General features: G+C 44.3%; 1 protein-coding gene and 2 long non-coding RNA genes across 3 annotated transcripts; 2 read left to right on the plus strand and 1 right to left on the minus strand.

Moving 5' to 3' along the window:
• The first annotated feature begins 24,657 nt into the window (after positions 1-24,657).
• Positions 24,658-185,890, plus strand: LOC310668846 (uncharacterized protein). Its single transcript, XM_083422193.1, has 2 exons — positions 24,658-25,848; positions 185,676-185,890. Exons 1-2 carry the CDS (start codon positions 24,936-24,938, stop codon positions 185,753-185,755), a joined length of 993 nt encoding a protein of 330 aa, XP_083278319.1. The 5' UTR covers positions 24,658-24,935; the 3' UTR covers positions 185,756-185,890.
• Positions 40,195-41,026, minus strand: LOC310668745. Its single transcript, XR_014506828.1, has 2 exons — positions 40,908-41,026; positions 40,195-40,795 (listed from the first exon to the last, which is right to left on the minus strand). It is a non-coding gene; the product is annotated as an uncharacterized lncRNA (long non-coding RNA).
• LOC310668746 lies at positions 40,914-41,077 on the plus strand. The gene is made up of 2 exons (XR_014506829.1): positions 40,914-40,977; positions 41,010-41,077. It is a non-coding gene; the product is annotated as an uncharacterized lncRNA (long non-coding RNA).
• Positions 185,891-288,358: the final 102,468 nt, after the last annotated feature.

A 288,358-nucleotide genomic window follows, 5' to 3' on the forward strand; every position in this document is an offset into this window, starting at 1 on the left:
CCTCCAGCTGTCAACAGGTTTCCTCCTTTATATCTTGTAGAGTATTCCTTTCCTGTATTGCTAGAATATTGCCTTCCTGTATTACTAAAATATGGCTTTCCTGTATTCCCTTCCTGTGCTGCCTTCCTGTTGAATTCTTAGAGATCCTGCGTAGGTGGTATTTCTGCACATTGCCTTCCAAGCAACCCTGGCACGGATAGCTCGGAGTCTCTAAGTGATGTCATGACCTTCCTATCTAACTATATACATCCCCTGTTTATCACCACAGACTAGAAGAATGTTAAGTGCACTCTATATAATCTCTGAGTACCACCCTATCAATAATAGATTACTATGTTCCTGTACTCTCTCTATCTAGTGATGTGTAATGTCTGCATGTAGCCCCTTTTATGTGTATGCAATATTGTAATGCCTGTACGCACCTCACGTGTAACCAATCAGCACCAAGCATATCTGAGGCAATTGGGGTAATATACAATAAAAGGGACTCTCTGAGACTTGGTCTGGGAGATGCCTCCCACATGACACCACTACTCGTCTGTCGCCTATTATTTCAACCCAACAATATCTCAGTAGGCAACTTGACATAATTATCCTAATATGTATCCAAAAGAATGTGGCAGTCCTCCAAGTCAAAGACAGTTTGTTTCCACTTTCCATGGCTGTAGCAGTCTCTATATCCCATTCACAAAAAATTCCCCTTGCAGAGCCAGTCCTCAGAAATCGGAAGCTGACTTCCTGTTTTGCCAAATTAACCTTTAAAGTCTAATTTTTTCTTTCAAATGTTTTATTTGACTTTTACCTCTAATTGGGTGATCCACTTCTTCTGGTGACGGTACGTGGCTTCAGCAATAGGGTGCGTTGGAGCCGAGAGCGGACTCAAGCCCCTGCCCCCTTCCCCCTGCGCGGAAAACAGCAGCTGGGAGGTGTTCTGGGGGGTGAGTTTCTTCGCTCTGCTGGAATCCTAGAGCCCCCACTCTTCCGGGGGGGGGGGGGGTTGGGGTGTGCTGAGCCCTGGTGGCACCCTCAAGCACTATTTTGCCAGGACCATGTTGTCTGTTAATCGGATGACACGGAGCACACTACCATTAGCCTCCCACAGCGGACAGGAAGTCAATATTGAAAATATTTCTGACAAAGTTTTATACCAGTGGAGCGCTGAAGTTGTAGTTGTACTTCAGGTGGCATATGAATGCATAGTAGGTCTGATTTGCTATAGTTAACACAAAAAACAGAGACCTTTCAGTAAGCATCAAGTATTTTCATTACTGCTGGGAGACTTGTTCCAGGGCGAGACAGCATCAAGGCTACGTCATCTGCGAACATGATCACCAGATGACTCTGCCAATTAATTTGTATTCCAGACACCTCAGGGTCTCCCCTAAGTGCTAGAGCCAAGGGTTCCATGGCCAGGGCAAAAAGCAGGGACGACAATGGGCAGCCCTGCTTCATGCCCCAGCCCATTGATATAGGCTCTGAGTGTATACCATTTATCAAAATATTTGCGGTGCAGTCCTGATATAAGGTAGTCAGCAGTGCAATGAATGGGGCTCCCATGCCCAAACCTCGCAAGGTTTCAAAAAGAAAATTCCATTCAAGACGGTCAAATGCCTTCATTGCATCCAATGTAAGGATGGCTGTCGGTGCTGGTTGGTTTGATCCCTAGTATATTGCATTGAAGATCCTCCTAACTGGGGTAGTTATTGACCTTTGCCTAATAAAGCCTGTCTGATCAGAATATATAATTTGGTACAATCGTCGCTAACCTGTGTGTAACAATGTTTGTAAGTAATTTTAAATCGACATTGATTAATAAGATAGGCCTACAGGACTCAACAGACACCAAGTCTTTATTTGGTTTTGGTAGCACTACAATGTGCGTTTTTCCAGGTTCCAGGTATCAAGCCATGATCTGTAAATAATTTCAGCAAGAATGGGGCCACAAGTTCAGAAAAGATTTTATAAAAATAGCCAGTAAACCCATCTGCTCCAGGTGCTTTAAATGGTTTTGTCTTTTTTATACTAGCTAATATTTCCTCAAGTGAGATTCAACATTAGCTTCTGCCTCTTTAAGGAGCTCTTGTGGTGGTAGACATGGTAATTTATCTTAATTAGTCTTGCAAAGAGATAGTAGAAAGTTTATTTACCCTTGATGCTAGTCTTTTGGCCCCATGGAGCTGCTTTCCAAGTATTTAAAGGCATTTTAGTCTGAGAGATCAGAAGGACATCCCTCACTGCTCCATTCCCAGATTGGAAGTCCTATTTGACAGATTTCTTGAATGTTTCTGCCTGGCTGAAATGTGTCCCTAATCTCCGAAAATGCATCTTGCTTCCCTGAATGGAGGAAACAGAAGGTTGTGTAAGTATGTGTAGAAACTAACTAATACTTTGGCCACCTCATGAGAAGAGAAGACTCCCTGGAAAAGACCCTGATGTTGGGAAAGATTGAGGGCACAAGGACAAGGGGACGACAGAGGACGAGATGGTTGGACAGTGTTCTCGAAGCTATGAACATGAGTTTGACCAAACTCCAGGAGGCAGTGGAAGACAGGAGTGCCTGGCGTGCTCTGGTCCATGGGGTCACGAAGAGTCGGACACGACAAAACGACTAAACAACAACAAACCAACCAAGGCTATGGATTTTTTTTTATTACTGAAAAGCCTGGGAGAAGAGGGATGTTTCACCTGGCACCTAAATATATGTAATGAATGTTAGCTATTTGCAGATTAGTTCCACTGCAGAAAGCTTGCTGGGGAGACCACACATTACAAGGAACACAAAATAACTTTAGCTAGGTTTTCATACCAAAAATAAAAACTCCTTTACACTAAATATATCATGCATGACCTATCCACCAACCCAACCACCAGGGGACTGGGAGAGCTAGGTGCTGCTCTTTATATACTATACCCAATTGCTGACACAGCTTAATTAGCACAACTTAACAGCACCTGCTGTACTGATTCACAGCTGTAAAACTAGGTCACGTTATTTGCTCTGGCCCTTAAAGAAATACACATCTTGTGGAACAATAATGAACCTTCACATTTAAAGAGTCCATTCAACAATAAAGGCACAAGGTGAGCCTCCCTGGGGAGAGCATCTCACAAGCAAGAAGCCACCATAGAAAAGGCCCGTTCTTGTGTTGGCACCCTCCAGACCTCTCTGTTAGGATATTTCCATTCCACCTTAAAAGGGAGCAGGATGTTTGTGTCACAGCCTGCGTATTTCCTGTTTTCACAGGATGTTTCTGTTGTGTCTTTTGCTTTCGTTTCTCTCACTGCCGGAAACTCTCTAGCAGGCAGTCATGGTTTTTCTTTGTTCTGATCAGCGCTGAATAAACCTCTAAATAATGCTCTCCTGGGTGCATCTTTTGCTGTGCATATCTGCTGATAGAGTGTGCAAGAGCTCTGGATCCTTTTCAAGCTATTTCTAGAGCTCCTGTCGCTAATTGCTGATACTGCGTGTCTACGGGAGACGACGTGGAGTCAAGATGGACTATGTCTCCCTGGCAGTATCCCAACAACAGGTTTCGGGCCCAGATAAACAGCAGTTACAGGAGAGTAAGACTGCGACATACTGCTGAGGTATGTGGGGAAAGCGAAAGTAAGGCTTTTCGTTGCCGCGGCAGAGTGCCTTTGATGTCCGGCTGGCTTAATTGGACTGGGAGTCAAGCCAAAGGCTTCGTGATTTATGGGCAGCCAAGATAAGAAGCCTCTGAAGTGTAAAAGGCTCACGGCTGGGGTGAAAAGCTGGAATGGAGTTTTTCCAAGCTTCTCAATATGCTTCTGAAGCTGCTGAGTGCCCAAAGCTAAATCGGCAAAATTATGAGGCCTGGGCAGAGTGGTGTGAGAGTTTACTACAACAGTTTGGAGTGTGACATACTGTGAGTGAAGCCCCTCCAATTCCTCTGACAGAGAGATGGAAGACCCAAGATTCAAGGGCCATTGACATAATAGTCTTGTCCATCTCTCTGGAGGAAATTGCCTCGCTAGCTGGCAACACCACTGCTCGTGGGATGTGGAATGCTTTGAAGCTGGCCCATCTGCCAGTCATCCCAGCCCAGAGTTTGACTGCATCGGAGGTCCTGGCTGTTTCCCGGAATGCAAGTGAATGCAGGGGTGCCGAGGGCACCGGTTGCAAGCTGCAGGGGGACCTGACTGTGGTGTCATCCCAGGCAGCATTCCAGCCTCCAGGGGGAGCCAAGGAGTCGGCAGATGAGAGCTCTGTTTCTCGTGGGAACCAAGGACATCGACTTTGCAGAGGCCGGAAGGCCAGAGGTAAACAAAGGAAAAAGCCAGCAGATGGCCAGAAGCAGAAGGGGGGAGGAAAGCCCAAGCCAGGGAAAAACAAGGCTTTGTTTGCTGGCACAGCTTCACCAAAGGCTAAAGGCAAGTCTGATGGCCAGGAGCAGGGGGGCAAGCAGTTTAAACCCACGCTGGTGGAAACCAAGGTTTTGCTTGCCAGAAAAGCTGCTCCAAAAGCCAGATTTGTTGTTGATTCTGCTGCGACCCGCCATCTCGCAAAAGATAAGCATCTCTTTATCTCCTTCACACCTCAAGATGATGAGGTCCACCTGGCTGACGGAAGGACATTGCGGATCGCAGGAGAAGGGGATGTGAGACTTGCAAGTCTGCACACTACCATCAGAAATGTACTTTATGTTCCAGGTGCTGTGAACAATTTGCTCAGTGTCCCACAGCTGATTGTGCTTGGTTTTCAGATTTCCTTGAAGAAGAGCGTCTGTGTCATCAGGAAAGGCAAAGAGGACATTTTGCATGCAAAGTTTATGGATGGCTTGTTCTGTATAACTTATAATGACAATGCTGTTGCTATGTCTAATGTTGATTCTTGTTGTGTTGCACAAACTAACAAGGTTCTTCATGCAGGATGTGTTCATGAAGCACACAGAAGATTTTGTCACATGTCTTGGCAGGCGCTGGCCAAGATGCCGGAATTGGTTGAGGGTTTGAACATCAAACCTTGTAAGTTTCACATGAAATGTGTATCTTGTGCAGAGAACAAGGTGAAGGTTGCTCCAAAAGGCAAGGAGTCTAGCAGGCAGGCTTCCAAACCCTACCAGCTTGTTCACACAGACCTGGTTGGTCCACTTGCGCCCTCTTTGGGTGGAGCAAGGTACTTCATGGTTCTAATTGATTCTTTTTCCAGGTACATTCATGTGTTCATGCTCGAGCAGAAATCTCAAGCGTTTCCTAGGTTCAAGGCATTCTTTGCTTGGTTGGAGAATGTTCACAGTAAACATATCGGCTGTCTCTTTACTGATCGAGGAGGGGAATTCACTTCTCAGCAGTTTGAAGCTTTCTGACTGAGAAGGGAATCCAGCATGACTTGTCAACGCCTAGATCTCCATGGATGAATGGGCTTGCGGAGCGAGCAAATTAAACGTTGCTGCAAGGACTGAAAACAATGTTGCATGATGCCAATCTCCCTGATAAGTTTTGGGGGGAGGCTTTGTCGACTTTTGTTTACACTTATAATCAAAGACTGTCATCACCTATTGGTTGTACTCCCTACGAGAAAATGTTTGGTAAAAAACCAAATGTCAAGCACATGAGAATCTTTGGTTCTGACATGTGGGTACACACCCCACAAAGCCATAAGCTTGGGAAGCGTGGGGCACATGGTTTGTTTATGGGGTACGAAAAAGGAGCATACAGGGTATGGATGACTGACTCTAAGTCCATTAAGTTCACAAGGAGTGTTGAGTACAATCCTAAGTGGGGGGAAATGTGGGAATTTTCCAGAGTTACCCAGAGGAGGATGAAGGTGATGTGCAAAAAGCAGGTGATGCTAAGGAAGCTGAGGAAGCTGCTGCTGCTGCTGCTGATGTTCAGAGTTCGGATTCCAGTTCAGTGGGCGGCACTGCTGCTGGTGTCAGTGACAGTGATGACACAGCAGACTACAAGAGCGCAAAGGCCTCAGTCAGACCATCTGATGCGTCTGACAATGAACTGGAAGAACCACTGTTCACCATTGGTCATTTTTCTCCCAAGAAGGAGGAGATGAGTCCAGAAGACTTGCGTCTAGTACGCAGGTCTGAAAGGGCGACCAAGGGCAGACCTCCAAAGAGATTTGCTGATGAGTTTGCTAAAACAGCAACTGCTGTTCTTAGTAGCTCAGAGAAGGTGTGGGAACCTTCAAGCTTCAAAGAGGTTCAGGAGTTAACCTCTAAAGATGCTGAGCCTTGGCTTGATGCCATGAAGGCTGAAGTTGATTCCTTGAACAGGAACCAAACTTGGGAATTGGTACCGGTAGTCCCAGGAATGAGACTGGTTGGCAGCAAATGGGTCTTCAAGGCCAAGACAGACCAGAATGGCAAGGTTGTCAGACACAAAGCCAGATTGGTTGCCAGAGGTTTTTTACAGGTACCAGGACAGGATTACCACGAGACCTACTCACCCACCGTCAAATATGAGAGCATTCGGCTGATGCTCAAGATTGCTGCGGAGGAGAAACTGCATGTTTCCCATCATGACATTAATACAGCTTTTTTGTACGGGAATTTGGGGGAGGAGCTGTATATGCTTCCACCTGATGGAATGCAGATACAGAAGGGAATGGTCTGTAAACTGTGGAAATCCTTATATGGTCTCAAGCAGAGTGCCAGGTGTTGGAACACAAAACTCACTGAGACATTGCTTTCTCTTGGTTTTCACCAGGGCAAGGCTGATCCGTGTGTGTTTGTCAAGGAGGAGGGGCAAAATAAACTGTATTGTTTATGTTTTGTTGATGATCTTCGGATGTTCTGGAAGAATCAGGCTTTGTACCAAAGCACCCTAGCTCAGCTGAAGGAGCACTTTGACATGAAGGATCTTGGTGAGGTATCCAACTATCTTTCTCTGCAGGTGGAGAGGGACCGAGCAGGTAATTTTCTGGTTCACCAAACACAGAAAATTGCTGATGTATTAACCAGGTTGAATTTGGTTGATGCAAACCCAGCAGACACACCGATGGTGACAGGTTACCAGGTAGATAGTACTGCTGAAGCGTTTTCTGACACAACGCTGTACAGATGCATTCTAGGCAAGTTGAATTTCATTGCTAGATGCTCAAGACCTGACATAGCTGTAAGCACTAACCTGCTTAGCAGACATGCTAATAATCCTACTGTTCAGGATTGGAAAGCTCTGAAGCGCATAGCCCGCTATTTGAAAGGGACTATGCACTACAGGCTGAGGTTCACCAGTCAGAAGACTGGAGGTCTTGAAATCTTTGCAGATGCAAGTTTTGGAAGTGACACCACGGATGGTACAAGCACTTCTGGAGTATGCTACATGTACAACCACTGTCTGTTTGACTGGCTGTGCAGGAAGCAGACGACAGTGAGCCTAAGTTCCTGTGAAGCAGAACTCAATGCTCTGTCATTTTCACTCATGGATTGTGAATGGTTGATGCAACTGTTTAAGGACATCAGAGTTTCTATGAAATGTCCTATACAAGTGTATCAAGACAATAGATCCTGTTTGGCTTTGCTGAACTCAGAGAGTTGCAAGCAAAGAACCAAGTACTTGCAGATTAAGTTACATCGTGCAAGAGAGTGTATTCAGAAAGGACTTATTCAGGTGTCCTACATGCCAGGAAATGAAATTCCTGCTGATCTGTTGTCTAAGGTTGTTAACAGAGAACAACTTAAGGTTTATGCACAGAGGTTGCAATTGGGTTGAACCACAGGTACTACAGGTTACACGGAAAGGGGGGGGATGTTAGGATATTTCCGTTCCACCTTAAAAGGGAGCAGGATGTTTGTGTCACAGCCTGCGTATTTCCTGTTTTCACAGGATGTTTCTGTTGTGTCTTTTGCTTTCGTTTCTCTCACTGCCGGAAACTCTCTAGCAGGCAGTCATGGTTTTTCTTTGTTCTGATCAACGCTGAATAAACCTCTAAATAATGCTCTCCTGGGTGCATCTTTTGCTGTGCATATCTGCTGATAGAGTGTGCAAGAGCTCTGGATCCTTTTCAAGCTATTTCTAGAGCTCCTGTCGCTAATTGCTGATACTGCCTGTCTACGGGAGACGACGTGGAGTCAAGATGGACTATGTCTCCCGGGCAGTATCCCAACACTCTCTTGGAGGGGGCACACATAGAAGGACCTCAGATTATGATCACAAGGCCCAGGTAGGTTCACATGGGGAGAGGTGGTATTTGAGGCATCGTGGTCCCTTTCTTCATTTTGGAGTCACTCTATCCCCTTGATCATTTTGGTTGCCCTTTTCTGAACCTTTTTAAATTTTATTTTTAATCAGATTGCCAGAAAATCCAACGACATTTTCCTTAATCAAGCTTCAATTTGGTGGGTAAGGTCAACTTTTCACAAGGCACAGCCACAGAACAAGAAAAGCTCTTGGATCCAGGGGAATTAATCAATATGATCAAAATATGGGTCAAGTGAAAGTGATAATGGCCCTTTAGTTTCAACGTTGCCCTTGTAGATTCAACAGGGAAGAAACTAGAATTAGTTGGGTCTGTCATTGGCTGTAGCTCCACCTAGCATTGCCATCCCCCACCACCACTGGTAGGAATTCACAAAGAACAGATTCCCCAGCCATCTTCAACTCAGCCTTACTAATGACCAGCTTGTCCTTTTCTTCGTGGATATAAAGGCTTACAAGTGTTCCTGGGGAGGGGAGAGTGGCTGCCTTAAATTGGTATCGCCATGCATTCCCCCAGTTGGCTAGATGGGCATCCAGCACTTCCCATGCACCTTCACTCAAAATGACAAGGACAAAATTGTCCTCTCTGGTACTGCCATTGTATGCATTTATATTCCTTGGGAGATAAACAAGACTGGAAATGTAAGCCATGAATCCGCAGAGGAATTTCTATTTACATGTGAAATGGAAACAAACATTTCAGCATGTCTGTGCCTGAAAACTGTGAGTGGTGCTGCACAGATTTATGTCCAATTATCCTATTTGGGCATTTCCTACATAGCCATCCCAGGCTATTCTACTAAACTAGATTTAATATGCAACGAACATGATTGACATGTAAACAAGACCTCATCCTTATTTTTATTTTTTTCCCCATTGTTCTCACAGAATCACATTCTGGCTTTTCGAAGCCTATGATTATAATCAGAGATCCTTGGGCATTGTGATTTGAGTCTAGAAATACATCTGCATTGAAAGCTGCATTGTTGAGAGGCCACAGAGATAGTAAAAGAAGTTGTTATAACCATCACAGCAAAACATTTGAAAGTTAAACATTAAATGCTAAAATATACCATTTATTACAGTTCTTGGCTAATGAAATAATCCCTTGTTCATGGCCTTGTATGAATTAGGCCTTAGATCCTGAGCTGGCCCAGCCATGAGGCAAGGTGAGGGGACCGCCTAAGGTAACAGAATCCATGGGGGCAGCATATCCCAATGTAGATCTTTACCACCACCCATCATTCTTAATGTTCACTCACCCCTTCTTCCCTGATGGGGAGGGGGTGGGACCATTCTGTCATTTGCCTCAAGTGCCAAAATATCTTGGGCCATCTCTGCTTAGATTAATGTTTTGATGAAGATGTGATTTGAAGGAAATACATTCATTTAATTTTTTAAAAAATAATTTTTATAAGTTTTCCATTTAACAATCCAATCATATCACATTAATTATTCCAAATTGTACCAATACATATCACAAAGTCCAAATATTTTGCCAAATTACAAATTTTTGTTGGGGGTTCCCATGCTTCAAGTTCAGTAAAGGTCCAGTCATCTCATATTTCTGCTGCTTTTAGTATTCACCAATCCCATCTTTTGATCTTCTTGTTGTTATCCTTTTTCTTCTTAATGGCCTCTGAGTTGTTTCCACAGGCGAGTTAAAGTAAACATTATTATGCTTCTGTGTGAACTTTGTAAGGCTCTCCCTTTTTTAAAGCTGGTAAGTCTTTTGTTTGCAATAAATATTGACATGCTGATCCAAAAGTCCTGCTCGGACGGCAGGCGCCATCTTTCTCAGTTCCGATGAAATAAAATCTAGGCGTCTGCTCATTAATTTTCCCAGACAAGTTGCACCATAAATCAGTCTTTCCAGGGAAGATTTGCCATCGAACTTACAATACAAACATGATAACAGAGCAATGGCTCGCCTCCCCCTTTGACTATTAATCTCGCAACATAGTCTGTCTCGTAATGGCTGATCCTGATTAAAAACTGCGTCACAAGAGAGCCTTTTATTTTCTTTCCAAATCTTTCACAAAACAAAGATTTTAGTTGATATTTTTATTTCCACACAGTTTATTTTCCAATCTCACTTGCTATAAGTCATATGACGGTTCTTCTAGGGGAGGGGTTGTTAGGTAATATTGTAGTGGGGGGAAAAATTCCCCCCTTCTTTCCGTTCCGTTTCAACATACCGGCATAGATGTTATTCTTTAATGTTATCTTCTGTCCAGTCCATTCCATCACTCTTAACTTCTCAGTGGCAGGCTTAATTAGCAGCTAACATATCCTTTTCTTCGCTTGAAGCATGTGCAATAATTCTTATTTCCAATTTTTCATCTTAAGAAATGCAACTAGAGTCGCGCTCAGAGACAGCGTCAGGGAGATGCGAGCTCGCTCGAGGGCTTTCCGTCCAGTGCCTTCACCCCCTCCTTCTTTCGAACTCAGGGGTGATTTATGGGCAACCGCGGATGAGGCTGCATCTTCCTTCCACCGGGAAGAATTTGGGAGGCTGAATTACTCCCATCATCAGCCCCTAAATTACCCCGTGTGAGCTGGAGAGATGGTATTGTCAGCCATCTTCCAAGGCGCCCTTAGCGGCCCCCCGGAAATACATTCATTTAAGTCAGGAGTGTGGAACCTTCTTCATCCAGAGGGCTGGTTTTCCTTCCTGTCAACCTTACAGGGACACATGCCAGTGAAAGCCAGGGGCAATAGTGGGCACAGCAATGGAAGTAAATGTAGCAGGCTAGTTTCTGCACACACTTGCACTGCCCCTCTCTATCCTCCATCCAGGCAAACAAGAGGCATGATCAGAACTCCAAGACACATTCCAGCCAGGCAAAGAAACTCAAGGAACACTCACGGAGAAGTCCATTTGCTCCCTTTGGGGCTGGTGGCTTTGCAGGTGGGCCCCAGGCCTCCTCAGTGAACTGGCCTATTGCAGGCTGGATTTTCCTCCTGCTGCCCAATTGGCCAGGGGTGGCAGGAATTGGTGGGCGTTTCTCTGGGTGCAGGACCAACTGGCCAATAGCGACGCTTGTTTCCATGCCCAGGGCAAGGATAAATACCCAGCCTACTGGGCCTTTTGGTCCTTTCTTGCTGCGCCAGTTCTCCCACCCACCCTTCCTCAGTTTAGGGTGTTTGTGGATGGTACAACCTTACTATGGACAATGTTGGTTGTCTATTTTCAGGGACCAGGCAGGATTTTCAGGGGTGCCGCCATTTGGGTTTTCGCCTACCTCATAGCAAGTCACAACTTTGTAAGGTGGATAGGCATTGGGTAAGCCTAGTCTTGGTTGGGGGGGGGGGGTGTTGTAGCCTCCGCCTGCCCCTCCATGGGTAAGAGTATCCTGTCTGATGTCCAGATGGGGGCTAGGGCCATACAACTCCTCCAATGGGGACTGTAGAGTATTGTATTCCTGGAGATGCTGCGTAGGCTGTATTTCTGTACATTCCCTTCTAAGCTACCCTGGCATCGCTAGCTCGGAATGTTAAGTGATGTCACGACCTTCCTATCTATCTGTATACATCCTCTCCTTATCACCGTGGACTGGAAGAATGTTAAGTGCACTCTGTACGATCTCTGAGTACCACCCTATCAATCATAGATTAGTTACTACGGATGTTTCCATACCTAACCTAAACTCTGTGTTCCCTCTATCTAATGATGATTAGTGTCTTACACGCAACCCCTTGTATGTATATGCAACACTTGTAACGCTTGTAACGCACACCACGTGTAACCAATCAACAGCAGGCACATATGAGGCAATTGCTGTAATGTTCTCTCCGACACTTGGTCGAGGAGATGCCTCCCACATGACACCAGCTACTCGTCCGTCGCTTATTTCAACCCAACATCTGGTGACCCCGACGTGATATGCAAGATCCCTTCACGCAGCTACCTCCATACTTCACCCGACTGGAAAAGTCTCAGCGCGCTACTTCGTGAGTATGGGGAAGAATTTAACTAAATTCCAAAGAGAGCATGCCAAGGAGCTGCTTCATTTAGTAAGACAGCGGGTGGTTGGTGCTCATATTTCTTTAAAGGAAATTGAACATTTATTATGTGAGATTGTTTGCCAATGTCCCTGGTATCCGGAGGCGGGAACTCTGGGAATCGAGGCTTGGCAAAAGATCGGTACAACCCTCTTTACAGAACCGAGGGCTCCGATTCATTGTCTGCTCACTTGGAAAAAATGCGTAGAGGCTGTCGCCGACCTAGGTCCCGATCTAGGTCAGGCATGTCAGGCATCTCCGACAGCCCCTGCCATTTTAGCCGCAGCAGACAATCCCCCCCCCTTACCCGACCTTTTTACCTCCTTTGCCTCAACCCGACCCAACTCAATTGCAACCCCCCCTTATGCCTCAGCCCACACCCACCCCTCCTCCTCCCCCTCCTATCCCTCTTTCGCCTGCCTCAGTCCCTGCGTGCCCCCCTATAGGAGCTGTACGCGCCGCGCTTTCTCAAGCAAGGCAGCAGGGACACCTCTCTTTAGAGGACCAGGCTGATTGGCCGGGGGAAATGCCGTCTGCATTTCCTATTACCTACCTGAACCCCGGTACCGCGCAACAACAGGTTATGTATGAAAATCTGCCCTATTCTGTACTGAGAGAATTAAGGAGGGCGATGCTGATTCTGGGCTAAAATCTTCCTATGTGATAGGGATGTTGGAGGGAATAGCAAATGGTTATACAATGCTACCTCAAGATTGGAAAGATCTAATGCACATGCTTTTATCTCCTGCTCAGTATGTGGTTTTTGAAAGTGAATTTAAGCATAGCGCAGCAGCCCTGGCTGATCCACAGCATTCAGCCAACCAACTTTTTGGCGCTGGTCAGTATGATACCATACCAGCACAGGCTGTGTTGACACCTGTACATTTCCATCGCACTGCGACCTGTGTACAACGCGCCTTTCAGAAGGTCCCTGTTTCAGGGCAACCGATGAGCTCCTTTGTTAATATTAAGCAACAACATTCGGAGCCTTACCATCAATTTATAGATAGATTGAAAGAAGCAATCACCAGGCAGATTGATAACACTACAGCTCAAACTGAATTAACGAAAAAATTTGCTTTTGAAAATGCAAACACAGATTGCAAGAAAGCTTTGCAGTCAATCGTACATCGCCTTAAATATGACCTGGCTGATATGATCCAAGCCTGTGCAGAAGTCGGCAGCCAGAGCCATGCGATGTCTTTGCTCGCGAGCGCGATTCAATCTAACAGCAAGCCAACAGGCAATTGCTTTAATTGCAAACGCCCAGGCCATTTTGATAAACAATGCAGAGCCCCTGGCTGTGGAGCAAACAGAAATGGTGATACCAACAAGACTAGACCTTCCAAACAATGCCCGAAGTGTGGAAAAGGCTACCATTGGGCAAACCAATGCAGGAGTTCGGGAAACTCCCAGGAGGCCCCGCTCTCGGGCCAGGAAAATTAGAGAGCCCTCTGCCTTTAGTTCCCACTACTGAAAAGCTTACTAAAGGTACACCATCTGATTCTACTATTGCGAAATTTTCTAAAGAAACATCCTCTGACTTCACCATTGACTTAATCAATCAGGAAGACAAAGAGGCTGTTTTACCTGGTGAAATTGTGCTTATGCCCACCCAATTGGCGGGTCCCCTGCCATCTAAGGTTGCAGGTATAATTTTACCCAAGCTTTCCGCGGCCAAAGAAGGCATCATGGTTATCCCAGCAGTTTTAGACCCAGATTATGTGGGCACTGTCATGGTTCAACTTTGGAGCCATATGCCCATGCAGTTGAAAAAGGGTGACGCTTGGGCGCATTTGGTGATGCTCCCTTCTCATCCTTCTGTTTCAATTATGGATAGTAATTTGCACCAGCTCTCTTCTTTCCCTCCACAGCTCTTAGCTGTAATCCAGAGGATTGGTGAGCAGAAGCTTCTTCGTAAGTATAAAATCAATGGCAAAATTCTGGAAGGCTTGATTGACACGGGAGCAGACATTTCTGTAATTTCCAGTAGTTGCTGGGACCCCACGTGGCCCCTTGAGTCTGCTTCCGCGGTTTGGGGTGTGGGAGGCTCTCAAACCTCCGCCAAAAGTGTACAGTGGCTGCCTGTTTCTCTGCCTAATAGCTCTGACACCATTGCATACATCCAGCCCTGTGTGCTGAAAATCCACCTAAATCTGTGGGGCAGAGACCTATTGCAACAACTAGATGCTACCATTCAATTAAATGAGTAAGCTTGCACTTCCCCTTAACTGGAAATCCACCGCCCCTGTGTGGGTGGAACAATGGCCCATAACTGGGGAAAAGCTGCTTGCTTTAAAGCAATTGGTGAATGGACAATTACTGGCAGACCATATAGAATTTTCAACTAGCCCCTATAATACCCCCATCTTCGTTATAAAAAAGAAGAGTGGGAAATGGAGATTTCTGCAGGATTTAAGGAAAATTAATGAAATCCTTGAACCCATGGGGCCTTTGCAGTGTGGTCTGCCCAATCCAAATATGATCCCACATTCCTATCAATTGGCTATCATAGATTTGCAAGATTGTTTCTTCTCCATCCCCTTACAGGAGAAGGATCATAAATTCTTTGCTTTTACTGTTCCAGTGTTAAATAATAGCCAGCCCACGGAACGGTATCAATGGAAAGTCCTACCACAAGGAATGCTGAATTCCCCCACCACGTTTGGGGGATGCCCTAATTTTATGTAGGTCATATGGCTCCCCCCTCCCGTTGGCTTCACCCTTAGAAACACTCCCAGTGAACAGGCGGGAGTGACATACACAGTTGCTGACCACAATGCTTATGGCCAAACCTTCACATCTGTAACCAATAAAGTTGTGGCCTTATCTGCTCCCAAACCAACATGCTGTGCATTGTCTAGGTATTTGCACCTTAGGGAACTGGGTGGTCATGGGGCCTCGATATGCAAGGACAAGTTGTTGAGGAGAGTCTTGGGGATTAACATTTTCCAACTGCCCTCATTTAAGTGATTGAATGAATTTGTATTTGTTTTTTTCTAAGAATGAGTAGCATAAAACATATTCTATAGCGGAATAGAAGATATATATATAATAACAGATAATAATGAATGTTGCAAAATAAACTCATATTTAGTAGGAATGTGCAACTATGAGATAGTTTGGTCATATAAATCACAAAGTCATGGGAGTCTGCAACACCCCTGGCAGCATACATTTTATGAGTCTGTTTTTCAGAAATAGCAATGAACATGACTTTCTAAATCCCTAAATCCATAGTGTAACAAGATGCATCCTTCCATCCTTGAGAAATTGCTAAACGAGCAGCCACCAGCAGATATTGTTGAGAAGTAAGATCAGGTTTCCGGTTCCTGTCTGCCTGAATGGTGGAGGCTTTCTCAACATCAGACAAAGGAAAGAGGAACAAAAGGGGTTAAATCATTCCCTGGAATGCATCCTGGGGTACAGGAGGAACAGGCTCACCTGTAGATTACCTCAATGGCTCGCTCCCACATGGAATGTGGGGGCAGACGAAGGCGCTGGGTGCTAAGCACTTCAGAAGCAGAGGTTCTCCTAATAATTGGATCTTTGTTGACATAAAGTAAGGTGTGCACTGGAGAAGATGTGATCACCAGAATTGTGGACTATCTTAGTGCGTTGCTCTGAGGTTTGAAATGAAGAAAATATTTTATTCTGTGTGGGAGGTGTTTGACAGAGAGGGAAGTACTTGGCTATTGTTTATATTATGGAAGTTTCTACATTTATGACAACCCTACCCAAATGCAAAGGTGGGGAGATCTATTTGTCATGTGACAAAGACACATGAGAGCAGAAGCAGCAAAGCAAGGGCTGGGAAGTGCTGGGACTGCACAATCATTTGGGGCTACTAAAGTTATTCAGGCCTAACTGCTAACTGTTGAGTCACTCTGACATGTGACTTAGCAGCCAGTTTCACTTTGTGCTCTCTGTAAGATTTCAGTGAGAGTCTGTCTGCCTCAGCTGTGAACAGAGTCAGTATGTAATCTCAGTCAAACTGTTTGGAACCATGTTGTTTATGAAGAAGTTTATTTTAACTCAGTAAAGCTTTTATTCTTTAAAACTGCATTATTATTTTACGCTGCGTGTCAGGTTATGGGACCCAGTGTTTTATGGATGGCGAATTGCTAAAGCTGGAAAATCAGGGTGCTGTTGGTGAGGACCTCGAAGGGACTGAAGGTCCAGTGATGAGGCCGTGTACCGAAGAAGCAGACCCGGTGCAGCAAGGAGCAGAAGCCATGTCAGCTCAGCAACCTGCGCATTTTATTAATCTTGGCAACACTGCCCAGAGGACTTCCGGGTTGGCGCTTCTGGTAATGGCGGATTTCCTCCGTCTTGGAGGAATCCGCTCCTTGGAATTCAGGGTCTGACCACCACGGCGAGGCGGAGACCCGCTAGAAACCACGAGCGGAAGAAGCTCGTGGACTTGGGATTCGGCAGGTACCTTTTGCGCCTCCCCTACTCGCGGGGAGACCCGGTTTCGGGGCTCCGGAGCGACGTGGGGTGAGCAGCACGGTACATCGAATCAACCGCTTCTATCAAGGAGTGAAGCCACATTGCTGTTGCCAGAAAGCGCCGACTTTTCCTGTGGACATTTGGACTCTAAGTAAATATTTGTAAGTAAACAGAAAATTGGACTACTAAACATCCAAATTTGGCATTTGAACGTGAAGGTCTAAACAGGAAGTCCGCCTTCCGTTTTGTAAACAGATCAAAGCAAAGACGTCACAAGCTAAAGCCTGGGGAAAATACCCTGTAAAGTTTTAAATTTTCACCATTTAAGATACTGAATACCCCCTTGGAAGCAGGAGAAGAGGGGGGAATCTTTTGTGGACGGTTTAAACCTGCGGGAGAGTGAGGGAAACGAGATAATTTACCACTGTTTCGAGCCTGGGATCGGGCTGTCAAAAAGCTTTATTCTGAGAAAATTAATAGCTGGAAATGGAATACATCCTGATGTACGGTTGAATAAGAGATATATATCTTTTTTGCATTGTCCTTGTGGCACTTAAAAAGGAGAAAAGTTGAACAGTAACTTTGATACTGGATTTTGATTTGGAATAACAAGAATAGATACAAACAGAAACTGTTGCCTATAGAGGGAGCTTCTGAAACTGCTGCAACTTGTAACTGCGAAGTGGAACTTTCCACTAAAGAATCAAGGGCTGTTAAAGAGGCGGGGACTTCCGGTGGAGCGCGATCTCGTCGCGAGCAGGGATTTTGCCGAGAGGGAAATCCTGGGCTATTTTGGAGGAGTTAGGGGTGCTACAGGGCGCAGTAGCCCCCAAAAATACCTCTGGTGGGAGTCCAGAAGGTCAGGTTCCCGGCGGTACCAGAAGCGGTTCGCCCGGCCGTCAGGTAGCTTCATAGAAGTGAAGAGAACGGCGGAGCGGACCAGCGGGTCGAGGGACGCCATTATCTACCTCCAAATAGCGAAGCCCCGAGCTTGCCGAGGAAGCGCTTTGCTCTCAAAAACATCGAAACCCGGCACCAAAATATAAAATATAACTTTGGATTTAACAAGGAAGTCCCGGGGAGTAAAAGAAGATCTCTCCCGAGTTCAGCCGGCTGCCGAAATCGGCGAAGACGCAGCACCATTGGCAGAGCGACATCAAAGGAAAGTGAGTCACCCTGGCGGTTACTGTTTCTTTTCCCCCATAAGATACTTTTAAAGTTATAAAGTGACTGGCTTGAAGTAACACCTCAAGCAATTTAAAAATAAGGGGGAAACAGAAGATAAATATTGTTTAAAAGGAGGCTTTCTGTTTAGCTGAGGGTTTTTTTTATTTAAGTAAGAGGTGCTTCCTTACTTTCACTTTTGAAAAGAACAATAGATTGCCGAACGGAAGAGAAGCCCTCAACGCCATTATTAAATACTGAGCGTTTTCTACAACTTAACTAAGAAAGTTAAAACTAAAATATTTCTGGATCTGGAAGTTGGGATTGTTAATTGTTTGTAATTTTTTTTGCAATGGACTTTCGTTTTTTTTTCCTGGGAATGAGTTAAAACAGCCCTAAAATCTTGGACTCAAAATTTTTGAAACTTTGGAAACTATGCCACACTATTAAGTTACTTCCCCTAGCGGCAGATAAAGAAACTACAGTTTATTTTTCTGACTTCAGCCACAAGTTTGTTATTTTCTGGAAATCCCCCCCATTTGGAGGAGGGAGTTTGGACTGAGGATTGGCTCTCTACCCTGAAGCTCTTTGTGTTACTGGACCGATTTGATTTCTCTGCTTTTGTCTTCAATTGAAATTTTGGTATTCGGCGGAACTAATTGACTGAGAGTATTGGGTTTGGACCCCGGAATTCAAAATAAATATAATTTGATTAACCCCAAAAGTGGATTAGCCTGAATGGAGGCAAGAAGAGGACGATTTATTTAAAATGGATTAGCCTGATTGGAGGCAAGAAGAGGACGGACTATTGACGAACTATTGATGAATTAAAATTAATTTTATTGTTGTTTTGTTAAATATTGAAGTTAAAAATTAAGAAGGGTATAAAAGGGAGGCCGGTGGGAATATTTAAAAATAAGGAGAAGGGTGTGAAATTGTTGTAGTAAAATGTCTAATTTGGGAAAGAAAGGGATGGAGGGGACACCATCAGAGAGAAAGGGGTCCAAACAGGAAACAGAGTTTAAAGCGGAGATTTTGAAAATGTTTGCTGAAATTAAGCAGAGTGAGAAAAATTTGGAATCAAAATTGGAGCAAGTGGATAATAAAATTGGAAAAATGGATAAAAAAATTTGATGAAACAGTAAATGAGTTGAAAGGACAATTGAAGGAGGTGGCCAAAAGAGCACAATCGTTGGAAGAGGGAATGAAGAAGACAAGATCAGAGATGAAAGATGTTAGAAAGGAGGAAGAGAAAATGAAAATGGAGATGAGAGAGTTAAGCAAAGCACAGGAAGACATGAAGGATTTAATTGCTATGAATGAACTCAGGCAGAGAGAAGTGAATTTGAGACTCAGAGCGGTACCAGAGGCACAAGGAGAAAATATTAAAGATAAGCTGATTTCAGAATTAGCACAGTGGTTAGAGATACCAGTCGAAGAGATGGCAAAAACAGTGCAAAGCGCATTCAGAATGAGAGTAAAATCAACAAAAGCAAGGAGATTTACGGGAGACTGCCTGATCACATTTAAAGATAGAGAAATGAGGAACACAATTTTGCAGAAGAACAGAGAGAAAAGATTGAGCATAAACGGGAATTACATAATTATATTTAAAGATGTTCCGATTAGACTACTTAAACGAAGAGATCCTTATAAACCATTGGTTCAGATGCTGAAGAAAAACAAGATTGACTTTAGATGGGAGTTCCCGGAAGGGATAGCATTTGCATGCAGAGGCAAAAGACATAGATTGACAAACCCGGAAGAGATGGGGAAATTTCTGAGAAAATATAAGGAGTTAAAATCGGAGAAAGAAGAAGACAAAGGAGCTGACGAAGGAGCATCAGGCGGATCAGAAGAAGAGGAAGAAGAAGAGAAGGGGAAGAAGACAGACGAAGAAGAAGAGGAGGAAGAAGAAGAAGCTAAATTATACAATTATTTAAAAATTATTAAAATTAAAATTTGGAAGATATGGCGCTGAAAATTTGGAATTGGAACATTAATGGAATGAATGACAAAAAAAAGAGAAACAGAATTGAACAATTTTTGAAGAAGAAATATTTAGATATAATTTGTTTGCAAGAAACACATGTGGCAAGAAGACAGAAAAAGGTATTGATCAATAAAAGATTGGGAAACGAATTTATATCTTCAGATAAACAAAAGAAAAGAGGAGTGGTCATCTATATAAACAACAAAATCGAAGCCCAACAAATATTTAAAGATGAAGACGGAAGGATAATTGCGGTTCGAATCAAATGGCAAGGAGAAAAATTAATCATAGTCGGGATCTACGCACCTAATGGAAATAAGACTGAGTTCTACAAAATCTTGGAAGAAAAACTATTTGAATATATGGATCAGAAAATAATAATAATGGGAGACATGAATGGAGTGGTTTCATTGGAGATGGATAGACTTAGAGATGGAGCAAGCAAAGAAGGGAAATTACCGAAATCTTTTTTCTCGATGATAAAGAATTTGAACCTGATAGATATTTGGAGACTCAGACACCCATTGGACAAACAGTTTACTTACTATTCGGAACCGAACCAGTCAATGTCTAGAATAGACCAAATTTGGATTTCAACAGAACTCACCCCAAGAACCCAACAAATAGAAATCCAACCGAAGGTGATTTCAGATCACAACCCAATAAAATTTGAACTGAAAGGATACGAGGAAAGAACCTTCAGATGGAGGATGAATGATTATCTATTAGATGACCAGGAAGTCGTAGAAAAAGCACAGAAGAAATTGACGGAATACTTTGTGGACAATTGTAATAAAGGCACAAAAATAAACGTAGTTTGGGATGCGAGTAAAGCAGTAATGAGAGGATTTTTCATTCAACAGAATTCAATCAAGAATAAAAATAGGGAAAAGGGGAAAAAAGAAATTTTGAAACAAATAATGGACAACGAACAAAAACTAATCAAGCATCCGAACAACCGAAAGGCAAAAGAAAATATCAAAATATTACAAAGCCAATTTGCAATGATAATAAATAAAGAGGTAGAGTGGAACATCAAAAGACTGAGACAAAATAACTTTGAACATGCGAACAAATCTGGCAAATGGTTGGCTTGGCAAATTAAAAAAAGGAAAGAACAAAGCACAATAAATAAAATTATGGTTGAAGGAGAAGAGATAGTCAACTCGAAAGAGATTAGAAAAGGGTTCCTGGATTATTATAGAGGATTATATAAGAAGAAAGAAAGAAACAATCTGAGAAAAATAGAGAGATATTTAAAAGATAAAAAGGTGCAAAAGATCCCGACTGAGAAAAAACAGTGGTTAAATACCCCAATAGAAACTGAGGAAGTAAAGGAAGCTATTAAAGAACTGAAAAGGGGAAAAGCTCCAGGGCCAGATGGATTCACCGCAGGATACTATAAAGAAATGAAATCCATTGTACTAACACCGTTGAAGGAAGTCATGAATAACATCTTAAAAGAAAGAGACATCCCAGAAACTTGGAAAGAAGCATTTATCACATTTCTACCAAAACAGGACTCAGACTTAACCCAAGTTAAAAATTACAGGCCGATCTCATTGTTGAACACAGATTACAAAATATTTGCAGGAATACTTGCGAAGAGATTGAAAAGAATATTACAAGACTATATTCATAAAGATCAAGCTGGTTTCCTTCCAGGCAGGCAGATGAAAGATAACGTAAGAAATGTAATCAATATAATGGAATATCTGTCTGTCAGGATTGAGAAACAGGCTATGATGATGTTCGTGGATGCAGAAAAGGCATTTGATAATATAGCTTGGGACTTTATGTTGAGAAATTTAGAGCATATGGAAATCGGTGAAGAGTTCTTCAATGGAATCAAGGCAATTTATACAGAACAGAGAGCTAAGCTCATAATAAACAATGTTATTACAGAAGAATTGAAAATCTCTAAAGGAACAAGACAAGGATGTCCACTTTCGCCACTATTATTTATAACGGTGTTAGAGGTCCTTCTGAATTCAATAACACAAAATGGAAATATAAAAGGGGTAACGATAAGACAAAATGAATACAAAATCAAAGCATTCGCAGATGACCTGGTGGTAACAATAGAAGAACCAACAATTACGGCTAAAGAAGTCATAGAGGAAATGGATAAATTTGGAGAAGTGGCAGGTTTCAAGTTAAATAAGAAAAAAACTAAAATGATTGTGAAGAATATGGATCAAAGCGCAATTGAAACAATGCAACAACTAATTGAAATAGAAGCGGTTAAAAAGGTTAAATACCTGGGAATATGGCTAACTCCGAAAAATATTGATTTATTTCAAAACAACTACGTACCAGTGTGGAATGCAATTAAGAAGGACCTGGAAGTGTGGGGAAGAATGAAATTCTCATTTTGGGGAAGAATATCTACAATCAAGATGAACGTGTTGCCAAGAATGTTGTTTCTGTTCCAGACTATCCCTATAATTAAGGGGAGTAGTCTGTTTAAAGAATGGCAAAGAGCGATTTCAAGATATATATGGCAGGGCAAAAAGCCGAGAATACAATTTAAACTTTTAACAGATACAAGACAAAGAGGAGGCTTTGCCCTGCCCGATTTGAAATTATACTATGAGGCATCATGTCTTTGCTGGTTGAAAGAATGGATAAAACTAGAGAACAAGGAACTGTTAGACTTAGAATTATATGACAATAGATTTGGTTGGCACGCGTACTTGTGGAAAGATAAGAAAAAAGTACATAAAGGTTTTGGGGACCACATCTTCCGAGGTCCATTAATTGAAGTTTGGGATAGGTATAAAAACCTATTGGAACCTAAAGTACCACACTGGTTATCACCATTAGAGGTTATGAGTGTAAGGAAAATCAATATGAGAGGTGATTGGGCAACATATAGCCAATTGTTAATGAAAGAAGGAGGAAAATGGAAAGTGAAACCATATGAACAAGTTAAAAAGCATGTATATGATTGGTTGCATTATTACCAGGTAAATGAAATGTTTAGGAAAGATGCAAGAGAATGGGGCTATGCAGATAAAGACTCAACATTCCAGTCAGAAATAGTAAATAAGGAGGTTAAAATTCTGTCAAAAATGTATAACTTGTTGTTAGAATGGAATCTAAAAGATGAAGAAGTAAAGTCGGTCATGATATCTTGGGCCAGAGACTTTGGTTATAATATACAGTTTGAAGAGTGGGGAAAACTGTGGAAGGAGAACTTAAAATTTACAGCATGTATGGCATTGAAAGAGAATGTGATGAAAATGTTTTATAGGTGGTATATCACACCGGTAAAATTGGCAAAAATGTATAAAACCTGTAATAAGTGTTGGAAATGTAAAGAAAAAGAAGGCTCTTTTTACCATATGTGGTGGGAATGTAAGAGAGTGAAAGACTTCTGGGAAATGATATACAATGAGTTGAAGAAGATTCTGAAATACACTTTTACAAAAAAGCCAGAGGTCTTTCTGCTAGGTATTTTGGGAAAGGAAATTAAGAGAAAGGATAGTAAATTTCTCCAATATGCAGTGACTGCAGCAAGAGTGTTACTGGCACAAAAATGGAAACAACAGGAAATACCGACAATAGAAGATTGGAGGTCTAAGTTGTTAGACTATGCTGAACTGGATAAGATGACTGGAAAGATTAGATACTTAAGAGACCAAAAGTTTACAGAAAACTGGGGGAAATTTGTTAAGTATCTGGAGAGTATAAGTGATGGTCAGATAGCGCTAGAAGGTTTTAAAAGAGCACTGTGAATATATGAGAGACATTGTTAAAAAGAATGAGAGGGAAAAATACAACTAATGACAATGGTAAAAAAGGAAATGCGGAAATTAATAGTGACTACGAAAGATTTACGGAAAAGCTGAAGGAAGTCCAAAACCAAGACTTGGACATTAAATGTGAAATGTGAAAATAATGTATGTTTTGTTTTGTTTTGTTTTGTTGTAAATCAATAAAAAATATTTTAAAAATATTTAAAAAAAAAAAGAGGCGACCTTGGAAAGTTTCTGGATAAGAATGGAAAAACAAGAAGCTCTAGTGAATGCATTTGAAAAAATAAATCGCTGCTGCTGCACCGTGAGTGTGGGGGAAGGCCGCTCCCTCCTCAGGCTAATTCCACCTGGCCTAGGGGGCGGGGCCCGGACTCACCTTCGCCACAGCTTTAAGAGGCCTCATTGAGGCACTGGGACATCGCTGCTGCTGCACCGTGAGTGTGGGGGAAGGCCGCTCCCTCCTCAGGCTAATTCCACCTGGCCTAGGGGGCGGGGCCCAGACTCACCTCCGCTACAGTTTTAAGGACACTGGTGCTGCTGCAGCAAATGTTAAAAATGTTTTTATGTATTTTAAAGAGTTTTAAAGGGGTTTTTAATTTTTACTTTGTTGTGCCACCGTGAACAGTGGTTTTTATCTATGTATTTTTATTTTGTTCTGTTTTATTGTGTTTTGGGGTGGGGATTGGTTTTGTTTAGGTGTAGTTGTTTTTGGTTGTTTTGTTTTTCTATTTTGTAAATGGAGGCTTGTATGAGGCTTGGGATTGCTACCGTGGAGGGGCGAGGGAGGTATGGCGGTGGGGGCAGATGTTATAGGTGAAGGGGATTGAGATACGGATATGCTCGTACCCCTTCCAATCTGCGCCCCATCCCGAGGGACGAGGGTAGGGTGAGCAAGGATTACTCACCTCTGTCACTGGTGTTGTGCAATGCCAGGTCTATAGGCAATAAAACCGCCACTCTGCGAGATTTCTTTACCTCGCAGGGGGTCGACCTGGCTTGTGTGACGGAGACCTGGGTGTGTGAAGAGGAAACTGTTAACTTATGAGACATGGCGCCCCCGGGTTTCTCCGTCCTCCACCAGTCATGGACTGTGGGCCGGGGGGGGGGGAGGGGTGGCATTATTAATCTGGGAAGATTGTTCTTTCAGGGCTCTACCATCGCCATCGATCCCCGGCATTGAATGTGTTGGCCTAGTGTGGGGCTCTGAGGTGAGCTTGGCTGTCTGGCTGGTGTACCGGCCACATAGCACACCAGCAGCCACCCTGACAGGCCTGCTGGAGGCGGTGGCCGGCTGGGCCTTGGAGTTCCCTAACCTACTGGTATTGGGGGACTTCAACATCCATGCTGATGCCACTCCCTCCTCACAGGCTCTGGACCTGGTGTCTTCCATGGCGACACTAGGGCTCTCCCAGTTTGTTTCTGGCCCCACACGTCAAGCAGGCCACACGCTGGATTTGATCTTTGGCGTAGGTATAGATGTGATCATGTCTCCTTCGATGAAGGTGCCATGGTCTGATCACTACGCTCTGAAAGCCAGGATTGACTTTCCACCCCCACCCTGCTTAGGTGGCGAGCCGATTTGGGCTCGCCCGCAGAGGCTGATGGACCCTGATAGATTCCGTCAAGCCTTGCAGGACCTTGCTCCCCCTGGCGACTCATTGACTGAGCTTGTTGAGGGCTGGAATATCCAGCTCCTGGCAGCCATCGATGAGATTGCACCTAAGCGCCCTCTGCGACTCCGCAGAAACCGGGCTCCCTGGTTTACCGAGGAGCTTCGGAAAATGAAGCGGGACCTCAGACGGCTAGAGCGAGTATGGCGGGGTGCCCGTGACGGAGCCTCAAGAACATCTTATAGGGTTTTTATGAAAACCTATGAGATGGCAGTGAAGGCCGCTAAGAAGTCTTACTTCTCGGCCTCCATTGCATCCGCTAGCTCTCGCCTGGCACAATTATTTAGTATAATTAGGTCTTTAACGTCCCTTGAAGGACGGCCAAATTTAAATAACAATCTGACACACAGCTGTGAGGCATTTGCGAGCTTTTTTGTGGAGAAGGTCCTGTTATTCCGCCATGACCTCCCTGCCAATTTGGATACAATAAAGGAACTGGAGGCCCCTCGACTGTCCTCGGGTCCAGCATTGGACCACTTTGACCGGATATCCCCAACCGATGTGGACAGACTCCTCCGAGCTGGAAAGCCCACCACCTGTCCTCTGGACCTGTGCCCGTCTTGGCTGATTAGAGCGTGCCCAGACGAAGTGTGGCCCCCCCTGGGGGATATCATCAATTTGTCCCTTGGCACCGGGATATTTCCAGGAGAAATGAAGGAGGCAGTGGTGCGCCCGCTCTTAAAGAAAACATCATTAGATCCCTTAGATCTATCCAATTACCGCCCGGTTTCAAATCTTCCATTCCTGGGTAAGGTGATTGAGAGAGCGGTTGCTGAACAGCTTGGTAGGTTTCTGGATGAAACATCGGCTCTGGATCCATTCCAGTCCGGCTTCCGCGCTGGTCATGGGACCGAGACGGCTCTGGTCGCCCTAACAGATGATCTCCGCAGGCAGCTGGATCGAGGCGGGTCAGGGCTGCTGATTCTTTTAGATCTGTCAGCAGCCTTCGACATGGCCGATCACAAACTCCTGGACCACCGCCTTGCCAACATGGGGATCCAGGGCACAGTCCTTCAATGGCTGCGCTCGTTTCTCTCTGGTCGGGGACAGAGGGTGGCACTTGGGGGGGAATTGTCATCGCGCCACTCCTTGGTGTGTGGAGTGCCTCAGGGTGCGATTCTCTCCCCGATGCTTTTTAACATCTTTATGCGCCCCCTCGCCCAGCTTGTCCGGAGTTTTGGGCTGGGTTGCCATCAGTATGCCGATGACACCCAACTCTATCTGTTGATGGATGGCCATCCTGACTCGGCCCCAGACACACTGACCAGATGTTTGGAAGCTGTGGCTGGATGGTTACGTGGAAGCCGGTTGAAGTTAAATCCTTCGAAGACAGAGGTCCTGTGGCTGGGACGGGACGATATGGGATTTGGGGAGGGGGGGCAACTCCCATCTCTTGCGGGGGCGCAATTAGTGCCAGCACCATCTGTTAAGAGTTTGGGTGTAATCTTCGATACCTCCCTCTCCATGGAGGCGCAGATTACAGCTATAACAAAGGCGGCATTTTTCATCTCCGTCAAGCTAAGCAGTTGGCCCCTTATCTCTCTCGCCCTGACCTAGCCACTGTGATCCACGTGACGGTCACCTCCAGACTGGATTATTGTAACTCGCTCTACGTGGGGCTGCCCTTGAGACTGACCCAGAAATTCCAGCGGGTGCAGAATGCCGCGGCGAGACTCCTTATGGGGTCTTCGCTGCGAGATCACATTCATCCGGTACTATACCAGCTGCACTGGCTCCCGATGGAGTACAGGAACAGGTTTAAGGTGCTGGTTTTAACCTTTAAAGCCCTATACGGCCTAGGACCCTCGTACCTACGGGACCGCCTCTCCTGGTATGCCCCACAGAGAAACCTACGGTCTGCAAATAAAAACATCCTGAAGGTTGTTTACATGAGAAGACGGACTTGACGGTAAAGAAAATGGACATTTTGGGACAAAGTGTATTGGATATGGAACAAAAAGTGAACATTTTAACAGGAACCACTCAGGATGTGACTCAGGAACCAATTTTGAAACGGCAAGTTTGGGAGAAAAAGATGGAACAAACTGTTTCTGCACCTCAAGCAACTCAAGTGGAGGCCCCGGCCCCACAGAAACAAATTGATGGACATAAGTTGAATTTTGAGGTGATGGAGTTTGAGAGTCAGAATCGGAGAGACGGTGCCCCATTTGTACTGAAGAAGGGAAGATGGGCAGATTTTCTGATGGAGGGAGGCACCGAGGGAGAGACTGGAAAATTTGAGTTCTTCAGTCTCAAAGGGCCTGTGGAGTATGCCCTGGAATATTTTTTGGATTACAACTTTGAATATGGACTATGGACAAATTTGCTGAGATGGGACCAAGGAGCTGCTAAGAAGGAAGCCATTTGGGACTTAATTTTTGGCACTAAAAGAAACTTGCAGATAGGACAGGGAGAAGAGTTAAGAGCCTCGGACAGAAGAGCACCAGGTTGATGAACCATATCGAACTGATAGAAAAGACTGACAAAATCCGACACCAGGGAGAAGAGACGGTGGAAGAAGATTGGACATTTTTAAAACATTATTTAGTAAAATATTGTATAATTAAGGAATGTTGGGAGATGGTGGAATGAATTTATACGACTTTAGTTGAAATATGATAAGGATTTAAGATTTTAGGATTTAAGGGTTTAAGATTTAAGGTTTTTTTTCTTACTAGATTGAAGTATAGATAAATTTTAAGATTTTGATGGGAAGATAAGGTTAAAACAAATTAAGATAATTAAAAAATAGTAAGCAGTGAAAGATGGAAAGGATTTGCTGATTTAATTATTAACTGGAATACAAAAAAGGGAGGTGGGTGGCGGTCGAGGAAATAAGTCATTGAAGGATAGAGATGTGGAAAAAAAAGATTTGTTTTTAAATGTTTGTGTTTTTTCTTTGGCTGGGTGGAGGTATTGTTTTCTTTTTTGGCTTTTTGATGTATTTTTAATTTCTTAACTTTTTATTTTTTCTTTTTTTAATATATATTTTGTATTTTTGTTTCTTTTTTTCTTCTATCTTTGTAACTATAAAACTTTTAATAAATATCACTTTAAAAAAAAAACACTGCCCAGATGGAACGTCTGAATGGTAAGGACTACCTGACTTGGGCTCTCAAGCTTGAACTGGTTCTAAAATGTGATAGACTTTGGCACTGTGTGGAAACTGGTTTGAATCCACAACCCTCTGAGCAGGAACGTGAAGAGGAAGATAGAGCCAGAGCGCACATTTTGTTGGCTTTAGAGGAACCACAGGTCCTGCACATTGCAGATTTGGACTCTGCCAAACAATATTGGGATCGTCTACGTCAGATACACCTGTCTGACAGTGCTGGTTCAATAATTGGACCAACTAGGAGACTGTATAGAACTGTGCTACCTGAAGGTGGATGTTTAACTACACACTTTCAGACTTTGTGCATGTTATTCCTCCAGTTGCAAAGGAGAGGTAAAAGATTTCCAGACCTGGATCAAATCTATATCCTGCTATCCAGTCTCCCACTAAGCTTTAATATTGTGATAGCCTCTCTTGAAAGCATGAGGCAAGAAGATTTCTCGATGGCGTATGTAACAACCCATCTACAGGAGGAATCTGAAAAGCGCGTGGAAAAGCTGAGTGAGAAGGCAGACCGGAGAAGTTTGAGTATCCCTGCTAACCAAAAACTCAAATTCTCAGGAGGAGATGGGACCGAAGAATGTTCCACGGATCGTGCCATGTTGACAAAGAAATGCTATCGGTGTGGCAAGCTCGGGCACATGAAGAAAGATTGCCATGTGAAAAACCCAGGAAAAGCGAGCGATCCACATGAGACAGAAAAGCGGACACATTTCGTCTTGGCCGCTGCAAGAAAAGAAGAAGAAGAAAAAAGACAGCTTCCGGTCGGATCGCGAGGTGGAAGGAGGCGAATTCCCCTCGGGAGAGGGGGATTAGCTCCAAAGAGGCATTAAAGGGGGTGTTACAAGGGCGCCGTAACCCCCCAAAACCCACTGAAAGGATATTCAGTGGTCGAGGATCCCAGCGCTGCCAGAAGAGCGATTCTCCCGGCCGCCAAGTATCCTCTTTAAGAGGAGACGAGAGCGGCGGTGTAGAAGGGCCGACAGCGGGACGCCATTGCCAGCCTCAGGGAGTGAAGCCCCGAGCCTTCCCACTGGAGCGAGCGGCTTTCCAAATCAAAGAACTCGAATTAGCAACACTAAAGAGAAGATTAAATTTGTGGATTCGGACCTAATTTGAAACAGACAAAGGAAAAAACAGGAGGTCAACTTTGTCTGGGCTCCGGAGAAAACGCAGGGACTATTTACAGAGCAGACCGAACTGTGAGTAAAAAACAAACGGAGGTGTTTTGAGCAAAAAGATCTGCCCCTCCGTGGAGTTAAAGTTTTAAATTTGGACTTATGGGGGGAGAAGATATTCCGGCTTTATTCCCTATAATTTGATGGTACTATTTTCTCTTTATTTTTGGGATTTATTTGGTTTTTGGAAAAGAACTGGGTGACGCAGCATTCTTGGCCAGATTACTTGCGTTTTCAAAAGAACTGCGCAATAAGCTATATGGATTGAATTTTTATACCCATTCTCGGTATTTTGATATTTTTTTTTCTGCATGTGAGTTGGCAGAGCTTCGAGCTATATTGGATTATACTGGTCTAGACAAATGGACTAAATTTGTGCTTTTTATTTTAATTTAAGAAGAAGAAAGACCGCCCCCCCTGTTTTACTTTGTGAAGGGTGAGGAGTCGCCATCTTGTGTGATTTTAAAGTTACGGACTGATTGATTTTTGCATTTTGGACTTGGGTTCTTCTTCTCTCCCTTTACCCCCCCTTTTGGAAGTTGGTCTCTTCCTTTAAAAGGGTCAGGAGATTTTTGTAAATTTCGGTCTCTCCCCTTGTTGCTTATTTTCTTTTTTTGTGACTCTAAGAACCGGGAAGACCTTATTTTTGAGGGTGGGAGAGCTGCGGGCCATAAGGATTACAATTTTGAGGAACAGCCTTCGTATTTTTCTTTTTTTGGTTCTCCTTTTTTCGACCCCTTTTTTTGGATTATAATTGGAGTGAAACTAAGTGGCGGAAGGGGGTTTAAGACTGTTGTACATCGGATAAAAATATTGGATTTGGCCAACCAAGAGGCAAGAAGAATTAAAATTTAAATATAAAAAATAAGGATTGGGAAGAATACCATCTATTTATTTTTGTGATAAACACGCTGGTTGGGCAAAATTAGAACACCCCCTACTGGCCCTTTGGAGGATATTATAGAAATAAAGACAATATATATTTGGTTGAACAGCGACAAAACGCCCCCTGGTGGATATTTACAAACTTAGAAAATGGCACACACACAAAAGAAAGGAGAAGGAACACCAGCAGAAAGAAAAGGATCAAGACAGGAATCTGACACAAAAGGAGAAATATTAAAGATGATAATTGAACTTAAATCAGAGTTAAAATCGGAAATACATAAGAGTGAAAAAAATATTGGATCCAAGTTGGAGCAAGTGGACAAAAAAATCGATGTTACGGTGGAAAAAATAGATGAATCTATTACAGAAATTAAGGCGCAGATGAGAGATATGATAAAAAGGACACAAAATTTAGAAGAGGGGGCAAAAAAGAACAAAAATGAGATCAAGGAATTAAAGAAGGGAGAGGAAAAGATTAGAGCAGAGGTGGCAGAAGTTAATAAAACTCAGGAAGAACTAAAGGACGCGATTGCAATGAATGAACTGAGGCAGAGGGAGAGTAATTTAAGACTTAGATTAATTCCAGAGACACAAGGGGAAGAAATAAAGGAGAAACTGATTAAAGAAATTGCGATTTGGATGGAGATGGAAGAAGAAGAAGTTGCAAAGACAGTACAGAATGCTTTCAGAATCAAAGTGAGGACAAACAAAGCGAAGAAATTCCCAGGAGACTGCTTGGTGATATTTAAAGATAGAGAGATGAGAAATTTAATTTTACAAAAAAACAGAGAGAAAAGACTGAACATTGGAGGGAATAACATAATCATCTTTAAAGATGTCCCACTACATTTGCTGAAAAAACGCAACCATTATCAAAATTTGGTGCAGGCTCTCAGGAAGAACAAAATTGAATTCAGATGGGAATTCCCAGAAGGGCTCTCCTTTGCATACAAGGGGAAGAGACATAGGATAACAAGACCAGATGAATTGGACAAATTTATGAGAAGATATAAAGAACTGGGAAGTGAAGAGACCGTACCACTGGGGGCAGGAGCAGAGGGAGAAGTTACCCAAGACTCAGAGGAAGAGAAAGAGGAGGAAGAAGAAGAGGACGAAGAAAGAAAAACAAATTAAAATTGATTATTAAATAAATAAAGTAAAAATCATCATGGCGTTAAAATTATGGACATTGAATATTAATGGGATTAACGATAAAAAAACGGAATAAAATTCAGCAATATTTGAAAAAGCAAAACTTGGACATTATTTGTTTGCAAGAGACACATGTAATGAGGAGACACAGAAAAATTTTAATAAATAAAAAATTAGGAAATGGATTTATTTCATCAGACAAAGTTAAAAAAAGAGGAGTGGTTCTTTACATAAAAAATAAAATAGAAGCCCAACAAATATTTAAAGACAAAGAAGGTAGAATTGTGGCAGTACAGGTCAAATGGCAAGGAGAGAAAATAATAATTGTCGGAGTGTATGCACCCAATGAAAACAAAATAGACTTCTTTAGGAATCTAGAGGAGAAACTATTTGAATACATGGATCAAAAAATTATAATAATGGGAGACATGAATGCAGTGGTCTCGATGGAAATGGACAGAACGAGAGCATCAGGGAAAGTAAAGGAAGGGAAATTACCAAAGACTTTTTTTTCAATGGTAGAGAACTGTAATTTAATTGACATCTGGAGACTAAAACACCCATTGGAAAAACAGTTCACATATCATTCAGAAGCAAATCAATCAATGTCAAGAATAGATCAAATCTGGATAACAAATGATTTAATATCAAGAATTTTAAAGATTGAAATCCAACCCAAAGTCCTTTCGGATCATAACCCAATAAAATGTACTCTAAAAGGATTTGAAGAAAAATCCTTTCGTTGGAGAATAAATGAAAGTCTTTTTGACGACCAAAAAATAGTAGAGAATGCGAAAAAGCAGATGAGCGACTATTTTATTAACAACATGAATAAGGGAACCAAAAACAATATAGTGTGGGACGCTGGAAAAGCAGTTATGAGAGGTTTCTTTATACAACAAAATGCAATCAAAAACAAACAGAGAGAGAAAGGGAAGAAAGAAATTTTAATGCAAATTATGGAGATTGAGAAAAAATTAATAGACAAACCAAATGATAAAAAGTTGAAAATGAATATAAAAACTTTACAAACGCAATTCTCTATGATAATAAATAAGGAAGTGGAATGGAACATCAAAATGATGAGACAAAGGAATTTTGAACACGCAAATAAGTCAGGGAAACTGTTGGCATGGCAAATTAAGAAAAGGAAAGAACAGAACATGGTACATAAGATTGTGGTTGATGACAAAGAAATAGATGATCCGAAGGGAATAAGGAAAGGATTTTGTCAGAGCTGGCTCCAGGTCCCAGCTCACAGAGGACCAACGCTAGCCGGCAGTAATGTACAAAAGTCTTTATTGAAGTACAGTTTCCATTTTCAATCCGCAGCGCCCCAGCTCTACGTCTAGGGTTAGATCGGCGAAGCTCCATCTGAATCTCCGCCCCCTGTACACCAGTTTAAGATTCTAGCCTTACTCCACCTCTTCCGTCTCTCCTTTCTCCTCTGGGTCCTGCTACCCCCCGGGGTCCCTTCCTTCCTGGATTCTTCCGACGCTGACGTTGACCCCCCTGACTCCTCCCGCTCTTTTCGGCAGGCTTTGGGACCTGGCTCCCTATCCGGGCTGCCAACTGTGCCGCCCTCCTGTACATTTGAACTTGGCGCGCGCGCCCAGCCTTCAACCTTCCTCTCGACCGTTTCCTCGCTCCCCGATGGAGGCGTGGCCAATCCTGACTCATGTCCTCCCGCTGGCAGTGTGCCGCCTGATCCCGATGCCTGGGACTCCTCCCCCCTACTGCACTCTGGTGTGGACGCTGGTCCTGATTTCCAACTGCTGCTCTCTGAGTCCCCTCTGGCCCCTTCTTCCTGGGGTGTCCCCCTAGGCACCCCCCTTGCCCTGACCATGGGAGCCCCTTTCTGTGAATCTTCCGATTCGCTGGAAAGACTCAGAGACCTCGGACCGCTGTCATCGCTAACATTTCCTTCGGACTCCTCCCCCTCGCTCTCTATTTCCTCCCTTTCCTGTGCCTCTGCTCCTGAACCCCTGACAGATTTGTAGACTTTTATAGACAATTATATAAAAAGAAGGAGAAATACAACCTTAAGAAAATAGAGGAATATTTGAACGAGAAAGGGGTGCAGAAAATTCTGACAAAAGAGAAAAACAAACTAAATGAGATGATTGAACAAGAGGAAATTGAAAAAGCAATTAAAGAGTTAAAAAGTGGGAAAACGCCAGGCCCGGATGGATTCAGTGCAAGATTTTATAAAGAAATGAAAGACATCATAATTTCACCACTGAAACAAGTAATGAATGATATATTATTGAGAAATGAGATACCAGAAACTTGGAAAGAGGCATATATTACTTTAATTCCCAAACAAGATTCAGATTTAACCCAAGTTAAGAATTACAGGCCGATTTCGCTTTTAAATAATGATTATAAATTATTTGCAAATATATTGGCAAATAGAATGAAAAAATTGTTAAAGGAGTTGATACATGAAGACCAAGCAGGCTTTCTTCCTGGCAGGCAAATGAAAGACAATATTAGGAACATAATCAATGTTTTGGAATATTTGAATGACAGGATTGATAAGCAAGCAATGTTAATATTTGTGGATGCGGAAAAAGCCTTTGACAATATTTCTTGGGAATTTATGTTAAAAAACTTTGAAATGATGGACATTGGACAAAACCTATTGAATGGCATAGGGTCAATATATAAAGACCAAAGATCAAAATTAATAGTTAACAACGTGGTGACAGAAAGTATAAAAATAACGAAGGGTACTAGACAAGGATGTCCGCTTTCACCACTGTTATTCATCACGGTCCTGGAAGTTTTGTTAAGAGGGATAAGAAATAACCAACAGATAAAAGGGATAACGTTTGCAAACAAGCAGTATAAGACTAAAGCATTTGCCGATGACCTGGTTTTAACTCTGGAAAATTCGACGGACACTACAAGGGAAGTTTGGAAGGAAATAGAGCAATTTGGACAATTGGCGGGTTTCCGCCTAAACAAAAAAAAAGACAAAAATGATGTGCAGAAACATGGACTTCAAAGCTATTGAGGAAGTGCAGCAACAGTTAGAAATAGAAGTGGTTAAGAAAGTTAAATACCTGGGAGTTTGGTTAACCCCAAGAGGTATAGATTTATACCAAAACAATTATATTCCAACATGGAGTAAGATTAAAAAAGACTTAGAGGTGTGGGGAAGAATGAAATTTTCATTTTGGGGTAGAATCGCAATAATTAAAATGAATGTGCTACCTAAGATGTTATTTCTGTTTCAAACCATCCCAGTAATCAGGGGGGCAACGATTTTTAAAAATTGGCAAAGAGAAATTTCAAGGTTCATATGGCAGGGTAAGAAGCCGAGAATAAAGTTTAAGATATTGACTGATGCGAAAGAAAGAGGAGGCTTCGCCCTGCCGGACCTGAAATTATACTATGAAGCATCCTGCCTCTGCTGGTTAAAGGAATGGATAAAATTGGAAAATACTGATTTGTTGGATTTGGAAGGATTTGACAATAGATTTCGGTGGCATGCGTATCTATGGTATGATAAAAAGCGAGTACATAGAGGGTTTGGAAACCACACCATAAGAGGCTCATTGATAGAAGTCTGGGAAAGATATAAAAATCTGTTGGAGGCAAAAACACCATGGTGGTTGTCACCATTGGAGGTATTATGTGTGAAAAAGACGAATATGAGTGGGGAATGGGTAACATTCAGAGAACTAATAAGGAAAATAGACGGTAAATGGACGTTGAAGCCATATGAAGAAGTGAAAAGATATGTGAATGACTGGCTGCACTATTACCAAATTAATGAAATGTTTAGAAAAGAGCTTAAGTTAAATGGTTTTGCAGAGAAAGAGTCGAAATTCCAGAAAGAAATAATAAACAGTGACTATAAAATTTTGGCTAAAATGTACAACATATTGTTAGAATGGCACACAAAAGATGAAGAGATAAAATCAGTTATGATTGACTGGGCGAAAGACTTTGGATATAACATATATATGGAGGATTGGGAGAAATTGTGGAGAGAAGGATTAAGATTTACTGCTTGTACAACTATAAAAGAAAATGTGACGAAAATGATGTATCGATGGTACTTAACACCAGTGAAATTAGCTAAGATGTACAAGGGATGTAACAAATGTTGGAAATGTAAAGATAAAGAAGGTACATTTTATCATATGTGGTGGGAATGTAAGAAAATTAAAAATTATTGGGAAATGATATATAATTAATTGAAGAAAATGTTTAAATATACATTTGTTAAGAAGCCAGAAGCATTCCTGCTAGGTATTGTGAGAAATGAGATAAACAAGAAAGATAGGAAATTATTTTTGTACGCAGTAACAGCAGCGAGAATATTGTTAGCCCAGAAATGGAAACAAGAAGAACTACCAACACTGGAAGAATGGAGAATGAAAATGATGGACTTTGCAGAACTGGATAGAATGACAGGAAGAATTAGGAATCGATGAGAGCAGAGATTTATTGAAGAATGGGAAAAAATTTTCAGAATATATGCATAATTTAAGTGAAAAACAAATAACGCTTGTAACGTTTAGCGAAGCTTTGTAAAAAAGAAAGTTAAAATTATGGATTGAAAGCAGATTTAATTTAAGAAGTAGATAATAACTAAGAAATGTGTGGAAAATTGAGAAGGGAAGGAGTACCAGCCAAGTTGAGGGAAGTCAAAAAATGAGAGAATGGTTTTATAAATTGTTTGAATTGTATTAATTTGTCTTATTTGTAAACTGAATAAAAAATATATTTAAAAAAGAAAAAAGAAAAGAAAAGAAAATTTCTCCAGACAGCTACATTTTGGACTCTGGCTCTGCCAGAATCATAATGAACAGCCCTGACTGCTTTACAACACTCAGCAAATTGCCAAAAGGCAAGGACAGCATTTGCCTTGCTGATGGACGGCATTGCCCAATATCAGGTATAGGTACGTGTTATTTGCCATGCCTAGATGCAGAATTGAGGGATGTATTGTTTGTTGAATAACTAGAATTTTCTTTATTGTCAATTCCATGCCTTACCAATGTTGGTTTTGAATTTATTTTTGAGGGTGATGAATGTTTTATTAAGAAGCAGGGTGAGGTAATTGCTTCTGCAAAAATGGTGGGTGGCTTGTACTCTTTACAGCATTCTCCGCCCAGTGATGGGGTCACAAAGGGACCTAAAGCTGAAAAAAATGATGTGTTAATAACTGAACAGGATAGGTGGGAACAGGTTTATGCCAATCCTAGTATTTTAATTCCTCTCTCAGTACAGCCACAGGAGCCTCTCAGGCAGCCAGCTGCTGAGGAAAGGCTAGAAAGTGGGGGGGAAATTGCCCTCAGACACTGACACTTTGCAAAGTGCCACAAGCAGTGAATCAGAGGAACAACAAAATGAAACTGGAGGAGCAACAAGAGAAGGAAAGCCCAGTAGGTATTCCTAGGAGGTCCACACAGACTACCAAGGGTATTCCCCCTGATAAATTGGCTTTTGGCACAACAAAAGTGTGTCATGTTAATTGTACAGAGCCACAGGACTTTGCTCAAGTTCTGAAACTACCTTCTAAGGAACAAACCTAGTGGTTTGACGCCATGAAAGAAGAGCTGGAATCATTCAAAGAAAAGAAGGTTTACACACTAGCCAAATTGCAACCAGGTGAAAAGTTAATTTCTAGCAGGTGGGTCTTTAAAAGGAAGACTCAGGTGTCTGGTGACACACGTTTTAAAGCTAGCCTGGTAGCAAAAGGTTTTGCACAAAGGCCGGGAATTCACTATGATGAGCTTTTTGCCCCCACTGCCAAGGCAGAATCAGTGAGGCTTGTTTTGTCTGTTGCAGCTGACAAGAAATTGGAAGTGAGCCATTATGATATTACTTCTGCATATCTAAATGCTCCTCTGGACCAGGTGATATACATGCGACAACCCCCAGGGTTTGAGGAGGGGAATGATTTGGTGTGGAAATTAGACAAAGCTCTTTATGGTCTTAAACAAAGTGCTAAATGCTGGAACGATTGTATAAACACACAGCTCTTAAATCTTGGGTTTAAAAGGAGCATTACTGACCCTTGCTTGTATACAAGAGGATCAGGTGACAATTATATATTGGTTTTGATCTTTGTAGATGACTTGATGGTGGCAGGTAGTTCCACAGGTACAATTCAAAAGATAGCAAATCAGTTGGAGAAACATTTCAAACTGAAAGACCTAGGACCAATAAGCCACTATTTAGGGGTCCAAATATGCAGAGAAGCAGATGGAAGTTTCTTAGTATGCCAAGAACAAAAGATCAAGGTCTGCTTGAACAGCTAGAAATGCAGGATTGTAATTCTGTGCAAACCCCTATGACTGTCGGTTTTCAAAAGACTGAAAGTGTTTTGTTTGATCAACCAGATTTATACCAATCGGTAATAGGATCTCTTCTGTACCTGAGCCCAATGGTCAAGGCCTGATATTTCATTTTGTGTAGGTATTCTAAGCAGAAAAGTAACTAAGTCTAGTATACATGGGACGAGGAAGTTAAATCGGTTATGATACATTGGGCCAAAGATTTTGGTTACAATATACAATTTGATGATTGGGTAAAAGTGTGGAAGGAAAATATAAAATTTATGGCATGTACTGTGTTAAAGGAAAATGTTATGAAGATGGTATATAGATGGTATATTACACCGGTAAAATTAGCGAAAATGTTTAAAACATGCAATAAGTGTTGGAAATGTAGAGAAAAAGAAGGGACATTTTACCATATGTGGTGGGATTGTAAGAAGGTGAAAGGTTTCTGGGAAATGATATATAATGAATTGAAAAGGATGTTGAAATATACATTTGTAAAGAAACCAGAAGCTTTTCTGTTAGGAATAGTAGGAAATGAAATAAATAGAAAGGATTGCAAACTTTTCCAATATGCAGTAACAGCAGCAAGAATATTGTTGGCCCAAAAATGGAAACAGGAGCAACTACCAACGCTGGAAGAATGGAGAATGAAGCTGATGGACTATGCAGAACTGGATAAATTAACAGGGAAGATTAGATATCTACGAGACCATTAGTTCATCGAGGACTGGGAAAAATTTGCAGGTTATCTGGAATGTATATGTGATGAGCGAACAACGCTAGTGGGATTTCAAGAAGCTCCTGAAGGTAGGAGTCTATCAATTGATGAAGATGATCATCCAAATGTCATAGACCAAATGGAGCAAACAGCACGCAGACCTAGTGGTGGGAGGAAAAAATCCTTAAATAAGAGTCACGGGGGAATGATTAATGGACTTCAATGTCTGTACACTAATGCGCAAAGCATGGGAAATAAACAAGATAAGCTTGAGCTCTTGGTACAGCAAACTAAATATGACATAATAGGAATCACTGAAACCTGGTGGGATAAGTCCCACGATTGGAATGTAATAATGGAGGGATACAATCTATTTCAGAGGAACAGACCAGACAAGAAAGGAGGAGGAGTGGCGTTATATGTCAGGGATGTGTATACCTGTGAAGAGATCCAAGATTTAGAACCTCAAAGCCAAAGTTAGAGCATTTGGGTCAAAATTCAGGGAGAGAAGACTAACAGTGACCTCATTGTGGGAGTTTACTATAGATCCCCAAGCCAAACGGAGGACATAGATGATGCCTTCCTGGAACAGATGGCCAAGGATACAAAAGGAAGGGAGATAGTAGTAATGAAAAGGATCTAGGAGTCTTGGTTGACCACAAACTTGACATGAGCCAACAGTGTGACGCGGCAGCTAAAAAAGCCAATGCAATTCTGGGCTGCATCAATAGGAGTATAGCATCTAGATCAAGGGAAGTAATAGTGCCACTGTATTCTGCTCTGGTCAGACCTCACCTGGAGTACTGTGTGCAGTTCTGGGCACCACAGTTCAAGAAGGACACTGACAAACTGGAACGTGTCCAGAGGAGGGCAACCAAAATGGTCAAAGGCCTGGAAACAATGCCTTATGAAGAACGGCTAAGGGAGCTGGGCATGTTTAGCCTGGAGAAGAGGAGGTTAAGGGGTGATATGATAGCCATGTTCAAATATATAAAAGGATGTCACATAGAGGAGGGAGAAAGGTTGTTTTCTGCTGCTCCAGAGAAGCGGACACGGAGCAATGGAAGAACTTCCTGACAGTAAGAGCTGTTCGACAGTGGAATTTGCTGCCAAGGAGTGTGGTGGAGTCTCCTTCTTTGGAGGTCTTTAAGCAGAGGCTTGACAACCATATGTCCGGAGTGCTCTGATGGTGTTTCCTGCTTGGCAGGGGGTTGGACTCGATGGCCCTTGTGGTCTCTTCCAACTCTATGATTCTATGATTCTGTGAAAGTTTGAGGATTATTGTAAAAAAATAAAATAAAATTGGAAGGGTATATTAAAAGGCAATGTGAAATTTAGGAAATGTGAAATTAAAAATTAAATATGGATGATTGGCAGAGAAACTGGAGGAAGTCCATAAAAGAGAAAATTTGTGAAAACTTCTGATATGGTATTATATGTATATTGGTATTGAAAAGCAATAAAAATTATTATATATAAAAAAAAGCATAGTATACATGATTGGGCTGCTGTGAAGCAACTACTGTGATACCTGAAAGGTACACAGAATAAGTGTATAAAGTTACTGTAGCACCCTGCTTGTGGTTAACGCTTAGCTGGAATGAAATATTCAACGCAGCAATAGAGAAATTAAAATAATAATTTATTTGTCAGACAAATAAATGATAGGCACACTGGTATATGGTTACCAAAGCTCTGCCCCCTCCAGCCCTGATGGCCAGCACTTATATTTCCTCAGCCCAGCCCCCTTGCTCCTCCTTTGGCTGCCTCTGTCCAATCAGCCTGGTTGAAATTCCTATTGGCTGTTTGCTAGAACCAATCATAAAAGATACACCCATTTCCTATTACCTTTTATGGGAGACAAAGAGCTATATTTCCTCCTATCCATAAATGGCAGACAAGTAGCCATATATCTTACATTTGCCTCGACAAGGCACCTTAATTACCAGATCACCTTTTGCCCCTGCATTCCAAAACAAATGGCTCATGGTATTAAATTCTATCTAAACAGAGATCTTGGGTTCACATTCTCACACACCATCAATGAAATAAGAATCTAACATAAGAATCTAACATTTCTTACTTTCTAAATCCTTTGCATAATTACATTAAGCCAACAAATCTCATACATAACATAGATAGCTTTTTAGAAGAAAAGGCCTTTGCAAAGTAAAAAAGGAACTCAGTAAAAACAGCTTCAAAAGAAGCCTCTTCAGTTTACACTGAACCATATGTCAGGAGTGCTCTGATGGTGTTTCCTGCTTGGCAGGGGGTTGGACTCGATGGCCCTTGTGGTCTCTTCCAACTCTATGATTCTATTCTATGATTCTATACACCCCCCTTTCCCAGCCAGCTGCTTTTCCCATTAGCTCTTCCCAAAATTTATTGCCCTTTAACTCTCTCAGTATACCTCAAACCTTAGGAAAATATGGCTAGAGTCTGATGGGAGGCACATGGTATTATTTTCTGTTAAACAATAAATCTTACTATTTACCAACTCTTAATTAGTTTTTGCAGCTTGATTGTATTCTGTAATATGTAGGGTCAGTGTAACATTTGCTCCCAGCCTGTAATTCCCTTTTACAACTTTGAGAAACATGTCTCCTGCTACTGCTATAAATCAGGGGGGCCCTTGTTCAGGAGAGCAGGAAGATAAACAACTGCCAAAGTACTTAGCCAGCTGGTTTCTCCCTGTCATGAAACATACAAACATTTGCAAATATATCTTTAAGCTCATTTTAAAATACAGACCTTGATCAGATGCCTCATTACCTGCATCTAATTCAAGTGATTTGCAGGTGTTTGTGGACAGTGACTTCGCAAATTGTCCAGCCACGAGAAAATCAATCAGCGGTCTAGTGTTCATGTTTAGAAATTCACTAATTGGTTGTAAATCGAAAAAGCAAGGTTTTGTTGCCACATCTACGTGTGAGGCAGAATTTTCTGCATTATCTGAAGCGTGTAGCGAAGCTTTAGGAGGAAAAGGGGGGTGCTGCAAGGGCGCCGTGGCCCCCCAAACACCCCCGGAGGAAAATCCAGGGGGGCAGGTTCCCGACATAGCAGTTGCGGATTGCTCGGCCACCAGGTGACCTCCTTTAGGGGTGACGAGTGCGGCGAGCAGAGAAGCAGGCACCATGGGAAGCCATTTTCTATCCTCCTAAAAGTGAAGCCCCAGGCTTGCACGAAGAAGCAATTGACTCTCAAACAATAAGAAATCTGAGTTTAATTGGGAATATTTACTTGGATTTGATAATTTGGAATGATTCGGAACGGATGAAGTCTAAAAAGGAGGTCAGCTTCATCTGAAATCCTATTTATACGCAAGGAACGTTCACAGAACGAAAGGAAGTACAGTGAGTTACCGCAAACGGCTTTCTTTTTTTTGTTGTTTAAAATGTAAGGATGATAGTCGGCTGCCACGTAGAATGATAAACTCCAACAGTACCTTGGAAGATAATTGACAAGGAGTGGATCTTGGTAAAGCCAACCTTAGCTTTTTATCAGGGAATATCGCTGGATGGCAAAAAAAGGCAGCTGATCCATCCTTTGCTAAATTTATCCAAGGCTACGACATAGTATTCTTACAGGAGACATGGCTCACAGGGGATCTAGAAGTTAACGGCTTTTCCTCAATGTCCCTTCCAGGATCCCCAAGCACTAAAGGGGGGAGAGCCAAGGGTGGCCTAGGCATTTTAATATCTACAAGGTTGAGGGCGTCCTTAGTAAAATTAGAGACACTGAAACACCTGGCGATGGCCTTACTAGTGAAAAGTAGATTCTTCACCTTGCTACTGATTAATGTATATCTTCCCCCTCAAAGAGGCAAGCAGCTGATTAAAAACACCTGGCATGGGCTAGAAACATACATTGATGGTCTGATGACTCAAACCCCTGCGGCTTCAGTGCTAGTGACTGGTGATCTTAATGCCAGAATTGGCCAGTCTGATGAAGCACTATATGCCCACTTCCACGACTCGACACCCATCGTGGAAGAAAACCATCTTATACCTACCAGACTCTCAAAAGACAAGGGATGTAATTACGCAGGTCTGTGCCTAGGGTTGATAGTGATCACCTACCGCTCTGCCTCCTCCTTGATGCAAGAAAAGACTTATTTTGCAACGTTAAACTTGAAGCTCCCAGGTCCTCCAACATGGAGTTGAGATACTCACGTATTAGATGGTCAGAAAAGCTGAATGTTGAAACATCTGAAAGACTATACTCGGACATATTCCTCATGAGAAGAGATAATCTCTTAACCTCACCATGTTCTGAATCTAGAATAATCTTGTTTCAGGATCTGATTTCACTGTTGCAACTGCACCTGACCCAAAAAAAGACATCGCACCAATCTTTATTCTTCAACAAATCCAAACCCTGGTTTGATCAGGAATGTATTGCTATGAAGCGTTCTTTGCTGGATAAGTACAGGAACTACAAATTAGCGAACTTACCCCTGCTTCCTGCGGAATGGTTCGAAGCCAAACGTAAATATAAAGAGCTGATTAAAAAGAAAAAGCTTCAGGCCCAAAGGGGGGAGTGGCAACGTTTATTAGAGGCCTCTCGAAGGAAAGATTCAGCCACTTTTTGGAAAATAGTTGCGAAAAGTTGGCAAGACTCCCCGATTGAAATTGATTATACTATACCAGTTGGGACTTGGGAGGCTTACTTCACATCTTTATATACATCAAATCAACATCTGCAGGCCATGCCCCCAGCCTTGAGTGATATTAGCGCCGAATGGCCCGCAGTAGCAACTGAAGAGATCTGTAGGCTCCTCCAATCCCTTAAACCTGGAAAAGCACCCGGCGTAGACAATATTACACCGGAACTCCTTAAGGATAATGCTGAATGGTGGGCCCCTGTGCTAGCTGCCCTATTTACCAGCATAGACCAATCGGCCACTATCCCTGAGGACTGGGGATTAGCAATCATCATCCCGTTATTCAAGAAAGGGAGCCGATCAGATCCAGCTAATTACAGGCCAATTAGCCTCCTAAGTATCATTAGCAAACTGTACGCAGCCCACCTATGCGATAAATTAGCGGACTGGTTGGAACAAAACCACATTCTTTCAGAAGCACAGGCGGGTTTTAGGGCAAATCGGTCAACCTTAGACCAGGGCCTTGTTCTCCAACATCTTGCGGAGAAATATACATCAAGAAAAGGAGGTTCCCTATATGTGGCCTTTATAGATTTCAAATCTGCTTTTGATTTAATACCGAGGGACAGGCTTTGGGGAAAGCTAAGCGCCGCAAATATAAACAAACGCCTACTGTATCTCATCCACAGTCTATATGAAAATACACGGATCCGGGTAAGGTGTGACCGACAGGGCCACCTATCCAAGGAAATCCAAATCCATCAGGGGGTTAGGCAAGGGTGCGTCCTTGCGCCTACTTTATTTAACTTCTATATCAACTCGCTAGTAGGAAATATGGAGAAAGAAAATGCCCATCCCCCCAAATTGGCTGGTACGCCCCTCCCTGCCCTTTTATATGCGGACGACACAGTTTTAATTTCCTTTTCTTGTGTTGGACTAAGAAGACTTCTGAGATCTTTTACCAAATATTGCAGCATCGAACAACTAACAATTAACTACACCAAATCCAAAGTCATGGTGTTCTCTAAAAAAAGGAGGAGGCACAAACGGAGAATAGACAATCGCTCAATAGAACAGGTAGCAACTTTTAAATACCTGGGTGTAACCTTCCAGGAAAGGGGCTCATGGCGCTTTCAGATTAATAATACTATTGCAAATGCAGAAAGATCTACCAAAGCGTTAACAAGATTCTTTTATGGGCAAGGGGGCCAACACATACTGGCAGCATCCCAGGTCTTTGCTGCCAAAATACTACCACAATTGTTATATGGATCCCAGATCTGCAGCTTTAAAAACCTTACTCTCTTAGAGGCATTTCAAACCAAGTTTTTTCGTTGCCTGCGTATCCAGCATAGCGGTCCGTTTGGAGGTTGGGCAAATTCCTATCAGTACTCGGATATGGATACTGAAGATCCATTATTGGCTAAAGCTTATTTTCTTCCCGGTCGGGCTGGCACCTTTAACCTTATTAGATACCTACCAATCCAGATGGAAAGCTACACTGCTGGAAAAGCTTAAAGGCTTGGGGATCCCACAGCAGACCCTGATAGCGTCAGGCTTTGAGAAAGCTAGGACTACAATCCGCCAGCGTATCTGGGACGTAGAATTACAATGCCACATGAGCAAAATGATCAAACATCCAGCAATAAGGGACCATGGGAGAGGTTTCTCTCCAGCTAACTATCAGTCAGGTCTTCAGATACCCAAATACAGACGGTCTTTTACCCTCGCCAGATTTAACGTTCTCCCTTCTGCCTTACTTCAGGGCAGATTTGAGGGTAAACCATACACAACACGGGTCTGCCCTTGTGGCTCGTTGGAAGTTGAAACTGCTTCACATGTACTATTACGTTGTCGTCTTTATGAGGATATACGTTTGACTTTTATTACACCTGTTTTGCAAAAGTCTAGGAAAGAATCGGAACACCATAGTCTAAAACTACTGCTAGAGGACAAGAAGCCCAAGACTACATTAAATGTAGCTAAATTCTGTGCGTCTGCAATCAATCGCAGGAAGCAAGTGGTATCCCATAATGCCCAATCCCCTAAATGTTAATTACAGGGGGCACGCTAACAATTGATTTTAATTTTTATATTTAAATCCTTGTCATTGTCATATTGTCCCTTGTATTTCTGATATTTTTTATGATTTGTGATATTGTGTGTGTTGTAGCTGGTCTGTGACCGTATTAATAAATTCATTCAAAATTTATATTGGACATTTACTTAAATAATAAGAATTTGGAGGTGAAGAGGGAGGGGAGAAATACCATTATTTAATTTTTGGGAGTCTTTTCGGTGAACTTTTTGAGACCGCGGGAAAAGGATCTCTCTTTATTTTTAGTTTCGGTTTTAGCGCAACTGCGTAGCGGACAGTGGAAAAGTTTTTGTCTTCGTCTCTCTACTCCAGAAATTATTAAAGTAACCTTTCAGCGGCAGTAAGAGGAGGTAATTGAGGATAAAATAAACTGGACTATTTCCCCCCCCCCCTTTATATACTCTTCGTCATAAAGGATGTTTATTTAAGACTTAAGAGCATTAAAACAAGCTACCCCCCCTCTCTTGGCTCTGTGTGAGGTGGAAGAGGATCGGAGCAACACCATTTTTTGTTGTTTTTGGAGGACTCATCTTCTCTTATTCTTCGCTGTATTTAGAGGGTTTCCCTTTTGATCTTCTGGTTTGGCTGGTCTCTGGTACATTTTTTTTTTCATTTGGAATTGAGTCTTCTTTTCTTTTTGGACATTTACTAACTGGCTGTTTTGGGCCCCCTGGGATTCCCGTTAGAGTCCGTGGAGGTTACTGGGGATTTTTTTGTGTGTCTCCCTTTGCCCTCTCCTTTTCATTTGCATCTAAGGGGGAACTTACACATTTTTAATTCAGCTGGAACTTAAATATATGAAGCTCTTATAACTGTGCTTTTTATTTGTGATGGATTAGCCAGTCAAGTGGCAAGAAGGCTTTATTGGGGAGTAACAGGGAATTTTTCTTTATATCGTTCATAATTTGGATTTTGATTTGGAAAATTTAATCACTTTAAAAAGGTGGATTAGCCAACCAAGTGGCAAGAAGTTTTGTTTGTTTGCTTTTGGGGGGATTGATTTATTATATTCTTTTTTTATTTATTATATTTGGATAACCCAAAGTTGGAATAGTCAGACAAGTGGCAGAAGTGTATTTAAGTGTTTAATTCGGGGGGAAAAAATGTCCCATTCACAGAAAAAAGCAAGTGACGGAGCGACACCTGGGGAAAGGAAGAGTTCAAGACAACAGAGCTTAAAGGGGACATATTAAAAATGTTTGCCGAAATTAAAAAAGACATAAAACAAAGTGAGAAAAATATATAGTCAAAATTGGAACAGATGGATAAAAAAATTAGAGGTGATGGTAAATGAACTGAAGGGACAAATAAGGGATATAACAAAAAGAATGCAGAGTTTTGAGGAGGGGGTGAAGAGGGCAAAATTGGAGGTGAAAGAAGTGAAAAGGGAAGAAGAAAAATTAAAATTGGGGGTGTCAGAAATTAATAAGAATCAAGAGGAATTATGGGATGCGATTGCTATGAATGAATTGAGGCAAAGAGAGGTAAATTTAAGGCTGAGGGCTGTGCCTGAAACTCAAGGTGAGAAGATTAAGGAGAAATTGATATCAGAGATAGCCCAATGGTTAGAGATGCAAATTGAAGAGGTGGCCAAAGCAGTTCAAAACGCATTCCGAATAATTTCTTGTAATACCTTTTTCAATCTTTTCGACATTATTCCTGCAAAAATTTTGTAATCCGTATTCAACAATGAAATCGGCCTATAATTCTTTACTTGTGTTAAGTCCGAATCTTGCTTTGGGATAAAGGTTATGAAAGCTTCTTTCGAAGTCTCCGGTATGTCTCTTTTCTTCAAAATATTATTCATTACTTCTTTCAACGGTGCCGTCAAGGTTTGTCTCAACTCTTTATAGTAACTTGATGTAAATCCATCTGGTCCCGGGGCCTTTCCTTTTTTCAACTCTTTTATAGTCTCTTTTATCTCCTCATTATCAATTGGAGTGTTCAGTCTGTCTTTCTTTTCTGTCGGGATCTTTTGCACCTCTTTTTCTTTTAAATATCTCTCTATTTTCCTCATATTATTCTTTTCTTTACTTCTGTATAGTTGTCTATAAAAATCCAGGAATCCTTTTCTAATACCTTTCGAATTGTCTATCTCTTCTCCTTCCACCGTAATTTTGTTGATTGTACTTTGTTCTTTTCTTTTCTTAATTTGCCAAGCAAGCCATTTGCCAGATTTGTTAGCGAATTCAAAATTTCTTTGTCTTAACTTTTTAATATTCCACTCCACCTCTTTATTTATTATCATAGCAAATTGTGTTTGCAAAACCTTAATATTTTGTTTGATTTTTGAGTTGTTTGGTTTTTTGATTAATTTTTGCTCATTGTCCATTATTTGTTTTAGAATTTCTTTCTTTTCTTTCTCTCTGTTCTTCTTTTTGATTGAATTCTGTTGTATAAAAAAACCTCTCATCACCGCTTTGCTTGCAGCCCAGACTGTACTCATCTCCGTGCCTTTATTACAGTTATCCACAAAGTATTCCGTCAACTTCTTTTGCGCATCTTGTAAAAATTTTTGGTCGTCGAAGAGATAGTCATTCATTCGCCATCTAAATGTTCTTTCTTCAAAACCTTTCATCTCCAGTTTAATCGGGCTATGATCTGAAATTATTCTTGGTTGGATTTCAATTTGAAGGATTCTTGGAGTTAGTTCATTAGAAACCCAGATTTGATCAATTCTCGACATTGACTGATTTGTTTTTTTAAAAAAATAATAATATTTATTTCATTTTTCACACATACAAAAAAATTGAAAAAGACAAAGTACAATGGAATAAAAGAAAAAGAGAAAAAAACAAAAATAAAAATTAAAAAGACTACATAACAAAAACCTCCCCCCACCCCAGCAACAAGAAAAAAGCAAAAAACAAAGACATTTAAAAAAGAAAACACTTCCATTTTTCAAAATTCCATCCTTCTGTAACTTATTTCCTCGACCTCCTCCCACCTCCCTTTTTGTATTCCAATTATTAATTAAATCAGCAAATTCTTTCCATCTTTCACTGTTTACTCACTTATTTATCTTAATCCATTTAAACCTTATCCTCCCATCAACCATCTAGAAAATTGTCTATACTCCAATCTAGTAAAGAGAGAAAAGAAAAAACCCTTAAGTCTTATACCCTTAAATCCTAATGTCTCAAATCCTTATCATATTTCCACTAAAGTCCAATAAATTTATTCCACCATCTCCCAACATTCCTTAATTATGCAATATTATACTAAATGCTGTTTTTAAAAATTCCCAATTTCCCCCCACCATCTCTTCCCCCTGGTTTCGGATTTTATCAGTCTTTTCTGCTAATTATCAGTCTTTTCTGTCAGTTCAATTAATTCCATCAACCCGGGGCTCTTATATCCGAGGCTCTTAACTCTTCTCCCTGGTCTGTCTGCAGGTTTCTTTCAAAACCTGAAATTAAATCCCAAAGGGCTTTTTTCTCAGCAGCTCCTTTATTCGATTTCAACATACTTGCCCAAACTCCATGTTCAAAATTATAATCCAGAAGGTATTCCAAAGCATACTCCACAGTCTCTTTGAGGTTACGGAAATCCATTTTTCCAAGCTTTCCCGCAGTGCCACCCTCCAACAAAAAGTCCATCCATCTTGCCTTACTCAGTCCAAGTGGGGCACTGCCTCTCCAGATCTGACTTTCAACGTCCATAACCTCAAACTTCAATTTGTGTCCATCAATTTGAAACACTGAGGCCAAGGCTTCCACTTGAATTTCATCTTGCAGAGACAGGACAGGTTGTTTTGGTTGTCCTATCCTCTTCTCCAATACTTCCCCTTTCAAAGTTGGTTCCACATCCCGAACAGCACCTGTTGGATTACTCACTTTCTGTTCCAAAACAGATACATTTTGTTCCCAGCTAGAGACACTTTGTTCAAGAGTGCCCACTGTCTTTATCACTTGTTCCAACAGAGCAGTTATTTTATCAGCCATGTTCCCAGGAGCTTCTTGTTTTTCCAGTATTATCTTAAAGTTCTTCAAGGCCACTTATTTCACAGCCTCCATTCTGTAATGGAATTTTCCGCCTCAGAAGTGTAACAGTCGCAACAGTTTCTGAAGCTCTCTCTATCGGCAACAGTTTCTATTTTTGTTATTTTCAGTTCAGAATTCAGTTACAAGATTACAAATCAGCTCTTCTTCTTTTTAAATACCACAAAATCAATACGAAAAAAATATATATCTCTATTCAACCGTCCATCAAGATGTGTTCCATTCCCCCTTTATTGTTTTTTTTTTTTTAAGTCATAAAGCCTTTTGACAGCCCGATCCCAGGCTCGAGACAGTGGTAAATTAAGTCGTCTTCTTTGCTGTCCTGCAGGTTTAAATCGTCCACAAAAGAATTCCCCCCTCTTCCCCTGCTTCCGAGGGGGTGTTCAATGTCTTAAATGGTGAAAATTAATACTTTACAGAATACTTTTCGTAGGCTTCAGCTTACAGCGGCTTTGCTTTGATCTTTTTACAAAATGGAAGGTGGACTTCCCGTTTAGACCTTCACGTTCAAGTGCCAAATCCAAATATTTAGTGATCCAATTCAGTTTACTTACGGAAATTTACTTAAAGTCCAAATGTCCACAGGAAAAGTCGGTGCTTTCTGGCAACAGCTGTGCGGCTTCACTCCCTGAAAGTAGCGGTCGATTTGATGTACCGTGCCACTCACCCCACGTCGCTCCGGAGCCCCGAAACCAGGTCTCCCCGCGAGTAGGGGAGGCGCAAAAGGTACGTGCCGAATCCCAAGCCCACGGTCTTCTTCCGACCGTGGTTTATCGCGGGTCTCCGCCTCGCCGTGGCGGTCAGACCCTTGTTTCCAGGGAGCGGATTCCTCCGAGACGGAGGAAATCCGCCATTAACCAGAAGCGCCAACCCAGAAGTCTCGACATTGACTGATTTGGTTCCGAGTAAAATGTAAACTGTTTCTCAAGTGGATGTCTTAATCTCCAGATATCAATCAGATTACAATTTTTTGACATTTCAAAGAAAGTTTTAGGTAGTTTACCTTCTTTAGTCCCTTTATCTCTTAGTCTGTCCATTTCTGTTGAAACTACGCCGTTCATATCTCCCATCACAATTATCTTTTGGTCCATATATTCTAACCGTCTTTCTTCCAAATTTTTATAGAAATCAGTCTTATTTCCGTTATGTGCATAGATCCCGACAATTATTAATTTTTCGCCTTGCCATTTAATATGGACAGCAATGATTCTTCCTTCTTCATCCTTAAAAATTTGCTGGGCTTCAATTTTATTTTTTATATACAAAACAACCCCTATTTTCTTTTCTTTATCAGAAGATATAAATTCGTTTCCAAGTCTTTTATTGATCAAAATTTTTCTATGCCTTCTTGCCACATGTGTCTCTTGTAGACAGATAATATCCAAATTTTTCTTTTTAAAATATTGTTCAACTTTGTTCCGTTTTTTCCTTTCATTCATCCCATTAATATTCCAATTCCACATTTTTAGCGCCATGATGATTCCTAATTAAAATTTATAAAATATTTTTCTATAATCTGTCAACTTCTTCTTCTTCTTCTCCCCATTCCTCATCTGTATTTTCTCCGTTCTTCTCTTTTTCGTCTGGATCCGTCCCGCCTGTGGCTCCTATTCCTCCTGCTGCACCTTTCGTTTCTTCTTCTTCTGTTGTTAATTCCTTATATTTTCTCTGAAATTTGCCTATCTCCTCTGGACTAGTCAGCCTGTGCCTCTTACTTTTATAAACAAAGGAAATCCCCTCAGGATATTCCCATTTGAATTTGATGTTATTCTTCTTAAGAATTTGCACCAGGGGCTTGTATGGGTCTCTTCGCTTCAACAGTCTGATTGGAATATCTTTAAAGATGATTATGTAGTTTCCATCTATGCATAGTCTTTTTTCTCTGTTTTTCTGAAGTATCAAATTTCTCATTTCTCTGTCCTTAAAAGTTATAAGACAATCTCCTGGACGTTTCCTTGATTTAATCGTTCTTACTCTCATCCTGAAAGCATTCTGCACTGTGTTTGCCACCTCTTCAATTTGTAGTTCCAACCATTGTGCTAATTCTGTTATTAATTTTTGTCTAATATTCTCACCTTGAACCTCTGGTACGGCTCTCAGCCTTAAATTCACTTCCCACTGTCTTAATTCGTTCATGGCAATTGCATCCCACATTTCGTCCTGTGACTTATTTATTTCTGATAGCCCCACCTTAGTCTTCTCTTCTTCCCGTTTTAATTCCTTCATTTCCAATCTTGTCTTCTTCATTCCTTCCTCCAGTGACTGTGTTCTCTTAGACACCTCTTTGATTTGTCCCTTCAGTTCGTTTACTGTCTCGTCAATTTTTTTGTCCATTTTTCCAATCCTCGTATCCACTTGTTCTAATTTTGCTCCTAAGTTCTTTTCACCTTGCCTAATATCTGCAAACATTTTTAATATCTCTGTTTTGAAGTCTGATTCTTGCTTTGACCCCTTTCTCTCTGCAGGAGTTCCTACTTCACTTCTTTTATTTGACTGATGAGACATTTCCCCCAAATATATCCAAAACACTTCTAAGATTAGAGAGATAAACACTCACCCCTTTTTGCAAAACAGCTTCAGAAAAACATAAACCAAAATACAAATATTTCTTATATTTCCCAAATATTTTTCAAATTTAACCCAATTATCAAATATTAATAATTTAGTGTTGATGGATTTCCGTTGTCTTCAGCCCAATCGTCGGCCCAAACAGGGCCTTAATACTTAAATGTATAACATTCAAGGCAAAGACACAAATATGTGTTCAATCTTCTTGCCACCAATTAGGCTAATCCTTGAAGAAACCCCTATAGTAGTATTATGATCCAAATTCCAATTCTACCTCCCACAAAAATATATTCAAAATTGAGGGAACTGTCTCAAATCTTTTTGCCACCAATTAGGCTAATCCTTTTAGAGCCTTTTGTAATACTTTTATAACCCACGTTCCAAATTCAAATCGATTCACCAAAAACAAAAATAAGCTTTCCTCAGATTTGAAGCACTTTCTAAATCTTCTTGCCACCAATTAGGCTAAATCCTCTCAGAGACCTCTAAAATCCAATTAAACCTTTGATTATAATCCAAATATGTCTTTGCAAAAGTTTTTTAAAAACTTCAAAATCCAAAAATTTCCAATAGATTATATCATAATGTTATTATAATATCCAAATAATTGCAAAGAGTCCCGTTGTACTCTTCCAGAAAAGTTGGCAGCCACCAAATTAATAAAAGTAGAAAGAAGAAGCACTCATTCCTTCAGTCATTTCCTTATAAAAAAACCAGCCACCAGTCCAAATCAGAGAAAAGCAGACAAAAAAACAAGTTGTAATTTCTCTTCCATCCACCAAGGATCCACAATTTAGATGTGAGAAGAGTCCAGACTTTAGTTTACAATTTCCCAGCTTCACCTAACAATTTTTAGTCCAAAATATCAAATGGTAATAGTGGCCAAAGGAAAAAAAGTTACCTTAGATAAAGACCCAGAAGAAAAGATAAGCAGAAATATCCCAAATAAGATAAGTCTTCTTCTCCGCTGTTAACTCCGTCACCCGAAAAAAAGAACAATGGAGTCAGAAACTTCACTTCCGCTACGCAGAACTTTTTAAAAGTGAAACCAAAATACTTTAAATCTTCTCTTTTCGTCTCACCGTTTCAAAGAGAACTTAAAGTTACCAAATATTAGTCCCTTTGCCCCCCCCCTTTAACTTTGTCACTCTTTGGCTACGTTGTATCTTCCTGAAAGAGTTAGAAAGTTAGAAGGGAGAGAGAAACTTTAGCCGCTAGCGACACTCACTCTGTATCCAGCTTTGCTTGTATCGCTGTGTCTGAGCTGATTCCAGATGACAGCTGAGCTCTTTTAAATTCCTCCCCCCCCCCCCGAATCCTTCCTTTGGTACAAATCAGCTTCTTTTTAGACAATTTAGGATCGAATTTCTTACTTTTGAGAATCCAGCGCTCACCCTGCAAGCTCAGGGCTTCGTTTTCCGGAGATAGCTATGGCTTCCCCTCAGCCCGCTTCTCCGCCGCCGTACTCTTCGCTCCCTAACGGGAGTTACCTGACAGCCGGGAGGTCCGCGTTTCGGCTTCTGCGGGAACCAGTGTATCTGGACACCCTCCAGATACTTTTCAGAGGACCACCGTGCCCTGTGGTACCCCTATTTTCTCCGAAAAACACGGGATTCTCCGCTAGGAAAAATCCCCGCTTGCAGCGAGATCGCGCTAAACCGGAAGTCCCCCAGCCACCGATAAAAACTTTGCCACTGCTAATGTTCTAGCATTTGTCCAGTCTTCCAGTTGGAACCTGACATAGTGAGCCTCTGAGTTTCCCGGGAAAGGTACCAGCAAGGGTAGTATCTGTTCAGCCCTGGCCTGCTCATATTTGTTTTATGGAATCGATGTCTTGAGCACACGAGCAAAGTCTGTCCTGGTAGGGAACTCCTCTCAACCTGCCATCCAACACTGCAGAGGGAAAGACATTTAGTCTGGCTTTGGTGAAAAGCCTTCGGTAATTTGGTACTGTCAGGTTTTTAATGTAAGATGTTAACTTAAAGACATACCCATATTGAACTCCTACTGCCAGCGGACTACAGACTGCGTGTGATCGAGATCGCAAGTCACTGTGTGCATTATCCCATAATCTTTGCTTTAACATCTTTTGGGCGCCTTCATAACCCAGGTAATACAGTTGGAGGGGAGACAGACCAATAGAGGTGGCTTTTTTAGCCATGGTTTTCTGCCATTTGCTGACAAATTCCTCATTGGTCAGGTGTTGGTACAAACCCTTCCCTAGATTAAACCCTGAAATCCTGAGCCAATGTTTTAGGGCAGCCCACCACGCTTTAGTTGAAATTGGGCATTCACCAGCTTCTAACAGAAGTACGGAGTTGGGGACGCAGTTAGGTACCTGCAGCAGAGATCGCAGAAATTTTGCCTGAAAGCCATCTAGCTTTGGCAGGTCCCCATTATGCCAGACATTTGCTGCATACAGGAGTTGGGAAACGGGCTTTGCGTTGAAAACCCTTAAGGCTGCTGGAACATATTTGCCGCCCTTTGTGAAGAAGAATCTGAGTATGGCTAGCTTTGTAATCTCTGGCTTTTGAAGGGAGATTTGCCAGTGGTGCTTCCAAGATCCTGTATGATGGAATGTGAGCCCTAGATAACTGAAGTATTAGATCTGTTCAAGGTTATGGCCATCCAGCACCCATTTAGACCGGGAGAATCTTCTTTCGAAGACTAAAATTTTAGATTTTTCATAATTAATGGATAAACCATTTCCAGAACAGTAATCCGAAAATTTCCTCAACAGATAATTCAAACCCGGTCTGGAACGTGAGATGATGCCCGCGTCATCAGCATATAACAACAAGGGGGTCCTTCTCATTCCTATTTTTGGAAGGTGTCCATCTGGGTCCATTAAGTTCTCTTCTAGGTCATTTAAGAATAGACAAAACAATGTGGGGGCCAAAATACAACCCTGTCTCACCCCCCTAGTCATCTCGATGCTGTTCGATTGCTGTCCCTGTCAACCGCATTGGACCTGCAGTTTGGTTCCATTGTACAGGGCTTTTATGAGAAAGAGGAGTCGTTTGTCCTGCAAAATCAGACTTAATTTGGACCATAGCTGGGATCTGGGGATGGGGTCAAATGCTGATTTCAGATCCATGAAGGCCACGAAGAGTTAACCCTGTAGAGGCCTGGTATACTTCTCGGCTAGGAAGGACAGCATTAGACAGTGGTCTGTTGTTGAATGGTTCTCATGAAAAGCGGCCTGGGCTTCAGATAGTATATTTTGTTCATTTAGAAAAGTTGTCAGTTTGCTACTGAGGAATCGGGCATACAGCTTCCCAATTATTGAGAGCAGGCTAATTGGCCTATAATTGGGAGGTACATTTGGGTGGCCTCTCTTAAAGATTGGAACTACTATAGCATGTTTCCAGCTATATGGTACCTTACCCGAGTTATTTACTACTGTAAAGAGTGCTGCCAGAAGCGGAGCCCACCAGTGCTGGTTTGATGTAATGTAATCAACTCTGCTGGGATAAAGTCTTTCCCCGGAGCCTTTCCACTCTTCAGATTCCCAATTAATGTATGGACTTCCTCCACAGTAACTGGCCTCCAATGAGGGAGCAGTGACAATTCTGCCCTGTCATCATCCTGGAAGCTGGAAGGGAGGTTTGGAGTTTCCATAAATATATTTCTGAAGTGGTTCTCCCAAACCTGAGCTGGAATGACACAGCTGGAGGCTGAAGAACTATTTTTCATTAAGTCAGAGACCAGTTGCCAAAAGAGTTTAGTTTCATTGTTTAGTGAGGCATTCAATAGCAGGGACCAGGAATTTTGTTCCGACTGCCTTTTTTTTGAGGCCAAAAGGGCTTTATACTCTTTTTTGATTTTGAAATAAGATGGAGGTAAGTAGTTTAATCCAGCATTTCTATAGGCCAAATAAGCGTTCCTCAAGGCTTCCTTCTTTGTGCAGCACTCTTGGTCAAAACAACCGCGCCCTTTAGCAGTGCGTGGCTTGCCAGCTGAGTTTATGTTGACAGAGACCACATCCTGCAAGGACTCAATGAGATTTTTGTAAGCCGTCAGGGAGGAGTCTATTGATAAATTGTTTATTATAATTGATCTTAACTTAACTGCAGTTTGTGAATTCAATCTAGTCTCAACTGCAATTGCTATCCCAGGTGTCCATTTTTTTCTACGTGTCAGGGAACTGCCATCGGAGCGGGAGGCGGAGAGGAGGCTCCCGGACGATGGTGGAGAGGGTCCAAGTAGGAGGTGGGGTAGCCCATCCGCTGGGGAAGGAAATCAGCGTAACACCAGTGGAGAAGGGGGGCAGATGGAGGAATCGGAGAGGTGTCTCCAGGACTCTTCGCAAGAGACCAGCGGAGAGGGCACGAGTACTCCGTTGCCCACACCCACCTTGCGCAGAAAACTTCCGCGCAGGCAAAGGGGGAGGAGACTGGGCGTCAAACAGCTTCTATGCTGGAAGAGGTTTAAGAAACGCCCACTGACGGATTCTGCCAGTGACTGAGGCAGCCAAGGAACTTGAGGCTGTCCAGACAGAAAGGGTTCAACCAGGCAACCTAGCCAGGAGTAAGGGCAACTTACGCACGAGCAACCCCTAGAACCATTACAGCAATCCGTCAGTCCCTTACGTTGCTTGTGCGCAGCTTCGGAGGAGCAGCAACATGAGCCATACCAGGGGAGCAAGCAGCTGGAGGGCAAAGTCTGGTAGAGAGAAACCGAGACTTGGAACAGCATGTAGCTCTCCTAACGGCGCGGCTGGATGAAAGGCGGGCTCAGGATGCACAGGTCAGACCCACCCCCATCGCAAGGAAGGTACAGGGTTGGCAAGGGTTGGTACAGAAGTTTGGGGGGGAACCGCAAGACTATAATGCGTTCCGAACGGAAATAGAGTACGCCTTGGAATTGCAGCATAATGACTTTGAGAACGATGGGGAACGGGTAGCCTATGTGGTGGAGCATCTCCGGGGGGGGGGGGCACGTGAATGGATTAGGCCCCTCATGGCAACGCAGAATACGGCCCTGAAGGACCTTAAGAAATTCTTCCAGGCCACGGATGCGATGTATTCCAGTGAAGTGGCACAAAGTGTGACTCAACGAGAATTGATGGGGTGCAAGCAGGGGAACCAATCAGTTAGAGACTACTGGTCACGCTTTGCCATGTTGATCCACCGGCTCGGGTGGAATTTGGACTCTGAACTGGTGCAAATGCTGTTCGAGGAGGGATTGTCTCCTGCTGTGAAGGATGAACTGTCCAGGGCCCCCTGCCCGCAGTCCATGGATCAACTGACCAAGGCTGTGCTTGTGATTGGAGTACGACAGGAAGCGCACGCTCAGGAGAAGCGCGAGGGAAAGGGGGAACGTTGCCTTGACTACCGCATTCCTGAAATACCAAGACAGCTTTCCCAGGCGCCTGAACCAATGGAAGTGGATGGTGCTCGTGCCAGCGGGGTTTCAAAGTCCAGTGAAGGTCGCAAGAGGGAGGGGAAGGATTGGAAAACAACCAAGAAATGCTTTCTCTGCCAACGGCCAGGACACTTTGCCAGTGTCTGCCCTCAAAAGAAGGCCTGGCACGGGATGGTGGGGGCTGCCAGCGGGGAGGACAAGGGGGAGCAAGAACAGGCGCAGGGAAACGAAAGTGCCTGGCTGCCAACCAAGGGGGCCAGCAGCCAGGCCAGCAACCAATAAAAGCGCCCCAGCCTGATCGCCCCAGAGCAGCTATAGCCGTAGAAGTGGTGCTAGAACTCCTGAATGGGCACCCAGTCAAGGTTGAGGGGCTGCTGGACTCAGGCAGCTCCTGTAATTTCTTCAGCAGGGACTTCGCTCTGGAGCACCAACTCCACCTACTACCCTTGGATTTTCCCTTGCAAGTGACCACCATAGATGGCAGGGAACTTCTGGGAGGGGAAGTGACACACCAGACCCCCCCAATGCGAATGAGGGTTTCCAGGCACACTGAGACTATCGCCTTTCACGTGGCCACACTGGCAGGACCTCCAATAATATTGGGGATGAGCTGGCTGGCACTGCATGATCCAGTAGTGTCATGGCATCAGCGGTCAGTCACCTTTGGATCAGCTTACTGCTTGGAGCACTGTTTGGGGGGGGGGGAACCCCAAGAATGACTGTGGCCAGGGTGGCTGGGCTGGCAGTGGGAACAAAAGGGGAGGTGCCAACACAATATGCTGACTTAGAGGAAGTCTTCAGCGAGAAGGAGGCAGACAAACTACCCCCTCATCGGCCCTTTGACTGCCTAATCAACTTGCTCCCAGGGGCTCAACTACCAATGGGTAAGCTGTATGCCATATCTGACAGGGAGATGCAGGAGTTGCGGCAGTTTATCGACAAGAATCTGAAGAGAGGGTTCATAAGGGAATCAAAGGCGGTGGGGGGCAGTCCAGTGTTCTTTGTGGACAAGAAGGAGACTAACCAGCCCGGGTTGGTCGTAGACTATAGGGCATTGAACATTGTTTCAGAACCAGTGACCTTCCCAATGCCAAGGATTGATGACATTTTAACACAGGTGAGGCGGGGAAATTTTTTTACTAAGCTGGATCTCAGGGGAGTGTACAATCTGATTAGAATACGGGAGGGGGACGAATGGAAAACCACCATGTTCACCCCCCTGGGGGCGTTTGAGTACTTAGTCATGCCATTTGGATTACAATCAGGCTCCGCCTGCTTTCAAGCTTTCATGCACCACGTGTTGGGGCCCCTGCTATACAAGAACTGCGTGGCCTTTTTGGACGGTGTCTTAATCTATTCGGACAATGAGGAGCAACATGTCAGAGATGTCAGGGAAGTGCTAAAGAGACTGCATAAGCACCAGCTGTGGGTCAAGCTGGAAAAATGCCAATTTCACGCCAGAGAGGTCGAATTTCTGGGGTACAAGTTGTCTGACAAGGGCCTAGCTATGGACCCGAGCAAGGTGCAGGCGGTGTTGGAGTGGAAGGCACCCAAGACCCAGAAGGACGTGCAGAGGTTCCTAGGGTTCAGCAACTTCTACAGGACGTTCATCAAGAATTTCGCCCACTTGACAACGCCCATCACAGATTGTCTCAGCAGCAAGAAAAAGTTCGCTTGGACAGAAAGCGCCCAGCAATCCTTTGAAAGGCTGAAGAAGGCATTCGCCTCGGAGGAGCAGCTCCTGCATGTTGATCTGAAGAAGCCCATGAGGCTGGAGACCAACGCGTCTGACCGAGCCATTGGGGCTGTGCTTCTTTTGCAGGCGGGAGCCGAACAGGGCTGGAGACCGTGTGCCTTTTTCTCGAGGAAGCTGAGAAAGTCGGAGCAGAACTATACCGTGTATGACCGTGAATTGCTTGCGATCTATGCGGCGTTTCGCCGATGGAGACATCTGTTAATAGGGGCGCAACACAAGATTCAGGTTTGTACTGATCACAAGAACTTAGAATACTGGAGGACCGCGCGAGTACTCAACCAGAGACAGATTTGATGGGCACAGGAGTTCTCCAAGTTTTCCTTCGAGATCCGATACGGACCGGGAGAAGAAAATGTAAGAGCAGATGCGCTCTCCCGGAAGCCGGAGTACATGGAAGGAGAGGGACCGCCGGAGATACGACACGTGATCCCCGAGGACCGATGGGTGTGTGGGGGAGCGTTGGTTGGGAAACGAGAACTGGGGGAGCTTACTAGAAATGACGAGTTCGCTCAAACTAAAATCAGAGAACTCCGAGACGGAAGGGAAAGCCATGGAGGTTTGGAGGAAAAGGAAGGGCTGCTGTACTACAAGGGGGCGCTGTATGTACCAGGGGAGACCTTGAGGGGAAGGGTACTCAAGCAACTCCATGACAACCCCACGGCGGGCCACTTTGGACAATACAAAACCATGCTACTTGTCAGCAGGCAATTCTGGTGGCCAAGGGTAAGGGAAGACGTACGAGAATATGTACGGGGGTGCGACCGCTGCCAAAGGGCCAAGGGGGAGAGGACGGTTCCCGCAGGGTTACTGGAACCCTTACCCACGCCGGGAAAACCCTGGGAGGTGGTGTCCATGGATTTTATGACAGATTTGCCCAAGTCGAGGGGGAAACAGCAGTCATGGTAGTAGTGGATCTACTGACAAAGATGTGCCATTTCATCGCTTGCTCACATGCGGTGACGGCAGAGGAAACAGCCAGGTTGTTTGTGGAGCACATCTTCAGGCTGCATGGGGTTCCCTCAAGAGTCATCTCAGATCACGGGAAACAATTTACTTCCCGGTTCTGGAGGAAGCTCATGAGCTTGCTGCAGGTCGAGGTGGGCTTCTCGACGGCGTGACACCCGGAAACCAACGGGCAAGCAGAAAGAACGAACGGGATACTCCAGCAATACCTACGCTGCTACGTCGGTGAGAGACAGAACGATTGGGTAGAGAAGTTAGCGCTGGCTGAGTTTGCGTACAATAACGCTGAACATGTATCCACGGGAATGAGCCCGTTCATGGCCAATTATGGGTGTCACCCCAGGGCCTTCCCGGGGAGGGGGGAGGAAGGATGGAGTGTACCTGCGGCAGAGCAGTTTGTGGAAGAAATGGAGGCCTTGCACTGTTAGGATATTTCCGTTCCACCTTAAAAGGGAGCAGGATGTTTGTGTCACAGCCTGCGTATTTCCTGTCTCACAGGATGTTTCTGTTGTGTCTTTTGCTTTCGATTCTCTCTCACTGCCAGACATCTGAAGCAGGCAGTCATGGCTTTTCTCTGTTCTGATCAACACTGAATAAACTTGTAAATAATGCTCTCCTGTGTGCATCTTCCGTTGTGCATATTTGCTGATAGAGTGTGCAAGAGCTCTGGATCTTTGGGAAGCTATTTCTGGAGCTCCTGTCGCTAATTGCTGATACTGCGTGTCTACGGGAGATTGATGGATGTCCGGAGACGACGTGGAGTCAAGATGGACTTTGTCTCCCTGGCAGTATCCCAACAACAGGTTTCGGGCCCAGATAAACAGCACTTACAGGAGAGTAAGACTGTGACAGACTGCTAAGGTATGTGGCAAAAGCGAAAGCAAGTGAGGCTTTTCGTTGCCGCGGCAGAGTGCCTTTGATGTCCGGCTGGCTAAATTGGCCTGGGAGTCAAGCCAAAGGCTTCGTGATTTATGGGCAGCCAAGATAAGAAGCCTCTGAAGTTGAAAAGGGCTCACAGCTAAAGTGAAAAGCTGGCATGGAGTTTTTCCAAGCTTCTCAAGATGCTTCTGAAGCTGCTGAGTGCCCAAAGCTAAATGGGCAAAATTATGACGCCTGGGCTGTGTGGTGTAAAAGTTTGCTGCGACAGTTTGGAGTGTGGCATACTGTGAGTGAGGCCCCTCCAGTTCCTCTGACAGAGAGATGGAAGACCCAAGATTCAAGGGCCATTGACATAATAGTCTTGTCCGTCTCTCTGGAGGAAATTGCCACAGTAGCTGGCAACACCACTGCTCGTGGGATGTGGAATGCTTTGAAGCTGGCCCATCTACCAGTCAACCAAGCCCAGAGTTTGACTGCATCGGAGGTCCTGGCTGTTTCCCGGAATGCAAGTGAATGCAGGGATGCCGAGGGGACCGGTTGCAAGCTGCAGGGGGAGCTGACTGTGGTGTCATCCCAAGCAGCATTCCAGCCTCCAGGGGGAGCCAAGGAGTCGGCAGCAGAGAGCTCTGTTTCTCGTGGGAACCAAGGTCATCGCCTTTACAGAGGCCGGAAGGCCAGAGGTAAACAGAGACAGATGCCTGCAGATGGCCAGAAGCAGAAGCGGGGTGAAGAGCCCACACCAGTGGAAAACAAGGCTTTGTTTGCTGGCACAGCCTCACCAAAGGCTAAAGGCAAATCTGATGGCCAGGAGCAGGGGGGCAAGCAGTTTAAGCCCACGCTGGTGGAAACCAAGGTTTTGCTTGCCAGAAAAGCTGCTCCAAAGGCCCAGCCCAGATTTGTTGTTGATTCTGGTGCCAGCCGCCATCTAGCAAAAGATAAGCATCTCTTCATCTCCTTCACACCTCAAGATGGTGAGGTCCACCTGGCTGACGGAAGGACGTTGCGGATCGCAGGAGAAGGGACTGTGAAACTTGCAAGTCTGCGCACGACCATCAAAAATGTACTTTATGTTCCAGGTGCTGTGAACAATTTGCTCAGTGTCCCACAGCTGATTGGGCGTGGTTTTCAGGTTTCCTTCAAGAGGAGCGGCTGTGTCATCAGGAAAGGCAAAGAGGACATTTTGCATGCAAAGTTTATGGATGGTTTGTTCTGTATAACTTATGATGACAATGTTGCTGTGTCAAATGTTGATTCTTGTTGTGTTGCACAAACTAACAAGGTTCTTCATGCAGGTTGTGTTCATGAAGCACACAGAAGATTTTGTCACATGTCTTGGCAGGCGCTGGCCAAGATGCCGGAATTGGTTGAGGGTTTGAACATTAAACCCTGTAAGTTTCACATGAAATGTGTATCTTGTGCAGAGAACAAGGTGAAGGTTGCTCCAAAAGGCAAGGAGTCTAGCAGGCAGGCTTCCAAACCCTACCAACTACTCTACGCAGACCGGGTTGGTCCTCTTGCGCCCTCTTTGGGTGGAGCAAGGTACTTCATGGTTCTAATTGATTCTTTTCCCAGGTACATTCATGTGTTCATGCTTGAGCGGAAATCGCAAGTGTTTCCTAGGTTCAAGGCATTCTGTACTTGGTTGGAGAATGTTCACAGTAAACGCATCGGCTGTCTGTTTACTGATCGAGGCGAGCGATTCACTTCTCAGCAGTTTGAAGCTTTCCTGACTGAGAAGGGAATTCAGCATAGCCTCTCAAGTCCTGGATCCCCATGGGAGGTTTGTGAGCAAGCAAAGCAAACCTTGCTTCAAGGCATGAAAACCTTGTTGCATGATGCCAATCTCCCTGAGAAGTTTTGGGGGGAGTCTCTGTCGACGTATGTTTACACGTTTAATCGGAGACTGTCATCACCTATTGGTTGTACTCCCTACGAGAAGATGTTTGGTAAGAAACCAAACGTCAAGCACATGAGAATCTTTGGTTCTGACATGTGGGTACACACCCCACAGAGCAACAAGCTTGGGAAGCGTGGAGCACATGGTTTGTTCATGGGGTACGAAAAAGGAGCATACAGGGTATGGATGACTGACTCTAAGTCCATTAAGTTCACAAAGAGTGTTGAGTACAATCCTAAGTGGGGGGGAAATGTGGGAATTTTCCAGAGTTACCCAGAGGAGGATGAAGGTGATGTGAAAAAAGCAGGTGATGCTAAGGAAGCTGAGGAAGCTGAGGATGATGATGATGATCAGAGTTCGGATTCCAGTTCAGTGGGCGGCACTGCTGCTGGTGTCAGTGACAATGATGACACAGCAGACTACAAGAGCGCAAAGGCCTCAGTCAGACCATCTGATGCGTCTGACAATGAACTGGAAGAACCACTGTTCACCATTGGCCGTTTTTCTCCTAAGAAGGAGGAGATGAGTCCAGAAGACTTGCGTCTAGTACGCAGATCTGAAAGGGCGACCAAGGGCAGACCTCCAAAGAGATTTGCTGATGAGTTTGCTAAGACAGCAACTGCTGTTCTTAGTAGCTCAGAGAAGGTGTGGGAACCTTCAAGCTTCAAAGAGGTTCAGGAGTTAACCTCTAAAGATGCTGAGCCTTGGCTTGATGCCATGAAGGCTGAAGTTGATTCCTTGAACAGGAACCAAACTTGGGAATTGGTACCGGTAGTCCCAGGAATGAGACTGGTTGGCAGCAAATGGGTCTTCAAAGCCAAGACAGACCAGAATGGCAAGGTTGTCAGACACAAAGCCAGATTGGTTGCCAGAGGTTTTTCACAGGTACCAGGACAGGATTACCACGAGACCTACTCGCCCACCGTCAAATATGAGAGCATTCGGCTGATGCTCAAGATTGCAGCGGAGGAGAAACTGCATGTTTCCCATCATGACATTAATACAGCTTTTTTGTACGGGATTTTGGAGGAGGAGCTGTATATGCTTCCACCTGATGGAATGCAGATACAGAAGGGAATGGTCTGTAAACTGCGGAAATCCTTATATGGTCTCAAGCAGAATGCCAGGTGTTGGAACACAAAACTCACTGAGACATTGCTTTCTCTGGGTTTTCACCAGGGCAAGGCTGATCCGTGTGTGTTTGTCAAGGAGGAGGGGCAAAACAAACTGTATTGTTTATGTTTTGTTGATGATCTTCTGATGTTTTGGAAGAATCAGGCTTTGTACCAAAGCACCCTAGCTCAGCTGAAGGAGCACTTTGACATGAAGGATCTTGGTGAGGTATCCAATTATCTTGCTCTGCAGGTGGAGAGGGACCAAGCAGGTAATTTTCTGGTTCACCAAACACAGAAAATTGCTGATGTATTAACCAGGTTGAATTTGGTTGATGGAAACCCAGCAGACACACCGATGGTGACAGGTTACCAGGTAGATAGTACTGCTGAAGCGTTTTCTGACACAACGCTGTACAGATGCATTCTAGGCAAGTTGAATTTCATTGCTAGATGCTCAAGACCTGACATAGCTGTAAGCACTAACCTGCTTAGCAGACATGCTAATAATCCTACTGTTCAGGATTGGAAAGCTCTGAAGCGCATAGCCCGCTATTTGAAAGGGACTATGCACTACAGGCTGAGGTTCACCAGTCAGAAGACTGGAGGTCTTGAAATCTTTGCTGATGCAAGTTTTGGAAGTGACACCACGGATGGTACAAGCACTTCTGGAGTATGCTACATGTACAACCACTGTCTGTTTGACTGGTTGTGCAAGAAGCAGACGACAGTGAGCCTAAGTTCCTGTGAAGCAGAACTCAATGCCCTGCAAGAACCAAGTACTTGCAGATTAAGTTACATCGTGCAAAAGAGTGTATTCAGAAAGGACTTATTCGGGTGTCCTACATGGCAGGAAATGAAATTCCTGCTGATCTGTTGTCTAAGGTTGTTAACAGAGAACAACTTAAGGTTTATGTACAGAGGTTGCAATTGGGTTGAACCACAGGTACTACAGGTTACACGGAAAGGGGGAGGATGTTAGGATATTTCCGTTCCACCTTAAAAGGGAGCAGGATGTTTGTGTCACAGCCTGCGTATTTCCTGTCTCACAGGATGTTTCTGTTGTGTCTTTTGCTTTCGATTCTCTCTCACTGCCAGACATCTGAAGCAGGCAGTCATGGCTTTTCTCTGTTCTGATCAACACTGAATAAACTTGTAAATAATGCTCTCCTGTGTGCATCTTCCATTGTGCATATCTGCTGATAGAGTGTGCAAGAGCTCTGGATCTTTGGGAAGCTATTTCTGGAGCTCCTGTCGCTAATTGCTGATACTGCGTGTCTACGGGAGATTGATGGATGTCTGGAGACGACGTGGAGTCAAGATGGACTTTGTCTCCCTGGCAGTATCCCAACATGCACCAGCAACTCAGGTGGAACTTGGAGTGGGCCAAGGAAGTTTACAAGAGGCAAGCCGACAAGCACCGTCAGGAGGGGGAGGCCATACGGGTGGAAGACCGGGTGTGGTTGTCAACCCAAGGGTTACCCCTAAAGGGAGGGTGCAAGAAGTTGCAACCAAGGAGGCTGGGACCTTTTGAGGTAACACAGCAGGTGAACCCGGTGGCATTCAAGCTCAAACTGCCTAATAGCATGGAAATACATCCGGTGTTCCATAGGTCCCTACTCTCACCGTACAGGGAGGGGCGGGAGTTTCCAGAGCAGGAGGGAAGAGTCACCACCCACCCGCAGGTAGAGGAGAGGGAACACCATAACCAAGCTACGGAAATACTCGATTCAAGGTGGCGAGGGCGCCAGGTGGAGTACCTGGTAGCTTGGGAAGGAGAACCCGAGTCAGAAAACACGTGGGTCCCTGCTGAGGCGGTCAAGGACGAGTATCTAGTGGAAGAATTCCACAACCGGTTTCCAAGGAAACCAAAACCACTAGTGAGATTCTGGGAGGAGGAGTTTGGTACTACAGACGACGAAGAGGACTTCGTGGGTTTTCCTGCCTCCGAAGAGGAGGGAGGGGAGGTGTCCGAGGAAGAAGAAGCAAACTGGGAGGCTCACCCCACGGGAAGGTATCGGGGCGGGTGGGAAGCGGGTTTTGAATCCTCGGAGGATGACAACAGCTCCTTCAGGGGATTCCCCGCATCGTTGGCCGAGGAGAGGGACGAGGTGATGTCAGAAGGTCAGGCTGGGGGTGGAGGGGGTCCTGGGGGGGAGGTGGATGTCAGGGAACTGCCATCGGAGCGGGAGGCGGAGAGGAGGCTCCCGGACGATGGTGGAGAGGGTCCAAGTAGGAGGTGGGGTAGCCCATCCGCTGGGGAAGGAAATCAGCGTAACACCAGTGGAGAAGGGGGGCAGATGGAGGAATCGGAGAGGTGGCTCCAGGACTCTTCGCAAGAGACCAGCGGAGAGGGCACGAGTACTCCGTTGCCCACACCCACCTTGCGCAGAAAACTTCCGCGCAGGCAAAGGGGGAGGAGACTGGGCGTCAAACAGCTTCTATGCTGGAAGAGGTTTAAGAAACGCCCACTGACGGATTCTGCCAGCGACTGAGGCAGCCACGGAACTTGAGGCTGTCCAGACAGAAAGGATTCGACCAGGCAACCTAGCCAGGAGTAAGGGCAACTTACGCACGAGCAACCCCTAGAACCATTACACTACGCAATGCTGGATCATTTGCTTTATCTATATCCTCATGTTCTATATAAGAGCGCTGAATTGACTTTTGGCCAGTAGTGGAGATGATTAGAGGTAGGTGGTCGCTTTCAGTCCTATTATCTATGGTGAATTTTTAAATTGATTTGAAGGCCTCTCTGTTAGTGAGACAGTAGTCTACTGTGCTGGCTCCATTTGTATTTATGAATGTGTACTCGCCTTCTCTGTCCCCGGGGAATGCCCCATTAGCAATGATGAGGTCAAAACTTATTTGTAAAAAAAGCCAGGCAGAATCTAGCATAGTTGATTTGGCAATCTTTCGAATGTCTACGTGGGGGTGGGTTTAGAAAGAGGGCACTATTTTCCTTTAGATCTCTTAATATTGGGAATTTTATTTCCAGGCTATCATCATTTGAGCCTATTCTGGCTTTCATATCTCCCATTAGGTAAAATGGCGATCCAGGGTACCTAATTTGTAGGGAATAAAGGAAACTATGGAATTTACGCCACGTGCTCTCTATCTGTGTTTGCACTGTATATGGTGGGATATAAGCTGAAACAAGAATGATACTCTTGGATTCCAGATGCAAAGTGATCCCCAGTGCCAGCTGCTCGAAAACTGAGCACTCAGTAACTTGTGACGCCAATTGAGTGGAAACCAGAGTTACTAGCCCCCCCCCCCTCGGTCGTCCCCTTCCGAGCGGTTTAGAGGCCTTGATTTCATAGGCATCGTAACCGTCGAGAACTATGTTGTCAGTTGCCCAAGTTTCCTGCAGCATTATTATGTCAAAACCCGTTATATATTCATGAAATGGCTCGTCCCCTAGTTTTTTGGCCCAACCCGCTATGTTCCATGAGATAATGTTAAGGCTGCTCGTTCCATAACTGGCTTGGCTTCATTGTGGTGGGGAAATTGTTATCAGCTCTCCCACTGGTTCGGTAATGATGCAACCATTCTTAGGATATGCACGGTGTTGTTGTTCTTGGGGTTGATTTGCAGCATTTTCCCGATTTCCCGGCATCGACGGTGTTATCTGAATTGCTGGGACCATCGGGGGGTCTTCGTCAAAGACAATTAAATCTGTCTCTGGCTTTCTATGTGTCCCATTTCCCTTGGGAGGGGTGTCATTTGGCATTGGCTGATCAGATTCCAGCTGGGGTAGAGAGTGGTGAAATTCTGGATCTGCCAAAGGCGTAATAGAGTGTCCTATCTTTGAATTATCTAGATTGGGCTGCCGTTCTTTGTGTGTTTGGCCTTTTTGCTCTGACGTTTTCCTCTCCAAGGGAGTGTTACGGCTGAGTTCACCGCACATATTCATCTTTGACAGCCCTTCCGAATGAATCATGGCCCTATGGTGAACGCCCTTCGGCAGAATTGATTGCTTGGGGTTGGTCCGGTTATACGACAAGTTTGGCAGTAGTTTTCGTTCTGTGTCTTTAAAAACACGCCTCAAATCAATATGTAAAAGGGCCCTATAATTCAGTAGCATTTTAGGGGTAGCTGAGTCAGAAAATGTCAGCATGAGTCTAGTGTGCTGGGGGTCCATGCAAAGCAAGTTTATCACGATCAGAGTGTTGCAATGGATATTTAGTAAAAGCTTAAAGTTTCTCTTCACACTGTCGATTGATTTCCAGTAAGGCAGCATACCATTAAAAGGATATATATCGAGAGCTACTTGAGTACTTTGTGTGAGATTTTGACCAGCTTCGGCCCATCTGAAGCTGATACAGGCTCGTCTTATCTTGAGCCCAAGCAGAGTAGTCCACACAGCAGAAGGATAAGCAGTATGTGCTACATTCTTTAACTTTATTTACACTCTATGCTGAGAGAATACAAACATGCATCTTGCCTCTGTGAGAGCAGAGAAGCAACTGTCTCTCTAACAAAGAAACCGAGATAACAGTGAAAAACAGGAAACCAGTGTACGTCACATCCAGTCTCCCATTTCCCGTGGGAACCCAACAGTAACGCTGACTGTGGAATGTAAACAACTGTCTTGTGACAAGCATTTTGCTGCACAGTGAAGGAAGCAGAAACCAACATCCTCCCCCTTTCTGCGAACATCACTGGGCAGCATGTTCGTACAATATCAGTACAAACCCAACTTCTGCACATAGGTACAGTGTTGATCCCTTGATACAACCTTGGACAATACATCAGCAGGAATTTCATTACCTGGCATATAGGACACCGTTACGAGTCCCTTCTGAATACATTTCCTAGCATGTTGAAGTTTCAATTGCAAATACTTCGTGCTTTGCTTACAACCTTCAGAATTCAGCAAAGCCAAACATGCTTTGTTGTCTTGATAAACCTGGATTGGACATTTGACAGGAATTTTCATGTCTTTGCACAATTGTAACAACCATTCACAATCCTTAAGTGAATAAGACAGTGCATTCAGTTCAGCTTCACAAGTACTTAAGCTAACTGTTGTTTGCTTCTTGCATGACCAATCAAAAAGACCCTGATTGTACATATAGCAAACTCCAGACGTGCTTTTCCTGTCTGTAGTGTCACTACCAAAACTTGCATCTGCAAATATCTCAAGACCACCAGACTTCTGATTGTTAAATCTCAGTCTGTAATGCATAGTGCCTTTCAGATAGCGAGCTATGCATTTCAGAACTTTCCAATCCTTAACCGTAGGATTGTTGACTTGTCTGCTTAGCAAATTAGTACTAACTGCAATGTCAGGTCTTGAACATCTGGCAATGAAGTTCAGTTTACCTAGCACACTTCTGTACAGTGTAGTGTCAGAAAATGCTCCTTCAGTGTCATCTACCTGATAACCTGTTGTCATCGGTGTGTCTACAGGGTTAGCATCCATCAGGTTTAGTTTGCCTAACACATCAGCAATTTTCCGTGACTGGTGTACTAGAATATTACCATCTTGGTCTCTCTCTATTTCCAGAGATAGGTAGTTGGTTACCTCGCCAAGATCTTTCATGTCAAAGTGCTCTTTCAGTTGAGCTAGGGCGTTATTGTACATTGTGACATCCTTCCAAAAGAACAGAGTATCATCAACATAAAACAAGCAATACAGCTCCTTTTGCCCCTCCTCTTTGACAAATACACATGGATCAGCTTTCCCTTGCTGAAAACCTAGAGAAAACAATACTTCGGTGAGTTTAGTGTGCCAGCACCGTGCACTTTGTTTGAGACCATAAAGGGACTTCTTCAGAGCACAAACAAATCCCTGTTTTACCTGTACGTCATCAGGTGGAAACATATAAAGAGATTCACCTAGAGATCCGTTCAAAAACGCTGTATTCACATCATGGTGACTAATGTGAAGATTCTCTTCAGCAGCAAGCTTGAACATAAGCCTAATGCTCTCATACCTCACGGTGGGCGAGTAGGTCTCGTGATAGTCTTCACCTGGTACCTGTGAAAAACCTCTGGCTACCAATCTGGTTTTGTGTCTGACTATCTTGTCATTTTGATCTGTCTTCGCTTTGAAGACCCATTTGCTTCCAAGTAGTTTCATTCCTGGAACTGCTGGAACTAGCTCCCATGTTTTGTTCCTCTCTAAGGAATCAAGCTCAGCCTTCATGGCATTTAACCACGGCTCAGCATCCTTTGAATCCAAATCCTGGATTTCTTGGAAACTTGAAGGTTTAAATACCTTCTTGGAGCTTTTAACAGCTGCTACTGCTGTCTTAGCAAACTCATCAGCAAATCTCTTTGGAGGTCTGCCTTTTGTGGCTCTCTGAGACCTGCAAATTAGCCGTAGGTCTTCAACACTCTCCTCTTCCTTCTTAGGAGAAAAGTGACCTATTGTGAACAAAGGTTCCTCCAATTCTTGATCAGAGCTTTCAGAGGGTCGCATAGAGGCTTTCGCACTCTTGAAATCCTCTGAATCACCTGATTCAGTCTCAGACTCAGGACCTTCATCAGTGGGTGTGGGTTGTTGCGGCAGCTGTGGCTGTTGCTGCTGCTGTTGCTGTTGCCTATCCTCAATCTCGCCGAAGAATTGACGCTTTTGAATTATGGTGTTGGAGGAGACTCTTGAGAGTCCCATGGACTGCAAGAAGATCAAACGCATCCATTCTTAAGGAAATCAGCCCTGAGTGCTCACTGGAAGGACAGATCGTGAAGCTGAGGCTCCAATACTTTGGCCATCTCATGAGAAGAGAAGACTCACTGGAAAAGACCCTGATGTTGGGAAAGATGGAGGGCACAAGGAGAAGGGGATGACAGAGGATGAGATGGTTAGACAGTGTTCTCGAAGCTACAAACATGAACCTGACCAAACTGCGGGTGGCAGTGGAAGACAGGAGTGCTTGGCGTGCTCTGGTCCATGGGGTCACGAAGAGTCGGACACGACTGAACGACTAAACAACAACAACATCCTCAGTCTCATCATTGTCATCAGGATAACATTGGAAAATTCCCACATTCTCCCCCCACTTGGCATTGTACTCAACACTTCTTGTGAGCCTAATTGTCTTAGAGTCAGTCATCATTATTCTGTAAGAACCTTTCTGATAACCTAGAAAGATACCATGCAATCCACGCTTGCCTAACTTGGAGCTTTGTCGTGTGTGAACCCACATGTCAGAACCAAAAATTCTCATGTGTTTGATGTAAGGCTTCTTGCCAAACATCTTCTCATAGGGGGTACAACCAATCGCTGAAGATAACCTGCGATTATAACTGTAAACAAAACAGGCGAGAGATTCGGCCCAATAACTCTCTGGAAGATTGGCATCATGCAGCAAGGTTTTTAACCCTTGAAGCAATGTCTGATTTGCCCTCTTGCAAAGTCCATTCTGCCATGGCGAGCGAGGACTAGACAAATCATGTTGAATTCCTTTCTCAGTCAGAAAAGCTTCAAACTGCTGAGAAGTGAACCCCCCCCCCCCCGCGATCAGTGAAAAGAGTCTTTATCTTCTTACCATGCACATTTTCCAACCAAGCACAGAATTCCTTGAACCTTGGAAAAGCCTCTGATTTCTGCTTGAGATTGTACACATAAATACACCTGGAAAATGCATCAATGAGAACCATGAAGTACCTGTTTCCACCCAAAGAGGGCGATAGTGGACCAACCAAATCAGCATGCACTACCTGGTATGGTTCTGTAGCTTGTCTACTAGACACCTTACCTTTCACAGCCATTTTCACCTTGTTTGCTGCGCATGCCTTACACTTCATGTGGTACCTGCAGGGTTTAATAGTCATGGTTTCCTTTCAGGGACAAATTACATATGGCACTCAGCTACTTGTGGTTTCTCACTCGCTGGATCATCACCTTGTTGAGGTGAGTGGGCTTGCACGTTCCTATGACCCTTGTGAGTGAAGCCATTGGGAGTCTCGTACTCCCAGCAGGGTCACCCAAGGCGGTAAGGTCAAAGGGGAGGAGCTAGACAAAGAATGATCCAAGAAGTCCTCAACAGCAAAACAGGTGGAAGAAAGCAAATGGCATGTTACAATGGCTGGGAAGGCACATGAAGGCTGCAGCATATAAGACTCTACCGGTTATCGTAATACTCATGCCATCGGAATAGAGCCTTAGTGCAAAGACTGTGTGTTGGTCAGAATGCACTGATCTACACACATAAAACAAATTCACACACAGGTGTCTTCCAAAAACCCATCCCAACCCCAAACAAATTCCCATGGTGATTGGCAAATGGTAATGGGGGCAGGACCATGGAATCTGGAAGCCCCTGGTCATGAACTGGCACATGGGTGGTGGATACAGATTCAGTCATTCTGACTCAAGGAATGAGGCAGTTGAGTAGCTCAGCAGCTGTATCTATGACTGATCAGTCCTATTTAGGATCCACTCTGCTCACCTCACTGGGTTACCGCGCTCAGTGAGGTCAACACCCAGAGGTTGTAAAAGACAATTGAACTTTGAAACCTGGAATATACGGACTTTGCTGGATAACACAGATAAGGAGCATCCCGAACGCAGGACTGCCATCATTGCAAGAGAGTTGCAACGTTTTAACATTGATATTGCAACACTTCAAGGAACTCGGAGAATGAAGAAAAAGGAGGCTACACATTCTTCTGGGAAGTTCTACCTTAACAAGGACATTGAATACATAGAGTAGGTTGTGTTATCAAAAACGATCTTGTGAACCTCTTGTCAGAAGTCCCTACTGGCATTAATGAGTGACTTTCAACCCTTCAAATAAAACTCACCAAAACCCAACAGGCTACTATTTTTAGCACTTATGCATTTGATGCTGATGAAGACATTAAAGAAAAATTTTACTCTCAGCTGGATGCCATTCTATCACAGATGCCAAAGGAGGACAAAATTATCCTCCTGGGTGATTTTAATGCAAGAGTTGGGTTGAGATTTCGATCTGTGGCCTGGGACTATTGGGAAAGAAGGAATTGGCAGCAGCAATCAGAACAGAATCTTACTTTTGACTCTGTGTACAGTGTACAACCTTATGTTGTACAACCAACACACTCTTTTGACAAAAATAAATTTAAAACATCATGGAGACACCCTCGGTCAAACCACTGGAACCTCTTAGACTACACTGGGCAACAATTTTTTACTTTTTGAATGTTGTCTAGATTTCTACAACTGATTTAGGGTATTTTTGCATTGCTGAATCAGGAAATGGCATCCGTTTCTCTCCATCAGGTCAGGTTTTTGTGCTATGTTGATTTGAAAAAAATCAGATCTTGTGACAAAATCGATTACATTTTTGTGGCATTATCAGCTGATTTTTGTCAACACATATCATCCTAAATATGTTTTTAAGAGAAAAAAAATGTTTTTCCAACAACATATATTGATTACCTGATAGAAACATCGATTACTGTAAACTGAATGGTGGGTATTGATAAAGGTAAGTACACGTAAATTGCATGTTGCTTCTGTTGAATGGTTTCTTTAAATGTAAAGGTTCATCATTGTTCCACCCGATGTGTATGTCTTTAAGGGGCCAGAGCAAGGGCCAGAGCAAAATAACGAGACCCAGCTTTACAGCTGTGAAACATAGCAGGTGCTGCTGAGTTGTATTGATTAAGCTGTGTCAGCAATTGGGTATAGTATATAAGGAGCAGCACCTAGCTCTCCCATTACCCTGGGGGATGGGTTGGTGGTTGGGTCATGTTTGTTTGTTGATGTGTTTAGTGTAAATGGAGTTTTGCTTTTCTTATTAAAACCTTGTTTAAGTTATTTTGAGTCCCTTTTTAATGCATGGTCTCCCCAGCAAGCTCTCTGCAGCGCTACCATACTGCAGAAAGCCAACATTTTTCAAACTTCAGGGCTTGAACTTCCATTTCTTGGAACTCCTGGAATGCTCAGCGGCAGGGAGGTCTCTCTTCAGAGTCCAACAGTAGTCAGCCATCATGACTGCGTCCCAGCGACCCTGATACCTGGTCTCCATCTCTTCATGTCCTGATGGAATCTCTCCCCCTGCTCGTCACTCATTGAACCCAGGTTCTCAGAAAACCGGTCCATATGTGAAAAGATGTAGTGCATCTTGACGCTCATGTTGCAGCCTAGGTTTCTGAAAGCAGTCAGCATGTTGTTGACAAGTTCTGTGTAGTTTCTGGCCTTATTGTTGCCAAGAAAGTTCTTCACTACCAGAACAAATGCCTTCCACGCTTCCAGTTCCACTTTGTTCATTGAGTTTACGAACTCTGGATCTCTGATGAGCTGACGGATCTGAGGACCGTCAAAGATGCCAGCTTTCAACTTCTTCATGCTCAAACCTGGTAAAGCTTGGCACAAGTAAGTGAAGCAGTCACCATCCTTGTCCAGAGCCTTGGTGAACTGCTTGATTAAGCCGAGCTTGATGTGCAGCGGTGGGAAGAGTATTCTGTCTCTGTCCACCAGAGGGTCGTTGATGACGTTCCTTTCTCTGCAAGGCACCAATTCCTCCCGCACAGGCCAGTCCTTCTTCGTGTAATGATGAGCACGGTCCCTACTATTCCACATGCACAGAAAACATGGGTACTTGGTGAAGCCAGACTGTTGTCCCAACAAAAAGTTCACCATCTTCAGGTCAACACAAATAAACCACTTATGCTGATCATAACCAATTTTCTCCAGCACATACTTCACCGCTTCCTAGTTCTCCTTCAGTGTACTCGAATGAGCCAGGGGTACAGAGGCAAACTGGTTGCCGTTGTGTAGCAGAACATATTTCAGTGATCGCTTGCTTACTTGAGGCTGCTCCGGTTCTTTCTGTTGATCCCAGTCACATCAACAGCGCAGAAGTAGCAGTCAGTGACATGGTTTGTCGGCTCCCTCCAAACCATGGGAATTCCAAAGTTCAGACTCCTCTTGCCATTGGTCCACCCACGTAGAGTCTCGGTGCGTGCCTTGCACACCATGTGTGGCACCCAAGCTTTATCCTGGTCACCAAGTTTAATACCAAAATAAGCATGGTAAGCACGCCTTATGAAACTTGTGACTGGCTTCCTATTAGGAGCAATGGTGTATTCTCCATATATGTAGCAGAACACGTCGGGCTTATTTCTGCACGATCTTCTGGCCGAAGTCATCTCATTCACCTGCAAAACAAAAATAGGTACAAATTAGTCATAAGTTGGCGCATGCGCGGATGGAGATTCCTATACACTTCGTGGGGCGGCTGCCCCATTAACTTAGTTTTGATCCCCCAACTTTATGCTTTGCCGCACCAATTTATGTAAGATTTCGAGGTTTTATGACTTCAAACTGATCCCTTTTCGACATAATCACCCAGAACTATCGAACCTGAATACTTCTTTTCATTAATATAATCATTTCCAATCAAAACAATTATTCGACGTGGCATTTTACCCCCACCGATTTCTTCTAAAATGCTCCACACAAGCGTACATGTAAACAAAAACGTAAAAAAACGACATGTGGCCATAGCTCAAAAACTTGACTGAGCAAAACCAATGTGATTTTTGGATTCAGCGCATCAGATTCGTCCTAAATCCTAAATCAACTGAAAAAATGCAGACAACAAATTTGTTGTTGACCAGTGAGCTATGTAATTGTCTGAGCTGAAGATTGCCGTGACGTGCTCCTTACCAGAGCTATGATGAATGCCAACGACTGCTGGACAGATCACTGATTAATATGCTCCACGAAGGAAACCAAGGCGCAAAATGAACACTCAAGCCCTTCAACATCCTATTAAGTGAGACTGCTTCCAAACGATTCTTAAGGGCCATCTGCTTTTGCTCAGGGAAGTTTTTAATGTATGACATATTACTGTATTTTTGGTCTTTGTGGAAGCCGCCCAGAGTGGCTGGGGAAACCCAGTCAGATGGGCGGGGCACAAATAATAAATTATTATTATTATTATATTACTTTTGGAGTTCCCTCATAACTTCAGGGAACACTGTACCAAGCTAAAAGAAACACCAGGACTGGTTTTATGAGAATGACAGTGAGATTGAACGCATTGCTGACAAGAAAAGGAAGGCCTTTCAGATTTGGCAAAGAGATACAAATTTGTGGCACTAAGAAAAAAACCTATGCTAAGGCTGAGGTTCAAAGTAAAGAACACCTGGTGGATAAAAAAAAAGCTCAAGAGATCCAGCACTTAGCCGACACTCATGATGCACAGAGTTTCTTTAAAGCCACAAAGACTGTCTATGGGCCAATAAATCATGGCATATGCCCCCTATGCTCAACAGATGGTACCACACTTCTAAAAGATAAAGAAGCTATTGCACTGCGCTGGAAAGAACATTACCAGCATCTCCTTAACCGCAACTCCCCCATAGCTGCTGAGGTCCTCTCACAAATTCCACAAAAACAAATTAGAGATGAGCTTGCAGTATCTCCAAATCTGGGAGAGCTGTGTACAGCTATTAACCAAATGAAAAACAACAAAACCATTGCACCTGGTGGGATACCTGCCGAAGTCTTCAAAGTGGGCAGAATTGAACTTGCACAACAACTTCACAAGCTCATAAAAAAAACCCTGGGAGAGATCCCAGCAGACTTTAGGAATGCCAAAATTTTCAGTCTCTTTTTAAAAAGGTGACAGAATGGATTGCGGAAACTTTTGAGGCATCTCTTTATTAGCTGAGGCTGGCAAAATTCTTACAAGGATCATAGCAAACCGTCTGTTAACAATATCTGAGGCAACCCTTCCTAAATCCCCAAATGGTTTTAGACCTTCTGGGGGACAGTGGACATGATTTTCACCACTCAACAGCTTCAAGAAAAATGCAGAGAGCAAAACCAACCCCTGTATATGGCGTTTATTGACCTAAGGCCTTCAACACTGTAATGCCCTGTGGACTGTTCTTCTGAAATGGGCTGCCCAGATAAATTTGTGAACATCATTCGGCTCCTCCATGATAATATTGTTAGGTTTCTGTTTATGACCACTGTGCAGTGCTTGGAGTCACAAGACTCTGTTTTGCATTCCAGACATTCCAGACTGTCGGAAGTCTCACGGAAGACGGGATGTTACTGGTTTCCTGTTCCTTTGTTTTCCAGTTGCTCTCTGCCTTTCACAGAGAGAGGATGTAAATTCTTACTTTCTGCATAGTTAGAAAATAAAGCATAGCGATGTAGTTCATATTTATCGTCCTTCTGCTGTTTTGGATACTCTGCTGAATGGGGAACCTGCTTGAAGCCTCATCAAAGGCTCAGGTCGTTAATCACTGTCGGAGGAGATTCCGGCGGACTCGACCAGAGAGTGAGCTTTTCAGCTCGGTCGTAGCGGAGATTCCGACAAATATGACAGCAACAATTGCAGATAACAATGGCTCTCAAAGTGAACCATTCATAGTGGGATCAGGTATTGAACAGGGTTGCGTTATTGCCCCAACTCTATTCATTATCTTCATTTCCATGATCCTTCACATTGTCAAAGGGAAACTCCCCACCAGGGTATAAATCATATATCGGAACAGATGGAAAGCTCTTTAAACTGAGTAGACTGGAAGCAAAGAGTAAGGTTACAGTAACTTCCATCATAGAGCTTCAGTATGCTGATGACAACATAGTGTGCGAACACTCAGAGGATGACCTCCAAACCATCCTAAATATCTTTGCAGAAGCTTACAAAAAGCTTGGCCTAGTGCTTAACATCCAAAAAACCAAAGTGCTGCACCAATGTCAGCTTCTTTTTCCCCCAAATGCTTTTTATTGAGATTTAAGTACACCAACACCAACCTACAAAAACATCAAGTCTTATTACATATATCCTGCTTTATCTTCCATAGAGCCGTTGACGTCCGCCCTTCCCTTCCGCAAATTTTCTTATTTCAATCTATAATTCACAGTTTCATTGGTTAAAAATTACATTGTGGCATAAGATTTAATTCAATCCTGCCAACGTTTTCTATTTCTACAGTTCTCACTTATATAAACCATAAATTTACTCCATTCTTTTTGGTGCTTAGTCTCCTCCTGATTGCGAATGCTGTGTGTCAATTTTGTCATTTCAGTGTATTCGACCACCTTTATCTGCCATTCCCTTACAGTCGGAAGCTCCTGTAACTTCCACTTTCGGGCTATCAAAACTCTGGCTGCTGTTGTTGCACACAGATATAATCTTTGGTCTGTCTTCTTAATGTCTTCTCCCACCAAGCCTAGCAAAAATTCTTCCGGCTTTTTTGGAAAAGTATATTTAAATTTTAGATTCTCGTTCCAAAGTTTAGCCCATGCATCATAGTCTATGTTACGTCCCAAGTCAATAGCCCATTTTGTCACGGCCTCTTTTATGAATTCATCTTTTCTGTTCCATTCTAATAAAAGATTGTACATTTTTGAGAGTGGTTTGAGCTTACTTTCTATAATATCTGTTTGGAATTTCGATTTCTTATCTTCAAATCCTAATTTTTTATCATCTTTAAGAACATCATTGACTTGATGGTATTGCAACCATCCTGTCAATTTTTCTGCAATACAATTATAGGGCTTCAATTTCCAACCTTTCTCAGATTTCATCAGAATCTCCTCCTCTCCCTTCCATGTTCAGTTTTTTGACCGTTAACATATCAATTGGTGACACCCACCACGGTGTTTTCCTTTCCAGCAAGTTCTTATTTCTGTCCCAAACTTCAAAAAGAGCACCCCATATCACATGGTTTGTAAACCCTCTATGCACTTTTGCTTTACCATACCAGAGGTAGGAGTGCCACCCATATCTATTATTGTGTCCCTCCAGGTCTAACAAGTCTGGGTTTTCCAGGGTTATCCAATCCTTTATCCAGCATAAACAAGCCACTTCATAATAAAGTTTCAAGTCAGGTACTGAGAACCCCCCTCTTTCCTTCCTGTCCGTCAATATTTTAAATTTAATTCTTGGTCTTCTCCCTTGCCATATGAAGCGCGAGAGAGTCTTTTGCCATTCTTTGAATTGTCTTAGACCTCTAATTATCAGGATCGTTTGGAACAAAAATAACATTTTCGGTAGTAAATTGATTTTAATTGCTGACATTCTTCCACTCATTGACAGCTTTAAACTATCCCATATTTCTAAATCTCTTTTAATCTCCTTCCACACTGGTTGGTAATTATCATTAAATAGGTTTATATTCTTTGCCGTTGTCCAAATTCCCAAATATTTTACTTTTTTGACCACCTTAATTTCACTTTCTTGTTCCAACCTTTCTACCTCGCTCTTTCCCAAATTTTTGCCCAACATTTTCGTCTTTGTCTTATTCAATTTAAATCCTGCCAATTGTCCAAATTTTCCCATTTCTTCCAATACTATTTTAACACTTTCTTGGGGTTCTTCTAGGGTTAATACCAGATCATCTGCGTAGGCCTTAAGTTGAAATTCCTTGGCACCTATTGTGACCCCTTTTATCTCTGATGTTCCTCTCAGGCAATTTACTAATACTTCTAACACTATAATAAACAGTAGCGGAGACAGTGGGCACCCTTGTCTGGTACCCTTTGTAATATCAAATGAATCTGTCAAGGTGTTATTCACAATTAATTTCGCTTTCTGCTCCGAGTAAATTGCCTCAATTCCTCTTAAGAAGGTGCCACAGATCCCCATCTTCTCCATACTCTTCTTCATAAATGACCAAGATACATTATCAAATGCTTTTTCAGCATCGATGAACATTAGTACGGCTGGCTTATCATTTCTTACCTCCAGGTATTCCAATATATTAATGATATGTCTCACATTATCTTTTAATTGCCTGCCTGGTAGGAAACCTCCTTGGTCTTTATGAATTAATTCATTTAGTATTGTCTTCAATCTGTTGGCCATAATATCCACAAAAAGTTTATAATCATTGTTTAACAATGATATTGGTCTAAAGTTTTTGACACTCTGATGGTCTGTGTCTTGTTTGGGGATCAACGTTATATATGCCTCCTTCCAGGAGTTCGGTATTTTTCCTTTTCCTTGTAAAATAGCATTCATTACTTCCCCTAGAACCGGTATCAGCTGTTCACTAAGTGATTTGTAATACTTAGCGGTGAGCCCATCCGGTCCTGGGCTTTGCTTTGTTTCATCTTCTTTACTGACCTTTGGATTTCCTGGTTTGTTATTGGGGCATTTAGTTGTTCTCTTTCTTCTGGTGAAATCTGTTTCCCTTTATGTATTTCCAAGTATCTTTCTATCTTTTTTATATCTTCTTTTTCTTTCCTGTAAAGCTCCTTATAAAATCCTTGAAAGGCTCTTCTTATTTCTTTTGGGTCTTCCGTCAGCTGTTCCCCTAGCCTGATTTTGATGATTATATTTTGACTTTGACGCTTTCTTAGCTGCCATGCTTCCCAGTTTTGTTTGCTGATTCAAAGTATTTCTGTCTCATTAGTTTTAATTTCCATTCCACTTCTTGGTTCACCAGCATGGAATACTGAGTTTGTAACATTTTAATAATCTGTTTAGTTTGTTCATCTTTTGGTTTTGTTGCCAATTTTTTCTCATTTTCCATGAGTTGAATCAGAACTTCCTCTTTTTTCCTTTCTCTTTCTTTTTTTTTATGGCTGTTTTGCTGAATTAGGAACCTCTCATGACCGCTTTACTCGCGTCCCACACAGTATCCAAACTAGATTCTCTATGTAGGTTCCAGTCAAAATATTCCTTTATTGTCTCTTTCGCTTTCTCTACTATTTTTGGGTTCTCAAACAATGTATGATTCATCCTCCATCTAAAAGAGGATTGTTCTTTACCTTTTAATTCCAAATAGATTGAGTTATAAGCAGATAGAGTTTGTGGGGTAATCTCAATTTTGTTTACTCTAGAGACTAATTCTTTAGATACCCAAACATAATCTTTCTGGCTCGAGCTTTGGTGGGGCTCCGAGAAAATAGTGAACTGTTTTGTAATTGGGTATTTCCACCTCCAAATATCTGTTAAACCAAAATTTTCAACCAATTCAAAGAAAGTCTTAGGGAGTTTACCCTCATTTATGTTTTTTTTCTTTGGCATTCTGTCCATTTCCAGCATTACCACTCTGTTACAGTCTCCCATCAGAATTATCTTCTGATCCATAAATTCCATCAGTCTTTCCTCTAGTCTTTTAAAAAAATCCGCTTTATTTCCATTAGGAGCATATATTCCCACAAGAATTATCTTCTCACCCTGCAATGTTATTTGTACCATAATCACTCTCCCCTCCTCATCTTTAGAGATCAATTTAGGATCTAATCTCTCCTTTATATATAGCACCACCCCTCTTTTTTTGTTAACATTGGAAGTTACAAACTCTCTACCCAGTCTTATATTAATCAAAATATGTCTGTTTTTTTTAGCAATGTGAGTTTCCTGTAAACAGATTACATCAACATTCTTTTTTTCAAAACATGTCCAACTTTATTTCATTTAGATTTTTCGTTAAACCCATGAATATTCCAAGTTATCAATTTCAACGTCAATTCCTTAATAATTTTGTTAGAGAGAGAGAAAGTTAAATTTGGGTGGGTTTGTTAGTGTCCTCTTCATCCTCTTCTTCTTCCTCTTCCTCCTCTTCCTCCTCTTCTGCTTCTCCTTGCTCTCCCTCTCCTTCTTCTTCCTCCTCTTCTTTGTTTCTTTCTTTCTTTTTCTTCTTTTTGTTTTCCTCTTCGACGTAGAGGTCTGCTCCGGTAGATCTGGGCCCAGCAAGGCTTCCTTCCATCTTACCTAATTCTTTCTCATATCTTCTGGAGAATTTCTTTACCTCTTGTGGGTCTGTTAATCTATATCTTTTATCTTTGTAGTAAAAAGAGATTCCTTCGGGGAACTCCCACCTATGTTGGATTCCATTTTTCTTCAGTAAAGTCACCAATTGTTTGTACCCGTCTCTTTTTCGTAGAAATCTAATAGGAACCTCTTTAAATATCAATTAATAACTTGTTATTGTAACTCATTCTCAGAATTGCATTTCTCATCTCTAACGAATTAAAAATCATCAGACAATCTCCAGGTAGTTTTTTGGTTTTGGCTTTTACCGATCTCACCTTAATTCTAAACACATTCTCTTTTTTTTAATAAAAAAATTTATTAGGTATTTTATACTTATAACAAGAAAGACAATAAAGAATAAAAAAGAAAAAGAAAAAGAAAAAAGCAATACACAAATTCAACAAACAATACATCCACAGTAGAAACTGAGATAAAAACAATATAACAATACAACATAGAAAAAAGAAAAACAAAAATAAAAACACACATCCAAATTTTATAACCACATCTCTCATTAGCTTATTTCCTCGACTTCCTCATACCTCCCTTTTTTGTATTCTAGTTCAAGTTATCTAATTCAACAAATCCTTTCCCTCTTCTTCAATTTAATCTTTGATTTATCATAATACAATTTAATTTTCAATTTCCCAGTTTAACACATTAGCACTTAATGTTCATATCATTCTTAATAACCCTTCTGCTAAAACCATGTAACTTCATTCCAATATACTTCTAACATTCTTTAATTTTACAGTATTTTTGTAAATATACTTTAAATTTTTTCCAATCTTCTTCCATTGACTCTTCTCCCTGGTCTCGGATTCTGCCAGTCATTTCCGCCATTTCCATATAGTCCATCAGTTTCATCTGCCATTCTTCCAGAGTGGGTAGTTCTTGTGTCTTCCAGTACTTTGCAATGAGTATTCTTGCTGCTGTTGTGGCGCACACAAAAAAAAGAGTTCTATCCTTCTTTAACACCAATTGGCCAACCATGCCCAGGAGAAAGGCCTCTGGTTTCTTCAGAAGGTAAAGGTAAAGGTACCCCTGCCCCTACGGGCCAGTCTTGACAGACTCTGGGGTTGTGCGCCCATCTCACTCAAGAGGCCGGGGGCCAGCGCTGTCCGGAGACACTTCCGGGTCACGTGGCCAGCGTGACAAGCTGCATCTGGTGAACCAGCGCAGCACACGGAAACGCCGTTTACCTTCCCGCTAGTAAGCGGTCCCTATTTATCTACTTGCACCCAGGGGTGCTTTCAAACTGCTAGGTTGGCAGGCGCTGGGACCGAACAACGGGAGCGCACCCCGCCGTGGGGATTCGAACCACCGACCTTTCGATCGGCAAGCCCTAGGCGCTGAGGCTTTAACCCACAGCGCCACCGGCGTCCCTGACGGTTTCTTCAGAAAGGTATATTTAAATACCTTTTTCATTTCATTATATATTATTTCCCAGAAGGTCTTAATCCTTGGGCACGTCCACCAAAGGTGAAAGAAAGTCCCTTCCACTTCTTTACATTTCGAGCATTTATTGTCAGACAAATGGTAGATTTTTGCAAGCTTGACTGGCGTTAGGTACCACCTATACATCATTTTCATTAAATTCTCCTTTAAGGCATTACATGCTGTAAATTTCATACCGGTGTTCCATAACTGTTCCCAGTCAACCATCATAATATTATGTCCGACATCCTGTGCCCATTTAATCATAACAGATTTCACCATTTCATCTTGGGTATTCCATTTCAACAGCAAGTTATACATTCTTGACAAATTTTTAACTTTGGGTTCTAACAATTCTGTTTCCAACTTTGATTTTTCCACCTGGAAGCCTAATTTTTTGTCCAATTTATATGCCTCTGTGATGGGATGAAGAGCTGCTCGTGCGTAAACTGCAAGTCCCTCAGAGTTTGATCAAGTTCTCAAACCTCTGCCTGTGACGGAGCCCCTCCAGCATGGCTGCGTCAATCGCTAGCAGAATCCGAAAGTGGTTGCTTTCGGAAACGTTTCCAACATAAAAGCTCCTTAACGGAAACACGTCTTCTGGACTCTCGGCGTGACAGTTTCCGGCGAGGAATGGGTGTCCCTATAGGAGGTCCTGAGACCTCCCCGCTGTTTTCGCTGGAAGCGTCTCTGAGCCATTCCTCCGACTCTCCTTCCCTTGACGTTCCTGCTCTCCCCCTACTGGTTCCCTCTTCAGCTGCTGCGTCTCTCTCAACCTCAGAGAGCCTTTGCACCTCCTGTCCTGCCGATGGCAGTTCCCTGACAGCCTCCATTATTTGATAATAATGGAGCCAGTCTCTCACTCTATTCTTTAATTTTTCAAAGCTCTGCAGTTTTAGCCTGTCTCCCTCTTGCTCCAAAATTTCACAATATTTCGGCCACTTGGCCTCCATATTGAGTTTTTTCAATGCTTTCGCTTCCATTGGTGACAACCATCTTGGGGTTTTACTTTCTAACAAATCTTTGTACCTTATCCAAACGTTAAACAGTGCTTTCCTAACAATATGGTTCTTAAATGCCCTATGGACCTTGGCCTTATCATACCAGAGATAAGCATGCCAACCAAATACATTATTAAAACCTTCCAAATCCAGAACATCGGTGTTTTCAAGAAGCATCCATTCTTTCAGCCAGCAAAATGCGGCTGATTCATTATAGAGTTTAAGGTCTGGCAGGGCAAATCCACCTCTTTCTTTAGCATCTGTTAGTATCTTAAATTTTATTCGAGGTTTCTTGCCCTGCCAGACGAATTTAGAGATATCTCTCTGCCACTTCTTGAAACAATCCATTTTATCCACAATTTGCAATGTTTGGAATAAGAACAGCATCCTTGGCAATACATTCATCTTTATAACAGCAATTCGGCCTAGCAATGATAGTTTCAAGTTTGACCATATTTCTAGATCTTTTTTCACTTCAGACCAGCATTTTTCATAATTATCTTTAAATAAGTTGACATTCTTAGAGGTCATGTTAACCCCTAAATATTTCACTTTCTTAACCAATAATAGTCCTGTCTCCTTCTGGAACTTATCTCTCTCCATTGCAGTTAAGTTTTTCCCCCAATACTTTTGTTTTCATTTTATTTAACTTAAAACCTGCTACCTGACCAAAATCTTGGATTAATTTCAATGCTCTTTTGGTACTAGTCTCTGGCTCCTGTAGAGTTAATACCAAGTCATCAGCAAATGCTTTTAATTTGTACTGTTTAGCCCCCACCTGTATCCTTTCAACTTGCTGGTCCCTTCTTATCATATTCAGCAAAACCTCCAGGACCGATATAAAGAGTAATGGCGAGATTGGGCACCCTTGTCGTGTTCCTTTCTCAATCTTAAATTCCTCCGACACCACATTGTTCACAATTAATTTGGCCTTCTGTTCTGTATAAATTGCACCTATACCATTTCCAAATCTTTCACCAACCCCCATCCCCTGTAAATTCTTTTTCATAAAACTCCAAGAAATGTTGTCAAAGGCTTTCTCCGCATCCACAAATATCAGAACTGCTTTAGTATTTATATTCTCCTGTAATTTTTCAATAATATTAATTATGTTCCTCGTGTTGTCCTTCAAATGTCTGCCTGGGAGAAAACCCGCTTGATCTTTATGAATTACTTCTGCTAGTACCTTTTTTAGTCTTTTCGCCAATATATCTGCAAAAATTTTGTAATCCACATTAAGCAGTGATATGGGGCGGTAATTCTTAAGTTGTGTCTTTTCGGTCTCTGTTTTTCGTATAAGTGTAATAAAAGCCTCTTTCCACGACTCCGGTGCCTTTCCCCCCTCCAATATTTCATTACAGACTTCTTTTAAGGGTTGTATTAACCATTCTTTCAAAGTTCTGTAGTATCTTGAAGTCAGTCCATCCGGTCCTGGAGATTTGCCCAACTGCATATTCTGTATGGCCCCTTCTACTTCCTGCTCTGTAATTTTATGATTCAACATTAACTTGTTTTCCTGAGAGAGATTTTTTTAGTCCATTTACTTCCAAAAATTTATCAATGTTCATTCCTCTCTGTTTCTCCTGTGTATACAATTGCTTGAAATACTTCTGGAAGCATCTTCTGATTTCCCCCGGATTCTGTATATTCTTTCCATCCACTTCCAAATTCGTGACTGTGTTTAATTTCTGTCTTTTTTTCAGTTGCCATGCCAAGAGTTTCCCACACTTATTTGCCGATTCAAATGTCTTTTGTCTCATCTGTCTAATCTTCCACTCTATTTCCTTGTTCATCAGTTTCATATATTGTACTTGGTATAACTTTATCTCTTTCAGAATCTCTTGCGACTTTGGTTTCACTCTCAATTTTTTCTCTCCTTCCTTTATTTTTTCCAGGATTTTATCTTTTTTCTCATTTTGTGTTCTTTTCTTAATTGCATTCTGTTGTATCAAAAAACCTCTCATAACCGCCTTGCTTGCATCCCAAATTACTCTTTTTTCCACTGTAGTATTCATATTTATCTCAAAGTAGTCTCTCAGAGTTATTTGGGCCTTCTTGGTGAATTCCTCACTTCGAAACAGGGCATCATTCATTCTCCATCTGAAGGAACCAGCTGGCGTCAGTTTCATTTCCATCTTAACCACATTGTGATCAGAACAGGTTTTGGGGCTGATTTCTACCTTGTTTGTCTTAGGTACCAGACTTCTGGTTACCCAGATTTGGTCAATTCTCGTCCATGTCATCTTAGCCTCAGAAAAGAAAGTTCCCTCTCTTCCTAAAGAATTCTTAGTTCTCCAAATGTCCACTAAATCCATATTCTCAGTCATGTCAAAAAAAGTTTTTGGTAGTCTGCCGTCATTAGTAACTACCTGTCTCTGTGCCTTGTCCATATTTGTAGACACTACTCCGTTCATATCTCCCATCAAGATCATATTATGTTCCATATAGTCCATAAGAGTCTCATGTAACTTCTTAAAAAAATCCGATTTTCCTTCATTTGGCGCATAAATACCTATTATCAAAAATTTCCCTCCTTGCGAGTTTATTTCAATTGCAACAATTCTTCCTTGTTCATCTTTAAACATAAATTTTGGTGATAGGCTCTCTTTTGCATATAGGACTACTCCTCTTTTTTTAACTTTATCTGATGAGATAAATTCTGGGCCCAATCTTTTATTAATTAATAACTTCCTGTGTAGCCTTGTCACGTGTGTTTCTTGTAAACAAATCAAGTCCAAATGTTCCTTTTTAAGTAAATGAAAAACCCTTTTCCTTTTCTCAGGAGAGTTTGCACCATTAATGTTCCAACTCAATATTTGTAGTGCCATTATGTAGTTATTTTCTCCTTGCCTCCAACTGCCCCAAGTGCTTGCTCTTCTTCCATCAGTGTTGTGTTCGTCGGGCCTACTTTTTCAAGTTCTTTCTGCAGATCTTCCTCGTGTTTATTCAAAAATGTATCTCTGTCTTCTTCTGATCTTATTTTTATCTTCCTTCCTTTAAAGGTAAAGGAGAGGTCTTGGGGGAATTCCCACCTAAAAATGATTTGATTCCTTCTCAACAAGGCAGCCAATCTAACGTAGTTGGACCTAAGGTCCAGAAGATGTTTCAGAATGTCTTTAAAAATTTCCACTCTTGATTGCTCTATCACCAAAGATTTCTTGTAATGCTGACTCAAAATTATGTCTCTTTCCTCTTTGGTTCTTAGGGTAATCAGACAATCTCTTACTCTATTCTTCTCTTTCCTCCCTCCTCTTCCAAGCCTAAAGGCTCTCACGATTCTGAAATCCTCTTGTTTCAGTTCCCAAAATTCTACAAATTGTTGCGTGAGAAAGTCTGCCAAGTTATCTTTCTCAACCTCGGGTATCGCTCTGATCCTTAAGTTAACCTGTTTGTCCTTGAGCTCTAACATAGAAAATTTTAATTTATGGTCCTCCAGTTGTCTTGCCAGGTCTGGGACACTTTCTGCCTCCAATTGGTCCAGTTTAGCTTCCACAACTGCAACTTTTTTCCTTGCCTCGTCTGCCGTTTGCCGTGTCAAATTAGATTCTTTAATCAGCTGTACAATAGATTCTGCGTTACTATTGGCTTTCTGTTCCAAACTTATCAATCTTTCTGTATTCTCATCAATTTTCTTAATTGTGTTGTCCACCTTTTGATTGGTAGCATCAACTTTCTTGCTAAGGTGTTCCAGAGAGTCATTAATTTTTTTAAAAGCATTAGCCACACCTTCATCTGAAGCCATTTCTTTTACTTTGGGTTGAGGTAAGGCAGATGGAGTTGTTGATCCAGATACTGAAGCTCTTCGCAGCAATTTCCCAGACCTTGTCGTTGATGTACTTATTTTCCCTTTCCCAACTGCCATAACAATTCCCCAGCTCAAGGTTAGATCTCACAGTCCCGGAGTCATAACATAGAATGGGGAATTTCCACTTTAGACACTTGTCAGTTGTAGCAATTTCAAAAGTTTCCTCTAGAGGGACAAAGTTGCTGGCTGAATTTAACTTGGTTCCCCCCCCCCCCCCTTTATATCACTTAACTGCAACAGTAAAATTAATTTGTAACTGTTCCCAGTCTCTTTAGCCCTTTTGTAGCAAGGGCAGACAGTCTAAAACAATGTTGCGTCTTTTAAGTAACGTTTCCAATACAACCGGTATATATTCCACTGGCAGTCCGATCGCAGGTTCTGGACAATGGGGTTTTAAGACCTTCTCTACCACTTCACAGGTCTATTCAGTCTCAAATAAAAACTCCCCCCTCTTCTCCTGTCTTCAAGGGGGGGTTCGTTAATTTCAATATTAGAGCTTAGCCGTTAATTAAGTATTTTCAGGGGTTTTAGCTCAGTCCCTTTGTTTCCGCTTGTTTACAAAAAGGGAAAGGCGGACTTCCTGTTTCTGACCTCCCCCAATCGTAGCCCGATTCATCAATTTATCCTTTTTAAAAAAATTCCAAATTCCGCTTTACTCACGGGTTGTTGCTGTCAAATGTTCCAAATTACCAGGAAAAAGTTGACGCTCTCCGACGAAAGATTAGTGGCTTCACTCCACAGAAGTAGCGATCGATCCTCAGCACCGTGCCACACCCTCCCCTCTCCGACAGGGAAATCCCTAAGAAAAAAAGGGGTTTCCCTTGCTTCTGGGGGGAGCGCAATGGTGCCCGCCGGATCCCAGGCTCACAGGCTTCTCCCGCCTGTGATTTCTAGAGGGTCTCTGCCTTCGCCGTGGCAGCCAGACCCAATTTCTGTGGAGCGGACTTCTCCGTGCGGAGAAGTTCCTCCTTTCGCCGATGGCGCCAACTCCGGAAGTCTAAACACATTCTCAATTGTATACTCAATTTCTTCTTCCTTCATATCCATCCATCTTGCCAGTTCTTTAATCATTTTTGTTTTAATATCTTCATTTGCTTCTTCTACTACCCCTCTAAATTTTAAATTTTTCTGTTTCTGCCACATCTCCATCAGAGCCATGTTGTCCCAGATCTGTTCTTGTACTTTACTAACCTCTACCAGTTCCTCTTTAATTCTATCTGTCTCTTTTCTATTTTCCTTAACTTCCTTCTGAGTTTGTTTCGCTAGCTCTTCTGTTGTTTTAGATCTAACCGTTAAATCTTTGATTTTACTTGACAATTCCCCCACCACTCCCTCTATTTTCTTATCCAGGGTTTCTTGCACTTCTGCCAAATTTTTCCTCCATGTGTTGTTCATTTTGTTTAAATTCTTCCTTTATTTTTAGCCAAAGGATATCCAAATCCTTAATTTCTTCCTGTTTTGACTGTCTTCGGTCACCTGGAGTTCCTCCAATTTCCCCCCCATTTTTCCCTGACATTTTTAAACAAAATAACTCAATGTTATATACTTTCACCACTAGGGGGAGCAGTTACACCAGAGAGCTAGAAATCGTATTTGTCACCAATTATAGTTTAAACAATGGCCTCTAGGGCTCCTTCTTTCCCTTCTCTTCACAATGATTTTTAGTTCTTGTCTTAACAACACGATTCAAAATTCACCCCTTTAAACATATATCAACTGTATATCAAATATTATTTCAAAGAAAAGAAAGAGGAGAGAAACAGGAAATGGCACAAAAATATATAGACATTGTCCCAGATGGTATCACAATTTAAATGTCCCCTTCTAAACTTTCATCATTTATAAACTCAATCCTAAATGTTTAATCCAGCATAGATTGACCATCTGGTAATAACTCAGATACTGTTTCAGTTTGAGGGTCCTCTTCTGTCCTCTTCTTTTCTTCCTCCTCTTGTGGGTTCAATTCAGCATATAAATCCAAATAAAAATCCATACAAATCCATATAAATCCAAATATAACTGTAATCCAATCAGGGAGCCAGGACGTTAATTTTCTAGCCACTTGAAGGCTTAATCCTCACAGAGTATTTAAATATAAAGTGTTTTCCCCAGTTAATCTTCCTTCCTCCCTTTGTACTCCAGTGGGGATATGAGAATAGTCACAATTGTTTTCAATTTTTAAGCCTCTTCTGTACCCATTTAGTCAAAGGAAAGTAGAAAAACATAAGTATTCCTGCAGCACTTTAAATCTCTAGCTGCTCCACTTTCCTTTGTCAGTCCCTTCCGATGTTGCCAACTTCTCCCCTTAGCTGTAACAAGGATTTATACAAAGTATCTAAATCTCTGGGCTGAGGTTCAATACGTCACTGTTTCTCCAGCCAAGTCACCAAGTCTTCGCAAAAGAAGAGAAACAAAGTTCCTTTTAAGCTCTTATCTCTCTTCCAGTGTTGTAAAATGATACTTGCCTCAGTGCACTGCCTCTGAGGACTTTCAGCTTACACTTACTCAGCAGGAAACTTTCACTTCCTTCTTCTTTCTCATGTCTTTGTTCTCTGCGCCATCTTAACACCGTGGCCGGGACAGACTCCCTTTTTACGTCCCTCAGCTGACCAAATTCCTTGAATTCCTTCCAATAGTCAGATTTTAAATATATCTTGTTTCTTGGAATTCAGTTTTTTCGTGGAAGTTTAGAACTTTCCATCAGAAGCCTGAGACTGCACAGCGCGAGGTCCGAGGTGCTTCCCCTTCGTGCCCGCAGCTCTATCCTGTTAAAAACCCAAGAAGCAGGAGAGCACGTCCGGGCGCCGCTGGGTGCTCCGTCCCCCAAGGTATCCCCCTTGAGGTTTTGAGGTCTGTAGAGACCTTACAGACCTCTAAAAAAAACCCGCGCTGCTTGGAATTACCAGAGCGGTCGTTCCGCGCTTCTCCTTGATGCCCATGCTAAACCGGAAGCCCGCACCAATGTCAGCTTCATTCTGGAGCTGACAGAGGCTGGGAATGAGAACAGACAAAGAGAGATAAGGACACTGGAATGTGAGCTGGAATGTGAGAGGGAGGAGGGGCAGCCTAGTGACATGGCTTCAGAGAACAGAGAGCAGGCAGCAGATAGCAATGGTAATCTGATCCCTGAGCATAGTGACCAAGGAAGGGGGAGCCAGATCAGAGATACACAAAATATCATTCTTAGCTCAGAAACAGATGGAGAGAGGGCAGGAATAGCCAGCCCAAAAACTCGAAGGTGTGAAAAGGTCAGTGAGAGGAGGGGGAAAGAGTGGAAGCGAAAGGGTTTTTTCCTCTGTTGGAAGAAAAGGAAGGGGCGGAGTTTAGACTTGGCAACTGCGAACATGGAGTCAGACACGGAGTGAAGGAGCTCCAGAGTGATTTATATGTTTGAGCAATAAACCTGAGATAATTATGACCGGTGTCTGGCTTCTGTGGGAGAGCCAAGCCATTACAACCAACAAGCACAAAACAACCCCTCTGCAGCACCACAAATCCAACTCAATGGTGTAATGTTGGAAAATGTTGGTCACAAGGGCAGACATTTATGTCAAAATCCAGCATCCCCCCGAGCTCTGCGAGTGCGGCTTTCTCCTAATTGAAGTGCAGAGTGTTTGAGGACCAGGACATTTGCAGGGAAACCAAAATGCTTGTTTACAAAGCTATTGTACTACCAACCTTACTGTATACTTGTGGAACATGGACCGCTTATAAATGACAACTCCAACACCTCAAAAGATTCCATCAGAATTGTGTGGAATTGGCCTCCACGGTCACTTAAGGAAACTGTTAAAACTGTGTTTATGGAAGACAATCTTACTCGGCTACAAGTGATCGCCAAAGACAAAGACAAGACCCGTGGAGGATGTAATTGAAAGAAAAAACCCAGCTTGTTGCATTTTCAGCTGAATTTGGGGGAATCACTTTAAGCATTTGTTGTGTTGAGCTATTTCAATTTCTTTTGTTTGATTTGCTTATTGCAAACAGCTGAAAGTCTGTAAATTTTGATAATAAACCTGATTTGCAATGGGGGTTGAATAATTTTTATTGCAGCTGTGTGTATATATATGCCTTGTGGGTAGCCAACATGGTGCCTGTGTGCACCACTGTGCTCACTGGTACTGCCTATGGAGCACTTCAGTAAATATCCCCTCAGAAATTCAGAAAGCACAACATACTGTTCACTCTTCCTGCTCTGTTTCTGTTTGGCTTTTCCTATATTGGCTACAAACCCTTATGCATGTCTACATTTCATTGGGTGTCACAATTTGACACCCACCCTCTATCCTTTTCTAAACAAAGGAGAGGTGCAAACAGTTTCTCTCCGTAATAGACAGCAGGGTGGCTGATACAAGTGCCTTTCCCCACATTGATGACGCCAACTTTTTGTAGTCCCCTCTCTTTTTCTGGTCAGAGTGGTTTAACAATCAATCACTTTTCCCAGGGACTCTAGGAACTATAGCTCTGTGAGGGGAATAGGGGCCTCCCAACCACTCTCAGCACTCTTAACAAACTGCAGCTCCCATGATTCTTGGAAGGAAGCTGTGGCTGGTTAAATTGATATGATACTGCTTTAAGTATATAATGCAGGTGGAACCTCCATTTCTCTCTTCCCCCCAAGGATTTTCTTTTTTCTTCTCCTTACAGAGCTTTACGTAATGTAGCTGATTTGGAGGTTCCTTCTCTGCTTAGAGTCCCCCTCCCCCCAAAAAATGTTTTTTTGCATTTGTTATGCTACAGAACTTGGGGTTCCACAAAGTAGAATTGGGGGAGAAATTTAATTCAGTTTGCATTTAAAGGTGAACCTATCCAAATTGCACCTTCTGCAACAATATACAAAACTAAACAAAGACCTATTTCAAAACTCACTGAATTTTGCCATGCAGTTCTCCAGCCAAGTAATGTATACAAAAATGCATATACTAAGGGAATTGTTGTTGTTGTTGTTTAGTCATTTAGTCATGTCCGACTCTTCGTGACCCCATGGACCAGAGCACGCCAGGCACTCCTGTCTTCCACTGCCTCCCACAGTTTGGTCAAACTCATGCTGGTAACTTTGAGAACACTGTCCAACTATCTCGTCCTCTGTCGTCCCCTTCTCCTTGTGCCCTCCATCTATCCCAACATCTGGGTCTTTTCCAGGGAGTCTTCTCTTCTCATGAGGTGGTCAAAGTATTGGAGTCTCAGCTTCAGGATCTGTCCTTCCAGTGAGCACTCAGGGCTGATTTCCTTAAGAATGGAGAGGTTTGATCTTCTTGCAGTCCATGGGACTCTCAAGAGTCTCCTCCAGCACCATAATTCAAAAGCATCAATTCTTTGGCGATCAGCCTTCTTTATGGTTCAGCTCTCACTTCCATACATCACTACTGGGGAAATCATACCTTTAACTAAGGGAATGTCTGCATATAAATAGATATATTAGTGAATATGACATGCAAGGTGCATTATATGGGGGGATTACTTAGCAAAAATGTGTATAAGGCAAAATTGCATACAAATGTGTATATTAGGAGAAATTTGCACAGAAATGCTATTTTTAAAAAATAAGCCTTAAAATGTTCAAGGAAATTTGTGTGCATGTGCATAGAGAGAGCAGGTTGTGGGGAGAGGGAGATAAGTGGGTTATTGGTTTGCTTTTTGTTTTAGGTTTCTAGTGTATTTTGTGTTCTCATTTTGTATTTTTCTGTTGTGAGTCACCTTGTGAACGTCAGGTGAAGGGTGGTGTGAAAATTAAATAAATAATATTAGCATGCAAAATCCAGCATATTAGAGAAAACAGTATTGTAGTAATGTGTATATTGGAAAGATTGCACACATACAAATGTGCAGAGCGGTGGAAATTGCACTGAAATGCTGATACATTTTCATATATAAATTTTCACAAACTGATGCAGAAATATGGAGATCTGAACTTAAGACTGGGAAAATAAGAAACTGAGAGAAGCCGGAATTGTTAGTCACTCACATATTCTCCAATTGCTGTGAAACTGCCAGGACCTTCACCAAAACGCTCAAGCCATCACAGCTTCTCACTGTCATGTAAGGTCCCGAATTCCCAACTGCAACCTCAACAAAACTCAAATCTTTCTCCACCTTTTCATTCATTTCTCCTTCCATCTCCTGGCCAGAGCTCCAACATCGAATGGTCCGCCCCCACCACTTAATGGATCCAAATGGTTTCCAGAGAGTGGTAAGGGATGCTTTATCCCATGTTGATAGCCTTTCAGCTGATTCCCTGGTGGCCCGCTGGAATGCGGAGTTAACCAGGGCTGTTGACTGTTTGGCTCCGAAGCGTCGTCTCCGATTGCATGGACAACCCCGTGGTTTTCCCCGGAGCTTAGGGTGATGAAACAATTGCTGAGACGGCTAGAATGCCGGTGGCGGAAAACTCACTCTGAATCAGACCGGACACAGGTTAGAGCTCAACGTCGAACCTACCAAGTGGCGATGGCAACAGCAAAGAGGACCTTCTTCACCGCCTCTATTGCATCTGCTGAAAACAGCAGCAGGAGACTCTTTCAGGGGGTTCGCAATCTATCAGAACCACCTTCGTCATTGGGGCCAGGTAGGGACCCCAAGATCTCCTGCAATGATTTTGCAAAGTTTTTTGCAGATAAAGTTGCTCAGATTCGGAGCTCCACCGTGGGAGCAGGGCCAGGACGGGAGAGTGCTAGAGTCCTGTCTAGTCATGTTATATGGGATCAATTTCAATCTGTTACCTCTGAGGATGTGGACAGGCTGCTTGGACAAGTGAAACCAACCACCTGTCTTCTTGATCCTTGTCCATCCTGGCTGATAAAGGCAAGCCGGGAAGGGCTGGGCATTGGGCTCTGTGGGGTGGTGAATGCTTCCCTCTGTGAGGGAGCCTTTCCAGACCCGCTGAAAGAGGCGGTGATTAAACCGCTTCTTAAAAAAACATCTCTAGACCTGGCTAATATGGCCAACTATCGCCCAGTCTCAAATCTTCAATTTTTGGGCAAGGTGAATGAGTGAGTGGTTGCTGAACAACTCAAGGCACGCCTGGATGATGTGGACCATTTGGATCCCTTCCAATCAGGATTCAGGCCTCACTATGGGACTGAAACTGCCTTGGTCGAGCTGGTCGATGATCTCTGGCGGGCTAGGGACAAAGGTGAGAGCTGTTTCCTAGTTCTGCTGGATCTCTCAGCGGCGTTTGATACCATCGACCATAACATCCTTCTGGACCGCCTAGAGGGGCTGGGAGCTGGGGGCACTGTTATACAGTGGTTCCACTCCTTTCTCCTGGGTCGTGTCCAGAAAGTGGTGTTGGGGATGAGTGTTCAGACCCCTGGGCTCTCACTTGTGGAGTGCCTCAGGGTTCCGTCCTCTCCCCCATGCTTTTTAATATCTATATGAAGCTGCTGGGAGAGATCATCAGGGGGCTGGGTGTTCATCAGTATGCAGATGACACCCAGCACTACCTCTCTTTTAAATCAGAACCAGTGAAGGCGGTGAAGGTCCTGTGTGAGTGTCTGGAAGCGGTTGGAAGATGGATGGCAGCTAACAGATTGAGGTTGAATCCTGACAAGACAGAAGTACTGTTTTGGGGGGACAGGGGGCGGGTGGGTGTGGGGGACTCCCTGGTCCTGAATGGGGTAACTGTGCCCCTGAAGGACCAGGTGTGCAGCCTGGGAGTCCTTTTGGACTCACAGCTGTCCATGGAGGCACAGGTTAATTCTGTGTCCAGGGCGGCTGTCTACCAGCTCCACCTGGTACGCAGGCTGAGACCCTACCTGCCTGCGGACTGTCTTGCCATAGTGGTGCATGCTCTAGTTATCTCCCACTTGGACTACTGCAATGCGCTCTATGTGGGGCTACCTTTGAAGGTGACCCGGAAACCACAATTAATCCAGAATGCGGCAGCTAGACTGGTGACTGGGGGTGGCCGCCGGGACCACATAACACCAGTCCTGAGAGATCTGCATTGGCTCCCAGTACGTTTCCGAGCACAATTCAAAGTGTTGGTGCTGACCTTTAAAGCCCTAAACGGCCTCGGTCCTGTATACCTGAAGGAGCGTCTCCACCCCCATTGTTCAGATCCAGCGCCGAGGGCCTTCTGGCAGTTCCCTCATTGTGAGAAGTGAGGTTACAGGGAACCAGACAGAGGGCCTTCTCGGTAGTGGCGCCCACCCTGTGGAACGCCCTCCCTTCTTTAAAAGATATCTGAAGGCAGCCCTGTTTAGGGAAGTTTTTAATATTTAATGCTGTATTGTTTTTAACACTCGATTGGAAGCCACCCAGAGTGGCTGGGGAAACTCAGCCAGATGGGTGGGGTAGAAATAAAAAATTATTATTATTATATAAAGGGTAGGAGCGACTGCTAGGTGGGAATGCCATGTTAAGAGGCAGCCCATCTCTGTCTTACCAGTTGTAAGGAAGACATAGAATTGTGGAAGGGCTATTGTGCTCATGCTCTGCTTGTGAGTTTCCTAGAGGCATCTGATTGGCCACTGGGATACTAGACTAGATGGGCCTGTTGCCTGATTCAGCAGGGTTATTTTTATGTTCATGTACAAATCATGAGCTTATGGAGCATGTAACCTGTGTGACGCAGTACCATGGCAACTAAATGAAATTTTATATGCTTTACATTTGTTTACTTGCACATTTACATCCCGTCTTTCAATGAGAATAACTATAAAATATATAGATATAGCTACAGATAGACATCATAACAAAGTTAATCTATGCATATGATACTATTTTATTCTCTTGCTAATTATCTTGTTTCAAAGGTGCATTTTATATTTGACTTCCCGTAGTAACTATTTCTTTTGAAATGTTTAAGATAATTTTTGTTAACCTTGCTGCATTAAATGTGCATTCTGTAGTTGACCTTCTTTGTAATGTTTCGTTTCAAAATCTTTAAAATAATAATATAGTTCCCTGTTAATTACTTTGCTTTGAATGTGTACTTTAGTAATGTTTTATTACAGATTGCTTCACTTGATGTTTTAATGTATGTTGTAAACTGCTTCAAGATTCCCACCCCCGCGGTATAGAAATAAAACGAACAACAACAACATTCAAAGCAAGCCCACCAATAAATAAAACAAGCACAGATAAAACCAGCATTGCCAACACACATGCACCAACCTATGCAGCAGAAATGCTTATATTTAGTAAATATAACAATTTAGAATGTCTGCAACCTATTAAAAAAATTAACCGAATTGCAGGATTCTGGTCAGGTGAGGTTAAGTGATGAGGAAAGCTTAAATCCTTTCCCTCTTCTCTCCTAGGTACAGCTGCAGTCTGTGGCCATACAGCAAAGGATTAGAAGTAGATTCTCGCTCCCTGTTAACTTCTGGTATGTGAATCCACATAACTTTGGGTATGTGAACCTGAACTGTGCACCTTGGCCCTGCTGTACAGCATTCATTAAGGTGTATGTGCCAAGCCTAAGGCAGAAGAAAGAGGAAGAAGTTGAGGTGAAATTAGGTTAAAAAACCTGGCCACCTGCCAACCCCTATTGTACATGTGAGTCCAGTACCTCCTTTCCAGGGATAAACCAAATGAGGCTTCTTGTTCCAAAACAGCATGTGCATGACAATTCACCTCCATTCTAGAGTGGAAGTGGCACCCCACCAACAGCAGCAGGGGGAGAGGAAGATTTGTTGTTGTTGTTGTTTTTTAAATTATTTAAGAGGTAACTCTTCTCATGGTCCTTCTTTGGATCAGGAAGTGGGTGCAGCTGTCAAGGACAATAGGGGGTTGCATAAATGCTTAGTTAGAACAACACACACACTTTCTGCCACCTTGGACATCCGGCAACCACCCAAATCATATCCTAGAGCTTGCTTGTGACTGATGCAGGAAAATGGAAGGCCTCTTTCATAGAAGGGAGGAAAACTTTTAAGAAGTTGGGAAGACAGATTTCTGAATGGGACTGATAGAAATAAATAACAAATATATTCCATATTTTCCTTCCTTCCTCTCCACGCCATGCCACCCCGATCCATTGCCCCAATCTGACGACTGAGCCCGAGTCCCCTGTCAGTGTCCACAAAAGCGCTGAAAGTTCACCGCATTGAATACATTGTCCTCACCTTCCTGCCTATTCATTTGACAAGTGCTGTCAGAAGAGATTTCCATTCGTTTCCGAGGTCTGTGTAACGGGTTCATTATAGAAGTCAATGTGACAGGTGTGGGAAACAGGACAAGCACCTTTTTTCTTAACTGCTGAACTTATGTGACAAGAAATCAATCTTCCTCAATGGGGAGGAATATCGTCACGCAGCCCCCAAAGTCCCTGGAGAAACAGAAGGGACCAGAATGCTTTAACAGTGAAAAAACAAAACAAAAAAGTTTGGGTTAAGTTCAGTTTACTTCTGGCTGCAGCAGCCACACACAGAAGGATCCACGGGGTGGGGGCGGAGACCTACCTCCCCACACAGAGAATCTTCCTTTGTAAGAAGAGAGGAACATAAGCAGAGTATGTTGCTGGATCTGGCCAAAGGCACATCTAGACCAACATTCTGTTCTCTCCATGGCCAACCAGATGCCCCAATGGGAATCCTGGAAGCAGGACATGAGTGCAACTGCACTCTCTGCACATATAATTCCTAGCAAATGATATTCTTAGCCATCTCTGGGTAGGGGTCTCTCTCAAGCCTACCCAGAGATGGCAGGTCTGAACCAGAGGTCTTCTGCATGAAAAGCAGATGCTCTATCACTGAGCTTTGGCACTTCCCCAAAGACTGCTCTGAAACATGATTTATGCTTGAGGATGGTGAGTGACCCCATCTTTTGTGTATAAAGGGATGGTATAAGAAGTGTCTCCTAAAGAATTAAGCAAAAACTGATTGTTAATGGGATAAAGTGGAAAATTTAAAATTAGACTGTGTTAAGATAAATTATAGAACAAAAAATTGAGGAAGAGGGAAAGGATTTGCTGAATTAGCTAATTTGAACTAGAATACAAAAAAGGGAGGTGTGAGGAAGTCGAGGAAATAAGTAAATGAAAGATAAAGATATGGAAATTGGATGTGTTTTTAAATGTTTTTGTTCTTTTTTTCTTCTTTTGTCGTTTTGATGTATTGTTTTTTCTTTCTATTCTCGATGTATTGTTTGTTAATTTTTTATTGCCCCCCCCCCCTTCTTATATCTTTTTTCTGTAACTATAAAACTTCTAATAAATATTATTAAAAAGAAGAAGAAGAAGTGTCTCCTAATCAAACCTAGTTTGCAACTTAGTCTGGATCCGGCAAACTATAATTTGCAATCATAGACTTTATAGAGTCAGAAGAAGGGAACTTGGGGACAGTGGTGTAGCGTGGGTTGTCAGCACCCGGGGCAAGGCAAGTAATTTGTGCCCCCTAACCTGTGGATTTGCGCCCCCTAACCTGTGGATTTGCGCCCCCTAACCCCCAGATGTTGCGCCCGGTGCGGCCGCCCCCCCTGCACCCCCCATGCTACACCACTGCTTGGGGATCATTTAATCCAACTCTCTAGTTAGAACAGAAATCTGGCAGCTACAGCATCCATGATAAATGGCTGTTCAGCCTCTGTTTAGATACAGTACTTCATTGAGAGGCGGGGGACCATTTCCTTCCAAGGAAGTCACTTCCAGTGTCTGAAATGCTGGTTTGATTGCAAAGGCTTTGGTTTACCAAAACCATGGTTTTCAGCATTCAGACAAAATGACAAACAATGGTTTGCCAAAAATAAGAACCAGCGCTTTCTATTTATAATATTTTTTATTAAATTCTACAATTTTATATTCAACACAAACATCATTATCACAAAAGAGTATATAAATCCCAATCTCCCCCTCCCCTCCCATGACTTCCCTCAACTTCCTCTTCTGGTTCTTTAGATATTTACTTCTCCTGCCTATTTTGTTCTACCTTGATTTTGTAATCTTTTAACTAAATATTGTTGCATTCCTATCCTTTTTATACCATAGTTTTCAAAATTACATCTCACATATCATTATTATCCCAATTATTGCAACTTAGCTTTTATATTTATTTTCTTAATTGTAAGTGTTTACTCAAACCCTGCTAGTGGGTCCACTTCTTTACAATGTTTCTGTAAGTATACCATAAACTGTTCCCAGTCCTTTTTAAAGTCTCTATTGTCTTTGTCTCTAATTTTCCCAGAGAGCTTCGCCATTTCAACATATTCCATCAGCTTTACTTGCCAGTCTTCTTTCGTTGGTATCTTGTTGTTAAGTTGTGGGTGAACATATCAGACGACACAGCGATTCTTCAAACAGCTCTTGTTTATTCACAGGCCAGGACAGAAATGAACTGAAGGGTTCAGTCAGCCTGCTTATATAGAGCTCCAGTACAATGTAACTGTAACAATTTTCTAAAACTATCCAATCACTGAACGTCACTTTCAATTCCTTATTTGCATAACTATCTACAGTATCCCCCTGCTGGCCCAGGGTGAGAACTTCAGTATATAACACTTGTCATATTTCCATTTTTGGGCTAATAATAATAATAATAATAATAATAATAATAATAATTTATTATTTATACCCTGCCCATCTGGCTGGGTTTCCCCAGCCACTCTGGGTGGCTTCCAACAAAATATTAAAATACAGTAATGCATCAAACATTAAAAGCTTCCCTAAACAGGGCTGCCTTCAGATGTCGTCTAAAAGTCTGGTAGTAGTTGTTCTCTTTGACATTTGGTGGGAGGGCATTCCACAGGGCGGGTGCCACTACCGAGAAGGATAGTAATATCCTAGCCACTGTTGTAGCATACATAAATAGTTTCTTCCACTCTTTTGGCAGGTCTTGGCCTATAATACCTAGCAAAAAAGATTCTGGTCTTTTAACAAAGGTTGTCCTAAACATTTTTTTCATTTCATTATAAATCATTTCCCAATAGCTTTTGGTTACTTTACAGTTCCACCACATGTGATAAAACGTGCCTTCTTTCCCTTTATACTTCCAACACTTATTGGAACTTGTTCTATACATTTTTGCCAATTTAACTAGAGTAATATACTATCGATACATAACTTTCATATAATTCTCTTTCTATAATTTTCCCCAATCTTCCATTATGTCCTAAATCTTGTGCCCATTTAATCATTACACATTTAACTTCTTCGTCTTTGGTTTCCCACTCTAACAGTAAACTGTACATCTTCTTCAGTGTTTTAGTGTTATCATCTATACTTTCTCTTTGAAATCTGGATAAAGTATAACTGAATCCTTTCTCATTATCTTCTTTAAATACCTCATTTAATTGATAATACTGCAGCCAATCATTTACATGTCCTCGAATCTCTTCGAGCTCTTTCAATTTTATTTTCCCTTTTGTTTCTATTAAAAGGTCTCTATATGTAAGCCATTTTCTTTCCTATTTATTTATTTTATTGATGTTGCTTCCATTGGTGACAACCACCACAGAGTTTTTTGTTCCAATATATCTTTATATCTTTCCCAAACTTTTAAAAGTGATCTCCCAATTATATGGTTATAAAATCCTTTATGTACTTTCCCTTTATCATACCACAAATACACATGTCATCCAAATCTGTTATCATGTCCTTCAAGACCTAACATATCCATATTGTCTAATTTGATCCAGTCCTGGATCCAAGTGACACAAGCAGCTTCTTAGTATAGTTTAAGATCCCGAAGGGCGAAGCCTCCTCTGTCTCTGATGTCTGTAAGTAATTTGTATTTTATTCTTGGCTTCTTCTCTTTCCATATAAATTTTGAAATATATTTTTGCCATTTTTTGAAACACGCTAGGTCACTTATTACTGGCACTCACTGAAACAAAAATAACATTTTTGGCAATGCGTTCATCTTAATCGCTGCAATTCTCCCTAATAATGATAGGTTCATTCTTCCCCATATTTCTAAATTCCTTTTTATTTCATTCCAATTTTTTTTCCATAATTGTTTTTAAAGATATTAAAATTCTTGGTTGTAAGCCAGATTCCTAAGTATTTAACTATTTTATAAATCTCTATTTCTATACTCTGATGTAATTCTTTTTTATCCATTTCTGATAAAAAAAATTACTAACAGCTTTGTCTTGTTTTTATTTAATTTGAAGCCTGCCACTTGCCCAAATTCCTTATTTTTTTAAAAAGACTTTTGGAAAAGTTTGTAGGCTCTTCCACTGTAATTACAAGGTCATCAGCCTATGCTTTTAATTTATATGTCTTTTTCCCTACCATAATTTCTCTGATCTTTTCATCTACCCTTATATTTCTCGCTAGGACTTCTAGGACCAAAATAAATAATAAAGGTGATAAAGGACATCCCTGTCTTGTTCCCTTCTGTATCTTACATTCATCTGTTACCACCAGAGCTTTCAAACAGAAAACATAAGAAGCTGCTTTATAAGAAGTGAAACTGTTGGGCCATCTAGCTAAGCATTGCTGACAATGACTGGCAGCAGCTCTCCAACTCTGGAATGAAATCTTAGAAAAATGCCTAGTTAAACTGTAATTTGTGAAAACTTCCGGGTTAGCGCCATTGGCAATGGCGGAATTCCTCTGAAAGAGAGGAACCCGCTCCACGGAAATTGGGTCTGACCGCCGCGGCAAAGGCGGAGACCCATCAAAAATCACAGGCGGGTGAAGCCTGTGAACTTGGGATTCGGTGGGCACCAGTAGCGCCCCCCCCCCCAATCGCGGGGAAACCCTTTTTTGGGCGATCCTTAGTGAAGTGGGGTGAGTGGCGCGGTGCTGTGAATCGACCGCTACTTCCACGGAGTGAAGCCGCATAGCTGTTGCCGGAGAGCGCTGACTTTTTCCTGAAGACATTTGGACTCAAAAGTAACTACCCGTGAGTAAAGTGAAGAATTGGAATTTCTAAAAAGTTTGAATTTGGCAACGAACGGGGGAGGTCGAAAACAGGAAGTCCGCCTTCCTCTTTTGTAAATAGACGGAAGCAAAAAAGACTGAAGCTAAAGCTTCGAAAAGTTAATAGTAAAAGTCTATATTTCCAGTATTAAAAATAGTGAATCCCCCTCTTGGAAGCAGGAGAAGGGGGGGGGGGAGTTTTGGACTGTATTTGCCTGTGAAAGAGAGGGAAGGGGCTAAAGCTCCATCGCTCAGACCCTGGAAACGGGCTGCCATTAAGACTGTTACTTTGAAACGTGCATTGACTGTGATTAGACCGTTTGCTGACAGCCAGTTAAATAAGAGAGATACATTGTTTCAACTATCTTTTTCTGCCGCAAAAAAGAGCAAAAGGACTAGAAATAACTGTATAATTAGTTTCATTGTTGCAGTTGTGTCCTAAAAAGGAGAATACAAATACAATTAGCAACTTTGTCCCTCTAGAGGAAGTTTTTGAAATTGCTACAAGTGCTACAAGTGCTGGAATTTTCCAACTGTGTGTTTAGACTCTGGGACTGTGGGATTAACCTTGAACTGTTTAAGTGTTATGGCAGATGGAAAAGAAAAAATAGACCTATCAACAACAAGGTCTGGGAAGTCGTGGCAGCGAAGAGCCTCTGCATCTGGGCCTTCTATCCCACCTGCGGCTGTTTCAACTCAGTCTAAATCAAAAGGAATGGCATCAGAAGAAGCCCTGGTACTTGCATTAAGTAAGATAAATGATTCAACTTAATAAAAAAGTAGACGATGGAAATAAAAAAATCGATCAGAATACAGAAAGTATAAATAATTTGGGACAAAAAGTTAATAACAACACAGAGTCTATTGAAAAATTGATACAGGAATCTAATTTGACATGACAGGCCGCAGAGGAGGCTAAGGAAAAAGCAGCTGCCGTGGAAGCTAAAATAACTCAATTGGAAACAGAGAGAGTTCCAGACCTGGAGAGGCAACTTGAAGACCATAAGCTGAAGCTTTCTATGATTGAGCTCAAGGAAAAACAGATAAATTTGAGGATCAGAGCTGTTCCTGAATTGGAAAAGAGCAGCTTGGCAGATTTTCTTACGCAGGAATTTGTAGAATTTTGGGAGTTGGATTCAGAACAAGAGGAATTTAGAATTGTGAGGGCTTTCAGACTTGGAAGAGGAGGGAAGAAAGAGAAGAACAGAATAAGAGACTGTCTGATTACACTCAGATCTAAAGAAGAGAGAGACAGAATTCTGAGTTGGCATTACCAGAAGACTCTGGTAATACAACAGTCAAGAGTGGAAATATTTAAAGATATCCCGAAACATCTTTTGGACCTTAGGTCTGATTACGGAGAATTGGTTGCCCTGCTGAGAAGGAACCAAAATATTTTCAGGTGGGAATTCCCCCAAGGTTTATCCTTCACTTTCAAAGGAAGGAAAATAAAAATAAGATTAGAAGAAGACAAAGTAAAGTTCTTGAACAAACACGAGGAAGATCTGCAGAAGGAGCTTGGAAAAGAGCCAAAAGTGTCAGACAGAGGAGCGTCAGACAGAGGATTAGAGCAAAGAGCATTGGATAGAGGGTCACCAAAAAGAGGACTTGTGGACGTAGCAACACTACCTTACTGATTGGACCATCTAATGAACAAGACATTGACACCACCGATGGAAGAAGAGCAAGCATTGGGTGCAGTTGGAGGAAAACCAGAGTAATCACATCATGGCACTGCAAATATTAAGCTGGAACATTAATGGTTTGAACTCCCCCGAAAAAAGGAGGAGGGTCTTTCATTTACTTAAAAAAGAACAATTGGACTTGATTTGCTTGCAAGAAACACATGTGATAAGGCTTCACAGGAAGATATTGATTAATAAAAGATTGGGCCAAGAATTTATTTCATCAGATAAAGTTAAAAAAAGAGGAGTAGTCCTTTAAAGTATGTTTAAATACTTTAAACAGCTATATTCTCAACAACCACAGACGGAAGTGGATATAGAGAAATTTTTGAAAGTGAATGGGCTACCGAAAATATCTCAAGAAAATAGATCTAAATTGAGCTATAAAATAACAGAAGAGGTTGAGAATGCCATTCAGAATATGCAATTGGGCAAATCTCCGGGACCTGATGGACTGACTTCGAGATATTATAAAATATTGAAAGACTGGTTGATTCAGCCCTTGAAAGAAGTCTGTAATGACATACTACAGGGGAAAAGGGCACCTGAAACGTGGAAAGAAGCTTTTGTGACACTTATACCAAAGACAGAATCTGAAAAGCACCAACTTAAGAACTACCGCCCTATATCATTGCTTAATGTGGATTACAAAATTTTTGCAGACGTTTTGGCTAGAAGATTAAAGAAAGTTTTAGTAGAGGAGATTCATAAGGACCAAGCAGGCTTTCTCCCGGGAAGGCATTTATCTGATAATGTGAGGAATGTAATAGACATTTTGGAACTTTTACAGGAAAATATAAACACAAAAGCAGTTTTGATATTTGTGGACGTGGAGAAAGCCTTCGATAATATCTCTTGGAGTTTTATGAAGAAGAATCTCCAAGGAATGGGGGTAGGCCAAGAATTTGAAAATGGTATAGGTGCAATCTATTCTGAACAAAAAGCTAGACTAATTGTTAATAATGTTGTGACAGAGGAGTTCAGAATAGAAAAAGGAACATGACAAGGTTGCCCAATTTCCCCATTGCTTTTTATATCAGTCCTGGAGGTGCTCTTGAACATGATAAGAAAGGACCAATTGGTCAGAGAAATACAGGTCGGAGCCAAACAGTATAAATTAACAGCATTTGCAGATGACCTAGTTTTGACATTACAGGAGCCAGAATCTAGTGTGAAAAGAGTTTTAGAACTGATTCAGGAGTTTGGTCGATTGGCAGGTTTTAAGCTCAACAAGACTAAAACAAAGGTTTTGGAAAAGAACTTAACAGAAACTGAGAAAGAGAGGTTTCAGAATGAGACAGGGTTGACAGTGGTTAAAAAAGTAAAGTATTTGGGAATTACTATGACAGCAAAAAATGGGAATTTATATAAGGACAATTATGATAAATGTTGGACGGAGATAAAGAAAGATCTAGAAATATGGTCAAATTTGAAACTCTCATTATTAGGCCGTATTGCTGCGATAAAGATGAATGTATTTCCAAGAATGTTATTTTTATTCCAGACATTGCAGATTATCGACAAAACCGACTGTTTCAAGAAGTGCAAGAAAGACATATCCAGATTTGTCTGGCAGGGCAAAAAGCCAAGGATAAAATTTAAAATACTAACGGATGCAAAGGAAAGAGGAGGCTTTGCCCTGCCAGACTTAAAACTTTATTATGAAGCAGCAGCTTTCTGCTGGCTGAAGGAATGGCTACTTCTTCAAAATACAGATATATTGGATTTAGAAGGATTTAATAATGTGTTTGGTTGGCATGCATATCTATGGTATGACAAAGTTAAAGTGCATAGAATGTTTAAAATTCACATTGTCAGGAAAGCACTGTTTAATGTATGGACTAGATATAAAGATTTATTTGAAAATAAGACCCCAAGGTGGTTGTCACCAATGGAAGCAAAAGCTTTAAAAAGACCCAATATGGAGGCCAACTGGCCAAAATATTGGGAGATCTTAGAACAAGATGGAGATAAATTGAAATTGCAGAGTTTTGACAAACTAAAAAGTAAAGTCTTCATTATTATCAGATAATGGAGGCTTATAAATTGGATAGAAAAATTGGCTTCCAGGTGGAAAAATCAAAATTGGAAACAGAATTGCTAGAATCCAAAACTAAGACCTTGTCAAGAATGTATAACTTGCTGTTGAAATGGAATACACAGGATGAGACGGTGAAATCCACAATGATTAAATGGGCACAAGATGTTGGTCACAATATAATGCTGGCTGACTGGGAACGGTTATGGACCACTGGTATGAAATTTACGGCTTGTAATGCCTTAAGAGAGAATATTATGAAAATGATATACAGATGGTACATGACCCCAGTCAGGTTAGCAAAAATCTATCATTTGCCCGATAATAAATGTTGGAAATGTAAAGAAACTGAAGGAACTTTCTTTCACCTTTGGTGGACATGCCCAAGGATTAAAGACATTCTGGGAGATGATCTATAATGAAATGAAAAAAGTGTTTAAATACACCTTTCTGAAGAAACCAGAAGCTTTTCTTCTGGGCATGGTCGGCCAACAGGTGCAAAAGAAAGATAGGACTTTTTTTATGTATGCTACAGCAGCAGCAAGAATACTCATCACACAGCATTGGAAGACACAAGAATTACCCACTCTGGAAGAATGGCAGATGAAAGTAATCGACTATATGGAACTGGCTGAAATGACTGGCAGAATCAGAGACCAGGGAGAAGAGACGGTGAAAGAAGATTGGAAGAAGTTCAAAGATTATTTACAGAAATATTATAAGATTAATGAATGTTAGAAGGACATCAGATTGATTGTAAAAGGTTATTAGTTAAAAAATTTAAAAATTAAAAGATCCAACTTTTTTAGATATAAGAATTGAACAATCTAAATTAGGATATTTAAATTAAGATAAAAATTTAATTAAGACAGAGGGAAGGGATTTGCTGTTTGATGGTATGATTTGGAATACAGGGAAGGGAGGCTTGGGGAAGTCGGAGAAACAAGTTAATGCAAGGAACATTATGAGGATAAAACTGTTTTTATTCTTGTCGTTTTTATTCTTTTTTCTTTCTTTCTTTGACAATTGTGTATTTTTTTCTGTTTTGTTTGTTGATTATTGTATGTTGTCTCTATTTTTTTCTTATGTTAAACTTAATAAAAAATATTTATAAAAAAAAAGGGGGAGTAGTCCTATATGCAAAAGAGAGCCTATCACCGAAATTTATATTTAAAGATGACCAAGGAAGATTTGTCGCAATTGAAATTCAATCACAAGGAGAGAAATTTTTGATAGTAGGTATTTATGCACCAAATGAAGGAAAATCGGAATTTTTCAAGAAGTTACATGAGATCCTGATGGACTATATGGATTACAATATGATTCTGATGGGAGATATGAATGGAGTGGTGTCTACAAATATGGACAAGGCACAGAGACAGGTAGTCACTAAGGATGGTAGACTACCAAAAACCTTTTTTGATATGACTGAAAATATGGACTTAGTTGATATCTGGAGAACGAAGAACCCCTTGGGAAGAGAGGGAACTTTCTTCTCTGAGGCTAAAATGATATGGACAAGAATCAACCAAATTTGGGTAACTAGAGGACTGGCTCCAAAGACTAATAAAGTGGAAATCTGCCCTAAAACATGCTCCGACCATAATGCAGTGAAGATGGAAATGAAACTGATGCCAATTGGTTCCTTTAGATGGAGGATGAATGATGCCCTGTTTAGGAATGAAGAAGTGACCAAGAAGGCCCAAAAAACTTTGAGAGACAATTTTGAGATAAATATGAACACTACAGTGGAAAAAAGAGTAATTTGGGATGCAAGTAAAGCGGTCATGAGAGGATTTTTGATACAACAGAACACAATTAAGAAGAGAATACAAAATGAGAAAAAAGATAAAATTCTGGAAAAAATAAAGGAAGGAGAGAAGAAATTGAGGGTGAAACCAAAGTCGCTGGACATTCCGAAGGAGATAAAGTTATATAAAGTACAATATATGAAAATGACGAATCAGGAAATAGAATGGAAGATTAGACAGATGAGACAAAAGACATTTGAATCGGCAAATAAGTGTGGGAAACTCTTGGCCTGGCAACTGAAAAAAAGGCAAAAACTCAATACAGTTACGAATTTGGAAGTGGAAGGAAAGAATATACAGAATCCAGTTGAAATTAGAAAGTGCTTCCAGAGGTATTTTAAACAACTATATACACAGCAGAAGCAGAAAGAAATAGACATTGATAGGTTTCTGAAAATTAATGGACTACAAAAAATCTCCCAGGAAAATAAGTTAATGCTGAATCACAAAATTACAGTGCAGGAAGTAGAAGGGGCCATTTAGAACATGCAACTGGGTAAATCTCCAGGACCGGATGGATTGACTTCAAGATACTACAGATCTTTGAAAGAATGGTTAATACAACCTTTAAAGGAAGTCTGTAATGAAATATTGGAGGGGAAAAGGGCACCAGAGTCGTGGAAGGAAGCTTATATTACACTTATACCGAAAACAGAGACTGAAAAGACACAACTTAAGAACTACCGCTCCATATCACTGCTTAACGTAGATTACAAAATTTTTGCAGATATATTGGCTAAAAGATTAAAAAAGGTATTAGCAGAAGAAATTCATAAAGACCAAGCGGGCTTTCTCCCGGGCAGGCACTTGTCTGACAATACGAGGAACATAATTAATATCATAGAAAAATTACAAGTGAAGATTAATACTAAAGCAGTTTTTATATTTGTGGACGCGGAGAAAGCCTTTGACAACATTTCTTGGAGTTTTATGAAGAAGAATTTACAGGGGATGGGGGTTGGTCAAGGTTTTGGAAATGGTATAGGTGCAATTTATTCAGAACAGAAGGCTAAATTAATTGTGAATAATGTAGTGACGGAAGAATTTAAGATTGAGAAAGGAACACGACAATCTCTCCATTGCTTTTTATATCGGTCCTGGAGGTTTTCTTAAACATGATTAGAAGGGACCAATTGGTTAAAGGTATACAAGTGGGAGCTAAACAGTACAAATTGAAAGCATTTGCTGATGATTTGGTATTGATTCTACAGGAGCCAGAATCTAGTACTAAAAGAGTATTGGAATTGATTCATGATTTTGGTCAGGTTGCAGGTTTTAAGTTGAACAAGATGAAAACTAAGGTTTTAGAGAAAAATTTAACTGTGATGGAGAGAGAAAAGTTTCAGAAGGAGACAGGATTAATACTGGTTAAGTAAGTGAAATATGACTGCTAAAAACGTGAACTTATTTAAGGATAACTATGAAAAATGCTGGACTGAAGTAAAAAAGGATTTAGTAATATGGTCAAACCTAAAGCTATTATTGTTAGGCCGAATTGCTGTGATAAAAATGAATGTATTGCCAAGGTTGCTGTTTTTGTATCAAACATTGCAAATTGTGGACAAAATGGACTGTTTCAAGAAGTGGCAGAGAGATCTCTAGATTTGTCTGGCAGGGCAAGAAGCCTCGAATAAAATTTAAGATATTAACAGATGCTAAAGAAAGAGGTGGATTTGCCCTGCCAGACCTTAAACTTTATTATGAATCAGCCGCATTTTGTTGGCTGAGAGAATGGATGCTTCTTGAAAACACTGATATGTTGGATTTGGAAGGTTTTAACAACGTATTTGGTTGGCATGCATATATGTGGTATGATAAGGTTAAAGTACACAGAGCCTTTAAAAACCATATTGTCAGAAAAGCATTGTTTAATGTCTGGATAAGATATAAGGATTTGTTAGAAAGTAAAACCCCAAGATGGTTGTCACCAATGGAAGCGAAGGCATTGAAAAAATTCAATATGGAGGCCAAATGGCCGAAGTATTGGGAAATTCTGGAACAAGAGGGAGACAGGCTAAAATTGCAGAGCTTTGAAAAATTGAAAAACAGAGTGCGAGATTGGCTCCATTATTATCAAATAATGGAGGCATATAATTTGGACAAAAAACTAGGCTTCCAGGTAGAAAAATCAAAATTAGAAACAGAATTGTTAGAACCCAAAGTTAAGAATTTGTCAAGAATGTATAACTTGCTGCTGAAATGGAATACAGTGGTGCCCCGCAAGACGAATGCCTCGCAAGACGGAAAACCCGCTAGACGAAAGGGTTTTCCGTTTTGGAGGTGCTTCGCAAAACGAATTAGCTATGGGCTTGCTTCGCAAGACGAAAATGTCTTGCGAGTTCTGCGGGGGTTTTTCCCTCAGCCCCTAAACCGCTTAACAGCTGTTCTTTAAGCCGCTTAACAGCTGATGCTAAGCCGCTTAACAGCTGATCTAAGCCGCTTATCAGCTGTTCCACTAAGCCGCTAATAGCCTTTTAGCAGCTAATCCGCTAATCCCTTAATAGCCGCTAATCCCTTAATAGCCGCTAATAGCCGCTAAACCGCTAATAGCGCTAATAGCGCTAATCCGCTAATGAGCTTGCTTCGCAAGACAAAAAAAACCGCAAGACGAAGAGACTCGCGGAACGGATTCAACTGTACTCAAGATGAAACGGTGAAATCTGCTATGATTAAATGGGCACAAGATGTTGGACATAACATTATGATGGCTGACTGGGAACAGTTATGGACCACAGGTATGAAGTTTACGGCATGTAATGCCTTAAAGGAGAATTTAATGAAAATGATTTACAGGTGGTACATAACACCAGTCAAGCTTGCAAAAATCTATCATTAATGAATGTTAGAAGAATGCTGGAATGAAGTTATATGGTTTTAGCAGAAATGTTATAAAGAATTAAATAGAAACTGATTGTTAATGGGCCAAAGTGGAAAATTTAAAGTCAGATTGTGTTAAGATAAATTATAGAACAAAAAATTGAGAAAGAGGGAAAGGATTTGCTGAAATAGCTAATTGAACTAGAATACAAAAAAGGGAGGTGTGAGGAGGTCGAGGAAACAAGTAAATGAAAGGTAAAGATATATTGGATGTGTTTTTAAATGTTTTTGTTTTTTCTGTTGTTTAGATGTATTTTTTTTGTTTTTCTTTTTATTTTTGATGTATTGTGTGTTAAACTTTTTATTGTTGTTTTTTCCCCCTTTTTTCTGTAATTGTTAAACTTCTAATAAATATTTTTTAAAAAATAAATAAACTGTAATTTGTGACCTGTGCAACACAGGGTAAAGTGAATTTACAGATTAAAAAATGGAACAATAAACCACATCCCTAGCTAACAATGGATGAATCGGCTTATTTCTGTTCCATATGAGTTCCAAATGTGCTCCGTTGAAGAACCATTTTGTCCCTTTTTTAAATGCACCCACTCAACCCACGCACAAATCACACAAATACATTTTTATATCCTGTGAACACTTGCCCCAAAGTATGCATTTTTGTAAGTTTATTGATACATTTCTCTGTGCATGTTTTTTCTGAACTGAAATTGCATCACAAAATTTGGATGTGCATAATCCAATTGATATGTGTGTGTGTTCTAGTCCACATGTGAGTCTGTGACCAGTGGATTTAAGTTAGTTCACTTCAAAATAATCTATATTTCATTAGGTATTTAGTTTTGTTTATAAACTATTCCTTATAAAATACTGATACTCTTATAAAATTCCTGATACTCTCATCTCTTCAGTGCCTCATCCGTGGCTAGGGATGTTGGCCCACGTACTAAGTCTGAATCACAGCTCAGACTCCAATTCTAATCTAAACTATATGTCAGTAACTACATTTTAAGCCTGCCTCAAGACTGCTACTGTGAAACTGAGTGAGTATTTTTTTCTTTACTTAGAATAAGATTGTTTTGCATGATTATTGTTTTGAAAGGGAAAAAGGGGGAAATAAATGTGTTAAAGCATCCTGGATTACTTAAACAAAAGGCTAAAACTTCCTGCAAGGGGTGTACTCTGCTAAATAAATAAATTAATAATAATAATAATAATAATAATAATAATAATAATAATAATATATTTATACCCCACCCATCTGGCTGAGTTTCCCCAGCCACTCTGGGCAGCTTCCAATCAAGTGTTAATAACAATACAGCATTAAATATTAAAAACTTCCCTAAACAGGGCTGCCTTCAGATGTCTTTTAAAGATAAGATAGCTGCTTATCTTCCACAGGGTGGGCGCCACTACCGAGCAGGCCCTCTGTCTGGTTTCCTGTAACCTCACTTCTCGCAATGAGGGAACCGGCAGAATAAACCTGTGCCTCCATGGACAGCTGTGAGTCCAAAATGACTCCCAGGCTGCACGTCTGGTCCTTCAGGGGCAAAGTTACCCCATTCAGGACCAGGGAGTTCCCCACACCCACCCGCCCCCTGTCCGCTCAAAATAGTACTTCTGTCTTGTCAGGATTCAACCTCAATCTGTTAGCCGCCATCCATCCTCCAACCGTCTCCAGACACTCACACAGGACCTTCACCGCCTTCACTGGTTCTGATTTAAAAGAGAGGTAGAGCTGGGTGTCATCTGCATACTGATGAAAACCCAGCCCAAACCCCCTGATGATCTCTTCCAGCGGCTTCATATAGATATTAAAAAGCATGGGGGAGAGGACGGAACCCTGAGGCACTTCAACACCACTTTCTGGACACGGCCCAGGAGAAAGGAGCGGAACCACTGCATAACAGTGCCCCCAGCTCCCAGCCCCTCTAGGCGATCCAGAAGGATGTTATGGTTGATGGTATCAAAGGCCACTGAGAGATCCAGCAGAACTAGGAAACACCTCTCACCTTTGTCCCTAGCCCGCCAGAGATCATTGAGAAGCGCGACCAAGGCAGTTTCAGTCCCATATGAGGCCTGAATCCTGATTGGAAGGGATCCAAATGGTCCGCATCCTCCAGGCGTGCCTTGAGTTGTTCAGCAACCACTCACTCAATCACCTTGCCCAAAAATTGAAGATTTGAGACTGGGCGATAGTTGGCCATATTGGCCAGGTCTAGAGATGTTTTTTTTAAGAAGCGGTTTAATGACTGCCTCTTTCAGCGGGTCTGGGAAGGCTCCCTCACAAAGGGAAGCATTCACCACCCCACAGAGCCCATTGCCCAGCCCTTCCCGGCTTGCCTTTATCAGCCAGGATGGACAAGGATCAAGAAGACAGGTGGTTGGTTTCACTTGTCCAAGCAGCCTGTCCACATCCTCAGAGGTAACAGATTGAAATTGATCCCATATAACATGACTAGACAGGACTCTAGCAGTCTCCCGCCCCGGCCCTGCTCCCACGGTGAAGTCTACCTCCTTCCGAATCTGAGCGACTTTATCTGCGAAAAACTTTGCAAAAGCATTGCAGGAGATCTTGGGGTCCCTACCTGGCCTCGATGACGAAGGTGGTTCCAATACATTGCGAACCATGTGAAAGAGTCTCCTGCTGCTGTTTTCAGCAGATGCAATAGAGGCGGCAAAGAAGGTCCTCTTTGCCATTGCCATCGCCACTTGGTAGGTTCGACGTTGAGCTCTAACCCGTGTCTGGTCTGATCCAGAGTGAGTTTTCCGCCACCGGCGTTCTATCCGTCTCAGCGATTGTTTCATCACCCTAAGCTCCGGGGAAAACCACGGGGCTGCCCGGGCTCCATGCAGTCAGAGAGGACACTTCGGAGCCAAAAGTCATTAGACCTGGTTAACTCCGTATTCCAACGGGTCACCAGGGAATCAGCTGAAAGGTCATCAACATGAGATAAAACATCCCCTACCACGCTCTGGAAGCCAATTGGATCCATTAAGGGGGTGCTAGCTGGGTTTTTTGTCCCAGGTGAAGCCTCCAGAGGAGTGACATTGAGGCTCTCAATGCCAAATGGGGTCTTTGACCCAGGCGAAATAAAGCCTCATTTCACCCGTGCTTAAAGCTGCTCTGCTCTGACACACTGGGTTGCATTGCCTCTGACTTTTCTGTGATCACCTAGTGATCTTTCCTGAGGGGTCTTGAAGCTCCAGTAGTGGGTGGGGACCCTCCAAAGCCCACTGGTTTGTATTTTTATAACACAACCATATTCCCTTTTCATAAACAATAAAGTGCAAAGTGCAAAATCACAACAGAAATGAAAGCCAAGATAGAACAAAATATAACCACAAAAGCCCAGCAAAAACAAACTAACAAAAAATTAGGTAAAATCAGCACACAGCACAGCATCTAAAACAATTTAAACCCAACAAAGCACCCAGGAATAGGGAATTTGGGGAAATAAAATTGAAACACCAGACAGATTGTGATTAATACCCCCCCAAGCCTTCATCTTCATCTAGGTTGTTGCAGGAACCCCCCCCCCCATTCAGTTTGCACAAGCACGACACACACACATTCACACACGACATACGTGACACTTCCTTTAATAAAACTTCCTTGAAAAGCCTTCTGTAAATAAGGAAGCATTTGAATCGTAAGCCTGTCTCCATGAAACCCCGTTCGCTATCGTTATTACAGGTTGACCAGTTTCCCCACGCAAATAAACTGCTGCGCTCCAGCCAATAAGCGTTACCGAACAGCGCCCCTTGTGGCGGCCACGCAGGTACTGCAGGGCCTATATCTACCTCTCAATGCTTTTGACAGCTGCTAATACAATGTATCCAGGTGCAATTGACTGTAGCTAATCCAATCAAAATGTATCCAAGTGCTTCCTTTCAGTGAAAGTGTTTTTTTACTCCTGAAGTGCTTCTGTTATAAATTCATAGAAAATCAGCCGTACATTGGATCTGTACCATTCCACTTTTGGTCTGGACCTTAGAAAAAGTAGTATCAAAGGGGGGAGGCTTGACATAGGGCAGCCATAATCCCCCAAGCGTACCAACACGTCCGCAGCAAACCCACCCAAGTTGGCATGCCAACACTGATGGTGCCAGACAGTGGACCATTTCACTTACAAAGAACTTGCATATGGAAGTGGATTCAATACGGACTAGAACAAAGGACAGTGACCAACCCTTCCCTCTGGGAGCAGGAAACCGTGAACTCCTCTTTGTCCTCTGGAATGTAATCCTCTGGTCGAGTCCTCCGACGTGATTAACAACCTCAGCCTTTGATAAGGCTCCAGGCACGTTCCCCATTCAGCAGAGTATCAAACACAGCAAAAGGACGAGAAATATGAGCTACATTGCTAAGAATTTTATTTCTAACTACGCAGAAAGAAAATACATCCTGTCTCTGTGAAAGCAGAGAGGAACCGGAGAACACAAAGGAACAGGAAACCACTAAACATCACATCCATCTCCCATCTTCCGTGAGACTTCCAACAGTATGGAATGTCTGTGGAATGTAATCAGAGTCTTGTGACTCCAAGCACTGCACAGTGGCACAAACAGAAACCAACATCCTCCCACTTTCTGCAAACACCACTGGGCAGTGTGTCAGTTCAATCTCAGTACAAACCCAGTTTCTGTACCTAGGTACCGTGTTGATCCCTTGGAACAAACTTGGACAATAAATCAGCAGGAATTTCATTACCTGGCATGTAGGACACCGTTACGAGTCCTTTCTGAACACATTCTCTAGCATGTTGCAGCTACAATTGCAAGTGCTTTGTGCTTTGCTTACAACCTTCAGAAATCAGCAAAGCCAAACATGCTTTGTTGTCCTGAGAAACCTGGATTGGACAATTTACAGGAATTCTCATATCTTTACACAATTGTAACAACCATTCACAATCCACAAGTGAATAAGACAGTGCATTCAGTTCAGCTTCACAAGAATTCAAGCTAACTGTTGTTTGCTTCTTGCACGACCAATCAAATAGACCCTGGTTGTACATATAGCAAACTCCAGACGTGCTTTTCCTGTCTGTAGTGTCACTTCCAAAACTCGCATCAACAAATACCTCAAGACCACCAGACTTCTGATTGTTAATTCTCAGTCTGTAGTGCATAATGCCTGTGCTGGTCTAGGGGGGAGATTACCGTGGGGCGAGGTCCAGGACCTGAGTTGAGGGTCGGCAGACAGTCCTCCACGGGTGAAGCGGGGTCCTCAGCGAGAAGCCGGGCAAGGACAGGAACTCTGGGGGAACAGGACTGGATGCTGGCCGAAACAGCTGTTCAACGACGTTGCTCCCGCAACCTGGGACCGGGCTGACTGGCCTTTATCTTCTCTGAGGCCAGGGGTGGTCCCGGCCCCCAGGAGACCCGCCTCTTCTGACCTTAAGGCGAGCACTCCTCCTGGGAGAAACCAGTTCCCTTCGCCTCTCTGCCCTGAGCCTCTGCAGTTCAGGAGAGGCTGAAGGTTTACTGGACCCAGGGGGAGACTCACCTGTAGGCACTGAGTCCTCAATCACCTCTGGAGCCAGAGTGGATTCACCTGGTGCCTGCTCCTGAGGATCCGGCACAGGTGCAGGCGCTTCAGAATCAAGGCCCTGCCCCAGCTCAGCCGGCCCTGGAGGCAGGGACTCCTGTGCAGGCTGGGATTACTCCAGTTCAGCCTCTGAATCGGATTCCCAGGCCATCACACCATCCCCCCTCCCAGCCCCCCCCTCAACCGAGGGTCTGGACCCGGCTTGCTGGGGTACGCCGCATGGAAATCTCGGAGGCAGGCAGGCGCATGGACGTTGGCTGCTGGTTCCCAGGAACGGTCCTCCGGTCCATACCCCTTCCAGTCTGAGATACTGCAGCTTTCCCCTGCGGTATCGGGAGTCCAGAATGCGTTCCACCTTGTACTCAGGCTCCCCCTGAACCAAAACTGGCTGCGGTTGGGGACGGTTCGGGTGGAACTCGTCGGGCGGGGACACCGGACTCAGAAGGGACCTGTGGAATACCGGGTGAACCTTCAGGGTTGTGGGCAACCGGAGATGGAATGCCACAGGTGAGACCTGGTTCACGATGGGAAACGGGCCGGTGAAACGAGCGTCCAGCTTCCGTGAACGTCGAGAGGGGTGGAGGTGGCGAGTGGAGAGCCATACCAGGCCACCAACATGGAGTTCCGGCCCCACCTGGTGGTGGCGGTCGGCCTGGGCCTTGTACGCCTCCTTGGCCTGGCGCAGTTGCTCCATCAATAGTTGTTGCTGAGACTGGAGCTCCTGGAGCCACTCCATCACTGCAGGGACCGCAGATGCCGGCAACACATCCGGGCACAGCCGCGGATGATAACCGTAACTGGCCTGGAACGGGGTCTGCTGGGTGGACACGTTCACCGCGTTGTTGTAGGCGAACTTCGCCAAGGCTAGGTGGTCAACCCACTCATCCTGCTGGTAGCTGCAGTAACACCGGAGGTACTGCTCCAGCACTGCGTTCGCCCGTTCCGTCTGGCCATCGGTCTGTGGGTGGTAGGCTGATGATAGACAGACCTCTGTCCCGAGGGTCTGGTGCAATTCTCGCCAGAAACGGGATGTGAACTGCACACCCCGGTCGGACACCACACGCTCAGGTAGGCCGTGCAGGCGGAAGACATGCTGAAGGTATAGCTGAGTGGTTTCCTTAGCTGTGGGTACGGATGGGCAGGGGGCACAGTGCACCATCTTAGTGAAATGGTCGGAGAAAACTAGGAGGCAGGTACAGCCACGAGACGTGGGTAAGTCCACTACAAAGTCCAGCGAAACTGAGTGCCAAGGACATGGTGGGACTGGCAACAGCTGAAGTAGGCCGGGGGGTCGCCCATTAGGGCCCTTGGCCCACCGGCAGACATCACAACCAGCGACGTAGCGAGCCACATCAGCCTTCAGGCGGGGCCACCAAAACTCGTGGCTTACCAAATGGGTGGTCCGATACCACCAAAAGTGTCCCGCTGCTGGGGCATCATGGGTCATCCGGAGAACCTCAGCCCGCAGTGGCCCTGGCGGGATGTACAGGCGACCGTGGTGCAGCAGAAGGCCCTGGTGCAAGACCAGCCCCGGATACTGAGGCCATGAGCCTTTGGCCAGTTCCCAGAGTCGTTCCTGGGCCCAAGTGGCGACCCGCTGCTGTTCCCGCACCCGAGCCTGCAGTGGCTCATCCTCCTGAGTGGCCAGGAACGCAGCCGGTGGTAGGATCGTGGTTGGTACCGCTTGCTGTACCGTGTCTGCGATGTCTTCAGGTTTCCAGGATGTCGTCTGGTTTTGGGAACTAGGGATGTAGCGGATCCAGAACTGGAACCGGGAAAAGAACAACGCCCACCGGATCTGCCTTTGGTTCAGCTTGCGGGTGGTCTGGAGGTACTCCAGGTTCCGGTGGTTGGTTCTCACCTCCATCGGGTGGCGCCAGACCTCAAAGGCCACCTTGATGGCCAGTAGTTCCTGCTCCCACACGGTATAGTTACGTTCCACCAGAAGGAGCTGGCGGGAATAGAAGGCACAGGGTAAGAGTGGCGCATCAGGTCCGTGCTGCTGAGACAAGACGGCACCAAGAGCCGTGCTGGAGGCGTCGGTCTCTACCACAAAGGGTCGAGAGGGATCAGGATGTTGCAAGATCGGCGCTCTCTGGAAACAGGCTTTCAACCCCTGAAACGCCTCCTCTGCCTCCTTGTCCCAGGAAAATGGCGTCTTGGGGAGCAATAGCCGGGTCAACGGGGTGGTGCGATGAGCATAGTCTGCAATGAAGGTCCGGTAATACTTGGCAAACCCCAGGAATCGCTGTAGGTCCTTGCGGTTCTGAGGTGTTGCCCATTCCTGAACCGCTGCCACCTTCCCTGGATCCATCTGCACCCCATCTGGAGAGAGTCGGTGACCAAGGAAGTCCTCTGACCATTGATGGAACTCGCACTTGCTGAGCTTTGCATACAGACAGTGCTCCCGCAAACGCTGCAGCACGGTCCGGACATGACCCTCGTGGCGAGCCAGGTCACGGGAGAAAACCAGAATGTCATCCAAGTACACCACCACGTACTTGTCTAGCAAGTCCTGGAACACGTGGTTGATGTACCGTTGGAACACAGCGGGCGCGTTGCACAATCCGAAGGGCATTACCAGGTATTCAAACTGCCCATACCGCGTCCCGAATGCTGTCTTCCACTCATCCCTGGCTCGGATCCGAATTAAGTTGTAGGCCCCCCGGAGGTCTAGTTTGGTGAACACCTGTGCCCCTTGCACCCACTCCAGCAACTCCGAAATAAGGGGCAAGGTGTACCAGTCTGGGATGGTAATTTTGTTCAGGGCCCGGTAATCATGGCAAAGGCGAAGCTCCCCACATTTCTTCTTAACAAAGAGCACTGGTGCAGCGGTGGGTGAGGTAGAACGCCGAATGAACCCACACTCCAGGTTCTTGCGCAGGAAGTCCTGCAAAGCTTCGCGCTCCGGCTCTGTAAGAGAGTATAAGCGACTCACCGGCAGGGGCGCTCCGGGCTGGAGGTCTATGCTGCAGTCAAAAGACTGATGCAGCGGCAGCTGTCTGCCCCCCCCCCCCCGTTCCTCAAACACGTCTTGGTAGTCCCGGTACTCAGCGGGGAGCGTTGATGGAGCCTCCTCAGTGGGCGCGGCTGCTAGCATCTTGGACTGAGCATGGGGACATGGGTCTGGGAAGTGCACAGTCCGATTGACCCAGTCAGTCTGAACATTGTGAGCCTCCAGCCAGTCCATCCCGAGCACCAGGGGGAACCGGGGCATGGAGGCAATGTCCAAAGTTTGCACCTCCCGGTGCTGCTGGAGACACAGGACCAAGGGCTGGGTCTCCCGAGTAACGGCACCCGAACGCAGGAGCCGTCCGTCAATTGCCTCCACCTGTACCGGTTCTGGCTTGTTCTGAAGTGGCACCTGATGATGGGTGGCAAAGGCAGCGTCCATATAGGAGCGGGTTGCCCCCAAATCTACCAGGGTGTGGGTAAGAATCCAGGGCCCACCTGGAGGGTATAGACGCACCGGGACCATGAGGTGTCACAATTCCACTGGTGAGGGCCCCTCTAGCATGGTCTGGGACCCCAGGTTGCCAGGGCCCTAGGCTACCGGGGTTGGCGGTTTCCCTGCGGCTGGCAACTTCTCGGGACAGGACCGGGTGTAGTGTCCGCTTCCGCCACAGTAGAGACATAGGGTCCCCTCCCGACGCCGCGTCTTCTCCGCGGGGGAGAGACGAGGTCGCGCAGCCCCGAGCTGCATAGGTTCCTCCGATGACTCGGCTGTGGCTGTGGACCTGCTGGGAAGGACTGGGACCAGGAGCCGGGAGTGCGAGCGTTCCCGGGCCTGGCGACGGTCCTCCAACCGATCGTCTATCTGCAGGCTCCGCTTAATGAGGGTGTCTAGCATGGCGGGGCGTTCCATCGTGGCCAGCTGGTCCAGTATCTCATCCGAAAGGCCCTCGAGATACTGGTCCCGAAGAGCAGAGTCATTCCAGGACAAGTCCTGTGCCAGCAGCCGAAATTCCATGGTGTAGGCGGCCGCAGTGGACTTGCCCTGTTTCAAATGCCTAATTGCCTGGTTGGCTTGACTCTTCTTCTGGGGGTTGCCGAATGCGGCCTCCAAATGGTTGCAAAACCCCATATAGTCTGTCAGCAAGGGGGAGTCTTGCCTGAGCAGCGGCAATGCCCACGTGGCCGCCTGGTCCTTTAACAAGCTGATCAAAAAGTGCACCCTGGTGCGGTCGTCAGGGAACTTCCGGGCTCGCCCCTGAATATATAACTTGGCCTGGGCGAGGAACATGGGAAAGCAGGCCGGGGCCCCATCAAATTTCTCTGGCAAGGCCACTGGGTACTTGCCTGGAGCTGGGGCGTCGGCCACAGGAGTCGGTAGGGAGTCCAACCGCTGCTGAAGTGCCGTAACCACATCGCTGAGCTGCTGCATGGTGTGAGTCAAGGCCTGGTTCTCCTGGGCCAATGCCACCAGCACAGCTGCCTGGTCGGCCATGGCTTCTGGCTTTTCCCGAATGCACCCCAACGAAGGGGGAGTGCGGGTGTGGCGGGAGCAAACTGTGCTGGTCCAGGGGGGAGATTACCGTGGGGTGAGGTCCAGGACCTGAGTTGAGGGTCGGCAGACAGTTCTCCACGGGCGAAGCGGGGTCCACAGCGAGAAGCCGGGCAAGGACAGGAACTCTGGGGGAACAGGACTGGATGCTGGCCGAAACAGCTGTTCAACGACGTTGCTCCCGCAACCTGGGACCGGACTGACTGGCCTTTATCTTCTCTGAGGCCAGGGGCGGCCCCGGCCCCCAGGAGACCCGCCTCTCCTGGCCTTAAGGCGAGCACTCCTCCTGGGAGAAACCAGTTCCCTTCGCCTCTCTGCCCTGAGCCTCTGCAGTTCAGGAGAGGCTGAAGGGTTACTGGACCCAGGGGGAGACTCACCTGTAGGCACTGAGTCCTCAACCACCTCTGGAGCCAGAGTGGATTCACCTGGTGCCTGCTCCTGATGATCCGGCACAAGTGCAGGCACTTCAGAATCAAGGCCCTGCCCCAGCTCAGCTGGCCCTGGAGGCAGGGACTCCTGTGCAGGCTGGGATTCCTCCAGTTCAGCCTCTGAATTGGATTCCCAGGCCATCACAATGCCTTTCAAATAGCGTGCTATGCGTTTCAGAGCTTTCCAACCCTTAACAGTAGGATTCTAGCTTGTCTGCTTAGCAAATTAGTACTAAGTGCAATGTCCGGTCTTGAACATCTGGCAATGAAGTTTAGTTTGCCTAGCACACTTCTGTACAGTGTAGTGTCAGAAAATGCTTCTTCAGTATCATCTACCTGATAACCTGTTGTCATTGCTGTGTCTCCAAGCACTGCACAGTGGCACCAACAGAAACCAACAAACCCCTCCTTTTGTGATGTGTCAATGATGTAGTTATGATGTAGTTGTGATGTAGTCTTAGGGCTGTAGCATGGGGGATTAGTAGCTAATAAAAGTTGGGGTCTTCTTTTGTTCGGGGCTTCCATCTTGCTTCGCCTTGCAGTGAGTTGGAGTCCTGTCACGACAGTCTTAATAAAGACCAAGCCTACTGGCTGCTGTTTTGCTCCAATTGTCCTGGTTGGTGTCCTTGCTTTTTGTCCAAGGGAGCCCTCAAATTTCTCCGTTAACAGTTTGGCGATCACGAAGGGACTCTTGGTTCTCCTGTGAAGGTGAGGGGGGAGATAGAGGGGATTGGGTGCCACTGGGCAGCCTTAGCCCAGGGATCCTTTTTCCTCTCCCCGCCTTCCTTTTGCGAGCGGTAATCAACCGTCACTAGAGGCTCAGCCAGGAGGAGCAAAGGCAAGGTCAAGCCGGCTAACTAAGGATCCCGGGATCCGTGAGGGACACTATCAAGCAGTCAAACCCGCTGGTATTTCCCCCACTGACAGCCCAGACCCTCCTCAACGACCCCGCCTGGGATTATAACACAACCGGGGGTACATGGGGTTTGAAGATATTTAAGAAAGCTATCCTAGATGGCTTGTAAACTGCAGGATAGTGAATAGTGAACTGGACTAAAGTCCAAGCAGTCCTACAAGGACCTGATGAACACCCTTCCGATTATTATACCCAATTGGTGTCTGCAATCAAAACATGGGGTGGGATCGACCCTGAAAGCCCGCAACATGAGGTTATTTTTCCCCCAAATAAAAAATAAACAAACAAACATAAATCTCAACTGTATTTAAACCAATCTTAGTAACGTTGTTAAGTGACTTCCTCGAATCCCCCTAGTTGAATTTCAGTGTGTATCATTATAACAGTTTTCAAAAACCAATTTTCTCATGAAATTAACTTAATCACTTAACATCTTTCTTTCTTTCTATTTTAACTTTAAACATATTAATCTCTAACATTACATATTTAAATCCTAAGCCTATCTGGTATTTGCAAGCTTTTCCATTAAATTATCTTAACATATTTAACTAAATAGTCTTTAAATTTCATCCATTCCTCCTGATACTCCTCCTCCTTCTGTTCGCGGACTCTTCCAGCCAGGTCGCCTAGCTCCGAAAAGTCCATCATCTTCATCTGCCATTCCTCCACTGTTGGGACTTCTTGTGTTTTCCAATTCTTAGCTAACAAAATTCTTGCTGCGGTTGTAGCATACAAAAACAGTTTAACATCTTTCTTGGGCAATTCCAAACCTGTTATTCCAAGAACATGAGGTTATTGTTAAAGGATTCTTTAAAGACCAAGCCATGGCTGATATATGAAAGGCGTTAAACGCACACCTCGGCTATGATGGGAAAACGATAGATGAGATCCTCTCCATTGCCAAGTCAGTCTTTAATTCAAGGGATAAATGAAAAAGGAAGGACCAGAAAGAAGAATCCCCACGAGTGCTAGCCTACACAACCGGGGTTCCCCCCCCCCCCAGGGAAAAGCAGAAAGGAAGGGGACACGAGCAACCAGAGAGGCCCGTCTGTTTCAAATGCGACGAAGTAGGATACATCAAAAGATACTGCCCATTATTAACCGGCCACCAGGAGTCCAGATCCAGGAAATCAGACTATAGAGAGCCAAGGACACTGAGGCCGGAATACAGGGAACCAGCCAACACCAGGTTCAGGGAATCAACTCCTGACTATGGATCCTCCCAAATGCAGAGCCAAAGGGCACCGTCTCCTCCTTTACCATGACCTAGGAATCTCCTCAATAACAACAAACCTTTCAACCATCCAAACCTCTCTGCAAACCCTTCCAATGAGATGGTAATGGAAGAATTCGATGACTATTGACAACTAAAAGCAGATCCCGCCTCTTTTCCTTTCCTCTGTCCAATTCTACAACTATCATCTTCTGATCCTATCTGCACCATGCAGATAGACAGACAATCTTACGACTGCCTGCTAGACACTATTCTACTCTCACAAATAGTCACTTGACCCCTGGAGAAGAAACTAGGACTGTAATGGGACTGGACGGGATTCCTAGAGTTTGCCCTCTTTCCAAGGCTGCCAAGGTGTCAGTTGGACCTTTGTCTGTTAAGCACACTTTCTTATTAACTTCTAGCCCTGTCAACCTCTTGGGGAGGGATCTGCTATGTAAACTAAATGCCACCATCCAATGTGGGCAGGAAGAAATTTACCTGCATATGCCCAATGAATCTATCTTCAACTTCCAAGGAATCTTACAGGAGACTGATAATAGAGACCTGGATCTTCCCTCCGAGCTCCTAAACGCCCCCCCCCCCGGCTGTGGGGAACTGAAACCACATTGGTTGGACTCCTGAAGTCCGCCACCCCAGTAAAGGTGAACTACAGGAAAGACCTGCCTTTTCCCTGCACCAAACTGTTACGATATAGAAGCAATGCGAGCTGCTTGCTTGAAAACATCACATGATGTTGGGACTGTCCGTGGGAAACAGAGGGCACTGGAATTAGCTCAGAGTGTAATATGAGCTGTACAGGAAGTGTTTTTGTTCTCTCGACTGCTGGAGTTTGAAGAGAGCAGTCATGTTTTTTGTAACACTGCAAAGACAGAAATAAAGGGATGTAAATACATTTCTGTCTATCTCTTTTCCGTGCTGGGGGGGGGGACAAGGAAAGAGAGGGTGTGTTCTTCTCATGCTGAGAAGGATCGCCTATCGCGACCTCTGCCTGGATCCTGCCAGGAAAGCAGACAGGGAGGTCAACAGGAGACCAAGCCGGGTGCCTGGGAAAGTTGCCAGTTTCTCCTGATAAAGGCTTGATTTCCAACATCTGGTAGCAGAGGATGGTTTCGATCCATGGAAGCAGCGAGAGGTTGATGGATCGTACTTCATCCTCTGCAAGAAGATAAAGGAAGATATGGTAGCGAGCGGATGGGAAGCTACAAGAACGGCTGAGCACCGGAGGAATCATTTTTGCTGATAAGCTAACGAGCAACGGAACCCCTAAGGTATGCTGATTTTATGGGCTAAAAGGGTGAACACAGAATGAATCTTCTCTGGTTCACAAAAGCTGCTTTTTGGATTAAAAAAACAGCACTGCTAGAGAGCCACATTCTTCGCATTCCTGGGACTGATAAGCTTTGCTGCTCAAGCTTGGAATGTCCAGTTGCTAAGCAACGAGACGTCAGTCTTTTCAGCTACTTCGGAGATAGTTAGCTTGAAAAGGAAGTGGAAATTTACTAGCCAACGGAAGAGAGGCTGGGACTGTAAAAGGCTGGAAAAACACTGGTAAAAATTCCAGCGTTTGTTTTGTCTGTTATCTCACTGCTCTTGGAGGGACTTTCCGGAGCTGCCTGCATTTAGCTGCCAGCTGCAAGGCAGTAAACAACCCAATAGACTCTTGGATTTTACAGGCTCGAGAGTGAGAGCTGAGGCTTGGATTCAAAATGGATACCAAGAAGGGGGGAGGCTTACCTTACCCACCTCCACTGACTAATGACAATTATTCCTCATGGTCTGTAAAGATGAAAGCCCTGCTTCAGAATCAGAGGATTTATGGGGTGATTGATAATCCCATCCCTGCTGCACCAACGCCAGGTTGGAATTCACAGAATGTGAGAGCCAGGACGGCCATAATTCTGTGTATCTCAGATGATCAACTCGTGCATATTCAGGATTTGGAATACATGCATGAGATTTGGGAAACACTGCGTAGAATACATCAAAGAGATGCTGGTTCCTCAGCGTTGCTGCATTTTGAAAAGCTGACCAATATGAGGCTAGTGCCTGATGGAGATGTACAAGCGCATCTGACAGAGATGAAATTCTTACGCCAGCAGATGGCACAACGCAATTTCCCTCTACAGGAAGAGATATTCTGCTTCATGATTATTAACAGCCTTAATCGGACTTATAAAACAGTTGCAAGTCAACTGGGTTCTCTACCTGCCAGAGATCTTACGGTGGAGAGAATTTGTTCAGTGGTTCTCAATGAGAGAGATCGCCTTGCTGCAATAGATGTCAAAGACAGGGGGAGAGAAGCTTGGAGTTCTGACACCCCCACTGCTATTGCTAGTGAAGAACAGGCTGTTGCTTTGAATGTTGTCCGTTGTTACAATTGTGGACAGACTGGGCATCTTCAGTGGAATTGTAAGAAGCCACGTCAACAGAAAGGAGCTAAGGGGAGCTCTGCAAAGCCTGAGGCGTCAGGCAAAAGTCGTACCAAGTCCCAGATGAAACCTGCAAAAGCATTGCTGTCAACAAAAGCCGAATTTTCAATGGAGAACGCTTTTGTTCTTGACATGGGTTGCACGCAACACATGACGTCGCGCCGAGGACTGTTTTCCACGTTTAAGAAGCAAAGCTTCACTGTGAAACAGGCCAATGGCCAGGAGCTGAAAGCGATTGGGTTTGGAACTGTGTATCTTGAAAGTCTGAACTTGACTATTAACAATGTGTATTTGGTTCCTGATTTAAAGTACAATCTGCTGAGTGTTTCGCAGATCACAAAGAAAGGACTGATTTTGTCCTATGATAGAGAAAGCTGCAAAATCTTCAAAGATGGAGAGCTGTATCTTTCTGCCAGAGAGAAAGATGGACTGTATTTGTTGACTTTTGATCAAAGTGATTGCGTAAATTGTAATGCATCTGAGTCTAACATGATTTCTCTTGCAGGTGTGACGAAAAACGTCCAGGAGACGACGAGAGTAACCAAAGCTTTTCAGTGAGTGTATGCTGATGTGATTGGTCCTCTAGCACCATCTAGAGGCAATGCAAGATATTATATTGTGTGTGTGGATTATTTCTCTCATTATGTGTGGATATACATATTGCACAAACCACAAGAAGCCTTAGAAAGGTTTAAAGAGTTTTGTGACAAGGTTAAGAATATTCATGATGCTAACATTGATTGTCTTTTCACAGATGAAAAGCCAGTTTTTCTTTTACAGGATTTTCAGGATTTCCTGGATAAGAAAGGAATAAGGCACAAGACTGCTGTTTCAGCAGATGCATGGAACAAAAGTGTCTGTGTGCAAGTGAACAAAGAATTGCAAAATGGGATGAAGGCACAATTGCTGAGTTCACATTTGCCACATGAGTATTGGGCTGAATCTTTATCTTGTTTTTGTTACTCTTGGGTGAGAAAGGTTTCAAAAGGTATGGAACGTTCTCCTTTTGAGAAGCTGTTCCACAGAAAACCTTGTGTCGCGCATTTTAAGGTTTTTGGATCTCAAATCAGAACTGAAACTCCAGATGGGGTGAATAATGCTAGAGGCATTTTTGTGGGTTATGAAAAGGGTCTCTACAGAGTAATTTTGTCTGAATCTGGTCAGGTGATTCTCACAAAATTTCTAGAGAGTGCTCCTGAACAGGAGAGAGTAATTGTTCACACATTTCCCACTGAGGACAGTTCAGATGATGATGATGATTTTACTGATTACAGTGGTACTGAGAGTAACAGTGATAGCTCGAAGAGCTCAGTTGACACAGTCATTGAGAGGAAATCTCACACAATGGCTAGACCTTCACAGGTGAAGGATGAACCACTGTTTACTATTGGAACTGGTTCTCCAAAGAGTCCTGAGACTGAACCAGTGAGCAGAGAGGATCAGCACCTCATACGCAGGTCCGAGAGAGTTACAAAGGGTGTACCACCCAAGAGGTATTCAAAAGAGTTTGCTAACTCAGCTGTAGCATGTGTTACTATTGTTGACAACTCAAGACAGGTTAAAGCTGTGTCTAAGTCAGAGACAGAGACACAACAGGGAGTTGCTAAGCGTAACACTTCATTCCCTAGCCAAGGAAATGCAGATGCTCTCATTCCTTGGAAGTCAGACAACCAGAGAGGTACACTGGGGAAACCAGTGGCGGGTAGTTCCAAGGGTGGAACTGAAACAACAGGGGAGTGTTATATGTATAACAACTGTTTGTTTTCATCTCTGGATCAAGCTTTGCTCGCAGCGCACATTGATTCATATGGGGGAGTATGTTACGATATAGAAGCAATGCGAGTTGCTTGCTTGAAAACATCACATGATGTTAGGACTGTCCGTGGGAAACAGAGGGCACTGGAATTAGCTCAGAGTGTAATATGAGCTGTACAGGAAGTGTTTTTGTTCCCTCGACTGCTGGAGTTTGAAGAGAGCAGTCATGTTTTTTGTAACGCTGCAAAGTCAGAAATAAAGGCATGTAAATACGTTTCTGTCTATCTCTTTCCCCTGCCGGGGGGGCAGGAAAGAGGGGGGGTGTTCTTCTCACGCTGAGAAGGATCGCCTATCGCGACCTCTGCCTGGATCCTGCCGGGAAAGCAGACAGGGAGGTCAACAGGAGACCAAGCCGGGTGCCTGGGAAAGTTGCCAGTTTCTCCTGATAAAGGCTTGATTTCCAACACAAACAATACCCACTACCAAAGGAAGCAATAGAGGGTCTCACTCTGATGATTGAAGACTTCTTAAAAATTGGAGTTCTAGTTCCCTGTGCATCTCCTTGTAACACCCCCCTGCTCACTGTCCGCAAGCCCCATACAAACCCTGTAAAATAGCGCTTGGTTCAGGACCTGAGACTCGTGAACTCCTTTGTCATTCCCCGCCATGCTGTGGTGGCTAATCCTCATCACCTCCTGAGCTCAATCCCAGAGGGAACTGTAGTTTACTCAGTCATAGACTTGTGCTCCACATTTTTCAGCATCCCAGTGGATGAAGAGTCAATTCCTTTTTGCCTTCACCTGGCAAACTGGACAATTAACATGGACGCTGCTGCCCCAGGGCTATGTGGAATCTCCAGCAATCTTTTCCGCCCCACTATATCAAGATCTACTAGACGTCACCCTTCCAAAAGGCTCTGCCCTTATCTTCTACGTTCATGACATCTTACTATTTGGGCAGGACTTAGAATCTTGTAAACTGGACACCATAGCTCTTCTCACGACATTAGCGTATAAAGGACACAAAGTATCCCCAAAGAAAATACAGTATTGCCAAAAGGAAGTAAAATACCTTGGCCACATCCTAGGAGAAGGAACCCATGCTTTAACAACAGACAGGATAGAGGCCATAACAAAATTACCCCTCCCCAAGACAAAAAGACAACTTAGAGGCTTCATTGGAATGAGTGGGCTCTGCCACGCCTGGATTCCCCGATACGGAGAATTCACCCGTCCCCTCACCGCTATGACTCATGACAGCACCCCAGAGCAACTTGAGTGGTCTGCAGAGGCGCTTGAATCCTTTGAATCCATCAAACGGGAGTTAAGATCCTCCCCTGCCCTCGGACTCCCTGATTATCGGTTGCCCTTCTCCTTGTTCGTACATGAAAATAAAGGGGTAGCCTCAGGTGTCCTCACACACCCATTCCAAGGAATAAACAGACCAGTTGCCTATTACAGCCTCCAGTTAGATACCACTGCAATGGGGAATGTGGGGTGCCTCAGAGCAGTAGCAGCAGCTGCACTATTTCTAGAGAAGGCACAAGAAACTGTATTAGGATACGACCTGACCATAAACGTTCCCCACACTGTGGCCACCCTCCTTAACCTACGGGGGTGCCAACGTTTCACCATACAGAGACTAAATAGGTATGAAGCTATCCTCCTCAGCCCCTTGAACGTAACGATCAAAAGGGTAAATTCCCTTAACCCAGCAACTCTCCTACGCCTCCCTGATGACAGGTTGTCACACCATGATTGCTCCCAAGTAGTTCACCATGCTGAAAAACCACAAGAGGACCTGGACTACCTTCCCTTGGAAGATCCGGACCTCATCATATATACGGATGGGAGCTCCAAAGTAGTGGGAGGAAAACATAAAAGTGGTTATGCAGTGGTAACTGACATGGACATTCTAGAAGCATGCCAAATATAGTGCACAGGCAGCAGAATTAATTGCCCTAATCAAAGCCTGTGAACTGGGGGCGGGACAAAGAATAACGATCTACACGGACTTGAGATATTGTTTTGGACTGGTGCATGCTACAGGTCAAATTTGGCTCCAGAGGGGTTTCTTAACAGCTGCAGGTACACACATTGCCCATGCAGCTTTAGTCAAGCGGCTGATGAACTCTATACACCTTCCCGAAGCTATAGCGGTGGTGCACTGTAAAGCCCACACCAAAGGAAAGGATCTGATCTCTGTCGGAAACCGCTGTGCTGATCACGCGGCACAGGAAGCAGCTCTACAGCCCCTACTACCAGACAATGAATTGCAGGGAGGGAGCACAAATACCTTCGGATGTTGATTTCGAACAGATGTATAAAACAGCGACCCCAGAAGAACTGGAGGGATGGAGGGAACAGGGGCTTCCTTGAAAGATGGCATTTAGTACCTCCCCGATAAAAGACTCTTGATGCCAAGACTCTGGGTACCAAAGCATCTGAGAATATTACACCAATGTACTCATTGGGGAAGGGACACACTTGTGGATAGCATTCAATGTCGCTGCTATGCACCAGGACTAGCATTGGCTGCAGTTAAAAATTGCCATACCTGTCAGACCTTCAACCCAAAACACACTGCTAGGAGCCTGCCAGGAGCCAGACCGTGGGCTTTCGTTCTGTTTGAAAGCCTGCAAGTAGACTTCATAGACTTACCCCCTTGCCAGGGCTACAGATATGCCATTGTCTTCATTGATCAGCTGTCAGGCTGGACTGAGTGCTTCCCCGCCCGCCGGGCCACAGTGCAGGTAGTGTCAAAAGCCTTGTTACATGAAATCATACCACGCTTTGGGGTCCCAAGGCACATAGACAGTGATAGAGGATCTCATTTTACATCGGATGTGGTTCAACAAATAGCTAAAGCATTGGGAATTAAATGGAAACTGCACACCCCCTATCACCCCCCATCCTCCGGTCAGGTTGAAAGGATGAACTAGCAACTCAAGTCACAATTAGGGAAACTTTGCAAAACCGCTGGATTGAAGTGGGCCAGTGCCCTCCCTTTGGTACTACATAACATAAGAGGACACCCCAGGGGCAACCCGGACCTTTCTCCGTATGAGTTATTATTTGGGAGACCTTCTCCTGTGTACAACACCCAATTTCCCCCTTCTGAACTAGAGGTGGGCGGACTTCCGGGTCGAGCGCCATCGGTAATAGTGGCTTCCCTCTGATCTTCTGAGGGAAGTGCTCCGAAGAAGATGGGTTCTACCGCAACGGCGACGCGGTGAACCCTTGAAACCGTAGGCGGAGGAAGCCTACGGCCGTGGGACTCAGCAGGCACGGTTCGCGCCCTCCCAAAACGTTTTTTGGAGCCTTTTTCGGGCTCCGGAGCGTGGCGGGTGAGTGGCGCGGTGCTGGGAGTCAATCGCTACTTCCTCGGAGCGACGTCGTGCAGCTACTACCGGAGAGTGCCAGCTTTTTCCTGGGACAATTTGGACTATAAAAGAAACATCCATGAGTAGGAAAAATATTATATTCAAAGAAAGCTAGGATTATAAATTTGGAGCTGATTGGATTTAAAGCAAAAGAGACAATTGATTGCGGCAAGCGGCAAGGCTTAAACAGGAAGTCAGCCTTCCGCTCTGTAAATAGTTCAAAGCAAAGACTTGGTGAACTAAAAACATCAAAGACGTTTTTTTAAAGGATTAAAACCTGACGTCCTATGAAAGATTTCCCCCCCTCTGGCAGCAGGGAAAGAGGGGGGAAAGTTTGAAGATAATTTTACCTGCTTGAAAAGAGACTTTTAAGATTGAGAAACACCGCTCTGACGCCTGGTCCTGAACTGTCAAAATTAAATTAAAGCCTCTGGAAGGGATCGCGGAAGAGACTGTGGGAGTTACAACTTTGCAAATTGACTACAGTGTTTCTGAAGGACTTATTTAGACATTAAGTTTCCGACAAAGGAGAAGGGGGGAGACATCTTTTTCTTCTTTCCCCCTGAAAGTATCAATTTGTGAACATTGTGTCCCCCTAGTGGATGTTGGAATTGTTACAAAATAACTGAGGAACTTTCCACTGTTTTTAAAGTTGTGTAAGCCAGCTGCAGCTGGGAAGACCTTGAATTTTTATCTTGTGTGGCATGGCAGATGGGAAAGGAAAAATAGACCCTTTTCAGGGAAAAAACCACAAGGTCTGGCAAATCTTTTCACACGGGAAGGAGAGCTTCTATACCTGGCCCAGCAGGAAGTGCTTCTGCACAGCCCAAATCAAAAGAGATGTCTTCAACAGATGAACTTTTATGCGAAGGATTTGCTAAAATCCAAGAATCAATAAATAAATTGACAGAAGAGGTAGCGGAAACAAATAAAAGAGTGGCAGAAGCATCAGCTAAAATAGACCAAAATACTGCAAGTATTAATCAAAACACAGAGAGTATAAATAAACTGGGCCAAAAAGTGAACAACAATACAGAATCTATAAAGAGATTATTGGAGGAATCTGCTAAGACCAGGAAAACAGCTGAGGAAGCAAGGGAGATTGCGGCTGCTACAGAAGAGAAAATCCCACCGATTAATAGACAACTTGATGACTACAGATCAAGGTTTTCTATGATCGAATTGAAAGACAAACAAATTAACCTGAGAATCAGGGGAGTACCGGAACTTGAGAAAGAAGGTCTAAGTGACTTTCTTACCCAAGAATTTGTGAACTTTTGGAAGTTGGATCTGGAGAAAGAGGAATTTAAAATACTGAGTGCTTTCAGAATTGGTAAAGGAGGAAGGAAAATCAAGACAAGAGACTGTTTGATCACGTTCAGATCCAAAGAGGAGAGAGATAAGATCTTGGGTTTGCATTTTCAAAAGCCCCTGGAAATAAGTCAGTCAAGGGTGGAATTATTCAAGGACATCCCGAAACATCTATTGGATCTTAGATCCAATTACAGAGACCTGGTCACCCAGCTGAGAAGGAACAATATCATTTTCAGGTGGGAATTTCCTGAAGGCCTTTCTTTTAGTATCAAAGGAAGAAAGATAAAAATAAGATCAGTGGAGGACAAAGACAGTTTCTTAAAAGACTTTGAGGAGGACCTGCAGAAAGGACTTCTAAAAGAGCAAGACCCGTTGGATCCATTGGAGAGGAGAAGGTTGGATAGAGCGAAAGCAATTCTTGAACTGGACAAGAAGACACCACCGGGACCGACAGACAAAGAGGACACTTTGGGAGCAACTGGAGGAACATAATAAATACATCATGTCTCTGCAACTATTAAGCTGGAATTGTAACGGTTTGAACTCGGCTAGAAAGAGGAAATCGATTTTTCACATATTAAAAAAAGAACAATTAGACCTGATTTGCCTACAAGAAACCCATGTGATAAGGCTCCATAGGAAAATTTTAATAAATAAAAGACTGGGCCAAGAGTTTATTTCATCTGACAAAGTCAAGAAAAGAGGAGTAGTAATTTATGCTAAGGAGAGCCTATCACCGAAATTTATCTTTAAAGACGATCATGGAAGATATTTGGCAATTGAAATTCAACATCATGGAGAGAAATATTTGATAGTAGGTGTGTATGCACCGAATGACGGTAAATCCGAATTCTTTAAAAAGTTGCATGAGACATTGACAGACTATTTGGATTACAATGTGATCTTGATGGGAGACATGAACGGTGTAGTTTCTACGTATATGGACAAGGCACAACGACAGGTAGTCACCAAGGATGGCAGACTACCGAAAACATTCTTTCAACTGACAGATAACTTGGACTTGGTAGACATCTGGAGAACAAAAAACCCTTTAGGGAGAGAGGGAACCTTCTTTTCTGAAGCTAAAATGACTTGGACAAGAATCGACCAAAATTGGATCACTAGAGGTCTGGCACCAAAAACAAAAAAAGTGGAAATCTGCCCAAAGACTTGCTCCGACCATAATGCAGTTAAGATGGTGATGAATTTAGTACCAATTGGTTTATTTAGATGGAGGATGAATGGCACTTTGTTTAGGGACGAAGAAATAACCAAGAAGGCCCAAAAAACCTTGAGAGACTATTTTGAGATAAATTTGAATACTACTGTGGAGAAAAGAACAGTTTCGGACGCAAGTAAATCTGTTATGAGAGGGTTCTTGATACAACAGAATGCCTTAAAGAAGAGATTACAACAGGAAAGGAGAGATAAGATCTTGGAGAAGATCAAAGAAGGAGAAAAGAGATTAAGAGCAAAACCAAAATCACAGGAAATTCTAAGAGAGATAAAGTTACATCAAGTTCAATATATGCAAATGATAAATCAAGAGATTGAATGGAAAATTAGACAAATGAGACAGAAGACTTTTGAATCGGCAAATAAATGTGGGAAACTATTGGCGTGGCAAATGAGGAAGAGACAAAAGTTAAATTACTAATTATTACTACATTTATTACTACATACTAAATTACTACAATTACTAATTTGGAAGTGGATGGTAGAATTATACAGAACCCAGTTGAAATTAGAAGCACTGGCTAGAAGATTAAAGAAAGTTCTAGAAGAGGAGATTCATAAGGACCAAGCTGGCTTTCTCCCGGGTAGGCATTTATCTGATAATGTGAGGAACATAGTAGACATCCTGGAACTTTTACAGGAAAAAATTAATACAAAAGCAGTGATGATATTTGTGGACGCGGAGAAAGCCTTTGACAACATTTCTTGGAGCTTTATGAAGAAGAATCTCCAGGGGATGGGGGTAGGCCAAGATTTTGAAAATGGTATAAGTGCAATCTATTCTGAACAAAAAGCAAGACTAATTGTTAATAATGTTGTAACAGAAGAGTTCAGAATGGAAAAAGGAACACGACAAGGTTGTCCAATTTCCCCATTGCTTTTTATATCAGTCTTGGAGGTTTTGCTGAATATGATTAGAAAGGACCAATTGGTTAAAGGGATACAGGTCGGAGCCAAACAATATAAATTAAGAGCATTTGCAGATGACTTAGTCTTGACTTTACAGGAGCCAGAATCTAGTGCAGTAAGAGCTTTAGAACTGATTCAAGAGTTTGGTCAGTTAGCAGGATTTAAACTGAATAGATCTAAAACAAAAGTTCTGGAAAAGAATTTAACAGAAATAGAGAGAGAGAAGTTTCAGAATGAGACAGGTTTGACAGTGGTTAAGAAAGTGAAGTATTTGGGAATTATTATGACAGCTAAAAATGGGAATTTATTTAAGGATAATTATGATAAATGTTGGAACGAGATAAAGAAAGATCTAGAAATATGGTCAAATTTGAAACTTTCACTGTTGGGTCGTATTGCTGTGATAAAGATGAATGTATTGCCTAGAATGTTGTTTTTATTTCAAACACTGCAGATTATTGACAAAATGGACTGTTTCAAGAAGTGGCAGAAAGATATATCTAGATTTGTCTGGCAGGGCAAAAAGCCAAGAATAAAATTTAAAATACTAACCGATGCAAAGGAAAGAGGAGGCTTTGCCCTGCCAGACTTCAAACTTTATTATGAATCAGCAGCTTTCTGCTGGTTGAAAGAATGGTTGCTTCTTGAAAACACAGACATTTTGGATTTAGAAGGATTTAATAACGTTTTTGGTTGGCATGCATATTTATGGTACGAAAAGGTCAAAGTGCATAGAATGTTTAAAAATCACATTGTTAGGAAAGCATTGTTTAATGTCTGGACAAGGTACAAAGATCTGCTTGAAAATAAAACCCCAAGGTGGTTGTCACCAATGGAAGCAAAAGTTCAGAAAAAGCTCAATATGGAGGCCAACTGGCTAAAATATTGGGAAATTTTAGAGCAGGAGGGAGACAAACTAAAATTGCAGAGTTTTGAAAAACTAAAAAGTAAGGTGCGAGACTGGCTTCATTATCATCAGATAATGGAGGCGTACAAATTGGATAGAAAAATTGGCTTTCAGGTGGAAAAATCAAAATTGGAAACAGAATTGCTGGAACCTAAAACTAAGATTTTGTCAAGAATGTACAACTTGCTGCTGAAATGGAACACACAGGACGAGACAGTGAAATCGGCAATGATTAAATGGGCACAAGATGTTGGTCATAATATAATGTTAGCTGACTGGGAACGGCTATGGACCACAGATATGAAATTTATGGCATGTAATGCTCTAAGAGAAAATATCATGAAAATGATATATAGATGGTACATGACACCAGTCAAGCTAGCAAAAATTTATCATTTGCCCGATAATAAATGTTGGAAATGTAAAGAAACTGAAGGTACATTTTTTCACCTTTGGTGGACGTGCCCAAGGATTAAGACCTTCTGGGAAATGATCTATAAAAGGGTGTTTAAATACACCTTCCCGAAGAAACCAGAGGCCTTTCTCCTGGGCATGGTCGGCCAACAGGTGCGAAAGAAGGATAAAACCTTTTTTATGTACGCTACAACAGCAGCAAGAGTACTCATCGCACAGCACTGGAAGACACAAGAGTTACCCACCTTGGAAGAATGGCAGATGAAGGTGATGGACTATATAGAATTGGCTGAAGTGACCGGCAGAATCAGAGACCAGGGAGAAGAGACGGTGGAAGAAGACTGGAAGAAATTTAAAGACTATCTGCAGAAATACTACAAGATTACCGTATTTTTTGCCCTATAAGACGCACTTTTCCCCCTCCAAAAATGAAGGGGAAATGTGTGTGCGTCTTATGGAGCGAATGCAGGCTCATTGGCTTCAGCGATAGCAACGCGAAGCCTCCGAAGCCTGCGCTCCGGAGGCTTTGCGTTGCTTCCGCTGAAGCCAGGAGAGTCTGCTCTTTGAGGCTGGCGGTGGGGGAAAGCAGCGCCTCCTCCATCGCCAGCCCCAGAGGATGGGGGGCAGCGGGAAGGCGCGCGACGCCTTCCCGCTACTCTCCAACCCGGGTTGGAGGCTGGCGGGGGGGAAAGCAGCGCTTCCCCCATGGCCAGCCCCAGAGGAATGGGGGCAGCGGGAAGGCGCGCGACGCCTTCCCGCTATGCTCCGACCCAGCTTTGAGGCTGGCGGTGGGGAAAGCAGCGCTTCCCCCATTGCCAGCCACAGAGGATGGGGGGCAGCAGGAAGGCGCGCGACGCCTTCCCGCTACTCTCCAACCCGGCTTTGAGGCTGGCGGTGGGGAAAGCAGCGCTTCCCCCATTGCCAGCCACAGAGGATGGGGGGCAGCAGGAAGGCGCGCGACGCCTTCCCGCTACTCTCCAACCCGGCTTTGAGGCTGGCGGTGGGGAAAGCAGCGCTTCCCCCATTGCCAGCCCCAGAGGATGGGGGGCAGCGGGAAGGCGCGCGACGCCTTCCCGCTACTCTCCAACCCAGGTTGGAGGCTGGGGGGGGGGGAAAGCAGCGCTTCCCCCATGGCCAGCCCCAGAGGATGGGGGGCAGCGGGAAGGCGCGCGGCGCCTTCCTGCTACTCTCCAACCCTCCTGTGGGCTTTTGCGGGAGATGGGGGATTTCCCCCACCTCCCGCAAAAGCAGGCAAAAGCCGCACGCTCTTTACAGGGGCTCCGCGGCTTCTGCTGCCTTTTCTAGGAGGTGGGGGAATTCCCCCACCTCGTAGAAAAGCCCGCAGGAGCCGCGAACCCTTTGAAGAGCGCGCCGCTCTTGGGGGCTTTTCCCCAAGGAGGGAGAAGGGACTGACTGGCTGAGTCCGTCCCTTCTCCCTCCTGTGGGCTTTTGCGGGAGATGGGGGAATTCCCCCACCTCCCGCAAAAGCAGGCAAAAGCCGCACGCTCTTTAAAGGGGCTCCCTGGCTTCTGCTGCCTTTTCTAGGAGGTGGGGGAATTCCCCCACCTCGTAGAAAAGCCAGCAGGAGCCACGAACCCTTTGAAGAGCGCACTGCTCTTGGGGGCTTTTCCCCGAGGAGGGAGAAGGGACTGACTGGCCATTTCAGTCCCTTTTCCCTCATGGTCGAAAAGCCCGTAGGAGTCGCGCACGGCTCCTGTGGGCTTTTGCGGGAGGTGGGGGAATTCCGTCACCTCCCACAAAAGCAGGGAGAAGGTCTTGGAGTAGCGCACAGGCTGTGTGCAGCCTGTCCGCTGCTCCCAGAGCTGCGGGGGGGGGGAAATAATATTTTTTCCCCTGATTTCCCCCCTGAAAACTAGGTGCGTCCTATGGGCCGGTGCGTCCAATAGGGCGAAAAATACGGTAATGAATGTTAGAATGACATCAGATTGAATGTAAGAGGTTATTAGTAAAAAGTTGTAAATTTAAAAGACTTAACATTTTAAGATATTAAGGAGATAAAGCTATATTAAGATACTAAAAATAAGAGAAGGATCAATGAAGGCAGAGGGAAGGGATTTGCTGATTAAATTTAAGATTTGGAATACAGGGAAGGGAGGTGTAGGGAAGTCGGTGAAATAAGTGAATGCAAGAAATGCTATGAAAATGGAATTGTTTTTATTGCTGTTTTATTGGTTTTTTTACTTCAATGTTTTGTGTTTTGGTAATTTTGTGGTTGTTTTTTTTCTCTGTTTTTCTGTTGTCTTTTTTTTTTGTTTAATTTTTTTGTGCAAAACTTAATAAAATATTATATACAAAAAAAAAAAAAATGAACTAGAGGTGGGCGAATCAGAACTAACCCAATATGTAATCCAGCTCCAGAAGCAATTGATTACTCTTCACAGGTATGCAGCTGGGAGTCAAAATATACCCCTGGATGAGAATATCCACTCTTTCTGGCCAGGCGACTGGGTACTGACGAAGACCTACCACAAGGTGCCATTGGAGCCCACCTGGGAGGGACCCTATCAGGTATTACTGACTACCCCCACTTCTCTTAAGGTAGCGGAAAAGTCAGCTTGGTTTCACCACACACACTGTAAAGCTGCCCTTCCACCCACTGACGTCACAGACCGGGACGACATCCCTACGACCTACACCACCCCACCGCAACCCAGGGACAATGACAACGACTCCAAGGACCCCCAATAGACCGAACCAGTTTGGGGCACGAATCGAGCCCAACAGACCGGACCAGTTCCACCTACAGCGACGACTCATTGGACATCCGAAATACTTCCCACAGCAGACGATCAAGGGAGACCCCCAATTCACCTCCAACTCCACAAAACAACGCCGCTTTGACAGCTCCCATCTGACAGTTTGCCACTTTGACAGCTCGTGTCTCACAGCTTGCCGCTTTGACAGCTTGCTGCCTTGACAGCTCCCGTTTGACAGCTTGCGTCTGACAGCTTGCCGCTTTGACAGCTTGCCACTTTGACAGCTTGCATCTGACACCTCACCACTTTCACACCTTACAACAATTATGAATCCTACCAACACCAGCCCATTTCTCCCCTTGTCCTTTCTCCTCATATCCTACATTTTCAGTACCCTTCTTCCCAACTCCAAGACTGCCATATCCACACAACCCCAACACCTCTCGTGCCCAGGATTACAAGCTGAACAAGGACACCTCGATTTTGGAATTGTGGACATGGTGAAGAAAGGGTCTTTAGACTGCCTGGGTGACTTTGACTTTTGCTTACCAGAGACCTGAGTTCTCCTTCATTATTCTGTCTTACCAACCCTCGCAGCCCACCAGACTTGGGAACTATTCATCCGCTCACCAACTTATACCCTCCTAGGTATAAGTTCTGCCATCCGTGTGAGTTAGAGGGATAAATCAAGTCCAGAGACAGTTTGTTGCTATCTCTAAAAAATGTTTATTTACAAGCAATAAATCCATCAGAACATGCAGTTTCTCTGCAGCGTCTCTCAGTCTAAAGTGAAACCAACTTGCACAGACAAAGACAGACAAAGCGTCTGACGTATGGCCCTGCGTCAGGCCCCTCCCCAGATACAGGACACCAAGGAGTTTTAACCCTGTAAACTCCAAACTCCACCCCCCCCCTCTTGTCCTGCATCTGGGGGAAACAAGCAACAATGCTCACCCCAAACACAGACCTTCACAAAACTCCTCATGCTTCTGGAAGGTTAACGGTTTCGTGAAACCATCAGCAAAGTTCTTGGTTGAGGGACAGTATTTCAGAGCAACTAGCCCCTCATGAACACTCTGACACACATTCTGAAAACGTATGTCCAGATGTTTGGTCCTGGCCTTGAATTGCCCCGTCTCGGCCAATTTGAGGCACAGCTGATTGTCTTCATGCACCACGATGGGCAGACAATGCTCTCCACAGAGTTCTTGGACCAAACACGCATATAACTCCAGTTCTCTGCAAACCTCAGATAGCGCACTGAACTCAGCTTCAGTAGACGAAAGCGCTATGAGACTTTGCTTTCGGGATCTCCACCCAACTACTGAGTTCCCAAACTTCACCACTAGGCCTGACACTGATTTGCGGTCCTCAAGGTTAGCCCAATCCGAATCCACCCAGGTGGTAAGCTTGACACCACCCTCAGCTGACATCTTGAGGCAAAAGTCTTTGGTATCTTGCAGGTAACACAGCACCCGTTTAATACCATTCCAGGCCTGTACACTTGGACTTGAAGCCTCTCTACTGAGCAGATTGATAGCGAATGCTATATCTGGTCTGCTCCACTGTGACAGATACAGTAGACTACCCAGAGCTGATTGAAAGAGTTCAGCATTTTCGAACACAGCGCGTTCTACTTGCTGACATTCTTTCACGTATCCAACTTCCATGGGAGTTTTGACACCTGCACAGTCAGACATTCTGAACTTCTCAAGCAACTGCTCAATCTTAATTTTCTGGCTGAGCAAGAAGCTTCCATCTTTCGTTCTGGTTATCCCTACGCCTAAATACGATTTGACATCTCCAAGCTGCTTGAGCTTGAACAGCTTTCCAAGCTCCCTAGCAAACCTCTCCACTTGTTTACCTGTCTGTGCTATGTATAAAATATCATCGACAAAAATCTGAGCAGCTTGCTGGGTCTCACCTGAACCTTTAAGGTAGAGACAGCTGTCAGCAACACTTCTGAAACCTAGCTCTTCTAAGGCTTCATTCAGACACACGTTCCAATTTCTGGCAGATTTCTGGCCATGGTTGCTGCAAGGCCTCTGCGGGTGTTCTCACGCTTCGCTGTCTGAGAACCGTCGCTTATCTGCCTTCCTAGCAGGTGTCTGACCTTGCATTCCAGAGCCTCTGCGGAACAATGCCCTTCGCTGTTGGACTTCGCCTCAGAGCACAAACAACTTTCGGAGACTTTGGCTTTCCCAGAGCTCTTGGAACGGCCTGCACCCCCACTCCTGGGTGCATAGCTTCCTGAGGAACAGCTTGCCACTGCCTTCCTCCTCTTCCCAGCTCTCAGCCACTCTCCAGCACACAGTCCATCACACAGACATGTTGAAGCATAGAAACAGCTTCCCGGAACAGTCCCAGCCCCCTCTGGGCTCACAACTCTCTCTGGGCATCTTCTAGCCCCCTCTGGTCTGGCTGTGGCTGAGCAGCAGCCATCTTCCTCCCCCCGGGGCTTAAGCGTACTCACGCGTTGCCAGATAGCTGGTCCTTCAAAGCAGCAGCCTTCTCTTGGCTTCGCTCTCCACCAGCGTTGCCCACTGCCCTTCTGGCAGGAGCTCAAAGCAGCTTAAAGCTGGCAGTCTTCTTCCCTCCTCACACTTGGCAGGAAACACAGGAGACCCATAACCTTTGCTGATTAAATCCTGGCATCCAGTCAGCGCTTCCGCTGCGCAGCTCTGCTGACCTGGGCAGAAAATAGAGTCGCAGCGGTCCTGCCGTCCGTGTGAGTTAGAGGGATAAATCAAGTCCAGAGACAGTTTGTTGCTATCTCTAAAAATGTTTATTTACAAGCAATAAATCCATCAGAAACCTCCGGCATTTCTCCAGTGCTAAAAAGCACACACAGTCTCTCTGCAGCGTCTCTCAGTCTAAAGTGAAACCAACTCTCACAGACAAAGACAGACAAAGCGTCTGACGTATGGCCCTGCGTCAGGCCCCTCCCCAGATACAGGACACCAAGGAGTTTTAACCCTGTAAACTCCAAACTCCACATGGACATTATTGGACAATGGAGGAGGGGAGTCAGTTTATACAGACTGCAATCACCCAACGGACCGCCTAATCCATGGATTTTATTGCCAACGTGTCGACTCTACACCCCGTCCTACTACCCTACAAGGAGTCTGCCTACGGAGATTCTGCTGCATATGGGACATTGGTCTAGCCTCTACATGGGAAGGCAAAGCCTACCTAGAAGGCTGGTATCACTCCACTACTGGCCCTGCACCCACAGAGTGGGATACTACTGGCCCACAAAGGTGTGGAGGACTAGCTACAAACCTCACCTATCTTTACCGCCAAGATCCCTTACATCCCGTAGGCACGGTACCTCGACAAAGGGGGGAACTGTTGGTGTCAAATATGCCCACCAATGAAGACTTCCTATCCACCTGGCACTCCAATTCCTACGTAAAACTAGTCTCAAAAATTGAACTTCCGGGTTGGCTCGCCCAATATGGCAGACAGGAGTTCTTTTGCAGAAAGGGCACCGGTGCTTTGAAGACAGGGGAGAGCCACTAGAGCGCAGCGGCGCCCTGAAAAACCCTCAGATCGAGCGTTCTGAGGATCTGAAGTTCCTGCAAGTGCCAGGAACGACTCCCCTGCTCCCCGGTAAGCTCTGAAAAAGAGTGCCGAGTGTGAGCAGGGTTGGAGGCGGTGGCACAAGCGAATCAACTCGCTTTCTTCAAAGTGCGAAGCTCTGAGTCTGGCGATCGTGAGTGGCCAATTCCTCCAAGAAAAAAAAAATGTGGACTTAATTCTTCTGAAAACCGTGAGTAAAGCGATCTAATTTGGAACTACAAATTGGGAAGGAAAGGGATTTAAAAACGGAGGTCGGTCCCTTCCACTGAAGAAAACTGAAAGCTAACGTTACGAAAAGCCACAACTTTAACTTCATTCTTTTAGAAACTTTCAAGTGTTTCCTGCACCCCCTTTCTAGCAGGGGGGGGAGGGGGGGAAAGACAAAAAGTAAACTTCCCTGCAGAAGAATTGGGGATCTGTTTGAACTGTTATATCTTCTTTGTGGAAGCAGACCTCCCAGGGTGAGGGAAAGCTAGACTCCATTGTGATGTAACAAAGGGATTGGATACTTTCAACTTTCGTTTACCGCTTTGAAAAAATACAAAGTAACTACAGCTGCCAGAGCTCAAAAAATATTTGGAACTGTATCTCCACCTTCTGCTAATAAGCCAAAGGCTTGAAACAAATTTTGGGGGATTTGATTAAAGGAGTAAATATAAAAATTTCTAAAGACTTGTATTTGTCAGTTTGAAAGACTGTGGCGAGGAAAGACTCTTACTTTGGAGTGGGGACTATTGCAGCTGGGAAACAGTCTGTTTATCATACTATCTCCCCCTTGTGACTGTAGCTGACCTTGGGGGGGGGGGAGGAAACTATGGATGGGGGAGACAAAGGAGACAAGACAGAAAAATCAGAGAGATTAGAGAGGGCAAAAATTAAACCAAGAAGAGACTCTAGAACACCAACATTTGAAGAATCAGTAATGCAACTTCTTCAGGAAATTAAAACAGAAGTAAGAGGGAATCAAAAAACTATTCAGGACTTGAGGAATGACTTTTCTGAATTGCAAGAGGACCTGAAGACAGTGAGGTATGATATTACTTCACATGAGGAAAGAATTTCACAACTGGAAACGGTAAACTTAGAGACTGTCCAGCAGCAGGCGTTAAATTCGATTGCGTTTCTTGAATTAAAATTAGAATTAAAGCAGAAGGAGGCCCATTTGAAATTGAAAGGTGTAGTCCAGAAGGAACAGGACAATTTGAAGGGTTGGCTTATTGAAGAATTTTCAACTTATTGGGAGATCTCAAAAGAAGAATTAAATTTGTGGATTGACAAAGCATACAGATTTGGTCCTAAAAAGGATTCTAAAATCACACATGATTGCATTGTGATTTTTAAAACAAAGGAACAAAGAAACACGATATTGGGACACCACTATTAAAAAAGTCTAAAGGTAGATGGGAAAGCTGTCATTCTCTTCAAGGAGGCCCACAGCATTTTTTATCTTTGAGAAATAATTATACAGATCTGGCAACTGCCCTAAGGAAGAAAAATATCTTCTTTAGGTGGGAATTCCCAGAGGGCCTCTCCTTCAAATTCCAAGGGAGGAAACAAAAAATCAGAACTGTTGGAGAGAAGGAGAGATTTCTGGAGAAAAACGCAAAAGAACTTGGTTTGGAAAGTTCCTCTCCTTTGGGTGCTGGGGCCGAAGGCCCCTAAAAAATTAAGATGACTTTACGAATTTACTCCTGGAATGTTAATGGCTTAAATTCTCCGGGAAAAAAGAGGCCAAGTCTTTCATATCTTGGCAAGGCATAATTTGGATATAATTTGCTTGCAAAAGAAACACGTTACAAGATTGCATAGAAAACTTTTACAGAATAAAAAACTTGGTCAGGACTTTATCTCATCAGACAAAGTTAAAAAAAGGGGAGTGGTTTTTTATGTTAAAGAAAAATGGAACCCCACGTTGTTGTTTAAGGATGAGGAAGGAAGATACATTGCCGTGGAAATTACAGCACAAGGCGATAAATCTTTTATTGGGAATTTATGCACCAAATGATGGAAAAGTAGAATTTTTCAGACATTCTAAACTTAATGATTATCTGGAATATAAAATAATACTAATGGGAGATTTGAATGGGGTAGTCTCCACATTTATGGATAAATCACAAGAGCAGAAAGTGCAAAATGCAGGCAGACTTCCAAAATTGTTCTTTGATATGGCAGACAAATATGACCTGTCAGATATATGGAGACTACAAAATCCTATAGAGAAAGACTATACTTTTTTCCCAAATTCGTCCCAAACATTTTCACGAATCGATTACCAATGGATAACCAGGGATTTAACTCCAAGGGTAACAAAAATCCAAATATGTCCTAGAACTTGTTCTGATCATAATGCAGTATTATTGGAAATGAAATTGTATCTGCAGGGTTCCTTCAGATGGAGGATGAACGATGGGTTGCTAAGGAATGATCAGGTGGTGGGAAAGGCCCAAAAGACTCTGAAAGATTATTTTGAGCTAAATATAAACACAGAGGTAGAAACAGGAGTCATTTGGGACAGTAGTAAAGTGGTGATGAGAGGATTCCTCATACAACAGAATGCTATAAAGAAAAAGATACAAAATCAAAAAAAGGAAACAATTCTATCTCAAATTAAAGAGAAAGAAAAGAGTTTAAGATCAAAACCAAAAAGCCAACAGATACAAAAAGAAATTAAAGTGTTGCAGACTCAATTTTCTCAAATTATAAACCAAGAAATAGAATGGAAAATAAAACTAATGAAACAGAGGAATTTTGAGTCTGCAAACAAATGTGGAAAACTGTTGGCTTGGCAATTAAAAAAGAGACAGAAACAAAACACAATTACAAATATTGTATCGGAGGGAAAATCTGTAGAAAACCCTGGGGATATTAGAAAATGCTTTCAGAAATATTTTAAACAGCTGTATAAAAAAGGTAAAGAGGAGACAGATAAAATTGAGCAATTTCTTAGGACAAATGAATTGCAGAAAATTCCCGCAGATAAAAAACCACTACTCAATGAAAAGATTACTAGACAGGAGGTTGAGATGGCAATAAACCAGATGCAACTGGGCAAGACCCCAGGACCGGATGGATTATCTGCCAAATACTATAAAACTTTTAAGGACTGGTTAATTCAACCTTTGGCAGAGGTTTGTAATGAGATATTGAAAGGAGGGAGGGCTCCTGCAACCTGGAAAGAGGCATTTATAACTTTGATACTGAAATCTGAACAAGATAGGACAGATGTAAAGAATTATAGACCAATCTCACTACTGAACGTAGACTATAAAATATTTGCAAATATCCTGGCTAATAGATTGAAAAAAGTTTTATCAGAATATATACATAAAGTCCAGGCAGGTTTTCTGCCTGGAAGACATATGAAAGATAATATTAGAAATATAGTGGATATTCTGGAAAGATTAGAGGCTAAAAGAAACACCAAAGCATTATTAATGTTTATTGATGCGGAGAAAGCCTTTGATAATATCTCTTGCTTTTTTATGGAAAATAGTATCAAAGCGATCTATTCTGAACAAAAAGCTAAAATTATTATTAATAATGTGATATCGGAAGAAATTAAAATTGAGAAAGCATGTTCTCAATAAAGGAGAGCACGTGTTGCGGATGGGGCCAGACAAAGCACCCAGGGTTACCAGGCAGGCTAGTTTCAAAGGGTTGGAACTTGATTGGCGGTTGGTGTTACTGGGGTAAATTTGGTGTTGCAAATTTAGGGGTGGGATCAGAGCTTATTTAAACAAGGTGCACAGCGTTTCTCTTTCTCTTTCGCTGTGGGCACCGGATCATCAGCACCGGAGCAATTTCAGCGAGAGAGTGGCTGTATACTTTCTTTTAATTTCCTCCTTTCTCTCGTCCTTTCCCATTTATTTTATCGCTACTATCACCATCTCGGCTATTCCTTTTTTCTTTAATTTTCCCCCTTTAGAGTTACTCTTCCCCTTATACGCCTGCTTTGGCGGGGGGGCACCCCCTGGTCCCGGGAGGCTTACGGCCCGATTCTCGGCCGGAACTTATAGGACTGGGCCTGGGAGTGTAATTCCGATTTACGGACGGCGCAGGGTGGCCTGCGGGCGTCGGGAGTAGGCCTGAGGCCCTCCGCGGCCTGGTTAGGCCGAGGTATAGGCCCGATCCCGCCTCCGCCTTTACCCCCCTCTCCCCCCCCTGTTTTCTTCTTCTTGCCCCGGGCCTCCGGGGAGGCGGGAGGAGCCCACGAGCGCGAGGAGGCACTTACCTTGTGTCGCGCACGTCTCCTTGCCCAGCCGCCCCCATTTCGCGCCATTTAAAGGCGTTTTGGGCCTGTTGTGGCGCTCAGCGCCCCCGCATTTATATTGGGCGGGTGGCGCCGCAAGGGGCCCTTATAGGCCAATTTGCGCGGTAGCGCCTTCGGCGCCACCTTTCTTTCCCCTTTTCACTGTTGAGGCTTTGGGGAGCATTTCGGCTGGGGGGGGGCGGATTGGTGATTCCGCCATTTTGTGCGTTTTGGCGGGAGCGCCATTTTGTCTTCTCAGGTGACGGCCCCTAGTGGCCAGGCGCTGCAACTGCAGGTTTCGCCCGGATTATTGAGCCGATTTGGCAGTGCAGCTTCAATATACTGAGAGTTAGTGGGCTATTTCCTATTAGGCTTGCCTATTAGGTTTGTTGCCCAATTAATCACTGCTAATATTTGTTAGCCTTTTCTTACTGGTATTATTCGACAATAATAATAACATTATTAATAATTGAAGGTATGGCACCAAAGAGGGCGGCGAAGTGGCCTGGACCTGCCCCCTCGGTGAAAAGGCCTATAAAAGGCCCGTCCCAGGCCTTACGTTCCCCTGAGCCTGGCCAGTCGCTCAAGCGTCTCCAATCCTTGGTATCTGGTATGGCTGGTGACCCGGTGGCTCTGGCACGCGTTGAGGCGGAAATGGATGGCTTGATGCAGCGATGCTCAACTCCGTCAACCTCCTCAGCAGGGCCGGCTCCTCTTGTGGGTTTTCCTTCGCCGCAGTCCTCATCTAGTGTGGATGAGAGTGAGCCATTAACGGCTAGCGGCTTCTTACCTGATGCGCAGCTGGCCCAGTCCCAGATCTTACCTGTGCCGCAGAGTGCAGCGCCAAGGGGCCGGGGCCATTCCAAGGGTGTGGTCAGACGCAGGGCGTCAACCCGAGGTCGGGCTGTGGGGAGTCCATTCGTGCAGTCTCCAGTAGCGGGGAGTTCGGTTCCGGGTCCTTCACAGGTTGTCTCTTTTCAGTCAGTTCCAGGTCCTTTGCACCAAGGTGATATGTCTGAGTCTTCGGTCGAGGACAGCCTTCCTCCACCTCCGAAGGCCTCTTCTGGTGGGCATCGTCGCCACAGAAGGAGCTCCAGGAGGCGTGCCAAGAGGAGACGTAAGGATACTTCATCCTCCTCTGCAGGTACTACTTCGCAGACCTCCAGTAGTGATGAGGAAGCCTCTCTTAAGCTGTACTGGGGCTTTGGCGAGGCTTCGGGGCTCCCCAAGTGGGTTTGGGAGCACAGGGCAAACTCCCACAGGGCGAGATACGGGGCGGTGCAAGAATGCCGGGATGGGGTCCTAGTGCCTGAGGTGAAAGTCTCCACCAACTCGGCTAGGGATCTTATTCCTGGGGCCCACTTGTCCGCTAAATTGCGGGCTAGGATTCTGAACGGCCGTTATGTTGATATTTTCAGCCTTGCCCCCCCCCCCCGCTCGACGGGCAGGAGCCTTTGGACAGGGGCTCTGTGGCTTCAAGGAAGCGGTCAATTATAGCAAAAGCAGACAGGACTTTTGAGCGCTGGCTAGATAGTTTCCAGGTTTTCGCTGGCGTAGTGTCAGCTGCATATCCCAGGAGATCTTTGCATTTGTGGGTGTATCTGTCCATAGTCTGCTCGGCCTTTACGATGGCTGGAGAGTCTGCTGCTTTGGCTTATGATCAGAATTTCAGACGCAGGGCGACCAAGATCCCAACAGCCCGCTGGGATCGGAAGGATTTGGACGTGTGGACCACTTATGTGGCCCCATGTATTGACAAAAAGGTCCCTGATCCTCCTAAATTCAAGGCTGTCCCACCAAAGGCGGGTCGCAAGCTGTTCTGCTGGGATTTCAATAAAGGTGCCTGCCAGCGGCAGCCTTGCAAGTATGCACATGTTTGTGAAAAGTGCTCTGGGAACCATTCAGCATCTGCTTGTGTGTGGGGCCGGCGGCCCTTTCGAAGGACAGGGGGCTCTCAACAGCCCCCCAAAGCCGCCCCCCAGGTTCCAGCTGCCGGATCAGGGAAGTGATAGTTTATCCTCCCTGGCCTATACCCCGGTTCGGCTGCAGCCGTTGCTGGCCTTGTTGAAGCTTTACCCTGACCGGGCCTCTGCTTCTTATTTGAGTGAAGGGTTTTCCTTGGGTTTTAGAATTCCAGTGGCCTCAGCTCCGTTAGCTGGGAGGCCTGTAAAGCAGAAGTCGGTTAAAGATATGCCAGAGGTGGCGCGCAACAAAATCGGCAAAGAACTGGCTTTACATCGTATGGCTGGTCCTTTTGCCGCCCCCCCCCCCCCATTTCCTAATCTGCATGTCTCCCCTTTGGGTATAGTTCCCAAAACAGCTCCGGGGGAATTCCGCCTAATTCATAACCTTTCTCATCCTAAAGGCACATCAGTAAACGATGTGATTCCCCCGGAGCTTTGTTCAGTAAGGTATGCATCTTTGGATCAGGCGATCAAGATGATTCGGAAATTTGGGCCTGGTGCGCTGCTGGCGAAATGCGACATTGAATCCGCATTTCGACTGCTTCCAATTCATCCGGATGACTTCTGGTTGTTAGGTTTTCAGTTTGAAGGAAGTTTTTACTTTGATAAGGCCATGCCCATGGGCTGCTCTGTTGCCTGTGCAGCCTTTGAATGTTTTAGCTCTTTTCTAGAGTGGGCCTTACGTAGGAAAACTGGTTTGGGCGGAGTCACGCACTATTTGGACAATTTTTTATTGGCCTCAGGGAGTGACTCAGGGGACTGTGTCACGTTATTGCAGGCCTTTGCTTCCCTAGCGGAAGAACTAGGCATGCCATTGGCGGCGGAGAAGACTGAGGGCCCTTCCGCGCAGCTGACTTACTTGGGTATCTTACTGGACACAGTGGCCCAAACCTCTAGCTTGCCAGTTGATAAGATAACCACGCTACGACGGGTTATTGAAGAGCTACTTCCCAAGAAGAAGGTTACCTTGCAACAGCTGCAGTCGTTGCTGGGTCACCTAAATTTTGCTTGCAGGGTGATCGCCCCGGGGCGACCTTTCTGTTCCCGTTTGGCCAGACTGACGTCAGGCTTGCGGACCCCTCGGCATAGGGTGCGGCTTTCTGGTCAGGTTCGGGCTGACCTCCGCATATGGCTGGATTTCCTGGAGGACTTCAACGGGGTGTCGCTTTGGCAGGACACCTTGAACCTCCACACCGACTTTCAGGTCCATTCTGATGCCGCAGGGTCCTTGGGGTTTGGCCTCTATTGGGATGGTAGGTGGTGCGCTGAGCGCTGGCCTCCGAGTTGGTGTGGGAAAGCTATTACTCGGGATCTAACCTTTCTTGAGTTCTTTCCCATTGTAGTGGCTGTACATTTGTGGGTCGAGCACTTCAGGGACCATCGTGTTTGTTTCTGGTCCGATAACCAGGCAGTGGTGAAAGTGCTGGCCAAGCAGTCTTCACGATCCCCTAGGGTATCAGCCCTATTGAGGGCTTTCGTTTTACATTGTTTGCGTTTTAACATCGTATTCTCTGCACGTTTTATTCCGGGCATATCTAACGAGATTGCTGATGCTCTGTCCCGTTTTCAGATGGAGCGATTCAGGTCCCTGGCGCCAGTGGCTCGAGACCGTCCGGAATTTTTCCCGGATCATCTCTGGAACCTTGGCAGCACTTAGTTTTACAGGGAGTAGCTGCATCTGTTGCCCCCTCCACCTTGAGGTCTTATAAGAAGGCCTGGGCTGATTTTTTATTATTTAATGGGCAGTATGCTGGGGAAGTTGATAGCCCTCATTCTACTGCCCAGGTGCTCCAGCACTTGGCGCACCTATTTCAGCTTCGGCGGGCAGCCAGGACGCTGAGGATCCATTCAGCGGCGATTTCCTTTTTCAGCAGGGCCTTCTTTAACAAAGACCCATGCGGAAAGTTTGTGGTGCGAAGGGCGCTGGAGGGTTGGGGGCGCCTTTGCCCTTCTAGGCCTGTGGCTAGGAGGCCTATCACGTTTGAGCTGCTGACAAGGATGCGCAGTAAGCTGCGGAATATCTGTTGGTCTAAGTTTGAGGCTCGGATGTTTTCCGCGGCCTTTTCTTTAACCTTCTTCGGGGCCCTTAGAGTAGGGGAGGTGGTCCTGGAGCCTATGTAGGCTGGAGGTTCACGGGGTTTGACGTTGCACGATGTGAGTGCTTCTCCGTCAGAAGTGCAAGTCAATATCAGAAGTTCAAAGACTGATCAGCTAGGGCGAGGAGCAGTTGTTCGCCTCCCGGTGACTGGGGTGGGAGGCCCTTGCCCAGTTAAGGATTTTAACGAATATTTGGCCTTGTGCCCGGCGGGGAAGGGCCCCCTATTTGTCCATGAGGATGGGCGTCCACTGGCGAGGCACCAGTTTGCTAAAGTGTTGCGCAAGGCGGTTGCTGCATGTGGCCATCCGGCTTCGGAGTTTGCTCCTCACTCCTTCCGGATTGGCGCCGCAACAACGGCTGCACATTGGGGTCTATCCGTGAGACGGATCAAGGATATGGGTCGTTGGAGATCTGAAGTGTTCAGGGCTTATGTGCGAAAATGATGTGCCTGTGTGTAATTATGCTGTGTTTCAACCCTAGGTTTGCCCACCATCAGTATCTGGATTGTGGGGCACAGTATTGTGCACTGGGCTGCTGCCAGAGCTCGTCAGTCCGGATTGGGAGACGGTCTGGGCCTGCCGCAGCAAGTACGAGTGTCCTGGATTTCCAGAAGGGGGATGCTGTGGAAGGAATTCTTACCACTTATGCACAGGTGCATTCTCCTGGATGGCCCCCCTACAGCGATTGTGGTGCAGCTGGGGGAGAATGATATGGTTTCATCTTCCTGTTATGACCTGAGGGCCGCTATATTACAGGATTTAAGGGAGTTGGCGGCCATGGTGCCGACATCTAAAATCATTTGGTCACAATCGCTGCAGCGCCGCATTTGGCGGGGCAGTCCCTGCCCAGCTGCCACCGAGCGTGTGAGGAAGCGGATTAATTCCGCAGCAAGTAAATTGGTGGTTGGTCTGGGTGGCTGTGTGATTTCACACCCTCGTATAACATTCAGGGCTGCTGAACTTTTTAGGGAAGATGGGGTTCATCTTTCCTCTGTTGGGAATGATGTTTGGTTGGAGTCAGTGGTGGCTCAGTTGAGGGTGTGGTTGAGTTTGTGAGTGGTTGGCGGCGAGCGTAAGGGCTCTGGTGGCCGTTAGGCATTGGTTAAAATTGGTTGGTGGAGGGGTGTGGATTGGCTTTGCCTACCCCTCCAATGCTGCTGCTGCACGGGAATTCCGTTAAAGGAATTCAGGGGCTTACCATCCCCCTCGTCCAAACCCTTGGTGCAGGGTGCGGGCCGAGTAAGCTCCTGGGAGCAGGCAGGGATGGTACTGAGGGTCTGTGGCGCAGCTCCAGTAATCCCTGGGTCCTGCTCCTCCACACTGGCTCCCGCCGGAGTCCGGGAGTCAGTGCTGTCCCCAAGGCGGGGGGGACAGCTAGTCATAACCAATGCCTAAGCAACCACTCACAATTTGTATGATAATAAAGTTGTGGCCAAAATTATGCCAAAAACCTTAAACAAAAATAATGCGTGAAGTGTGAGTTATTGGGTTAGGGTGTTTTGGGGGACCTCAGCACGCAAAGGAACCAGGCAAGGGTGCCCACTTTCCCCTCTATTATTTATTGTGGTCCTGGAGGTTTTGCTGAACAGTTTGAGAAAAGAAAAGAAAGTTAAGGGCATTGTAGTGGGTTCGAAACAATATAAATTAAAAGCCTTTGCTGATGATTTGGTTTTAAACTTACAGGATCCAGAGACCAGTGCAGTAAAAGCACTGGAGATGATACAGGAGTACGGGCAGCTGGCTGGTTTTAAATTAAACAAGAGCAAAACCAAAGTAATCGATAAAAACCTAGATAAAAATGAAAGAAAAACCCTAATAGAAAAAACAGGCCTAGCATTTATGAAGAAGGTTAAATACTTGGGTGTGAATTTAACAGCTGAGAATTTGAATTTGTATAAAGATAATTATGACAAAGTATGGAATGAAATAAAAAGAGATTTAGAGATTTGGTCATACTTAAAATTTTCACTTATGGGATGAATATTGGTGGTTAAGATGAATGTATTGCTGAAAATGCTGTTTTTATTTCAAACTTTACCTATTATTGATAATGTCAAATGCTTTAAAGAATGGCAGAAGGCCCTGTCCAAATTTATCTGGCAAGGGAAAAAACCGAGCATTAAGTATAAATTACTTACAGATTCAAAAGAAAGAGGAGGCTTTTCCCTACCTGATTTAAATATATAATTTGAGGCTGCGGCCTTCTGCTGGATTAAAGATTGGATCAATTTAGAAAATGAGGACATTTTGGACCTAGAAGGATTGGACAATAGGTTTGGCTGGCATGCATATCTTTGGTATGACAAAATAAAGGCCCATAGTGGCTTTAAGAATCATATAATTAGGAAGGCACTTTTTAATGTTTGGTCTAGATATCAGGATCTTTTGGTAAGAAAAACATCCAAATGGATTTCACCAATGGAAGTGCAGGCACAAAAAAAGCTTAATATGGAAAATAAGTGGTTAAGATACTCAGATTTATTGCTTGAAGATGGGGAGGGATTTAAGTTAAAATCATTTGAACAAATCAAAGATAAAGTAAATTGGCTTCAATATTACCAAATGAATGAATTATTTAAGATTGATAAGAAAAAAGGTTTTGCAATTGAAAAAACCAAACTGGAAACGGAGTTGTTAGATACTAATGTTAAAAATTTGTCTAAAATGTATAGTTTGTTATTGGTGTGGCATACAAAAGATGAGCAAGTAAAATCGGTTATGATTGATTGGGCACAAGATGTGGGAGATAATATAATGATGGAGGACTGGGAGAGACTTTGGAAGAAAGGGGTTAAGTTTACTGCATGTACAATGTTAAAGGAAAATATTATGAAAATTATGTATAGATGGTACTTAACCTCTGTTAAACTGGCGAAGATCTGCCACAATGTTGGAAATGTAAAGAAAAGGAAGGTACTTTTTATCATATGTGGTGGACTTGCTCCAAGGTAAAAGACTTCTGGGAAAAAATTTATAATGAATTTTTAAAAATGATGAAATATACATTTATGAAGAAACCAGAAGTCTTTCTCCTTGGAATAACAGGTTCTGAACTGCCCAAAAAAGATGTAAAAGTATTTTTGTATGCCACAACTGCTGCACGGATTTTATTAGCCAAAAAATGGAAAACACAAGAACTTCCAGCGGTAGGAGAATGGCAGATGAAGATGATGGAGTTTATGGAGCTGGCTGACCTCACCGGGAGAATCCGCGACCAGAAAGAAGAGGAACACCAAGAAGACTGGAAGAAATTTAAAGACTATTTGAATAAATATTGTAATTTTTTAAAAATAATATTTATTGAATTTTTCCAAAGATATCCAAAACAAAACTGCAAAACAGAATATAGACAAAAAAGAGAAAAGAGAAAAAGTAAAAAGAAAAGAAGAAACAAAAACCCAAAAAGTACATATAAAGAAAAAACCCCTTCCCCACCCCACCAACACAAAAATTTTGCAAAAAACAAAAGCAAAAACCCTCAAATGAAACAAAGAAAAATTTCATTTTTCAAATTCCTTCTTTCATAACTTGGTTCCTCCGCCTCCTCCCACCTCCCTCTTTGTATTCCAGTTATTAATCCAGTCAGCAAATTCTTTCCGACTTTCACTGCTTATTCACTTATTGACTTTTACCCATTTAAACCTTGTTTCTTCCTCAACATCGTCAAACAGATAAGCATCAAAAAATATAAAGTTATCCAATCCCCAATTCCCTAAATAACAGAAAAAGATAAAAAAAGAAAATAGCCTTAAATCTTATACTCTCAATACTTAAAATCATATACCCTTATATCCTAATGTCTTAAACTCTTTATCTTGTTTCACTGGAACCAGGTAGAATCCTTCCACCATCGCCCAGAGGTTCTTAATCAAACCATATTACACTAAATTTTACTTACAAATTCCCAATTTATCCCACCATCTCTTCCCCCCGGTTTCGGGTACTGCCAATCCTTTTTACAAGTTTTAGAGTCCTTCCAGTCGACAAAATAAATCACTCAACCAGGTTCTCTTATATCCGAGGCCTTCAAATCATCTTCCTGGCCTGTCTGCAAGTTCTTTTTCCAGCCTAAGATTGAGTCCCCAAAGCACTGTCCCCCCAACGTCTCCTTTGACCCTCTTCAACAAGCTTGCCCAAACTCTATATTTCAACTTGTGGGCCAAGAAATAGTCCAAAGCTTGTTCCACACTCTCTTTAAAGTTGCTGAAATTCACTTTTCCAAACTTTCTCGCAGTGCCACCCTCCAGAGTGTACCTTGTCAGTCCTAAATCACTCAATCCATATGGGACACTGCTTCTCCGAAACTGTCCTTTGGTCTCCATGGTCTCACAGCCAATTTTATGTCCATCAATTTGAGGCTCTGTTACTGTAACTTCCACATAGAATTTCTCTTGCAGGGATAGAACCTGTTCTGTTTGTTCCATCTTCTTCTCCGGTACCCGTCCTTGCGAAATTAATTCCATTTCTCGAACCGGCTCTGGTGGTTTGCTCCCTTTCTGTGCCATAATATATGCATTTTTTTTTTCAATTCAGAAATACCAAGTTCAAGGATGCTCACTTTTTTTTAAACTCGTTCCACCAGAGCTGTTATTTTTTCAGCCATGTTCCCAGGCTTATTCTTCCAATGTTATCTTACTGTCAAGGTCAGTTACTTGTCTTCAGTCTGCAAATTGCAGCCTGCATGGAAATTTCCATCCGAGAATGTAACAATCCCATACACCTTTCTGCAACAATCTGTTACAGTTTCCTTTGGTTATTTTCCATCCACGTTTCAGTTACAGTTATAATTCAGCTCCCTCTTTCCTTTCCCCCCAAAAAAGAGTCCATTAATCCATTCCTTCTTTGTTGTTATTTTTTAATTATAAAAACTTTTTTTTCCTTTTGACAGCCCGGTCCCGGGCTCGAGACAGTTGTAGATTAGATCAAATTTCACTGTCCTGCAGGGCTATAGTCTATCGAGACAGTCTCCCCCTCTTCCCCTGCTTCCGAGGGGGGGGGGTCAGAAGGCTTAGATGGTGAAGTTATTTCCTTTATAAGACACTTTTCAAAGGCTCCAGCTTCTATCAACTTTTGCCTTAGTCTCTCTACAAAACGGAAGGTGGGCTTCCTGTTTTAACCTTCCATTCAAGTTCCGAATTTCAGTAATTTTGTAATCCAATTTCCGTTACTTATGAAGTTTTTTAAGCCCGAATATCCACAGGAAAAGTTGGCGCTTTCTGGCAACAGCTGTGCGGCTTCACTCCCCGAAAACAGCGGTCGATTCGAAGTGCCGCGCCACTCACCCCATGTCGCTCTGGAGCCCCAAAACCGGGTCTCCCCGCGAGTAGGGGAGGCGCTAATGGCACAAGCCGAATCCCAAGCCCATGGTCTTCCTCCGACCGTGGTTTTTTGCGGGTCTCCGCCTCGCCGTGGCGGTCAGACCCTTCTTTTTGGAGAGCGGTCTCCTCCGAGACGGAGGAAATCCGCCATTGCCCAGGCGTGCCAACCCGGAAGCCCTTGAATAAATATTGTAATATTAAAGATATGTAACCACTTGAAAGAAACAATTAGGCCTAGGATTAAAATGGAATTAAATTTACAAATAAGAAAATGTACGATAAGGAAAGCTATGTAATATGACTAGGACTGTGATATGGTCTTTTGAAACACTGATATTGGAAACTGCTACATATAATTACTAAGAAATTCAGATGGAAGAGATTTGAGGAAGTCAAATACTATGTTTATGATGATGGATGGCACTTAATTTTAATTAATTAAGTGGTAATATGTTGTATGTATCTTTTTTCTTTTTCTCTTTTTCTCCTATTTTTTGTTTGTCTTTATTATTGTTAATCTTTTCTTTTTTATTATGTTTATCTACTGAAAATAATAAATATTATTGGGGGGGGGGGAACTCATCTAAGCAAGTGACCTCAGACAACTGTTGGATTTGCGCAAACGCCTCAGCTCATCTCCAAAGTGGCATTCCCTTTCTTGGAGTGCCCCTCACTCTACAACAACACCTTTCCGCCAACGTGGAATCTTGGAATTTAACAGCAGTGAACTTGACCCATCAATACATTTACTTGACTGGACCTACCAATGGGGACCTGTGCCGGAAATTTAGTGGTGATGACAGGATGATCAGAGATAGTACCTGTAAGTACACCATTGACATTACTTTGTCCGGTAGAATAACCTTGTGGCAACATGATGTCCCCACTGTCCACCCAGACCTATTGTCCGCTTGGAAGCAAGTAATGAACTTACCCAATTCCTGGACCCCCTCACCCATTTCCCAATGTTTTTTCCATACGTTTCTCACAGGCCGCATAGACTCTTGCCTACAAGGGCTGTTCTGGGTGTTCGGCCACTGTGGCTATGTATGGGCAAGCCCTCACTCCTGCGGCTCCTGCTACCTCAGACTAATTTTACCTGGAATCAGGGTCACCCCGAACTCCCCTCAGGAAGGAAATGCAATAAGAGGGGAAAGGACCTGTCAGAACTGTCAGATGTATCTGCAAATGGTGAAACCTATGGCAGAGCCCTTTTTCCCGCCTACGGAGCAGGCTCTAATCATGTAGATATTCTCAAGCTGACTGACATTTTATTGACATTTATGGAGGAGCCTAACGCAGCCACCCAGTCTGTCTTAACTGAACTAATGGAAGTGAGGCAGACTGCTATTCAAAATAAATTAGCTTTAGATTATATTTTGGCCTTAACTGGAGGCGTTTGTGCCCTTGTGGGAACAGAGTGCTGCACGTATGTCTCCAATCAAACCTTGAACATCACGGGACATTTAAACAACATACACAAATTGACCGGTGAACTTGGAGATGCCAAACTGGCTCTCAAAATCTTTAAGTAGTTTACATAGGGTTGTATCCAACTAAGTTCTACACGAGTAGTCTCACTGAAATCAATGGATCTAATTTAGTGATGGCCATTGTTTTCAAGGATCTGCTCTGAGTAGGGCTAGCACTGGATTGAACCCATCAAATATGAAATAGCCATTAAAATTTTGGATAAAAGTTGGAAGTTAAAAGCAAATTGGTGTAGTGGTGTAGTGGTTAAGAGCGGTAGTATTGTAATCTGGGGAACCGGGTTCGCGTCTCCGCTCCTCCACATGCAGCTGCTGGGTGATCCTGGGCTAGTCACACTTCTTTGAAGTCTCTCAGCCCCACTCACCTCACAGAGTGTTTGTTGTGGGGGAGAAAGGGAAAGGAGAATGTTAGCCGCTTTGAGACTCCTTAGGGTAGTGATAAAGCGGGATATCAAATCCAAACTCTTCTTCTTCTTCTTCTTCTCTTGCGGAAAAAATATTGTTATAGGTTTGTGGGTGCCAAAGGCCTGGGTTCAGTAAACATAAGAATTTAATTTGTGTGTGTGTGTGTGTGTGTGTGTGTGTGTTAGAACTGGAAAATCACTAGGCTCATGTGTGTTTAAGATAGATCCATGTGTGTATTTGACCTGTGTACCAGAGGCATCTATTCCTTTAATTAGCCTGTGTGAAAGACTAATTAAGTTAGGCAAACTTCCCAAGTTGTGTATTAGACACTTCTTAACCCTAGGAAATCAACATGAGTAAAAAGGGTGGGAGCCGGGTGGCGCTGTGGGTAAAACCACAGAGCCTAGGACTTGCCAATCATGGAGGAAAGACTGCATTTTTTTTGTCTGTTACCGCAGTTACTGAATAAATCCTAATTAAAGGGTAATAGACTCAGGTTGTAAGGTAAAGTAAAGGTAAAGGTACCCCTGCCCGTACGGGCCAGTCTTGACAGACTCTAGGGTTCTGCGCCCATCTCACTCAAGAGGCCAGGGGCCAGCGCTGTCCGGAGACTCTTCCAGGTCACGTGGCCAGCGTGACATCGCTGCTCTGGCGAGCCAGAGCCACACACGGAAATGCCGTTTACCTTCCCGCTAGTAAGCGGTCCCTATTTATCTACTTGCACCCAAGAGTGCTTTCGAACTGCTAGGTTGGCAGGCGCTGGGACCGAACAACGGGAGCGCACCCCGCCGCGGGGATTCGAACCGCCAACCTTTCGATCGGCAAGCCCTAGGCACTGAGGCTTTTACCCACAGTGCCACCCGCGTCCCCGAATAAATCCTAATTAAAGGGTAATAGACTCAGGTTGTACATATGTGTAAATAAACCACATATCAAAAAGTAACAGTGTAACAGTATAATGGAGTGTAACAGTATAAATAAATTTCCCAGTTAAAATTTCATAAAATAACATGTTGGTTTTACATGTCTGGGTAAGCCTTTCCCAAACAAAAGTTTTTAGCAGTGCCAAAAATAGTAGGTAGAGTGTTCCAGAGCATAGTTGCTGCCACACTCAACATCCTTTCCTTCCAAGTGCAGAACAAATATTATGTGGCACTTGCAGTGGTCAGTAGGGCTCTGCATGGAACTCCCGATATGACCTATGGCTCCAATTTGTGGTCCCAGGATCAGGCCAATTCACCCTGTGGTACCTCGGGGGCCACCCCCCCCCCATCCATCCCTGAAGCAATTTGGGGGTAAGGCTAAAGTTTTTCTTAGGGTTTTCAACCCTATTTTAACATACAAACAGCAATGAAAGTTCCTTTAAAGGTTGGAATGCACCAGCACCACGCAGGATTGGACCCTCCTTTTGAGTGGGAGAATCCAATTCTCCAAGGTGCTGCTCCTTCATGAGTGGCTTTCCTGCACACAAGGAAAACTGCTTGGAAAACTGCAAAGGAGCAGCACCATGTAGGATCAGATCCTTCAAGGGGCAGGAAGAACTGGGAGGAGGAGAGACATGGTTCATGGTAAGAAGAAGCAGAGACCTGGTGGGAAGATAGCTTCTGTCAGGCCTGAGGAATTCTCTCCCTCCCGTCCCAATGGTTTCAAGGAGCCAGGAGTAAACAAGAAGGCTTTAATTAGGATTTATTCAGTAACTGCAGTAACAGACAAAAAAAAATGCAGTCTTTCCTCCATGATGGAGTTGATCACTCTGGCTCCTCCTCTCTTCCCCTTCCCCAACAGCACCGGCCCCTACGGAAGCCTCCCATTGCCAAACATTGCTGCATGCATTGCTCTTGTATCCTCAACGACCGTCACATCCTAGGGGGTGGAGGATCCTCTATGCTGTCTATTGAAGTGTTCACTGGCTGCTCTCTCCCTTCCCTTAATTCTCCTAACTCAGCATAGCTTGGCTGCTCACCTCTCTCTGTCTCATTATCTTCCTCATAGCTTGGCTACAATTCAATACTGTCTCCTTCCTCCCTGTCAGCTACAGGAGAAGTGTGTGGGGGGGGGGGAGATCCACACCATGCCTCTGCCTCTTCATTCCAGTCCCTGACAGCTTTCTACCTTCTCCAGTGAAGATGCAGCTGCCTGGTAGAGCTCTCCTTTTTGGAGTTTATCAACCTTCTCCTCCTCAGTCAAAATTGCCTCTTGTTTCTGCCTAATGCCCTGTTTCCCGACAGCTCTGGATGCCTCTGCCCCTTCAACCCAACCTGTAGTAATCCAGGGCTGTCTCAATTCAAATGAGACAGCCCTCAATTACTCCAAATAGGCCCAGTTTGGCCCTGGTGCTTGTGCAGGCATAATAGAGGAGTCTTGCCCATTATAATTTGCTAGGAATATTACAAAATTATTGTGGAAGGAGAAAACCAGAAGAATTTAGATGTAGCAGAAATCACCTTGAAATTCTGGGTGGGATTCTCTTGATCTAGGTTGGGTTTCATGTCCTGCACTCTGCTGTTAGCAGAGTGAGACAATCATCCCAGGCAGCAGCCAGCACTGGCCATTTCTCTTGAGTTATCTTGGACATCAGAGATATATGTGCCACACACCTGTCATGCATCTCCAAAACTGTCCTACTGGTGGCTAACACCAGTAAAATTACAATAAAAACATAATAGGAGAAGAAGAAAAAAGCTAGTCAGCTTCTGTACATGGAAGGGAAGAGATACCACCTTCTCCTTTGCCTCAAGGAGCCAAATGTCTTTGGTCAACCACAATAGGTAGAATGTGAAACATGACTGTCTAAAGTCCTATGAGCAATCCAATGAGCTTCCAAATCTGCTAATGCTGACACGGTTCTTTCCCATCCCAGAAAAGAGGCAACACAAGGAAGGTGCAAATCATGCTCATGTAGCCCCCAAAACATATACTATTGTGGGTGATTTTGGGTTTGTCTGCAGACTATCAGACTAGAGATTATAATACAAGATCGTAAGAAGAGATCAGATTAGACAGGTGCCTACCTAGTACAACACACTGTTGCCTATGGTGGCCAATCAGATGTCCAACAATTAGGGCATGAAGGCTGTTGTTTCCTGGAAAGTAGTATTCAAAGGTATGGGTGCTTCTGATCCCGGTGGTAGAATGTAGCCATCAAGATGAACAGCAGTAGCCATTGATATCCTCCATGAATCTGTCTAAAGCCCTTTAAAACTTACACCTAATTTGGAACACAGGAATATATTTAGGGTTGCCATATTTTGAAGAGCAAAAAAAGAGGACATATTTGCTGACTTCTACTTTTAACTATGGATCGCTATGGTGACTCTATCCATGAAAAAGAGGGCTTGTCCTGGAAAAAGGGGACACGTGGCAACCCAGAACATTGGGTCCATTTTGATCAGTATTGTCTAAATTGACTAGCAGTGGCTATCCAAGCAGGAGACTCTCCATTTCCAATCTACTTGGAGACACCAGGGACTGACCCTGGTGTTGCGTTCTGAGGCCAAAGGACAGGACTGGACCCTGATTAAAATAAGACACGAGGCTTTGACTGGCAAGGCTCTCAGAGGAAGTGCGTAAACCACACCTCTAACCAGGCCATTTTATTAACCAAAGAATCCTTCACACAGTGCTCGTGAGAACCAATCATATTTCCCCTGAGCATTTCATCAAACCCCACGTGGGAACAAAGTTACACTACAACACTAATTAGCATGCATATATTTGGGGGTAAATAAGTTGAGAACTACAAAGGGGAGCATCTGGCAACCCCAGAGATGAGAAATAATCATCATAATAAGGATGGCCAGATGGCCAGAAAGATGGGATCATTATCACCTTCATGTGAGATCTGTTTCCTGGCTCCAAGATTAACATTTTAAGATTAACAATCAGAAAAGCTACATCAAAGAAACTGCCCATAGTCTTAGATAACCCAGGACTCCTGCCTCTCTGTCAGCATACGTGACTTGTCAGGAAAGAGAAATGGAACAGGGATGCAGAGGTGTGGATTGATCAAGAATCATATCAAAATAGTTTAAACCCAGTCAACGCAATGCTTTCATTGCTGACACAGATGGCTTACTCTATATTTGTTATAATTCCTCATAGCAATCCCACCTGATCACTACACCCTGGGAGCTAGTTCTTTTCTCAGGCAGCTGATGATAGAAGTTAGAACAAGTCTCACAGGAGAAGACTTGATGTAATTACCCTCCTTCCTTGCCAATGTCAGTAGTGGTTTTCATGATCCATAAATGATAGGTGATATGATAGCCAAATACCGTATTTTTTGCTCTATAAGACTCACTTTTTCCCTCCTAAAAAGTAAGTGGAAATGTGTGTGCGTCTTGTGGAGCGAATGCAGGCTGCACAGCTATCCCAGAAGCCAGAACAGCAAGAGGAATCGCTGTTTTCACTGTGCAGCGATCCCTCTTGGTGTTCTGGCTTCTGAGATTCAGAATATTTTTTTTCTTGTTTTCCTCCTCCAAAAATTAGGTGCATCTTCTGGCTGAAAGAATGGATGCTTCTTGAAAATACTGATCTTTTAGATTTGGAAGGTTTTAACAATGTATTCGGTTGGCATGCATATTTATGGTATGACAAGGTTAAAGTTCACAGAGCTTTTAAAAATCATATTATTAGAAAAGAATTGTTTAATGTTTGGATAAGATACAAGGATCTCTTAGAAAATAAAACCCCAAGATGGTTGTCACCAATGGAAGCGAAGGCATTGAAAAAACCCAATATGGAGGCCAAATGGCTGAAGTATTGGGAAATTCTAGAGCAAGAGGGAGACAGGCTGAGATTGCAGAGTTTTGAAAAATTGAAAAATAGAGTCTGAGATTGGCTCCATTATTATCAAATAATGGAGGCATATAATTTGGACAAAAAGCTAGGCTTCCAGGTGGAAAAATCAAAATTAGAAACAGAATTGTTAGAACCCAAAGTTAAGAATTTGTCAAGAATGTATAACTTGCTGCTGAAATGGAATACTCAAGATGAAACGGTGAAATCTGCTATGATTAAATGGGCACGCTCTTCCGGGTTGAGCGCGCCTGGTAATGGCAGATTTCCTCCGTCTCGGAGGGGACCGCTCTCCGAAAAGAAGGGTCTGACCGCCTACGGCGAGGCGGAGACCCGCAAAAAACCACGGTCGGAGGAAGACCGTGGACCTGGGATCCGGCTTGTGCCAGTAGCGCCTCCCTTACTCGTGGGGAGACCCGGTTACGGGCTCCAGAGTGAAGTGGGGTGAGTGGCGCGGCACTTTGGATCGATCACTGTTTTCGGGGAGTGAAGCCGCACAGCTGCTGCCAGGAAGCGCCAACTTTTCCTGTGGACATTTGGACTAAAGAAACTCTTGTAAGTAAATGGAAATTGGATTACAAATTACTGAAATTCGGCATTAGATGGAAGGCTAAAACAGGAAGCCCACCTTCCACTTTGTAGAAAGATCAAGGCAAAAGTGAGAGAACTGGAGCCTCTAAAAAGTACTTTGCAAGGAAACAAATCTGTCACCCAAGCCTTTTAAACCCCCCCCCCTCGGAGGCAGGGGAAGAGGGGGAGACTGCTTTAACAGTTTATAGCCCTGCAGAGCAGTGTATTTTGAATTTATTTTCTACCATCTCGAGCCCGGGACCGGGCTGCCAAAAGGAGAAAAAGAATCTTTATAACAAGAAATAATTATTAAGAAGGAACGGATTAAGGGAGAACTGAATCTTTTTGCCCATTGTTTGCTGGAAAGGAAAAAAGGAGTTAAATGATAACTGTTATTGAAAGGTGGATGAAAAATAACCAAAGGGAATTGTAACAGGCTGCAGTGGAAAGTTACAGAAATACATTTTGGATTGTTACATTGTTACACTTTTGGATGGAAAACTTTCACACAGGCTGCAACTTTACAGACTAAATACAAGCATCTGACCTTGACAGTAAGATAACATTGAAAGAACAGACTTGGGAATATGGCAGAAAAAATAACAGCTCTGTTTGAACAATTTCAAAAAAACCTGTCTATTCTGGAATTTGGCATTTCTGATTTAAAGGAAAATGTACACAGCCTGGCTCAAGAAGGAAAAAAATTAGCAAACTCGGCTCAAGGATTGGAATCAAACCAACAAGGATGGATACCTGAGAAGAATATGGATCAAACAGAACAGGCTTTGTCTTTGCAAGAGGAACCTTCTGTGGAAAATATAGTAATAGAGCCTCAAATCGATGGACAAAAAATGGACTATGAGAGTAAAGAGTCCAAAGGACAGATTTGGAAAAGTAGTGCCACATATGGACTGAGAGATACAGGCTTGATAAGATATACTTTGGAAACTGGCACTTTGAGAAAGTTTGAAGAAGTGAAATTTAGTAACTTCAAAGAGAGTGTGGAGCAAGCTTTGGACAATTCTTTGGTGTACAAGAGGAATCATAGAGTCTGTGCAAGCTTGTTCAAAAAGGTCAAAGGAGATGTCGAGGGGAATGTGGCCTGGGACATAATTTTAGGCTCGAAAAAGACTCTCCGGACAGGTCAGAAAGATGATTTAAAGGCCTCGGACATAAGACAACCTGGCTGATGGATCGAATCTATGGACTGGAAAGACTTTAAAAAATTTGTAAAAAGGATTGGCAGTACCTGAAACCGGGGGGAAGAGATGGTGGGATAAGTTGGATTTCTTTTTTCCTTTAAGTAAAATTTGATATAATATGGTTTTAATAGGTATTTCTGGGGGATGACGGAAGGAATCTATTTGGTTCTAGGGATTAAGATAAGGAAGATGAAACATTAGGATATACGGGTATATTATCACAGGGTTTAAGACTAGAAAATTTAAGGTAAATTTTCCTTTTCTATTATTACATTTCTTTTTTTTTTTAAAAGGGGGTAAGGTAAACAAGTGGAAAAGCAGTAAAAGTTGGGTGGAATTTGCCGATTATACTAGAAATTGGTATACAAAGAGGGAGGTGGGAGGAAGTCATGGAAATAAGTCAAAAAAGAAGGAATTTGAAACTTTGTATTGTTTGGGTATTGTTGTGTTTTGCTTTTTGGGTTTTTTGGTGTTGGGGGGTGGGGAAGAGGGTCTTTTTTTTGGTTTTTGGGTTTTTTCCTTTTTTAATTTTCCTCTTTTTATAATTCTATACTCTCCTTTCTTCTCTTTTTGTTTTTTGTGGATATGTTTTGTTGTTCGTTTATTATTGTTTCATGTATATTGTAAAACCCAATAAAATATTAAAAAATAAATAAATGATTAAATGGGCACAAGATGTTGGGCATAACATTATGATCGCTGACTGGGAACAGTTATGGACCACAGGTATGAAGTTTACGGCATGTAATGCCTTAAAGGAGAATTTAATGAAAATGATTTACAGGTGGTACATAACACCAGTCATGCTGGCAAAAATCTATCATTTACCCGACAATAAATGTTGAAATGTAAAGAAATTGAAGGTACATTTTTTCACGTTTGGTGGACGTGCCCAAGGATTAAGGCTTTCTGGGAGATGATATATAATGAAATGAAAAAGGTATTTAAATATACCTTCCAGAATAAACCATAGGCCTTTCTCCTGGGCATGGTCGGCCAATTGGTGTCAAGGAAGGCTAGAACCTTTTTTATGTACGCTACAACAGCAGCAAGAATACTCATCGCAAAGCATTGGAAGACACAAGATCTACCCACCCGGGAAGAATGGCAGATGAAGCTGATGGACTATATGGAAATGGCGGAAATGACTGGCAGAATCCGAAACCAGGGAGAAGAGTTGATGGAAGAAGACTGGAAAAAATTTAAAGTATATTTACAGAAATATTGTAAAATTAATGAATGTTAGAAGAATACTGGAATGATGCTTTATGGTTTTAGCAGAAAGGTGCTAAAGAATTAAGCAAAAACTGATTGTTTGGGCTAAATTGGAAAATTTGAAAGTATGATTAGGTGAAGATGAATTAAAGAACAAAAAATTGTGAAAGAGGGAAGGAATTTGCCGAATTAGTTAATTTGAACTAGAATACAAAAAAGGGAGGTGTGAGGAAGTCGAGGAAATAAGTAAATGAAAGATTATGATATGGAATCTGGATGAGTTTTCTTTTTTTCTTTTTATTAGGTTATTTTGATGTACTGTTCTTTTTTCCTTTCTTATTTTTGATGTATTGTTTGTAAAAAAAATTCATTGTGTTTGTTTTTCTTTACGCTTTCTTTTTCTGTAATCAAAAAAACTTTTAATAAATATCTTTTAAAACAAAAAACAAAAACTAGGTGCATCTTGTGGTCTGGTGCGTCTTATAGAGCGAAAAATACGGTATATTCTGTTGCTCCAGAGGGGAAGTACCAGAGCATCTGGTTCAAATGTCAAGAAAGTAAACATTAGAAAGAACTTTCTGACAATAAGAGCTGTTTGACATTTGGAACAGATTACCTTGGAAGGTGGTGGGTTCTACTTCCATGGATATTCTTAGTTTGGATGGCCATCTGCCAGGGATACTTAGTTGTGATTCCTGCATTGCAGGGGGTTGGACTACATGGCCTTTGGTGTCCCTTCCAACACTATGATCCTATAAGGAGGAAGGAGCAACCCAGTTCATCCCTCAAACAGGAGAATTGATGCCCTAACATTCGGCTGTTAGTTCTTAAATTAATGGCTGAGACAATCTCTATTGATCTTCTTAATCTGTTTGAATAATGAAGGTCCAGTTATCCCACCTGATCCCTAATGTTGAGATAATGTGTAGAAATTTTTGTCACTTCCAGCACTGCAAGATGTTTTCCACGACACAAATTGCTGCACCACAGCTTCCCAGCTTCCTGCAATCATCTTGCCAAAGGGATTTTGCATTCTCTGTTCTTTCATTTTTCCCCTCCCCGTTTTAATGAGAGGTTCCCCACCTTCCTCTCCTCCATTGCATTCAGGTATTGAATTGATCTTCAAGATTAAAGGCACGGCTGTTTGAGCTGCTGAAGTTGGCTCTCAATAGTCTAGAATAAATCAAAGCCCACTAAGAGGACCCAGCATGAAACCTCTTCCATGGGGCCACTAAACCATCAATGAGGATTGGACATTTGTTTGAATACATTGTTTGTGTTTGTTATCATTTCCCCAGGAAAACTAATTAAGGAACTAATTGATTGTTTTGTTGCACTGCTAATTAATTCCATATGGTGCATGTCTCCATGGAGATACAGTAAGAGTTATTGAAACTTTAGTAATTTAATGTGTCATTGCTGGGTTAAGGGACAAGTCTGTAAAGCTAACCATCCTTAGAGGGACAGGCTTTGGGGAAAGTTTTAACTTCCCTCTCTATATTTTTTTGCAACGGATAGGCTTTTTCCCCCAACAGTAGTCAGCATTCTCAAACAAGGAGACTTCTTCAGTGCTGCCTCATTTTTATCTTTGCCCCAGTTTTCCAGATTATGGGGGCATCTTTCCAAAGTAAATTTAATCACTAGGGATCCTCCACTGATTCATTTTCATAAGATAGAATTGAATTTTATACAAATGATTGTGAGCAAATCATTGGCCTCAGCTTTCAACTCATTGTGTACATTTTGTGCCTCTCCCCTCTCCACATTCCATCTCAATATTAAGATCATAAAATAAGAGCACTGGTGGATCACACTAAGGACCCATATAGTCCAGCATCCTGTTTGCAGAGTTGCAACCCAGTGCCCATGAAATGCCCACAAGAAGGCTCTGAGTGCAACAGCAACTCTCACCACCCATGATTCATAGCAAAGCCATCATGAACATCAAGAACATAGCCATCATGCCTACTAGCTGCGGACAGGTTTGCCCTCCCTGAATTTGTTTGACACTATTTTAAAGCTGCCTGTCTGATCATCACTATATATGGTGGCAATAAGTTCCATAGCTTATCTACATGTTTTGTGAAGAAGTCCTTCCATTTGCTGATTCTGAGCCTCCCACCCTTCAGCCCTGCTAGGTGATCTCATTTTCTAGTATTAGAGAAGGGGAGGAAAACTTTTCTCTTTCCACTTTCTCCACATCACAATTCAGGACACAGAGAAAGAGTGTCCAGCTTATGGGCTCTCCAGATACATCTGATTGGCTCCTGTGGGAAACAGGATGCTGGACTAGCTGATCTGATCCACCAGGGCTCTCTCCACCTTGCTAATGTGCACTGATTAAATACTGCATTGCAATAAAGCAGTCTCTCTCTCTCTCTCTCTCTCTCTCTCTCTCTCTCTCTCTCTCTCTCTCTTTTCTTTGATGTGAATGTATGTCAGGGATGGGGAAACTGTTGGGATACTGCCAGGGAGACAAAGTCCATCATGACTCCACATCGTCTCCGGACGTCCATCGATCTCCCGTAGACACGCACTATCAGCAATTAACGACACGAGCTCCAGAAATAGCTTGCCACATTCCAGAGCCGTGCACGCTCTATCAGCAGATAAAGCACACAGCAAAAGATGCAGTCAGGAGAGCATTATTTACAAGTTTATTCAGCGTTGGTCAGAACAAAGAAAAACATGACTGCCTGCTTCAATGTCTCTGGCAGAGAGAGAGAGAAACGAAAGAAAAAGACACAACATAAACATCCTGTGAAACAGGAAATACGCAAGCTGTGACTCAAAGCCTGCTCGCTTTTAAGGTGGAATAGAAATATCCTAACAGAAACTGCACCCTTTACTCCTACTCCCATCAGCCTCAGAGTCATGCTCCTGCAATCAGATTCTTCTTCTTAGGGGATGAAATCAAGGACTTCTCCTTTGGGTTGTGAGAATAAGACAGGAGAAATGAATCAGAATACAGAAACACTCCAGAGCTCAGAAGGATCAGTGCTCCCCCCCCGGGGGGTACTCAAGGATACAAAGTACTGGCACGTTTTGATGCTTCCGGGTTGGTTTGCCTGGGCAATGGCGGATTTCCTGTCTCGGAGGAGACCGCTCTCCGAAAAGAAGGGTCTGACCGCCACGGCGAGGCGGAGACCCGCAAAAAACCACGGTCGGAGGAAGACCGTGGACTTGGGATTCGGCTCGTGCCATTAGCGCCTCCCCTACTCACGGGGAGACCCGGTTTCAGGGCTCCGGAGCGACGTGGGGTGAGTGGCGCGGCACTTCGAATCGATCACTGTTTTCGGGGAGTGAAGCCGCACAGCTGTTGTCAGAAAGCGCCAACCTTTCCTGTGGACATTCCGGCTTAAAGAAACTTTGTAAGTAATGGAATTTGGATTATAAAATTACTGGAATTCGGCACTTGAATGGAAGGTTTAAACAGGAAGCCCACCTTCCGTTTTGTAGAAAAATCAAGGCAAAGTCGATAGAAGCTGGAGCCTTTGAAAAGTGTTTTGTAAAGTAAACATCTTCGTCATCTAAGCCTTTTGAACCCCCCCCCTCGGAGGCAGGGGAAGAGGGGGAGATTGTTTTGACAGACTATTGACCTGCACCGGACAGTGGAATTTGATTTAACTTACTACCGTCTCGAGCCCGGGACCGGGCTGTCAAAAGGAAAAAAGTTTATATAATTAAAAAATAATGACAACGAAGGAATGGATGAATGGATTAATGGATTTTTAAATGGACTTTTCTTCTTGGAAAGGAAAAAGGGAGCTGAATTATAACAGTAAATGAAACGTGGAAGGAAAATAACCAAAGGAAACTGTAGCAGATTGTCATAGACTGTTGCAGAAAGGTGTTTGTGATTGTTACATTCTGGGATGGAAATTTCCATGCAGGCTGCAATTTGCAGACTGTAGACAAGCAACTGACCTTGAAAGCAAGATAACACTGGAGAAATAAGCCTGGGAACATGGCTGAAAAAATAACAGCTCTGTTGGAACAAGTTTTTAAAAAAGTGAGCATTCTTGAACTGGGTATCTCTGAATTGAAAAAAAATGCATTTATTTTGGCACAGGAAGGGAGTAAATCACCAGATCCGGTTCGAGAAATGGATTTAATTTCGCAAGGAGAGGCATTGGAGAAGAAGATGGAACAAACAGAACAGGCTCTGTCTCTGCAAGAGAAATCCTATGTGGAAATTACAGTAATAGAGCCTCAAATTGATGGACATAAAACTAATTGTGAGATCATGCAGACCAAAGGACAGATCCGGAGAAGCAGTGCCCCATATGGATTGAGTGATTTAGGATTGATGAGGCACATTTTGGAGGGTGGCACTGCGAGAAAGTTTGGAAAAGTGAACCCCAGCAACTTTAAAGAGAGCGTGGAACAAGCTTCGGACTATTTTTTGGCCTATAAGTTGAAATATAGAGTTTGGGCAAGCTTGTTGAAGAGGGTCAGAGGAGATGTTGGGGGGAAAGTGCTTTGGGACTCAATTTCAGGCTGGAAAAAGAACTTGCAGACAGGCCAGGAAGATGATTGTAAAGCCTCGGACATAAGAGAACCTGGTTGAGTGATTTATTTTGTTGACTGGAAAGACTCTAAAATTTGTAAAAAGGATTGGCAGTACCCAAAACTGGGGGGAAGAGATGGTGGGATAAATTGGGAATTTTTAAGTAAAATTTAGCGTAATATTGTTGGATTAAGAACCTTTGGGGGATGGTGGAAGGATTCTATCTGGTTCCAGTGAAACAAGATAAAAAAATTAAGACATTAGGATATATGACTTTAGGATTTGAGAGTATAAGATTTAAGGCTATTTCTTTATTTTTCTTTGTTATTTAGGGAATTGGGGATTGGTTAATTTTATATTTTTTGATGTTTGTTTGGGGATGTTGAGGAAGAAATAAGGTTTAAATGGGTTAAGTAAATAAGTGAATAAGCAGTGAAAGTTGGAAGGAATTTGCTGACTGGATTAATAACTGGAATACAAAGAGGGAGGTGGGCGGAGGCTGAGGAACCAAGTTATGAAAGAAGGAATTTGAAAAATGAAATTTTTCTTTGTTTTGTTTTGAGTGTTTTTGGTTTTTGGTTTTGTTAAATTTTTGTGTTGGTGGGATGGGGAAGGGGGTTTATTTCATATGTATTTTTTGGGGGTTTGCTTTTTCTTTTCCTTTTATTTTTTTCTCTTCTCTTTTTTTGTCTATACTATGCTTTGCAGTTTTGTTTTTGGTATCCTTGGAAAAATTCAATAAATATTATTTTAAAAAAAACCACACAAAGTACTGGCACGTTTTATTCCTAGACGAAGGGCACTGATTAAAAGTGTGACACGTAACTGTAACAACTTCATTGTAAGTACCAGCAGCAGTTTTCTAGAAGAAAAACACTGGAAGGATCATTTTGCTCAAGCAAGCCTGAGCTTGAAAAGGAAGCCATTTCTGCTCCTTCCTACCCCCCCCCCCAAAAAAAAACCCAGGACCTAGGTGAACAGAGTCAGTCCAAAAGGTTTTTCACTATGAAGACTGCCACTTGCAGTTTGATGAATCACCACAAAAGGGCAGCCTCACATAAATGTGTCCGCAATTCCTGACACTGCCTGAACCTTGAGGGACCCTTCTCAGATTTGCCTCTCCCCATCTGCAGTTAGGCAGGTGTTCACTTCAGAGAAGGTCTTTTTAGTCATAGTGGGGTGCTGTTCCAGACGACAGCACTGACTCTGGTGTCACTTAGCAGCAGATGAATACCTTTTAAATTTTGTCTCAGCCTGGTATCTGCAAGCTGGCTATAGGTTTTATCTGTTCTGCTGAATTTTATGGTTGGTTTTCCAAATACTGATTTTGACTGATTTTCTTTATTTGATTGTTTGGAGCATAGGAAGATGCCTTATGCTGAATCAAACCATTGGTCCACCTAGCTCTGTGTTATCTACACTGACTCACAGCAGCTCTCCAGTGTTGCACTCGGCTCCACCCCGAATGTCATCAGCCCCCCAATCTTCCGTTCAAGTTGACATCTCAGGCTATGGCCCTTCCATGACTTTTGTAGTGGTTATTTCATGGGAGTTTGGGACATATCTAGGCATCTGTGAAAACTGTGCATTTTCTTTATGGTTGTGACCTCACCTGAACCAGCTGAACCCTATTACCACCAATGCCTGTCATGCTTTCTGGTGATATCTCCGCACTTGTCATACCTCAAAAGGCTGTGAAGGACTCTGGCTTGGAGACAGAGCAACTGCTTTGCATGCAGAAGTTCCCATGGTCCATTTACAGATCGGTCTGGCAGAGACCCCTGCCAGTCAGTGTAGACAATACTAAGCTAGAAAGACCAGTGACCCGAATCAGTATGAGGCAGATTAGTATGTTTCTATGTGGAAGGCATCTGTGGCAATTTGTACACCAGACAGGTGACAGTTTAGCCATCATGCCACACATAGTGATGGCAGTCAATGTTTGTTGTCTGACCAAAAAGATCGTATTGAGTCAAAAGAATGACTCATCCAGTCCAGCATCCTGTCCATCCATCCTGCAACCAGATGGAAATGATGGAGCTATAAAAGGATTGATGGTGATAGAGTCAACATGCACTGAGTATCAAGCAGATGGACCAATCACATGACCAGTGGGATATATGATGAACTCTGTATGATTCCATGTCACTTAAACCATTGACCAACTTGTGCAGTATAGAGCCAATATGGTGTAATGGTTAAAGTACTGGACTAGGACTTGGGAGACCAGGGTTCAAATCCCCACTCAGCTATGAAACCTTGGTGTTGGATATTTAAACTGCAGTCAAAACCAACAATTTATGTTTTGCTAGAAAGGCACATGATAGGAGCTGAAGCTCACAGTTTTCCTATAATTTTTCTAGAGAGAACTCTGTGAGAGACACTCCCTCTGTGCCCTGACAAGGGGAGGGTATATATATTCTCTGTTTGAATTTTTTTTAAAAGTCCCGATGAAGATTCTTCAGCCTTTTAGTTTGCATTACTTCTAAATATGCACCTTGTTGTATGCAGTTCTTCCCAATGCCCTTAATTTAAAGCATTTTTTGTATATAGCTTTACTAACTTATGCATCTTTATAAATACTTTCCCCATTTATGTTCATTTTCTACGTTTTTAGGAGGGAGAACTGCTTCTGCAAAATTCAGAGGAGTGTGGATTTCAAAGGGTAGCTGCATTTTTTTCACATATTGTTTCAGGAAGCAGAAATCAAGTGGTTTTGCATTAAAATACAAACTGTGATAGGAATTTTGAGGTCTTAGATATATGTTAAATGTTCATAAGCTTTTTTTAGATAATATTTTATTAGTTTTACAATCAGTAAACACACAATACAGATAGACAAATACAAAGAAAAAGACAAAAGCAGTACATACAAACAATACAACAACAAGTTTATAAAGACAAAGTATGAAAGAAAAAATAAAAAAGAGTTAAAATCAATCATTGTGTCTTTGCATTTTTTAACATTAACCTGGGTCTGTGACTTCCCCAAACCTTCCCACTCTGTATTCCAGATCTTATATTCTGACAGTAAATTCTTGCCCTTTGGCTTATCTTTAGTTCAACATAATCTTGGTATCTTAATATAATTACATTTCTATATATCTTAAAACATTAGTCTTTCTTAATCCTTAAATTTTTATGCTAATAATCTTTTAAATTCAATCTGGTGTCATCAAACATTCATTGTCTTATAATATTTCTGTAAATAGTCTTTGAACTTCCTCCAGTCTTCCTTCACCGTCTCTTCTCCCTGGTCTCTGATTCTGCCAGTCATTTCTGCCAGTTCCATATAGTCAATAACTTTCATCTGCCATTCTTCCAGCGTGGGTAATTCTTGTGTCTTCCAATACTGTGCGATGAGTATTCTTGCTGCTGTTGTGGCGTACATAAAGAATGTCCTGTCCTTCACCTGAACCTGTTGGTTGACCATACCCAGGAGAAAGGCTTCTGGATTCTTCCGAAATGTGTATTTAAACACTTTTTTCAGTTCATTATAAATCATCTCCCAGAAGATCTTAATCCTTGGGCACGTCCACCAAAGGTGAAAAAAAGTGCCTTCAGTTTCTTTACATTTCCAACATTTATTATCAGGCATATGATAAATTTTTGCTAGCTTGACTGGTGTCATGTACCATCTGTAAATCATTTTCATTATATTCTCTCTTAAGGCATTACATGCCGTGAATTTCATTCCAGTGGTCCATAACCGTTCCCAATCAGCTAGCATTATATTATGACCAACATCTTGTGCCCACTTAATCATTACTGATTTCACTTCCTCATCCTGTGTGTTCCATTTCAGCAGCAAGTTATACATTCTTGACAACATCTTAGTTTTGGGTTCTAACAATTCTGTTTCCAATTTTGATTTTTCCACCTGGAAGCCAATTTTCCTATCCATTTTAAATGCCTCCATTATCTGATGGTAGTGTAGCCAATCGCGGACTTTGCTTTTTAATTTATCAAAACTCTGTAGTTTCAATTTATCTCCATCTTGTTCTAAAATCTCCCAATATTTTGGCCAGTTGGCCTCCATATTGAGTTTCTTTAAAGCTTTTGCTTCCATTGGAGACAACCACCTTGGAGTTTTGCTTTCCAAAAGATCTTTATATCTAGTCCATACATTAAACAGTGCTTTCCTGACAATGTGTATTTTGAACATTCTATGCACTTTAACCTTATCATACCATAAATATGCATGCCAACCAAATACATTATTAAATCCTTCTAGATCCAATATATCTGTATTTTCAAGAAGTAGCCATTCTTTCAGCCAGCAGAAAGCTGCTGCTTCATAGTAAAGTTTTAAGTCCGGCAGGGCAAAGCCCCCTCTTTCCTTTGCATCTGTTAATATTTTGAATTTTATTCTTGGCTTTTTGCCCTGCCAGACAAATCTGGATATGTCTTTCTGCCACTTCTTGAAACAATCTGTTTTATCAATGATCTGCAATGTCTGGAATAGAAATAACATTCTTGGCAATACATTCATCTTTATCACAGCAATACGGCCTAGAAGTGAGAGTTTCAAATTAGACCATGTATCTAGATCCTTCTTTATCTCCGTCCAACATTTATCATAATTGTCTTTAAATAAATTCCCATTTTTAGCAGTCATAGTAATTCCCAAGTATTTTACTTTTTTCACCACTGTCAATCCTGTCTCATTCTGAAACCTTTCTTTCTCAGTTTCTGTTAGATTTTTTGTCAGAACCTTAGTTTTTGTTTTGTTTAATTTAAAACCTGCCAATTGACCAAACTCTTGAATCAGTTCTAAAACTTTTTTCACACTAGATTCTGGCTCCTGTAATGTGAAAACCAGGTCATCTGCAAAAGCTCTTAATTTATATTGTTTAGCTCCGACCTGTATCCCTTTGACCATTTGGTCCTTTCTAATCATATTCAGCAACACCTCCAGGACTGATATAAAAAGCAAAGGGGAAATAGGGCAACCTTGTCGTGTTCCTTTTTCTATTCTGAACTCCTCAGTCAAAACATTATTAACAATTAGTTTAGCTTTTTGTTCAGAATAGATTGCTCCTATACCATTTTCAAATTCTTGGCCTACCCCCATACCTTGGAGATTCTTCTTCATGAAACCCCAAGAGATATTGTCAAAGGCTTTCTCCGCGTCCACAAATATCAAAGCCGCTTTTGTATTTATCTTTTCCTGTAAAAGTTCCAAAATGTCAATTATATTCCTCACGTTATCTGATAAGTGTCTTCCTGGGAGAAAGCCTGCTTGGTCCTTATGAATCTCCTCTATTAAAACTTTCTTCAGTCTTCTAGCCAAGATATCTGCAAAAAATTTGTAATCCACATTAAGCAATGATATAGGCCGATAGTTCTTAAGTTGATGTTTTTCAAATTCTGTCTTTGGTATAAGAGTCACAAAGGCTTCTTTCCACGTTTCTGGTGCCCTTTTCCCCTGAAGTATTTCATTACATACTTCCTTTAAAGGTTGAATTAGCCAATCTTTCAATGATGTGTAATATCTTGCAGTCAGCCCATCAGGTCCTGGAGACTTGTCTAGTTGCATATTTTGAATGGCACTCTCCACCTCTTGTTCTGTTATCCTACAACTCAGTTTAGATTTACTTTCTTGAGATATTTTTGGTAGCCCATTCACTTTCAGGAATTCCTCTATATCTGTATCTTTCTGTGGTTGTTGAGAGTAAAGCTGTCTAAAATATTTTTGAAAGGCACTCCTAATCTCAGTAGGATACTGTAAAATTTTTCCTTCCACTTCCAAATTTGTAATAGTGTTCATTTTCTGCCTCTTCTTTATTTGCCATGCCAATAACTTTCCACATTTATTTGCAGATTCAAATGTTCTTTGTCTCATTTGTCTGATCTTCCATTCAATCTCTTGATTTATCATTTGCATATACTGTACTTGATGTAGCTTTATCTCTCTTAGAATTTCTTGTGACTTTGGTTTTGATCTCAATCTCTTTTCGCCTTCCTTGATCTTTTCCAGCATCTTTTCTCTTTTTTCCTGTTGTAGTCTTTTCTTGAGTGCATTCTGTTGTATCAAAAATCCTCTCATCACAGCTTTGCTTGCGTCCCAAATGGTTCTTTTCTCCACCATGGTGTTCAAGTTTATCTCAAAGTAGTCTTTCAGAGTTTTCTGGGCTTTCTTAACAAATTCCTCGTCTCTAAAAAGAGAGTCATTCATCCTCCATCTAAAGGAACCAGTTGGTTGTAGGTTCATTACCATCTTTACTGCATTATGGTCGGAGCAAGTCTTTGGGAAGATTTCCACTTTTCTTGTCTTCGGTGCCAGTCCTCTAGTGATCCATATTTGGTCAATTCTAGTCCAAGTCTTTTTGGCTTCAGAAAAGAAGGTTCCCTCTCTTTCTAACCTTTTCCGAGGCTTGCTTTCAATTTGACAGCTCAAGACCAGGGAGTCTGAACGGCGAACCCGCTGCTAAAAGCCTCTCATCCAACGGGAGTAAAAAGTCCTTTTTGAATTTCCCCCCCCTCCTTCCCTTCCTAAGGGGGGGCTGGTCTTTCAAAGACTTCAGATTTGTTTTTTAGTCCCTTCTCTCTTTTTTTTTTCTTAACTATTAGCGACACAGTCTTTACTTTCTCCTATTTACAGAGCGGAAGGCTGACTTCCTGTTTAAGCCTTTCCGCTTCAGATCAGATCTTTTCAGAAGAAATTTAAAGTTCCAATTCTCTTCCAAATTCAAAATCTTTGTTTCTTTAAATTTTTATCTCCTTTACTCACGGTTATTCTTTTTTTGTAATCCGAATTGTCTCAAGAAGAGGCTGAGCGCTCTCCGATCACAGCAACTTGCGACGTCGCTCCGAGAAGGTAGCGATTGACTCACAGCACCGCGCTAGCCCCCCTGCCGTTCTCCGGGGCTGTTTTTCCCCCCCAGAGACGATCTGAGGCTGCGCTCTTGGTACCCGCCGAGTCCCACGGCCGTAGGCTTCCTCCGCCTGCGGTTTCAGTGGGTTGAGCGCCAGCGATCATGACCGCCTTCCTTTGATCTTCGGAGGAAGGGCTCCGAGAGGGACGGGGTTTTTGCCGCTATGTTAAATGTTCATAAGTGTACCAACCAACCACGTACATAGATCAGCACAGGAAGACTGACCTGGAACCATTTTTGATTCCCAAACTGTTCCAAACTGACCAAATGTTTTCTCTGCAAGGTCAAAGGAAAATGGAAAAGCCTCCCCATTGACTTTTCCTTCTCAAATCCTGTCTTAAGGGTATATCTGTGTTTGAATAGTGTGAGCCTGTGACCTGACTCAGGAACTAAGCATTTACCATTACTAAGTATTTATCATTACAAAAGACTGGCCAGGCTCCCCAGGGTATCCAATCAAGTAAGCAGGGTATCCAATCAAGTAACCTGCCAGACAGGTGATAAACAACGACAGGAGAAAAACAGCATTCAAATTTCTGATTTAGATCGCCTTTTCTGTGATGTAGGTATGATATATCTGGGGTGGTGGTCTTGAACTACACCCCTTGTGTGATGTATGTATGATGTTTCTGGGGGTGGTCTTGATCTACAGGGTGGCAATTTCAAAATGTCTATATAAGGCCTTGCGCGCCATTGTTCTGGGTTCCTCCTCCCTCCTGTGTGTGGTGAGTGAGGACCCTGTTGCAACAGTTCAATAAAGATCAGGCTTACTAGCTGCTTTGCTTCTCTCTTTTTAAAAAATATTCTTTTTATTGAGTATCTCTTAAGAAAGAAAAAAAAGAAAAAGATCAAAAAGAAAAGAAAAAACAAAACAAATCAACAGATTAATAAGCAATATCCGTACATAACACAGGAATGACATTCATTACCGTCCTTTTCCTTAAAACATTATATTTTTAAATATTTAAACCTTTTCTCTACACCTCCCTTGACCTCCTACCCTCCCATTTTTGGGTTTCTTAATAAGACGTTCTTTCTTTTTTCTGCAGCTATTAATTACTGGTTTGTGCGTCGTAAGACTTATATCAAACCTGCTATAGTTTTTAAGTCTCTGTAGTTACCTTCAATGTATACCATAAATTTGTTCCAATCATTAATAAACTTTGTATTTTTTTGGTTTCTAATTTTTTGTGTCATTTTTGCTGACTCAACATACTCATATAATTTTGCTTGCCAATCTCTGATTGTTGGGATATTTGGGCTTTTCCAATTTTGTGCAATTAATATTCTAGCGGCAGCCGTAGCATATTGGAAAAACGTCTTATCTTCTTTTTTGATTTCGTCCCCAATTATTCCTAGTAAGAAGGCCTCTGGCTTTTTAGGGAAGGTGTATTTAAGTATTTTTTTTAACTCATTATAAATAAGTTCCCAAAATTTCTTCATTGTTTCACAGGTCCACCACATATGGTAGAAATTACCTTCTTTGATTTTACACTTCCAGCAAGCCTTGTTTCCTGTTTTGTATATTTTCCCTAGTTTTGCCGGTGTGATGTACCACCTATACATCATCTTTTCCAAATTTTCTCTAAGTAAAACACATGCCGTGAATTTCATTCCACTAGTCCATAAATTCGACCACTTATCATATTCTATATTATGTCCGAGGTCCAATGCCCATTTTGTCATGACCTCCGTAATTTCTTAATCTTTAGCATCCCAATCTAATAATATGTTATACATTTTAGATAATAACTTGGATTTGCCTTCAATTATTTCTATCTGGAATTTAGATTTTTTCTCATTTATCTTCCTTCCAAACTGCGTTTATTTGATGGAATTGCAGCCAGCCTGTTAACTTGTCTTTCAACTCCTCATATGTCCTCAATTTCCATCCGCTGTCTGATCTTATCAGTAGGTCTTCATATGTCAGTCTTTCTCCTTCCATGTTTGCTTTTTTGGTTGTTAAAATATCAATTGGGGATAACCACCAGGGTGTTTTCCATTCCAAAAGTTTTTTATTTCTCTCCCAGACTTCATATAGTGGCCCTCTAATAATGTGGTTTGAAAAACCTTTATGTACCTTTTCTTTATCTAGCCATAGATAGGCATGCCAACCGAACCTGTTGTTGAAGCCTTCCAGGTCTAGCAGGTCTGTATCTTCCAATCTTATCCAATCTCTGATCCAACAGAGACAGGAGGCCTCAAAATATAACTTCAGGTTAGGAACCGAGAAGCCCCCTCTTTCTTTCCAATCTGTTAGTAATTTGAATCTAATTCTCGGTCTCTTCCCATTCCATATAAATTTCGAAAGAGTTCTTTGCCAATCTTTAAACATTGAGGAGCCTCTAATCACAGGGATGTTTTGGAACAAAAATATCATTCTTGGGAGTATGTTCATTTTTATGGCCGCCATCCTTCCCATCCACGAAAGCTTTACTCTGTTCCACGTATCTAAATCTTTTTTGATCTCCTTCCATGTTGTGAGATAATTATCCTGAATTAGATTTATATTTTTTGTTGTTAGCCAAATTCCTAAATATTTTATTTTTTTAGCCACCTTAATTCCGTTTTGTGTCTCCAGTTTTTCTCTTTCGCCTTTTTCCAAATTTTTAGTCAACATTTTTGTCTTTAATTTATTTAACTTGAAACCGGACAGCTTGCCATATTCTTCTAATAACTCCAGGGCCTTACTAACACTCTTCCGCGGTTCTTCCAGAGATAGCACCATATCATCTGCATATGCTTTTAGTTTGTATTCTTTCATTCCTATTTTGATCCCTCTAATCTCTGATGTTGCTCTAATCTTATTCGTTATTACCTCCAATCCCATAATGAATAAAAGCGGGGATAGAGGGCATCCCTGTCTTGTTCCTTTTTCAATTTTAAATGAATTTGTTAAATTGTTATTTATAATCAGTTTGGCCGATTGGTTTGAATAGATCGATTTTATCCCTTCCATAAATTCGCCCTCTAGCCCTGCTTTCTCCATGCTTTTTAACAAGAACAACCATGAGACATTATCGAACGCCTTCTCTGCGTCTATGAAAATCAGTGCCGCAGGTACCTCATTCTTACACTCCAGATATTCTATGATGTTTATGATATGCCTCACATTATCTCTGAGAAACCTGTTTGGGAGGAATCCTGCTTGATCTTTATGTATTAAATTTACTAAGCACTTTTTCAGTCTGTTTGCCATCACTTCTGCAAAAATTTTATAGTCATTATTTAATAATGATATAGGTCTATAGTTTTTGATATTTAATTTGTCCGTGTCCGGTTTAGGGATCATCGTAATATGGGCCTCTTTCCACGTTTCTGGTATCTTACCTCCTCTTAGTATGTTATTCATAAGGTCACATAATACTGGCGTTAGTTGGTTTTCTAATATTCGGGTCCTGGGGCTTTCCCTAATTTCATCTTCCTTATCGTATCTTGGATCTCTTCTGCATTTATAGGTTTATTTAGTTGAATTCTTTCTTCCTCTGTTATGGTCTTCCCACTGTATTTTTCAAAATATTCTTCTATCCGGGTCGTCTCTTCGTCTTCCTTTTTGTACAAGTTCTCATAAAATTTAAGAAAATTTTCCTTTATTTCTTTTGGGTCTTCTATCAGTTGTTCCTCTGTTCTTATCCTATTTATTACATTTTGTTTTTGCCTTTTTCGCAGTTGCCAAGCTAATAATTTACCCGTTTTATTAGCCGATTCAAAATATTTTTGTTTCATCAACTTAATTTTCCATTCAATTTCTTGACTTGTTAACATTGAATATTGTGTTTGTAACATTTTTATTGTTTGTATATTTAGTTCGTCTTTCGGGTTTGTTACTAATTTTTTCTCACATTCTCTTAGCTGGCTAAGGATTTCCTCTTTCTTTTGTTCTCTTACTTTCCTCTTATAGCTGTTTTGCTGAATAAAAAAACCTCTTAGCACTGCCTTACTGGCGTCCCAGACTACATCTATACTTGTTCCTTTATTGAGATTCAGACTAAAGTAGTCTTTTAGAGTGGCTTTGGTCTTTACAATAACGTCTTCACTCTCTAGTAAGTATTCATTCATTCTCCATCTAAACCCGCCTTGAGATACACCTTTTATTTCAAAGACTATTGAGTTATGATCGGATAGATGTTCTTAATGTGAGTTCTCTTGAGATCCAGATTTGATCAATTCTGCCCCAGCTCTTATGTGGCTCTGAGAAGAAGGTGAATTGCTTCTCAATTGAGTGTTTATATCTCCAAATGCCTACTAGATCTAAATTTTCCTCTAAGTTGTTAAAGGATCTTGGCAGCTTCCCTTGATTACCTTTTTTCTTTTCTGATTGTCTATCTATTTCTGGTGCCGGTACTCCATTAAAATCACCCAGTAATATCGTCTTGTTACACTCTAACTCCAATAGTATTTGTTCCAGTTTCTTAAAGAACTCCAATTTATTCAGGTTCGGGGCATATATGTTTATCACATTGAGTTTTTCACCCTGAAAGTTAATTTGAACCCCCAAAATCCTTCCTTCATCGTCTTTGTAAATTAACTTGGGTTCCCATTTTTCTTTGACATATGTCACTACCCCTCTTTTTTTTTCGGCAATGGAGTTTATAAACTCAACGCCTAATTTTTTATTTATGAGGATATGTTTATGCTTTTTAGTCATGTGTGTCTCCTGTATACATATCAGATCAAGGTTCTTTCTTTTCAAAACATTCACAATTTTATTCCTTTTGGTTTTTTCATTCAGTCCATTCACATTCCAAGACAAAATTTTCAGATTCATTATTGTATTTACTTTTCAAACTACAAATAACAAATAATTTAAATTCGAGTGGTTTTGTTTTCTGGTTCCTCTTCCTCTTCTTCTTCCGCTACTCCCTCTTCTTCCGCCTCTTCCTCTTCTTCTTCCTCCCTTCTTTTATCTTCCTGTTCTTTTCCTTTCTCCTTTTTCCTTCTTCTCTCCTCTGGGTCCTCGTTTCTTCCTCCATATCTCACCTCCACTTTCCCAAGCTCTTTCTCGTATCTACGCAGAAACTTCCTTACTTCTTGGGTCTCAGTAATTCTAAATCTTTTTTCTTTATAGAAAAAGGAGATCCCCTCAGGGAACTCCCATCTATGTTGTATACCATTGTTTTTTAACACACTTACTAGCTGTTTATATCCTTCTCTTTTGCGTAGGAGTCTAGTTGGTAGTTCTTTAAAGATGATAATTGGCCTGCCTTCAATAATTAATTTCTTTTGATAACTTGTTCTTAATATCATGTTTTTCATCTCCATTGAATTAAATATAACTAAGCATTCTCCTGGGACTTTTCTCAGTTTTACTTGTGTAGACCTTATTTTAATCCTGAAGGCATTTACAATTTGATAGGCAACCTCCTCCTCTTTCAATTCTAACCATTTCGCTAGCTCTTTTGTCATTTTTTCTTTTATATTCTCATTTGTTTCTTCTCCTACTCCTCTAAATTTTAAATTTAATTGTTTCTGTTTCATTTCAATCATTGCTAAATTATCAAAGATTTGGTCTTGATTTCTATTCAGTTCTCCTATTTCATCTTTTATCCTATCTGTCTCCTTCTTTTGTTCTTTCATATCTTTTTGTATTTTTTTGTTTGTTTCTTCCATAGTCTTTGATCAAACAGTCAGGTCTTTAATTTTATTTGACAATTCTCCTACTGCTCCCTCTATTTTCTTATCTATCAACTCATGCATCTCTCCTAGCTTTTCCTCCATGTGTATTTCACTCTGTTTAAATTCTTATCCTGCCTTCCAGGGGGTTGGACTAGATGACCGTTGGGGTACCCTCCAACTCTACACTTCTGTGATATTCTTAGTTGTATTGGGGTACTGTTTGGAAAATAACTTTTAGACTTGAGACAATGTAATGAGGGACTTTATGGCTACATTTTCACTGTTTCCATGCACACAGTGGCAGGAGCCCCATGAGCTAGCCACCCCCTTAGAACCAAGGGAAATTCAATTTTTGGACTAAAACAAGAGCATGAAAGAAGCAGTTGAACTGGCCTCTTGCTCATCATCAACTCAACCAGCAACCAGCCAAGATAGTCTGAGTAATGGTGGGGTTGATAAGAGGCTGCAGGCCTCCAAATTGTAGTTGATGGCTCGGTTGGGATACTTCCAGGGAGACGAAGGCATCAGGCAGGCCTCCACGTCATCTCCGGACGATCTCTGGTCTCCCGTAGAACAGCATCAGTCAATTAGCGACACGAGCCTCAGACACATTCCAAGACTCGTGCACGCCCTTTCTGCAGAGTTTCCACAACACATTCAGCCAGGAGAGCATATTTACAGCTTTATTCAACGTAGATCAAAACAAAGGAAAAACATGACTGCTTGCATCCGTGTCCAGGAAAACAGCAGGAACAAAAGCTATATACAAAACGGAAGTTCCCAGCAAGACAGTGCTGGGAGTAAACAGGCATGTGACACACAACAATCATGCCTGACCATTTAAGGTGGAACGGAACTATATCCTAACATCCTCCCCCTTTCCGTGTAACCTGCAGTACCTGTGGTTCAACCCAATTGCAACCTCTGTACATAAACCTTAAGTTGTTCTCTGTTAACAACCTTAGACAACAGATCAGCAGGAATTTTATTTCCTGGCATGTAGGACACCTGAATGAGTCCTTTCTGAATACACTCTCTTGCATGATGTAACTTTATCTGCAAGTATTCGGTTCTTTGCTTGCAACTCTCTGAGTTCAGCAAAGCCAAACAGGATCTATTGTCTTGATACACTTGTATAGGACATTTCACAGAAACTCTGATGTCCTGAAACAGTTGCATCAACCATTCACAATCCATGAGTGAAAATGACAGAGCATTGAGTTCTGCTTCACAGGAACTTAGGCTCACTGTCGTCTGCTTTTTCCACAGCCAGTCAAACAGACAGTGGTTGTACATGTAGCATACTCCAGAAGTGCTTGTACCATCCATGGTGTCACTTCCAAAACTAGCATCTGCAAAGATTTCAAGACCTCCAGTCTTCTGACTGGTGAAGATTCAGAGCTTTCCAATCCTGAACAGTAGGCCTGTTGGCATGTCTGCTAAGCAGGTTAGTGCTTACAGCTATGTCAGGTCTTGAACATCTAGCAATGAAATTCAACTTGCCTAGAATGCATCTGTACAGTGTGGTGTCAGAAAATGCTTCAGCAGTACTATCTGCCTTGTAACCTGTCACCATCGGTGTGTCTGCTGGGTTTGCATCAACCAAATTCAACCTGGTTAATACATCAGCAATTTTCTGTGTTTGGTGTACCAGAAAATTGCCTGCTTGGTCCCTCTCCACCTGCAGAGAAAGATAGTTGGATACCTCACCAAGATCCTTCATGTCAAAGTGCTCCTTCAGCTGAGCTAGGGTGCTTTGGTACAAAGCCTGATTCTTCCAAAACAGAAGATCATCAACAAAACATAAACAATACAGTTTGTTTTGCCCCTCCTCCTTGACAAATACACATGGATCAGCTTTGCCCTGGTGAAAAGCTAGAGAAAGCAATGTCTCAGTGAGTTTTGTGTTCCAACACCTGGCACTCTGCTTGAAACCATATAAGGACTTCCGTAGTTTACAGACCATTCCCTTCTTTATCTGCACTCCATCAGGTGGAAGCATATACAGCTCCTCCCCCAAAATCCCATACAAAAAAGCTGTGTTCACGTCGTGATGAGAAACGTGCAGTTTCTCCTCTGCAGCAATCTTGAGCGTTAGCCTAATGCTCTCATACTTGACAGTGGGTGAGCAGGTCTCATGGTAATCTTGTCCTGGTACCTGTGTAAAACCTCTGGTGACCAATCTGGCTTTGTGCCTGACAACCTTGCCAGTCTGGTCTGTCTTGGCCTTGAAGACCCATTTGCTGCCAACCAGTCTCATTCCTGGGACTACTGGGAGTAGCTCCCATGTTTTGTTCCTATCCAAGGAATCAACTTCAGCCTTCATGGCATTAAGCCATGGCTCAGCATCTTTAGAGGTCAACTCCAGAACCTCTTTGAAGCTTGAAGGTTCCCACACCTTCTCTGAGCTACCAAGAGCAGCAGTTGCTGTCTAAGCAAACTCATCAGCAAATCTCTTTGGATATTTGCCTTTTGTGGCCCTTTCAGATCTGCGTACTAGACGAGCTTGTTGAGGGCTGGAATACCCAGCTCCTGGCAGCCATCGATGAGATCGCACCTAAGCGCCCTCTGTGACCCCGCAGAAACCGGGCTCCCTGGTTTACCGAGGAGCTCCGGAAAATGAAGCGGGACCTCAGACGGCTAGAGCGAGTATGGCGGGGTGCCCGTGACAGAGCCTCAAGAACATCTTATAGGGCTTTTATGAAAACCTACGAGATGGCGGTGAAGGCTGCTAAGATGTCTTACTTCTCGGCCTCCATTGCATCCGCTAGCTCTCTCCCGGTGCAATTATTTAGTATAATCAGGTCTTTAACGTCCCTTGAGGGACAGCCAAATTTAAATAACAATTTGACACACAGCTGTGAGGCATTTGCGAGCTTTTTTGCGGAGAAGGTCTTGTTGCTCCGCCATGACCTCCCTGCCAATTTGGATACAATAAAGGAACTGGAGGCCCCTCGACTGTCCTCGGGTCCAGTATTGGACCACTTCAACCGGATATCCCCAGCCGATGTGGACAGACTCCTCCGAGCTGGAAAGCCCACCACCTGTCCTCTTGACCCGTGCCCGTCTTGGCTGATTAGAGCGTGTCCAACGAGGTGCGGGCCCTCCTGGGGGATATCATCAATTTGTCCCTTGGCACGGGGACATTCCCAGGGGAATTGAAGGAGGCAGTGGTGCGCCCGCTCTTAAAGAAAACATCATTAGATCCTTTAGATCTATCCAATTACCGCCCGGTTTCGAATCTTCCGTTCCTGGGTAAGGTGATTGAGAGAGCAGTTGCTGAACAGCTTGGTGAGTTTCTGGATGAAACATCGGCTCTCGATCCATTCCAGTCCGGCTTCCGCGCTGGTCATGGGACCGAGATGGGTCTGGTCACCCTAACAGATGATCTTCGTAGACAGCTGGATCAAGGTGGCCGGGGCTGCTGATTCTTCTAGATCTGTCAGCAGCTTTCGACATGGTCGATCACGAACTTCTGGACCACCGCCTTGCCGACGTGGGGATCCAGGGCACAGTCCTTCAATGGCTGCACTCATTTCTCTCTGGTCGGGGACAAAGGGTGGCGCTTGGGGGGGAATTGTCATCGCGCCACTCCTTGGTGTGTGGAGTACCTCAGGGTGCGATACTCTCCCTGATGCTTTTCAACATCTTTATGCGCCCTCTCGCCCAGCTTGTCCGGAGTTTTGGGCTGGGTTGCCATCAGTATGCTGATGACACCCAACTCTATCTGTTGATGGACGGCCATCCTGACTCGGCCCCAGACACACTGACCAGATGTTTGGAAGCTGTGGCTGGATGGTTACGTGGAAGCCGGTTGAAGCTAAATCCTTCGAAGACAGAGGTTCTGTGGCTGGGACGGGACGATATGGGATTGGGGGGGCAACTCCCATCTCTTGCGGGGGCGCAATTAGTGCCTGCACCGTCCGTTAAGAGTTTGGGTGTAATCTTCGACACCTCCCTTTCCATGGAGGCGCAGATTGCAGCTACAACAAAGGCAGCATTTTTCCATCTCCGCCAAGCTAAGCAGTTGGCTCCTTACCTCTCTCGCCCTGACCTAGCCACTGTGATCCACGCGACGGTCCCCTTAGTCTGGATTATTGTAACTCGCTCTACGTGGGGCTGCCCTTGAGACTGACCCAGAAACTCCAGCGGGTGCAGAATGCTGCAGCGAGTCTTCGCTGCGAGATCACATTCACCCGGTGCTATACCAGCTGCACTGGCTCCCAGTGGAGTACAGGATCAGGTTTAAGGTGCTGGTTTTAACCTTTAAAGCCCTATACGGCCTAGGACCCTCGTACCTACGGGACCGCCTCTCCTGGTATGCCCCACAGAGAAACTTACAGTCTTCAAATAAGAACATCTTGAAGGTCCCAGGCCACAGAGAAGTTAGGCTGGCCTCAACTAGAGCCAGGGCTTTTTCGGCCGTGGCTCCGATCTGGTGGAACACTCTGTCACAAGAGACCAGGACCCTGCGGGACTTGACATCTTTCCGCAGGGTCTGCAAGACAGAACTGTTCCACCAGGCCTTTGGCCAGGGCACAGCCTGACTCCCTCCCTCGGCAATCTTCGCAGAGCTCTGGCCCAATGGTTGCCAGTGTCTTGAATTAATTAATTTTATAATTGAATGATTTTAGAGTGTTGTTTGTGCTGTACTTTTGTACTGTTTTATTGTTGTTAGCCGCCCTGAGCCCGGCTTCGGCTGGGGAGGGCGGGATATAAATAAATTATTATTATTATTATTATTATTATTATTATTATTATTATTATTATTAAGTCTTCTGCACTCATCTCCTTCTTCTTAGGAGAAAAGTGGCCAATGGTGAACAGTGGTTCTTCCAGTTCAGTGTCAGACGCATCAGATGGTCTGATTGAGGCCTTTGAGCTCTTGTAGTCTGCTGTGTCATCACTGTCGCTGACAACAGCAGCAGCACCGCCCACTAAGCTGGAATCCGAACTCTGATCATCATCCTCAACTTCCTCTTCTACCTCAACATCATCTGCTTTTTTTACAACATGTTCATCTTCCTGTGAGTGACTGGAAAATTCCCACATCCCCCCCCCCCCCCACACACACACTTAGGATTGTACTCAACACTCTTTGTGAACCTAATGGACTTTGAGTCAGTCATTAATACCCTGTATGCACCTTTTTCGTACCCCATGAACAAACCATGTGCCCCACGCTTCCCAAGCTTGCTGCTCTGTGGGGTGTGTACCCACATGTCAGAACGGAAGATTCTCATGTGCTTGACGTAAGGTTTCTTACCAAACATCTTCTCATAGGGAGTACAATCAATAGGTGATGACAGTCTCCTGTTATAGGAATAAAGGAAGCACGATAAAGCTTCACCCCAATATTTCTCAGGTAGATTGGCATCATGCAACAAGGTTTTTAGGCCTTGCAGCAAAGTTTCGTTTGCTCCCTCACAAAGTCCATTCTCCCATGGAGATCTAGGACTTGAGAAGCTGTGCTGGATTCCCTTCTCAGTCAGGAAAGCTTCAAACTGCTGAGAAGTGAATTCACCGCCTCGATCAGTAAACAAACAGCCAATGCGTTTGTTATGAGCATTCTCCAACCAAGCACAGAACTCCTTGAACTTAGGAAACGCTTCTGACTTCTGCTGGAGCATAAACACATGAATGTACCTGGGAAAAGAATCAATTAAAACCATGAAGTACCTTACTCCACCCAAAGAGGGCGCAAGTGGACCAACTAGGTCTGCGTGGACTAGCTGATAGGGTTTGGAAGCCTGTCTGCTAGACACCTTGCCTTTTGGAGCAACCGTCACCTTGTTCTCTGCACAAGATACACATTTCATGTGAAACTTACAGGGCTTGATGTTCAAACCCTGAACCAAACCAGGCATATTGGCTAGTGCCTGCCAAGACATGTGACCAATTTTTTGGTGCGCCTTGTGAATACATCCTGCATGAAGAACTTTGTTAGTTTGTGCAACACAATAAGATTCAACATTAGACACATCAACAGCATTGTCATTATAAGTTTTCAAGAACAAGCCATCTATAAACTTCGCATGCAAAATGTCCTCTTTGCCTTTCCTGATGACACAGAAGCTCTTCTTGAAGGAAATTTCAAAGCCTCACCCAGTCAGCTGTGGGACGCTGAGCAAATTGTCTGAAGAATCTGGAACAAAAAGTACTTCACTGATGGTTGTATGCAGACTTGCGAGTTTCACTGTCCCGACTCCTGCAATTCTCAACGTCTTTCCATCAGCCTGTTGGATCTCTCCATCTTGAGGCGTGAAGGGGATAAACAGGTGCGGACAGAGGGAAGTGAATTTGAGACTTAGAGCGGTACCGGAGACACAGGGAGAGAACATCAAAGATAAACTGATATCAGAATTGGCACAGTGGTTGGAGATACCATCAGAAGAGATGGCAAAAATGGTGCAAAGTGCATTCAGAATGAGAGTAAAAGCAACCAGAGCAAGGAGATTTACAGGAGATTGTTTGATTACATTTAAAGATAGAGAAATGAGGAACATGATTTTGCAGAAGAATAGAGAAAAGAGACTGAGTATAGACGGGAACTATATAATTATCTTCAAAGATATACTGATCAGATTACTTAAACGAAGAGATCCTTATAAACTATTGGTACAGACATTGAAGAAGAATAAGATCGAATTCAGATGGGAGTTCCCTGAAGGAATAGCATTTGCGTACAGAGGTAAGAGACATAGACTGACAAGCCCAGAAGAGACCGGGAATTTTTTGAGAAAGTACAAGGAATTAAGATCAGAGAAGGAAGAAACTAAAGGAGCAGATGGAGGAGCATCAGGAGGATCAGAAGCAGAGGAAGAGGAAGAGAAGGGGAAGAAGACAGATGAGGAAGAAGAGGAAGAGGAGGAAGAAGCTAAATTATAAAATTATTTAATAAAAAAATATTTAAAATTAGGACGATATGGCGTTAAAAATTTGGAATTGGAACATTAATGGGATGAATGATAAAAAAAGAGGAATAGAATTGAACAATTTTTTAAAAAGAAACATTTAGACATAATTTGTTTACAAGAAACACATGTGGCAAGAAGACAGAAAAAGATATTGATCAATAAAAGATTGGGGAATGAATTTATATCTTCAGACAAACAGAAGAAAAGAGGAGTGGTCATCGATATAAAAAACAAAATCGAAGCCCAACAAATCTTCAAAGATGAAGAAGGAAGGATAATTGCGGTTCGAATCAAATGGCAAGGAGAAAATTTAATTATAGTCGGGATCTACGCACCTAACGGAAATAAGACTGAGTTCTACAAAATCTTAGAAGAAAAACTACTTGAGTATATGGATCAGAAAATAATAATAATGGGAGATATGAATGGAGTGGTTTCACTAGAAATGGATAGACTTAGAGAGGGAGTAAGCAAAGAAGGGAAACTACCGAAGTCTTTCTTCTCAATGACAAAGAACTGTAACCTGATAGATATTTGGAGACTTTGACACCCACTGGATAAACAGTTTACTTACCATTCGGAACCGAACCAGTCAATGTCAAGGATAGATCAAATTTGGATTTCGAGCGAACTTACTCCAAGAACCCAACAAATAGAAATTCAACCGAAGGTGATTTCAGACCACAATCCAATAAAATTTTAATTGAAAGGATTCGAGGAAAGAACCTTCAGATGGAGGATGAATGACTATCTTTTAGACGATCAGGAAATTGTAGAAAAAGCACAGAAGAAACTAACAGAATATTTTGTGGATAACTGCAACAAAGGCACAGAGATGAATGTGGTTTGGGATGCAAGCAAAGCAGTGATGAGAGGATTTTTTATCCAGCAGAATTCAATCAAGAATAAAAATAGGGGAAAAGGGAAAAAAGAAATATTGAAACAAATAATGGACAACGAACAAAAACTAATCAAGCATCCGAACAACTGAAAGGTAAAAGAAAATATTAAAGTATTACAAACTCAATTTGCAATGATAATAAACAAAGAAGTAGAATGGAACATTAAAAGATTGAGACAAAACAACTTTGAATACGCGAATAAATCAGGAAAATGGCTTGCCTGGCAAATTAAAAAAAGGAAAGAACAGAATACAATAAACAAAATCATGGTGGAAGGAGAAAAGATAGTTAATCCGAAAGAAATAAGAAAAGGGTTCTTGGACTATGTCAGGGAACTGCAGGCAGCAAGGGAGGAAAGAATCAGAGGATACAGGGAGAGGTCTCCACTGGTTAGCAGTGAGTCCTCAGAGGACAGAGAAGGGAGCAGTGAGTCTGGAGAGGAAGGGGTGCTTCAGAGAGAGGGGGATCCACGTCACAGGGAAAGATGGAAGGGGCTGGGCCGTTGGCTCTGCTGGTCTCAAGGGAGAGGGAAAAGAGAAAGTAGTTAGAGCAACGCCTCGTGAGAGACGGGTCGCTTTGTTTATTCTGCATGTAATCTTGTCAGAAAGCAATAAAGAAAGGAATTTATGGCGTCTGGCCTCGAGAGTGTCTCTGCTAAGTGCAGCAACGGAGGGAGAAGGCACGCTCACAGATTCCTCTAACTCATTAAACCCAGCTAATGAGCACTCGAGAGGAGAGTGTCGGCAAGGAGAAAAGCAGGATGGAGGCTCGCCTTGCACAGCTGGAAAAAGAGAGGAATGATTTATTGGCTACATCACAGGAATTAAGAGTTTGCTTGGAAGAAGCCAGGGCCAGATCAGCAGGAGCTTCTGGAGGGGCCTCACTGAACCGGACTTTGACGCTGGTAAGCAAATTCAATGGGGACCCCAGATTATACACTGGCTTCAAACTTGACATGCAGTATGCCCTGGAACTGCAAGGAGCTGCTTTTGCTGGGGATGGTGACAAAGTGGGGTACCTTATAGGCCATTTGATGAGGGCAGCTCGAGATTGGGTACGCCCACTGCTTGCTAGCCACAATGCTGCGCTCAGCGATCTCAAGCAATTCTGGGAAGCCATGGACATTATATTTTCATCTGGATCTGAGGAGGATGTGACTCAGCAGCAGCTATTGGATCTCCGGCAGCGGAACTCAACTGTGAGGGAGTACTGGTCTCAATTTGCAATGCTGATTCACAAGCTTGATTGGAGCTTAGATTCTCAACCTGTGCAAGCTTTGTTCAAGGCGGGACTGAGTTCTCAGGTGAAAGATGAGCTTGCCAGGGGCCCCCGACACCAGGACTTGAATTCCCTCGTTAAGGCTGCTCTGGCTGTGGGCAGCAGGCAGGAGCTGAGGCAGCTAGAGAAGGCTGAGAGCAAAGGCCGGCGTTCCCATGGTGATCACATTTCTGGCATACCAAGTGAGGGAGTGCAAGGTCACTCTCACTCGGAGCCGCTGGAAATTGACTCTGCCCGCGCGCGGGAAGATTTAAAGGCTCAACGGCCGGCTCACAAGGCAGCAGAAAACAGGCAGGCTGCCAAGAAATGCTTTATCTGCCAGAAACCAGGGCACTTTGCCAGAGTGTGTCCTGAACGCCACAGCTGGCAGGGAATGGTGGGGGCTTCCTCCCAGATGGAAGAGGGGGGTGTCCAAAAGCAGGGAAACGCCAGTGCCTGGCTGGGAATGGGGCGGAACCGCAGCCAGGCAGGAAAGGAACTGAACCAGAGCCCCGACCAGGACGTCCCCAACCAGGCATAATTGTGAGGGTGTTGCTGGAACTCCCCAATGGACAGGCTATGGAGGTCTATGCCCTGTTGGACTCAGGAGCGAGTGCCAATTTCTTCAGCAGGGAGTTCGCTGCGCAGTACCAATTGCACTTGCTGCCTTTGGATTTTCCACTACAAGTGACCACCATTGATGGGAGGGAACTTTTGGGAGGGGAAGTGACCCATCAAAACCCCCCCCATGAGAATGAGGATTTCGACGCATTCTGAAACGATTGCTTTCCATGTGGCCACGCTGGCAGGCCCACCCATCATTTGGGGCATGAGTTGGTTGGCCATGCACGATCCGGTGGTCTCCTGGCATCAGCGTAACCTGACGTTTGGATCGGCGCATTGCTTGGAGAACTGTTTGGGGGTAAAGGAGCCGCGAGTTGCTAGTGCCAGAGTGGCGGCTACGGGTGCAGGAGAGAAAGGCGGCATTCCTCCAGAATATATGGACTTGGCAGAGGTTTTCAGCGAAAGAGAGGCAGACAGGCTGCCGCCGCACAGGCCTTACGATTGCCAGATCAACTTGATCCCGGGGGCCAAGTTGCCGTCAGGAAAACTGTACTCTATGTCCGATCAGGAGATGGAGGATTTAAGAGCTTTTATAGACAAGAACCTAAGGAGAGGTTTCATTAGGGAGTCCAGGGCAGTAGGCGGAAGCCCAGTGTTCTTTGTGGACAAAAAGGGGACGCGAGATAAACGTCTCATCGTGGATTTCAGGCGAATCAACGCCCAGACGCTCCCCATGGCCTTCCCAATGCCAAAAATTGATGACGTATTGGCGAGGGTGCGAAAGGGGGAAATTTTCACCAAACTGGATTTGAGAGGAGCCTACAATCTCATAAGGGTGCGAGAGGGGGACGAGTGGAAGACAACCATGTTCACACCACTAGGGGCATTTGAATACCTTGTTATGCCTTTCGGTTACAGTGTGGTAGTCCGTGCTTCCAAGCCTTCATGCACCACTTGTTGGGACCTTTGCTCTACAAAAACTGTGCTGCATTTTTGGATGACATACTTATTTACTCTCCAGATGAAGAACAGCACGTTAAAGACGTGCGGGAAGTTCTAGCTAAGCTCCAGGAGCATAGCCTATGGGTGAAGCTGGAGAAGTGTCAGTTTCACACGAGAGAGGTCGAGTTCCTGGGCTATAGGCTGTCGGACAGGGGACTGGCAATGGACCCGGAGAAGGTCAAAGCGGTGTTGGAGTGGAAAAGCCCCAAAACGAGGAAGGATGTTCAGCGGTTCCTGGGCTTCAGTAACTTCTACCGGAAGTTCATCAAGGACTTCGCACGGCTGGTGACCCCCATAACGGACTGCCTCAGTGGCAAGAAGAAGTTTGAATGGACGGATGGGGCGCAGAGGGCCTTTGAGAGTCTAAAGAGAGTCTTCGCCTCCGAGGAACAACTGCTGCATGTCAACCCTGAACTACCACTGCGAGTGGAGACAGATGCGTCTGATCGAGCGATTGGAGCGGTTCTCATGCAGCAAAATGGGGAGGGGGAGTGGCGTCCGTGTGCCTTCTTTTCCCGGAAGCTCAATAAATCGGAAGTGAACTATAGTATCTATGATAAGGAATTGCTTGCTATTGTGTCTGCGTTCAAGCAATGGCGGCATTTTTTGATTGGAGCGAAGCATCAGATACAGGTGTGCACGGATCACAAGAATTTGGAGTACTGGCGGACGGCGAGAGTGATGTGCCAGAGGCAAATACGCTGGGCACAGTTCTTTGCCAACTTCAACTTCAAGATTCAGTACGTACCAGGTGAGCAGAACGTGAGGGCGGACGCTTTATCCCGTAAACCCGAGTATCTGGCAGAGGAAGGACCGCCGACGGCCCGGTTCATGTTCTCCAAGCAGAGGTGGGCTTGCGGAGCAACATTGGTGAAGGACGATGAACTGCTACGCTTGATGCGGGACGATGCTTTTGCCAGAGGAAAGTTGGATGAACTTGGGCAAGGGAGAGGGGCTGAGGGAGGTTTCGAGGGAAAAGGGGGGCTACTGTTTTATCGAGGGGCTTTGTATGTACCAGGAGAATCTCTCCGGGCCAGAATCCTCCGACAACTGCATGACAGCTCGACGGCAGGACACTTTGGGCAACATAAGACCATGTTGTTGGTCACCAGAGAATTTTGGTGGCCTAAGGTGCGGGAAGATGTAAAGGAATATGTGCGAGGGTGTGAGACCTGTCAGAGAGCCAAAGGGGAGAGGGCAGCTCCGGCAGGGTTATTAGAGCCTCTGCCAACACCAGGGAGGCCATGGGAGGTGGTATCAGTGGACTTCATCACTGACCTGCCCCGGTCCAAGGGGAAAACAGCGGTGTTGGTGGTGGTGGAGGATCTACTCACCGAAATGTGCCATTTTGTGGCGTGTTCTCATGCGGTAACTGCTGAGGAGACAGCCAAATTGTTTGTGGAGCACGTGTTTAAGTTGCATGGGGTACCTTCAAGGGTCATTTCGGATAGGGGGACACAATTTACCTCCAGGTTCTGGAGCAAACTCATGAGTTTGTTGCAAGTTGAGGTAAGTTTCACCACCGCCAGACATCCCGAAAGCAGTGGGCAGGCGGAGAGGGTCAATGCAGTATTACAGCAGTACCTGCGTTGTTATGTGGGGGAGAGGCAGAATGGTTGGGTGGACAAATTAGCGCTGGCGGAGTTTGCATACAACAACTCAGAGAATGTGTCCACAGGGATGACTCCGTTTTTTGCAAATCATGGGTGCCATCCTAGGGCTTTCCCGGGGAGGGGGGAGGAATCGTGGAGTGTGCCAGCCGCTGAACAGTTTGCGGAGGAAATGGAAGCAATTCAGCAGCAACTGAAGTTGAACTTGGAGAGGGCCAAGGAGGTATACAAGAAGCAAGCAGACAAGCATCGGAGGGAAGGGGAGACCCTCCGGGTGGGGGATAAGGTGTGGTTATCCACGCAAGGCTTGCCCTGGAAAGGGGGTTGTAAGAAACTCAAACCCAGGAGGGTAGGTCCCTTTGAAATCATACAGCAAGTCAACCCAGTGGCCTTTAAGTTGAGGCTGCCCGAGAGCATGAAAATTTATCCCGTGTTCCACCGGGCGCTATTGTCGGCTTACCGGCCGGGCAGAAGGGAAGGGGAGGTGCCACCACCAGAAGTCGAGGAAAGGGAGCGGGGACACCAGATTGAGGAAATATTGGACTCGCGTTGGAAGGGTAATCAGCTGGAGTATCTTGTAGCTTGGGAGGGGGCTCCCAGTTCAGATAACACATGGGTACCATCAGATTGGGTCACGGAGGAGGGTTTAGTGGAGGACTTCCACAAGCTATTTCCACATAAGCCACAACCCGCAGGGAGGTTCGCTGGGAAGGCGTTTGGGCTGACGGACGATGAAGAGGATTTCGAGGGGTTCTCAGCCTCGGACCAAGAGGAAACGCAGGGGGGAGGAGGAGTGAGTGAAGAACGTCCGGGTCCATCAGATGTTAAAGGGTGGGGTAACGTTTTTGATGATACCGAAGAGGAGGAGGAGGAGGTTTTCCTAGGATTCACACCCGAGAAGTATGAGGAGAATGCATCGGGGGAGGCTTCTTCTCAGGAAAGGGAGGAGAGGGGGACCCTTGAGGAGGGGGTGGATGTCAGGGAACTGCAGGCAGCAAGGGAGGAAAGAATCAGAGGATACAGGGAGAGGTCTCCACTGGTTAGCAGTGAGTCCTCAGAGGACAGAGAAGGGAGCAGTGAGTCTGGAGAGGAAGGGGTGCTTCAGAGAGAGGGGGATCCACGTCACAGGGAAAGACGGAAGGGGCTGGGCCGTTGGCTCTGCTGGTCTCGAGGGAGAGGGAAAAGAGAAAGTAGTTACAGCAACGCCTCGTGAGAGACGGGTCGCTTTGTTTATTCTGCATGTAATCTTGTCAGAAAGCAATAAAGAAAGGAATTTATGGCGTCTGGCCTCGAGAGTGTCTCTGCTAAGTGCAGCAACGGAGGGAGAAGGCACGCTCACAGACTATTACAGAAGATTATACAAAAATAAAGAAAGGAACAACTTGAGGAAAATAGAGCGATATTTGAAAGAGAAAAAGGTGCAGACGATCCCGACTGATAAAAAACAGCAGTTAAATACCCCGATAGAAATTGAGGAGATAAAAGAAGTAATAAAAAATTTGAAGAGGGGAAAAGCTCCAGGGCCAGATGGATTCACCGCAAGATATTACAAAGAAATGAAATTCATTGTGCTGACACCGCTGAAGGAAGTTATGAATAACATCTTAAAAGAAAGGGACATCCCAGAAACATGGAAAAAAGCATACATCACGTTCCTACCAAAACAAGATTCAGACTTAACACAGGTCAAAAATTATAGGCTGATTTCATTGTTGAATACAGACTACAAAATATTCGCAGGAATACTTGCTAAGAGATTGAAAAGAATACTACAAGAATTTATCCATAAGGATCAGGCAGGTTTCCTTCCAGGCAGGCAGATGAAGGATAATATAAGAAATATAATTAATGTTATGGAATATCTGTCTGTCAGGATTGAGAAACAAGCCATGATGATGTTTGTGGATGCAGAAAAGGCATTTGACAATATAGCATGGGACTTTATGTTGAAAAACTTAAAACGTATGGAAATTGGTGAAGAATTCTTCAATGGAATTAAGGCAATCTATACAGAACAAAAAGCTAAGCTTATAATAAATAATGTCATTACAGAAGAGCTGAAAATTTCTAAAGGAACAAGACAGGGATGTCCACTTTCGCCACTACTATTTATAACGGTGTTAGAAGTCCTTCTAAATTCAATAAGACAAAATGGAAAAATAAAAGGTGTAACGATAGGCCAAAATGAATATAAAATTAAAGTATTTGCAGATGACCTGGTGGTAACAATTGAAGAACCAACAACTACTGCTAAAGAAGTAATAGAGGAAATGGATAGGTTTGGAGAAGTGGCAGGTTTTAAATTAAACAAGAAAAAAACCAAAATGATTGTGAAGAATATGGACCAAAGTGCAATTGAAATAATGCAACAGCAAATTGAAATAGAGGCGGTTAAAAAGGTGAAATATTTAGGAATATGGCTAACCCCAAAGAACATAGACTTATTTAAGAACAACTATGAACCGGTGTGGAGTGCAATAAGAAAGGACCTGGAGGTGTGGGGAAGAATGAAATTTGCATTTTGGGGAAGAATATCTACAATTAAGATGAACGTGTTGCCAAGAATGTTATTTTTGTTTCAGACTATTCCTATTATTAAGGGGATTAGACTTTTTAAAGAATGGCAAAGAGCGATCTCAAGGTATATATTGTTGGGTTGGAAATAAACTGGCAGACGGTTGTAGGTGTCCATGTGGGAGGCATCTCGTAGCTCGGGGCTAAGAGTGTCCCTTTTATTGTATATTACCTCTATTGCAGCATATACGCTTGGTGCTGATTGGATACACGTGGGCTACGTATAAGCGTCATACATATTACATATACATATGATAGACATACGCATCACTAGATAGAGAGAGAGCACAGGAACATGGCAATCTATGATAGATAGGGGGTGTCTTACGCAGGGATTATAAGAGTGCACTTAACATTCTTCTAGTCTGTGGTAATAAACAAGGGAAGTTTATAGTTAGATTACAGGGTCATGACATCAGCTTAGAGAGGGAGCTTTCCGTACCAGGGTACTATACTGAAGGCACAAAGTGAGAACTTTCGCCTACGCAGCGCCTCTGAGATATGCAGCAAGAACACACAAAGGACAGGACGAATCTCTCTAGTCACACACAAAGGACAGGACGAATCCCTCTAGTCACATAGGGATCCAGAATACACTCTACATCTCCCCCTTTCTTTTATTATATACAAGGTTTTTATTCCACTAGTGGAGGTAAGATAAGAAAAACAAAAATATTTCAGGATACGTGGTGTGCCAACGCATGCCCAAAATAAGTTCGCTCCTATTTACCCCCAAGAGTTACTGCTGGTGTTGCCACTTAGTAAAGTGGGCGGCAATGAGTTTTTGCGGAGGTTGAGGGGGGGAGAAGAGTTGAGACCAGAGACGTATGAGACTAGGAATGCATTGAATGAAGCAGCATAACAAAATTAGAATGCATATTATGGCAATAGCGTATTGGAAAAGTTTGCGAAGCCAGTCCAGGTTTGGCAGCCAGCCAGTGAGCCACTGGGTGAATGAATCCCAGAGGCTGGAGAATCCAACGTCCTGTTTAATGTGGCGAGTAAGGTTTTGCAGGTGAGAGATTTGCTGTCTAACGGCCTTAGAATTGTCAGAAATATTGAAACAGCACATCGCATCCACTTGTTCACAGCCATAATGATGAAGCATCAGCAAATAGTCAATAGCAGCACGATTTTGCAAAAGTCCATGTTGTATCTCGCTCTGTTCTGTATTCAAAAGGTGGAGTGCGTTTGATGTGAAATTAATAGCTTTTGCTGCAGAACAGGCCAGGGCATTAATATTCCTGCTATTCGATACAGCCAATGAGGGCACTCCTAGAAGAGAAACAGCTAAGGAGACATATTCTGCTTTGCTGAAAAGAGAAACAGAATCATCACAATCATTAGTCAATTCAACAGAGCGGCGATATCTAGGGCGGGATAGATGTTGTTTCTTTGGTAATATAATGGACAACCGACTCAAGCAGCAGGGAGTTCCATGGGTAATGTTTGCTGGAATGTAATTGAATGTGTAGCCTGGGCAGGACCAGAACCATCCTGCAGGCAACTCTGTGTATTTATATACATAGGAAATATTTACATAAGAAGAGCAATTGAAGTTATCCTTGCTCATTTTTACACAGTTGTTCTTAGTGCGGTTTACCATACGAGCGCATGTCATATTATATGACGCCACGTAAGGGGTTAATAGGTCCACGGCCATGGTGGGGCGCTTGCGCACTTGGGTACCCCAAGTGGAGTAACCAGAATAGCCAAGAGTGCGAAGAGAGTCATTTTGAGGTAGGGATGAGTAAAACCAGGTATCATTTTGTATGTCAGAAGGGTCATGGCACACAGGGATAAGGCAAGAGCCAAGAATTTCACCCACTGATACCTGCTGTGATAAACAAAAGGAAGAAACATTGAGGGTTTTTGCAAAGGATTCCCATACATTTGTTGTTGTTGTGCCACCGCCAATAGGGGCGGAAGCCGAGAAGGGCAAGAAAAGGATGCAGAAAATGAGAACAATCATGGAATTCATATTAAGGCAGGAGATAAGACAGAGAAGCACGTTATCGGGGGTTGACTCTAGCTGTTTGTCCTTCATAAGTTGTTCAGCTTGAGAGGAGAGTGATTTTATTTGGCCCCACGTCACTGGTCGATTACGATTTCCGCGCTTGCGTTTCCTGGGGGGGCTGGGCGGCACATCCTGGGCGATCTGGAGTTGTTGGATGAACTGCGGAATTGGACTCTCCAGGGTTTGATGCCAAGCCATGGTACAGGCGGATGCAGCGCGATGGCACCCAGCGGGGGCCTTGTGGGCTTTGCACAGCCGCGTAGCCCTTACCCCAGGTGATCAATTTAACTGGTTTGCTCCAATCGTTGGATGGTAATTTCTTATAGCAGACCAGGGGGGCTGGAAGGATCTCCTTTTGCTGAAAATGCTTTTGCAGTCGTGTACACGATTGATGATCCTGTATGGAAATATTCAAATGATTTAGCGTAAATAGAACACTAGCTAGCCAGCCTTCCTTCTCAGAAAGGGAGGCGGGGACTCCGGCCTTCTTTTCCTGCCGAATTAAGGCAATTTTCAAGGTGCGATTGGCACGTTCAACAATAGCTTGGCCTTGAGAATTGTAGGGGATGCCGAATAAATGGCGGATATTCCAAGTTTCACAAAACTGAGCAAAAGATTTAGAACAATATGCAGGGGCATTGTCAGTTTTTAAAGTATGAGGCTTGCCCATGACTGACATGGCACGAACAAGATGATTGCAAGCATGTTTGACTTGTTCTCCCCTTTGAGGGGTGGCCCAAATAAAGCCAGAGTACGTGTCAATGCTAACATGTATGAATTTCCAAGGTGAGAAAGGGGCAAAGTGAGTGACATCCGTCTGCCACAGACAATTTGATTCAAGCCCGCGTGGATTAACGCTAGGGCTGGGGTGGCCAATTTGGTTAGAGCACTGAGGGCATTGTTGTATAATTGCACGAGCTGCCTCCAAAGGAATTTTGAACTGCCGGCTGAGAGCTTTTGCATTCTGATGATGAAAAGCATGGCTCTCAATAGGTGAAACAGGCAGAACTCTGAGCAGGGAATCTGCTTTGGCATTCCCATCTGTGATAAAGCTCGGAAAGGGCTGGTGAGATCGAATATGCACCACAAATAATGGGTGAGATCGTTTGGAGAGCAGCAATTGTAAAGACAGGAAGAGACTCAAAAGATTGTCATCCAGTAGGGGGCTTACGTAGCTGCCCTCTAAGCGAGTTATGACATTGGCAACGTAAAGGCTATCAACAACCAGATTAAATGGCATTGAGGAGAAGTGATGCAAGGCTTTTACAGCAGCAGCCAGCTCAGAACGTTGCGTGGATTTCTGTGGAAGAATGTAGAGGCTATGCCATTGATCATTCTGTTGCCAAGCAACCACCCCCCTTGTGGGGGCACCGTCTGTGAATACGGTTTGCGCTTCTAATGGCACACGGGACAGAATGGATGAGAAGGATAAGGAAAATTGTCTGCTCATTTGCAGGCGGGGATCTGCCGGGACGTGGCAGTCCACTGAGCCCACAAAATCAGCCAGGGCGCATTGGAGGGTCATGCTAGTGGAGAAAGCATTGTCCCATTGGTCCATGGGCATGGGAATAATAAGCCTCTGGCAATCAATACCAAATAGACTTTTACAGCGACGCCTTCCTTTGCTGATGATTTGAGCAAGGAGATCCACCAATGGAGTCACGGTGTTTTTGGGTGTATGCTGTAAATACAACTGTCAGAGCTGGCTCCTGGTCCCAGCTCACAGAGGACCAACGCTAGCCGGTAGTAATGTATCAAAGTCTTTATTGAAGTATAGTTTCCATTTCCAAGCCTCAGCGCCCCAGCTCTACGTCTAGGGTCTAGACCGGCGAAGCTCCGTCTGAATCTCCACCCCCTGTACACCAGTTTAAGACTCTAATCTTACTCCACCTCTTCCTTCTCTCCTTTCTCCTCTGGGTCCTGCTACCCCCCGGGGTCTCCTCCTTCCTGGACTCTTCCAACGCAGACGTTGAACCCCCTGACTCCTCCCGCTCTCTTCGGCGGGCTTTAGGACCTGGCTCCCTACCCGGGCTGCCAACTGTGCTGCCCTCCTGTATATTTGAACTTGGCGCGCGTGCGCGTTTAACCTTCCTCTTGACCGTTTCCTCGCTCCCTGACGGAGGCGTGGTCAATACTGCCTCCTGTTCTCCCGCTGGTAGCGCGCCGCCTGATCCCAATGCCTGGGACTCCTCCCCCCTACTGCACTCTGGTGTGGACGCTGGTCCGGATTTCCAACTGCTGCTCTCTGAGTCTCCTTTGGCCCCTTCTTCCTGAAGTGCCCCCCTGGGCACTCCCCTTGCCCTGACCATGGGAGCCCCCTTTTGTGAATCCTCCGATTCACTGGAAAGACTCAGAGACCTCGGACCGCTGTCATCGCTGACATTTCCTTCGGACTCCTCCCCCTCGCTCTCCATTTCCTCCCTCTCCTGTGCCTCTGCTCCTGAACCCCTGACAACAACCATTCTATAATATGAACTTTTTGTGGGGCTGATTGAGTAAGGGCTGCGAATGGTTGGACACAATCTGTCATTACTATTAAACCTGGCAAAACATTAGGAATTGCTCTATCAACCCAATGAATCCGCATTATTTCCTTCAACTGGGCAATAGTTTTTTGTTGAAGGGGGTTCAAAGTAATTTGTTCTCCAGGAGATTGATGGCCTTTTGAGGCTAAAAACAATGGTCTCAGAACCTCGAGAGGGATTTAAAAATATGGTCGTATCCAGTTAATATTGCCCAATAATTGCTGCAGTTGGACGTATTTTATTACTTTTGGAACTTTAAGCTCAGGGACTATTGGAATTGAATAGCCAGCTATCATTTTGTGTCCCAAATAGTGAAAAGGCGAGGTTTCTTGTACCTTTTCGGGGGCAATTTTTAGACCATACTCTGACAAGCAGGCTGTTATATCACGTTTCCAGTGAGGGGGGGAGCTGGGGCCCCCCTACCAGTACGTCGTCCGTATAATGGACCACAATCAGATCTGGATATAAAAGGCGAAAGGGCTGGCGTGCCTGATTAACATAGTATTGACACATGGTGGGAGAATTCAACATTCCTTGTGGTAGGACTTTCCATTGATATCGTGCCGTGGGTTGGCTGTTATTTAACACTGGAACAGTAAAAGCAAAGAGTTTACGATCCTTCTCCTGTAGAGGGATGGAGAAGAAACAATCTTGCAAATCTATAATTGCCAATTGATAGGAATGTGGGATCATATTAGGATTGGGCAGACCACACTGCGAAGGCCCAATAGGTTCAATGATTTCATTAATTTTCCTTAAATCCTGTAAAAATCTCCATTTCCCACTCTTCTTTTTTATAACGAAGACGGGGGAGTTATAGGGGCTAGTTGAAGATTCTATATGGTCTGCTTGTAACTGCTCAGTCACCAAATGTTTTAAAGCAAGCAGCTTTTCTCCAGTCAGTGGCCATTGTTCCACCCACACGGGGGCAGTAGACTTCCAGTTAAGGGGAAGTGCAAATTTACTCATTTAATTGAATGGTAGCGTCTAATTGTTGCAAAAGGTCTCTGCCCCACAGATTCAAATGTATTCCGAGTACACAGGGCTGTATGTGAGCAATCATGGCAGAGCTATTGGGCAGAGAGACAGGCAGCCAGCGTACACTCTTTGCGGTGGTTTGAGCGCCTCCAACACCCCACACTGCGGAAGCAGACTCGAGGGGCCACGTGGGGTCCCAGCAACTGATGGAAATGACAGAAATGTCTGCTCCTGTGTCAATCAAACCTTCCAGAATTTTACCATTGATTTTATACTTACGAAGAAGTTTCTTCTCACCAATTCTCTGGATAACCGCTAAAAGCTGTGGAGGGAAAGAAGAGAGCTGGTGCAAATTACTATCCATAATTGAAGCAGAAGGGTGGGCTGGGAGCATCACCAAATGCGCCCAAGTGTCACCCTTTTTCAGCTGCATGGGCATATGGCTCCGAAGTTGAACCATGACAGTGCCCACATAATCTGGGGCTAACACTGCTGGGATAACCATGATGCCTTCTTTGGCCGCGGAAAGCTTGGGTAAAATTATACCTGTGACCTTAGATGGCAGGGGACCCGCCAATTGGGTGGGCATAAGCACAACTTCACCAGGTAAAACAGTCTCTTCCTGATTGATTAAGTCAATGGTGAAGTCAGAGGATTTTTCTTTAGAAAATTTTGCAATAGTAGAATCAGATGGTGTACCTTTAGAAAACTTTTCAGTAGTGGGAACTAAAGGCAGCGGGCTCTCTAATTCTCCTGGCCCGAGAGCAGGGCCTCCTGGGAGTTTCCCGAACTCCTGCATTGGTTTGCCCAATGGTAGCCTTTTCCACACTTAGGGCATTTTTTGGAAGGTCTAGGCTTGTTGGTATCAGCATTCTTGTGTGCCCCCCCGCCAGGGGCTCTGCATTGCTTAGCAAAATGGCCTGGGCGTTTGCAGTTAAAGCAATTGCCTGTGGGCCTGCTATTAGATTGAATGACATTTGCAAGCAGGGGCATAGCATGACTTTGGCTCCCAACCTCTGTGCAAGCTTGGATCATATCAGCCAGTTCATATTTAGAGCGGCGTATGATGGACTGCAAGGCAGTTTTGCAGTCTGTATTTGCATTTTCAAAAGCCAATTTTTTTGTCAATTCAGTCTGAGCCGTGGTGTTATCAATCTGCCTGGTGATTGCTTCTTTCAAGCGATCTATGAGTTGATGGTAAGGCTCTGAATGTTGTTGTTTTATGTTCACAAAAGAAGACATGGGTTGGCCTTAAACAGGGACCTTTTTGAAGGCACGTTGCACGCAGGTCGCAGTGCGACTGAAATGTACATTTGTCAACGTTGCCTGTGTTGTTATGGTCTCATATGGGCCAGCACCGAAAAGTTGGTTGGCTGTATGCAGAGGATCAGTCATGGCCATAGCACTATGCATATATTCACTTTCAAAAACCACATACTGAGCAGGAGTTAAAAGCATGCGCATCAGATCTTTCCAATCCTGAGGTAGCATAGTATAACCACTTGCTATTGCTTCCAACATTCCTTGCACATAGGAAGATTTCAGTCCAGAATCAGCAATTGCCCTCCTTAAATCTCTCATTACAGAATAAGGCAAGTTTTCATGCAAGATACCAGCAGCACCTTGGGTAATGGGAAATGCAGATGGCATATCCCCTGGCCAGTTTGCCTGGTCCTCTAAGGAGAGGTCACCCTGCTGCCTTGCTTGTGACAACGCGGCACGTACGGCCCCTATGGACGCAGGGGTATTCCCAGGCGAAAAAGGGATAGGAGGGGGGGAGGAGGAGGGGGAGGAGGGGGAGGAAGGGAAAGCATGGGAGGAGGAGGGGGAGGAGGAGGGGAAAGCAGGGAAGGAGGAGGGGGAGGAGGAAGGGACGGAGGAGTGGATGGGATGCCTTCATGCTGAGGCGAAAGGGGTGAAAGGGGGGGTTGCAATTGACTTGGCAGGGGCTTTTGGTCGGGTGGTGGGGGTGGAAGGGAGGGAGGTAAGAAGTTTGGGTAAGGGGGGGGGATTGTCTGTTGCGGTTGAAATGGCAGGGGCTGTCGGAGACACCTGACCTTCCTGATCCAGGTCGAAACCCAGATCGGAGACAGCCTCTACGCACCTCTTCCAAGTGAGCAAACAATGAATCGGGGCCCTTGGTTCTTTAAAGAGAGAGGTCCCGATCTTCTGCCATGTCCCGGGTTCGAGAGTACCAGCCTCCGGAAGCCAGGGACATCTGCAGGCCACTTCACATAATAATTTTTCAACATCTTTTATACTAATATGAACACCAACCACCCTCTGCCTGACTAAGTAATGCAGTTCCTTGGCATGCTCTCTCTGCAACTTTGTCAAATTCTTCCCCATACTACTCACGAATTTAGTGCGCTTAAGACTTCTCCAGTCGAGTGAAGAGATGGGGGTGGCTGGATCACGTCGGGGTCACCAGATGTTGGGTTGGAAATAAACTGGCAGACGGTTGTAGGTGTCCATGTGGGAGGCATCTCGTAGCTCGGGGCTAAGAGTGTCCCTTTTATTGTATATTACCTCTATTGCAGCATATACGCTTGGTGCTGATTGGATACACGTGGGCTACGTATAAGCGTCATACATATTACATATACATATTGTCAGGGGTTCAGGAGCAGAGGCACAGGAAAGGGAGGAAATGGAGAGCGAGGGGGAGGAGTCCGAAGGAAATGTCAGCGATGACAGCGGTCCGAGGTCTCTGAGTCTTTCCAGTGAATCGGATGATTCACAGAAAGGGGCTCCCATGGTCAGGGCAAGGGGGGTGCCCAGGGGGACACCCCAGGAAGAAGGGGCCAGAGGGGACTCAGAGAGCAGCAGTTGGAAATCCGGACCAGCGTCCACACCAGAGTGCAGTAGGGGGGAGGAGTCCCAGGCATCGGGATCAGGTGGCGCGCTGCCAGCGGGAGAACATGAGGCAGGATTGACCACGCCTCCGTCGGGGAGCGAGGAAACGGTCAAGAGGAAGGTTGAAGGCTGCGCGCGCGCGCCAAGTTCAAATGTACAGGAGGGCGGCACAGTTGGCAGCCCGGATAGGGAGCCAGGTCCTAAAGCCCGCCGAAGAGAGCGGGAGGAGTCAGGGGGGTCAACGTCTGCGTCGGAAGAGTCCAGGAAGGAAGGGACCCCGGGGGGTAGCAGGACCCAGAGGAGGAAGGAGAGACGGAAGAGGTGGAGTAAGGCTAGAGTCTTAAACTGGTGTACAGGAGGCGGAGATTCAGATGGAGCTTCGCCGGTCTAAACCCTAGACGTAGAGCTGGGGCGCTGCGGCTTGAAAATGGAAACTGTACTTCAATAAAGACTTTTGTACATTACTACCGGCTAGCGTTGGTCCTCTGTGAGCTGGGACCTGGAGCCAGCTCTGACAGTAAGCTCCATCTCAAGAAAAGTTTTGCACCAAGAACCTCGCAACGTGAGTCGGCGCAGCGAGGGAAGAGGATTGGTGCTTCGCGAGCTCACACAAATCAGGCAAGATGACTACAGAACAGCAACTAACAGACCTGCGAAATGCAGTAAGTCAACTCAACGCGGAGGTACTTGCATCCAGGAAAAGGGAAGAGGAAATGGATACCGCCTGCAGGGATCTCCAAGCCAGGTTGGAAGTGCTTTCTAAACAGGGGCAACCGGGACCCAAATCAGAGGGCATTGGACTGGGGAGGAGAGGAGGCAGCCTGGTATCTCATTTCGACGGGAGTTTACAGCAGTACTCTAACTTCCGAGCAGACCTGCTGTTTGCGCTGGATCTGCTGGAAAAAGACTTTAGAGATGAGCGAGAGAAAGTGGGGTTTATCTTGTCCCATTTGCATGGGGAAGCCAAAGCGTGGCTGAGGAATTTGTGGAGAGATAATGATCCGGCGCTCCAAAATGCGGATGCTTTCATTAAAGCGATGGATTCGTGTTTTTTATCAAAGATAGACATCGATATTGCCAGAAGAGACATACATGGGCTCAAACAAGGCAGAGCCAGTGTGAGGCAGTACCATTCCCGCTTTTTTGGATTAGTCCATGTGCTGGGATGGGAGAAGGATTCTGCTCCAGTCAGAGACCTTTTTTGGGAAGGCTTGAATGCCAATGTGAAAGATGAGATTGCAAGGGGGGAGAGACCAAAGAGCACTCAGCAAGTGGTCCAGCGGGCGCTGGAGATTGGGGTGCGTCTGGAAGAACGTCCATGGAACAGAGAAGAAGGACGTTGGGGACGTACGCCAGCGAGAACACCTCCCCTCTTTCCCAAGGATGCAGCGCGTGCGCAATCCACACCCTCGCAGGGAGGGGGAGAAGAACCGATGGAGATTGGAGGTGCCAGGGCTCAGTCAGCTACCAGAGCCCTAACACCGGGAGCAGTCAAAGCGAAGCCTCCTAGAGGGAACAGGAAGTGCTACATCTGCGACAGTGCTCAGCACATGGCGAAAGAGTGTCCCCAGAGGCTCCATAAGCACACTGCAGCCTCTGCAACAGTCACAGACGCAACTCAGCAGAGAGAACCACAGCAGGGAAACGACAGAGTCTGGCTGGAGGAAGAGGCACTGGGGTCCAGCCAGACAAGTCAATGAAGCAATCCCCAGAAATTTTGCAACCCACAGACCCCCTCCCACCCAAACCAGTGGTGCAGCTTACAGCGTCGCTCCAACTGCCCAATGGACTCACTATGGAAGTGCCAATTACCATTGACTCTGGTAGTAACGCAGACTTTATAGGACTGGATTTCATTCAACAGCACAACATAGCACTACTGCCAGCCACGCTGCCTCTGAAGGTTGTCACGGTGGATGGCAGGGAATTGCTGGGGGGGGGCAAGTGGTGCAGCAAACGCCTCCGATGGTGATGCAAATTGGGAATCACCGAGAAGTCATCAGCTTCAATGTCACCCACCTGTCGGACACGCCTGTAGTATTGGGCATGAGTTGGCTGCACAGGCACAGCCCGGCTTTGGCGTGGTACCAGCGCCAACTGACCTTCGGCTCCTCCTACTGTGCGGAACATTGCATTCTGCCTAGCCCGGAAGGGGAAGAGGATGACCCGCAGCTACAATTAGGCACGCTGCAAGCAGTGCCACTCAAGTATGCAGCGTTTTTGGAGGTTTTCTGCGAGAAAGAAGCGGACAAGCTGCCTCCCCACAGGCCCTATGACTGCAAGATTGACCTACTACCAGGGGCGACGCTGCCAACCGGGAAACTGTATTCCATGTCTGAAGACGAGCTGCAGGAACTCAGGGAGTTCATAGACCTCAACTTGAAGCGCGGTTTCATCCGGGAGTCGAAGGCAGTGGGGGGCAGTCCTGTATTCTTTGTGAAGAAGAAGGACACGCCCCAAAAAAGGCTTGTAGTGGACTTCAGGATCTTAAATTCCAAGACCAAGCCCACGGCCTTTCCTATGCCCAAAATAGACGACCTGCTCGCAACGGTGAGGAAAGGACGCGTTTTCACGAAGTTGGATCTGCGAGGGGCGTACAACCTGAGTCGCATACGGGAGGGCGACGAATGGAAGACTGCCATGTTCACGCCCCTGGGCACCTATGAATACAGAGTTATGCCCTTTGGATTACAAAATGGCTCCCACTGTTTTCAAGCCTTCATGCATCACGTACTGGCGGGTCTCCTCTACAAGAAATGCGTCTGCTTCTTGGACGACATCCTGATATTCTCAGAATCAGAGGAGACCCACGAGGGAGACGTCAAGGAAGTTCTGCAGAGACTGCAGGAGCATAGGCTGTACGCCAAGCTGGAAAAGTGCCAGTTCGACAGGAAGGAGGTAGATTTCCTGGGCTACAAGTTGTCGGACAAGGGGCTCGCCATGGACAGCGCCAAGGTTCGTGCAGTGTTGGACTGGAAGAGCCCGCACAATCGGAAGGAGGTCCAGCGGTTTGTCGGTTTCGCCAACTTTTACCGCAAGTTCATCAAGGGGTTCGCGATGCAGACAGCGGCCATTACCGACACGCTCAGCTCCAAGAAGAAGAAGTTCATCTGGACGGAGCAAGCGGAGCAGTCCTTTCAGAACCTCAAGCGTCTCTTCTCGTCCGAAGAGCAGCTACTGCACGTGAATCCCAGCAGACCGATGAGAGTTGAAACGGACGCCTCAGACAGAGCCGTGGGAGCAGTACTGTTGCAGCAAGACCCGCATGGGGACTGGAGACCGTGTGCATTCTACTCTCGAAAGCTCAGCAAGTCAGAGCAGAACTACACCATCTGGGACAGGGAGTTGCTGGCCATTCATGCAGCATTCAAGGCGTGGCGGCACTTCCTCATCGGAGCCAAACACACAGTGCAGGTTCGCACGGACCATAAGAACCTGGAGTACTGGCGTACGGCAAGGTTCTTGAACCAGCGGCACATACGATGGGCGGAGTTCTTTGCAGATTTCGACTTCAGGATAGAGTACATCCCAGGCGACAACAACATCATGGCAGATGCACTGTCCAGAAAGCCGCAATACCTCGAAGAGGCGGCACCAGCAGCGGCCAAGCACATTTTCGCACCGGAAGCGTGGGCGTGCGCCTCAGCAACCGTGGACCTGGAAGCTGTCCGTCGAGCGCTGCAGGAAGACCCCTTTGCACAAGCCAAGATGGAGGAGGTGCACAAGGGCACGGCGAAGGACGACGAGTTCCAGATGCGCGACGGATTGCTCATCCGCAGAGGGGCCCTCTACGTACCGGGAGACGACCTCCGCGCGAAAGTACTGCAGCAGTTGCACGACGCACCCACCGCCGGGCACTTTGGCAAAGAGAAGACTGCAGAATTAGTAGCCAGAGATTTTTGGTGGCCCAAGATGCGGGTGGAAGTCGCGGATTACGTCTCGAGGTGCGACACCTGCCAAAGGGCCAAGTCAGTGCACAAACCTCCGGCGGGACTGCTCGAACCGCTGCAGACACCGAGCGAACCGTGGGAGAGGGTGGCCCTGGACTTTGTCACGGATTTACCCAGCTCGAGAGGCAAGACGGCAGTGCTAGTGGTGGTGGACATGTTCACCAAAATGGCCCACTTCATTCCGTGCGCGAAGGTGGCCACGGCGGAACAGACCGCCAAACTGTTCATAGACCACGTCTTCAGGGTTCACGGTCTGCCACGGTCTATCTTGTCCGACCGGGGGCGACAGTTCATCTCGAACTTCTGGCAGAAGCTGATGGGTTTCCTGAACGTCAAGATCAACCTAGCATCGGCGAGACACCCGCAGACCAACGGACAAGCGGAGCGAGTCAACGCCATCATGCAGCAGTACCTGAGATGCTATGCAAATCAGCAGCCGGCAACATGGGTGGACTACCTGCCGCTCGCTGAGTTCGCCTACAACAACACGAAGCACGTGTCCACGGGGGTGACACCGTTCTTCGCCAACAACGGGAGGCATCCCAGAACCTTTCCGGGATTAGAGAGACTGGGGGAGGGGGAGCCACAGGCAGCGGAAGTCTTAGCGTCAGAATTGCAGGAAGTTCACGAACAGCTTCGGAGGCAGTTAGAACTAGCAAAGCACGCATACAAACTGCAGGCTGACAAGCACAGAAGGGTTGGGGAGGACATACAGGTGGGAGACTGGGTTTGGTTAGCAGCCCAGGCAGTGCCGACCAGATCGTTAGCGAAGAAGAAACTCGGACATAAGCAGCTAGGACCTTACCAAGTCGAGGCACAGATCAATCCAGTGGCCTTCCGGTTGACACTTCCGGAGGGATCCAGAATGCACCCAGTGTTCCATAGGTCAGTGCTCACGCCCTACAAAGCACCTCACAGATTTCAGGCGCAGGGCACGGCACCAGACCCGTATAGGGAGATGCCCACAAGGAGGGGGTCGCCAAGAGGGGAACCCATCAACCAGGTCACAGAGATTTTAGACTCGAGATGGGGGGAAGAGGGAGTAGAATATTTTCTCGCCAGCGAAGGTACCCCGGCCAGCGCCAACCGTTGGGTGCCGGACTATGCCTTGGACGAGCCTCTTCTCAAGGAAGAGTTTCATGCCTTGTTCCCGCACAGGCCCATGCCAGCCGCGTATTTCGACGACTGGCTTTTCACACCCACGCTTTCAGCCAGCACGTTCCAGGGGTTCACCTCGGACGAAGGACCGGCACTAGACACACGTTCCCCGGAGGGATCGCCCTCGGGGTCTGCCTCAGACCGCTCTTATTGGTGGGACGATCGACCAGAGGAGCGGTGGAGCAGGAAGTGGCTGGGGGGTCCTTGGCAGGCAACGGCCCCAGAGGTGACCGGGGGAGAGATGGACATGGACGTGCTGGGGGAGGACCTTGGGTTCGAGCACGGCGGCACAGAGATGGAAGCAGAGGAAATCGAGGTCGGCGAGAGCACGGAGGACGAGCCGGACTTATCCGGCTGGATGCACGCCAAGGGGGACGAACTGTATCCGCCATTCACCCCCACAACGACGGAGCACCCAGCACCCACACCTGAAGGAGGGGAGGGGGGAAGGGGGGGCTTCGAGGGGGGGATGGATGTCAGGGGTTCAGGAGCAGAGGCACAGGAAAGGGAGGAAATGGAGAGCGAGGGGGAGGAGTCCGAAGGAAATGTCAGCGATGACAGCGGTCCGAGGTCTCTGAGTCTTTCCAGTGAATCGGATGATTCACAGAAAGGGGCTCCCATGGTCAGGGCAAGGGGGGTGCCCAGGGGGACACCCCAGGAAGAAGGGGCCAGAGGGGACTCAGAGAGCAGCAGTTGGAAATCCGGACCAGCGTCCACACCAGAGTGCAGTAGGGGGGAGGAGTCCCAGGCATCGGGATCAGGCGGCGCGCTGCCAGCGGGAGAACATGAGGCAGGATTGACCACGCCTCCGTCGGGGAGCGAGGAAACGGTCAAGAGGAAGGTTGAAGGCTGCGCACGCGCGCCAAGTTCAAATGTACAGGAGGGCGGCACAGTTGGCAGCCCGGATAGGGAGCCAGGTCCTAAAGCCCGCCGAAGAGAGCGGGAGGAGTCAGGGGGGTCAACGTCTGCGTCGGAAGAGTCCAGGAAGGAAGGGACCCCGGGGGGTAGCAGGACCCAGAGGAGGAAGGAGAGACGGAAGAGGTGGAGTAAGGCTAGAGTCTTAAACTGGTGTACAGGGGGCGGAGATTCAGATGGAGCTTCGCCGGTCTAAACCCTAGACGTAGAGCTGGGGCGCTGCGGCTTGAAAATGGAAACTGTACTTCAGTAAAGACTTTTGTACATTACTACCGGCTAGCGTTGGTCCTCTGTGAGCTGGGACCTGGAGCCAGCTCTGACACATATGATAGACATACGCATCACTAGATAGAGAGAGAGCACAGGAACATGGCAATCTATGATAGATAGGGGGTGTCTTACGCAGGGATTATAAGAGTGCACTTAACATTCTTCTAGTCTGTGGTAATAAACAAGGGAAGTTTATAGTTAGATTACAGGGTCATGACATCAGTTTAGAGAGGGAGCTTTCCGTACCAGGGTACCATACTGAAGGCACAAAGTGAGAACTTTCGCCTACGCAGCGCCTCTGAGATATGCAGCAAGAACACACAAAGGACAGGACGAATCCCTCTAGTCACACACAAAGGACAGGACGAATCCCTCTAGTCACATAGGGATCCACAATACACTCTACAATATATGGCAGGGCAAAAAGCCGAGAATTCAATTTAAATTATTAACAGATGTAAGAGAAAGAGGAGGCTTTGCCCTGCCTGATTTGAAATTATACTATGAGGCATCATGCCTTTGCTGGTTGAAAGAATGGATAAAACTAGATAATAAGGAACTGTTGGACTTAGAAGGATATGATAATAGATTTGGATGGCACGCGTATTTGTGGAGGGATAAAAAGAAAGTGCACAAAGGTTTTGAGAACCACATCTTCCGAGGCCCCCTAATTGAAGTATGTGATAGGTATAAAAACCTATTAGAACCTAAAGTACCACACTGGTTATCCCCTCTAGAAGTCATGAGTGTAAATAAAACTAATATGAGAGGCAATTGGGCCACATATGGCCAACTGCTATTTAAAGAGGGAGGAAAATGGAAAATGAAACCATACGAACAGGTCAAAAAACATGTATATGATTGGTTGCATTATTATCAAACAAATGAAATGTTCAGGAAAGATGCAAAAGAATGCGGTTATGCAGATAAGGACTCAATATTCCAGTCAGAAATAGTAAATAAGGAATCTAAAACTCTGTCTAATATGTATAAGTTGCTATTAGAGTGGAATCTGAAAGACGAGGAAGTCAAGTCGGTAATGATACATTGAGCCAGAGACTTTGGTTATAACATTCAGTTTGAAGATTGGGAAAAACTATGGAAGGAAAACCTAAAATTTACAGCATGTACGATACTGAAAGAAAATGTTATGAAAATGTTTTATAGGTGGTATATAACACCGGTAAAATTAGCGAAAATGTATAAGACGTGTAATAAGTGTTGGAAATGTAAAGAAAAAGAAGGTTCATTCTACCACATGTGGTGGGAATGCAAGAAAGTGAAAGGCTTCTGGGAAATGATATATAATGAATTGTAAAAGATTCTAAAATATACTTTTACAAAGAAGTCAGAGGTCTTTCTGTTAGGTATTCTAGGAAAGGAGATTAAGAGAAAGGACAGTAAGTTTTTCCAATATGCAGTGACGGCTGCAAGGGTGTTGCTGGCTCAGAAATGGAAACAACAGGAAATACCGACAATAGAAGACTGGAGATGACCTTGGTTCTCACAGGAATCAGAGCTCTCAGCTGCCGACTCCTTGGCTCCCCTGGAGGCTGGAATGCTGTCTGGGATGACGTCACAGTCAGCTCCCCCTGCAGCTTGCAACCCGTGCCGTCGGCATCCCTGCGATCACTCTCAATTTGGGAAGCAGCCAGGACCTCCGATGCAGTCAAACTCTGTGCTGGAAACGCTGCCAGATGGGCTACTTTCAAAGCATTCCACATCTGACTTGCTGTCGTGTTGCCAGCCAGTGTTACAATTTCCTCCAGAGAGACGGACAAGATGATTATGTCTATGGCCCTTGAATCATCGGCCCTCCATCTATCTGTCATAGGAACTGGAGGGGCTTCAGACACAGTGTGCCACACTCCAAACTGTCTCAACTGGCCCTCACAGTACCTTGCCCAGGTCTGATAATTGTGACCATTAAGCTTTGGGCACGGAACCCCATCTGAGGCTTGTAAAAGCTCCATTTCAGCTCTTTACTTCAGCCGTAAGCCTTATTCCCTTCAAAGACTCCTTATCTTGGCAGGTCATAAATTACGAGGCCTGCTTTCATTTCTCTGCCAGCCTAATTAGTCTGCCGGACTTCAAAGTCTCTGCTGAGGCATCAGAAAAGCCTCCCTTTTCCACATACCACTCGCAGTCTTCAGCAGTCTTACTCTCCTGTAAGCACCGTGAATCTGGGCCCGAAACCTGTTGTTGGGATACTTCCAGGGAGACGGAGGCATCAGGCAGGCCTCCACGTTGTCTCCAGATGATCTCCAGTCTCCCGTAGAACAGCATCAGTCAATTAGCGACACGAGCCTCAGACACATTCCAAGACTCGTGCACGCCCTTTCTGCAGAGTTTCCACAACGGAAGATTCAGCCAGGAGAGCATATTTACAGCTTTATTCAACATAGATCAGAACAAAGGAAAAACATGACTGCTTGCATCCGTGTCCAGGAAAACAGCCAAAACAAAAGCTATATACAAAACGGAAGTTCCCAGTGACACAGTGCTGGGAGTAAACAGGCATGTGACACACAACAATCATGCCTGACCATTTAAGGTGGAACGGAACTATATCCTAACAAGCTCATGGGGCTTTGGAGAGGTCTGGGGCCCTGAGGGATCTGGGCAGAGACAAGTGGGGGGGGGGCATCCCTTAGATCACCTTGTAACTGTTATATTCTTTTAAAGTAAAAACCGAACAATTGAGTTATATGCAGGTTTTTTAAAGGATTTATGCAGATTTTTCTTAAAATATCCATGAAACCAGGTCATGGTGGTGGGGCAGCGGTTTCCTCCATTTCCATGCTGGAAATGGAGACAGACAGAATTTAGTCTTGCGCAAGATGGAAAATGAGTGGTCTCCCTTTTCTTTATCATTGTGATGCCTCCATCTAAGGCTGGGCTCCCAGGTTTTATTTTTACTCAGGGGGTGAACCTGTGGCTGGGCTATACTACTTCACTGGGTGAGGAAGCCACTCTCCTTCAAAGGAGGGCGGGGTTGCAGGCTGGCGCCCGTGCTTAGCGGGGGCGTGTCTTGCCCCTGTTCCATTGGGGAGTCCTGGCCTCATGTCACGGTTGCAGCCAGCCAATCTGGCTGTGTTATGTACTGAGTTGAATAGGATCTAAATGTAGCAGTCTGATTGGTCCTAGAACAATGCAGCAGTATGATTGGTCAGCAGGAGCCACCCAATCTAGCTCCAGGTGGAAGTGAATCCACAACCTGATTGGCCTACAGGAGAATCCAGGAATTAGCCAATCACGTGCGGCCCATTGTGTAAATAATGTAGCTAAAGCAGATATTTTAGGGGAACTTTCATTCCTCACTACTATGAGCTGAATAAAGAGCATGAAATCCACACTCAACTCTGAGTATATTTCACTGGCGACGAGGATGGGATCCCGCTGAGCTGACCGCCACACACAGCACCGCAGCACCACCACCTGCCGCACCGCTGCCTCGCACCGTGTATCCAGGCTTCAGCTCCGGGACCCAAGAAACTCAGAATGGCAACCAACAGCAGCTTCTCACTGTTCAACCCAGCATCCAGAGACTGGGAAGCGTAGGCCTCCCGTTTCACCTTCCTCCTAGAAGCCAAAGGGGTCACCAATGAAGAAGATGCCAAGAAGAGGGCGATATTCTCCAGCGTCTGCGGAGAGGAGACGTTCGAAATCACCTGGTGTGATGGCCTGGGAATCTGATTCAGAATCTGAACCTGAGGAGTCCCAGCCTGCACAGGAATCCCCGCCTCCAGGGCCGGCTGAGCCGGGGCAGGGCCTTGAATCTGAAGGGCCTGCACCTGTGCCGGATCCTCAGAAGCAGACACAGTGCCTACAGGTGCGCCTCTCCCAGCCCTGTCAGGGGAAGGTGAGCCTCCCCCTGGGTCCAGTAACCCTCCAGCCTCTCCTAAGCTGCAGAGGCTCAGGGCAGAGAGGCGGAGGGAACTGGGTTCTCTCAGGAGGAGTGCTCACCTTAAGGCCAGGAGAGGCGGGTCACCTGTGGGCCAGGACCGCCCCTGGCCTCAGAGAAGATAAAGGCCAGTCAGCCCAGTCACAGGTTGCGGGAGCAACGATGTTGGAAACCTGTTTCTGCCAGCACCCAGACCTGTTTTTCCCAGAGTTCCCGACCACGCCCGGCTTCTTGCTTTGGACCCCGCTTCACCCGTGGTGGACAGTCTCCAGACCCTCGGCCCAGGACCGGACTCTGACCACCCCTCACGGTAACCCCCCACCCCGGGACCAGCACACCTGGGCTCTCCTTGCTCCTGAAGACGTTGCTACCGTTCCTTACAAAACAATAATGGAATGGCTGAAGGGGCACTTTTCGCCGCAGCCCTTGGTGGTGGCTCATCGAAATGCCTTCTATGGAAAGCGGCAAGCCCCTGGGGAAACCATAACTGGGTTTGTGACCTCCCTCCGCCAAGCTGCCCGGTTTTGCAAATTCTCAGTGTTGGAGAACATGCTTCGTGACTGCCTTGTCGGTGGCCTGAAAGATGAGAAGCTGTAACGATGCCCGTTCGTCAAGAAGGACCTAACGTTCCAGGTCGCGCTGGAGGAGGCCCTGGCAACAGAAGGTGCCGAGAGGTCAACGCAAGAGGCACGTCCAAGCCTGCCGTCCCAGCCGAGGGTTCACCATGAATACCTCGCCTATGACTCAGGATCTGACAGTGTTGGGTTGGAAATAACGGTAAAAAGTTTGGGTAAGGGGGGGGATTGTCTGCTGTGGTTGAAATGGCAGGGGCTGTCGGAGATGCCTGACCTGCCTGACCCAGGTCGAAACCCAGGTCGGCGACAGCCTCCACACATTTCTTCCAAGTGAGCAGACAATGGATCGGAGCCCTCGGTTCTTTAAAGAGGGGGGTCCCGATCTTCTGCCATGCCCCGGCTTCCAGAGTTCCCGCCTCTGGCAACCAAGGACATCTGCAGGCAACTTCACATAGTAGATTTTCAACATCTTTTAAACTAATATGAACACCAACCACCCTCTGCTTGACTAAATAGTGCAGTTCTTTGGCATGCTCTCTCTGCAACTTTGACAAATTCTTCTTCATACTCACGAATTAGCGTGCTGAGACTTTTCCAGTCGAGTGAAGATATGGGGGTGGCTGGATCACGTCGGGGTCACCAGATGTTGGGTTGGAAATAACTGGCAGACGAGTCGAAGGTGTCCATGTGGGAGGCATCTCCTCGATTGAGGCTAAGAGAGTCCCTTTTATTGTAGCATATGCTACAATATGCATATTGTAGCATTGCAGCATATGCGCTTGGTGCTGATTGGATATATGTGGGATACGTACAGGCATCGTACGTATTACATACACGTATGATAGGGTTACACGCAGGCATTACACATCTTACTAGATAGAAACAGTACAGGGACATGCCAATCTATGATAGATAGGGATGGTACGCAGGGATTATATAGAAGCACTTAACATTCTTCCAGTCTGTGGTAATAAACAGGGGAAGTTTATAGTTAGATAACAGGGTCATGACATCAACCTAGAGAGTTAGAGCTTTCCGTGTCAGGGTCGTACAAACAAGGCACTGTGCGAGAACTTTCACCTACGCAGGCCTCTAAGAGATGCAACAGGAACACAGGAAGGAACACATTCTTAGACACATAGGATAAGGAATACAGGAACACATTCTTAGTCACATAGGATAAGGAATACAGGAACACATTCATAGTCACATCGGATAAGGGATACTCTACATGACAGGGAGGAGGTACACCGACTACAGTGGCGCACTCAAGCAGCGCACAGACCACAGCTGCCTCGACGAGGAGGAGGGAACTGCGCAAGCTGCGGGGAGAGTCACAAGAGGAGGACCTGCCATTTCCGCAACACAGAGTGCAAGCAGTGCAGGAAATCGGGACACATCACCCGGGTGTCGGGCTCGGCACACCCGATGCCAGGCCTCAGCCCACCCGATGCCAGGCCTCAGATGACCGATCCAAGAGCCCCAGGCCCTGGGGCCCAACACACCAAGGCAACTCGACGGAGATCATGGACTGCCAGGTATACCAGTTGCCCCACCCCAGCCTAGATAAAATTTATGTAGCGGTACAGATAGAGGGGGCTCTGTGCCACATGGAACTTGGAACGGGTTCAACTCTATCCATAATCTTGGCAAGGACCTTAAGGAAACTGTGCCCTAGTGGGGGTCCCAAACTCAGGCCAGCCACATTCACCCTCCGGGACTTCCAGAAACGTAAGGTCCCCACAATGGGGGTGGGGACCTTCAGGGTGCAATATCGAGGGCGGACATGGCAACTGGACTTGCTTGTGGTCAAGGGCCCCTACGTTAGCTTGCTGGGATTGGCATGGTTTGGACCACTGGGGCTAGCCGTCACTGGGGTGAAGCACAGTAGCTTACAAGTGGATGTGGACACCATATGCAAGGAATTTCCGGAGGTTTTCGATGGAAAACTGGGACAGTATACGCCCACCTATTGCCCTACAGCTTGACCCCACAGTACAACCTGTCAGTTTCAAGGCCCGCCGGGTCCCGTTCGCCCTGAAACCCTGTATAGATGAGGAATTGGACCGGCTCGTGAAGCAAGGAGTGCTGGAGCCTGTGCCTAACGCCCCCTGGGAAACCCTGATCGCCACACCCGTCAAACCTAATGGTTCAGTCCGCATCTGCGCAGACTACAAATGTACCATAAACAAGGACCTCAGGGCCCACGCATACCCAGTGCCAGTGGTCAGTATGTCCTCGCCACCCTGGCTGAGTCAAAAAATTTTGGCAAGCTGGACTTGGCCCAAGCCTATCAACAGCTGCCGGTGGGTGAGGCCACAGCAGAGACACAGACGATTGTGACGCACAGAGGAGCGTTCAGGGTAAAGCAGCTGCAATTCGGTGTCAGCATGGCACCAGGCATATTCCAGAATCTAATGGACTCTCTCCTTAAAGGGATTCCTGGTGTCACCCCCTTCTTTGATGATGTGTTGATTGCCGGGCCCACGCCAGAGGAGTTTGGGAACCGCCTCCGCACTGTTCTGCACCATTTCCAGACGGTGGGTCTCAAGGTGAAGCAGGAAAAGTGTCTACTAGGAGTGCCTCAGGTGGACTTTCTGGGATTTATGGTGGATGCAGAAGGGGTCCACCCAACTGGGGACAAGGTACGGGCCATTTGTGATGCCCCAGTGCCCAAGGGCAAGACTGAACTTCAGGCCTTCTTGGGACTATTGAACTTTTACCATGCCTTCCTTCCCCATAAGGCGGCAGTAGCGGAGTGCCTACACAGACTCCTGGACAAGCGGACCCCTTGGGTGTGGGGCCAGCGCCAGGAGGCCGCATTCCAGGCAGTCAAGGACTGTGGGTTTTTAAATGGCGTCCGGCACACTTCCCTGTGCCTTTCTGCTCGTGCTGATTTAAAACGTGAGCCCTTTGTTGCTTTTAGCAGAGTTATTCGCAGCGGCAGGAAACGTTGCCTCGTGTGTGGGTAATGAATCAGACTGAACGCAGGCTTCTTGCTTATCTCTATCACTCTTTAATTGCATTGGAAAACATCGTAAATTTTCCCCGGCGAGAGAGCAGACATCCTTCTCGCCTTTCAGCAAAAACGAAAGGAACTTCACACACAAAGAAAGATTCCCGTATGTGAACTAAACCACGCCTCAGAATGTGAGACGTCACACAGAACTGTTAACCCTGTAAGTTCTGATTCTCCTCACACCCCCTCTCGTCTCGCATCCTGAGGGAAGGTGTGAGTACAACTCGCCCCAAGCACAACCCTTCACAGAACTCCCCATGTTGCTGGAAGGTCAAGGGTTTGGTAAACCCATCAGCTAGGTTCTCCCGGCTCGAACAATACTTGAGCCGTATCCAACCTGCTTGGACACTCTGACATACATTCGGGAAACGTATGTCCAAATGCTTAGTTCTGGACTTGAACTGTCCAGATTCTGCCAACCTAAGACAAGGTTGATTGTCTCCCCAAACAGTTACGGGCAAGTAACAATCCCCACAGATCTCTTGGATCAAACACCGGTAGAAGTCCAACTCCCTGCACAAATCCGACAACGCACTGAACTCAGCCTCAGTGGAAGAAAGTGCAATAAGACTTTGCTTCCGGGACTTCCACCCAACCAGGGATTCCCCAAACTTTATCACCAGCCCAGACACAGTCTTCCTGTCCCCAAGAGATGCCCAGTCGCTGTCACTCCAGCACGTAAGCCGTGCGTCACCTTCAGCTGACAACTTAAGGCAAAACTCTTTGGTAGCCTGCAGATACCTCAACAATCTCTTGAAGCCTTGCCAGGCATTCACACTGGGCTTTGTAGCCTCTCTGCTGAGCAGATTCACAGCAAACGCTATGTCCGGTCTGCTCCACTGAGAGAGATACAACAGACTCCCTAGCGCTGACTGAAACACCTCAGGGTTTGGGAACTCAGAACGCTCCCCAAGCTGACTGTCCTTCACGAAGTTGGTCTCCATGGGCGTTCTGACCCCTGCACAGTCAGACATCCGGAACTTCTCAAGCAACTGCTCAATCTTGCCTTTCTGACTGAGCAAGAAACTCCCGTTCTCAGACCTGTCTATCTTGACGCCTAGATACACCTGAGCGGGACCAAGGTTTTTGAGCTTAAACTTCTTACCAAGCTCTTCGGCAAAACCTTGCACCTGTCTATCTGTCTGTGCCACATACAGAATATCATCTACGAACACCAGAACCGTTTCCTGTGTTCCTCCTGACCCCTTCAGGAACAGGCAACTGTCTGCACGACTCTTCTGGAAACCCAAACTTTCCAGAGCTTCATTCAGGCACATGTTCCAATTTCTGGCTGACTGTTTCAAACCATAAATTGACTTGTGTAGCTTCCACACAACACCTGGCTCATTGCCCTCAAACCCTGGAGGAGGTAACATGTACAGATCCTCCTTCAGATCCGAGTTCAAATAAGCCACATCCACATCAAAGTGGTGCACTTGGTGCCCTCTTTGAGCAGCTAATGTCAAAACCACGCGCAGAGTCTCACTCCTAGACGTCGGCGCATACACCTTGGTGTAATGCAGCCCTCTCCTCTGCGTGAACCCTCTGGCTACAAGTCTCGCCTTGTACTGTGGTTCTCCCGACACTGTGGGCTTAATCCTGTAAACCCAACGACAGCTCATGGCCTGCTTGCCCTCTGGCAGCTTCATGGTGGAGAACACACCTAAGGACTTCATTGAGTTCAACTCCTTTCCCATTGCCTCTTGCCACTTCCTGGCTTCTGCTTCAGGCAACTGTTGAACCTCCTCAAAACTCTCAGGTTCGCACTGCGCTAAACCTACCCACACACTGGTGACCTCAAACCTCTCCGGTGGCACCCCCTTTGTAGTGCGTGTGGAACGTCTGAGCACTATCTCAGGTGCTCCCTCTGACCCACTGGGGCCAGCAAGTGTGTCCTTGACATCAGAAGACTCCCCCTCTGACTTACTGTGTCTTCTGACCTTCTGCACTTGACTAACAGGAGACGAAGGCTCACTCTTGGGCTCTCTTTTACCAACCTGTGGAGATGCCCCTCCCTGTTCTTGACCCTGGTCAGAGACCTGGTCCTCATCAACAGGTTCAGCTTCTAACTCTCCTTCCTCAGCAGAATCAGACAGACACTCTGAGAGAACGTCAGGATTTGCATGGATCCTTGACCAACCACTCTGCTCACAGAACTCAGCACTCCTGCTGACTAGAATCCTGGACTGATCGCCTTCTGGATAGGCAAACCTCCACCCTTTTGTCCCAGGCTCGTATCCACAAAAGATCATTCTCCGGGACCTCGGGTCACCTTTCTTGCGTTGAGCCTTTGGCACAAGCACCCAGGCTTTGCAACCAAACACACGGAAGAAATGCACCTTGGGTTTATTCCGGTGCAGCAGAAAATAGGACGTGTCCCCTACAACAGAACTATAGGACCTGCTCAACGTGAAGTTGGCAGTTTTCCAAGCTTCGGCCCAAAAACTCTGAGGCAAACCAGAGTCAAACAGTAGAGCGTCAGCTGCTTCAGCTAGCGTTCTGTTCCTGCGCTCTGCTACGCCATTCTCCTGAGGAGAATAAGCAACCGTCAACCTGTGACGTATCCCCTTCTGGCGGAAGAAACTCTGCAGAGCAGATCCCGTGAACTCTCCGCCTCGGTCACTCTGAAAACTCTGCACCTTGGTGGAAAACTGTAGTTCCACTGCCGCAACCCAGTCTTTGATCAGTTGCGCTGCCTTGCTTTTCTGTTTCAGCGAGAAAACCCAACCGTTCCGCGAAAAATCATCTGTGAGTGTGAGCACAAACCTAGCTCCGCCCAGACTCGGCACTGGCATGGGTCCAAAGAGGTCTGTATGCACAAGCTCAAAAAGCTTTGTGGTTACCCTCTCCGATCTGGGATAACTGCACCTTTTTGTCTTTGCTCTTTTGCATGCCCTACAATCCAAAAATTTTCCACATCTTGCAACCCTCAGTGCACTCCGGCAACTTCTGGACATGTTGCCAACAGCTATGCGACATTCTCCTGTGCCACAAGTGAACACACAAATCATGTGTGGGAACGTTAGCACACTGCGCCTGTGCTGGCTCAGCGTTCCCTTTACCCTCCAGAGGTGTCTCCAGAACAAAGAGGTTGTTCTGACATGCAACATTGACCAGTTGATTCCCACCCCTGGAAATAGAACAAACATCATTTTCAAAGCAAACCTTAAAACCCTCCTTTACAAGAGCAGATACAGATAAAAGACAACACTTCATTTCTGGCACGACGTAGACTTCCAGCTCTGCCTGTAAAAAAGAAACAAACACATTTCCAACAGTGGTTAATTGTCTCTGCGACCCATCCGCGAGAGAAACTGTTTTCCCAGTTGAAACAGCTCTGCAATTCCACATCTCGCCACTAGGTGTCGCTGGCATCAGGTGATGGCTGGCTCCTGAGTCAATGACCCAACGCAGCATTCTGCCTTCACTGGAGTTGTCCCTCAGCGTTGCCATAGAGGCAGCTAGTTGATAAGAAGTACTGTCCTTCTCACTTCCTCTGTCACGTCCTCCCTCTGCATTCCCATGCTGGCCTCCTCTCTTAGACTGGCTGCCATGGAAACCTGGCTTGCTGCCACGAGGACTTGGCTGACTGCCATGGGAAGCGACCTTGGAGACATCCTGCCCGGCCTCTCTGGCTCTCCTCGGACAGGACCGACGCAGGTGTTCAACAGACCCACAGACAAAACAACAACGAATGGAAAAAACCTGAACTGTGCCTTCTGGCTTGGCCCCCCCCTCTGCTACCGGCAGGGCACTCTGCGCCAGCTCGGCCTTCTTTGAGACGACGTTGTTCCACGTCACACAAACGACCTGTCACATACTCCAGCGTAAGATCAGCTGGATTCATCGACTCCAAAGTTAGACACAAATTGTCATAACTTTTGTCCAAAGAGCTGAGCAAAATATAAACTTTCAGTTCCTCAGTAAAGTTGACTTGCAACAGTCTCAGCTTGTTGAAAACAGAGAGCATCTTAGTCACATGCTGTCTGATGCTATCACCAGGACGCAGCTTCAACTCAAACAAGCTTCTGGTGGTGTGGATCTTTGCCCCAGCTGTGGTCCTGTGGTGCACTCTCTCTAGTGCCTGGTAGGCCTCATGAGCAGTCTCCTCCCCAGCAAGCTTCGCTGCCTCAGACGTTAGGCAGGAGCTCCAGCTGGCTTCTCCCACACACACAGCACGACGTGGCAACAGCTTCCAAAGCTTGGCTGTCTTCTTCCATAACCTGTGGGTTTTTAAATGGCGTCCGACACACTTCCCTGTGCCTTTCTGCTCGTGCTGATTTAAAACGTGAGCCCTTTGTTGCTTTTAGCAGAGTTATTCGCAGCGGCAGGAAACGTTGCCTCGTGTGTGGGTAATAAATTAGACTGAACGCAGGCTTCTTGCTTATCTCTATCAGTCTTTAATTGCATTGGAAAACATCGTAAATTTTCCCCAGCGAGAGAGCAGACATCCTTCTCGCCTTTCAGCAAAAACGAAAGGAACTTCACACACAAAGAAAGATTCCCGTATGTGAACTAAACCACGCCTCAGAATGTGAGACGTCACACAGAACTGTTAACCCTGTAAGTTCTGATTCTCCTCACAAGGACTTGCTCATCTCAAACTCGGTCTTGGCACACTTCGACAAGAGGCTGCCGGTGGTGCTAGCATGCGATGCCTCGCCCTACAGCATTGGTGCTGTCCTAGGACACCAACTCCCGGATGGAAGAGAGGTGCCAGTGGGATACGTTTCCCAGACACTCGACACAACCGAGCGGAACTATTCACAAATCGACAAGGAGGGTCTGGCAATCGTGAAGGGAGTTAAAAAATTCAATGATTTCTTGTACGGGCAGCCCTTTACTGGGGTGACTGACCAAAAGCCGTTGCTTGGCTTGTTTGCCCCCGAAAAGCAGACCCCCTCAAGTGCTGTCTCCTCGCGTCCTCAGGTGCTCAATTTTCCTTGCCAGCTACCAGTATGCACTGATTCACCGTCCTGGGAAGGTGATGGGCCACGTGGACGCCCTCAGCAGGCTACCACTACCAGAAACAGGCCCCGACCCAGCTCCCGCGCAAGAGGTTATGAGCCTGGAGCTGCTTCCTGACCGCCCCATTCAGGCACAAGAAGTTGTGCACCATTCCATTCCAAGAAAGATAGGGTCATCTCCCGGGTCCTGGACTGGGTGTGGAGGGGATGGCCCAGCAGCAGCCCTGAACCAGAATTCGCTGGCTACACAACCCGCAAACATGAGCTGTCGGCCCACAAGGGGTGCCTGTTATGGGGAAGCAAGGTCGTTGTTCTCCAGCCCCTCCGCAAAAGAGTCTTCACAGCCCTACACGAGACACACCCAGGGGTAGTGAGAATGAAGGCCCTTGCCAGGAGTTATGTGTGGTGGCCGGGGATCGACGGAGAGATAGAGGCCTGGGTCAAACACTGCCAGGCCTGCCAAGAATCCCGCCCAGATCCCCCAAGGGCCCCACTCCAGTCCTGGGAGTCCGCCCGAGCACCATGGTCACGCCTGCACGTGGACTTCACTGGCCCCTTTCAGGGGAAAACATTTTTCATAGTGGTGGACTCCTACACCAAATGGCTGGAAGTCGCACTGGTACCTTCCACTTCCACATCCGCAGCCATCCGGGTACTATGCAGGCTGTTTGCAACCCACGGGCTCCCTGACACTCTCGTCTCAGACAATGGAACCACATTTACGTCAGGAGAATTCCAAACCTTCACAGCGCAGAACGCCATCTGCCACATCCGTTCGGCGCCCTTCCATCCTGCCACCAATGGCCAAGCAGAACGCATGATGCGGACCACCAAGGACACCCTCCGCCGCATGACACAAGGGGATTGGGAGTACCGCCTTGCCACATTGCTTCTAGCACAGCACTGCACCCCCAGCTCAATGATTGGTCGGAGCCCCGCTGATCTACTAATGGGCCGGTGCCCCGCAATCAGACTGGACCGCCTTCACCCCAACAGAGCTCAGGATGAGGTAGTGGTGGGGGAAGGCAGGAACCCCTGGACCTTCGTGGCCCAGAACCCAGTGTAGGCAAAGAACTTTTGGGCAGGCCCGGCATGGGTACCCGCCACAGTCACCAGGGTCACTGGCCCCGTGTTGTACGAGTAACAATAACAATAACAATAACAATAACAATAACAATTTATTATTTATACCCCGCCCATCTGGCTGGGCTTCCCCAGCCACTCTGGGCGGCTTCCCAAAAAATATTAAAATACTGTAATACATCAAACATTAAAAGCTTCCCTAAACAGGGCTGCCTGCAGATGTCTTCTAAAACTCTGGTAGTCGTTGTTCTCTTTGACATCTGGTGGGAGGGCGTTCCACAGGGAGGGCGCCACTACCGAGAAAGCCCTCTGCCTGGTTCCCTGTAACTTGGCTTCTTGCAGTGAGGGAACCACCAGAAGGCCCTCAGTGCTGGACCTCAGTGTCCGAGTAAAACGATGGGGGTGGAGACGCTCCTTCAGATATGCTGGACCGAGGTGCTAACGAATGGGGGGCAATGCTGGCGCCACCACTGCAACCAGCTATGGCAATGATTCCCAGGAGAAAACCAGGAGGAGGACAGGTCAGAGGAGACCCAAGGGAACAGTGGTGCAGTGAGGCCCGTTGAGCAGGAGGGGCCAGCAGGGGAGGCAGAATTAGTAAATACAGAGAGGACCCGCGAGGCCGAAAGGACACCGGAACCAGAGTCATGACTGAACGGCCCCATCACAGCCAGCATCCTCGGAACACGAGCCAGAACCAGAACCCCTGACCAGGGAACACCCCAGGCCTCAACGCATACGTAGGCGGCCAGCGTACCTTGAGAACTACGAATGCAACCTCCCGGGCAGGACTGGAACTAACAGGAGAGGGGGTGTTATGTACTGAGTTGAATAGGATCCAAATGCAACAGTCTCACTGGTCCTAGAACAATAGGATCCAAAATGCAGCAGTCTGATTGGTCCCAGAACAATAGGATTCAGAATGCAGCAGTCTGATTGGTCCTAGAACAATGCAGCAGTATGATTGGTCTGCAGGAGCCACCCAATCCAGCTCCAGATGGAAGTGAATCCGCAGCCTGATTGGCCTACAGAAGAATCCAGGAATTAGCCAATCACATGCGGCCCATTGTGTAAATAATGTATATAAAGCAGATATTTTGGGGGAACTTTCATTCCTCACTACTATGAGCTGAATAAAGAGCATGAAATCCACACTCGACTCCGAGTATATTTCAGGCTGGCTGGGGAGGGTGTGGTTTGCTGCATTTAAGTGGCTGTGGGGCTGGGATCTCTCCCTTCCACTCCTGTTTTTCACGGATCTTCGTTGCCCTCCTGCTGCCTGAGATCCGTGGAGTCACCGCTGCTGCTTCAGAGCTGCTTGAGGCATTGGGAAAGCTTGGTTTTGCTGAGGGGAGGTTGTGGCCTCCACCTACCCCTCCCCTTTAAGGGTACAGTGGTGGCTCGCAAGACGAAAAGAATCCGTTCCGCGAGTCTCTTCGTCTTGCGGTTTTTTTCGTCTTGCGAAGCAAGCCCATTAGCGCATTAGCGCTATTAGCGCTATTAGCGGTTTAGCGGCTATTAGCGGCTATTAAAGGCTTAAGGGATTAGCGGATTAGCTGCTAAAAGGCTATTAGCGGCTATTAAAGGCTCAAGGGATTAGCGGATTAGCTGCTAAAAGGCTATTAGCGGTTTAGATCAGCTGATAAGCGGCTTAGATCAGCTGTTAAGCGGCTTAGCGATCAGCTGTTACGCGGCTTAGCGATCAGCTGTTAAGCGGCTTAGGGGCTTGGGGAAAAGGGGGGGAGGGGGGAAAAACCCCCAGGAATCGCAAGACATTTTCGTCTTGCGAAGCAAGCCCATAGCAAATTCATTTTGCGAAGCACCTCCAAAACGGAAAACCCTTTCGTCTAGCGGGTTTTCCGTCTTGCGAGGCATTCGTCTTGCGGGGCACCACTGTATTCCTTTAAAGGAATCCGAGGGTCGTGGTTCCTGCCCGAAACCCAGGTGGTGACTAGGGCCATGGCACGACTGTTCCGGTGACCCTGGGGGAGCTCCGAGTTTATGTACATCAACAGGACTCCCGCTACTGGTGGTTAACCCTTGAGAGACTTTCTGCATGGTGGGTAAGAGTCTGATATAGTCATTTCGGGTCCAATGCCTAAAACCAATACCACTCACGTTCTGCAACCAATGAAGTTGTGGCCTTTCTTAGCCCATTAACCTAAAATGCTGGTGTCCACGTGTCTTTATTCACCAAAGGAGGGGGTGCGGGGCCTTGACATGCAGTGAACATGATGAAATGTGCTTCCATGTCAAAAAGATTTACTCTGCACATAGTAAAAATGGCCTGTTGTGGAGAATGTTCTAGCATCTTCCTTTCACTGGCATGCTAGTTCTTAATTGCAATGATTTCTTTTTGCACCCAGGAGCATTTCATTATGCAAGCTTCCTTCCTGCCTTAAGAATTGGTGCACCTGTTCAGTAAGATGTACCTTTCAACTCAAATACCATACAGTGGTACCTCTGGTTACATACCTAATTCGTTCCGGAGGTCCATTCTTAACCTGAAACTGTTCTTTTTTTTAAAAAAAAATTGCTTTTTATTGAAATTTCCACAAAAAAACAGAAAGCAAACAAAGAAAAAATTAACAAAGAAAAATATAAAAAAATAACACTCTTATTAGTCAATGTTAAGTATCATCCACTTATTTACACAACGTTAACACACGTCCTGACCTCCCTCCTATCCTGTTACAGTTTTCTTACATTTTTTCTTCTCCTGCAGTTTCTAAATCTGTGATTTACGCATAACAAGGTTTATGTTAGACCTACTGTAGTTTTTAAATTGTTACAGTTACTTTCAATGTACATCACAAATTTACTCCATTCTTCAATAAACTTTGCTTCTTTTCGATGTCTAATTTTGTTTGTCATTCTTGCTAATTCTGCATATTCAAATAATTTTGTTTGCCAATCCATAATCGTGGGGGTCTTCGCTGATTTCCAATTTTGAGTTATCAATATCCTGGCTGCCGTTGTCGCATACTGAAATAAATTCTGGTCTTCTCTTTTAATTTCATCCCCAATTATTCCTAAGAGGAATGCCTCTGGTCTTTTTAAGAAGGTCAACCTAAATATTTTTTTTAGTTCATTATATATGAGCTCCCAATTTTTTTTAATTTTGTCACACGCCCACCACATATGGTAAAAATCCCCTTCCTTCTGCTTACATCTCCAACACGCTTTATTTCCACTTTTATACATTTTATCCAATTTTACCGGTGTGATGTACCAACAATACATCATTTTCTCCAAATTTTCTCTTAGCGTGACACATACTGTAAATTTCATTCCTCTGTTCCATAACCTCTCCCAGGTGGATCCGGCCCAGGGGGATCCGGAGTGGCGCAGAGTTCTTTTTAAAATGTTTTAAAATTTTCCTTTTCCTTTTTATTTTTATTTTTTGTATATGCGGGGACGGGGATGGGGGTGGGATGGATGTTTAGTTGGGAATTTGTTTGATTTTAATGGATTTGTAATCTTTATAGTTTTTTATTTGTACTGTTTTTTTGTTTTCGAGGGGTTTTTTGTTTTTGTTTTCATTGTTTTAAGGCCTTATTTTGTTCTTAAGGGGAGGGGTCAGGGCTGCCGGGGAGTGGGTCCCAGCCAACAAAATGGCTGGGGCATGTTCCACAGAGGGGGATGCGCTGGGACAACCAATCTCAGTGATCACGGGTAGGAGGAGGAGTTACGCTAAGACCAGACCTTGTCATTACAGAGGAGGCAGGTTTAGTCGTTGTCTGAGGACTATCCCTGCCTCCGGGTCTGGTCCTGACCGGACGGATACTAGAATCAGCAAGGGATACCCACATGACCTGAAGGTGCTGCTGTACAATGCCAGGTCAATGATTCATAAAACCACTGTAATCCATGACTTGATCATGGATGGAAGATTTGACCTGGCATGTGTAACAGAGACTTGGTTGGATGAAGCAGATGGGCCTGTACTTGCTGCTGCTTGTCCACCAGGTTTCTCTTACGCACAGCAACCCAGGCCTTGTGGGCGGGGAGGGGGGGTTGCAGTGATTTTTAGGAAGTCATTAGTTTGCACCAGGCGTCCTATTGGGAAGACCCAGTTCTCTGAGTGCATGTTCTGAAAGTTGGGCAATAGGGGCAGTACAGGATTCCTTCTGGTGTACCGACCTCCCCGCTGCACCAAGGATCCCCTGCCCGAGCTGCTTCAGGTCGTGGCAGATGTCCTCCTGGAGACACATAGTTTGGTTGTCCTAGGGGATTTTAATATCCATGCCGACACGACCTTACTAGGGGCCGCTCGGGACTTCGTGGAAAGCATGGCCTCCATGGGGCTGTCCCTGAATAAGTTTGGCCCAACCCATAGCCGCGGACATGCCTTGGACCTGGTGTTTACCTCCATGGATGTTGGTGATCTGACACTAAGTAAAAGCGAAACAAAAGAAGTGCCATGGTCAGACCACTTCCTGGTGCAACTTGACTTCTCCGCGACCCTTCCCCTCTGCAGGGAGGTGGGACCGATTCGGATGGTCTGCCCCCCCACTTAATGGATCCAAATGGTTTCCAGAGAGTGGTAGGGGATGCTTTATCCCATGTTGATGGCCTTTCAGCTGATTCCCTGGTGGCCCGCTGGAATGTGGAGTTAACCAGGGCTATTGACTGTTTGGCTCCGAAGTGCCCTCTCCGATTGCATGGAGCCCGGACAGCCCCGTGGTTTTCTACGGATCTGAGGGCAATGAAACAATCGTTGAGACGGCTAGAGCGCCGGTGGCGGATGACCCATTCTGAAGCTGACCCGACACAGGTTAGAGCTCAATGTCGAGCCTACCAAGTGGCAGTAGCGACGGCGAAGAAGACTTTCTTCACCGCCTCTATTGCATCTGCAGAAAACAGCAGCAGGAGACTTTTTCAGGTGGTCCGCAATTTAGCGGAACCACCTGCTACATCGGGGCCCAGTACGGGCCACATGATCTCCTGCAATGATTTTGCAAAGTTTTTTGCAGATAAAGTCGCTCAGATTCGGGAAGAGGTAGACGCCACCGTGGGAGCAGGGCCGGGGCGGGAGAGTGCTAGAGTCCTGTCTATTCAAATTGCGTGGGATCAATTCCAATCTGTTACCTCTGAGGATGTGGACAGGCTGCTTGGACGAGTGAAACCAACCACCTGTCTCTCTGATCCTTGCTCATCCTGGCTTATAAAAGCTAGCTGGGAAGGGCTGGGCGATGGGCTTCGTGGGGTGGTGAATGCTTCCCTCCGTGAGGGAGTCTTCCCAGACCCGCTGAAAGAGGCGGTTATTAAACCGCTTCTTAAAAAACCATCTTTAGATGCGGCCACGATGGCCAATTATCGCCCAGTCTCAAATCTTCCATTCTTGGGCAAGGTGATTGATCGAGTGGTTGCTGAACAACCCCAGGCATGCCTGGAAGAAGCGGACCATTTGGATCCCTTCCAGTCGGGATTCAGGCCTCATCATGGGACTGAAACTGCCTTGGTCGCACTGGTTGATAATCTCCAGCGGGCTAGGGACAAAGGTGAGAGCTGTTTTCTAGTTCTGCTGGATCTCTCAGCGGCGTTTGATACCATCGACCATAACATCCTTCTGGACCACCTTGATGGGCTGGGAGCTGGGGGCACTGTCATACAGTGGTTCCGCTCCTTCCCCCTGGGCCGTGTTCAGAAAGTGGTGGTGGGGGATGAGTGTTCAGACCCCTGGGCTCTCTCTTGTGGGGTGCCTCAGGGTTCTGTCCTCTCCCCCATGCTTTTCAACATCTACATGCAGCCACTGGGAGAGATCATCAGGAGGTTTGGGCTGGGTGTTCATCAGTATGCGGATGATACCCAGCTCTACCTCTCTTTTAAATCAGAACCAGTGAAGGCGGTGAAGGTCCTGTGTGAGTGTCTGGAGGCGGTTGGAGGATGGATGGCGGCTAATAGATTGAGGTTGAATCCTGACAAGACAGAAGTGTTAGGATATTTCCGTTCCACCTTAAAAGGGAGCAGGCTTTGAGTCACAGAGTCTGCGTATTTCCTGTTTCACAGGATGTTTATGTTGTGTCTTTGCTTTCGTTTTCTCTCTCACTGCCGGAAACTCTCAAGCAGGCAGTCATGGTTTTTCTTTGTTCTGATCAACGCTGAATAAACTTGTAAATCATGCTCTCCTGTGTGCATCTTTCGCTGTGCGAACTCTACTGATAAGAGTGTGCATCAGTTCTGGAATGTGCCAAAGCTATTTCTGGAGCTCATGTCGCTAATTGCTGATACTGCGTGTCTGTGGGAGATCGATGGGCGTCCGGAGACGACGTGGAGTCAAGATGGACTATGTCTCCCTGGCAGTATCCCAACAAGAAGTACTGTTTTTGGGGGACAGGAGGCGGGCAGGTGAGGAGGATTCCCTGGTCCTGAATGGGGTAACTGTGCCCCTGAAGGACCAGGTGCGCAGCCTGGGAGTCATTTTGGACTCACAGCTGTCCATGGAGGCACAGGTCAAATCTGTATCCAGGGCAGCTGTTTACCAGCTCCATCTGGTACGTAGGCTGAGACCCTATCTGCCTGCAGACTGTCTCGCCAGAGTGGTGCATGCTCTGGTAATCTCCTGCTTGGACTACTGCAATGCGCTCTACGTGGGGCTACCTTTGAAGGTGACCCGGAAACTACAACTAATCCAGAATGCGGCAGCTAGACTGGTGACTGGGAGCGGCCGCCGAGACCATATAACACCGGTCTTGAAAGACCTACATTGGCTCCCAGTACGTTTCCGAGCACAATTCAAAGTGTTGGTGCTGACCTTTAAAGCCCTAAAAGGCCTCGGTCCAGTATATCTGAAGGAGCATCTCCTCTCCCATCGTTTTGCCCGGACACTGAGGTCCAGCTCCGAGGGCCTTCTGGCGGTTCCCTCACTGCGAGAGGCCAAGTTACAGGGAACCAGGCAGAGGGCCTTCTCGGTAGTGGCGCCCGCCCTGTGGAACGCCCTCCCATCAGATGTCAAAGAGATAAACAACTACCTGACATTCAGAAGACATCTGAAGGCAGCCCTGTTCAGGGAAGTTTTTAATATGTGACATTTTAGTGTATTTTTCATCTTTGTTGGAAGCCGCCCAGAGTGGCTGGGGAAACCCAGCCAGATGGGCGGGGTACAAATAATAAATTATTATTATTATTATTAACCTTATTTTTCCCTTAATACTCTATTAATCTATTTACACTTAATTCCTTATAACATTTCTACTAAAGCCATGTAACTTCATTCCAGCATTTTTCTAACATTCATAGTTTTACAATATTTCTATAAATAGTCTTTAAACTTTTTCCAACCTTCTTCCACCGACTCTTCTCCCTGGTCCCGGATTCTGCCAGTCCTTTCCACCAATTCCATATAATCCATCAACCTTCTTCATATTTAAAGAACTTTGCTTTTTCCTCTACCGATCTTATTTTTATTTTCCTTCTTTTAAAACTGAAAGATAGTCCTTGGGGGAACTTCCACCTAAAAATGATTTTATTCCTTCTCAGCAAGGCAGCAGTATCTCCATAGTTAGGCCCATGATCCAAGAGATACCTCGAGACGTCTTTAGAAGTCTCCACTGTTGACTGCTGCCCTTCCAGGCTCTTCTGGTAATGCCAACCCAAAATTCCATCCCTCCATCTCCTCTCCAGCATAAAGGGCGACCAAATAGTCCCTTAATCTATCCTTCTCCTTTCTCTCTCCTCCTCCACGTCCAAGGGCCCCCAGAACTCCAAATTCTCCCTGAGCCAAGTCCAAGTCCCAAGATTCAGCGAATTCCTGTATGGGAAAATCTAACTTTCCCCCTCCAATTCAAGTAGGGCTCCAATCCTCAAAATCATGTTTTTCTTTAAATTCACTCTTAGCAAGCATCTTCTTGTGTTCATCAAAATGATTCTGCAGGGCTGGAACTCTCTTATTCTCCAATTGTGCTACTTCGGGTTCATCAGCAACCGCTTCCTCCTTAACTTCTTCCGCAGTTTGCCGTATCAAAGTAGATTCCTGTATCAATTTCTGAATAATTTCTGTATTAGTGTTCACCCTTTGTCCCAGACTATTTATGCTTTCTGTATTTAAGTCAATTTTAATAGTTGTAGCATCAACTTTTGCATTTATCAAATCTGTTTTCCTGTTTAGCTGTACCAATGAGTCATTTATCTTATTTAGAACATCCACTAAGACTTCTTCTGTCGGCATTGCTCTTGGTTTTGATTGTAACACTTAAGAGATTCAAGGTCAGTCCCAGAGTCTCACAATTTTTTATCTTGCAGCTGGAAATTCCCTTAGCCCAGCTCTTGCAAAACAACCAGTTTCAAAGACTTCCACTAGAGGGAAGCATTTTCTTTTTGTAATAGACAATAATGTCTTCTTTTAAACAAAGTTCCAACAATCCAAAGTTAGTTTCAGTTTTCAGTTACTTTACTCCTTTTTCAGTTACTTCAGTTACTTTCAGTTACTTTTTACTCCTCTTTAGAAGCAGCCAAAGACAGTAGAAACAATGTATCTCTCTTATTTAGGTAGCTGTCAAAGAACGTTCTAAGCGCTGTCAATACGCATTCCAAAAGATGTCAGTCCTGCTAGCAGCCCGTTTCCAGGATCAGAGTGGCGGTATTTTAACTCTCCTCACTCTCCTCCTGCAGGCATACTCAGTCCACAGCTTCCCTCCCTCTTCTTCTGCCTCCAAAGAGGATTTAGTATTCTTTACGATGGAAATTTGTTCTTTTACAAAGGGCTTTCCAAGACTTCAGCTTGCAGCCTCATTGCTTCAGTCTATTTACAAAAGGGGAAGGCGGACTTCCTGTTTTGAACCTCCCCGGTTCGATGCCAGATTAGACGTTTTAAAAATCCAATTCTCCCGATTAAGCTCTACTCACGGGTAGTTACTTTAGAGTCAAATTGTCCACAGGAAAAGGCCAGCGCTCTCCGACAACAGCTAAGCGGCTTCACTCCATGGAAGAAGCAGACGATTCGAAGCACCGCGCCACTCACCCCACGTTGCTCCGGATCCCCGAAACCGGGTTTCCCCGCGAGTAGGGGAGGCGCAAAAGGTGCCCGCCGAATCCCACGCTCACAGGCTTCTCCCGCCTGTGATTTTTAACGGGTCTCCACCTTCGCTGTGGCGGCCAGACCCAAATTTCCACGGGGCAGATTCCTGCCGGTCAGAAGAATTCAGCCATTGCCGGAGGCGCCTCGCCCGGAAGTGATCCCCCAGTGTTTTGTAATATTTGTTCCTTATAATATTTGGCCGTCTTGTTTATTACACTTTGTTTTTGTCTTTTCTGCAACTGCCATGCCAGGAGTTTCCCTGTTTTGTTAGCTGATTCAAAAAATCTCTGCTTCATGGATTTTATTCTCCATTCTACCTCTTGATTAACCAGTATTGAATATTGGGTTTATAACATCTTAATAGCTTGTTTATTTTGTTCATCTTTAGGTTTTATCATTAAATTTTTCTCACATATTCTTATATGGTTTAAAATGTCTTCTTTCTTTTTCTCTCTTAATTTTCTCCTGAGGCTATTTTGCTGTATTAGGTGACCCCTCATGACAGCTTTGCTTGCGTCCCAAACTATGTCAATGTTGGTATCTTTAATTAAATTCCATTTAAGGTAGTCTTCCAGGGTGGCCTTTGCCTTTTCGGTTATCTTGGGGATCTCAAAAAGGTAGTCATTCATCCTCCATCTGTAAGCGCTCTGTACTTTACCTTTTATTTCTAAGCCAATGGGGTTGTGATCCAACAAAGTTCTTGGCTGTATTTCACATTTTGAAATTCTTGGTATTATACATCTTGAGACTCAAATCTGATCTATCCTTGCCCAGCTCTGATGTGGTTCTGAAAAAAAGGAGAATTGTTTTGTACCCGGTTTTTTCTCTCTCCACACATCTATTAAGTCCATATTCTCCACCAGATTAAACCAAGTTTTTGGCAGTTTCCCTTGGTTACCTTTCTTTTTCTTCGATGACCTATCCAATTCAGTTTTAACCACTCCATTAAAGTCACCTAGTACAATTGTTTTTTGACCTTCTAATTCAATCAGACTCTCTTCTAATTTTCTGTATGTAGGAGTGCAAATATCCAGAGATGTAGTGATCAGGTGGGATTGCTATGAAGAATTATAACAGATATAGAGTAAGCCATCTGTGTCAGCAATGAAAGCATTGCGTTGACTGGGTTTAAACTATTTTGATATGATTTTTGATCAATCTACACCTCTGCATCTCTGGCCCTTTTGACCCTACTGCCCATTTCTCTCTCCTCACGTCACGTACACAGCAGTACACAGCAGTTGCTTCGCCAGGCAGGCTTCCTGGGCCATAAAGATAGTAGGCAAGTTACTTTGATGTAGTTTTCTTATATATAATCTTAATATGTTAATCTTGGAGCCAGGAAACAGATCTCACATGAAGGTGGTAGTGATCTGGTCTTTCTGGCCATCCTTCTTATCATGTTTATTTCTCACCTCTGGGGTTGCCAGATGCACCCCTTTGTAGTTCTCAACTTATTTACCACCCCTTTGTAATTCTCAACATATTTACCCCAAAATATATGCATGCTAATTAGTGTTGTAGTGTAACTTTTTCCCCACGTGGGGTTTGATGAAATGCTCAGAGGAAATATGATTGGTTCTTATGAGCACTGTGTAAAAGATTCTTTTGCTAATAAAATGGCCTGGTGAGGGGTGTGGTTTACGCACTTTTCTCCGAGAGCCTTGCTGGTCAAAGCCTCGTGTCTTGTTAATAATCAGGGTCCAGTCCTTCCTTCGCAAACGCAACACTGTAGAATTCCGCCTTATTAGTATTAGGGGCATAGACAGAGACCACATTCAATTTTTCACCTTGAACATTAATTTGTACTCCCAATATCCTCCCCTCCTCATCTTTACAGATTAATTTAGGTTCCCATTTTTCTTTAACATATAGAACAACCCCTCTTTTTTTACGCACATCGGAGCTGATAAACTCCTCCCCTAGTCTTTTATTTTTCAAAATATGCTTATGCTTTTTTAGCAATATGAGTCTCTTGCAAGCAAATTACATCCAGATATTTTTTCTTCAATACATTTTCGATTTTATGCCTCATAGATTTTTCATTCAAACCATTCACATTCCATGTTATTAATTTTAATGCCATTATTATCTAATCAGAGTTAACTAACAACAGAAGCTAAAACTAAGAAGAACTAAAATTAGATTCGAGTAGTCTTGTCTTCTAAATCCTCCTCCTCCTCTTCTTCTTCTCCCTCTACTTCTTCTTCTATTTCCTCCTCATCCTCTTCTTTTCCTCTTCCTTCTTTCTCCTCCTCTCTGTCCCTCCTCCTCTTTCTCTCCTCTACTTCTGGCTCCCTTTCCCCAATTTTATCCTCCATCATTCCGAGGTCCTTCTCATATCTCACTGAGAATTTCCTCACTTCTAGGGAACTTCCGGGTTAGCGCCATCGGCGATGGAGGAATTCCTCTGAGAGAGAGGAACCCGCTCCGCAGGAATTGGGTCTGGCTGCCGCGGCGAAGGCAGAGACCCTTTAGAAATCACAGGCAGGTGAAGCCTGTGAGCCTGGGATTCAGCGGGCACCATTAGCGCCCTCCCCCAACGCAAGGAACCCTCTTTTTTAGGGGTGATCCTTACCGGAGTGGGGGTGAGTGGCGCGGTGCTGTGAATCGACCGCTACTTCTGTGGAGTGAAGCCGCTAAGCCGTTGCCGGAGAGCGCTGACTTTTTCTTGGAGAATTTGGGACATTAAACAACAACCCGTGAGTAAAGTGGAAATTGGAACTTTTTAAAGGAGAAAATTTATTGAATTCGGCAACGAATGGGGGAGGTTAGAAACAGGAAATCCGCCTTCCCCTTTTGTAAATAGACGGAAGCAAAGAGACTGAGCTAAAGCCTTGGAAAATTAACAGTAAAATATACATTTCTAGTATTGAAAATAGTGAATCCCCCCCTTGGAAGCAGGAGAAGGGGGGGGGGCTCTTTTGAGACTGAACTTGCCTGTGAAGAGGAAAGGGAAGGGGCTAAAAGCTCCATCACTCAGACCCTGGAACCGGGCTGCCATTGGAATGCGCATCGGCTGTACTTGAAACGTTCACTGATAGCTCTTTAAATAAGAGTGATACATTGTTTCAACTATGTTTCTCTGCTACAAAAAAAGGGGGCAAAGGGACTAGAAACAATTGCAAAACTATTTCTACTGTTGCAGTTATGTTTAAAAAAGGGACATTTTGATTCAATATAAATTTAATTAGTAACTTTGTCCCTCTAGAGGACATAGCAGATTTTACTGTTTCATCCTGAGTATTCCATTTCAACAGCAAGTTATACATTCTTGACAAAATCTTAGTTTTGGGTTCTAGCAATTCTGTTTCCAATTTTGATTTTTCCACCTGGAAGCCAATTTTTCTGTCCATTTTATAGGCCTCCATTATCTGATGATAATGAAGCCAACCTCGGACTTTGCTTTTTAATTTATCAAAACTCTGTAATTTCAATTTATCACCGTCTTGTTCTAAAATCTCCCAATATTTTGGCCAGTTGGCCTCCATATTGAGTTTTTTTAGTGCTTTTGCTTCCATTGGAGACAACCACCTTGGAGTCTTGTTTTCAAGCAAATCTTTATACCTCATCCAAACTTTAAACAATGCATTTCTAACAATGTGAATTTTAAACATTTTATGCACTTTAACCTTGTCATACCATAGATATGCATGCCAACCAAAGGCGTTATTAAATCCTTCTAAATCCAGAATGTCAGTGTTTTCAAGAAGTAGCCATTCTTTTAACCAGCAAAAAGCTGCTGCTTCATAGTAGAGTTTCAGGTCTGGCAGGGCAAAGCCCCCTCTTTCCTTAGCATCAGTTAATATTTTACATTTTATCCTTGGCTTTTTGCCCTGCCAGACAAATCTAGATATGTCTTTTTGCCACTTCTTAAAACAGTCGATCTTATCTATAATTTGCAGTGTCTGAAATAAAAACAACATTCTTGGCAATACATTCATCTTTATCACGGCAATACGACCCATTAGCGAGAGTTTCAAATTAGACCATATTTCTAGATCTTTCTTTATCTCCGACCAACATTTATCATAGTTATCTTTATATAAGTTCCCATTTTTAGCAGTCATAGTAATTCCCAAATATTTCACTTTTTTCACTACTGTCAATCCTGTCTCATTCTGAAACCTTTCTTTCTCAATTTCTGTTAAATTCTTTGTCAAAACCTTAGTTTTTGTTTTGTTTAATTTAAACCCTGCCAGTCGACCAAACTCTTGAATCAATTCTAAGACTCTTTTCACACTGGATTCTGGCTCCTGCAATGTCAAAACTAGGTCATCTGCAAATGCTCTTAATTTATATTGTTTAGTTCCGACCTGTATCCCTTTAACCAATTGGTCCTTTTTAATCATATTCAGCAACACCTCCAGGACTGATATAAAAAGCAAAGGGGAAATTGGGCAACCTTGTCGTGTTCCTTTCTCTATTCTGAACTCCTCAGTTATTACATTGTTTACAATTAATTTAGCTTTTTGTTCAGAATAGATTGCACCTATACCATTTTCAAATTCTTGGCCTACCCCCATACCTTGGAGATTCTTCTTCATAAAGCTCCAAGAAATATTGTCAAAGGCCTTCTCCGCCTTACCTCCAGAAAGTTATTCCTCCCCCCCCCCCTTTTTAAAAATTGGTTCTCACATATTACATTACAATACAAATGTACCAAAGCCAACACCATTTCCTCCCCATCCCACCATACATTTACATTTCTATTTCCTCAATCCATCATATTATTCTTTTCTCCTTCCTCCCACTTCCCCCCGCCCCCACTCGATTTCCTCCACATTATACAATTTACAATAATCTTTGCATTCTATAACCGTCTCAAATCATCTATATATTATTATTATCTTTCCTTACTAATTTTTCTTCTATCCAGTACTTCACATTTTAATCTAGGCATATTAGCATATCTTTTTTGAGCAATATTTTGCCATATATTCATCATAACATTCCCACTCCTTTTTTAATTTTTGATTTGACTGATTTCTTATTATTGTCACGGCTTAAATGGCCGCTGTTTCTTTAATGCGAATAAAGCTGGGTCAGCATGAGTCAGCGACCTGCACCAGGTTGTATATATAGAATGAGAAATGTTAGTTTGTTATGGGGTTGGTTGGTTGATTAGTGAAAGCTGGTAGTGTTGTTGTATGTCAGTCGCTTTTGCACAAAGATTTTTAAGAATAAAAGCAGAAAGCACTCTGCAAGGATATTCTTGTGGACTCTTTTATGCCGACAAGGGTCTGAGGACCAGGCTGAGGAGACAAAGGGAGATCAGAACCCTTTTCCTTTTTTTTTTTTTTTTACAAACACTGACAGGTTATGGGCCCAGTGTTTCTGAGCATGTACAGAGTGCAAAACGACTGACAGCGTCTCAGCAGGGAGCTGGTGAGTCCTGGTGGTGTACGGAGCCAGTGGCTGTGCGTTGGAGCAGTTGGTGGCAAGCTGTAACTGCCTGCAGTATTGCTGGAGCGGCCAGGATCTGAGGATCAAGAAAGCACTCAGCGTCGGCTACTGGAACAGTTTGAACTGCTAGAGGACCACAGTAGGCGACTCACAGAGCGGCTACACCAGTTGCAGAGCCAGGCAGGACCTGAGGGTCAACAGAGGCAGCAGCTAGAAGCCAGTGAGTGCCAGTCAGGACTGTCCTGTCGGACTCTAAAGAGAGAGTCAGGAGAGATTGCCAGAGGCCCCACAGAAGGGGCTCAGCAAGCACTAGCAGAGATGGCAGATTCCAGTCTTCCCAAGTTGTAAATATTGGGGGAGGCATCCCTTTTGAACTTCTCTCAGAAAGCAACTGGCTGAGTTGGTCAATTAAAATGCAGCAGTTGTTAAGGAGAGATGGACTGTGGGACTGTATTGAAACTGAGGTTTTGAGACGGGACTCTGCTGAGAAAAGACGGCTGGATGAAAGGGCTTGTGCCCAAATTATGCTGTGTTTGAGCAACTCTCAGTTATTGCATGTAGCAAATGCCAGTACAGCGTTTGAGTGCTGGAATTTATTAAGGGCAATGCATGTCAGAGAAACTGCTGGAACTATAATTTCTCTGACCAGAAGGCTGTTCAGGACTGTTATGAAAGAAGGCGAGAGTTTGGCAGCTCATCTACAAACGCTGAAATCTCTGTTTCTTCAACTACAGCAGAGAGGTAAGCGTTATGATGAAGCTGACCAAACCTACATTATCCTTTCAAGTTTGCCTGAAAGCTGGTTGCCTGTGATTAACAGCATGGAGAGTATGCGTCCCCAAGATCTGACCCTTGAGTATGTGGTGGTTGGAAGATTAACCGAAGAAGCAGAAAGAAGGTCAGATAGACAGGCTGAACTCCAAGAGCGGAGGAGTTACAGCCGAGGGGGCCAGCAGCAGAATCTGCCAATGGAGCAACACCAAGGTTTGGACTTGGCCATGGCGGTGAGGAGGTGCTATAGATGCAACCAACCCAGGCATCTCCAACATCAATACAGGGCAAGACTTCCAGGAGACGATGTGAAGCAGAGACAGCAATTGACGCAGAAACGTAAGCAGAAGGGGTTCTCTTCAGGGAAGAAGAACACATGTTCTGCTCAGTTTGTGTCTGCATTTTCTCGAGAGGAGAGGAAGATACCTCGAGGAACATGGTTGCTGGACTCTGGGAGCAGCAGGATTATCTGCAACAGTCAGGAGGACTTTAAGACCCCGGGGAAGCCAGCCGATGGAAAAGACTCAATTTATCTTGCTGATGGTCGTAGAAGCAAGATTGATGGCTAGGGAACATGTTTCCTGCAGTGTTTGAACACTACTCTACCAGAGACTCTGTTTGTCAGCAGTTTGGACTATTGTTTACTGTCTGTAAGCTGTTTGATTAATGCAGGGTATAGTGTTAAGTTCACACAGGATGGTTGTCTGATAAAGAATGGAACTCAGGTATGTGGCCATGCAAAGATGGAAAATGGGTTGTATGTAATGCAGGACAAGCCTGTTAAAGCAGCCCAGGTGGTTCAGGATAATTTGCCAGTTCATAAGGGGTGTGTACATGAACTGCACAGGGAACTGGGTCACAAAAGTTTTCGTGTGCTTTCAGAGATGCAAAAGGTGTGCAAGAACCTAAAAGTAAATAGATGTAACTCTTAAGCGACTTGACCCTTTCCAGCACTGACCTAATCATGCAAGTGCGGAGTTCTAAGACAGACCAGCAGGGTAGGGGGGCCCTCCTTCGCTTACCAGTGGCTTCAGAGAGCGGACCTTGCCCGGTTAGGGATACTCGGCGTTTCCTTTATCTGAGACCTAACAACCCCGGCCTTTTCTTAATACATGCGGATGGCTCACTCTTGGCCAGGCACCAGTTTACCCGTGTTATGTGCCTGGCACTTGCAGCATGTGGGCTGCCTGCGGCAGAATTTGTGGCTCACTCCTTCCGGATCGGGGCTGCTACCACTGCAGTACACCTTGGGCTCTCGACCAAGAGGATAAAGGACATGGGTCGGTGGAAGTCCGATGCCTACAAAGCCTATGTTAGAAAGAATCTGTGACTAGCTATTTGTTTCCTGACCTCAATTTGTCTTTCCATTTCCTTTCCAGGACGCAAGACGGTTCGCATTTGGTTGGTGGGCCACAGCATTGGGCATAGAATCGAGCCATGAGCACTGGATTGGGGCCAGGCTGAGGAGACAAAGGGAGGTCAGAACCCTTTTCCTTTTTTTTTTTTTTTTTACAAACACTGACAATTCTAGCAGTTAATTTTGCCAAAATTAAATATTAATTTAGTTTACAAATCCATTCCTCCTTTGTGGGTATAATTTGTCACTTCCACCTAGCAGCAATCACTATTCTAGCAGCTGTACTTGCATATAGAAAAATTCTCCCCCCCCCCCCCGTGGTATCTCTGTTGGAAAAATGCCCGCCCGGGAGAGTTGCCAGCTTCCCAGAGGCAGTCCGGGGCATTCTCCAGAGGCCACTCTCTGGCTGGAACCCAGGAATCCACCTTCAGTCCAGAGAGGCCGTAAATAAGCGATCCCTCCCTTCTGAGAGGAACACACTAACAAACCTCTGGCAATCCATCACAGAAGAATGAGGCAGTCCGTAGTCTAACAACTACTTTATTAAGACTGTACAAAACATGGCTGCTCACCCGAGCAGTCCAGCATGAGAGTTTGTGACTCGACTCTGCTTCAATCCAGAAGTGGAAGACGCTCCCTGTAATTCCACCCCGGTTACACTGAGAAACTCTGAGACCTGGCTCAGACATCCTGTCTCACGCTCAGAAACATCAGACACATCACATGATGTAAACAATTCAGCTGTTTCCCTGCAGCTTGTGGGAACTGAAATCCCAGCATTCTCCCCCATTTGAGTCACACTAGCTGTGAAAGCAAAAGCAGCATCAAACAAGGAAGACAAACAGTTGTTATACACTTAACAAACCCCTGTTGTTCCAGCTCCACCTTTGGAACTACCTGCAACTGGATCTACCAGTTGAAACCTCTGGTGATTTCCTTTCCAAGGAACTAGAGCTTCGGCTCTACCTTGGCTAGGGAGAATTGTGTTGCACGTTGCAACCTCCAGGAATGGCTTTGTCTTTGCCCTGGACAAACCTTGAACCTGGCTTGAGCTGTTAACAACAGCTATACATGCCATAGCTGAGTTAGCAAACTCCTGAGAGTACCTTTTGGGTGGCACACCCTTTGTGACTCTCTCAGATCTGCAAATGAGGTGCAGATCCTCCTTGCTGGCCAATTCTTCCTTGAGACCTTTGGAAGAAACACGCCCAACAGTAAACAATGGTTCTGTCAATTCCAGTTCAGCCTGAACCTGTGTAGGCCTGGACATTGTGTGTGAACCCACCTCAATGACTGTGTCATCAGAACTTTCAGTGGTGCTTTCACTGTCACTCTCAATATCAGAATACACATCTGTATTGACTTCAGTGAGAAAACAGTGGAGAACCTCTTTCTCCTGTCTACCAGTGCATTCTACATGTTTTGTCAGAATCACTCAATCAGACTCGGGAAGAACTACTCTGTAGTAACCCTTTTCGCAACCCACAAAAATGCCCTTAGCACCTTTGACTCCCTGTGGTGTCTCTACATGCACCTGGGATCCGAAAACCCTAAAGTGTTTCACTGAAGGTTTTCTCTGGAACAGTTTCTCAAATGGAGAACTTTCCATACCTGCTGATACCTTTCTTACCCACGTGTAAGAATATGTGTTCAGCGACTCAGCCCAGAACTCTTGGGACAAATCTGCACTTTGCAGTTGTGCTTTCATGCCTTTCTGCAACTCTGTGTTCACCTTGACACATACACTCTTGTTCCATGAAGCCTCTGAGACAGCAACCTTGTGCTCTATCTTGCATTTCTCTAGGAAATCTTTGAAATCCTGTGAAACAAAAACTGGCTTTTCATCTGTGAAAAGACTTTCAATATTAGCATCATGAACAAATTCCACCTTTTCACAAAACTCTTTAATTTTGCTAAGGTCTGTTGCGGCTTCTGCAATACGTAAATCCACACATATTGAGAAAAACAATCAATCATTACAAGATAGTACTTTGCATTGCCTCTAGAGAGCGGTAGAGGACCAATTACATCAGCATACACTCGCTGAAACACCTTGGTAACCTTTGTAGACCTGTGGCCTTTGGCACCTTCTGTAGAAGAACCTGTAAAACAAGACACGTTAGTTTTACAATCTTTACAATCAGTACTATCAAAACGCAACAAATACAGTCCATCTTCTTCTTTGGCAGAAAGAAATGGCTTCTTATCCTTGAAGATTGTGCATCTTCTCTTATCAAAGGACACCACCAGTCCTTGCTTTGTCAGCTGTGACACGCTGAGCAGGTTAAATTCCAAACCTGGCACAAAGTACACACTGTTAATAGTCAGATTGAGACTTTGAAGAAAAACAGTCCCAAATCCAGTAGCTTCCAGCTCCTGACGATTAGCTTGCTTCACGGTGAAACGTCGACTCTCAAACATGGAAAATATCCCTCTTCTTCCGGATAAATGGTTTGTTGCACCTGTGTCTGCGACAAACGAATTCCAGGTCGACGGTAAAGACTTTGGCAAAAACAAAGCTTTAGCAGGCTTTGTCTGAGGCTTAGCATGTCTTTTGCTACCGGCCTCTGCCTTTCCAGAGCTCCCCTTAGCTCCTTTGGAAACACGGCTTTTGCAGTTCCTCTGCACATGGCCGAGAAGTCCACACTTGTGGCAACGAATGGCGTTTAAGGCAACTGCCTGCTCCTCCTGAGCGACTGTGGGGGATGCTGATGTAGCTCCACTCTCCCCCTCAGAAATGGCAAGTGCAGCCAATTGATCATTCTCATTCATCAGAGCTACACAGATCCTTGAGACGTTAAGATCCACAGCTGGCAGGGTGCCCAGCTGACTGGCAACAGTCCCAAACCTCTGGTCTAGGCTGTTTATCAACATGAAGCAAAACACAGCCTCATCTAATGGAAAATTCCTCTCCACCAGCTGGTGATGCAAATATTGCATCCTGGTGAGGTGTTCCCGGAGATCTCCTCTCACTTTCAACCTCATATTGGTGAGCTGCTGAAAGTGCAGCAAAGCTGTCCTGGCTGCTTCACACATGTGCACTCGGCGTAATGCCTGCCACATTAGCCTTGCGTGCGCACAACCCTGCACATGAATTAACTGGTCATCAGACAGACACAGAATTATTGCAGCCTTTGCTTGGGTGTCATGATAGTTCCATAGCCTTCCCGGGGCTGCAGGAACTGCGTTCTCAACAACATCCCATATTCTTTGGCTCTGTAACATTGCTTTCATTTTCAGACACCAGCTCGAATAATTAGCATTGGTCGAGGGGGGGGGGGGGCAGATCATCTTGACGTCCCCTTGCCAAGAATCCATCTTGGCTCCAACTTTAAAAGAGCCATCAGCTTCTTCTGAGCAACAAGCTGTAAATCTTAAAGCAGTCTATGAGCCTCTTTAATTGCTCAATTCTGACTTGCTTCTCTCTTTGAGGTTTAGCAGCCTCATAAATCAAAAGCTGATTTACTCACAGTTCCCCATTTAGCTGCAAGCAGTCCCGGCTTCCGGCTTTCTACCGGCAGGAAAACAAACAGCTGTAACAGGCTGCTTGTCACTCCCCCGGAATGAGGAACTGGGCAGTGCTTTGTTCCAAAGCAGCAGCTTCTTTTGCAGAACTTCAGAGATCCGATCGGCACCATTCAGTCAAGCCTTTTGACCATCGATCCGCATCGATCCGCATCGGCACCCATCTGCAAACAGGCAACCTCCAGCCATCCGCTGGCAAAACATCAGAGGTCTGGCTATCACAGAACCATCCTCTGCTACCACATGTTGGAAAAACGCCTGCCCGGGACGGTTGCCAGCTTCCCAGGCAGTCCAGGGCATTCTCCGGAGGCCACTCTCTGGCTGGAACCCAGGAATCCACCTTCAGTCCAGAGAGGCCATAAATAAGCAATCCCTCCCTTCTGAGAGGAACACACTAACAAACCTCTGGCAATCCATCACAGAAGAATGAGGCAGTCCGTAGTCTAACAACTACTTTATTAAGACTGTACAAAACATGGCTGCTCACCCGAGCAGTCCAGCATGAGAGTCTGCAACTTGACTCTGCTTCAATCCAGAAGCGGAAGACTCTCCCTGTAATTCCACCCCAGTTACACTGAGAAACTCTGAGACCTGGCTCAGACATCCTGTCTCACGCTCAGAAACATCAGACACATCACATGATGTAAACAATTCAGCTGTTTCCCTGCAGCTTGTGGGAACTGAAATCCCAACAATCTCATCATCTATCAATCCAAGGAGATACCGTATTTTTCACCCCATAGGGCGCACCTAGGTTTTTTGGGGGGGGAAATAAAGAAAAAAAAATACCCCCCCCAGGTGCAGGGCTGGGGCAGGGGAAGCCTGAGCTTCCCCCGACCCCAGCCCCCAGAACAGGCTGCTATCCGCAAGCCTAGGGAGCCCAGCGGGAAGGCACGCCGGTCTCCTCAGGCTTGCGGATATCTTCCCAAAGCCCGGGGTGCGTGGCTCAGCGCGCCCCAGGCTTCGGGATGCAGGCAGCTCCCACCGCTAGCCTCCAAACCAGGTTGGGGAACAGTGGGAAGGTGCGCTCCGCCTCCCCGCTGTCCCCCGAGCTTGTGGGGCTGGCGGTGGGGAGAAGCGCTGCTTTCCCCACTGCCAGCCTCCAAACCAGGTCGGGGAACAGCGGGAAGGCGCGCTCCGCCTCCCCGCTGTCCCCCGAGCTGGTGGGGCTGGCGGTGGGGGTCAGGTTTGGAGGCTGCTATCCGCAAGCCTTGGGAGCCCGACGGGAACTCCCGCGGAGCTCCCAAGGCTTGCGGATAGCTGCCTGAAGCCTGGAGAGCGAGAGGGGTCGGTGCGCCTTCATTTTTGGAGGGGAAAAATTGCGTCCTATAGGGCGAAAAATACGGTATGTCTCTGGTTTCTTTGTTATTGATATTTTCAACATCTTCTTTAGTTCTTTGTGTACTACTATCCAAAATTTCTTAATTTCCTCACACCTCCACCACATATATATTGTTGTTCCTATTTCTCCACCACATCTCCAACAGAGGTTGGATTTCAGTTTGTATATCTTTGCCAACTTCACTGGCGTTAAGTACCACCTATAGAACATCTTTACAAAATTTTCTTTAATTGTATATGAGGCAGTAAATTGTATATCCTCTCGCCAGAGTTTCTCCCATTGCTCTAGATAGATAGTATGTCTGAAATCCTGAGACCATTTAATCATCGTTTCTTTCACTTCTTCCTCCATCAATTCCCAGTCCAATAAAAGATTATATGTTTTGGATAACAATTTGTTGTTATTCTGTATCACTGTGACGTTAAATTACGAATCCTCTTTTGCAAATCCTTTCTTTTGATCCGAGTTGAATATACTTCCAAGTTGTATATACTGCCATCTGTAAACTTCATATTGCCATATGTCTTCATAGGATTTTAATCTGAGTTTCCCCTGTTCCTCTTCCAATAATTGTCTATATGTTGGCCAATTTGTCCTCATATTCAATTTTTTGATAGCATATGCCTCCAGCGATGATATCCACCAAGGTGTCTGTGGTTCCAGATGTAATCTATATTTGTTCCAAACTTTATATAATGCACCTCTTAATATATTGACTTTTACTTTCTCGTAATTAAGATACACATGCCATCCGTATCTATTATTAAAATTTTCAAGATTTAATATATTATTTTTTTCCAATCTAATCCAATCTCTTACCCAAATAAAACATTCCGCTTCATAATATAATTTTAAATTTGGCAATGCTAATCCTCCCCTTTCCTTTCTTTCTGTCAATAATTTATATTTTATCCACGGTTTTTTCCCTTGCCATACAAAACTCATTATATCTTTCCTCAATTCTTCAAAGCAATTCTCTTTATTTATAATTGGTATCGTTTGGAGCAAATATAGCATTTTTGGCAGGACATTCATTTTAATTATGGAGACTCTTCCCCATAATGATAACTTTAATCTACTCCAGATTTCAAAATCTTTCCTTATTCCTTTCCAAACTTTCTCATAATTATTTTTGTACAGATTGATATTCTTCATAGTTAGATCTATACTCAAATATTTTGCTTTCTTAACAATCTGTAAGCCAACCTTTTCCTGAAGTTCTTTTTGCTCTTCTTCTTGCATATTTTTTACCATAAGTTTTGTCTTTTCCATATTCATTTTAAAGCCAGACACCTTGCCAAAATCATGTATTATCTTTATTGCTTTAGTGATACTTGCTTCTGGTTCTTCTGTTGTTAACAAAATATCATCCGCAAAGGCCCTGATCTTATAAACCTCTTTTCCCAGTGTTATTCCTATGATCTCTTTGTCTTTCCTTGTTTCCAACAACAATATTTCTAATGTCAATATAAAAAGTAAAGGTGAGAGAGGACATCCTTGTCTGGTGCCCTTCTCCACTGGAAAGCATTCTGTCTTGACACTATTAATTATTAGACTAGCCTGCTGCTTCTCGTAAATCGCATTTATACTTCTGCAATAATTTTCGCCCAATGATACTAGTTCCAATACTTTCTGTAGAAATTCCCTTGCTAAATTATCAAAAGCCTTCTCAGCGTCTATTAGCATAAACACCATTATTTTATTTGTTCTTAATTCTAAATATTCCAATAAATCAATCACTATTCTCATATTTGTCTTTATATGTCTGTTTGGAAGGAATCCTGCTTGGTCTTGGTTTATATTGTCCTTTATAACTGATTTCAGTCTGTTTGCTAGAATACTCGCAAACAGCTTATAATCATTAATTAAGCAATGATATGGGTCTGTAATTATTAATTGGCTGACAATACCATCGCTGACAATGCCATTGCTCCAGCGCCCACAGGGTAATTAGAGGCTGAGATGGGAGTAATCAGCCTCCCAAATTCTTCCTGGGGTAAGGGAAGATGCAGTCTCATCCACGGATGCCCAATAAACCACCCCCAAGTTCGTAAAGAAGGAGGGGGTGGGGACACTGGATGGAAAGCCCCCGAGGGAGTTCGGATCTCCTGGACGCTGTCCCCGTGAGCGCACCAAATTCCATTACTTAAGATGAAAAATTGGGTTTAGGTTTTGGACATGCTTCGAGTGAGGAGGGGAAATTAATCTGCCAATTAAGTCAGCCACTGAGGTGCCAAAAGAGACGGAGTGGAAGAAGGATAACATCTAAGTTGATATGTTGGAACGGAACGGAAAAGGAGGGGGGGGAGCCTTTTTTACTATTATACTCTGATTTATTATAATACTTGGCAACCCCCCCCCCCCCGAAGAACCATTTACATTATTTATAGCAAGTGGGATTGGAAAATATAAACTGTGTGGAAATAACAATATCATATAATTAAAGCTCCTGTTTTTTGAATTGCCTGGAAGAAGATAAAAGACCCTCCAAATACTGATTTTAGAAAGAAGCAGGATCTCCTTAGCCGCTGGAGAGACTTCAAAAAACTTTGGACGGGTTCTTAGTAATTGGGAATCCGCCATTATGGAATAAGACCGAGCTGCAGAGTTATAGTTAGTCATAGGGGGAGGTGAGCTCTTAATATGTCATTATATCTGTATTTCAAGTCCGATTTGGTAAATCTCCTCTGGAAAGGCTAATGTTGGATGCAACCGGTCTGGGAAAATTAATGAGCAAACGCCTAGATTTGATTTCATCGGAATTGAGAGAAGATGGCACCTGCCAGCAGCGAAATGACTTTTGGATTGATTCGCTGCCTTAGGCTTCCGCCCTCAGGCCCCGTCCCCCCCCCCCCCGAGGTTGAGGTGACTTACGCCTAGTCCCTCATATCTCTCTCTCTCTCTGGCACCAGGTCCGCCTCGAGATTGCAGGAGCGCGGATCTCCATCCGTCTCTCTGGCACGCTGCTCTGGAAGTCCCCTTCAATAGGAAGATTTAAAGGAACTATTGGAAAGACTATTCAAGGCAGCAGAGCTATGAGATGATCAGAGCCCCCCCCCCCCCCGAACTTGAAGCATGGGAAGTCCCAACAAAAAAATTATAATTTAGGCAGAATATTTGGACTATTTGATATGTATTTGTATAATTTGGAACATTCAATGTGATTTGATTGGATTGTTAAAATGGGAAACGTATTAAAAATGATTTTTTAAAAAAATAATGCTTGATGTATTTCCATTATCGTGATTGGTGCATTTAATTGTTCCATTTTATTTTCACTTATTTTTGGAATTTGTTTGCCCTGTAGTTATTTTATTATTTCTTGTTCTGTTTCTGATCCTCTACTATATAGATTAGCAAAGTAATTTACAAAACATTTATTTATTTTTTCTTCTGTATCTAATGTCTTCCCTTCATGAATTACTTTGTTTATTTGTCTCTCTCTGCTTTTTCTTTATCTGCCAAGCAAGAAGTTTACCTGGCCTATTGCCTAATTCAAATGATTTTTGTTTCCTCCACTTTATATTATTTTCCAATTCATTGCTTAATAGTGTTGAGATTGTAATATTTTAATTTGTTGATTTATTGAGAAAGCTTTAGGTGTTTTAGCCAATAGTTTTTCATAACGCGCTACTTCTTGTTGAATTTGATTTAATTTAGTTTCTCTAATTCTTCTTTGTATTATATTCTGGTTTATATAGAAGCCCCTTATATAAGCCTTCCCAGCATCCCATATCACTCTAAGGTCCGTGTCTTGTGCCATATTAATTTCAAAAAAAAAATTCATTAACTGTTGGGCTTTTTCTACTATCTTCTCGTCATTTAGCAATCTCTCATTCATTCTCCAGCTTTTGTTTTTCTTTTTATTATACCTTATTTCTAGCATCATTGGGTTATGATCTGACAGCGATTTAGGCAATGTCTCTGTTTTGTTTATTATCAGTATAAGATTATTAGAAACCCATATTGCATCTGACCGGGTTGCTGATTTGTTTGCATCTGAATAGAATGTATACTGTCTTTCCTTCTCATTTTTCTCCCTCCATACATCCTTTAAGTTTAAGTCATCTACCATCTGGAAGAATGTTATTGGGAGTCTCCCTGTTTTGGATTTTATTCCCCTTTCAGTTCTATCCCACTTTGTTGAAGTAACCCCATTCAGATCACCCATTATAATCATATTCTCATTATTATATTCTAATAGTTTCCTTTGTATTTTTTTTAAGTATACAGTTTGATACCCATTTGGCACATATACACCTATTAATAATTTCTCTTTCTCTTTATTCAATTGAATTCCCAATGTTCTTCCATCATCATCTTTAAATAATAATTTGGCTTCTAATTATGGGTATGTATATATAACAATTCCCCTTTTTTGTTATGTCTGAAGCTATAAATTCTGTGCCCAGTCTTTTATTAATTAACACTCTTTCATGGTTTTTTTGCAATATGCGTTTCTTGTTGACAAATCACGTCCCAACTTTTCTTCTTTAATATATGTTCCGCCCTGTTTCTCTTTTTCTTATAATTTAACCCATTAATTTTCCAAGAGATTACATTCAAATTCATCAATTTTATTAGCGAAGGTCACAAATAAAAAGGAAAATATGTAGCATATAGAGAGTCAATCAGATTTATATAGAGATTTATCTGCTTTGAGAATTAAGTTGTGCTGCATTATTTGTCTGTTTCTTAGGTCACTCTTACCAAATTATCTCCTCCGTCTTCTGTCACTCCTTCTGTTTCCTCTTCTCTATCTTGGTTCCCCTCACCTCCCAGTTCCTTTTTGTATGTTCTTCTGAATTTCTCCATTTCATCTATAGATCTTATGTTCCTTTTTCTAGCTTTAAATGTGAAAGACAATCTCTCAGGCAATAGCCATTTGAACATAATTCCTTTAGATTTCAGCACATCTGTCAATATCTTGTAATTATTTCATTTTTTAAGAATTTGTTTAGGAATTTCTTTGTATATTAATATATTATGTCCATCTATTGTCATTCTTCTTTTTTGTAAGATCTTATCTTTCAGCAACCTCAAATTGAGGAAAACTAGACAATCCCCTGGACCCTTAAATGGTCTTTTAGTATCTGGTTTCATCCTGAAAATTTTGTCAATATCCAATATCAAGTCTTCATCTCTCACTCCAAGCCATTCCGCTATTTCCTAATGTTTAGTCAAAAGTTCATTTCTTGCAATTTGAAGTCATTAGTTTGGGTCCTACCCCCTGGAGGAGCAGAAAAAAGTCTGCACCATATCCATGTGAAAGCCTTTCAGATATTGGAAGATGGCTGTCCTACAACCTCCATACCCTCTAAATGTTCATATTTTCCAGGGACAGTTCCCGAATTATGAAAGCCATGCCGGTTTTTAATTTGATCTCCGGACATCCATATTTCTCCTGCCATTGCCACCATTGCCGAGCTTGGAGACGAAGATGAGCCAGTGCTCATGGCTGTGAGGAAGCATTCTGTTGCCTCTCCACAACCTCTCCATGGCCACCACTGCCAGCTTCCTCCCTTGGGCACCTCACAGTGGCTGCTGGAGAGCGGGCGAGGAGTAGAGGCTGCTGCTGCCCCACTTCCACCAAGGACCAACCTCATGTGATGTACCAGCGGAGGTGCAGGCAATTGGCAGGGCCATCTTTGGCAGGAAGAAAGGGGGAGGGGAGAGGAGCACAAGGAGTCTTGATTTAAAAAATGCTTTGTGTGTCCGCATCTAATTTTGCCCATTTCTAAAATGTATTTATTTGTGTGGGTTTCTCTAGATGTAAATCTACCAGAGAATAAAATTGGGGTTAAGGGGTTTTCTCAGGACAGTGGAATGTGTGTGCGTGTGTGTGTGTGTGTGTCTGTGCTGTGGTCTGTTGGTGTAGCGTAGTGGAGGTGGACCAAAAAATGGGGGGTCGAAGAGTGTCAATTGGTCCGAGGAGTGAGAAATGTACCTATTTTCTATTGGAATTTCAGCTCCGGTCGTCCGAGCTGATAAGGCTCATCTTCCTTTGAGCCCAGCAGAGCATTAAAACAACTCCACAGCGGAAGGATGAGGCAGGTATGGGCTACATTGCTATGCTTTATTACTAAGCTATGCAGAGAGCAAAGAAATATACATGTTCTCTCTCTGAGAGGAGAGAGCAACTGAACAAAGGAAACAACAGAACAACAGAACAAAGGAAACAGGAAACCAGTAACGTCACATCCCGTCTCCCTTTCCCGTGAGAATCCAACAGTGTCTGGACTCTGTGGAATGTAAACAGTCCTGTGACTGCAAGCAGCTGCTCAGTGAGGAAACAGAAACTAACATCTTCCCCCTTTCTGTGAACACCACTGGGCAGCGTGTTCATACAATATCAGTACAAACCCAATTTCTGTACATAGGTACAGTGTTGATCCCTTGGAACAACCTTGGACAATAAATCAGCTGGAATTTCATTACCTGGCATGTAGGACACCGTTACGAGTCCTTTCTGAACACATTCTCTAGCATGTTGCAGCTTCAATTGCAAGTGCTTCGTGCTTTGCTTACAACCTTCAGAAGTCAGCAAAGCCAAACATGCTTTGTTGTCCTGATAAACCTGGATTGGACATTCGACAGGAATTCTCATGTCTTTGCACAACTTTAACAACCATTCACAATCCACAAATGAATAAGACAGTGCATTCAGTTCAGCTTCACAAGTACTTAAGCTGACTGTTGTTTGCTTCTTGCACGACCAATCAAATGGACCCTGATTGTACATGTAGCAAACTCCAGACGTGCTTTTCCTGTCTGTAGTGTCACTTCCAAAACTTGCATCAGCAAATATCTCAAGACCTCCAGACGTTTGATTGTTAAACCTCAGTCTGTAATGCATAGTGCCTTTCAAATAGCGTGCTATGCGTTTCAGAGCTTTCCTTAGCTTTGCTAAGAATATTATGTGTCTATGGTTATTTTTGTAATTTGTGTATAATTTGGTATTTGTGTTTTTTGTTTGTTTGTTTTTCTTGTTGCATAAATAAAAAACTTTTTTTAAAAAAGGAACAAGATAATCTTAAGGACTGGCTAATTGAGGAGTTTGCAGCGTGTTGGGATCTGGAAAAAGATGAGCTAAATTCTTGGATTGAGAGGGCCTATAGGTTTGGGCTTAAGAAAGACTCAAAAATTGTACATGACTGTATAGCGGTTTTCAAGGCAAAGGAACAGAGGGACAATATTTTGGGTCTACATTATAAAAAAAAGCCTGAAGATTAAAGACAAGCCAATTGTTTTGTTCAAGGAGATTCCAAAACATTTTCTAAACTTAAGGAATAATTACGCAGATTTGGCTGGAGCTCTGAGAAGCAATAACATCTTTTTTCAGGTGGGAGTTTCCAGAGGGCCTCTCCTTCAAATTTCAAGGAAGGATACAAAGAATTAGGACCGTCAAAGAAAAAACAAGGTTTTTGGAAAAAATGTCAATGTCAAGGATCTCGGATTGGAAAGTCCACAGGCACAGTGGACCAATACCAGCTGATGGCATGGCTCCCCAAATCAACACAGACTGTGGAAACTTCACACTGGACTTCAAGCATCTGGCATTGTGTGACTCCCCATTCTTCCTCCAGACTCTGGGTCCTTGGTTTCCAAATGAGATGCAAAAGCTGCTCTCATGGAATTTTCCTATTGTATGTTATGACTTTGGGGCCGTGAGATTTAACCTTGAGCTGTGGAATTGTTATGGGAGATGGGAAAGGAAAAATAAATATATCAACAACAAGGTCTGGGAAACAGTTGCGAAGAGCTTCAGTATCTGGGTTTACAACTCCACCTGCCCTACCTCAACCAAAATTAAAAGAAATGGCTACAGATGAAGCTGTGGCTAATGCTTTAAAAAAGATAAATGACACATTGGAACAACTTGCTAAAAAAGCAGAGGATACAAATAAAAAAGTTGAAGAGACTAGCAGGAAAGTGGATAAGACAAACCAAAAGGTGGATGGCACAAACAGGAAAATTGACAAGAACTCAGAAAGACTGATTAGTTTGGAACAAAAAGCTAATAGCAATGCAGAATCTATTGAAAAATTGATTAAAGAATCTAATCTGACACGACAGACCGCAGAGGAGGCCAGGGAAAAAGCTGCTGTTGTGGAAGCCAAATTAGACCAACTGGAAACAGAAAGTGTCCCAGACATGGTAAGACAATTGGAGGACCATAAATTAAAATTTTCTATGATCGAGCTCAAGGATAAACAGGTTAACTTGAGGATCAGAGCGATACCCGAGGTGGAAAAGGATAACCTGGCAGACTTCCTCACGCAGCAATTTGTAGAATTTTGGGAGTTGAAACAAGAGGATTTTAGAATTGTGAGAGCCTTCAGGCTTGGGAGAGGAGGGAGGAAAGAGAAGAACAGAGTAAGAGATTGTCTGATTACCTTAAGAACCAAAGAAGAAAAAGACACAATCTTAAGCCGCCACTACCAGAAGTCCTTAGTAATAGAACAGTCAAGAGTGGAAATATTTAAAGATATTCCGAAACATCTTTTGGACCTTAGGTCCAACTACGGTGGATTGGCTGCTTTGCTGAGAAGGAACCAAATTATTTTTAGGTGGGAATTTCCCCAAGGTCTCTCTTTCACCTTTAAAGGAAGGAAGATAAAAATAAGATCAGAAGAAGACAGAGATAAATTTCTGAATAAACACGGGGAAGATCTGCAAAAAGAACTTGGAAAAGTGGACCCAACAAACACACCACCGACGGAAGAAGAGCAGACACTTGGCACAGTTGGAGGGAAACAAAAGTAACTACATGATGGCATTGCAAATATTAAGCTGGAATATTAATGGCGCTAACTCCCCTGAAAAAAGGAGGAGGGTCTTTCATTTACTTAAAAAAGCACATTTGGACTTGAGTTGCCTGCAAGAAACACATGTGACAAGGCTGCACAGGAAGATATTAATTAACAAAAGACTGGGCCAAGAATTTATTTCATCAGATAAAGTAAAAAAAAAGAGGAGTAGTCCTTTATGCAAAAGAGAGCCTATCACCGAAATTTATGTTTAAAGATGAACAAGGAAGAATTGTTGCAACTGAAATTCAATCACAGGGAGAGAAATTTTTGATAGTAAGTATTTATGCGCCAAATGAAGGGAAATCGGAATTTTTCAAAAAGCTACATGAGACCCTTATGGACTATATGGAATATAATATGATCCTGATGGGAGATATGAATGGAGTAGTGTCTACAAATATGGACAAGGCACAGAGACAGGTAGTCACCAAAGATGGTAGATTACCAAAAACCATTTTTGACATGAATGAAAATATGGATTTACTTGACATCTGGAGAACAAAGAATCCCTTAGGAAGAGAGGGAACTTTCTTTTCTGAGGCTAAGATGACATGGACAAGAATTGACCAAATCTGGGTAACTAGAGGACTGGCACCAAAGACTAACAAAGTAGAAATCAGCCCTAAAACTTATTCCGATCATAATGCTGTGAAGATGGAAATGAAATTGACACCAATTGGTTCCTTTAGAGGGAGAATGAATGACACCCTGTTTCGAAGCGAGGAACTGATCAAGAAGGCCCAAAAAACTCTGAGAGACTATTTTGAGATAAATATGAATACTACAGTTATTTGGGACGCAAGTAAGGCGGTCATGAGAGGTTTTTTGATACAACAGAATGCAATTAAGAAAAGAACACAAAATGAGAAAAAGGATAAAATCCTGGGGAAAATAAAGGAAGGAGAGGAAAAATGTGAAACCAAAGTCGCAAGAGATTCTGAAAGAGATAAAGTTATATCAAGTACAATACACGAAATTGATGAATGAGGAAATAGAATGGAAGATTAGACAGATGAGACAAAAGACATTTGAATCGGCAAATAAGTGTGGGAAACTTCTGGCATGGCAATTAAAAAAAAAGGCAAAAACTTAACACAGCTACAAATTTTGAAGTGGAAGGAAAGAATATACAGAATCCAGTGGAAATTAGAAAATGCCTCCAGAGGTATTTTAAACAACTGTATACACAGGAGAAGCAGAAAGAAATGGACATTGATAGATTCTTGGAAGTCAATGGACTACAAAAAATCTCTCAGGAAAATAAGTTAATGTTGAATCTTAAAATTACAGAGCAGGAAGTAGAAAGGGCCATACAGAATATGCAGTTGGGTAAATCTCCAGGACTGTATGGATTGACTTCAAGATATTACAGATCTTTGAAAGAATGGCTAATACAGCCTTTAAAGGAAGTCTGCAATGAAATATTGGAGGGGAAAAAGGCACCAGAGTCGTGGAAAGAGGCCTATATTACACTTATACCAAAAACAGAGACTGAAAAGACACAACTTAAGAATTACCGCCCCATATCACTGCTTAATGTGGATTACAACATTTTTGCAGATATTTTGGCTAAAAGACTAAAAAAAGTATTAGTAGAAGTAATTCATAAAGATCAAGCGGGCTTTCTCCCCGGCAGACACTTATCGGACAACACGAGGAACATAATTAATATTATTGAAAAACTACAGGTGAAGATAAATACTAAAGCAGTCCTGATATTTATGGATGCGGAGAAAGCCTTTGACAACATTTCTTGGAGTTTTATGAAAAAGAATTTACAGGGGATGGGGGTGGGTGAAGGTTTTGGGAATGGTATAGGTGCAATTTATGCAGAACAGAAGGCTAAACTAATTGTGAATAATGTGGTGACAAAAGAATTTAAGATTGAGAAAGGAACGCGACAAGGGTGCCCAATCTCTCCACTGCTCTTTATATCGGTCCTGGAGGTTTTGCTAAATATGATAAGAAGGGACCAACTAGTTAAAGGGATACAAGTTGGGGCTAAACAGTACAAATTGAAAGCATTTGCTGATGACCTGGTATTAACTTTACAGGAGCCAGAATCTAGTACTAAAAGAGCATTGGAATTAATTCAAGATTTTGGTCAGGTAGCAGGTTTTAAGTTAAATAAAATGCAAACTAAGGTCTTGGAGAAAAACTTAACTGCGATGGAGAGAGACAAGTTTCAGAAGGAGACAGGACTAACGGCTAAGAAAGTGAAATATTTGGGGGTTAATATGACTTCTAAGAATGTGAACTTATTTAAAGATAATTATGAAAAATGCTGGTCTGAAGTGAAAAAGGATTTAGAAATATGGTCAAACTTGAAATTATCATTGCTAGGCCGAATTGCTGTTATAAAGATGAATGTATTGCCAAGGATGCTGTTTTTGTTCCAAGCATTGCAAATTGTGGATAAAATGGACTGTTTCAAGAAGTGGCAGAGAGATATCTCTAAATTTGTCTGGCAGGGCAAGAAATCACGAATAAAATTTAAGATGTTAACAGATGCTAAAGAAAGAGGGGGGTTTGCCCTGCCAGACCTTAAACTCTATTATGAATCAGCCGCATTTTGCTGGCTGAAAGAATGGATGCTTCTTGAAAACACTGATGTTTTGGATTTGGAAGGTTTTAACAATGTATTTGGCTGGCATGCATACTTGTGGTATGATAAGGTCAAGGTTCATAGAGCCTTTAAGAATCATATTATCAGGAAAGCATTGTTTAATGTTTGGATAAGGTATAAGGACTTGCTAGAAAACAAAACCCCAAGATGTTTGTCACCAATGGAGGTGAAAGCATTGGAAAAACTCAATATGGAGGCCAAATGGCCGAAGTATTGGGAAATTCTGGAGCAAGAGGGAGACAGGCTAAAACTGCAGAGTTTTGAAAAATTAAAAAATAGAGTGAGAGATTGGCTCCATTATTATCAAATAATGGAGGCGTATAATTTGGACAAAAAAATAGGTTTCCAGGTGGAAAAATCAAAATTAGAAACAGAATTGTTAGACCCTAAAGCTAAGAACTTGTCAAGAATGTATAACTTGCTGTTGAAATGGAATACTCAAGATGAAACGATGAAATCTGCTATGATTAAATGGGCACAAGATGTTAGACATAATATTATGATATTATTATGGACCCCTGGTATGAAGTTTATGGCATGTAATGCATTAAAGGAGAATTTAATGAAAATGATTTATAGGTGGTACATAACACCAGTCAAGCTTGCAAAAATCTATCATTTGCCCGATAACAAGTGTTGGAAATGTAAAGAGACGGAAGGCACCTTTTTTCATCTTTGGTGGATGTGCCCAAGGATTAAGACCTTCTGGGAAATGATATATAATGAAATGAAAAAGGTATTTAAGTATACCTTCTTGAAGAAACCAGAGGCCTTTCTCCCGGGCATGGCTGGCCAACTGGTGTTAAAGAAAGATAGAACTTTTTTTATGTACGCCACAACAGCAGCAAGAATATTCATAGCAAAGTATTGGAAGACACAAGAGCTACCCACCCGGGAAGAATGGCAGATGAAGCTGATGGACTATATGGAGATGGCGGAAATGACTGCCAGAATCCGAGACCAGGGAGAAGAGTCGATGGAAGAAGATTGGAAAAAAATTAAAGTATATTTACAGAAATATTGCAAAATTAATGAATGTTAGAAGAATATTGGAATGATGTTACATGGTTTTAGCAGAAGTGTTATTATGAATTATATGAATATTAATTGTTAATGTGCTAAAGTGGAAAATTTAAAGTTAAATTGTGTTAGGATAAATTATACAACAAAAATTGAGAAAGAGGGAAAGGATTTGTTGAATTAGCTTTTGAACTAGAATACAAAAAAGGGAGGTGCGAGGAAGTCGAGGAAATAAGCACATGAAAGATAATGAATTGAAACTTGGATGTGTTTTTTCTTTTTAAATGTTTTAATTTTTTTCCCTTGGTGTTTTGTGGTATTGTTTTTTCTTTCTATTTTTGTTGTACTGTTTGTTAAATTTTCACTGTTTCTTTATCTTTTTTCCTTTTCCCTTTTTCTTTTTGTAACTATTAAACTCTTAATAATATCATTAAAAAAAAAAAAACAAAAAAAACCAAAAGCTGCTCTCATCAGAAAAGAGATTTTGTGGATTGAATTGACCTCTTTCCAATAAATCTCTTTCGGTTGATTTATGGCGTCCGGCACGCTCCTCTGCGTGAGCCTCTGCAGGTCGTAAAATCATCAGCAGAATTGCACAGCAGACGTGTGATAAAAGGAGGCTTTGCTTCTGTTTCTAAAGTCCCTTTATTGTTCCAAAAACACGTATTTACACAGTCAAATCTCCAGCTGACTCTAGCTGCATTTTCTCTGCTCCCTCCTCGGGGCTGCGCAGTTAACAGACAGCGCTTTCGGTTTCCACTGAACACAGACAGCGTTCCAAACTGCATGCGTCACATCCTGGCTTACGCCCCTGGTAAGCCCTCCCCTTCAGAGCCGAGGCACAGAAGGTTAACCCTTCACTACACCCAACAGATTTGGGGAGCCATGTCATCAGCTGGTGTTCGTCCACTGTGCTTCATTAAGTCCAGGGTCAACGCAGCCGTCTACCAGGAGATTTTGGAGCACTTCATGCTTCCTTCTGCAGACGAGCTTTATGGGGATGCTGACTTCATTTTCCAGCAGGACTTTGGCACCTGCCCATGTTGGCTTTTCGCAGTATAGTAGCGCAGAGAGCTTGCTGGGGAGAGCTTGCATTAAAAAGAAAAGGGACTCAAAAATAACTTAAACAAGGTTTTAATAAGAAAAACAAAAACTCCTTATACACCAAATACATCTACAAACAAACACGACCCAACCACCAACCCATCCCCAGGGTAAAAGGCAGAGCTAGGTGCTGCTCCTTATATACTGCACCCAATTCCTGATGCAGCCCAATCAATGCAACTCAGCAGCACCTGCCATGCTCCACAGCTGTAAAGCTGGATCTCGTCAGCTTGCTGTGGCCCTTGCTCCGGCCCCTTAAAGGTATACACATTGGGTGAAACAATGATGAACCTTTACATTTAAAGAAACAGTTCAACAGCCCACACTGCCAAAAGTACCAAAAGTACCAAAACCTGGTTCAATGCCCATGGGATTACTGTGCTTGATTGGCCAGCAAACTCGCCTGACCTGAACCCCATAGAGAATCTATGGGGCATTGCCAAGAGAAAGATGAGAGACATGAGACCGAGCAATGCAGAAGAGCTGAAGGCTGCTACTGAAGCATCCTGGTCTTCCATAACACCTCAGCAGTGCCACAGGCTGATAGCATCCATGCCACGCTGCATTGAGGCAGTAATTGATGCAGAAGGGGCCCAAACCAAGTACTGAGTACATATGCATGCTTCTACTTCTCAGAAGACCAATATTGCTCTATTTGCAATCCTTGTTTTGCTGATTAAATTTACCATTTTCATCAGCTGTACACCATAATCATCACAATTATAATAAATATAGGCTTGACATATTAGATAAAGTCAGTCATGTTAGATAAAGTCAGCTCCGGTCCTCCGAGCTGATACGGCTCATCTTGGCTTGAGCCCAGCAGAGTATAAAAAAGGATGAGGCAGGTATGGCTACATTGCTACGCTTTATTACTAAGCTATGCTGAGAGCATACAAATATACATCTTGTCTCTGTGAGAAGCAGAGAGCAACTCCAACAAAGAAATGACAGTACAAAGGAAACAGGAAACCAGTAAACGTCACATCCCGTCTCCCTTTCCCATGGGAATCCAACAGTATCTGGACTGTGGAATGAAGACATAGTTCTGTGACTACCAGCAGCTGCTCAGTGAGGGAAACAGAAACCAATAATGAGACTGAGCAATGCAGAAGAGCTGAAGGCTGCTATTGAAGCATCCTGGTCTTCCATAACAACTCAGCAGTGCCACAGGCTGATAGCACCCATGCCACGCCGCATTGAGGCAGTAATTGATGCAAAAGGGGCCCAAACCAAGTACTGGGTACATATGCATGCTTCTACTTCTCAGAAGTCCAATATTGCTCTATTTGCAATCCATGTTTTGCTGATTTCATTTAATATTCTAATTTTCTGAGATTGTTAATTTGGAGTTTTCATCAGCTGTACGCCATAATCATCACAATTATAACAAATATAGGCATGACATATCTCGCTTTGCATGTCATGAGTCTATCTCATATATTAGTTTCACCTTTTCAGTTGAATTACTGAAATAAATGAACTTTTCCACGATATTCTAATTTTCCGAGTTTCACCTGTAGGCTCTGGCTCGACTAGCTCCCTGCACCCTTGCAGGTAACGCTGACCCAGGGCACCAGCATAGGTCAGCCAAGGGTGAACACCTGAGGTAGGTGAAAAGCCCAGGAACAGACTCTGTTCACTCCCCAGATGCTCCCCTGGACTCAGGCACGGGCACAACCCCCTCTTGGGGGTTGACCAAACCAAGTTGAGTCCCTGGATTCCTTTAACGGATTACCCTTCACATAGGGATGGCGAGAGCATTCTCCCATCCCCATCACCTGAACCAGAGCCTATCTGCAACCTTACAAGTTGTGACGATTTGCTACGTGGCGGGCAAAACCCAAATGGCTACAGCCAATCAGCCAAGTGGGGAAAATTCTTGCCGTGCCCCTGTCCCAACGACAGACGACACATGACGGCATAGCAAGGTCAATTACAAAATTCCCTAAAATTAGGGAGAGGTGGGCGGGTGTTCCGATGCACAAGCCAAAAGAGGAAGATCTGAGACACGTGCATGGGTTTATATAGGTCCCTTGATCTGTTTAGACTGCACCCCATTGGCCAGATTGCACCCAGCAATGAGGGACCTACCAATCGAGTATTGTGGCTATCCAGTAGACCCACCCACAACCAGGTGGTCAGTCTCCAGGTCTCACCGCAACACGTGCCCTCTTTTAGGGAGGTCACAATTTATCTGCAAAAAAAGAGAAGGGAAATATTTTAAAAGTCAGACCTCAGACCATGGCATTAGAATACTTTACAGTAATAATTGCACCTAGAGGGTTAATGCCCCACCCATTGAAATGACATTGTTTTTGTATGCATTGCTGTGTTCTGGTTTGCATATTGGTTTGAGCTGTATGAATTAAGTAGTTTCTCATTAAAATGCAAATAAAGAAAGAATTTCTCCTCCATTCCTAGTATGTGATGGGTTTTCTTTTTCTTTTTCTTTTTGTATCTTCCCTGGAATTACTGTCATCTGTTGCATTGTGGTGTGATCCAGATAGCAAATTCCTAGAGGGGCAGGGTGGGGAGATGTGTTGTTATTCTTTGCCTACAAAGCAACACACATGCCCTCAAGCTCAGTGCTCTAATACTACATCACTGTCTTGTAACAAGAGCAACATGAATGCCTTTGGGGGAAAAGGGAAGCCCTGTTGGCAAATATTTGTTTACATTCAGAAAGCAAATTTGTATTTAACTATATTTGCAAGCCCTTCATATTCCATTTTGGAGATACTATGAACTGCAGCAGCATGAAAGCTTGGTTATCAAAAGGGAGGTTAAGAGGTGGCCTGATTGCAGTGCATAAGTACCCATAGAGAAAGAGAGGGAATGGCATAGTGGAGGGTTCTTTAATCTAGCAGAAAAAGGCAGATCTTTTTTAAAAAAAAACACAAAAACAAAAACAAAACCTAAATAAATGGAAGTCAAAACCAGACAAGGTCAAATGAGAATATACTAAGCTTATCTTTTTATTATTTTAGATACTCTTAGATATAAGGCTGCTTTCTTTTTTCAGGAAGAGGGTTTTGGAGTAGATGTAGGGTTTTGTTTCAGTTTTTTGGATTTGCTTTGGATGTTTTTACGACAAAGTATCCCTGACATTTGGAAAACAGAAAACACCCTTGCAGATTCGTATACAGATTGGCACAAAACACTCAGGAATATTAATGAGAAGCCACTAAAAGGTGTAATTTTCCAAATTAGGTGGACATTATCCCCAGTTTTTGAATGTTCTCCTAGCCCAGGGGTCTGCAACCCGTGGCTCCGGAGCCACATGTGGCTCTTTTACACCTTTGCCGTGGCTCCGGGGCGGATACTAGCGAGGGGAGGAGGCGCATTGTGCGCCCCGACACTCCCCACTGTGGCGGGCGCTGTACTGGCTGTGACGTTGCATGCGTTTAGTCACGCACCGTCCCGACATCACCTTCCCGCCCGCCCGCTACATTGTAAGGGGCATGTACGCTGGTCACTGCATGGAAAGGGGGCATGTACGCTGGTCATTGTTTTGAAGGGAGTGAAGAACACACACACACAAAAAGGTAACTTGTTAATTTAACGTTTATTTCTATGAGGAGGAGTAATTCTGAGGGGTCAAACAAATAAATAATAAAAAAGTGACAAAAAGTTATTTTTATAATGACGAGTTTTGCGGCTCCCAGTTTTTTTTTCCTTCGGAAACGGGTCCAAATGGCTCCTTTTGTCTTAAAGGTTGCAGACCCCTGTCCTAGCCATTTCCCAGATTTTTGTTCAGTGTCTGGCAATCATGCTGCCTTCCTTCAGCTGGTGGCTGCCATTTTTATTTTCCAATAATGCCACCTTGCAATGCAGTGTTATTCCAAGCTGCTAAGAAACATCACCACTACCCCGTTCCAAAAATAAAGCCACTTGGAATGATGCTACATCATTCTAGGACAGGTCTGGGGAACCTCAGTCCTAGGGGATGAATGTGGCTCCACACCTCTCTGCCTGGGCCTTGTAACTCTCCCCTAGGACACATGTCTCACTGGCCCTGCTTTGCCCCACAAGTGAATTGCCTGGATGTAGGATGGGGAGAGGGGTGTGCAAAGAAACTATCTTACTACAGAAAGGTAGAATTCACTTTTTTTTTTATGTGCCCACTTTTTCCTCTACCCCAATCTGGTATTGGTATGTGGCTTTCCTTTCAGAAGGACACATAGCCCACAGGCTGAAAAGGGTTACCCATCCCAGTTCTGTGGCTTATTTAGGTGCGTGTGATGGTGACCACCAACCCTATTCGCCTTGAGGAGGATTGATGGGATTATGTGTGCTTCCCACCCCCCAAATTCACTTGACCCCTCCAGAAATAGCTGTTGCTTTGAAGGAGATGCACATTTGAAAGTTGTCGTGGAAAGTTTGGAGGATACACCCATCACATACCCTCTAACATGTCCCGAAGGAAAGCCAGGATGTGCGACTTTCAGGGTCACACTGACCTGCACAAGAGCATGGTGCCCCCAAAACATGTTGGGAATTTGACTACGTGCAATTCTGTGCAGCTTCAGAGTGTCAATTAAGAGTTGGCAGACAGCCAACGATGACTGAGCAGAAAAGAGAATTTCTGCCTGGAGATATAGGAGCCTGGAAACAGCTCTACCATTTGTCAAGATCTCATACAGGCATAATGATTTATGACCTACTGACTGGAATGTGTTTGTTGGTCAGTGTGGAGTCTGTGTGGTGAGAGTTAGTTAAGATCCGTGTATCTGTTCTGTTCCTGTAAATAGTAACTTGAAGTCAGTTCTGTTGTAAATAATAAATACACCTATAAGTAACAAGTTACTGGTTCCTGCTTCGTCCACCCTGCCTGCAGCTGATTGCTTTCGTGAACTCTGCGTATGCTCTGCTAAGGTCTGGCTAAGGTCCTGCAACAGATCAAAGTTGCAAAACACCAGCAGGTTATGGACAGCAGATTGGTTGCAGCGTGTTGCTGAGGCAGTGGACGCCTGCGTCAACAGTCTCCCAGATTCCTAGTGTAGGAGTTGGCGAGGACTGGCCGGAGGTGATCAGCGGTAGCTGTGTCGTGTGTGTGTCGACGCCAAGAGCTGACCCGGCAAGACTTGCGTGTCCTGGATGTTTGGACGTCTGTGTTGGCTATTTGCAGTTTAGTAGCACTGCAGAGCGCTTGCTGGGGAGACCATGCATTAAAAAGGGACTCAAAAATACTTTTACAAGGTTTTAATAACAAAAACAAAAACTCCTTATACACTAAATACATCAACAACAAACCAGACCCAACCACCAACCCATCCCCCAGGGAAATGGGAGAGCTAGGTGCTGCTCTTTATATACTGTTGAATTGATTTATTGCTGTCTCTGTCCAGTTACGCTCCGTCTGCCAGCTCTGTTAAGCATATCCCCGGGAGTAAAGCAATTAGCAGGTACGCAGCTTAGTCCGTGTGAGAAAAGGGAGTCATAAATCAAGTCCAGGCAGCTTCTTACTATTCTAGAAGCAATTTACTTGCTTTTAGAAGGCAACATATACTACTTCAGGAAGGCTTCTACCTGAAGGCAACATATACTATGCCCAATTACTGACACAGCTTGATTAACACAAGTCAGCAGCACCTGCTATGTTTCACAGCTGTAAGACTGGGTCTCGTTACGTGCCCTGGCCCTGGCCCTTAAAGACATACACAACTTGTGAAGCAATAATGAACCTTCACATTTTAAAGTGACCATTCAACATTTCCCCTGCGGTTCATTATTGTGGAACAAATACATAGCATTTTTTGTACATGTCTTTCATGTGTAACCTTTGGAAGAGCTTTAGTAAAAATGTCTGCAATTTGATTGTCACCTGGAACATATTGAAATACAATCATTTCATCAGCAATTAGTTCCTTTACAAACTGTAAACGTAATCTTAAGACTCTAGTGCACTGTGTATTGGTTTCTGAACATAGGATAGCGAGTCCACTCTGGGAATCAAGGTAAACTTTTACTGGTAGTGTTACTTGCATCTGTAGGTCTGCAAATACTTGCAGATACCATTCTACATCACGGGTAACCTGAACGCATGCACATAATTCACTCTCTGTTGTGGAGAGACAAATAATGGTTTGTGTCTGGGACTTCCATTCAAATGGACAACTGTTATAACAAAACACCATACCAGACACACCCCTGCAATTATTTTGTTCCACTGCATGAGATGCATTGCAGAAAATTTCAAATCCTTTGTCAATACTTGATGTAAACTGCAACCTATAATGTTTGGTATGTTTAAGGTACATTACCACTCTCTTAAGAGCAGAGAAACATTGTGCAGTGGGCTTTTCCGCAAATTTTGCCAGAAAGTGAAAAGCATAAGTTATATCTGGTTTTGAGATTCTTTGAATGAAATTTAGCTTGCCTATAGCAGAATGATACAAAGTTTTGTTAGGAAATGGCTTATCTTCACCTGTAAAGGTGAAACCACACACCATAGGCGTTTCCTTCCCATTTGCATTTTCTAAACATAGCATTTCAACAAGATCATCAATTTTTGCAGTTTGATGAACCAGAAAAGATCCAATTTTGCCTTTCTCAATTTGCATGGATAAGTAATTTTTAGTTATGCCTAATTCCACCACATCAAATTTCTTCTGTAACTGTGATACTACCTGTTCATATTCCTGTTTAGTTTTTGTAGAAATTAACACTTCATCTACATACATACATTTCTGTTACAGAGTTTGCCCTTTCTTTTATGAACACACAATTGTCTGCCTTTCCTTGTGAAAAACCAATATCCAGCAATTCTTTTGCTAAAGTTTGGTGCCAATTCCTTCCACTTTGGTGCAGACCATAAAGGGAATTATTTAATTTGCATACCAAACCTTCAGCGGCATCTATGCCTTCAGGAACATGCATAAAAAATTGTTCTTTTAAATCTGCAAACAAATATGCAGTTTTTATATCTAGGTGATAAACAGAATGTCCACGTTGTGATGCATCTTTTAACAAGAGCTTAACTGTTTCATATTTTACACTTGGTGAATAACACACATCATAATTTTTGCCTGGAATTTGTTGAAAACCCCTAGCGACTAATCTAGCCTTGTACCTTACAACTTCATTTTTGTCATTCAAAATGGGTTTATAGAGTTAAAATGAATCAATAAGTCTCATATCTGGGGTTTGTGGTACAAGAGACCAAGTGTTATGCTCTTTTAAAGAAGCTATCTCAGAGTTCATAGCTTTATACCAATTTACAGCTTGGTGCTTAGGTAAATTCTGAACATCATTGTAGCTTTTTGGCTCAAAAACCGCCTTACTGGCATACACAGTATTAAAATGTTCATCTGCAAAACGTTGGGGCTTCTGTCTCTTTCTATCTGAACATCTCAGTCCCGAAGGAGAGTCAGACTCCTCAGACTTAATGGGACTAGGTAAATTACTAGTTTCATGTTGTAAATCATCATTGTCAGGCTGAAGAGATGCCTGTAGGCTAAGCTCACGGTCAGAAAACTCAAGAGAATCTAACCTCCCCTCGGGTGCCTGTGACTTTAAATCATCAAGCAAATTATCAGGTTCAACAGGCTTTTCGTCTTTTTCCATTTATTCAGAAGCACCATTCCCTGCTGCTGCTGCTGCTGCTGCTGCTGCTTCCTCTTCTTCCTCAGTATCATTTATACCATTAGTATCTTGGAAAACAGCAACTCCATTCCAATTTACAGTTTGCATCATGCTTCTGGTAATATGAAATTTGCCAGTTGCTGGTATGTAAATTCTGTACGCCCCCTGCTGGTAGCCCATTAGTTTTCCCTGAACACTACGCTCACCCAGTTTCTGCTTAGCGGGATAAAGCATAATTACATCTGAACCCCAAATACGTAGGTATTTCAGATTAGGGCGTTTTTTAAAACAGCTTCTCATAGGGAGTGACATCTAAACCAGAATGATAACTGCAATTTTTAACAAAGCAAAAAGCATTGAATGTTTCAGCCCAAAAATCTTTGGGCAGATTAGCATCGTGCAGATATGTTTTAACCCCTGCCTGTAGGTCACGCTGCACAACTTCAACAAGCCCATTTTGCCAGGGACTTCGGGGGCAGGATAACTCATGAGTAGTCCCCTGCGCTTCCAGGAAATTCTCAAAATCCTCAGAAACAAATTCCCCACCCCGGTCTGAAAACAGGTTCTTAATAGGTTTGTTAAAATGCGTTTTTACCCAGTTGCAAAAAACTTTGTACTTCTCAAATGCTTGGGACTTTTCAGCTATTGCATAAGTCCAACAATATCTACTATACTGGTCTATCAGGGTAAGCCAGTACTTAGAACCTGCTAATGATGATGGGAGTGGCCCAACTAAATCACAATGTACGTGCTCAAATGGCTCAGTTACTTTCCTATCTGAGCACCTACCCTTGCGTGCAACCTTAATCTTATTCTTGCAACAGGATAGACATTGCATAAAGAAGTTACATGGTTTTAAGTTGAGGCCATTAACAATATTCTTTGTCTTAATTACATCAGCAAAATTCAGATGCCCTAGAAGTCGGTGTGCCTCATGGACACACCTGGAATGTGTCAGCATCGCCCTTGAGCCAGTGCCACCAACTGGACTCATCCACCTCAGCCCCGACTGGGCTAGGCGAGCTGGGTAGCACTTCCAGAGACCACCTTCCCTACAGGAACAGGTCAAAGTGCTGTGGACTCACAACTCAGAGCTGTGAGCACCGCAAATCACTCCACCAAGAAGACAGTCATTGTACAGCAGAGTACAGCAGAGCATAAATCACTCGGACGACAGCGCTGAAGAATATCTTCTTTTATTCACTAACAGCTACTGTACTATACAAACTATATACAAATGGAGATGCTAGAGTGCACTGAGCGCTACAGCTGCTTTCTGCAGCGACCTTATCTATACACACAATCTCCAACACTCAGTCTTTCCGACACACTGACTGGCTGACTAACTGACCGACTCTCTCACTGACCAACTCTTTGATGTGGTGCTGGAGCAGAATAAGTAGGTATCAGAACACGCCTCCTCCTCTCTGCAGAATCAGCAGACTGCTCAGGAGATTCTTGGATATGGGAGGGGTGAAATCTCAGAATGTGGCCTTACATTCCTCAACCCCCGGCTTGACTGTGCTGCTCTGCAATTTATAGGTGATTGTGAGTAGGTGTGAAAATACAGTCTGTATAAACCATCAGAGTCCCGGGCATACAATAGACGTTTGGTCCCATCGAAAAACTCACACATTGACTTTAAGAAACGTACAGTTATGCCTTGATGAGCAAAGCACTTTACTGACAATAAATTGTCCACTGACGGGCAGTAAATGCAGTTCGCTATCATAATGTTTAAAGAGTCAAGTTTAACAGTACCCCTGCCAAGCGACTGCAAGACTTGTGAATTGGCTAAATGTACATTACCAATTTCCTCTTTGAAAGAAATAAACAAGCTTTGATTGTTGCAAATGTGCTGGGATGCTCCAGAGTGCACAATAAAAGAATTCCACTTGGCACCTTTAATTCTTTTACAATCTGTTGTCCGAGCGTGAAAAGCTCGCGGCTCGTTTCTGTCTTTACAATATGTTGTCGGCTGCTGGGCTGACGACTGTGATTGACGAACAGAAACAGACTTGGGAGTACTTTGCTTTCTTTTGGATCTGCAGTCCTTTGCAAAATGTACTTGCTTATTGCAGAACCAACAATGCTTGGCAGCTTTAAATGTAGTCGTATCACCACAAGCTTGCATATGGTGTTCTTCATTATTTCTGGAAATAGGAGTGCTTATCGCACAAGCCTCCCTTCTATCCAACTCGCCCAATAATCTTGCCGTTACCCCTTCCACAGTTAATTGTGCTGGCGGAACGGCAGATATCTGGCTAGCTACACCATCAAAGTGTTGGCTTTTTCGCAGTAAAGTAACGCTGCAGAGCTTGCTGGAGAGAGCTTGCATTAAAAAGAAGGGACTCAAAAATAACTTAAACAAGGTTTTAATAAGAAAAACAAAAACTCCTTATACACCAAATACATCTACAAACAAACACAACCCAACCACCAACCCATCCCCAGGGTAAATGGCAGAGCTAGGTGCTGCTCCTTATATACTGCAGCCAATTCCCAACACAGCTTAATCAATGCAACTCAGCAGCACCTGCTATGTCTCACAGCTGTAAAGATGGATCTCGTTAGTTTACTCTGGCCCTTGCTCTGGCCCCTTAAAGGTATACACATTGGGTGAAACAATGATGAACCTTTTCATTTAAAGAAACAGTTCAACACAAAGTCCTCATTAAGGGAACATAGAATGATAAAGACATACTGAATATCAGGTATCTCCATGTCCCTTCGAATTAATTCGCCGCGTATCGCCTCCAGACATCTCAAGTGTGCTGCCAAATCACCACCAGGCTGCAACTGGTCTCTGACTGCCAAATTAGTTATCACCCTGCCTTTTGCATCTCCTTTTGACCAAGCATTAGTTACAGGGTCAGGAGGGTCATCAGTTACCTCCACCCGAAAAGACCATAAACTATAGTTCTCATCTGTCAGCTGTGGGAAGACCAGAGTCTTCTCAGCTTCTGGAACCCGGTCAACCATTCTGGAACTCTTCCAGACACACAGAACTACACCAACAGGAAAAGGAGTTTTCAAATCTTTCTCAGAGTCCAAAAATATGCAGTCATCCACTCAGCAGCTGGACCCATAACCAAAGAAGTTGGCTATTTGCAGTTTAGTAGCGCTGCAGAGAGCTTGCTGGGGAGACCATGCATTCAGAAGGGACTCAAAAATACTTTTACAAGGTTTTAATAACAAAAAAACCCCTCCTTATACACTAAATACATCAACAACAAACCAGACCCAACCACCAACCCATCCCCCAGGGAAATGGGAGAGCTAGGTGCTGCTCTTTATATACTATGCCCAATTGCTGACACAGCTTGATTAACACAACTCAGCAGCACCTGCTATGTTTCACAGCTGTAAGACTGGGTCTTGTTACTTGCTCTGGCTCTTAAAGACATACACAACTTGTGAAGCAATAATGAACCTTCACATTTTAAAGTGACCATTCAACTGTCTGGAGCTGCTAAAGACAGATACTAGCTGGAGTGTTTGGAAGCTGGATGTTGCAGATCGCTCTCTGGAGTTGTAAGCTGTGAGCAGCTGGTTCCTGTTTGTAGTGGAACACTGCTCAGAAGAAATGGCTTATTTGTTTGCGTTGCCATTTGAACGGCTCAACAACCACAACTATTTGCTATGGTTTCAGCACATGCAGGCTACGTTGCAGAGAGAGTTTCTCTGTGAGTCAGTGAACAGACTGCCTTTGAAGCCTGATGCTGAAGACAGAGACAAAGGGCAAAGGGCAAAAGCCACATTAATCCTGGGACTGGATGATTTGCAGCTGCTGCATGTGTGTGGGCTCGATTCTGCACGAGAAGTGTGGTTGGCGCTGAGAAATCTCCACATTCGGGAGATGTCTAGTTCGAAGCTGCCTATCCGGAAGGCTCTGTACAAGTCTGAGCTAAAACCAGGAGTTACAATGCAAGACCATTTCCACGATTTGCAGCTGAAGTTTGTGGCACTTCAGGAGAGAGGCTATAATCTTGCGTGGCGAGTTCCTGCCTCCCCCCAAGGAAATAAAGACACAGGACACAAGAATTCAGGTTAATGGGTCAAATTAGGCCACAACTTTATTGATTACAGGAATTGAGCGGTATTGGCTTAGGCATTGGTCCTAACTACTAACTGGCTTGAAGGCCAGAAGGGTTAATCACTAGTGGGAGGAGTCCTGCTGAGGCACATCAACTAGGGCCTCCCCCCGGTGTCACCGCGTGGGGGCATGCCGTGGGCCCACACCTCCTTAGGTGTCAGGGAACTGGAGACAGTGAGGGAGGAGGAAAGGAGAAGTTACCGGGAGACAGCCCCTTTGATCAGCAGCTATTTGTCTTCAGAGGAAGGAAAAGACGAAGGGGGATCAGAGGGGAGTGGATCTGAAAGGGAGGAGGTACTTCCAAGGGCAAGTAGCTCTCGTCACAGAGGAAGGAGGGGGGTAGGGCAGAGGCGGTGGCTATGCTGGCCGCCACACCGGAAGGAAGCCAGACAGGACAACTTCCCAAGATGATCAGATCGTTTTTTTTTGAACTGCTTGTAAATATGCCAAGAAGCAATTAAAACTTGTAAAATATGGCTGAGTTCCCGGACCTTTATCTCCACTGAGCGCTCACAACTCAAAGCTGCTGACAGTTTGTCCTGTCTCCACAGTTGATGAGTGCTAGGGAGGGGAAATTGAAAAGGAAGGAAAAAATGGAGCAGCGGTTGCAGCAACTGGAAAAAGATAAAGCCGAATTACTGGCCAAAACCGAGGAATTGAGAATTCGTTTGGAGGAAAGCAGAGCAAGGTCAGCAGGAGCGACAGGAGGTCCCCTGACAAGGACTTTGCCGGTGCTGGTAAGCAAATTTAATGGGGATCCTCGGCAATATCTTGGATTTAAAACTGAGATGCAGTATGCTTTGGAGCTGCAAGGGACTGCCTTTGCTGGCGATGCTGAGCGGGTTGGCTATCTCATTAGTCACTTATCTGGACCGGCTAGAGATTGGGTTCGTCCACTGATTGCAGCTAATAATGATGCACTCCGGGACGTGAAGCAATTTTGGGAGGCTATGGATGTAATGTTTTCCCATGAAAGTGAGGAGGAAGTCACCCAGCAGCAGCTCTTGGATCTTAAGCAAGGGAACTTGACTGTGCGTGGTTACTGGTCCCAGTTTGCAATGCTAGTCCACAAGCTGAGTTGGAGTTTGAGCTCAGAGCCAGTGAGAGCCTTATTTAAAACTGGACTTAATTCTGATGTGAAAGATGAGCTTGCCAGGGGACCACATCCCAAAGATATGGATTCGCTAGTTAAGGCTGCTCTAGCGATTGGCAGCAGGCAGGAGCTGCGGCAGCTGGAGAAAGCAGAGAGCAAGGGCCGGCGTTTCCATGCTGATTGCATTCTTGAGATGCCGAGGGAAGATGATCAAGGTCAGTCTCGGCTGGAGCCGATGGAAATTGACTCTGCCCACGCGTGGGAAAGTTCAAAAGCCCAACGGCTGAGCCAGAAGGCGGCAAAGGACGGGCAGGCTGCCAAGAGATGTTTTTTATGCCAGAAGCCAGGGCACTTTGCCAGAGTGTGTCCAGAACGTCACAACTGGCAGGGAATGGTGGGGGCTTCTCCCCAGGGAACAGGGGATGCAGGGAAACGCCCGGGCCTGGCTGGGAATGGAACGGGGCAGCAGCCAGGCAGTAGCGCCAGCAACCAAGAGCCCCGACCAGGACACCCCCAACCAGGCATAGTTGTGAGGGTGTTGCTGGATCTCCCCAATGGCCATGCGATGGAGGTCCACGCCCTGTTGGACTCAGGTGTGAGTGCGAATTTCTTCAGCAGAGACTTCGCTGCACAGCACCAGTTGCATTTACGGCCTTTGGACTTTCCTCTGCAAGTGACCACCATTGATGGACGGGAACTCTTGGGAGGGGATGTAACCCATCAGACTCCTCCCATGAGGATTAGGATTTCTACGCATTCCGAGACTATTGCTTTCCATGTGGCCACACTGGCAGGTCCGCCCATCATTCTGTGCATGAGTTGGTTGGCCTTGCATAATCCGGTGGTTTCCTGGCACCAGCGTAACCTGACGTTTGGATTGGCTCATTGCTTGGAGAACTGCTTGGGAGCAAGGGAGCCACAAGTCGGGGGTGCCAGGGTGGAAGCAATGCGCACGGGAGAGAAGGGCGGCATCCCTCCAAAGTACCGTGACTTGGAGGAAGTGTTCAGCGAAAGAGAGGCTGACACGCTACCACCGCACCAGCCGTACAATTGCCAGATTAATTTGGTCCCGGGGGCCAAATTACCGGCAGGAAAGCTGTACTCCATGTCTGATCAAGAAATGCAGGAGTTGAGAGACTTTATTGACAAGAACGTAAAGAGAGGCTTCATCTGGGAGTCCAGAGCGGTGGGCGGGAGCCCGGTGTTCTTTGTGGACAAGAAATCGACGAGTGAGAAGAGGCTCGTAGTTGATTTCAAGCAGATCAACACCCAGATGGTCCCCATGGCCTTCCCCATGCCCAGAATCGATGACGTTTTGGCACGAGTGAGAAAGGGGAAGATTTTTATGAAGCTGGACCTGCGAGGGGCGTACAGTCTCATCAGGGTGCGAGAGGATGATGAGTGGAAGACCACCGTGTTCACACCGTTAGGAGCATTTTAATATCTCGTGATGCCTTTCGGTTTGCAGTGTGGTAGCCCGGGCTTCCAAGCCTTCATGCACCACGTGTTGGGGCCGCTGCTGTATCGAAACTGTGCGGCCTTTTTAGGTGATATTCTTATCTTCTCTCCCAACGAGGAACAGCACGTGAAGGATGTGCGGGAAGTTCTGAGTAGGCTCAAGGAGCATTGCCTGTGGGTGAAACTGGAGAAGTGTCAGTTCCACACGAAGGTGGTCGAGTTCCTGGGCTACAGGTTGTCGGATAAGGGTCTGTCAATGGACCCGGAGAAGGTCAAAGCTGTGGTGGAATGGAAAAGCCCCAAGACCAGGAAGGATGTCCAATGGTTCCTGTGCTTCAGCAACTTCTACAGGAAGTTCATCAAGAACTTTGTGCAGTTGGCGACGCCCATAACGGATTGCCTCAGTGGGAAGAAGAAATTTGCATGGACGGAAGCAGCGCAGAGGGCATTTGAGAGCCTGAAAAGGGTCTTTGCATCCGAGGAGCAGCTACTGCGTGTCAACCCTGAACTACCCCTGCGGGTGGAGACAGATGCATTGGATTGAGCCATAGGGGCGGTCCTCATGCAGCAGGATGGAGAGGGGGAGTGGCGGCCGTGTGCCTTTTTCTCTCAGAAGCTGAATAAATCGGAGGTGAACTATACTATCTATGACAAAGAATTGCTTGCGATTGTGGCGGCGTTCAATCAATGGCACTATTTTTCACGGAGTGAAGCCGCATTGCTGTTGCCGGAGAGCACTGACTTTTTCCTGTGGACAATTGGACTTTAAACAACTACTCGTAAGTAGAATGGAAAATTGGATCTTCAAATATCGTAATTCGGCACTGAAATGGGAAGGTTCTAAACAGGAAGTCCGCCTTCCTTTTTGTAAATAGATCAAAGCAAAGACGTCGCAAGCTAAAGTCTGGGAAAAGCCTTTTGTAAAGGACTAATTTTTCATTATTCAAAAATATCAAACCCCCCTTGGAAGCAAGAGAAGAGGGGGAAATTTTTGGACTGTTTAAGCCTGCAGGAGAGAGAGTGAGGAGAGATTAATTACCACCGTTTTGAACCTGGGACCGGGCTGTCAGTAAGACTGACGGTTTGGGAAAACTCATTGACTGTGAATAGAACATATGCTGACAGATAGCTAAATAAGAGATATACATTGTTTCCATTGTTTGCCTCTGCATTTAAAAAGGAGAAAAAGTAACTGAAAATTGAAAATTAACTTTGTTGCTGGATCTGTGTCTAAAAGGACAGATACAAATAGAAATTGTTTCCTCTAGAGGGAGCTTTTGAAACTGTTGCAGGAGTGAAGTGGAGCTGGGGAATTTTCCAGTTAGAATCAAGGACTGTGAGAAATAAAGTGACCTTGGACAAGAATGTCAAAACAAGAAGCCCTAGTGAATGCATTTTGCAAGATAAGTGCTTTACTGGAACAACTTAATGAGAAGACGGATGTGATGATTATTAAAATTGACAATTTGGGACAAAAAACAACTGATTTTGGACAAAAAGTGAACATTTATACAGAAAATATTCAGGCATTGACTCAGGAACCCATCTCGAAATGGCAAGCTGTGGAGAAGACGAGGGAAAAAGCTGCTCTTGAATTTCAAGCAACACAAGTGGAGGCCTCGTCTTCACAGAGACAATTTGATGGATATAAGCTGATGCCATGTGTGAATGATTTTGAAAGTCAGATTTGGAGAGATGGTGTCCTGCTTGGATTGGAGAAGGAAAGTTGGACAGACTCCCTTATGAAGGGATGCTCTGGACTTTGTGATTCGGATCTGGGCCAGGGGGAGATTGGAGTTGTGGAGGCCTTTAGCCTCGAAGGGACTTTGGAACATGTCCTGAAACATCTTTTGGACTTTAGTTCTGACTATGGAGTATGGGCTGACCTATCGAGAAGGAATAAAGGAACTGTCAAGATGGAGTTCCCCTGGGATCTACTCCTCGGTACCAAAGGAAGGAAACTAAGAACAAGCTCAGCAGAAGATAAAGTAAAGTGTATGCATAAATATGAAGAAGACCTGCAGAAGGGACATGGAGAAGAGCTAAGAGCCTCGGATAGAAGATCACCAGGTTGATGGGCTATATAGAACTGATAGAAAGGACTGACAGAATCCGAGACCAGGGAGAAGAGACGGTGGAAGAAGATTGGGGGGGGGGGATTTAAAAAATCTATTTAGAGAAATATTGTAAAATTAATGAACGTTGGGAAATGTTGGAATGAAATTACATGACTTTAGTAGAAACATTATAAGGAGTTAAGTATAAATAAATTTTAAGGTTTTGATGGTAAGATAATGTTAAAATAAATTAAGATAATTAAATGACAGAAAGCAGTGAAAGAGGGAAAGGATTTGCTAATATAGTTAATAACTGGAATACAAAAAAGGGAGGTGTGAGGAGGTCGAGGAAATAAGTTAATGAAAGATAAGGATAAATATTGGATGTGTTTTTAATTGTTTTTCTTTTTCTTTGTGTTTTGATGTATTGTGTTTTTTGTTCCCTTTTTATGTATTTTTTACTTTTTTCTCTTTTTTGTGCTTTTTTTCTGTAACTTTTAAACTTCTAATAAATATTATTTTTTAAAAAAAACAGATACAGGTGTGCACGGATCACAAGAACCTGGAGTACTGGCATACGGAACGGGTGCTGTGCCAAAGGCAGATACGCTGGGCTGAGTTCTTTGCCAACTTCAACTTTAGGATTCTGTACGTGCCAGGGGAGTAGAATGTGAGAGCGGACGTGCTATCACGCAAACCAGAGTACAGGGCCTCTGGTAGCCAGGTTCATGTTCCCCAGCCAGAGGTGGACTTGTGGGGCAACACTGGTGAAGGACAATGAACTAAGACGATTGATACGGGATGATGCTTTCGCTAGACAGAAGCTAGATGAGCTTGGACAAAGGAGTGGGGCTGAGGGTGGTTTCGAGGAAAAAGGGGGGCTTCTGTTTTATCGGGGGATTTGTATGTACCAGGTGAAACTCTAAGAGCCAGAATCCTCCAGCAACTTCATGACAGCTCCACAGCAGGACATTTTGGGCAACACAAAACCATGTTGTTGGTGACTAGGGAATTTTGGTGGCCCAAGGTGCGGGAAGATGTAAGGGAATACGTGCGAGGGTGTGAGACATGTCAGAGGGCCAAAGGGGAGAGGGCAGCTCCGGCAGGGTTATTGGAACCTTTGCCTACACCAGGGAGGCCATGGGAGGTGGTATCGGTGGATTTCATCACTGACCTGCCCAGATCCAAGGTGGTGGTGGATCTCCTAACCAAGATGTGCCATTTTGTGGCGTGTTCACATGCAGTGACGGCGGAGGAGACAGCCAAGTTGTTTGTAGAGCACGTGTTTAGGTTGCATGGGGTCCCTTCAAGGGTCATTTCGGACAGGGGGACACAATTTCGTGTTGGCTGCCCATTCTGCTGGAAGGGTGAGCTCTTTCACTTGAAAGAGCACCGGTGCTTTGAAGGTTGGGGAAACCGCTAGAGCGATGCGGTACCCCTTAAAAACCTCTGATTGAGCATTCCGAGGACTTGGTGTTCCTGCGGGTGCCTGGAACAACTCCCTCACCCCCCGGTAAGCTCTTGATAAGGGCTCCGAGAGTGCGTGGGGTTGGAGACGGAGGCACTTGGGAATAGACTGGCTTCCTTCATCGCATGAAGCTCCGAGTCCGGCGATCGTGAGCAGCCAATTTCTCCAAGCAACTTTGATTGGAAAAGAGTGAGGAATAAATTAAAAATTTGGACATTTATTTGGAAAGGACAGGGGCTTAAAAAAACAACGGAGGTCAGTCCCTTCCTCTGATTAAGAGACAAAACAGCTACATTAGCCGAAGCCATGATCTAAAATTTATGACTTTCTAAAGACTTTCAAGTTAATCTCTGTATCCCTCCTACTAGCAGGGAGAGGGGGGAGTTACTTTTCAGACTCTTTTAATCCTTGCAGACAGTTTGGATTTACAAGGTACTTTCTTTGTGGAAGCGGACTACTCGGCCGGGAAGACTAGACTCCATTGTGACGTTGTAAAGAAAATGACACTTTCAACTTTCGTTTTCCTACTTGGGGGGAAAAAAGTAACTGCAGCTGCCCAAACTCAAAGGTTTTTCTTTTCCCTTTCTCTTTTAAACAGTACCCCTACCCCCCAAATATAAATTGTAAATTGGGACTGTGTTATTAACTTCTGGGGAATAAAGAAAGGATTACAAGTTAGAGAGACTGTTGACTTTTATATTAAGACTGGTGGAGAGGCTTGAGAAGAGAAACTGTCTGTCTCCTTATCTCCCCTTTGTTTGAGACTGACCTTGAACAAAAGAATTGCAAGTTATGAATGGCGGAGAGAAAGGAGAGAGGACAGAGAAAGCAAAAACTAAGCCAAGAAGGGACTCTAAGTCACCAACTTTTGAGGAGTCTGTGTTGCAATTGCTTCAGGAAATTAAAACAGAAGTAAGAGGAAATCAAAAGTCTATACAGGAATTAAAAAGTGACTTTGCTCAATTAAGACAAGATTTGACGCAAGTTAATTCAGATGTATCAGCACATAAGTCAAGACTGGCGCATTTGGAAACTGAGAATTGCTGATTTAGAGGCAATTCAGCGGCAATCTCAAATTTCAATTGCGTCTCTCCAGCTAAAACAGAGGGAATGTAATCTGAGATTGAGGGGCGTACCCCAGAAAGAGTGGGATAATTTGAAGGATTGGTTAATTGAAGAATTTGCAGCGTATTGGGGCCTCTCAAAAGAAGAATTAAATTCCTGGATTGATAAGGCCTACAGATTTGGACCTAAAAAAGATACTAAGATCACACATGACTGTATGGTGATTTTTAAAACCAGAGAACAGAGAGATATTATTTTAGGTCACCATTACAAAAAAAGTTTAAAGATAGATGAGAAGGGAATAATTCTGTTTAAAGACATTCCGACATACGTTTTGGCCCTGAGAAATAATTATACGGATTTGGCCAGTGCCCTAAGAAGAAAGAACATTTTCTTCAGGTGGGAGTTCCCAGAAGGATTATCTTTTAAATTTCAATGAAGGAAACAAAGAATAACAACTGTCAGAGAGAAAGAAAGATGTTTGGAGAAAAACGCAAAAGAGCTTGGACTGGAAAGTTCTCCTTCATTAGGGGTAGGAGCAGTGGGCCCCTAACAAATCAGGCTGTCTTTGAAAATCTACTCCTGGAATGTGAATGGTCTAAATTCGCGATTTAAGAGGGATCAAGTTTATCACGTACTGGACATAATTTGTCTACAAGAAACACGTTACAAGACTTCATAGGAAAATTCTCCAAAATAAGAAACTTGGGCAGGAATTTATTTCATCCGACAAAGTGAAAAAAGAGGTGTGGTTTTTTATGTTAAAGAAAAATGGAACCCCAAATTGTTGTTTAAAGATGAGGAAGGGAGGTACATTGCAGTTGAAATTACGTCACAAGGCGATAAATTTCTTTTGCTGGGAATTTATGCACCAAATGATGGCAAAGTGGAATTTTTTAAGAATCTGGACTTAAAACTCATGGATTATATGGATTATAAATTGATTTTAATGGGAGACCTGAATGGAGTAGCATCAACATTAATGGATAAAACACAGGGTCAGAAAAATCCAAGTTCCGGCAGACTACCAAAGATTTTCTTTGATATGACTGATAAATACAATTTGTCGGACATATGGAGGCTACGAAATCCAATGGAGAGAGATTTCACTTTTTTCTCAAATTTGAATCAATCTTTCTCGAGAACTGACTATTTATGGGTATCCAGAGATTTGGTTCATAAGGTTACTAAAACAGAAATTTGCCCTAAGACTTGCTCAGATCATAATGCAGTGGTTTTGGAGATGAAATTATACCTGCAGGGTTCCTTTAGATGGAGGATGAATGATGAGTTGTTGAGGAATGAACAGATGAATAGTAAGGCCCAAAAGACTCTAAAAGATTATTTTGAACTAAATATGAACACAGAGGTTGAAAAAAGAGTCATTTGGGATGCAAGTAAGGCAGTAATGAGAGGTTTCCTCATACAACAGAACTCGATAAGAAAAAAGATACAGAATGAGAAAAAAGAGAAAATTCTGTCTCAAATAAAAGACAAAGAGAAGAGTTTAAGATTAATGCCAAAGAGTCAACAGATTCCAAAAGAAATTAAAGCATTGCAGATTCAATTTTCTCAAATTATTAACCAGGAAATAGAATGGAAAATTAAAATGATGAAACAGAGAAATTTTGAATCTGCGAATAAATGTGGGAAATTGTTGGCTTGGCAATTAAAAAAGAGACAGAAGCAAACTACTATTGCAAACATTGTATCTGATGGAAAATCTATGGAAAACCCTGCAGATATAAGGAAATGTTTTCAGAAATACTTTAAACAGCTGTATAAAAAAGGTAAAGAAGATAAGGATAAAATTGAGCAATTTCTTGCGGCGAATGAAATGTAGAAAATTCCCGAGGATAAAAGGTTCCTACTAAATGGCATGATTACAAGACAGGAGGTTGAGATGGCAATAAATAAGATTCAGTTAGGCAAAACCCCAGGACCGGATGGTCTTTCTGCAAAATATTATAAAATATTGAAAGATTGGCTAATTCAACCGTTGGCAGATGTGTGTAATAAGATTTTAAGAGGGAACAAAGCTCCCGAAACCTGGAAAGATGCATTTATCACTCTGATTCCAAAAATAGATCAAGATAGATCTGATGTAAAAAATTATAGACCAATCTCATTACTTAATGTGGACTATAAAATCTTCACAAACATTTTGGCCAATAGATTAAAAAAGGTTCTATCAAATTATATACTGTCAGGGAACTGCCATCGGCAGCACAAGAGGTGCAAAGGCTCTCTGAGGTAGAGAGAGACGTAACACCTGAAGAGGGAACCAGTAGGGGGCGAACAGGAATGTCAAGGGAAGGAGAGTCGGAGGAATGGCTCAGAGACGTTTCCAGCGAAAACAGTGGGGAAGTCTCAGGTCCTCCCATAGGGACACCCGTTCCTCGCCGGAAACTGTCACGCAGAGAGTCCAGAAGACGTGTTTCCGTTAAGGAGCTTTTATGTTGGAAACGTTTCCGAAAGCAACCACTTTCGGATTCTGCTAGCGACTGACGCAGCCATGCTGGAGGGGCTCCGTCACAGGCAGAGGTTTGAGAAACTGTTCAAACTCTGAGGGATTTGCAGTTTACACACAAGCAGCTCTTCATCCCATCACAGCAATCCGAAAGTCACCGACAGCTAGCTTGTGCCAGGGAGAGGCATCATGAGTGAACCAGCCGGAACTGGAGGGGCAGCTGGAGGAGGTCCAAGCCTGGAAGAAAGGTACAGGACGTTGGAGATCCAGCTTGCCTTGCAGACGGCGAGGCTGGAAGAGAGGAGGGCTCAGGATGCAGAAAGGGGGAAGGAGAAAGCCACCCCACTCAACAGAAAGATGCCAGGATTGGTGCAGAAATTTGGGGGGGACCCCAGAAACTATCATGCCTTTAGGACAGAGATGCAATACGCTCTCAATCTGCAATTTGATGACTTCCCTGATGAGGAATCGCGAGTGGCTTTTGTAATTAGCCATCTCGAATCAGGGGCGAAGGACTGGGTTAGACCCTTGATGGCAGCAAATAATGAGATCCTAAAGGACACAAGGAAGTTTTTTCGTGCCATGGACCTGATGTTTTCCAGCGACATTGAGCAGGGAGGGGTGCGAAGGCAGTTAATGGCTTGCAGACAGGGAAACAGGACTGTCCGTGAGTACTGGACTGAGTTCACTATGTTGATTCATAGATTGGGGTGGGACTTGTCTGCTGAGCCCATTCAGATGCTTTTCGAAGAAGGTCTGTCTTCGTCCTTGAAAGATGAACTTTCCCGGACCCCCAGAGCGGAGTCTATGGACCAGCTGACTAAAGCCGCGCTGGCCATAGGAGCGCGCCAGGAAGCGAGGGCTTTGGAGAAGCGGGAGGGGAAAGGAGAACGTTGGAGGGAGCTCCGCATTCCAGACATTCCAGAGCAGCCTTTCCCGCCGGCAGAGCCGATGGAAGTGGGAACAGCGCGTGCGCGCGCAGTTTCAAACATCGGTGAAGGGCGGAAGAAGGAGGGAAAGGGCGGGAAGAAATGTTATCTCTGCCAACAGCCAGGACACTTTGCCAGAGTCTGTCCACGGAGAAAGGAATGGCAAGGCATGGCAGGAGCTGTTGGGGGAGAGGAGGAGGAAAGCACGGAGCAAGTAAAAGCCAACGCCTGGCTGCCGTCGGGGCACAGCAGCCAGGCTCAAAAGCAGTGAAAGTGCCCTCACCAGAACCTCCCAGACCTGCTCTAGTGATAGAGGTGTTGCTAGAGCTGCCAAACGGACATCCCCTACAGATCAAGGCCCTTCTGGATTCAGGCAGCTCCTGTAATTTCATGAGTAAGGAGTTCGCAGCTGAGCACCAGATACAAACCCTCCCCTTAAGTAAACCCCTGCAGGTAACCACGATTGACGGCAGAGAGTTGTTGGGAGGAGAAGTGAACCAACAGACAGTCCCCATGATAATGAGGGTGGCAAGGCACACCGAGAGGATAGCGTTTAATGTGGCCACCTTGGGAGGAGCTCCCATAATTTTGGGGATGAGCTGGCTGGCACTACACGATCCTCTAGTGGGCTGGCACCAGAGGGTGGTCTCCTTTGGGTCAGCGCATTGCCTAGAACACTGCAAGCAGGGAAAGGATCCAGGGGGAGCCAAGCTCACCCTAGCTGGGATGGAGGTAATGAAGCAAGGGGAGGTGCCTCCGCAATATGCAGATCTGAGCAACGTATTTAGCGAAAGGGAAGCGGACAAACTGCCGCCGCATAGACCCTTTGACTGTCAAATCAACCTACTCCCTGGGGCTCAACTCCCAGTGGGCAAGCTGTACGCCATGTCAGACAGGGAGATGCAAGAGCTGAGGGAGTTCATTGACAAAAACCTGAAGAGGGGTTTCATCAGAGAGTCCCGAGCGGTGGGGGGCAGCCCAGTGTTTTTTGTGGACAAAAAAAACACAGATAAGCCGAGACTTGTAGTAGACTTCAGGGCCCTAAATGCAGTGTCGGAACCCCTGGCTTTTCCTATGCCCCGAATTGATGACATTCTGACCAGGGTAAGGAAGGGGAAGATTTTTACAAAACTGGACCTGCGGGGGGCGTACAATCTGATACGAATAAGGAAGGGGGATGAATGGAAGACCACCATGTTCACCCCTTTGGGAGCATTTGAATACCTCGTAATGCCCTTCGGTCTCCAAGCCGGCTCCGCATGTTTTCAAAGTTTTATCAACCACGTCTTGGGACCTTTGCTCTACAAGAATTGTGTGGCCTTTTTGGATGACGTGTTGGTGTATTCGGAAGATGAAGAGCAGCATGTGAGGGACGTGAGAGAAGTGTTGGGCCGGCTGCAAGCCAATCAGCTGTGGGTGAAACTGGAGAAGTGCCAGTTTCATGCCAAGGAGGTGGAATTCCTGGGGTACCGCCTGTCAGACCAAGGATTGGCCATGGATCCAGGCAAGGTCCAGGCGGTGCTGGAATGGAAGACACCGAAGACCAAGAAGGATGTGCAAAGGTTCCTGGGGTTTGGGAACTTTTATCGGAAGTTCATCAAGAATTTTGCACACTTGACGGCGCCCATCACCGACTGCCTCAGTAGCAAGAAGAAATTTGTTTGGACGGCGGAGGCGGAGAGAGCTTTTGAAGAACTGAAAAGGGCTTTCGCTTCGGAAGAACAACTTCTGCATGTGGACCTACAGAAGCCCATGAGAGTGGAGACAGACGCGTCAGACAGAGCGGTGGGGGCGGTGCTTCTTCAGCCGGGAAGAAATACGGCGGAGTGGAGACCGTGTGCCTTTTTCTCGAGGAAGCTGAATAAGTCCGAGCGGAACTACACGGTGTATGACAGGGAACTACTCGCCATTCACGAAGCGTTCCGGAGGTGGAGACATTTATTGATTGGGGCACAACACAAGGTGCAAGTGTGCACCGACCACAAGAATTTGGAGTATTGGAGAACAGCTCAAGTACTCAACCAACGACAAGTGAGATGGGCACAGGAATTTTCCAAATTCCACTTCGAGATTTGTTATGTACCAGGCCCAGAGAACGTCAGGGCGGACGCTCTCTCACGCAAACCAGAGTACTTGGAGGGGGAGGGGGCAATCGAAGAAAGACATGTCATTCCTGAGGACCGCTGGGTGTGTGGGGCGGCGCTGGTGGGGAGACGAGAACTGGTAGAAGAAACGGAAAATGACGAATATGCCCAAAATAAGCTCAGAGGTCTCAGGGGAGAGGGTGAGAGCCCGGAGGGTTTTGAAGAAAGAAATGGGGCATTGTATTACAAAGGGGCACTGTATATACCAGAAGGTGAATTGAGAGGGAGGGTACTCAAGCAGTTGCATGATAGTCCCACGGCGGGACATTTTGGACAACACAAAACCATGTGGATGGTCACCAGGGAATTTTGGTGGCCCAAGGTGAGGGAAGATGTAAAGGAGTATGTAAGAGGGTGTGACCAATGCCAGAGGGCCAAGGGGGAAAGAAGGGCGCCGGCAGGGTTATTAGAACCACTACCCACGCCAGAACGGCCTTGGGAGGCGGTATCAATAGATTTTATGACGGATCTGCCCAAATCCAAAGGGAAAACGGCCATCATGGTAGTAGTGGACCTGTTAACTAAGATGTGCCACTTTGTAGCATGTTCACATGCAGTCACAGCGGAAGAAACAGCGAAGTTGTTTGTAGAACACATCTTCCGGCTGCATGGCGCCCCCTTGAGGGTTATCTCAGACCGCGGGAAACAATTTACTTCCAGGTTCTGGAGGAAGCTCATGAGCTTGCTGCACGTGGAAGTCAATTTCTCGACGGCCCGGCACCCTGAAACCAACGGGCAGGCGGAAAGAGCAAATAGCATCCTCCAACAATATCTGAGGTGTTATGTCAATGACAGAGAGAATGATTGGGTCGAAAAGCTGGCGCTGGCAGAGTTTGCCTACAACAATGCGGAGCATGTGTCCACAGGGATGAGCCCCTTTTTGGCCAATTACGGGTGTCACCCCAGGGCATTCCCGGGGGAGGGAGGCGAGAGATGGAGCGTCCCAGCGGCCGAACATTTTGTAGAAGAGATGGAAGCGATCCATCGTCAGCTTCAGCTCAACTTAGAAAGGGCCAAGGCACAATATAAGAAGCAGGCAGACAAGAACAGGAGGGAAGGTGAAACAGTACGGGTGGGGGATCAGGTGTGGTTGTCCACCCAAGGGTTGCCGTTCAAAGGGGGTTGTAAGAAATTAAGACCCAAGAGATTGGGACCCTTTGAGGTCATTCAGCAGGTCAACCCAGTGGCTTTCAAACTCCGGTTACCCAACCACATGAAATTGCACCCAGTGTTCCACAGGTCGTTACTGTCACCGTACAAGGGGGGAGGTGAAGGGGAGTACACCAGGGGACCAGTCTTGGAAGAGAGGGAGAGCAGTAACCATGTAGCGGAAATCCTCGATTCCAGGTGGAAGGGCAATCAGGTGGAGTATTTAGTGGCGTGGGAAGGGGAACCGGAGTCAGAAAACACTTGGGTGACAGCAGAGGAGGTCAATGACGAGGTTTTAACAGAAACGTTCCACCAAAGATTCCCGAGGAAACCACAGCCGGCAGCAAGGTTTAGGAGGGAGTATTTCGGCACCACAGACGAGGAAGAGGAACTGGAAGGATTCGCGGAGTCGGAGTTGGAAGAAGGAACGGACTCAGACGACGAGGAGTACCGAGAGACTAGGAACCGCAACAAGTGGAGAAAGGTGTTCGAAACTTCAGACGATGAGGAAGGTTCTTTCCGGGGTTTTACCTCCTCCCAACCCGTAGGGGAGGAGACGGGAGGGGGTGAAGGGGGCCCTGGAGGGGAGGTGGATGTCAGGGAACTGCCATCGGCAGCACAAGAGGTGCCAAGGCTCTCTGAAGTAGAGAGAGACGTAACACCTGAAGAGGGAACCAGTAGGGGGCGAACAGGAATGTCAAGGGAAGGAGAGTCGGAGGAATGGCTCAGAGATGTTTCCAGCGAAAACAGTGGGGAAGTCTCAGGTCCTCCCATAGGGACACCCGTTCCTCGCCGGAAACTGTCACGCAGAGAGTCCAGAAGACGTGTTTCCGTTAAGGAGCTTTTATGTTGGAAACGTTTCCGAAAGCAACCACTTTCGGATTCTGCTAGCGACTGACGCAGCCATGCTGGAGGGGCTCCGTCACAGGCAGAGGTTTGAGAAACTGTTCAAACTCTGAGGGATTTGCAGTTTACACACAAGCAGCTCTTCATCCCATCACATATACATAAGGACCAGGCAGGATTTCTGCCTGGGAGACATATGAAAGATAACATTAGAAATATAATTGATATAATATAAAGGTTGGAAGTGAAAATAAATTGTAAAGCAATGTTAATGTTTATTGATGCTGAAAAGGCTTTTGATAATGTTTCGTGGTTATCTATGATGAAAAACCTAGAAAGAATTGAGGAAGGAATTTTTAAATGGTAATGGATCGATTTTGAACAAAAAGCAAAAATCATAGTTAATAATGTGATCTCAGAGGAAATCAGAATTGAGAAAGGAACCAGGCAAGGGTGCCCGCTTTCCCCTCTGCTATTTATTTCTGTTCTGGAGGTTTTGCTAAACATGTTGAGGAAAGAGTAGGAGGTTAAAGGCATTGTAGTAGGATCCAAGCAATATAAATTAAAAGCCTTTGCTGATGACTTGGTTTTAACTTTACAAGATCCAGAAACCAGTGCAGTAAAAGCACTGGAGCTGATTCAAGAGTTTGGGCAGGTAGCAGGATTTAAATTAAACAAGAGCAAAACCAAAGTTTTAGAAAAAAAACTTAGATAATGAGGAAAGAAAAATCCTTTTTGAAAGGACAGGCCTTGTTTCTGTGGAAAAAGTTAAATATTTGGGTGTGAACTTATTGGTAAAGAATTTGAATCTTTATAAAGATAACTATGAAAAATTATGGAATGAAATCAAGAGAAATCTTGACATATGGTCAAACCTAAAACTTTCATTGATGGGCCGAATATCGGTGGTTAAGATGAATGTATTGCTGAAGATGCTGTTTTTATTTCAAGTTTTACGAATCATTGATAATGTTAAATGTTTTAAAGAATGGCAGAAGGCATTGTCTAAATTTATCTGGCAGGGGAAAAAACCTAGAATTAAATATAAATTACTTACAGATATAAAAGAAAGAGGGGGCTTTTCCCTACCAGATTTGAAGATATACTTTGAAGCTGGCGCATTCTGCTGGATCAAGGATTGGATTCAATTAGAGAATGATGATGTGTTAGACTTGGAGGGATTGGATAATCGTTTTGGATGGCATGCATATCTATGGTATGACAAGGTAAAGGCCCACAGTGGTTTTAAGAATCATGTAATTAGAAAGGCATTATACAATGTATGGACTAGATACAAAGTTCTCTTAGTAAGAAAAACACCAAAATGGATTTCACCAATGGAAGCACAGGCCCACAAAAAGTTAAATATGGAAAACAAATGGTTGAGGTATTCAGCTTTGTTGTTAGAGAATCAGGAAGGTTTTAAATTAAAACCATTTGAACAAATTAAAGATAATTTGATAATATTGCAACC

The sequence above is a fragment of the Podarcis tiliguerta genome (assembly GCF_965153285.1).
Source record: "Podarcis tiliguerta genome assembly, chromosome: W".
In the NCBI taxonomy this organism is placed as follows: Eukaryota; Metazoa; Chordata; class Lepidosauria; order Squamata; family Lacertidae; genus Podarcis; species Podarcis tiliguerta.

Excerpts from the sequence above, each read along its gene's own strand:
- LOC310668846 (XM_083422193.1), top strand. The coding sequence starts at position 24,936 with ATGGCGACACTAGGGCTCTCCCAGTTTGTTTCTGGCCCCACACGTCAA. Across the intron at positions 25,849-185,675 it reads CATCAATTTGTCCCTTGGCA|CCGCTCTTAAAGAAAACATC; the intron begins CCGGGATATTTC and ends GCAGTGGTGCGC.